General features: G+C 47.2%; 9 protein-coding genes, 1 long non-coding RNA gene and 1 pseudogene across 42 annotated transcripts; 6 read left to right on the top strand and 5 right to left on the bottom strand.

Moving 5' to 3' along the window:
- Nucleotides 1-24,274: 24,274 nt before the first annotated feature.
- FZD2 (frizzled class receptor 2) lies at nt 24,275-26,110 on the bottom strand. Its single transcript, XM_060133644.1, has one exon. The coding sequence runs from the start codon at nt 26,093-26,095 to the stop codon at nt 24,398-24,400; it is 1,698 nt and encodes a 565-aa protein (XP_059989627.1). The 5' UTR covers nt 26,096-26,110; the 3' UTR covers nt 24,275-24,397.
- Nucleotides 26,111-60,357: 34,247 nt separating this feature from the next.
- Nucleotides 60,358-158,751, top strand: GPATCH8 (G-patch domain containing 8). Of its 6 annotated transcripts, none has more exons than XM_060133236.1 (9): nt 60,389-60,446; nt 62,011-62,124; nt 84,679-84,753; nt 92,677-92,749; nt 114,764-114,831; nt 115,464-115,550; nt 136,486-136,629; nt 149,492-149,622; nt 152,591-158,751. In XM_060133236.1, exons 1-9 carry the CDS (start codon nt 60,402-60,404, stop codon nt 156,489-156,491), a joined length of 4,638 nt encoding a protein of 1,545 aa, XP_059989219.1. In that variant the 5' UTR covers nt 60,389-60,401; the 3' UTR covers nt 156,492-158,751. The 6 variants fall into 6 exon arrangements, with proteins under 6 accessions (XP_059989221.1, XP_059989219.1, XP_059989224.1 ...); XM_060133239.1 differs by lacking the exons at nt 60,389-60,446; nt 62,011-62,124 and adding exons at nt 85,725-85,759; nt 90,656-90,673; XM_060133238.1 differs by lacking the exon at nt 62,011-62,124 and having other exon boundaries at nt 60,358-60,446.
- Nucleotides 74,895-76,645, top strand: LOC132511437 (protein BEX3-like; annotated as a pseudogene).
- Nucleotides 127,079-127,575, bottom strand: LOC132510941 (large ribosomal subunit protein uL23-like). The gene has a single exon (XM_060133521.1). It carries the CDS (start codon nt 127,573-127,575, stop codon nt 127,126-127,128), a length of 450 nt encoding a protein of 149 aa, XP_059989504.1. The 3' UTR covers nt 127,079-127,125.
- A 4,691-nt stretch (nt 158,752-163,442) lies between the features above and the next one.
- Nucleotides 163,443-176,538, top strand: ITGA2B (integrin subunit alpha 2b). The gene is made up of 30 exons (XM_060134453.1): nt 163,443-163,645; nt 165,191-165,312; nt 165,402-165,499; nt 165,607-165,772; nt 166,057-166,106; nt 166,184-166,229; nt 166,323-166,451; nt 166,801-166,848; nt 166,999-167,042; nt 167,178-167,231; nt 167,375-167,427; nt 167,632-167,843; nt 170,114-170,296; nt 170,551-170,596; nt 170,696-170,800; nt 170,890-170,945; nt 171,039-171,190; nt 171,343-171,468; nt 171,843-171,910; nt 172,068-172,215; nt 172,738-172,830; nt 173,101-173,180; nt 173,493-173,573; nt 173,696-173,792; nt 173,891-174,043; nt 174,145-174,261; nt 174,752-174,865; nt 175,083-175,184; nt 175,399-175,515; nt 176,289-176,538. Exons 1-30 carry the CDS (start codon nt 163,458-163,460, stop codon nt 176,343-176,345), a joined length of 3,105 nt encoding a protein of 1,034 aa, XP_059990436.1. The 5' UTR covers nt 163,443-163,457; the 3' UTR covers nt 176,346-176,538.
- Nucleotides 176,539-179,499: 2,961 nt separating this feature from the next.
- FAM171A2 (family with sequence similarity 171 member A2) lies at nt 179,500-189,236 on the top strand. The gene is made up of 8 exons (XM_060133632.1): nt 179,500-179,763; nt 183,085-183,312; nt 183,542-183,634; nt 185,976-186,134; nt 186,214-186,393; nt 186,494-186,610; nt 186,729-186,855; nt 187,455-189,236. Exons 1-8 carry the CDS (start codon nt 179,646-179,648, stop codon nt 188,938-188,940), a joined length of 2,508 nt encoding a protein of 835 aa, XP_059989615.1. The 5' UTR covers nt 179,500-179,645; the 3' UTR covers nt 188,941-189,236.
- A 346-nt stretch (nt 189,237-189,582) lies between these two features.
- Nucleotides 189,583-196,291, bottom strand: GRN (granulin precursor). Of its 6 annotated transcripts, none has more exons than XM_060135447.1 (13): nt 196,190-196,291; nt 193,452-193,596; nt 193,202-193,327; nt 193,000-193,084; nt 192,433-192,545; nt 192,201-192,336; nt 191,985-192,079; nt 191,572-191,743; nt 191,266-191,363; nt 190,929-191,174; nt 190,457-190,690; nt 190,126-190,356; nt 189,583-190,036 (listed from the first exon to the last, which is right to left on the bottom strand). In XM_060135447.1, exons 2-13 carry the CDS (start codon nt 193,587-193,589, stop codon nt 189,899-189,901), a joined length of 1,812 nt encoding a protein of 603 aa, XP_059991430.1. In that variant the 5' UTR covers nt 193,590-193,596; nt 196,190-196,291; the 3' UTR covers nt 189,583-189,898. The 6 variants fall into 6 exon arrangements, with proteins under 6 accessions (XP_059991430.1, XP_059991429.1, XP_059991431.1 ...); XM_060135446.1 differs by having other exon boundaries at nt 193,452-193,607; nt 196,272-196,287; XM_060135448.1 differs by having other exon boundaries at nt 191,620-191,743; nt 193,452-193,607; nt 196,272-196,287.
- Nucleotides 196,292-198,615: 2,324 nt separating this feature from the next.
- On the bottom strand, nt 198,616-210,310 carry LOC132511800 (uncharacterized). Of its 2 annotated transcripts, XR_009537750.1 has the most exons (4): nt 209,673-210,310; nt 208,890-209,023; nt 199,873-199,990; nt 198,616-198,823 (listed from the first exon to the last, which is right to left on the bottom strand). It is a non-coding gene; the product is annotated as an uncharacterized LOC132511800 (long non-coding RNA). The 2 variants fall into 2 exon arrangements; XR_009537749.1 differs by lacking the exon at nt 208,890-209,023.
- On the top strand, nt 208,961-214,309 carry SLC25A39 (solute carrier family 25 member 39). 10 transcript variants are annotated; one of them, XM_060135458.1, is made up of 13 exons: nt 209,951-210,079; nt 210,368-210,470; nt 210,955-211,054; nt 211,188-211,247; nt 211,344-211,403; nt 211,678-211,787; nt 212,126-212,193; nt 212,337-212,461; nt 212,640-212,813; nt 213,139-213,248; nt 213,463-213,544; nt 213,623-213,703; nt 213,791-214,309. In XM_060135458.1, exons 3-13 carry the CDS (start codon nt 210,970-210,972, stop codon nt 213,904-213,906), a joined length of 1,071 nt encoding a protein of 356 aa, XP_059991441.1. In that variant the 5' UTR covers nt 209,951-210,079; nt 210,368-210,470; nt 210,955-210,969; the 3' UTR covers nt 213,907-214,309. The 10 variants fall into 10 exon arrangements, with proteins under 10 accessions (XP_059991438.1, XP_059991437.1, XP_059991441.1 ...); XM_060135452.1 differs by having other exon boundaries at nt 211,654-211,787; XM_060135459.1 differs by having other exon boundaries at nt 209,952-210,079; nt 211,359-211,403.
- On the bottom strand, nt 212,915-224,310 carry RUNDC3A (RUN domain containing 3A). 13 transcript variants are annotated; one of them, XM_060135438.1, is made up of 12 exons: nt 223,993-224,307; nt 220,235-220,350; nt 219,696-219,844; nt 219,424-219,509; nt 218,512-218,601; nt 218,318-218,398; nt 218,011-218,176; nt 217,739-217,896; nt 217,447-217,626; nt 216,801-216,938; nt 216,580-216,686; nt 215,264-215,543 (listed from the first exon to the last, which is right to left on the bottom strand). In XM_060135438.1, the coding sequence occupies exons 1-12, from the start codon at nt 224,097-224,099 to the stop codon at nt 215,401-215,403; spliced, it is 1,521 nt and encodes a 506-aa protein (XP_059991421.1). In that variant the 5' UTR covers nt 224,100-224,307; the 3' UTR covers nt 215,264-215,400. The 13 variants fall into 13 exon arrangements, with proteins under 13 accessions (XP_059991414.1, XP_059991415.1, XP_059991416.1 ...); XM_060135439.1 differs by lacking the exon at nt 215,264-215,543 and adding an exon at nt 215,801-216,165 and having other exon boundaries at nt 223,993-224,310; XM_060135431.1 differs by lacking the exon at nt 216,580-216,686 and having other exon boundaries at nt 212,915-215,543.
- Nucleotides 224,311-258,414: 34,104 nt separating this feature from the next.
- SLC4A1 (solute carrier family 4 member 1 (Diego blood group)) lies at nt 258,415-269,429 on the top strand. The gene is made up of 19 exons (XM_060133219.1): nt 258,415-258,429; nt 258,536-258,623; nt 259,621-259,688; nt 260,550-260,730; nt 260,839-260,974; nt 261,423-261,546; nt 261,702-261,786; nt 261,937-262,133; nt 262,632-262,842; nt 263,265-263,471; nt 263,647-263,795; nt 263,907-264,101; nt 265,064-265,237; nt 265,683-265,772; nt 266,272-266,438; nt 266,914-267,167; nt 268,213-268,382; nt 268,480-268,656; nt 269,349-269,429. Exons 1-19 carry the CDS (start codon nt 258,415-258,417, stop codon nt 269,427-269,429), a joined length of 2,769 nt encoding a protein of 922 aa, XP_059989202.1.
- The last annotated feature ends 13,851 nt before the right edge of the window (nt 269,430-283,280 follow it).

Here is a 283,280-nt window from a genome sequence, read left to right as displayed (position 1 = left end):
AACAGGTCCTTTCCTCAAGAAATGTTCTGGGCGGACCCCTCTCCCCTGACTCGGGTTACACACTGGTGTTTCCTATTTCAGGCCCTAAGCCCTAGCCCGATCCCCTGGCCTCCACCCCCGCCTCCCTCCCTCTTGCCTCCACCTTCCCCAGGGAGGGACAAACACACTTGATATATGAAGTGTTTCCACCTCTATGCTTGGGAATCCCACAAAGGCTTCAGTGTGTGGTGGCCCCTCCTCCCCTCCCCCGCAGTCCCTCCCCTTCATCCTTCTGTCTGGGAATCTGGGAATGCCTCCTTTTCCCTGGAGGTGTCAGAGAGAAGGTGGACAAGCTGTGGGTTGGGAGGTTCCCTGTCCTCTCCAGCCATGTCCCTTCCATGACGGGTGGGCGGGCACGGAATGATGACCATTGGTTTCTCCGGCTTCCCACCAGGGCCCGGTTCTGGAGGTCAGAGGGTGGGTGGGAGGGCTTTGCTTCTAATTTGCTTCTTTGCTTACCCTGCCTACCTCACTCCTTGCTGCCAAAGCCCCCTCCCACAGGTCGGGGGAGTGTTTTCTCCATACAGGAACCCAAAGGAGAAAGAAAACTGAGTTTTCAAATGCGCCCTATGTGCCAGGCCATTTTACAAAAGTCATCTCAATTCCTTCCTGGAAAGCTTTTGAAATAGGTATTTTAACAGCCGAAGACAAGGTGAGGCAAGCAAAGTTGGACGTAGTATGGCACAGGGTTCAAGACCATGGACTTAGGCAGCAGACAGACCTGGGACCAAATCCCAGCTCTCGGCTTCATGAGCTCTCAGACTGGGGCAAGATTTTTATCCCCCAAAGCTTCAGTTTCCCCATCCCTAAAGGAAGGGTATAAGGCTCTTCACAGGCTTGTTGGAAGTATTAAGTAAGATATGGTTCATGAAATACGTGGGAAGAGGTATGTAGTAGATGCTGAGATTATTATTTTTGGACAGTCCCATAACTGGTAGGGGGCAGAGCAATCCCTGAGCTTTCCACTCCCCGACAAGGCTCTTCTCAAGAGGGCCGGAGCCCTTGGCCCAGTGGAGTGGGCTGGGGGGACAATGAGGCTAGGCGGAGTCAGCAAGCCAGTGTGTGTGTGTGTGTGTGTGTGTGCGCGCGCGCGCGCGCACGTGTGTGTGTGTGTGTGTGTGTGTGTGTGTGTGTGTCAGAGAGAACTCCCTTCCAATTCCCAGGGACCCTCTGTGGAAGTACAGATGGCAGGAGGACTCTAAAAGAGCCTGAAGTCAGGGAGCCCTGAGGACACAGACATCCCACTTCCCACCCACAGGCAGGGGGAGGACCCACAGCAACGCCATGGGTGGTCTCCTGGACCAGCTCCTCCTCTGATTCAGGGAGAAGCTGCAGCTGGCCCAGGGCCACACCAGCCCCTCACACCACCAGCCACGCCACGTCTCCATCACTCTGATGCTTCCTGCCCCAGTAGTACAGCAAAGAGTGGAAATGGGCACACTCAGGGTGTCTGGAGTAACGTCTTAGGTGTGAACAAGCGAGATGATGTGCTGAGCATACAAACACAGGTCCCAGGCACGCATGCGGGGGATACGATTTGGGTGTATGTGCATTACATCTTATATGCGAGGGGGTGCCTGTGTGCATACACATTTGTGGTCACACAACTTCCAGACTTACCCTGGGGTCCCTGGGTGTATGTGGGTGCCATGTGCCAGGATATGTGCATGTGTCCACGTGTGTGACTGCATGTCAGACAAACTCCCTGGAGCTGGGGCTCTGCAGGAAGGGTCAGATGGCAGCCTGAGACACTTTTCATGTGTCAGGAAAACCAGGCTCCCCTTTCAGGAAGCCTTCCCAAGGAAAATAAACTAGCCCAGCTCCTGGGGCAAAGGGGGAGGGAGCGGGGCATGGGGAAAGAGAGAAGGTGACTGAGCATGGTGGAGGAGGTCACGGAGCAAGGTAGTCAAATGACACCCCTTTGACCCCACCCGATGACCCCATCCTGATCTCTGGAAATTCTCTTCCTTTCACTTTGTCCTAAGAGGGCTTTGTCCTCTTGCTTCTCTTCAGATCTTTTTTCTCCTTTCCATCACTCTTCTCTCCCATCTCTGCCCTTCTCCCTCCAACTTCCTCTCTTCCTCCCCACTCCTGCTACTCTGGCTGCCTGCCAATCACCTCTGCTTCTCTCTCACCTCCACTGCAGAAGCCAAAGCCATGGTCCACCTATGAGAACAGGTGGTCAGAAAATCCCGATAAGCAGCAGTACAGGTGTACCGGTTGTTATTAAGAAGCCCCTGACTGACGCCTCCAGCAATGCAGGGGATTTTTCTCTGTTGATCATTGACTCCATCATTTATCAGATGTTCATTAAACACATGGTTTGTGCCAGGCACTATGGTTGCCTCTAGAACTACAACAAGTGGGCTCTGCCTCATGGAAATTTCAGACCGATAGGGGAGTCAGAAATTAATCAAAGCCACGTACACAATATAAAATTAAAACAATGTTGAGGGCGTTCCCTGGCGGGCCAGTGGTTGGGACACTGCGCTTTCACTGCCAAGGGCCCGGGGTTCAACCTGTGGTAGGGGAACTAGGATTCCATAAGCTGTGTGGCGCAGCCGAAAAAAACAAACAAACAAAAAACGTTGAGGGCTTCAGAGAGAGGAATACATAGTACATATAAGTATTGTGAGAGCCTCTAATGGGGGAATTAACATGGTCAGGGGATGAGGAAGATTCACTAAGGAAGTGATTAGTCTAGGTTGGAGGGAAAAGTAAGAGTTAAGCAGGCCAAGGAGTGGAGGGAGTGGGTGTGGAGTGAGACAGATTATTAGATTGCTGTAGGCAGAGGGAACAGCATGTGAAAAGGCCCTGAGGCCAGAGGGAGTGAGGTCCATTTGTGTAACTGAAGAAAGGCTTGTGTGGTGAGGAGAGAGAGGGAACTTAGAGGGGCTGCAGCAAGCTGTGCGTGCTCTCCTGGGCTGTGTTAGGGATCATTTGTCTAGACAAAACGCCAATATGCTTTGTAAGTATGATATATTTTATAATTGTTTAAGAAAGCATACATTCATTAAGACTTTTAAATGATTTTATGTTTTTTCACCACAACAACATCCACACATATTTGAAGAACAATAGTACACAGATCTGGGGGCTTCCCTGGTGGTGCAGTGGTTAAGAATCTGCCTGCCAATGCAGGGGACACGGGTTCGATCCCTGGCCCGGGAAGATCCCACATGCCGCGGAGCAACTATACCCATGCGCCACAACTACCGAGCCTGCACTCTAGAGCCCGCGAGCCACAACTACTGAGCCGGAGTGCTACAGCTACTGAAGCCCGCACGCCTAGAGCCTGTGCTCCGCAGCAAGAGAAGCCACCGCAATAAGAAGCCCGCGTGCAGCAACGAAGACCCAATGCAGCCATAAATAAATAAATTTATTAAAAAAAAATAGTACACAGATCTGGGAGACAGTGGGAAATCTGCAATCTACAGATTCTGTTGGGTCTGCTTATGAATTCCCAGGGCACCCACAGGTTGAAGGTCACTGTGCTGGGGAAGAGAGGAAAGGAAGGGGTAGAGAATCACCTCAGTGTGTTGCCAGCGTCTGGGTCAGACAGAAAAAGCCAAGCTGAGCTGAGCTCCACACACTCTCCTCCCGCAGCGTCTGACCCTGGCCCTCCGCCACCCCAGCCATGTGCTTAGCCCCTAACAGCTGGAGTGGCTTGTGCTGGGGGCGGGGCTGGGAGAAGGATGAGACAGCTGAGCAGGGAGGGAGGAAGACGGGAGGGAGGAAGACGGAGTAGAGCGCTGCTCAAAGCAGGGCCTGCGGACCAGGAGCATCAGCTTCGCCTGGAAGCTGCTGGGAATTCATATTCTGGGCCCCACCCTTGACCTACTGAATCAAAACCTTGAAGCGAGGTGGCCTCTGCGGCACTGTTTTAACAACCCCAGCAGGTGACACTTAGGCACTGCTGAAGTCTAAGAACCAGCAGTATAGAGGGGTGCGAAGTGCTCTAGGCTGAATCTGTGAAAATAGGAGTTGAATCCTCATTCGTCCATCGGGTCAGCCATCCAGCCATCCCGTCTTGCTGGATACTCTGTTCATGGAAGCCTTTCTGAGGGAAAGGCACAGAGATGGAAATAACGTGGCTCCCTCAGGCCCAGCCCCCTCCCACCACCACCGTAGCCTCTCCCCTGCCTCTGTCTGGCCTCTTGTTCTGGGACCCCCCATCCTAGCCCATGTGTGTGGGGTGGGGGAGGGGAAGTGTCTCAGGAGGGGTGGCAGGCGAGGCTTCCTGGCAGATCCAGCTGTCCTTTCCAATCCACACCTCAGCCGCCCCCCCATCCCCAGTTCCCTCACAACAAGCACACCCAGCAGCTGCAGGAAGCGCCCAGCCTGGCCCAGCTCTAACCCCAATGTCCCCCAGCTCCGGGGAAGTGGAGTTCAACCTGTTCTTCCCTGATGACCCTCCCAGACCTACCACAGCCTGGACCCATGACATCTCCCAAACCCTCCTCTCCTTCCCCGCAAACCTCCCCTCTTGAGGGGATTGGGAAAAACTGTCACAAGCCATGTCCTCACCCCAGTGCCCCCAGCCTGAGCCCCAGCCCCAGCTGTCAGCTCCTCAGGCCACAGCCCACCCCCACTGAATGCCACCCCACACTGTGGGTGGGATCTCATCTCCACACAGGCCAAGCAGCTGGCTGGACCACCTGCCTCAGGAGAGACCAAAAGGAAGATGGAGAGGAAGGGCAGGGGTGGGGTTGCTCTGAGGGAAAGGAAACAGGGGTGAGAGGGCTGAGGTCAGGAAGTCTAGGCTGTTAGAGCTGGAAGGGATCTCAGGGATCAACCAGTTCAGTGTGGACATTTTACACCCCTCCCCCAGAAGGGGGAGGGAGTCAGGGTGCCTGTACGTCGGAAAGCGCCGTCCCCCAACCGACCCTAGTCCACTTCATCATACAGGGTCTTCCTTGAGTGAACTGCGTATTTCTTCTCCCCTATCACTCATTCTACTACTCCTGCCTGCCCACGACTGATATTAAGTTCATTAGGTCATCTCGTATTCACTCCATGTTTATAACTTTTTGTAGCTTAGGAGTGTGTGTGTGTGTGTGTGTGTGTGTGTGTGTGTACTGCCTCCACCATCAGACTGAGGGTTTCCCAAGGACAGAGCCTACGTCTCTGCCATCAGTCTAGGCATTCCTAGAGGACAAACAATGCTTCCCTTCCATCAGGAGTTCCCTGAGGGCAGGGGCCGTCTCCCCTATTAGAATGGGGTTTCCTCAAAGCAGACACTGAGCCTCCAGAATTCTGTGGGCCTCCTTCTCACCTCCATGATTCTCTTCAACACACACAGCCTGGTGTTAGTCCCTTAGCCATGTGGTCTGGGACCGAAGAGCAGAGAGGTCCTTGGATAAGAAGCACTCGGTTCACAGACCATCCCTGCCTGAAATGGCTGGTGGCGTCTGGAGCCATTGGGGCCACCGCTTCGGGACCCGGGAATTCTCAGACAGCTGCTCTCACTCCTTGCCCATCCCCAGATTCCAAATTTTTGTCACACTAATTCCCAGCTCTGGTGTTCTGTGGCTCCTGTCCCACCAGCCCTCCCGGGAAATTCTCTACATTTTGAAGGGAGCTCACCCTACCTAAGCTGCAGACCCTGTACACTGAGGGAGTCCGGTGGGGAATGAGGGGGAGAGGAGAGGTCTTCCTTTCTCCCCTTGGCCAAGGCCTCGGGATGGCTGAGGCAGGTGAGCCCTCCCCCTATCTCCCCAGGCCCCTGGCCCTCAGTGACCTTTCCTCTCTCATTTGCCCCAGACCCTCCCCACCATCTCCCATGACTGGTGAGTTGCAACTATCGTTCAGCAAAGACATCAAAGCTAACCCTCTCTAAGGAATCGGTCGTAGAGCCTTCCTCCCTGCTCCCTAAAGAGGGTGCTGGGATTTTTGTCACAGCTCCCAACCTACCAAAGCTCTAGCAGGGTTTATTCTGGAAACTTTCTGGAATTATCACCCTGCGCACCTAACAGCCCCAGCCTCAGGCCGGCGATGTGGCGCGGTCTCAGTGAGAGCAGTCAATACGGGGGAGCTCAGTTCCGTCCCAGAGGGTCCTGCCAGAGCCTCTTCCCACACTGTGCTGGGCCTTACAGCAGCATACGGGGCACCTTCACTGATGTCATCCGAAGAACGTATAGGTGACAGGCTGGCTAGCAGTGCTTCCTCCTCCACTCTCTACGGCACAGAGTTAAAGCACTGTCCACATTCACACTGTGCGTGTGGGCGCGCATGCGTATGTGCATGCGCGTGTGCATGTGTGTGTGTATGACTAACCCCACCCCAGCCCATGCTATTAAGGATGAGTTCTTAATGCTCAGGGTCCTTATTCACTTTCGTGACCTTGGTAACCAGCAGAGTGGACGACATATAGTAGCCATCAAGTCTGTGGGATGGATGGATAGATGGATGGATGGATACACAGACAGGCAAAGGGATACAATCTATATATAACCCTACAAGGTGCATAGGACAGACCCTATCCCAGCTTGTGGATAAAGAGACGTAGAAACTGTATCCAAGGCCCCACAGCTAGTCAGTGGAGATGGAACACCACACCAGGCCTTTTGGGGTACATATCCTGTAGCAGTGCTAGCTTGGAACCAACACCAGGCCCCCAGACTCCCTACACACAGGATCGCCGCGCGTGGTTGAGCAGGTCACACACTGCACGATTCCAGAGGTGCTCCTTGGTAAATGGTACCCCCTGAAGTTGGGGCAGGATGTGACTCACATGGCTGCCTCCACGCTCACGCCTCAGCGCCCTCTGTGCACACATTCAGGCACTTGGGGCATCAGGGATTCATCCCCTCCTCTTCCTCTCTCACTAGCCAGGGTGCCAGCCAGCAGGAGTTCCTGCCCCCGCTGGTGAGGACCCCTGAGGAGTCCTGTGAGAAGCACTGTGTGCTTCTCAGCTCCCCAGGTAGGAGCACTTCTGTCAAACCTCACCATGGCCCCCAAGGCCCCCTACATGTGCCCACACCCCATCCACACACACAGGGAGGTGCAGGGCCCCAGATCTCCAAGTTCCTGTCTGAGACTCAACCAAGCAGGGGACTGGGGGCTGGCCTCCTCCCCCCAACCCTGCCTGGAGCAGAGTCCCGACCCCCTCCACTCGTGTGCAGGGCCCTGGCCCCTCCCGGGGAACAAGGCTGGGATTAATAAGCGGCCCGGCTCCCGCCCCTAATGGGCTCCAGCTGCACAAACATTCCCAGAATTCAGAGCCGGCTCCGTCTGGGGTGGCCCAGGCCTCAGCCCCAGCATTCCTGGCCCCCTCCCCCACAAGCCTGGGACAGCTGCTCCGGAACTCCAGCAACTGGCTGGGGATCGAATCCCAGCTCGGCTTTTCCAGAGGTGGGGGGCATTGGAACGGCTGGGGCCGGGGCTGGGCTGGGCTGGGGAGGAGAGATGGGAAGAGGTGAACAAACTCTGAAGGGACACCTCAGGAGTTCCTGCCCTACCTGTCCTCCCTCTCCCGCTCTGCTGCTCACCCTCCCCCACCCTCCCCCGCCAACAGGGCTCCCACTCTGAGCCCTAGGTTCCAGGGGCCCAGCTCTGTCGTACCTAATTTGTCTCACCAGGCAGTGCCCTTGGCTGGCAGTGCCCAGGGGGAGGTGACAGGGCAAGGCTGAGAGGAAAGATAAACATCTCCCCTTGTGTTTTAAGAGATCCAGCTGTGTCCTGGCAGGAGCTTCATCCAAACAGATTCTTATCAAGAAAGGGGAGGGAGTGGCAAAGGGAGCAGGAAGAAGAAGGAAAGTGAGTCCTCACCCTCTCATTATCCACTCAGGGAGGGACATTCAGGGACCCAGTGGCAGGAGTCCTGGGTGGACAAAGCCGTGCCTGTATTGATGACCGCTCTGCACCTGTCTTCTCATTCCCACCTCTGGATCCGGGGCCAGGACCCATCGTTCAGCTGTCCTTGTTCAGGGGCCACCAGTTGGGCCAGTTGGAGGGACACCAAGGGCTGAGGCCAGGCGAGGAGTCCTGTGACTTGTGTTTGTGCCAGGGTCCATGGGCATGGGGGGGGACTGTGGAGAGCACAGGTGACTCCAGTAGAGGCGTGTGTATGATTCTCTGGGCGTGCGTGTGTCTCTGTGCCCAAGCTCGAGCAGCTGTGTTAAATGGCACTATTTGATGGTGTTTGCGGGTGGACGAGTGTGTGCGCACATGCACACATCCACCTCTTAGTGTGCAGAAGTGGGGTTCGTAAGTTCCACACTGATTAGGAAAGGCTGCCAGCTGGCCTTCCCTCCCCCATGGGAAGTGCCCCTCTCCTGGGCCATGGGACAGAGAGAAGCAGAGAAGAAAGAATGGTAAAGAGACAAGGGAACCCAGAGAGAGCAGAGCCCCACTAGAGGCTGGAGGCCACCAAGGGAACCAACTGTCCTGGCCTCAGCTCTGCCATGAGCCAGCTGGGGACTTCGGACAGGTGACTTCCCTGACCTGGGCCTTGGTTTCCTTATCTTGAATAGGAGAAGGTTGCACTAGTCTCACCTGAGTCCCTGCTTAGATCCCACTGTGACTAGAGCTGGATTTGAGGACACAAAGAAGATGCTCCGTCCCTTCAGAGCTGTGGAGAAATGGGATCTGGGCAGGCCACAAAGAGCAGTCAACAGAGACTGCCTGGAAGGTCCCCTGGAGGGGCAATTCAGAGAAAGTGGGGTGGTCCCTGCCCCGGGGAACCACTAGACAGGGAGGCAGATAATGGCAGACTGTCTCCTAGCTGGCTGAGTTCTTGGTGGCAGTCCTGTGTTAGGGGAGAAGAGGGTCACTGAGACAGAGAGCCTGGGGTCAGTCATGTACACACAGCAAACACATATGCTCTCCTCCTGGGCCCCTGCTGAGGAATGCAGACAGACCTCTCAGGTCTTTGTCCCCATCAATCACCTGCCCACGTCACATCACCTGCTTCCTCGTGGCCCCTGCTCTTTCTCCTTGGAGGCACAGAGGGGACAGCTCTCTGATTGTGTCTGAGCCCTTTAATTCATCCTTACTACGCATCTCCTACCCCACTCTCCACCCCCAGCTATGGGACCAGCTCCTGAGTTGGAGAGAGAGGGAGAGGTGAGACCTTCTCCTCGTATAAACAGAGAAACTGAAGAGTTTGGGTTGGGGACAGAAACTCAGGAATTGGACCGCGTTTAGGACGGTCTCCAAGGGAACCTCATTAGTCATTCATCTAGCATTTAGCGAACAGCCACTTTGTATTCAGTCCTGCATTCGAAAATGAGGAATACAAAGAAATAACATTTCCTCCAGGTGTATGATGTCAGAAAAAAAAATTCCTTCCCCAAAACCAAAGGTGGAGTTGGAACCAACCCTAGGCTGACTTAAGGAAACAGTCATCAACCTGCGATGGATGTCGGAGTTGTTGATGTGGGCACTGGAGAAACAACAGACCAGGACACCTGAACCTCCTAGACCAAGGCTCCAGACTATAAAGCCGCAGGTGGGGGCTTCCCTGGTGGCGCAGTGGTTGAGAGTCCGCCTGCCGATGCCGGGGACGCAGGTTCGTGCCCCGGTCCGGGAAGATCCCACATGCTGCGGGGTGGCTGGGCCCGTGAGCCATGGCCGCTGAGCCTGCGCGTCCGGAGCCTGTGCTCCGCAACGGGAGAGGCCACAGCAGTGAGAGGCTCACGTACCGCAAAAAAAAAACAACAACTAAATTAATATAATAAGGTATGCATTTCTATACATTATGTGCCCTTTGGTACCATGTGTGTACCTACCCCAAAACTAAAATGCCTTTTAAAAAGTGATTCACAATCAAAATCAAATTTAATAATAGATAAAATAAACCAAGCCTTCATTTGCTCTTCTAATGAAAGCGCCTCAGTGGTGGCCCAGTGCTCCCAGATAAAGTTTGGACTCCTTAACAGAGCTTACAAAGCCCTTCGTGATCTGCCCCGCCTGGCCTGCAGCCACTTTGCACTCTGTGCTCCAGCCAAGCAGAACGAGTACTTTGAACTTCCTGTAGTTCCTTGAAAGCACTATTCTTTCTCTTGCCTTGTAGCTTTTACACAGGTGACTGCTCACAATACTCTAATCATCCTTCAAGCCTCAGCTTAGATGTTTCCTCCAGGAAGTCTTCTGTGGTCCATAAAGTTGGGGGTTGATGCCTCTTCTATGAATTCCCATAGCACCCTGGACTTGACAAGCACTGTGCTCATCACGCTGTATTGTAATAACCTGGTGCTTCACTTTGTCCCTCCCAGTAGGGCACACACTTCCAACAGGGCAAGAACCAAGCCTGCCTTGCTCACTGCTGTTTCCTGAATGCCTGTGTCAAGGTATATACTAACCACACACCGGTGGAAAAAAGAATGGGAGGAAGGTAGAAAGAAAAGAAGGAAAAGGTTTCCCTGGTGGCGCAGTGGTTGAGAGTCTGCCTGCCGATGCAGGGGACACGGGTTCGTGCCCCGGTCCAGGAAGATCCCACATGCCGCGGAGTGGCTGGGCCCGTGAGCCATGGCCGCTGAGCCTGCGCGTCCGGAGCCTATGCTCCGCAACGGGAGAGGCCACAACAGTGAGAGGCATGCGTACCGCAAAAAAAAAAAAAGTAAATGTGTTCAAAACTGAGTTCCTCACCTCCATGTGGCAGAGATAATCATGCTCACCAAGTACCCCACGTCCTCTCCTATGCTTCCCAACCCTCTGTGGTTAGGAGAGGCCACAAGACTTGTTCTGGCCAATGAAATGTGAGTGGAAGTGGATGTGCATCACTGTTGGGCTGGAGTAGTAAAAAACCCATACACAGTTCTCTAGTATCTCTCTCTTCTCTTGCCGTGTAATTGAAGAGGTGTCTGAAGAAGCCACGTGTTCCAGGTGACGTAGCTACAAGATGGGGGAGCCCCTGTCAGCTTCGATCTCTGAATGATCACATGGAGTAGGGACCCCTGTTGACCACATGGGATCTGTAATATGAGGCAGGAAACAAGAGACCTTTGTTTTGTTAAGCCAGTGAGATTTTGAGGTTATTTGTTACTGCGGCATAATCTACATGATCCTGGCTAATAGATTCTCCACTGCCCCATTGTTATCTTTATTCCTTCTCTTGGTAAGTGGTTTCTCATCCACCCAGTCATCCCAGCTAGAAACCACCTTAAGCTCCTTCCTCCTTTCTCCTTCACCCTCCTCTTGATTTCACAGACAATGCTTCATCTACGCCTCATCACCCTTCCCTTGGATTAGAATCAGCATCTTACCTGACCTCTCTGACTTCAGCCTCCTCTCTCCAGCCACCCTCCATACCCTTCAGAGTTCTCTTTCTAAGACACAAATCTGACCACAACATGCCTTGGTTTAAAGACTTCCACCTGTTCTTCATTTTTTTTTTCAGGATAAAAGCCAAAAACCTGAGGCTGGTACCAAGGACCTTGACTGCCTGGTCAACCTCCCTTGCCAGACTTCCCTGTCACCTAGTGGTCTAATATCCAGCCACGTGGGATGACCTGTGAGTCCCCAGACATACTGGGCTTTCTTGGTCTCTCAGTATATGTGCTTATAGCTCTTGCTTTCTGGAATGCCCTTCCTCCCATTGCCTGTCTGGCAAACTCCTACTCATTCTTCAAAACACCAACCAAATGTTCCTCCAAAGCTTTATTCATATCTCCAGGCAGAATTATTTTCTTCCTTTTTTTGTATTGCCCTGGTGCCTTGAACCTTCCTCTATTAGCATTTTTCAATAAAATTTTAATAATTCATTTAAAGTTTGCCTCCCCCACTAGACTGGAAGTTCCTCAGGGACAGAAATGGTATCATTCATCTTTGTGTCCCTAGAGGTAAAGCAAGTAAAGCATGTTGAAAGAATGAGTGAAGGAATGGTAGATGGACTGAGGAAAGAATTCTCTTATATCTATTTCTTACTTAACATATGCATCACTTGTACCCCCAAGTTTCTTCAATATGCAGTGTAATAGTTGTCTATTGCTATGTAAATAATTATCCCCAAATGTAGTTGTTTTTTTCCTTTTACTGGCCTCACCATGCAGCTGGTGGGATTTTAGTTCCCTAACCAGGGATTGAACCCTGGCCCCCACAGTGAAATCACCGAGTCCTAACCACTGTACCGTCAGGGAATTCCCCAAACTTAGTAGTTTTAAACAGCACACATTTATTATCTTGCAGCTTCTGTGGGTCACAAAGTTGGGCACAGCTTAGGTGGGTGTCTTTGGCCCAGCATATCTCATGAGGTTGCAGTCCAGCTGCTGGCTGGGGCTGTGGTCTCATTCAAAGTCTTGATTAGGGCAGGGCTTGGGGAAGGGAATCTGCTTCCAAGCTCATTCACATGCCTCAGTCCCTCTCAGGAAAGAGATTACACAAGGACATGAACCCCAGGAAGCAGGGATCAGTGGGGGCCAACTTAGAAGCTGACAACCACATGTAGTCACAGAGTTTTTCCACTTTAAATGACACGAGGAAAGAATGGGAAAGAAGAGAAGGACAAGAGAAATTCCTAGTGCAGGACCTTGAGCCAGGTTGATACCTTTGAAAGCAAAAATCCTGATCACTGAGATGGTATCAACAGAAATTTTACCTAGCTCTGATGAAGATGTGTGTGTGTGTGTGTGTGTGTGTGTGTGTGTGTGTGTGCATGCACATGTGCACCCAGAAGTCCTGAGAAGGAGCTAGTCATTTTTGCACACCTACAGTGAATGGCAGAGATTGAAACCAAGATTTTTGGTAAGGTGACCCTGGGATAGGAGGAAATTGCTGTGGTCCAGAGGAAGGGGGTTTTGAGAAAGAAGAATGTTCCATTCTGTTTTTTTCCATAGACCGAGTCATCAAACTTGGGATCTGGTCCTGACTTGGCACAAAGAGACTGTGGGATCCTAGGGTTCTTCTTTTAATTCTCCTGGTTCTCCATCTCTTAAGTAGATAAACTGTGACATGTCCATACAATGGAATATTATTGGGCAATAAAAATAAATGAAGTACCGATACATGAAACAACATGGATGAATCTTGAAAGATACTATGTGAAAGAAGCCAGACACAAAAGGCCTCATGTTGTATTATTTCATTCATATGAAATGTCCAGAATAGGCTCGCTCTAGAGGCAGAAAGTATGTCAGTGGGCTCGAGGAGGAGAGAGTGGAATTGGGGAGTGACTGCTAATAGATACAGGGTTTCTTTCTGGGGAGTGATGAACATGTTCTAAAACTAGATAGTGCTGATTGTTGTATAGCTCTATGAAGATACTAAAATCATTGAATTATATACATTACAAGGGTGAATTTAATGATATTCCATTCCTTATCTGTAAAATAAAGGAGTTCAGTCATGTGATCTTTCAGATCTTTTTTTTGTTTGTTTGTTTTTGTTTTTGTGGTAGCAGGCCTCTCACTGTTGTGGCCTCTCCCGATGCGGAGCACAGGCTCCGGACGCGCAGGCTCAGCGGCCATGGCTCACGGGCCCAGCCGCTCCACGGCATGTGGGATCTTCCTGGACTGGGGTACGAACCCGTGTCCCCTGCATTGGCAGGCGGACTCTCAACCACTGCACCACCAGGGAAGTCCTCAGATCCTTTTAATCTCTACTATTCTACAGTCTAAGGTAAGGGTTCAGAGCATGGGCTCTGGCTTCAGACTGCCTGGGTTCAATTCTAAGTGATCCCACTTACAAGCTGTTCCCTTGAGTTAGGAATCCTCTTCTTAGGAATGAAAGAGTTAATACATGTCAAATACTTAGTGCCAGACACATAGTAAGTACTTAATAAACTTAATTATTATTATTTCCACTTGTTTCAGTTATCCATTGCATAACAAAGTACCCCAAAACTTAGTAGCTTACAACCACAACCATTTTAGTATATCTCACCCATTTTATGGGTTAGGAATGTGGGCAGGGCTTGGCTGGGTAATTCTTCTGTTCCACATGGCATCGCTGAGGACACGATGATATTCAGCTGGAGGACAGGCTGGCCTGGAGGATTCAAGGTGGTTGTACCCACATGTCTGGTGTGTCAGGTGGGATGGCTGCAAAGTTGGGCTCAGCTAGAACTATTAACCAGAGCACCTACATCTGGCCTCTCTATCATGGCGGCCTCGGGTTAGTCCGACTTCTTGCATGGCAGCTCAGGCCACTCAAGAGGCAAGGGTTCTTTCGTGACCCAGACTTGCATGTTACAGAACATCACTTCCATCACACTCAACTGCTCAAAGGAGCCCAGATTCAAGATGAGGAAACATAGACCCCACCTCTCAAGAGGAGTGTCAAAGAATTTGAAGTTATGTATTAAAGTCCCCTCACTTTTCAAGCCCCAAGTAAATTTCCCATAGAAATCCTAGAGGGGCATCAGTGGAACAGTCTATCGCTCTTTCTCTGACAAGGAACTGGAATGATATCTCCTGAGATTTCAAGGGAATGGATTCCTACCCCTCCCCAGAGGTGTGGCATGTGTACACTCACACATATACATGCACACACACACACACACACACACACACACATACAGGCACAGTCACACTGTCAGATCTGGTACATACATGTAGCCATGCCTGCCCCCATCTCTAGATGAGACCCAAAGTCCTGCCCTAGAGTTCTTTCCTTAATTCACTGATCATTCTTGCTCCTACTTGTGTGAAAAGGGGGTATTGGCAGGGATGGAACCAGTCTTTGATTGGAGAGAGGCCATAGATCCCAAACCCACTAACATTTCACTTTAACATGTCTTGTTAAACATGTCGTGTGTGTGTGTGTGTGTGTGTGTGTGTGTGTGTGTGTGAGAGAGAGAGAGAGAGAGAGAGAGAGAGAGAGAGAGAGAGAATGTTTGCTGATTTTGATTGGCTTACGTCAGCAAAGAAATGAGATCTGGTGTTAAGAGCAAGCAGGGGTGGCTCAGACATGTGCTACAGGCCCAAGCCACCATGAGATTTAAATTTTGCTGGGGATCAGCCCAAATCCTCACTTAGATGGGCCCTGCCATTCTCCTCCACACTCTGCCTATGCCCCAGGCCCACTGTCCTCGCTGTTCCCTGATCAGGCCATGTTCTTCCATGGCTTTGCTCACGTTGTTCCCTCTGCCTAGAGGACCCTTGTCTTTTTCCTGGCAACCCTACTGTCTGCCTTTTGTGTCACATTCCATTGCAATTACCTGCTTACATGTCCACTTTCCTCAAGAGCAGAGACCAATGCTCTATTCACTGCTGCATCCTCAGTGCCTGGCACAGAACAGTTCTCAACACCACGGGTTGAACCAATGATTGAATGAGCACCTATTGCTCTCAGATTCAGCAACTATTTCTCCTCCACGTCTCTGTGCTGCCCATCCAACTCCAATCTAACTCCTCCGACCGCTATGAGAAGGGGCAAAGGTCTCAAAGGCTAGGGTGGAAAGTTCAGGCTGGATTCTTGAGGCCTCAGGGAGACTGTGCAGAGTCTCAGAAAACAGGAAAGGATGTGGTGCTGAGCTGTAGAGGTGTGGCCAGCAGACCCAGAGGCACTCACAGCCCTAATGGGAAAAGCCAGAGAATCCTGCAAGGTTTTCCCAGGGTGGGGGAAGATGTCTTAAAGTCTTTATACCTCAATTGAAATAGTTTGTAAATGCATCTGGTTCTGCTGGGCTAAGTATTAGGGTCCGTTGGGAATATGTAGACCTGGGCCTGAGCCAGCACCTTTCTAGAAGATGATTCTGGCTACTGAGGTGGGGGCAGGTGCAGTTGAGTAAAGCGGTCCCTTGGACCAGTGCTCCTCACACTTGAATGTGCAAACAAATCCCCTGGAAATCTTGTTAAAATGCAGCTTCTGATACAGTAGGTATGAGGTCAGGCCCAAGATTCTGTTTTTCTAACAAGCTCCCAGGTGCTGGCACTGCTGGGTGTGGGGGGAGGCTGGGGAGGGCAGGGCAGAAAGCTGATAGGATCACACTTCAAGTAGCAAAGACCTAGAAAAGTGGCATTAAGATCCAGACAGTGAGGGAGGGCTCAGAGCTCAGGCCTTAAAGTAAGAAGCTGCCATCAGCAATGTAAAAAAAAAGAATGTTCAGGAGATGAGGCACGAGACAGTATAGTATAAAGCCAGCCTGACAAGCATCTGGCATGCTTGCCAACCTTTACATTCTCTGATTTGGTGACCATGGCAGACATCACTAGTAGATCCCAGCACTATCACCCACTGAACCAAGAGGATGCCTCAGAATCCTTCTCAACACAATCCTCCAGGTAGTCACTACCAGTTAATAACAGTTGGCATGAGAAGTGACCCCATTTACTATTTCTGGTACTGTGGTTAAGAGTCTGACTGCTGGGCTTCCCTGGTGACACAGTGGTTAAGAATCCGCCTGCCAATGCAGGGGACATGTGTTCGAACCCTGGTCCGGGAAGATCCCACATGGTGGAGAGCAACTAAGCTCGTGTGCCACAACTACTGAGCCTGCGCTCTAGAGCCCACGAGCCACAACTACTGAACCCACATGCCACAACTACTGAAGCCCGTGTGCCTAGAGCCCGTGCTCTGCAACGAGAGAAGCCACCGAGATGAGAAGCCCACGCACCGAAATGAAGATCCAACGCAGCCAAAAATAAAATAAATAAAATAAATAAATTAATTTTTTTAAAAAAGAGTCTGACTGCATGTGCTCTGCTCTGACTAGCTAGGTGCCCTTGGAATAGCTGTTTCCATGAATCTCAGGTACTTTTTTTTTCTTTTTTTTCTTTCTTTCTTTCTTTTTTTTTCTGGCCACACCGCACGGCTTATAGGATCTTAGTTCTCCGACCAGGGATTGATCCCAGGCCCATGGCAGTGAAAGCGTCGAGTCCTAACCACTGGACCACTGGGCGATTCCCTCAGGTACTTTAATATGCTATAATTTGAGGTAAAGATAACGCTCATTTCATAGTTCTTTTGAACATTAAATGCTATTATGAATGTATTGAGCTTAGCAGTGTCTAGCATATAGAAAGTGTTCAATAAATGATGGTTACCACATAGAGGGATGAATGGATTGGCTGCACAATTAGAGGGGTTGTGAGTGGTGGGGAGAGGGTTAGGGTTAGGGAGAGAGAAGAGCCAGAGAGATAAAGGTGGGGAAGAAAAGGTGGACAAAAGCTGTGCCAGGCTGGGGATGGCTGGAAGATTTCCAGCTCTCTCTGGATGGAACTGGGCTCCCTACTGGCACTAAAGCTCTTTGATTGGAAGGGGTGAGTGGCATTTGTCATCTTCAGGTATGTGAATTCAGAACTTCTTATCGAAGAAAACTAAAAGACTTTGAAATGCTCAAAAATATTACTGTATGTCCTTGAAGATCGTCTCTGAGTTTTATTATCTTCAGTTATTTTACAACTCAGACAACTGATAGTAATGGAAATGATTTTTGTCCATGTAAATTGTGTCTGGTGGAGATGCAATTGATTGTTGTCCAGTGGAAACTGCCCAGTTTTGCATTAAGCAAATTTATTTCTTGGTGGCCTAGATATGTTCTGTTCTTTGGATTCTACTTTGAATGTCTTACCTTCACTAACTAATGAGTTAAATGAAAATTTTGATGTGTTCATTGTATATTTCTATGAGAGTAATTATTCTGCCTTGTAGAAAAAATATCTTTTAAAACATTCTCATTAGCAGTGAAGATTGAGCAGGAGGCTTCCCGGACCCTCTGTCCCATGTTTGCCAAACACCAAGATTACATATGTCAACTTTATCAGGGATTGTCCCCAATTGCATTGCTTGTTTTACACAATCCAAGTAGACCATGATCCCATATTTGAGCCTGGACACATTCTCAAACAGTTAAATTGTGAACTTGCTTAACAAAACATATAACAACCAAACTCATAAGTACTACACCTAATACTTATCCATTCACTGATTCAAGAAACTAGATGGCAGGCTACATATGGGCAGGGACTGAATTTGTGCATCTCTAGAGCTCAGCGAGCGCCTGACTCGTGGTAAGCACTAAATACACATCTATGGAGCCAACACATGAATGAATAAGCTTAACTAGCATTTATTAAGCACTTACTAGGTGCCAGGCACCTTTTAAACATTCTACTTGAATTAGTTTGTTTAATTCTCAAACCAGTCTTGCAAAGTAAGTATAATCACTATCCCCATTTACAGATAATACACAGAGAGGTTGATTAACTTGCCCAGGATCAACAGCTAGCAAGGAGCTGAGGCAGGATTCAGGCCCAGGTAGTCTGGCTCCAGAACCTGTGATCTTGGGCACCCACTATGTGGCAGGCATATTACTAGGCTCAGGGATAAGGAGATAAAAGACCAAACACAGACTCTCCCTCAAGGAGGTCACAGTCAAGAAAGGAGATGAGTAACAGTCATGTGATATGCTGTGACAGGTGAGAACACAGTGTGGGGACAGGATTGGCCTGGGATATGGCTCTCTGAAGAAGGGCCACCTGACCTCAGGTAAGTTCTGAGATGCTAGGAGTTCATATCCAGGTGAGGGGAAGGGAAGGGCATTTGCACCACAGGAACAGTATGTGCAAAGTCACAGAGCATGGTTGGTCTGAGAACATAAGGGTTCTGGAGGCTGGCACGTGAGAGTGTAGGGAAGAATGATGGGAAGTAGGACTGGGGATATAGGAGCCAGATCCACGTCATGGAAAGCTGTATGTGCTGAGTGAGGGCGGGAGTTGGGACATTCCTTGCTGGCTTCACAGTATTTTAAGCAGGGGAGTTAGAAGCTCAGACTCCATACTCTGCCTTCTCCCCACCCACAGGACACTAAACCCAGTACGCTTAATTCCCTACAAGCCGTATCCCATGCCAGAGTTCCCTGGGAGGCCTAGACCTGGAAGGAGATGCTGATTGATTCTGGGACACACCCAGTGCCACCTGGAGCAGTGGCTGGGCATCCTCTGTCCCTCGTGTCCAGGATTCCTGCTGTCACCCCCCAGTCTCCAACCACCACCACTGTGGCCACCTCAGGCACACTCCCTCCTGTCAGTCACATGCTGGGTGAGTCCAGAGATCAGAATTAAGCACCTTCCTTCCTACATTCCTTCCCTGCCCACCCTCTGACTCCACCATCCCCAGGAGCCGCAGAGACTGGCGCACCACAGGCCCCAGTCAGAGGAAGGAGAATAGGGAGGCCAGAGCTTCCCGGGGGAGCCGAGGCTCTGGGCTGTACCCTCCCCTCCCACCAGGCTGAAGCTGGTGATTAGCCGGGTTAATTACATCCGAACCATTTCCGACTGGCACAAGCCCGCCCACCCACAGAGCCCGCCCAGAGGCGTGCAGGCCTGTCCCAGGGTCAGGGTGCTAGGGTGCCAGCTACCCTGGGAGGGGTCCCGACCCCTGCAAGGGCCAAATGGAGGGCGGTGGTCCTCCCCTCCCCAGGACCTTCTCCTCTACCCTTCACCCCAGGTCTCGCTCTCATCACCTCCTACCCTCAGCCTCCCTTCTTTTGCTCATCCCCACACAAATCCCTTTCCCTCTCCGCTCTTCCCCCCACTCCAAGTTTGGAATGAAATCATGGGGCTCTGAGTTCTGCACGAGGCCCCGACATAAACACTCTGATTGGGGCTAATTATAAGGGCCAGGTTGGGAGGCTGGAACCTTCAGAAAGCTTGGCTTTCAAACAAAGGGCCCAGGGCTCAGCCCCCAGCCCAGGCCGGCTCCTCTCCAGACTGCATGAGGAATAAGGAGGGGTCCGGGGCTACAGGCAGTCCTCTGTAAACCCAACCAATGGTCTGTGAGCTTGTTCCATGTCCCAGGTCCTATCTTGTCCTTTCTCGGCTGCTTTCACCTTGGCCCTTCCAGGCCTCAAATCCCAGGGCCTTCCCAGCTGGCTGGGAAGAGCCGCAAGCCTGCAGTGGAAGGAAAGGCAGCTGGGGAGGCGCTCTCAGGCTATGAGACTGGGGATGGGGCAGAGCAGGGGGAGGGAGAGGCGCAGGGGCAGGGAGAGGCACAGGGGAAGCCAGCTGTGACAGCCCTAGCCCTAATTAGCCAGCTTCAAAGCCGGCCAGCGAGAGAGCCCGCCTGCGTGTGTGCCCTGCTCACTCAGGCGGGTAAGACATTTCTGTCCTAATCAGAGGAGAGAAAGGGAGAAAAACACTGCCCACCACCACCCCGGGGATCCTCTAGATTGTGAGCTGGTACCTCGAGTCAGGGAGAAAAAGTAGGAGCACAGGAAATCATTCTGCTTTGTTAAAACTACCAGTAACAGTAAGTCCAAAAGTCCTCAAGAAATGTACATTCTTTGATCCAGTGATTCTATTTTTAGGAATTTATCCTGAGTAATTGGAAGAGTGCTACAATTTATTGAGCTTCTACTATGTGTTGGTTCTGTACATGCATCATCTGATCTAATCTTCACAACAACCTTGCAGACAGGTACTATCACCTTTTACAGATGAGGACTGAGGCTCAGAGGTTAGATGTCCCCAGAGACTCACAGCTGCACGGTGTCATGCCAATGCCTGTAACTCCCCACACGCGGTCTGTCTCTTTCTTCTTTTTTCCCTCGACTATGAAAGTATTAACATTCATTCTACTCTGCTGCGTCTTGATACCTGCAAGAGAGACAGGATCTAGTGAATAACCTAGTCTGAGGGTGTTCCTGGTTTTGTAGATCTGACGGTTTTCCCTCCTGACCCTCCTTTCCACAGCAGAGGGAATTACAGGCTGGGGGATACTGGAGTCTGAGAAGGTAAGGGTTGCCCCATGGAGAAGGAGAGCTACCCAGTGATGAAGACTAGATAACGTCTAAACCAGGGACTGAAAAACCAGCTCGGGGATGGTGTGGGGAGGGGTGTGCAGCTAGACAGTGCATAACTCCCGTAACGTTACATACAAAATTGTGTTCCGGGGTCTGGCCATTTTTTCCCAGGAGGATGTCCAAAGATATTTCAGGTTCTCAGAGGAGTCGGTGGCCCCAGAAATTTAAGATGCGTTTTGAGGTGAGGAGACTATGAAGAAGGAAGGGACCTACTACAGTGAGCAGTGGGATTATCAAAGGGATGATGCCTCAGAAATGGCAGGAGCTTGGGCTCTGCTCCCCCAAACATGTGCCCCACAGCACCCTGGAACAGCATCTCCCCACCTCCAGAATCTAGCCCAGATCAGGGATCCCAACACCCTCTTGGAGAGCTTTCTGGAAAGATCTGGAAGTCCAGGTCCCACTGATCCTCACTCTTTGGGGATGTCCAGAAGCATTTTGCCTTAGAAAACCTTAGTGTTCTTTTCTGGGGCACTTCAAAGGACAGACAGTTTGTCAGCAGTGGAAGCATCTTCGGGAGGGGCATCTGGGGTGGGGGAGGAAAAGCAAATGTCTGATCCATGAGGCAGGGGAGTCTGGAGGAGAGATGCCCTGCTCCTAGAGACCAAGCACTGCTGCTCCTTTGTGGGAGGGGGTACGATTGGGAGGGCAGGTAGAAAGCAGCTGTGGCCTAACACCTGCCCCAGGCCTGGGGGCCTCAGTGGAAGGGCTTTCTTACTGGGCCCTTGACCCTTCACCAAACAAAGCCTCCGTCTTCCAGACGGAGGGACCAACCCACTTACAAGGGGTAAACCGTGTCCTATCTAAAGGGCGACCTAGAAATCTGTGAAAGTACACCTCCAAGCCCACGTGTTTAACTGGGTTTTCCCAACAAGGGAGCAGAGACAGACCCCTCTCCAGGGGTGGCAGTGAGCTCAAGTGTTTCACTTATGGGTCTCCACTCCAGGGCACTTTGTCCCCTAAATCCTCTACACCCTCCGTCTAAGAGTTGTTTCCTTAGAGCAATGAGAGCAGCCAGAGAGAAAGTTCCCCATACTTTCTGTAAGGTAATTCAGCCCTTTAGAGAAGGGAAGGGCATCTAGAAGATGTATCCTTTCCTAGAGAGGCAATTATCTCATTGTCTGTCCTCTCCCCAGCCACAGAACCTATTTTTTCAGTGTTCTCAGGCCCTTTTCCCCTCCGTTGGCGACTTTGAGGGAGGAGGGTTGAGAAGGATCTTTACCAAAATTCCCTCCCTCCCACCCCACTCCGGGAGGAAAAAGGTATTGTTGCTAGTCTACCATCTCCTCCCGCCATCAGCATGATGGTCCACTGACAAAATGTACCCAGAGCACACAGAACTGGGATCTGGGGGCTGAGAGGCAGGGAAGGCTCTTCCCAAATCTTCAGCAGAGACGAGCACTCCTCTTCCCACTGGGCTCCATCCCAGCCACTGGAAACCTCCCCCCACCTCCCCTACCCCCCTTTCGCAAGCTTTGGCCATTCTTTCCAGGAAAGACGCTCACAATTTGTTTGTAATTTAACTCTTTCCTGCAGCCCTTGTGGGGTTCCTTTAGAATCTTGCAACAAATGGAGCTACAGGGCGGTGCCACCTCCCTGGCCTGCTTCTTTGATAGTTGAGGGAATCTCCTGTTGGGACTTCACACACACCATCATTTGAGAAAAGGCTAGTTTTAACTTATAATGTTGGCCACTGGTACCAATCATCTGGGGGAGGGTTATACATTTGGGGAGGGGGACTCTGCTGAAATCCCCAGGCCTCATTCAATTCCCAGCAAAGCCCCACATACGTGTTCAATTACCACCAAACATTTCCAGATCCCCTCCCCCAACATAAACTAACACACGCAAACACTTCGAAGTAGGGGTTCTTACTTACTTTCTCCCTTATCCCAAAGCCTGCTAACAAAGGGTGTTAAGGCACCATTTTCCCTACCACGGTTTGGCTAAAAAAGCAAGATCGGGGCAGGGAACCTCTTCTCCACCCCACCCCCAACCAACTAGGTCAGGGGGAGATGGAAGGAGGAGGTGTTTGGTTTGGTTAAACTAATAAAATGTTACAACCCTGTTAAATACAATTAAAGGGCTAGCTCTCTAGAAGATAATTAAATGCACTTTATTATGATGATTATTAGCTTTAATTTGCACTATTATCAAGAAACAGGAGATGCTGAAAAGTTGAGTTATGGGGCAAACTTGTTTCACCCCATCCCTTGGTCTTCAAATCGATCCATGGTAATTAAAATTCTAAAATACTCCAAATAGTTGAGGGAAATGATGTGTATTGGAAACTGCAATTCTCATACCAGCGTGAAAGATACTTTAAGAGAAGTCTTGACTTTTATTTGTGGGAGTTAGGGGGAAGATAAGAAACATGTTATAAACATTCTATCAATCTTGTGATATAGAATGTCATGTGAACACTCAACCCCACCCCCACAGTCACAAAGAGCCTGCCCAGAGCCTTCTTCCAAAGCAAAGATACTCACGTTTTTCCCCCCTTCCCCCTTCTGGACAAGTTTGAAAAGAAACCAGTCTTTTGTCAAAGGAAAACTAAAAATCCCACCAGCCCATCCATCCGTTCCCTTCCTCCAACCAAACCCATTTTATTGCCTTTTGAAAAACAAAAACGAAAAACCTCAACAACAACAAAACCCCACACACAGCGCACAAACCACCCCACAAACTGCTAACCTGAATGCCAGAGGAGATAGTCAGTTGGGGGTGGGGGGGAGAGCAGGTGAGGAGCAGACAGCAGGGGAAAGGAGAAAGATGCAAGGTGATCTCCAGATCCCAGCATCTGCGAGCTGATGATGCTCCCCCTAAAAATGGAGGCGGTCAGGATCGGTACTCAACGTAGTGGGGTGGGGAGGTTGGGTTGTTTCAAAACACACATCGCAAAACACTTTCTGCCCCCTCCAAGTGCTCGGGGCAGCGAGTTGAAAAGAAGAAGAGTCAGAGAAGAAAGATCTTCCTGACAGCAGGGGGGTGGGCCCGGAGGGTAGGGGTGGAGGCCATTCCTCACACGATCTCCGCCCTCTCCCCACCCTTTGGTTCGGGTTTTTTTTTTTTTTTTCCACGTCTTCATCTCCTTTGGGAAGTTTCCAAAGAGCGAGTGAAGGAGACAGGACAAGTGAGAAAGGGGGAAAGGGAAATCAAAACGAATCCAAGTCTTGATCAAAAGTATCCAACTGCTTCCACAGACCCAGCGTCAGTGAGAAGGCTCACAAATTTGGCTTTAGAACCTGAATGTAACTCCCAACTACTTATAGCCTCTTCCAGCAGGCCCAGCCCTGTCAAATCACCAAAATACTCAAACCGAAGTAGGGGGTGGTGTTTGAAAGGTGACTGAAGAAAGGAGAACCCCCCCAACTCCCCCTCTTCCCCATTCCTCAGGCCTGGCGCCCCTCACTGCTCCCCCCCCCTTTTTTCCTTTTTTCTTTTAAATAGAAAATATATAATTAAATTTACAAAAACTATTTACAGTTTTAATTACAAACCTGGTGGGGGTGTTGGGCAGAGTTCTCTTTAAAAAGCGACCTAAAAAAGAAATGGTTTCGATTGTTCTTTATTTAAAAAAATAAAATAAGGAGTCTGTAGGAGCGCCCCCCCCCCTCCCTGGGGGCGGAGCGCGAGGTGCCGGCCCGGCTGGGGACGCGGCGCCGGAGCTCCGGCTCACACGGTGGTCTCGCCGTGCCGGCTGTTGGTGAGACGCGTGTAGAACTTCCTCCACGAGTGCAGCGTCTTGCCGGACCAGATCCAGAAGCCCGACGTGATGCCCACGATGAGCGTCATGAGGTATTTGATCATGTAGACGGTGAAGTCGGGTGACATGCGCGGCGTGTAGTGCGCCGGGCACGGGATGGCCAGGCTCTTGCAGTGCTGGCTCACCCACGAGCGCTCCCAGTGCTCTCGGAAGGCCTGCTCGTAGAAATAGCAGGCGATGACGATGGTGGCGGGCACCGTGTACAGCACCGAGAAGACGCCGATGCGCACCATGAGCCGCTCCAGCTTCTCCGTCTTGGTGCCGTCGTGCTTCATGATGGTACGGATGCGGAAGAGTGACACGAAACCGGCCAGGAGGAAGGACGTGCCTATGAACAGGTACACGAAGAGCGGCGCCAGCACGAAGCCCCGCAGCGGGTCCAGGCTGTTGAGGCCCACGAAGCACACGCCGCTCAGCAGGTCGCCGTCAATCTGGCCCATGGCCAGGATTGTGATGGTCTTGACGGCGGGCACGGCCCACGCGGCCAGGTGGAAGTACTGCGAGTTGGCCTCGATGGCCTCGTGGCCCCACTTCATGCCCGCCGCCAGGAACCAGGTGAGCGACAGGATGACCCACCAGATGGAACTGGCCATGCTGAAGAAGTAGAGCATCATGAAGAGGATGGTGCAGCCCTCCTTCTTGGTGCCCTGCACCACCGTACGGTAGCCGTCCTCGGAGAAGCGCTCGTTACACACCACGCGCTCCTGGAGCACGAAGCCCGCGATGTAGGCCACCGACACCATAGTGTAGCAGCCTGACAGAAAGATGATGGGCCGCTCCGGGTAGCGAAAGCGCTGCATGTCCACCAGGTACGTGGTGACGGTGAAAAAGGTGGAGGCGCAGCACAACACGGACCAGGTAAGGATCCAGAGTCGCGCAAAGCGCGTCTCTTCCTGGGAGAAGAACATGGAGCCGTCGGGCCGCGCCGGCTCGCACGGAGCCGCGCAGTCGCGTTCGCCCAGAAACTTGTAGCTGAGATAGGACGGCACCTTGAGGACGCGCGGACAGTGGAACGGGTGCTCCAGCGTGGCATAGCGCGGGGGCGAGCCGCCGCCACCCGGGCCGCCCGGGGTGCCCCCCGCACCCGGCTGCAGGCCCGGCGGCGGCGCGGTGGTGAGCAACGCGGGCGCGCCGTCCTCCGAGTGGTTCTGGCCCACGCAGATCTGCTCCGCGCCGTGGCGGGGGAAGTGCTCGCAGCGAAGGCGCTCCGGCCACTGGAAGCCGAACTTGTTCATGAGCGCCTCGCAGCCCTGGCGCGCGCGCTCGCAGATCGAGCGGCACGGCGGGATGGCCTGCTCCAGCACAGTGCACACGGGTGCATACATGGAGCACAGGAAGAAGCGCAGTTCGGGCGAGCACTGCACCTTCACCAATGGGTAGAACTGGTGCACCTCCAGTCCTGCGTCCTCCTGGTTCGTATGGCCCAGAAGGTTGGGCATGATGGTCTGGTTGTAGGCGATGTCCGTGCACAACGGGATGGAGATGGGCTGGCAGAAGCCGTGGTCCGGGATGGAGATGCCCTTCTCCCCGTGGAACTGGGCTGGCCCCGCAGCGGGCAGCAGCAGCAGCGGAAGCAGCAGGCGGGGCAGGGCGCTGCGGGGCCGCATGCTGGCCGCCGCCCCCCACCCGGCTCCCGGACGCCCCCCCGCCCCCGCCCCCAGCCCCGAGACCGCGCGCCTTCCCCGCCGCCGCCTCGCCGCGGCCGCCGCCTCCCGCGTCTCTTTGCAAACTTTGCTCGCGGCTGCCGAGTTGGGGAGGCCGGGCGGGGGAGGGGGGCGGCGCACCCGCCCGCTGGCTCGCCGAGGTCGGACTGAGCCGCCGGAGACACCGCGCGCTGCTTGCCCTCTCTCCTCCTCGTCCTCCTCCTCTCGCCTCTCCCCTCCCTTCTCCGCCCAGCGACTCCTTTGTGCCTTCCTCCAGCCCTCACCTCGGCCTCTCCGATCCCAATTAGTCGGTTTCAAGGGGGCCCCCGCCGGCGGCCCCGCCCTCTCCTCAGCCCCCCAAAAAAGGGATCCTTGAAACCGCCCCGTCGAGCTCTAAGCACCATCCCAAAATGTTCTCTCGGCCAATGAGATTTAAACCCGAGGATCAGCCCCGAGGGCTGGATTGGTCAACCACAACATAATGAGATCAGAAACCAGATGCCAACAAAACTTTCCCCCCCGCCTTTTGCTTTTTAAAGAGACAAGCTATTATTATATTAAGGGCCCTTTGCCCAGCACGGGATTTCTCTGGAGTCGCGGCGGCGAGATCCGGAGACACACGTTCCCCGAACTGCGGCGGACCCGAGTCACTCAGCCCTGGATCACTCTTCTTCCGGGGGGCCACGGATCTCTCCGGGATAGGGCCTCTTTAAATCCTTGCCTCCGCCCCTGCTCCTCGAACCCCACCTATTCCAGTCCAATTTTTCAGATCAAGTAAAAAAAGTATTAAGTTTGAGAAAAAATTGTTTAAGGGAGAGACTTTTTAAAAACTATCAGTTTACAAAGACTTTTCTCTCAGCCCCTTCCCATGGAATCTAGACAAAATTTCCTGTCGCCCTATATGTAGACCCCTAGGAGTTTGCCTCGCTCCTCCCCCTGCATACACCCTTAAATAACCCTCTGAAAAACGAGAGCCTGTCTCTTTAAGAGGCTCTTAAAGGGGCCTGGACTCCGGGGCGTAATTGCCCCGTAGCGAGCACAAAGGAGCCCATTATGGTTCTTTGTGTTCGGTGGCACCTCAAAGTGAGAAAACTCAGGAACTCAGAGGCCCTGAGCTGGAGGGTTGGGGCGGGGGTGGGAGGGGGTGAGGTGAAGGAGAATGGCCTAGAGCTGCGGCTTCTCCCTCCCCTTTCTTCCGAGGCAAATCTTAATTATGCAAAGTAAAGTTTAGTTGCCATAACGAGGAGGTCTTAATCGGAGGTTAATGGTGGGGAGTGGGGGATGACGAGCAGTTTTGAGCTGAAGAGATGACTCTTTTAGGACGTTTGGGGGAATTTTCCTCCTCTCTCTCCACCTCTGCCCCCGCCCCCTAAAAGCTTCCAGATTTGGTCTCCTAGGAGAGAGGGGAGTTTTACCCAAATCTTAAGTGATTCCACACCAGAAACGGGTGGTGTGTGTGGCGAGGGAGGAGGCGGGGGTTGTGTGGTTTAACCCCCACACACACACACATCCACACTTACCTGGCTGGGGGTGGATGGCGGTGGCCAGCAGGGTTCCGGCTAGCTTAGAAAGGTTTTCTTCTGTTTTCTGCCTTCTTGGATTTTAAGTTTGAGAGGGGGTTCTGGGGAGGAGAGGGGGAATTTGCATGTAAATCTCCTGAGCCTGGTACTGGATGGTGGATCAAATATTTTTATTGTCTCTCAGAGGGAAGGGGGGACACGTAAAAAGAAGAAAGAAAATTGAGTTTAGAAAACCCCCTTCCTTCTCTGTATGGGCCAAATCCTCCCAGCCTGGCGAGCTGTTTCCTGATCCAATCTAGAAAAGGACTGCTTTAAAAACAAAACCAAAAAACAAACAACAACAAAAAGAGAAACCTAAGAGAAAAAAAGAAGAAGAGAATAGGAAGAAGGAAAGAAAATTCTAAGTCATAGATAAGAACAATGGATCCAGGTTTGATAGGATTCAATTTTTTTTTTTTCTTGATTGAATGAAATACAGATTTTCAGGTTCTTTACAATATGAAAATTCTCCTTATCACTTCCTGGACAGGTCGACTTTTCACTACTTTAGGCAGAAAGATTCCCTTCAAAATCAGGGGGCTATGCCTTAGCTCTCCATTTTATTTCCATTCCACCCACAAGTCCACCTTCACCCCAGAGCAGTCTAGAGATGGGAAAATTGTGCTGTCCTGCTCTGTGGGACCCAAACTAAGCCCAAGGTGCTGCTCCTTCAAATCTCCCCTCCTACTCTACCTCCAGGACATCTCTAGAGCTGGTACCAAGCCTCTGAGCTGAGCGGTGAAAACAAAAAATGAGTAAGACAGGTTCCTCCACTCTACTTAGGAAGCTCTCACAGTCCGATAGGAAATTGAGAGTAAATCTCCAATAGAAATGCAGCATCTTCAATTTCCTTCCATGACAAACCTGTTTTCCTACCCTTGGGCCAGGCTTGAGTGACAAGTGACAGCTATCCGTTCCCCAGCCACCCCCAAGGCAAAGGGGGAGCTGAAGCTGGAAAAAAGAAATAAAAGACATCCTTTCATTCACTCAGTCAACCTTTCATTCTGCAACACATTTTTATTGAGTCTTCTGATTTTAGACCACTGTGGTAGGTGCTGTGGGCAAGACAGAGAAAAGTGGCCGCATCCCTGCCCTTTACGAGTTGACGGTATCCCAGAAGAAAAGTGATTCTATGAAGATCTTACATTTATCTGGCATTTTTACCTGAAATGGATACCTAGTAATTGTAATTACTAAGGTTTATCGAGCACTTACTAAGCACTGTGCATACATTACGTGTATGCCTACAAAGTAGGTATTGCATTGTGTTTATGGATGAAGAATCTGACCTTGATGAGATTTGGCAACTTTCTCAAGGTCATGTAGTAAATGGCAGAGCTGAGATTTAAACCCAGTCCTGCTTGAATCTTAAAGCTGTGTCCTGTCTCCTACATCACACAGCCCCTAATGTCTATAAAAATTGTGTGCTTTCACGCGCTTAACAAATATATATTGACCATCAGACCCAACCCCTATTCCTGTGGAGCTTATATTCTAGTGGGAGAGATTCACAGTCATCACATAGTCACTTTTTATTTTTTGCGGTACGCGGGCCTCTCACTGCCGTGGCCTCTCCCGTTGTGGAGCACAGGCTCCGGACGCGCAGGCTCAGCGGCCATGGCTCACGGGCCCAGCCGCTCTGCGGCATGTGGGATCCTCCCGGACCGGGGCACGAACCCGTGTCCCCTGCATCAGCAGGCGGACTCTCAACCACTGCGCCACCAGGGAAGCCCACATAGTCACTTTAATGGATGTGAAATTGCGACAGGATTGAGTGCTACGAAGGGAAAGTCCATGGTGCCATGAAAGCATAATTGGGGAGGGAATTTGACTGAGTTGGAGTGGGCAGAGGAGGCCTCTGAGGTTGGACTGAGGAGTAAAATAGGATGAGGTAAAGAGAGTCCAGCAGGTGTGACACCTGCAGGGCCTTGCAGACCATGTGTAAGGTGCTAGGTATACAAATGTGAACTTAGGGGCTTTCCCTGGTGGAGCAGTGGTTAAGAATCTGCCTGCCAACGCAGGGGACACAGGTTCGAGCCCTGGTCCACGAAGATCCCACATTCCACGGAACAACTAAGCCCATGTGCCACAACTACTGAAGCCCGCGCGCCTAGAGCCTGTGCTCCTCAACAAGAGAAGCCACCACAATGAGAAGCCTGCACACCGCAACGAAGAGTAGCCCCCACTTGCCGCAACTAGAGGATGACCATGCACCACAATGAAGACCCAATGCAGCTAAAAATAAATAAGTAAATTTTTTTAAATATATGAACTTATAATCTCAAGGCAGGGATAGGTTTTCCAGACAGAGGGAACACCATGTGCAAGGGTGTAGTGCAGTGAAATGGATGGAAGGGGCAGGGGGCACAAGTATACAAGCACTTTGGTCCTGTTAGAGCCCCGTGAACATCTAGGAGAGTGATGGCAGAGGAGGTTTTATTTTTATTATTATTATAATTAATTAAGTGATTATTTATTTGGCTGCGTCGGGTCTTAGTTGCGACACGCGGCATCTTTGTTGCAGCTTGAGGGCTCTTCGCTGAGGTGCACAGGCTTCTCTATAGCTGTGGCACACGGGCTGCAGAGCGTGTGGGCTCAGTAGTTGTGGTGCTTGGGATTTGTTGCCCCGCAGTATGTGGGATCTTAGTTCCCCGACCAGGGATCGAACTCTCGTCCCCCGCATTGGAAGGCGGATTCTTAACCACTGAACCACCAGGGAAGTCCCGGCAGAGGAGGTTTTAAATAAGTAGGAACCTGAGATACTGTGCACATAATCTGGACTCCTGGAGGTGGAGAGCACTGGAGTGTTTAGGGAAGTGAAATGGTCACACTTAACTTTTATATTTTTTTGTTTTTCATTTTTAAATTTTTGGTCGCGCCGTGAGGCATGTGGGATGGCATGTGGCATCTTAGCTCCCCGACCAGAGATCGAACCTGTGCCCCCTGCATTGGAAACGCAGAGTCTTAACCACTGGACCGCCAGGGAAGTCTCCACACTTAAGTTTTAGATGGTGCATTTGGACAGTTAGAAGGAGCATGACTTGAGTCAGCTGAGTCAGAGATACCAGTTAGGAATAGATTGCAAGAGACCAGGCAAGAGATGCTGAGGGCGTGAACTGAGCCAAGGCAGTGTAGAGAAGAGAGAGTAAGGGAGGAGGTCAACCAAGTTTTCTGATCTAGATGCCCTGATGTCATTAACCAGGCTAGGAAATGCAGGGACAGGCGGATAATGAGCACAGTCAAGCCAGGTCAAGCCTATAGTATGTCCAAGAGAAGATGTCCGGAAAACAGTTAGCTATTCTAACACAGGACCAGGAAGGAGCTCTGGGTAGATTTAGATCTGGTACCTTTAGCCTGTGGTTGAAGCCATGAGATTGGCTAAGTTCACCTAGGGAAAGGGGATTGGGTGAGAAGACTAAAGTTTCAGGGATGTCAATATTTCAGAACCATGAGCTGTGGAGGAGGGACACTGAGTAGGAGCCGTAGGGCCAGGAAAGGCTCTAGCCAACAGGAGAATGTCCCAGATTTGTTTTTCCTGGATCTTGAGAGTCTCAAGTCAGAATTTTTATTCACCTTGTCTCAGTTGTGAGAATTAAATGAGATAGATTATGGCACTAGCTTGACCTGTTGCTAGGCTAAAAGCTTGGTAAATAATAGCTATTGTTTTCATCCAACAAATTATTGAACATCTACTATATGCAAAGCAGACAAAGTCTGCAGAGACCTAGGCTGCAGCTTCAGGGAGCTTACAGTCTAGCGGGTAATGGTCTGTGGAGAACCTGGGTACTGTTCCTTCCTGAGGAATATTTCCGGTTGGTCTGGGGCTTCTGCTATTGAGTGGGAACCCAGGTGTTCCCAGTGCCCAGTGCACTGCCACTTCTGCCCCAAATCCTGGGACACTACTGTCAATTATCTCTTGGCTTACAAATCTGATATCAGGGATAAGAGTTGAGTGCCCACTGTAAAGATGCCACCCAGGGACTTCCCTGGTGGTCCAGTGGCTAAGAATCCACACTCCCAATGCAGGCGGATGGACCCCTGGTCAGGGAACTAGATTCCGCATGCCACAACTAAAGAACCTGCATGCCACAACGAAGACCCTGCATGCGGCAACGAAGATCCCACGTGCGGCAACTAAGATCCGGTGTAACCAAATAAATAAATAAATATTAAAAAAAAAAATGCCACCCACTCCATTCCGTGGGATGGTCTGTTGGAGGAGAAGTCTCAACCCTACCAGAGAGCAGAGCAAATAGCTGGTGGAGAAGAAGGAAACCTGGTCTGGGGCTCAGAATGCCTTGGGGCTGCAGGCTTCGCTCCACCTACGCCTACTGAGTGGCCTCAGGCAAGTCATTTTCCTCCCTTAGCTTCAGCTGCCTCATCTGCATGAGGGGATCATAAAAACATCTATTGGGACTTCCCTGGTGGTCCAGTGGTTAAGAATCCATTTCCAATGCAGGGGCCGTGGGTTCGATCCCAGTAGGGGAACTAAGATCCCACATGCCCAGGGCAACCAAATGTGCGCGAGAACTAGAAAGCCCAGGCGCTGCAACTAAGAGAAGCCCAAGAGCCGCAACGAGGATCCCACGTGCCGCAACTAAGACCCAATGCGTCCAAATTAATTAATTTTTTAAAAGTCTATAGATTTTACCTTTGAGCCAGATGTAGGGGGCTATGAATATAATACATTGGGATCATCGCAACAGTCCTTGCTGGGTGCCACCTGGACAAGGTGAAAGGCTTGTGTGTTATAGCCAGTCAACAACAGCCAACACACCACAGGTATGCTCTGAGAGCGCAGGGAACTTCTCCCAGCTATGGAAACCTGGGGGTCTCTACCCAGCACTCCCCACTCTTACGGTACCGCACGGCTTGTGGGATCTTAGTTCCCCAACCAGGGATTGAACCAGGGCCCTCAGCATCCTAACCACTGGCCTGCCAGGGAATTCCCTCTGACGTTTCATTTTGCAAAGAGTCCTGGTAATTGCACGTGTCCCTGTCTCCTTGCTTCTTTCGCATTAAAACCCCCTCCTGGGCTTCCCTGTTGGCGCAGTGGTTGAGAGTCCGCCTGCCAATGCAGGGGACACAGGTTCGTGCCCCGGTCCGGGAAGATCCCACATGCCGCAGAGCAGCTAGGCCTGTGAGCCATGGCCGCTGAGCCTGCGCGTCCGGAGCCTGTGATCCGCAACGGGAGAGGCCACAACAGTGAGAGGCCGCGTACCGCAAAAAAAAAAACAAAAAACAAACAAAAAAAACCCCTCCTTCCAGAGAAATCATCCTCCCTAGCCGTTACAGGTTCCCTCTTTTTTCCTCAATCCCGGGTCAGTATTCTTTCCCTCCAGAAGCACAGAGGTCCCTCCACCCTAAAGGGCAGGGGTGTGTGTCTCCATTCAGGAAGGGGAGGACTGAGGATGAGAATGTGATTTCAGATACTTTGAATCCTCAAAGGTTTGATTGGGCAAACATACTCTACTATCAATGGGGTAGGTTCTGGACGCTAGGTGGAAAACAGGTTTGAGTCTTCAGAGACTCTAGTTGGTTACCCCCATTCCCAACCCACAAGGTATCCTTCTGCTGTTCGAGAAGCTTCCTTTTCCTCCTCTCTTCCTGAGCCTGGAATCCACCTTCAGGTGAGATACCAAATTCCCTCTCCCTGAACTCCATCCTCCATTTAGTTCTCAGGAAACCAGCCCTCAGGCACAGAATAATCAGGAAGTCTAGGACTCCTGGAGCCCCAACGTGTAAGTCCCATTCACTGCACTTCACCCTCCTCCACCCCAAGTTCCGGGGACAAGCTCTGGGGACAGAGGGAGTGGGGAACTGGCAGAGTACAGCCGTTATCCCCTTGATCCCTCCAGCACCCTTTCCCAAGGTCTCTGGATGGCAAAATGGGCCACAAAAGGATTAAACAGATATAACAGATGATCTATTAATTAAGCATTTTAGTTAGCCCAGGCCTAGGCCAAGCAAAAGCAAGGTGTGGGCTTCTCAGAGCAGACTGGGGAAAATAAAGCTGAAAGAATCAGTACTGAGTTTGGTTAGCGAGGTTCTTGGGGGTGATTGCCTTCTTGGCCCAGGAAATCAGCATCCCTGGGAATGAATGAGTCAGATAGTTTGTCTCTTGGAAACTTCTAGAACCTAATGCCAAGAGGAGAGGAATGGGGGAGCCTGAACCGTAGACTTGTAGATGTGGAGGGGTCCTGGGGGGGACGGGGATGGGGGTGCTCACTAGGGAAGGAGCCGAGACAAGTTTGCGTCCGGGTTGGGGCTCCCCACCTGCTCCAGCAGAACACACACTTCCTTTCCTGGGGCTGCACCCCATCTCCTAACTTGCCCTTTTTCCCCCCTCTTTCTTTCTTTCTTTTCTCTTTCCACTCTCCCTTGTCCCCTTCCCTCCTCCCAGAACTTCTCTCCTTTTCCTCCAGGCTGGGCCACCTCACCCCCTCCCCTTTCTCTTTCCTGTAACTTAAGCTGTTGTTGGGAGTTGGAGGAGCTGGGCTGGTTTGAAAGGAGGCCCCACTGCTTTTCAGGGAGGAATTGAAACCCTGGAGCCGGGGGTGAGAGGAGGTAGAGGGGGAGGGGGGCAACTTGAGAAATCAAAGCGGCTGCAGCTCCATCTGGGAAACCAGCTTTGATTTACTAGCAAGGACCTGGCTCTCCAACCTGCACCCCCCGACCCAGCCCTGCCCACTCCCCCCTCCTTCCCTGGACTTTGCTTTGTGGTGATAACTGGGAGGTGAGGGGGCCTGACTCCCTCCCCAAGCCTGAAAGCCTGTTCTTGTCCTGGCAGAACCAGCCCAGAGGAGCAAGGCCCCGGGGACCCTGGCTAAGTGAGGCTGCAGATGCTTCTGAGGGAGCTGGGTATGGGAGGGGAACCCTGGGAAGGAGGAAAGTCCCTCCGTCCAGGCAGCCTGGCCCTCTAGACCCGGTCCTCTCTGGCTTGACTGGACCCCCTCCCCAGAGATGTGGGGCTGGGCTGGGGGTGCCGACAGGAGGAGGCCAGGGCTGCTTCATCTGTCTGTGGCCTTTCCCTCAGAACTGGGAGGTTGGGGACTGGGGGTGGAGAGTAAGAACCAGAAAAAGAAAATGACTGAGAAAGAAATGGAAAATCTATTTGAGCGGATTATTTTGTGTTGAAATGCAGTGTGGGCCGTGGACACCACTGGGCTCCAGTGGAGACTCAAGGCCGTTCTGGAGGGCAGTGCCACCTGCCTGCTCCCTTCCTCTCCCATCCGTTTCGTTTCTGTTTCACCTTGCCTCTCCTCTGTCAGATCCTTAAACTCCTCGAGGTGTAAGGTGCTCTCTAACGGAGCCTCAGCAACGGAAATAGGGTCCCAAGAGTCCTGGACCCCAGGGCCAAGGTGGGAATAGAGAACAAAGTGACTAACAATCCCAGGAGATGCTTGTGCAGCTCTTTGACTGACCACCTAGTTCTCCTCGGTGGGGTGGGGGAGTGTGGGTTTTTTTTTTTTTTTTTTAATATTTTGGCTGTGCCACATGGCTTGTGGGATCTTAGCTCCCCGACCAGGGGTCAAACCCAGGCCCCGGCAGTGGAAGCACGGAGTCCTAACCACTGGACCGCCAGGGAATCCCCAAGGGGTGGGGGTTAGATCCCTGGACTCCTGGGTTTCCGGCAGAGCCCCCTTCCCCTGCACCCTCACATCACTGGTATTTTTCAGGGTTCAGGCATCCAACCTTTAGGACTAACTCTCAGGAAGGAGAAGAAGGGGCTAATTCAGCATGTGCATCCCACAAATCAAACCTTTTCAGAGCTCACAGCACTATGTGGCACGGACCCATCAGAGCTCCTGCCCCAGGACAATGTTTCTGAAAGCCTAGAGTTCACATGCCTCAGAATCATCAGAGAAGGGGCACCAGGGCAGGATCTGCCTATTAGAAATACAGATTCCTGGGCCCTCCAAATGACGGGAATTTATAAACCCCAAGTGACGGTGGGATTTTAGTTCCCCGACCGGGGATTGAACCCGGGCCCTCGGCAGTGAGAGTGCTGAGTTCTGACCACTGGGCCGCTGGGGAATTCCCCTCAAGTGACTCTTAAGCACATGCTCCAGCTCTCTGCTTTCCAGACCACTCAATTAGCTTTCAGAGCCCTGGTTAACCTTGGCAGCCGCCCAGTCTTGCTCTGTCCCCCACTCCAAACCCATTCAACCGCCTTTCCAAATCTAACCCCTATGTGTCTTTCCAGTATTAATTTCTACCGCACTTGCCCCATTGTGGTGGACAAGATGGACTGGCCCTCAGCATGCATTCTCACCTCCTTCTAGGTACTTCCTGCACTGCAGAGGTTGAAAAGGCAAAAACCTCATCTCTCAGCCTCCCTTGCAGCTAGAGTTCTGGATGCAAAATGCATTCATTCAAGACTTGGAAGGTGGAAGGGAGATGAGGCCATGTTCTTGCTGCTCTAGCTATTTCTGCTTGCAGGCAAGGTCCTGGAGATGGGGCTTGTCTGGCAGCAGCACCCAGTTCAGTCTCTGTGACAACAGTAGCAGCCTGGCACTGATGCCTATGGGGCCATGAGGCTATGGGGTTGCATCTGCGACCTAAGTTCCAGTGGCCGCCTCGTGGTTCTCCCTACCTGATTTTGGCAGAAGTGACAGCTCCCATCGGAGGCTCATTTCTATGGCTACGTTAGAAAGTCTGCTCCTCCAGTCCGTCTAACAATTTTGCAAGCTCTAATTCCTTGTTGTCTTAGTCTGCTTTGGCTACCATAAGAAAATACCATAGAGCAAGTGGCTTAAACAACAGGAATTTATTGTCTCGATTCTGAAGGCTGGAAGTCCAAGATCAGGCTGCCAGCACGGGTGGGTTTTGGTGAGGACTCTCTTCCTGGCTTGCAGATGACTGTCTTCTTGCTGTGTGCTCACATGGCCTTTCCTTGGTGTGTACTTGCAGAAGAGAGAAAAATCTCTCTTTCCCTCTTCTTATAAAGCCACCAATCCTATTGGATTAGGACTCCACCTTTATGATCTCATTTAACCTTAATTACCTCCTAAAAGCCCTCTGTCCAAATATATTCACATTGGAGATTAGGGCTTAGACATGTGAATTTCACGGGGACACAATTCAGTCTATATCACCTGTATTAAATACCCTTCTGCATAAAGCATCTAGAATGGTGCGTTTCTTGCACCGAATCCTCACTTTACCCATGAACTAGACAGAGCAGAACACTTGGTACTTTCACGACATACGTCCTTGCTCCAATGGGCCTTTTCTAAAATGTCCTTCCACCACTGTAAATCTTTTAAGGCCCCTTCTCTGATGCTTCCCTAATACTATTCCCACACTCCTTTCTCTGGGCTTGTGCATATCTTATGGCATTTAGCATTTGGTATGTGTTGTTTATGTATGTGTTAACTACCCTCCACTCTCAACAAGATCGTCTCTTGAGGGCAGAGGCCGTGTCTTAGTTTTTGTACATGCCCTAGTGCTTATAACGGGTGGTATATTGTAGGTGCTCAGTAAACATTTGTTAAGTGAATCAATGCCCACTATAAGTAGGACAGAGCCTGAAGAACTCCCTGGCTTTAGTAATCTAGAGATTCAAGCATCTTGCCCTGGACGCCCAGCCCAACTCCCTTACCCTGACCACTTTGCCCCATTCTGGAACCCACACTTCAGGAAGGGAGAAGCTAAGCTCTGAGGAAGAGAAATGAGCAAGCCATTCCTGGGTCTGGAGGCCATTTCAGCCTCCAGTTTTGACAAGATTATCCAGTTCCTTGAAGCCATATTTAATTGCAAATATGTTCTGGTGTCTCATCTTAGAAGAAGTAAAGGAAACAACAAATTTGACGTAATAACGAGAACCCATGAAGTGGACCCAGGAGATCTAAGTGCTCAGGTCATGGCCTTGATAGGCCACTGCTGACCTACTTACTAGCTCTCTGACTTTCCGTGAATCACTTTGCTTCTGAGTATCAGTTTCTCTATCTGCAGAATGGGTACAATAAAATCTGTCTTATTCCCTTTGAACTGAGGATTGAATGAGAAAATGGATTTGGGGAATTCCCTGGAGGTCCAGTGGTTGGGACTCTGTGCTTCCATTGCAGGGGAAATGGGTTTGATCCCTGGTTGGGGAACTAAGATCCTGCAAACCACAGGGTGCAGACAAAAAAAAAGAAAAAAGAAAATGGATTTGTAGGGACAATTGCTTTGGGAAGGGACACTGGGGTAGAGCACTGACCTGCACAGCGGAGGAAGTTTGAATCTCCGCTCCACTTCCTTGCTACATTCCCCGGGACAGGTCACTCATGCTCTCTGAAGCTCAGTCTCTTCATCTATAAGATGAGATGTTAAGCTTCTCTCTCTGAGGGTTGGGAGGCTCAGATGAAGGGGTAAGTGAGCAGCAACTTCACTTAGTGGACACTCGGTACAAGTCGTTAGGATTTATATTTCTTCCTCCCCCTAGATCAGGTAGAGGCAGCTGGAGAGGAGGTTTCCCAGGGAAACTGGAGCAGGTGTCAGACTTCTAAGACCTGAGGAGTTCAGGAGGCTTTGCTCCGTGGCTGCATCACTCCGATTAACCCTTGAGGAATTCTATGGCCTAAGAGCTGGCAGCATAGACCGACAAATACGTTAATGTTGTAGATTTTGACTTTAGTCAAAAACTACAAGGGAGGACTTCCCTGGTGGGGCAGTGGTTAAGAATCCGCCTGCCAATGCAGGGGACACAGGTTAGATCCCTGCGGGGAAGATCCCACATGTCGCAGAGCAACAAAGCCCATGCGCCACAACTACTGAAGCCCTCGTGCCTAGAGTCCGTGCTCCACAACAAAAGAAGCCACGGCAGTGAGAAGCCCGCGTGCAGCAACGAAGACCCAACGCAGCCAGCCATCAATCAATCCATCCATCAATAAAAAATCTACAAGAGACTTCAGTTTGGGGGACAGGGTGACAAGGCTTCTTTGAAGCTGGGGCTGACCCAGTCACTCTCCAGGCGTCTTGACACCCTCCTCCACTCCTCCCAACATTCTAAGCATCCCAAAAGGAGAGAAGCTGACTCATTAGGAAGCAAAGAAAGAGATCGGGACTTCAGCTGAGCCCTCTGCATATCTCCATTTTCTGGGAAGGGCCTTAATGTTGAGGCGGCTACTGGGGAGGTGGGCACCAAGGATAGGACTGGGAGAGGCAGGTCCTACCTAGAGGATGGTGGTCACTGGGAGGAGAAAACACACTTCCCTCCTCTCTCCGGGAAGCCTTCCTTCCCTGCAGCTGGTGCCCCAAGGATCCCCCCCCCCATCCCAGGCGCTTCCCTTAGAGAGAGCCTGCTGAGCCTGGAATGAAAAGAATCTGAACTACAAACAGACCTCCCAGAGGCACCCCCAACTCTCCTCTAACCGCTCCAAGCCAGCTAAAGGCTGGCTTCCTGGAGCTGGAGACTGGCTGAGAGGCAGGGATGGGGTTTGGGCTACAGCTCCGGAGAAGGGGCCTCAGTGGGGGAACTTTTTCCCTGGAGAGGGAGGGGAGGAAAGGATTGAGGGCAGGGTAGGGACTAGGCCATACAAGAACCATATTTTTCAGACCCCCAAATCAGAACTGGTAAGAGTATACTCGCAGGGACCATGAGATTGGGGATTTGAAATCAAGCCTGTCCTCAGCTGTAAGGTCTCCACCCCAGGAGTACAAGCAGTCACCCAAATATAATCCAGGAGGAGAGAAAAAATCCAGTCTATCCCCCTCTCCCCCCACCCCCAGCCTTCTCTCCCCCTCCCCTTGGCCCCTCTCTCTCTACGTATCTGAACACTCAGTGGTGGTGGGCCAGGGAGCATCTTGTTTTGTAACCTCTCCAGGAGCCAGGCGCTCCTGGATCTCAGTCTGGGCTGTACAACTGAGTCTGAGAAGGCTGTAAATGAGCTCTGAGGAGTTGGGGGCAGGGGCTGGAATCAGAGGAAAAATGGAGAGAACAGCCAAAAGGACCAAAGGCACAGTGCCAGAGAGGCCCCCTCCTGCCTGCCACACTTCCCCAGCCCCTGGCCTCCTGCCCGCTGTCCCCTTGGAATCCCTCCCCCCTTCCCCCACCTGGATCCAGCCTGGGGCTTTGATGTGAGTTAGCCAGGGCTGTCAGTGTCCACGGATGCCCAGGCAGGGCATTAGAGGGGGAAACCCTGGGGAGATGACCAGAGAGGACAGGCTGCTGGAGCTGGAAGCTGCCTTAGGCACGATGACCTCTTTGCAGGGGCCGCTCTCTCCAGCTTGTAGAACACAGCTCCTGCCAAGGGTGGTATAGAAAGGCGCAGAGCCCACAGCGGGCTGGGGAAGGCCGCTGAAAAGGCAGCTTAAGGGCTTCCTGCTGGGTGAGATGGATTAAGGCCCTGTGGGGAGGGAGCCAGGCAGTGAGAAAGGCCCTGGCCCAAAGCCAGAGCCCCTTGGCCGAAGGCCCTGTGGGATCTGGAGCCCCTGGGTGTCTGGCAGGCGGGGGTTAGCACGCTCCACCTGGACAAGAGGCTGGGAGGATGCAGGCCCAGCCAGGGTTGAGGAGATACCATGAGGTCCCTAAAATAGAGGGGGCAAGGAAGGAAGGAGACACTCCTGGGTGAACTAGCCAACTTCTCGCAGGTAAAGGGAGAAATGGAAGAGCTGAATGACCCCCTTATTTCCCCCTGTGTCTCCCCTCTACCTCCCAGAGGGAAGGTGTCCTCTCAGAGGCTCCCAGGGTGGGAGGGGAGCAGACAACCCTTCCTACCCATAGCCCTCTGCTTCTCAGGGACCCTGATATGGAACAGAATGAAGGGGACCCACATGGTCCTAAAGTTTCCACACAAGCACCGATTTAGGGGAAGAGCCCAGGTGACCACCAAGAAAAGTCGTATACCTGAGAAACTTGGCTGGTGCCTGGACCGTGCCATCAGTGCTGGTTTCACACTGGCCCTCAGCTCTGTTTTCTAATCTGTGAGGTGACATCTCTGAGGCCACACTGTGGAGTGGGATGAGCAGTGGCGGAGGAGACAGGAGATCTGACTGTCCCTCTGAATTTGGTTTCATCACCAATCAAATAAGGAGAAAAAAATCTGTTCCACTTAGTGTATTTCAAGAGCTGACACGTGCATTCTGGAAAATTCAGATATGAGGTACCAAGACATCATTATCCCTGGAGTGTGTATGCGTGCACGTGTGTGTGTGTGTGTGTGTGTGTGTGTGTAAAAGGATGGATGTTCCCAGGAAGGGAAGGGAACACATCAAGAACCAGGGACTGCCACATGGGTGCTTTGCCTCTCTTTATATCTTCCCGAGGACTTTAAGAGCATGGTATTATTGCCCCCATTTCATAGATGAGAAAACTGAGGCTCAATTAAATTATGTAATTTCTTGTCCAAGCTTATAGAAGCTCATAAAATGGGGCATTGGAATTAGAAGGCAAGACTCTTGGGTCTTTAGAGGTTATATGGCCCCAGGGTCTGGAAGCATTATGCCTATGTTCCTATGTTTAGAGGATTTCTCTAGAGGTTTGATTCCTTCCCCTTCCCAGTTGGGCTCAGGCAGGAAGCAGGCTTGGATCCTCAAGCCCCATTCCCCATAGTGCAAAAGGGTTGGAGGGTTGGCAAAGTGAATGACGAAGTCAGATAAGGTACAGGTGGCCACTGGGGCCATTCTCTGGGGAGAAGGGGCTCCAGCGATGGGTGCTTCAAGCTCAGGGCATCCCTGGATCAGAGCTGCCCTGTCTCTGGACTCAGCTGGGCCAGCCCCCTTCTTTGTGCTCAGTTTTTTCCCACAGCCCTGTAAGGGGGGTGCTGGAATCCCAGGCCCACCCCCTCCCGCTAGGCAGCACCCCATTAAGCCCCACCGTAAAAGTCTTGAGAGTGGAGGAGGAGGGGGGTGTCCTCATTCTAAGGAAGCCTCGGCACCCTTCTCCCTTTCTGGGGAACAAGAAGCTTGCTAACGGCTTGGGCCCCTTCCCCAGCCCCTGGCCCCAGCCCGGGCTCCCCTGGACAAAAAGCTGCTTTACATGAGAAGAGCAGGCTGGCCTGTCCTTACTCGGGCACTCAAAGAGGCGGTAGCCCCTGACAGCCGGGACACTGCCCCTTCCCCCAAACCGAGGCCTCGTTTAGTTGCAATTAGCAATTCTTTGCAACCCACGGGGCTGAGAGGGGCGAGCCCCCTTACCTCCCAAACCCAGCCTCCCAGCCAGGGTTCCCCTTCCCCCTCCTCTCTCCTCCCTCCCCACCCCTCCCCTCCTCCCTGCCCAACCCCCAGCTCTCCCCGCTAATCGGTTGACTTCCTTGGAGTTCTCCAAAGGAGGAAGCACCCAGAGGTGCCAAAGCAGGGGCGGTTTGGGTGGGGGTGGGGTGGGGATGCGAATCTGGGGCTGCCCAGGCGGGGATGGAGGGGACCCCCTCCTCAACCCACGCTGCTGCACCGCCCCTTCCCTCCTCTCTTCCCACTTGTCACCCCGTCTCCACATCAGGCTTAGCTTTTGGATCAGTAGGACGGGAGAGATGGAAGGAAGTTTTTAGAAAGAGATCTGAGGAAGGGAAAGAGGGTGAGCGGGAGGGTGGCACCAGGTGATGAGGGAGGGGAGGTTCTGTCTCAGAGAAATCGGACGCTCGCTTCTTCTCCCCTGGCTGGCCTGCCCCCTAGATGCTGCAATTTGGGCTCCCCCTTCATTCAGCGGGCGTCAGTGTCGGGCTGGGGGCCAAGAGCCCTAATTCAGGCAGTGGTAGGGTGCCGACACTTGGAAAATGAAAAAGACAAGATGGAATCCCAGAGCCCCTTTTAGGCTCACGCAAACCCACTCCTTGGCGTCTGGTCCCCACGGAGAGTGGATTGGGGGTACGAGTGAGGGAAGGGGAGTGGGAGAGTACTCCAAGTCCTTTGCTCCTTTATTTAACTTTTTTAGTTTTTTGGCCGTGCTGTGCGGCATGCGGGATCTTACTTCCCCAACCAGGGATCGAACCTGCGCTTCCTGCAGTGGGAGCGTGGAGTCTTAACTCCTGGACCGCCAGGGAAGTCCCCCCTTTACTCCTTTAGTAGTTTCCTCCACCGTCCTCTCCTCCCTTGCGTCCAAGTCTCTGGTAGGTTTATTTCTGTCGCCACCAGGGAGCGTCCTCGGTAGAGTGGGGGCTCTGGAGCCGGCAGGGAGTCTGCACTCTACGGCTAGTCCCTCCCAGCACCCACCCGGCCTTCCCTTCCTCATGGACCGAGACTGAACATCCCTGAAAGAGAAGATCCCATCCTCTAAGGGAATTCGGCCCTGGCTTTAAAGGGTATGTGGGCAGTGGAACGAGGTGTCCAGCACCATGGTTCGGCTGGCCATCGAGGGACGTGACAAGATAAAGGGACTAAGGCTCCCCTGGGGTCATCTCAGCCCGCCCACCTCACAGCTTTTTTGGAAGAGTTGGGGATTGCGGGTTGGTATTGGGGGGCATCCCCTTGGGGTCGTCAGGATTTACGAAGGGAATAGGACAAGGGTGACTTGGAAGCAGAGCAGGGGGTTCATGGTTGAGCTGAGATGAGCTCGGCTGTTTTAGGTTTCCTCTCCCTGTTTGTTAAGTATTGACATTATACTACCCATGCCAATGTCGGGGCAGGGCATGGTTTAGGCTTGGGAAGTAAGAAGGAAAGCTCTGGCCTCTTTATCAACCTTCAGTGGGCTCTCAAAACTCGCATCCTAGGAGCCTCACATCAGAACCAGGGAGGAAACTGCAAGTCGAGGCCCCAGGTAGTTCTAGGGAAGGAATCACTTAGCATTATTTCCTGTGGAATTTGCACATACCCCTCCTTTCCCTTTACAAACCCTGATCCTCTGTTTGGGAAGAAAAAGTGCCCCATAAATGAAGAAGGGATGTGAGTTCCCACCCAGAGCTGAGGGGCCCAAAGGGGGCCAAAAGGAAGCAAAGTGAGATCTTCAGCCCAGGGGAGAGAGGCAGGGTCGGTTCCTCCAAAAGCTGTCCTCGGGGAGTTTCAGTGCGAGGCCTGGATTCCAGGTCCTCGGAAGGGCCTGGGGAAGTTGGGCCTCTGGACACTTGGGACCCTGCCTCCTTCAGCTGCTGAAGTGCTGGGGTCTCTGGACCTGCTGAAACCCATGAGGCCCTCATGGCCACCCACCTCCCCTGGGAGGAAGGGATTTAATGGGGGTCAAGTGTTTGGAGCTCTGGGCAGGAAGCAGTTGTGAGCCCAACGCAGGAAGTGCTCCTCAAGAGCCATCCTCCCACAGCGAAGCTCCTCCGAGGAGCTTGTTCACCGCACTCCCCTCCAGGAGCAGGAGGTGGGAGGATCTGGGCCGGGGAGAGAAAGGTGGGCCGGAGGAAGGAGGAGGCGGGGCCTGCCGCTCACTGCCCCACCCTCTCTCCCTTTCTCCCACCCCTGCTGGAGCCTTGCGCTGACAATTTCCCCAGCCCCTCCACGCCTTCCCCAGATTTCAGTGTCTGGAGCTCTGTCCTGTCGAGAGCCTTTGGCCTCACAGTCAAAGCCCCCCGCAGTCTGAGGTCTTCTGGCCTTGGCACCCACTTTTTATCCCGGGAGCCCTAGATGCCTCCGCCTGCCTGCCTGACTTGCTGTTCCCTCTGCTTTGCTGCCTTGGCCTTATCTGTCCCCACCGCTCTTCTCTCCAGGACCTTTGGAAGTCTGATGCGAAGCTGCCTCCACGCTGAAAGCGTCCCTGGTTCCTTTCACACCACCTTGTTCTCACTTGTCAGAACACAAACCACATTTTCCCTTGTTTTAGAACTGAGAGCCTGTCTGTCTTTCCACCAGGGTGAGAGCTCCTAGAACTCTTTTGTTTCCCACAAAAATAAAAGGTGAGCCACTGATGCCATTTTCAAAGTTCTAGCAGCCACACTGAAAAAAAGTAAAAAGAAACAGGTGAAATGGATTTTGATAATAGATTTTATTTAACTCAATAGATCCAAATTATGATCAGTTGCACATGTAATCAATATTAAAATTATTAATGCTGCATATTATATACATACGTATTTCAAACTAAGTGTTTGGAATTCAGTATGTATTTTACACTCACAGCACCTCTCAATTTGGATTAGTTTTGTGCTCAGTAGTCACATGGCTTGTGGTTACCATAGTGGATAGCGCAGTTCTAGAAATCAGGGATGGAGCCCCAGGTCTATGCTAAAAGTTCAGATAGCATATTGTTTAAGAAGCCCAGTTGTTGGAACAGATTGCCTAGCTTTGAATACTAGCTCAGCTATTAGCTGTATGATCTTAGACATGTCCCTGCCTTAACTGTCTCATCTGTAAAATGGGTCTAATAAGCCTCATAGGATTTTTGTGAGGATTATGTGAAGTGTGTAGAGCAACATCTGGCACACAGTAGTAGGTGTTCTATAAAGATTGGAGTCTTCATCTCCGAAAGAGGCTAACCTTGGCCCCAAACAATTGTAAGCTGAAAGACGGAATTAAAAAAAAAAAGAAGTCTTTGCCCTGTAGCAGACTGAGGCAGAAGTAAGCTGGGTGGGGTGAGTGAGTTTTTTCTGGAGGAGTTGGAATAGGAGGGAAGAGGAGAAGGCTGTGGGTGGCTGGCAGAAGGCTCCTTTGAGGGCCAGACCAAGGCTTACAGCTGTGCTGCCATGGAATTTGGAAACAGTAACCGGTCTGGGATGATTCACTGCTGAAATGAAGCTTCTGGGGTTCAGAGAATAGCGGTCTGCAGCGCTGGAGCCTTGAGAAAACGCTTCAAGGAGCAAAGTGAAGTTTGGAAAACCAGCTGGCGGTGGGTGACAGGGAGTTTGCCGAGTTCGCGGTGAAAGGGACTAGTTAGGACAAAGGGTCTGACTGGGGTCAGGCCCACCCCCTTGCAGGTACCCTCCCTTCCTAGCTGCAGGCTTCCTGCGAGACGGAAGCGTATGCCGGCTGCATTTTGAGGCCGTAGCGCCCTCTGCTGGACCTGGGAACCTGAGGCAGCAGCGTGCGTACGAGGTGCTGGAGATTAGGGGAGGGGGTGACAAAATTCTGTGCGGGGAAAGTTCTGTGCCAACTACAGTCCTTCCTGATCCCCCAGACACTCCTGAGGAGATGGCACAATCGGAATCCTTTGACAAGAATATAGGAAGCTTAAGTAAAACGAGCAACCCCTAAAGTGTAGTTGTCTATTGGATCATCTTTTTTTTTTTTTTTTTTTTTCGGTACGCGGGCCTCTCACTGTTGTGGCCTCTCTCGTTGCGGAGCACAAGCTCCGGACGCGCAGGCTCAGCGGCCATGGCTCACGGGCCCAGCCGCTCCGCGGCATGTGGGATCTTCCCGGACCGGGGCACGAATCCGTGTCCCCTGCATCGGCAGGCGGACTCTCAACCACTGCGCCACCAGGGAAGCCCTATTGGATCATCTTTATTTGCGCAATTGGTGTAGATTGACGGGAACTATACTAATTTCACCTCATAATCCTTTGGAGTTGGAGCGCTATGTGTCAGAGGCAAATAATAGTAATAATAGCCACTAAAGCTTATATAGCCCTAATTTGTGCCAGGTGCTATTCTTTTATTATATTACAGACAAGGCACAGAAAGTTTTGTCACCTGCCTAATGTGACACAGCTGACAGATTTCAGGACCAGGCTGACCTGGGTAGTCTGGCTGCAGAGTGTGTGCGCTAAACCATCTCGTTACCTACTGCTTCTCTGACATGATCAGAACCACTTTCCCCCTTATGTGAGATATGATAAGTCCAGGTGCTTCATGAATCTGGACATTTCTAGTTCTGTCTGAGTCTCTGACCACTGCAAATTGATTTTGAAAAAAATCAGGGCTAACATTTATTGATTTGTTGTGCACTAAATACATGCCAGGCCCCATGCCAAGCACACTGTTGGATTATCTCATTGAAGCCCCATAATGGCCCAATGACTACTATCATCCCCCCCCTTTTACAGATGGGGAAGTGTATCAGTTTTCTTTTTCTTTACTTAAAAAAATATATTTATTTTTGGCTGTGTTGGGTCTTTGTTGCTGCGCGCAGGCTTTCTCTAGTTGTGGCGAGCGGGGGCTACTCTTCGTTGCGGTGCGCAGGCTTCTCATTGCAGTGGCTTCTCTTGTTGCAGAGCACAGGCCCTAGGCACGCGGGCTTCAGTAGTTGTGGCACACAGGCTCAGTAGTTGTGCCTTGCAGGCTCTACAGCGCAGGCTCAGTGGTGGTGGCACACGGGCTTAGTTGCTCCGCGGCATGTGGGATCTTCCCAGACCAGGGCACGAACCCGTGTCGCCTACATCGGCAGGCGGACTCTCAACCACTGTGCCACCAGGGAAGCCCCGCAGGTGGATTCTTAACTACTGCACCACCAGGGAGTTCCCCGTGTATTAGTTTTCCATTGCTACCTAACAAATTGCCACAAACCTCGTGGCTTAAAACAATACGTATTAGAAGTCCAGGCATGGCTTAGCAGGCGGACCCTCTGCTCAAGGTCTCACAAGGCTGCAATCAAGGTATCTGCTGGACAGTGTTCTCATCTGGAGGTTTGATTGGAGGAGACTCTGTTTCCAAATTCCATCAGGCTGTTGGCAAAATTCATTTCCTCTAGGGTATACTGACCATCCCAGCTTCCTGCTGGCTGCTGGTTGAAGACAGTTCCTTTCCGCAAGGGCTTTCCCAGTGTATCAGTCAGTGTCCTCCAGAGAAAGAGCTCCAATAGGGTGTGTGTGTGTGTGTGTGTGTGTGTGCACGTATATCAAAATATTTATTCCAAGGAATTGGCTTACATCCTCGTGGGGGCTGGCAAGCATGAAAGCCATAGGGCAGATCAGCAGACTGGAAACAGTCAGGCAGGAGGTTATGCTGCAGGCTTAAGGCAGAATTTCTTTATTCCTCAGGGAAACTTCAGTTTTGTTCTTTCTTTTGGCCACGCTGCGCAGCTTGCAGGTTCCCTGACCGGGGATGGAACCTGCGCCCCCTGCAGTGGAAGCTCTGAGTCTTAACCACTGGACTGCCAGGGAAGTCCCCAGTTTTGTTCTTAAGGCCTTTTGACTGATTGGATGAGGCCCACCCACATTACCAGGAATCATCTCCTATACTTAGAGTCTACTGATTGTAGATATTAACCACATCTACAAATTCCCTCCACAGCAGCACCTAGATAAGTGTGTGACTGAATATCTGGGTACTAGAACCTGGCCACGCTGACACATAACACTTGCCATCATGCCTCACGGGGCCACTTGCTTCCCCACGCCGGCAAGGAGCATCTCTAGAGTGAGCTGGCTAGCAAGAAGGGGCTATATGATCCATACAGAATCATGGGACATCCCATCTCCTTTGCCAGATGCTACAAAGTCAGAAGCAACTCGAGGGCTCCTCCCACAAGCAAGGGAGGGGGATTACACAAGAACATAAACACCAGGAGGTGGGGACATCTTAGAGTCTGTCCACCACAGAAGCTAAGGCTCAGAGAGGTAAGGGAGAGGCCCGAGAGCACACAGTGGTAAAGCTGGGGGTCTGCTAACAGCTCTGCTGGAAGCCCCCTGCTGGTTCCACGTCCATGGGCTAGCCTAGCTGTGTGCCAAGCGTCCCATCTTTCCCTCGTCCTCTTTCCCTGGAGAACTTGGCCTCTTGTAGGTTCAACCATCACACACAGGCTGAGGATGCCAAACCCCGGCTTCCTGGCTCCAGACTGTCTGGTTCTCGTGGGCCTGTATTTCCACGTGGGTGTCAGCATGTCTCTAATGCAGTGTGGTGAAGAGACCCTGGTTTAGTCTCAGCCTTGGATCAGCCACCAGCTCTCTGAGGAGCCTGGCAAGTCCCTGGACTTCTGCCTCTCAGTTTCCTGGACTCCTCTTCTCACCACCCTGCCCCCATCCGGTCCTCTCCCTTTACTCTCGCACATCCACCCACCACGCTGCATCCCAAGCCATCCTGCACTGCAGCTGGAATGATCATATCATCCACTCCTGAAAACTTCTCAGTGACTTTCTACTGCCCTTGGCATCAACGGTGAGCTCCTTGGTCTGACCTACCAGTCTCTGTGTGGCTGAGCTCTGGTTCACAACTCCAGCTTCCTCTCCTGGACCTACAGTTCCACAAAAGATGAGCCCAGGCACCGCTGCGGCCCCAGCACCTAGCACGATGCCTGGAACCTAGGATGAGTCACCACATACCTGATAAGTGACAGAAATGGTCATGTGAAAAGAGTGGGCTGAATCAGGCAACCCTTCAGGTCCTGCTTGTGATTCCCCTAATCTCTGTCTGCTCCATCCAGTAACACTAGGCTCAGGCAGCCAGGTGCTATTGTGAATGGATGGATCCCCAGTGGGCCACACCAGGCCTGATGGCCATTTCCATGCCTTTGTTTCTATTCTTTTAGTGATTATCGTATAAAGTATATCCTATAATTATATACAGGGCATATTGTTTTGGCCCGTACCCTAAAAACTACAGTGTGCATCAAAGTCTAAAGTTAATTTATTCCTTTACTTACTTTCCTCCTGGACCAAAGGACACTTTAACTTCATTTATCATTTATGTTGTGCATTTTAATTCCCTTCTTTAACTTTACAGGACATTATTATTATTGTTTATGAAGTCAATGCTTATTTAGATTTATGTACATATCTTTACTCTTCACTTCTTTTTTTTTACTCTTCACGTCTTTAAAATATTTTTTAATTGAGATATACTTCATCATTTTAAGTGTACAACTCAGTGGCTTTTAATATATTCACAAGGTTGTACAGCCATCACCACTATATAATTTTATAATATTTTCATCACCCCAAAAAGAAATCCTGTACTCAATAGCAGTCACCCCCCATTCCTTTTTCCCTCTACCCACTGGCAACCACTGATCTACCTTCTGTCTCTACGGATTTACCTATTCTAGACATTTCATATAAACAGAATCACACAGTATGTGACCTTTTTTTTTTTTTTTTTGTGGTACGCGGGCCTCTCACTGCTGTGGCCTCTCCCGTTGCGGAGCACAGGCTCCGGACACACAGGCCCAGCGGCCATGGCCCATGAGCCCAGCCGCTCCGCGGCATGTGGGATCCTCCCGGACCGGGGCACGAACCCGTGTCCCCTGCTTTGGCAGGCGGACTCTCAACCACTGCGCCACCAGGGAAGCCCCAGTATGTGACCTTTTGTGTCTGGCTTCTTTCATTTAACATAATGTTTTAAAGATTCATCCATATCATAATATGTGTCTGCACTTCATTCCTTTTAATGAGTGAGTACTATTCCATTGATAGATGTACCACTTCTGTTTATCCATTCATCTGTTTGGGTTGTTTCCACTTTCAGGCTATTATGATAATGCTGCAGTGAACATTTGTGTACAAGTCTTCATTTCTTCTTGCATCTTAGACTTTCCATCTGGCATCACTCTCCTTCTGCTTGAATTGCATCCTTTACAATTTTCTTCAGTGAGGTTCTGCTGGTAGCAAGCTTTCTTAATTTTACTAGTTTTGTTTGAAAATTCACTCTTGAACTCTAGGGCAGAAGTTATTTTCTTTTAGCATGTTCAAGATATCATCCCACTGGCTTCTGGATTTCATTATTGTGTTGAGAAGGCTGCTCTCAAGATCTTCGTTCCCGCTGCTTGTATATATTCTCCCTTCCCTGCTGCCTCAAATTGGAGTCATTCTCCAAGGCCTGCCTCCACTTCCACCTCTTCCACCAGCCCTTCCTCTTTCTGCCCCCTTTGAGCTTTCCTACCTCAGAACTAGAACTGACTGTCCCCATTCAGTGGCAGTACCTTGGGACTTCTCTTGCATGATTTACTTATCAAATAATTTTACGGATTGATTTATTACCTCCCCCACTAGGTGATCAGCTTAGGGAAGGCAGGAATAGCCACAACCAGTGGCTCCAAATCCTGACCATCAGGAGGTGTGGTGGGGATGGGGGAGAGTCGGGTTCAGTAGGTTTGAAGCAGTTTCTGGGTCTGACCAGGCATCTGGGAGTGCAGGTTAAGAACTTACCCCGCCCCCCCCCCCCCCCCCCCCCGCTGCATTAAATCCCTACTGGCCCCAGCGAACCTCCTCCCCAGAGCTGGAGGCTTCTGGGAGAGGTTGCTTCGGGTCTGGACCCCGCCCCCCGGTCTAATCTGAGATCTCCCGGAGTTGGGCGAGGAGGCTCGAAGGCAACTGCACTGCGTCTAGTCGACGGTAGGTGGCAGCACACACATTCTCATTGCAGCCCTGGCAGCTGCTCGCGGACTTCCGGGTGGGGCTGGGACCAAACAGGGCATGACGGAATGCGGCTGCCCCAAGTCGGACCTCCTTTTAGTCCACAGTGCCCAAAACAGAATACGGTCAACAACTTCTCCTCCAGCCCTCTCCCTGTCTCCTCTCCCCTAAGGCCCCGTGCTACGGCGATCCCCACCAAATTCCAGTTTCTTGTCCAGTGCTGTTTCTTGACTACTTAAACTTTGCCCTTGCTGACCACCTTCTGAAATGCTCTTTCAATCCACTCTCCTAATTATTCTCAGTTCAAAAAATTTTTGTTTGTTTTGTGAATTGGTTACAATGATCTTAAACTTTACAGGTGATAATGAGTGCCAAGAAAAGTATGAGTAAAATAGAGAGGGGTCTTGCCTTACCGGGTATGAGAACAGACTATGGGGACTTCCCTGGTGGCAACAGTGGATAAGACTCTGCGCTCCCAGTGCAGGGGGCCGGGGTTCCATCCTTGATGGGGGAACTGGATCCTACATGCATGCCGCAACTAAGAGTTCACATGCCACAACTAAGGAGCCCGCCTGCCACAACTAAAACCTGGCACAACCAAATAAATAAATAAATAAATACTAAAAAAAAAAAAAAAGAACAGACCTTGAAGCCTCCAGAATTAAGTCCCTATAACATTGCTATGGGAATAGAAAAATTGATCAGAAGAGAGAATCCAGAAATAAGTCCCACTACATATGAATTTCTAAGATATAACATAGGGGGTTGTTCAGTTAATTGGGAAAAAATAAAAATGATTTTGCAATAGCAGGCTTTCCAAATGAAAGAAAATAAAACTAGAGCTTTATCTAACACCATACACAAAAAAGAACTGTCGATGGATTAAAATTTTAAATGTAAAAAATAAATTTATCTTACAGCTAGTGGATAGGTAAATTCTGGAGATCTAATGCACAACATAGTGATTATAGTCAATAATACTGTATCATAAACTACAAAATTGCTGAGAGACTAAATCTTAACTGTTAACACAGAGAAGAAATGATAAACATGATAGAGGTGTTAGCTAACACTACTGTAGTAATCATGTTGCAATATATAAAGGTCACTCAGCCTGAAGAATCTGCAGAAGGGAGGTGGAAGGTATGGCCCCTGGCCCTGTAGAATCTCTTAGAGAGATTCTCTAAGAGCCAACACTCTTAGAGCAATTGGCCTCACATTTTCGTGGTCATCAGAATCATGTTTTGGGGGATGGGGATGGTATTAAGATTCGGCAGAACTGGGCAGGGGGAGCACCGTAATCTACATTTTATTAATTTAAAAAAGTATTTATTTATTTGGTTGCGCTGGATCTTAGTTGTGGCAGGCAGGCTCCTTAGTTGTGGCATGTGAACTCTGAGTTGCAGCATGCACGTGGGATCTAGTTCCCCGACCAGGGATCGTACCCGGGCCCCCTGAGTTGGGAGCGCAGAGTCTTAACCATTGTGCCACCAGGGAAGTCTCATAATCTGCATTTTAAACAGCACTCCCATGTTATTCTGACCACATTTTGACAATCTCCTCCAAACTCAAGATCCACATAGACAACTTCTTTTCATCTCCATTTAAACTCTCAGAGATGTCTCAGGCTTAGTACATCCAAAATGCAACTCTTGATACCCTCTAAATTTGTCTGCCACCCACCCAACCCTCCTAATCTCAGCAAATAACTCCCCATTCCACTTGGTTACTCACACGGGGAACCTGGAAGCCATTGTTGATTCCATCCTTTTCTTATCCCCAACATCTAATCCATTATCTGGCCAATCCTTCTTCAAAATGTACCTTAAACTGCCTTCTCTCCATCTCTACTGCCACCATCTTAGTCCAGGCCATCACCGTCTATCACCTCTCATGGAATTTATTGCAGTAGCAGCATATCTGTTCTCCCCACTTCCATTCTTGCCCCCTTAAAATCCATACTCCATACAGTCAATGATGGATCTCTTGAAAATGTAAGTAGGGTCACATTGCTCCTCTTCTCCAAATCTGTCAAAGACCCCCCTCCTGTGTGGAATAAGCTCCAGCTCCTTGCCATGACTTCAAGGTCCTCCTAGGTAAGACGGTCCCTGCCTCCCTTTCTGTTGGGGAACCGTTGACCGAAACCACCAGCCTTGGCCAGGCATGATGATAACCACTTGCATGAGTTGCCTCACAACAGGAGGTTTCGACAAGGAACATGGTGCTTCCACTGAAAACTAACCAGGAGAATTTGGGAGGGGCCAAAAGGAGGGAGGAGCCGCCAGTCCATAATACTGTCCTACCAACCTCCCAGACTCCTTCACGCTGGAATCCATCTTGGCTGGGAGATGCACATGCCACCGGGAAGGACCCTGAGTCAGACCAAATATGGGCCAAGCAAGATGATTGGCCAGAGACAACCTGGAAACTAACCCCATTACCATAAAACCTGAGGCTGTGAGCCACATGGCAGAGCAGTTCTCCCGGGTTCCCTCACCCTATTGCTCTCTGCCCAGGCATGCCTTCCCTGTAAAGTCTTTTGCTTTGTCAGCATGTGTGTCTCCTCAGATGATTCATTTCTTTGTCTCTATATATACACAAAGAAATGATAATGAAATGATAAATGAAATCATAATTCATTTCTATATATATTTTTTATTGGGGTATAGTTGTTTTACAACGTTGTATTAGTGGAGTTCCCTGTGCTGTACAGCAAGTTCTCATTAGTTATCTATTTTATACATGTTAGTGTATATATGTGACAATTCATTTCTGAGCATTGGACAAGAGCCCACTCTCGGGCCCTGGGTCTCCCTTCCTGCAACATTTTCACTTCTTGCAGTACCTCTAACCAGGACTGGCTATATAACATGCAGGGCCCAGTGAAAAATGAAAACGTGGGGCCCTTGTTAAAAATTTATTAAGAATTTCAAGATGTGACAGCAGAGCATTAAACCAAGCATAGAGCCCTTCTGATTACAGATCCTTGTGTGACTGGCCCTGCCTCTGTCTGGAACTGTCTGCCCCAGTTTATAACAGCCATCTCTCAGCTCGAATGTCACTTCACCAGAGATGTCACCTGATTATCACTGAATTTAAAGTAGCCTCACCCAATTCCTCTCTATCACATCACTGGGTATTATTTTCTTCCCAGCACCTGGCCATATCTGAAACGATCTCATTTTTTACTTGTGTGTTGTCTGTCTCTCCCCACCTTCTCCCCACGGCCAGAATATAAACTCCATGAAGGACCTTTCCTGCTGTGCTCAGCTTGGTATCTCCAGCAGCTAGAGCAGGGTTGCTTCAGACTAGGTACAGGATAAATATTTGATGAATAAAGGAACGAGTATGCCTAAACACTGAAGGAAGCTGGTCTAGCATTGGCCACCTACCACAGGGGAATCCAATGGCCAGCAGCGTTTTCTTTTTTTTCTTTGGGCATTGTGAATATCATAGGCTCCTTTTCTCCCACTGCCTTAGTTCTATCCCAAGTCTCACACTTAAGTTCCTGTCTTTCCTCTGAGTGAGAAAGGATGAACAGACCATGTTTGAATCTGATTAGCTGTGTGACCAAGGATAAACGATTTGACCTTTCGGAGCCCTGCCTCTTCATCTACCCCATGAGGAAAATCATGTTATCAGCTATTGAGATGATTTTGAAATTAAATGGGTGAAAATTAATAAAGGGAAACCTCACTAAAATGGAGTCGGGAGGACAGAAGGGGGAGCTCTCACTCACATATCACTCCATATTGTCGACTGAAAAAAAATGCACAACCTGAAGTTGAGAATTATGTTTTATCTGGTGGACTTTCTGAGGACTTCAAGCCTGAGAGGCAGCCTCTCAGATAGCTCTGAGGGACTGCTTTGAAGAGGTAAGGGAGGAGCCAGGATATATAGGAGTTTTGCAACAAAGACCAGGTAGTCAGAACAGCAGAAGATTACTGTTAATTAAAGAAAACCCAGACATCTCAAGTTAATTAATTTAGCGCTTTTCTATGTATGGAAGATGCAAGAGTCTGGGCTCACTGAAATTGTTCCTTTGATGTGCACCTTAGCTATCTAGAGCCAGTATCCTGTTTTTTCCCATCCTGAGTTCCCTCAGGGCTCATCATAGTGGGTGGCTGTAGTGGCTTGATGGCTGCAACATCCTTTGTTTACTGATATGGCAGGGAATATTTTTCATTCATGATATGAAAACAGATCTCAACAGGGAGAAATGTACCATTCTTCTCTGGCAGGAAGTGACACTACTTTGCTACCACCAGCAGGAAGAAGGAAGATTTTCTCCTTGCCTGGCAACAGCACAGCCAATGAGAGACTGTCACAACTCAACCAGTGAAAAGCCATTATATTTTGAACTCCTATTTTCCTCCAGTGGACTTTTTGTTTATAACAGTCCCTCGCAACTTCCTCTTCTCCTCTATAAAAGGATTTACTCTCCTTTGCTTTATGGGACTTGCACGGGGTTTGCTGTAGTTGCTTGTACTAAAATTCTTTGCTGCTCCAAATAAACTCATTTTGCTAGTGAGAAAACAGAAAGAAAAACAAAAAACTGACTTTTTCGATAACAGGAAGATTTAAATCTCTCAGGCTATCTTCCTTCTCCTTTCCCACATCTTCACAGTATATATATTTTTTTACTTTTGACTTTATTTATTTATTTAACATCTTTATTGGAGTATACAATATACTTTTATGACATTTTTGTTAGATCAATAATCAGTTTTTGTATTAGTGTGATTGTAAATATTTTTCACAGGTAAACCATGTATAGTAGGATTATTATGATTATATTTTTCCCTACAATTTTCCCCTAAAGTTAATTCCCTTTTTTTTCCATTTGCTTAGTTTTCTATATTCCTATCCTGGTGTTTCCCATCAAACACTTTAAAGAAGTGTAAATCTCTCTTTCAAACCAACTGTATACTCCATCAGATTTCTTTTTGCCAACAACATTCCTGGGGGCCTCTGTCCTCCTGTGTCTTACTGTTCTCATCTGTATTGGGTGTTTTTAGGTCTGCTGCACAGTTGTCATCCTGGAATGTCTCTACACAGTCACGCTGGGAACTCTCTTTGCTTCTTTCTCAGGTTAGAGCTCTGCTTTCTGGATTTCAAGTCTCCCTCCTTCTTGTTTTACTCCTTTTTTTTTTTTTTTTTTTTTTTTTTTTTGCTGTAGAACATCTTTAATGGCTTCCAGAGAAAGAGTACATGGGAAATAATTTTTTTTGGTAGATTGCACATCAAAAATGTCATTTTTCTCCCTCATAGTTGATTAATGATTTGACTGGATATAGATTTCTGGGTTGGAAACCATCCTCTCTTAGAATCTTCAGGGCATTGTTCCTCAGTCTCCTCCCCTCTGGTGTTTTGCAGAAGACCAAGATCATTCCAATTCTTGGTCCTTCATTTACAACCTATTTTTCTTCTTTGGAAACCTTAAGGAGCTTCTCTTTGTCTCATGTGTCCTGAAATTTCACAGTGCTGTACATGGCAGCAAGTTATTTTTCATCCATTGTGCTAAGCCCTCTCAATTTGGAAACTCAGGCCATTAATAGCAGAAAGTGTTTACATGTTATTTCTTTAATATGCTCTTCCGTCCACGTTTTTCCCTGTTCTTCCTAGAAATCCTCCTATTCAGATGTTGGACTGATCCTCACACTTTCACATCTGTTCTTTCCTGTTTTCCATCTTATCCATTCAACAAATCTTTATTTAATGCCTACTATGTACCATTCATTATTCTAGATGCTGGGGATATAGAAGGGAACAAAACTGAGAAAAATTCCTGCTCACGTGGAGTTTACATTACATATTAGAAAGTGATAAGCACAATAGAGAAAAGTAAAATTAGGGAAGGAGGCTAGGAAGTTCAGAATACAGGGCTCTGTAAATAGGGTGATCAGGGATCTTACTGAGAAACTAACATTTGAATAAAGATGAGGGGGCAAGCCATGTCAGTGGATATCTGGGAAAAAATAATAGGCAGAAAGAATAGTATATACATTAGCCCCTAAATGGGGCAGGCTGAGGCAGGAGCAAGCCCATGGGATCAAGGCTTAGCCAAGAGGCCAGTTTTTTCAGAGAGAAGGGAAGCAGAAGGCAGAGAGGAAAATGAGGTCTGAGAGGTGAAGTGGTGGTCGGTGGATTTTACTGTGAATGACAGGGAAAGCCACTGGAGGGTTGGACCAGGGGACTGATGTAACTGATTGACTTTTTTAGCAGGATCACCGTAGCTTGAACAGTGTACGGCAGAGGTCCCCAACCCCGGGGCTGCAGACCGGTATCGGTCCGGGACCTGTTAGGAACAGGGCCGCACAGCAAGATGTGAGTGGCGGGTGAGCCAGCAAAACTTCATCTGCTGCTCCCATCGCTTCCCATCGCTTGCATTACCGCCTGGACCATATCCGCCACCCCCTACCCCCACCCCCCCGCCCCCCACCTCCACCTCCCGGCCACGGAAAAATTGTCTTCCACGAAACTAGTCCCTGGTGCCAAAAAGGTTGGGGGCTGCTGGTGTAGGGGGTCAGGGTGGAAGCAGAACGTTTAGTAGCTATTGCAATAATTAAGGAGAAAGTGAAGGTGGCTTGGACCTGGGTGTCTTTTTATTCTGTTTTCTGGGAAATTCCCACAAGTTTATTTTCTAACTCTTCTATTGGATTTTTAATTTCTGCTTAAGAAATTTTAACTTCCAACTTATTTCTTAATTTCTGAACATTCTTTTTTGGCATCTTATGCTCCCTGATGTGGACCCTTGTTCCCTAATGTGATCTTATGTCTCCGTAGATAATGATTATAATTCTTTTCAGGTTTCGTTTGCTACCTCCATTATCTCTGACTCCTCTGAATCCCCTTTTTCTGTTGTTTTGCCTTGTTTTGATTTTGGATGGGGTTGTCTCTGTCTCTCCTGTTACAGGTTTCCTTCAATGTCTGGTAATCCTTGGCTATCCATTCATACATAAGAGTTGAGTGGAAGTTCTGTGTAATGGGGCTACCTGAATGATGGACTTCTCTGTGGGCTATTTGGGCAGGAAGAAGGCCTTTATGTTGAGGAGAACACACCCCTCACTCCCATTTTTGGTAAGTGTCGGGGTTTTTTCCCACTAAGCCAGTCAATTTCCCAGAGCAGGATCTGTGAATGAAAAATATCACCTGCCATGTCAGTAAACAAAGGATGTTGCAGCCATCAAGCCATAACATTACAGCCTCCCTAACGGTGAGCCCTGAGGGAACTCTGGTTGGAAACAGAATGCCCACCCTGCAGCCACCCCAACAGTGTACCCTGAGGAATCTCAGGATGAGAAAACACAGGATACTGGCCCCAGATAGCTGAGGTGCATATCAAAGGAGTGATTTCAGTGAGCCCAGACTCTTGCATCTTCCCATACACAGATAAGTGCTAAATTCCTTAAATTGAGATATCTGTTTTTCTTTAATTAATAGTAATATTTGATGTTCCGACTACCTGGTCTTTGTGGCAAAAATTCCTATAGATCCTGGCTCCCCCCGTGCCTCTTCAGAGCAGTCCCTCAGAGTGATCTGAGAGTCCTATCTCCCGGGCTTGAAGTCCTCAGAATGTCTGCCGAACAAAACGTAACTCTCAACTTTTAGGTTGTGCATTTCTTTTCAGTCAATAGATCCTATAGTCTATCACTGGGAGAAGCCTGACTCTCTGACCAGAATGTTGCCTTTTATGAAATCTTCCCATTTTCAGCATGATATCTCCCTCTTCAGTCGTCACAGATATGAAGTCTCTCTGGTTCAGCCTTTTCAGAGGAGAACCCTCCAGTTCATTACCTGGGTGGGAAAGGGATTTAGAGTCTAACTGCTCCCTTAACTGCCTTGTAACCAGTCCTCTTGTTTTTAGCGCCATTTACACCTTCATCTTCAGTGGTACCTGGTGATTCCAATTCTTGAGCCTTTCTATTATACCTTAGCATCAATCAACTTGTTTCCTGGCTTCCCTACTCCAGGACTTTGCTTTCTCCATTCTACTAAAGCCATTTCCATTTATCTATGCTCTCCAGCTTCCAAATGATGTTGACATCTCTTGTCTGCTATCGTCCTTTCTTCAGGTCTTTTTGTCCATGTGAATTTATGCCCTTCTCATCCTTTTACTGTCATTTCAGTGGGGTTGGGAGAGGGAGAAGAGGTAACTGTGTCATGTGTATTCATGGGATTCAACCTGCCACCTTTACCCTCAAGTCTCTTCACAGTGTTTCAATTCTGTGTGTTCTGCCTCTACTTAAATAGGGAGTTCTATTCACTGCTTAGAACTGTATTCCGCTTGGACTGAGGGTTAGGTGCAGCAGAAGGTAACAAAGGAATAGAAGATACACACACTTTCTCCAAAAAATTACATTCCATTTGACTCTCTCAGGGCAGGGTAAGAGCCCTTTTTCCATCATGCGATTTCTGTCAACTACTCTTTTCAAAAGCAGGGAAGTCCTGCTACCTCTCCTATGTGTTTTATGTATTTTGGCTAAGGGAGCTGTAGGGCTAGGTGGGGTGCTCAGGAAGGTCAAAGGGTGGAAAATCTGATTCATAACCCACACACAGACAGTGAGGGGAGGGAGGGAGACGCAAGAGGGAAGAGATATGGGAACATATGTATATGTATAACTGATTCACTTTGTTGTAAAGCAGAAACTAACACACCATTGTAAAGCAATTATACTCCAATAAAGATGTTTAAAAAAAAGACAGTGAGGGTCAGACGCAGTATAAATTACCAATTTCCTTATTTTTAAAAAGGAAACTGAAGCCCAGAGAGCTGTAGTCGATTTGGATCAACTCTGGTCTCTTGGGAAATACTTCTCTCAAATGATCGCTTGAAAATGCCACATTATTAGCAGTCCTTGGCCCTTAGGGTCTAAGGTTCTCTCTGTCCCAAGGCTGCAGGCCCCTTGCTGTTCCTTGGGTCAAAGGTTGCTTCAGAGGTCGTTCCTTTCACCACCGCCCCTCAGTTTTGTTTTTTGTAGCACTGGTTAATTTTTAAAATTATGTTATTATATTATCTGATTATCCTCACTGGAATGTAAGCCCTATGAGAGAAGGGATCTTTCCTGTCTCGTGCGCCGTTTAATCCTCAGGCTGAACCTGGGATTCGAAACTAAGTCTGACTCCAAATTCCGCGCTTTCAGCCACTACATTATGCTGCTACTTGGTAAAGAAAGCAGAGGATGGGCTTCTGCGTTTTCAGGCAAGCAAGAGTGCAAAAAGAGATACCCTACGGGGAGAAGGGAGCAGGTTGAAAACATCCGGCTCTAGGAGCGCAGCGCCCTCTCGTGACCTTTCTCTCCGGAAGCGTTTGCAGCCCTCTGGCGCGAGTACGCACGCGCGGCCGCCGGGGTCTCTCTCTCTCTCTCTCTCTCTCTCTTTCTCTCTCTCTCTCTCTGGGTCGCGCGCGAAGCGGGGACGTGAGGGGAGGTTCCGCCTCCAGGGTAGAAAGGCGCCTGCGCCGGCGGTGCTCCGGTCGGGACGCGCATATCTCGCTTCCTCCCTCCCTGACCTGTACGCGGGTGGGCGTGGGAGGAGGCGGGGAACACTGGAGGGGAGCGAGGGGGCGGGTGTCGCGGGAGGGAAGGAGCGAACCGGAGAGCGTCGTCCTGAGAGGAGTGAAGGCGGCAAAATGGCGGACCGCTTCTCCCGCTTCAACGAGGACCGAGACTTTCAGGTAAACACGGGCGTCGCCGAGGTCCGGGGAAGGCGCTGGCCGAGCCGGAACCTCCTCATCCCTTGCTCCCAGCTCGCTTTCTCTCCGGGGTCTGCTCCGGCTTCCGAAACGGCTCCCTTTTCTCCCTCCTCTGATTCCTCAAGGGGCCTCCCGGTTTGAGGCGAGGCCGCATCTTCTCTCACCCCGTATCCTCTTACATCTTTACCTCAGGCCGCTGGGTTTACGGCCTCGGCCTGTTCGGGCTGCGGGTTTGGGAGCCCCAGCCTGGCTGCTGGGGGTGGGAGGAGGGCTGTGCTGCCCTCGGGTGTGCCCAGCGTGTTGCGGGCGCTGGGCTGTCTCCCAGGGGACACGGCGGGTTGGGTTGGGGTGGGAGGGCGGGCTTGGGGCGAGTGTTGCTGAGACCGGGGCTCCCGAACCCCTGGATTTTGCTCGCACGGCCCTTCTTGGGGTCCTTCCCCCTCTTTCCTCATTGTAACAGATAAATCCCTTTCATTGTCTATTTTTCCATATCCTCACCCGGAGAAAGAGGGCTTTAGTTATCAGACGCCTTCTTGGTTAGTCAGACATTGAGATTTCTCCGGGCGTAAATGTTGCTGTTGTCATTAGACCATTAAATGGGCTTGGAAAACAGTAAGTTACAGGATGATGGTCGATGTAAGCTTAGCCCTAAATCCTACCTCGAGAGATTTGTAAGAAGCGTCCTGATAATGGACTACAAGCAGGTGATGACTAGTACCAAAAGCTTGATTTTTCTTTCTTCAGTTGCAGACGTTGTATGGAAAAATGTCCTTGCCGTGGCAAGCATTATTGAGGAAAAAATTAAGGCCAAATTAGAACAACACGTCTTTCGGCTGTTTCGAATACCTTCCAGTTAAGCACTGTTACCGCAGCAGTTTCGGGTACTAAAAGGGATTTAGTAGAGATGGGTTTAAAATACATCCTCAATCTCAAAGAAACCACTGCATTACTACCGCATATCCTGGCAACAGCAGTTTGGGTCAGGGGATGCCGAGCTCAAATTATTATCCCGCTGCAGATCTTTCTCAGAGTAACACGGGAATACACGGGATAGGTTTCGGAAGGCAGTTTGAAGGCTTTAAATTCCCCGAGATGTTTGGGTTGGTAAATAAACAGGTAAAACAGTTAAGCCAACACTGTTAACAATCTAGTGCCTAGAACGCTTATGAGAAGTTTTGCAGCAGTGAAGGATCTGGGGCTGTTGAAAAGCCTTGTGATCACGCGCCTGCTGATAGCTGCAGCACAACACAGGATCTCAAGGTGTTTAAGGCTATAATGCAGGTCCTGGGAAGTTGGAAGCCATCAGTTCATATTAGCCATTTGAACCCTGGGAAAGGTGATTTTTTGTTTGTTTGTTTTAGGGAGCACCATAAAACATGAGTAGGCTGCAAGATGTGTGGGATTTATTGGTAGTTTTTTAAGGAGACATGTTGGTAACAAATCCTCAAGTGCTTTTCAGAGGAGAGAATTTGAGGATCACTTAATAAAATTGAAAATAAATAATATGGACAACTAAGTTTTGAGGGGAAATGTTTGTCAACCACAGGATTTCAGCAGTCAAACAAACAGGATTTGCAGGGCCTTGAAAGATTTTGAAAACTGGGGAGCAGAGTATGAATGCCGTCACCTGAAAAAACTGAGAAAGCCTCTACTTTTTCAAGTAAGATGACTTTCTCTTTTGATGCTGTAGTTGCGTTTATATAAGATCTGCTTTTGGTTGCTTGGTAGTCCTTTGAAGATACTACATATATTTTATGCACTGCTTTTATATTGGAATACCCAATTCCTGCTGTATTGGGTCAGCCAGGTAAATATTGGTATTTAAAATTCGGATGTCCCAGCATTATGGATAAATAGGGCATTGGTAATGAAAAACTTTTAGACAATTACAGGATCATAAAACTTCTGTAAATTATTGTGCTAACATTAAAAAAAAACATTCATTTAAAAATACTTAAAAGTACTGTTTTCTGGATGTTTTAATAAAAGGGAAAATATAGATTGATTTTCATTAATGATGTCATTTGATTTAGTTATTGGAGAGAAGACATAATAGGATGCGCCTGCATATAGTATATCTGAAACGTTGTTCAAGGTCAGGTTATTCAAAATTAACTGTGGCCTTCTTTTAAGGCTTTAAGTGATAAATGAGGTGAAGCTAGTAAGTACACTTGAAAACAGATCCAAAGTAGGTTTCCAGACACAGTGCACAGATCCTGTTGCTTTAAACAGATCTTTTTCTAGTACTGGAAATTTTTCTGTGCACCTCCTCTGGTAAGTTCTAGATGATTATCATTTTCTTTGCCTTTAATTTGGCAAGATAATTTAGAATTTCACTCTTTGCCAGTTTACCATCAAGTGCAAATTTTGGGGAGTTTGAATACTGTCTCTTGAATTTAGTATGGAGTCAGAGGTGGCTTCACTATTAGATTTTGTGAACACTTAAAGTTTCAAAGGTGTCTTGTATAATATAGTGAGGAGCTTAACTGGTATGCCACTTGAAGCACTTATGAATATAAAGAGTAATTATTATCAGGGACATATGTTTGAAAACATTTGATAACTTCATTTTAATAAACAGGTACTATTCTATGAGCTTTATGTGTGTTATCTCATAATCTTCACAATAACTCTAGGAGGTAGGCGCTATTACTCTCATTTTCAAATGAGGCAGCTCAGGCACAGATAATTAAATAACTTGGCCAAGTATACGCAGCTGGTAAATGGCAGAACCTGGATTCAGACTTTGGCTTTTTGACTTTTGAACCTGTGCCCATGACCATTATCTCTACTGGCAATTATGTATTTTATATAACTGTAATCGAGTCATCAAATGTGTAGGATAAACTTATAGGTCACAAAGAATAAATGAGCTTTTAGAGAGGTGATACAATTACAGTTTTTACTCTGTTCCGTTTTGTGCAGATCTGTTTCTCGTTGGTCTCCCAAGGCTTCTAGGGAGGCTCCTGACAGTAGTAAGTTACACCTTGTTGTACAGGATATATTGTTAACTTGTTTTAGTTCAGACATTCTTTTGTGTACCCCGTTTAAGTGGTATTTTATCTTTGGAAGTCTTTGTGATTTAGGCTGATGTATTTATTTTTTTAATGTTTTAAGAGTTTTAACTACTCCTTTAAGAATCTGACCTCAATTTCTGAATGAGACATGACTTCTGCCTACGTTTACCAGATTAAGGTATACTTGTTCACAGATTGAAATGTTACACAAACTAATGGAAAATAACATAGTATAATTTACAATATAGATGTGTTCAGCACTTTGAACTACAAGTTCACTAAAGAAAGTATTATTTGTACAGTGATGTACAGCTATGAGGTGTACACACTGCTTAGCATTTAGTGGTTGCGCAGCTATTAGCGATGATGCAGCTGAATGTTAGTGAGGAAATGTTCTTCAGCTTGTGTACCTGCAGAGGACTGGTGATTTAGAGTAGCCTCTCATTTCTTCTTGTTCTGAATGTATTCTGCATTAGATTTCTAATGAAAAGGAGCTACAATAATAGATCAGTGAGTGATAATGAGAGAAACAACTATCTTAAAGGTGATAATAAAAATGTAAAAATTACCCAAGAACTTCCTATAACCTATATAGTAATCATAATGGTACACAGCAATAAGCAAGTCATGTATTACTTTTATGTAGTATGTTTGTAGGATTCCTTTTTGTGTTTCATATATGATACCAGGATGTGACCTTCAGATAATTCTTAATTGAGACCATTAAGTCAGGAGGTTTACAGTTTTAAAATATTTAGGTCATAGAAATATATTAATATATTTTCTGTGTGGGTCTGTGTAATAGAGTTGGCATTCTAATGCAGGCATGCCAGAGATCACACATGGGCAAGTGTTCTAATCTCTGTTTCCTGTGTTTCCTATCATCTGAAAGATGCCACTAGCTATGAAAATCATTGTCAGCTTTGCTTGGGAGACTGAAACTTATGCAAAATCATTACTGTTTCGTTTCCCATATACATTATGATAGGTGGAAAGGATTGGAACCAAGGCTGTACAAATTTCAAAATACTGATGATGAAGTGGCATGATTATTATTAGCAGATGCAAAATTATTGGTTAGTATATTCTCAAGGGATCAAGAGTGGCCAAAGAAAGGTCAGCATAAAGGAAAGCTCTCTGGTGGTGATTTGAAGGGTAGAGGGTATATAGTTAAGGCAAAAGGCACTTAAAAACGTGGGGCATATTAAGGAATAACATCATAGAGACACTTATAATTTGCGTTGAAGGGAGGATGGGGTTGGCGAGAAGTGTGATCATAGGGCTCCATGTGATGGTACCCTTGTTTATTTGTTTTCAAAGTAGGCATGGAAGACCAAGAAGAAACAAGTAAGATCTAGACGAATATATCATTAGGCTGAGTGCCGTCAAAATTATAGAAAAATAGGTGTCCCTGTTGTATTCCTTCCTTTTAGTCTGTATGTGTCACAGAATTCTCATTAAAGTACTGTGAAGGATTCTTTTATCACATTTTCTCAGGTCTTTAAGTTATATAACCAGAACTAAAGTTTGTGACTTAAAATTTTTTTTAACGTATATAATTAGCTATCCTGATTGTGCTGCTTCATTGCTGAGATAATTTCCATATAAATTCAGTCTATTTGGGTACATGATAAAATGAATAAAGAACAGTCTGTTTTTTCTTGATGTGGTCAAGATTACCATTTTTGGAAAAGTTGTAGCAGAAGTTCATGAAATCTTGAATTATGGATTTGAAACCCATGTAGAGGTTTCATTTTTGTTCTTGTGATTTAATAAGTTTCTAATATTTTATTAATGAAAATGGATTCCAGCTTGAGGTAGACATCCAGTTCTTGAATTCTATTCAAATTCCTTCCTGAAACAACTTGGTACTTTATGCCTGGCATTCTCTTTTCATATTAGCATTGCCATTTAGTATTAAGTGAAAGCTGACTCATGGCAATTACCAAAGGAATTACAAATGACCACCACAAGTCCTGAAAGAAGGCATTGATTTGATATTGCAGTGAATACCAGAAGATGTTGTAATGATTTTCCAGTTATAAGAAATGAATTGTCCATTTAACTTGGAAGTCTAACCAAATGTGCTTAATGCATATTGTATTAATCAGTGCAAAAAATTAAATATGCTCAGGCTGAATATACCGTGTTGTCATTCTTACACAAAATGATATCTTTGGGATTTAACATACACTTAGTATTTTATACTAATTTAGGAATGTATGGGGGAAAAGTATAGCTAAAGTTGGTTTGGCATTGTACATAGGTTAATAGCACATAATGTTTTAGTAAGTGCTATAGAGAGTAAGAAATTAAAGCTAGGACCCAAAACCACGAGTTTCCTGTTTCTTGCCTTAATTCTTCTTCTTACTGACAATCTTAGGGTAAGATAAACCTTGTGTTTTGTGTCAGTCAAGCAACCAGAAAGTTACCTTTGTAATATTACATTTACTCTCATCTCGTGAGGTTCCAATTATTTTTTGCCATCCTTGCCACTCTTTAGCAATTACATTGATTTCGAGAGGGAATTTCAATTTATTGCTGTGTTTTATAGAACTGAAATACAAAATAGCTCTCCAGGTTTAAAGTTGTAATAGAGAAAAGTCATTGATCATGGTGTTTTTTTTTTTTTAAAAAAATAAATTTATTTATATATTTTTGGCTGTGTTGGGTTTTTGTTGCTGCGCGGGGGCTTTCTCTAGTTGCGGCAAGCTGGGGCTACTCTTCGTTGCAGTGCGCGGGCTTCTCATTGTGGTGGCTTCTCTTGTTGTGGAGCAGGGACTCTAGGCGCGTGGGCTTCAGCAGTTGTGGTGCACGGGCTTAGTTGCTCCGTGGCATGTGGGATCTTCCCAGACTAGGGCTTGAACCCGTGTCCCCTGCATTGGCAGGTGGATTCTTAACCACTGCGCTGCCAGGGAAGTCTAATCATGTTTCGTATCTGACATTTTAAATAATGATTGTTGGAAAAGTTAGTGTTCGTATGTCATGGTTCATGTAATAGTATTTTTCCAGAGTTGATGAGAGAAGAACAGCTTAATTTTTCACCCTCTTTATAGGCAGCACTGATAAAAAATCAAGAAATTAATTTGATACTTTAGGTCTTGACTATAGAAGAAACTAAAGCTGATGCTTGTGGATTATATGCTGTAGTGTCAATAATTTCTTTTGTTGCTATGAGTAAAATTATGGAATATTTTTAAAGAAGGGGCAGAAGTGGTTGAAAATTTAATTGGTTTAATACTACTTTAGGGTATCATCTGCACAAGAGATGCAAAGGAGTTTATTTACTTCAAGAATATTTTTTAGAATATAAGCTAATTTTAAAAATTGTTAAAACAATATTTGAATAGGGGTTGTACTAAGAATAGTATGTATGATTATGTGGTGGAGTTGGTTAAGAAGTGGTGTTTTTCAAGGAGCTATTGTTTTAGCTGGAGAGATAACAAAAGTAATAATATTAAGTTTATTACACACAAGACTAGCATGATTATCAGATGAATAGTATTATAGTCAATAAATGCAAAACCCTAAGGAAAAGAGAGAGCCCTTAAAATGGAATAATTAGGTGTGCCTTTATGAAGAAATTAGCATTTAAACTGGGTCTTGAAAGATGGGTTTGCATCCTTGCAAAGGAAAAGAATGGGAGGCATTCAGTTGGAGAAAATAGGGTAAAAGTATAGAAGTGGAACTAGCAGAATTGGTTTTTGTAGGACAATGAATAAAACATTGGGAATAGGGGAAAAGTGAAAGCTGGGGATACAAAAGTAAGTTTTATTTTAATGCTGTAGCCAGGCATGTACTGGCTATTTAAGGTGTTGTTTAAGCAGGGGAATAGACATAGGAAGATTGATTTAGATACAGTTGTGTTAGATATGCTTTACATACAGTTAAAGCTGTGATAACCAGTCTCCATTAACCAAAATTAATGTGAGTGGGGGCAAGGGAGTAGAGGGCGTATACAAGGGCTATGTGATTTTAAGCGTGGCAGAGAGATAAGTGAGGACTTTTGGGGTGGAGGGTAGAGAAAAAAGTTGGATCAATGGATTGTAGGTTCTGATGGGGTTTAAGAATTGTTGGAGTGGAGGTACTAGAGGGAATGAGCTGGAAGGACAGAAGGTTGTGGTTGGAGAGCACAGTGTTTGAAGTAGAGATTATGGAAGGGTTGAAATTATTAGTAATGACCATGAGAGTGAAATGGCTAAGGTAGAATGGAGGTCAAGATCATTATAGGAAAGGAAGTTAGGGAACTGAGGCACCAGGGTGTTGTAAAATCATCTAACCTGGATATTAGAATGGTAATATTGTGTAGTTGCATAGTCATGGTTTAATAAGTGCCCTTGTATACATTCTTGTCTAATTCTCCCAGTAACTCAGCAAGATAAGTAGTATAGGTAGTAAGTCTTTCATAGATGAAGAAACTGAAGATAAATTTATTTGCCTAGTACAGAGCTGAGTTTTGAACTTTAATCTTCTGATTTCTTTTGTAGCATTCTTTCTGCTGTGGTACATAGTTTGGCCTCTTTTTGAGGAGATGAGTGTTGGTATTGTCTACATTATGCAAAGCATTGTTTCTCTTTAATAAATAGCAGCATTTTCTACCAGTTAACTAACTGGTAGGAAATAGTTGGTATGCTTATCATTAAATATTTTTTTTCCCAGAACCATCTCAGCTTAATTGGTTCTTCATGACTTCTTGCTTGCCTTTTTGCTGTTTATAGGCCTACCAGAAATTCCATTCCATTTCCCAAACATTTATTGAGTGCCTGTTTGTTAGCACAGCATCATAAAAAGATAAGAAAATAAGATTTTTTTTTTTTTTTTTTTTTGCGGTACGCGGGCTTCTCACTGTTGTGGCCTCTCCCATTGCGGAGCACAGGCCCCGGACGCGCAGGCCCAGTGGCCATGGCTCACGGGCCCAGCCGCTCCGCGGCATGTGGGATCTTCCCCGACCAGGGCACGAACCCGTGTCCCCTGCATCGGCAGGCGGACTCTCAACCACTGCGCCACCAGGGAAGCCCAGAAAATAAGATTTTTAAAAAATTAGTCCATTTTGTTAATTTGTTCCAGTAAAAGAGTAGATGGCAGAGAAGAGTGGTACTTCTACTGGGTACTGTCAAATTAGGGTACCAGAAACTTATCCATGACCATTATAGCATCAAAAGTTGACTGCTGTGGAATCTAATGATGCTACTGTCAGCTACTATTTTTTGAGTAGTTTTATATGCCAGGCCTCGTGCCAAGGCGTTTTGGAGATATTTATCTAATCTAAGTAACCATCCAAACCAGGTGGTGGTATCCTTCATTTTACGTAAGAGAAAACTGAGAAATTGAGGCCACACAGTAAACTCAGTTTTGAACCTTGTTTTCTCCTAAAATATGACTTTTCCTGTCTTTCCTGATTGTTTCAAGTATAAGATACAAACGCACTAACTTGGTTTCTAAGACTCTTAAGCATCTGGTGCCATTGTAACAGGTGTATTTCTTTTCTTCCCCCTCATTGTCCTGTCCTGCCATTTTGTAGTTTATGTTATTATCTGGACATGCTAGGCTCTTTCATTGTTTTTTGTTTTTGCATATGCTCTTACCTGCCTGGAATTCCTACTACTCCTTCTTTTTTTTTAAAAAAAATATTTATTTATTTATTTGGTTGCACCAGGTCTTAGTTTCGGCAGGCAGGTTCCTTAGTTGCGGCATGCGTGTGGGATCTAGTTCCCTGAGCAGGGATTGAACCCAGGCCCCCTGCATTGGGAGCAGGGAGTCTTATCCACCACGCCACCAGGGAAGTCCCCTTACTACTCATTCTTCAAGACTCAGTTTGCTGTTGTCTCTGTCGTCTTCCCTAGGCAGAGTTAGTTGCTTCATTTTCTGTGCTCCCACAGCACTTTGGTCATATTTCAGTAACAACACTTTTATTAGTAATAGTAGTAGCTAACAATACAGAGTGCTCTCTGTTAGGTACTGTGGTATGCATTATTATATTATGTAATCCCCTGGTAAGGTGGGTTTTATTTTTATCCCCATTTTACAAAAGAAAAACTTACCCACTTCACACAGCTAGTGAGTCGAAGAAGTAGGTTTCAAGTAGTTTGGACCAGTCTCAGCCTTTAACCACTGTGTTGTTTTATTTCTCCTACGGTATACTTTGTAATACTTATTATAATACTTATAATTTATCTCATCTCCCTGGACGTGGAACTCCTTGAATGCAGTCTTTCTTGTTTTATTCATTTTTCTAGTATTGAGTCAGGGTCTGGCACCTACAGGTTGCTCAGGTATTTGAATTAATGGTTAAGTAGAGGCATGTATGTAGGAAGGAAAGACTTCGTGGAGTCTAAGAAGAATGTCCAGACTTGGTGGCTCAGCTTCCTGCTGTGCTGTGGATTATCTAGGTTGACCTGTTAGTTCTGTAACATCCTAAAGCCAGTTGAAGGATATTTCAAGTGTGGAGGTTGTCTTACGGAGAGTTATAATCTCACTTTATTTTATATTGTATATAATTTCAGCAATCTTTTAGTTGTGAGTTTCCTTTTGTGTGACACATTGTACATACACATTGTTTTTCCTTGGACTAGTGCAGAATTTTTGTCAAACGTCTAAATAGATAGACATTTATCATACCAGCCAGTGGTGAAAAATAATAAGCATTGCTATGGGTCTCAGATGACTTCTTTTTTTTAAATTAATTTATTTTTTCTATCTATTTATGTCTATCTTTGGCTGCGTTGGGTCTCCATTGCTGCGCGTGGGCTTCAGTAGTTGTGCCACGCAGGCTCAGTAGTTGTGGCGCATGGGCTTAGTTGCTCCGAGGCATGTGGGATTTTCCCGGACCAGGGCTCGAACCCCTGTCCCCTGCATTGGCAGGTGGATTCTTAACCACTGAGCCACCAGGGAAGCCCCTCAGAGGACTTCTTAACTATTGTCTCCATATCTTTTTGAATGCCTCAAAAATGGTTTACTGACTTTGCCTGCATTTCTGAAAAAGGTCGACTTCTCCTATGCGGTTTTAAAAAGTTCCTAATTTTTCAGTGTAATGAGTTTTTGGAAACCAGTCCTTTCTTGTTCTAGTCAAATTATCCAGAAAATTTGATATGTCAAACAGATGTACGTGTATTTTTAGATGAGTGTGTGCTATGCTTATACCCTTGACTCAGTGTAATGTGTTTTCAAGTTCTTAGATATTTACTGAGATGATTTAGCCAGTTATCTTTCCTACCAGATTACATAGAGTTAAGTTTTATAAGTGAATTTATTCTTCTGGGTTACTGACTGGCCTCAACAGTGCCTTAAAATAATAATTCATTATTTTGTAACTCTTTAAATCTCAAAACCTATGCAGTAATACTGTAGTGTGATCATCTGGAATTTACAGCTGGGGAAACAGGCCTAAACCCAGAGAGTGGTTTGGTAATCTGCCCAAGGTTATACAGCTAGCAGACAGTAATGATTTGATTTCTGGTGTCTCTGACTTCAGAGATCTTTGGCTTTACGATAATATACTGGAAGGCACTGGAAATCAGACTATATCATTAAGAAAACAGTAGTGAAGAACTGGGGTTTTTGAGGAATTGACCACAGTGGTGTTTCTGTCTACTTTCTAAATTGAAATAAATATACTAATAAAAAAACAATAATCCCCCAGAATGTCCTTTTTTTTTTTTTTCTGGCCAAGCGGCTTGTGGGATTTTAGCTCCCCAACCAGTGATAGAACCCGGGCCCTTAGCAGCGAAAGCGTGGAGTCCTAACCGCTGGACTGCCAGAGAAGTCCCAGAATGTCCATTTCTTTTTGGATAGGTTTTTCATCCTGAGACATTTTCTTTCTGAATTAAGATGATACTAGAATTAGTTTATTTGGAATGAGTAGGGCAGAGGGAGACAGAGATGAATTCTCATATTTGTTGACAGAGGAGGACTGTTTTTATTCATAGATGAAATATGAAGCTGTTCTGTATGGCTCTGTCTGCTAAACAAAACTATTTTTGGTCCATGGCAGGTGGAATCAGCATCATTATACGTTTTGTATTTAGAAAGTCCAGATTATAAACAAGTATGTTATTTGAGTTGTGATGTAGGACTGTGATTAATATATACACTTGGAGACATTAGACAATCTCTAAGGGGCTAATGGTAAATACAGTACAAAAGATAAATTTTGGTTGGGGAGATTTGGAGCAGAGAGACAGGAACATCTACAGTATGCAGCTAAATAGCCAGAGCCAGGTGCTAAGATAGGGTTGGCATGAGTGGTACAATAAACTGCCAAAGATAAAACTTTTAAACTTGGCTCATACATAGTCTAGATAGGAAAAGCCAGACAGGATTTAAAATCTCAGTCTGTATAATCCTTGTGTTAATGATTGATTTGACTATTCAGATCAGAACTTTGGATCTGCCGACTTTGACTGTGAGTAATGTTTTTCTTTTTTTTTTTTTAAGAAATGGTATTAAATTTTAATAGTCATAGGAATATGGAAGAGACTCACCTCTTTAGGGTCTTAAATATTGTGTTTTGCTATTTGAAATTATGGGCTGTTTGTTGTGATCCTTAAAGAATTGTCCCACACTTTTCTTTAGCTCTAGTTTTCCCTATTAATTACCATATAGTTAATCACTGGAAAAGGTACAGCTGTGGGATTATGTGGATTCCGAAATTAGCACTGGTTAGCAAAAAACAAGATTATTTATATGGATAAATTTAGGGCAACCCCTGTCTCTATTTATATTTAAATGATCACTACAGCTAAATTTGTAATGAGAAGTTTCCACATTTGTCCTGTGCTTGGAAGCAGAATCCTTGACCTGTAAGGAACTAGAGCTACCATGTACTTTAATGACACGCAGGTCAGTCAGTTTCTATTCATTTGTAGTTAGACCTACCACAAGTTGATACTTTTTTGAGAGAAGAAGCAGTTGAAAGAAAGTCAGCTGGGTGTATGTATACATGTGTGTGCATTTAAAGATCTTTGACACATTTTTTGGTGTGTGCGTGTCTGATCTTTTTGAACTTACATTTCTGATCAGCATAAATGAAAAACTATATTTGAATTCTGAAAGCAGGTAATATTTAGAAAGGAAGAGTTGATTTAGACAATGGAATAAGTGTTCAAAGCAGTCATCATTGAAACCAAATTTTAAGAATGCTCTAACATAGGATCTGTGAATTTTCACTAGGGTGACCCAGTGTTTGGTTTATGCTTCTTGTCCTGGCTAATTAATAACGATTAGCACTCCCTTTTACTCTCAGAGTGCCCTGGTTTGTATGATACGATCATTTTACCTCTAACGGGATTTGAGAGATCTAAATGTGGTTTTGAAAGCAGGGTAAAGCAGAAAAAATTACTTCTCTTCAAATCCCTGTTGAGGTCTTCAGATAATCGGATGCTATAGACTATTTTTGGAAAGAAGGATCTTAGTTCATCTGAATGACTTGGAAAAATTTTTGTGGGGGAGAGAGGCAAGAAATAAAATATCATTATCATCATCATCATCATCATCATCATTGCTACTACTATCATAGTTTGTGCCCTGGGAGTTTGAAATCACTTTTTATATCCCTTCCTTTGTTCTTCGTTTTGCTTTTCTAGTAACGACATTCAGAAGGGACAAAAGGATTCAGAGTGAAAAGTTAAACCGCTTAACCTCAAAGACAACCACTATTTCCAATTATATGTGGGTTCTTTCAGAGTTACTTAATATATACAAGCATTCTCCATTCTACCTTTCCAACGGTAGCATGCAAGCACATTTTTCAGCACTCTAATTGTTTTCTCATAATAATATGCTTTCAATAATAATAATAACTAAAAGATTTTTGTTTTTATTTTAAACTAATTTATTTTAAACTTATTTTAGACATATGGAATGGTCCCAAAAATAGTATAGAGGGTTTTGGTATATCACTCACCCAACTTCTCCTGCTACAGTATTTGTACAATAACCATAATATAATTATCAAAACTAGGAAATTAACATTGGTAAAATAATATTAACTAAACCATAGAGCTTATTTGAATTTTACTACTTTTTCTACTGATGTCCTTTTTCTGTTCCAGAATCCCATCCAGGATTCCACATTGATTACATTTAGCTATTCTTGTCTCCTCTAATGTATAACACATCCTCAGTCTTTCCGTGTCTTTTGTGATAACTAGGTTTTTTTTTTTTTTAATTTTTATTTGGAGTATAGTTGATTTACAATGTTGTGTTAGTTTCAGATGTACAGCTATACATATACATATATCCACTTTTCTTTTTTTAAAGATTCTTTTCCTATATAGGCCCTTACAGAGTATTGAGTAGAGTTCCCTGTGCTATACAGCAGGTTCTTATTAGTTATCTCTTTTATATATTGATAACTAGGTTTTGACTAACTCTGCTTTCTATAGGGAATATTATTTCAGAATTATGGAGGCAAGGTTATTTTTTTAAATCTTTGGGCTTTGTATGGGAATGTAGTGGAAGGAATATGAGACTAAGAATCAGAAGCCTTTGTGAATTTGTGACAATCTCTGTATCCGTTTATGTATCAGTTCTCTTGTTTGTAAAATAGTGATGATAAAAAAAAAATCCCCTAAATTCAGCTGATTCCCAGATCCTGTATTGAGTATCTCACGAGCTTATCCTAATAACCTTAGGATAAGGTTTCTAAAGGTATTTTATAAAACTAAAAGAAGCTGTACATGTCTGTGTGTATGGAGTGGTATTGACCCTTCCCAAAACTTTTTTTTTTTAAATAAACCTTTTATTTTAGTACAGTTTTAGATTTACAGAAAGATTGCTAAGATAGTACAGAGTTCATATATATACACATAACACCTCATATACTTTGTGCCCATTTTCCCCTGCTGTTAACATTTTACATTAGTATGGCATATTTGTACTAAAGAGCCAATATTGATATATTAGTAGTAGTAGTAGTAGTAGTAGTAGTAGCATTTGGCCTCACCAAGAGGCATGTGGGATCTTAGTTCCCTGACCAGGGAACGAACCCGCACCCCCCTGCATTGGAAGCGTGGAGTCTTAACCACTGGACTGCCAGGGAAGTCCCTTAATACATTATTATTAACTTTATTCAGATATCCTTAGTATTCCCCTAATGTCCTTTTTCTATTCCAGGATCCCATACAGGATATCACGTTACATTTAGTTGTCATGGCTCCTTAGACTCTTCTTGACATTGAGCAAAAATTTAGTTAATGTTATAATTGTCATTAATTTTGAGTAATTAATACTTAATAAGTATTTCAATTTATCATAAGTACCTATATATATTCTCTAGCTCAGTGGGGCCCTATGCTTATGTTTATTGTATATTTGTTTAATCTTCTAAAGCAAACCCTTTGACTTGTACATTTGTGTTTGGGGCATTGTTAGATAAATTTATGACTTACTTGATATAAAAGCCTTCATTAGGAGCATGGATCCAAAATTTAACGTTGTTCCTATAGGTAAGAAAGATTTGCTTTAAATGATCTGTTTCGGGGGAAACAAGGGACTGCTTGCTTCCTTTGCTAAAGAAAAAGGAAGAGTTTCATATATCTTCTTTGACCACCTTCATGCCCAACAAAAATATAGTCCTTCTTAACTCTTCTTTGAGGAAGGAGCTATCTAGTCTTCAAGGCAATTCCCTCCAAATCTCCATTGTCTTTGATCTTTTCCAGCTCCCCCTTTGTTTTCTTTATATTTGGTCCTCCTCCCCACTTCCTTAAAAAAACTTAATAAACAGTTTTAAAAAGCAAATCTTACTATACTACTCTCTTTCTTAAAGACCTCCACTAGCTGCATATAGCGTAAATCATAGATCAGAGAATAAATCCTGTGCTCTACAAAGCCAGCCTTATACTTTTCAGTAGAAGAGTCTCCACACTCCACCTGCACCTGGCTATGATCCAGCCCCCTTCCGCTTTGAAGTCTTGCTTGATACTCCTAGTCTGTGCTCCCCCAGCTCTTCATTTACATCTCTGTTATGGCACTTAACCATATTGTAATTCACTGTTTAGCTATTTCCTTCTCCATAAGGCAAATTCCTTAAGTCCAGGCACTCTTTCTTTATCTATGTGTCCTGTGCCAGAACATTTCCTAGTAGATGACAAAAAATGAGTGAATATTACGTGTTGGGTTAGAATAACATGTCCTTTTATGTAAATAAAGAGAGAAGAGGCTTGTTTATACAAGATGATTTTTTAACTGTTGTAAGGACTCAGTATTTCCACATCCTTGCCCTTGTCCCCTAATTTTTTCAGTCTTTTGAAGGTGATTTGTGGGATTCCCTGGTTGTCCAGTGGTTAGGACTCAGTGCTTTCATTGTGGTGGCCTGCGTTCAATCCCTGTTCAGGGAACTAAGATCCCACAAGCTGCGTGGTGTGGCCGGGAAAAAAAAAAAAAAAAGGTGATTTGCACTGTTCAAATTATGCCCTTAATGGGGTGTTTTTTGTAAAATACTTTTTCCCAGACATTCTGTTAGACTCAACTTGTAGGTAGAACTTTAATCTTATTCCTAGATATAGCATGTAGTCCAATAGCCTCTTGTCACAGGTAAGGAAGCTTTGTGCTAATAACGTCTTTAATTTTTTAGAACATTGTGCCCCCTTTATTAAAATGTATTATTAAAAACAGTAATACAGGGAGTTTTCTGTGTGTGTGCTTGAGGCAGGAGGGGTGCACTCCTGCTGCACTGGCTACAGGAGTTGGGGGGTGAGCTTGGCGGTGACGTGGTGCCCTCACATGACTGGGAGCTGCAGAGCAAAGCAGCCTTCATCCCTCCAGGGAAAGTGGAGCAGGTCTGTGGGTATAAGTGTTGCGGTAGTGCACTCGTGGCGAGAATCGGAGAGGCAAGAGACAGCAAGGATAGGCCTAGGAAAATGAAGAAATGGAGCAGCCCATGCAGAATGGAGAGGAAGACCCCCCCTTTGGGAGGGGGCAAAGGCCACCAGCCAGCAGGAAATAATACACAGGGAAAGGCTCTCCGAGTTGCCTGTAATTTCCAGTGGGCCATACCCAGTAGACAGGTCAGTGATGGGATGGGTGGAGATGGAAATGTGCATGGACGGGATGAGAGAAATCAGGAGAAAACTTAGGGATCTGCAGTTGAGGAATTGTCTTTGTATACTTGTAGGGGAGCTCTCTAATCACCATGACCATCATGATGAATTTTGCCTTATGCCTTGACTCCTGCCATTTCCCTTGAAATTAATACTGTGATTCCCAATGTTGTTTTCTTTTTCCTTTCATTTTCCTGATATGCCTTTACTGATCCATTTGCTGTGAATCTTACGTAATTTCCATGTGTCAGGTGTTACCAGCTTCTAATTAGAGATTGCCTTGGCACCCAATCTAAGTTTTTCTGTCAACAGTACAGTTTCACCCATTCTCCTGGAAAAATGTAAAGTTAATAAAACAATTAAAAAGCTTCTAAAAAAGCAAAAAAAAAACAAACCCCCAAAACGAAAACAGAACAAGTAGTACAAATATAAAAGTGGATACTGTTTAAAAGTTCAGGCTACATTGTAACAAAGTAAAAAGTGAAAGTGCTGCATTCTCCATTTCATTTCTTAGAGGTAATCATTGTTATCAGTTTTACAATTTTGTAGTCAGTTTTTTTTTTTTAAATAAATTTATTTATTTATTATTTATTTTTGGCTGCGTTGGGTCCCCGTTGCTGCGTGCAGCTTTCTCTAGTTGCGGTGAGCGGGGGCCACTCTTCATTGTGGTGCGCAGGCTTCTCACTGCAGTGGCCTCTCTTGCTGCGGAGCTCGGGCTGTAGGCCTGTGCGCTTCAGTAGTTGTGGCTCGCAGGCTCTAGAGCGCAGGCTCATAGGCTTAGCTGCTCCGTGGCATGTGGGATCCTCCTGGACCAGGGCTCGAACCCGTGTCCCCTGCATTGGCAGGCGGACTCCCAACCACTGTACCACCAGGGAAGCCCTGTAGTCAGGTTTTAAAATGGACATACTGTTTTGAAGAAATGCTTTAGAAATTTTGACTACGGGTTTACTCAAGTTATTAACTTTTTTTGTTGCTACTTACAAAAAAATATAGACTTTATTTTTTAGAGCAGTTTTAGATTCACAGCAAAGTTGAGCTCAAAGTTCAGAGTTCCCATATATCCATTCCCCCCTTCACATCAGCTGTCATCAGCAATTCCCACCAGAGTGGTACATTTGTTACAAGAGGTGAACCAACATTGATAAATGATTATCAACCAAGGTTGTAGTTTACATTAGGGTTCACTGTTGGTGTAGTTCAGTGGTTTTGACAAATGTAGTATAATGACATGTATCCACCATTATAGTATCATACAGAACAGTTTCACTGTCCTAAAAATTTCCTATGCTCCATCTGTTTATCCCTTCTTCCCCTTTAAGCCCCTGGCAACCACTGTTTTGTTTTGTTTTGTTTTGTTTGTTTGTTTTTTAACTGTTTCCATAGTATTGCTTTTTCCAGAATGTTACATATTTGGAGTCATAACAGTATTATAACCTGGTTGGTGTCTCTCACTTAGTATTAATAATATGTATTCAAGATACCTCTGTATCTTTTTGTGGCTTGATAGTTCATTTCTTTTTAGCGCTGAATAATATTCTATTGCATGGATGTACCACGGTTAATCTGTTCGTCTATTTGACATCTTGGTTGTTTCCAAGTTATAGCAATTATGAATAAAACTACTATAACTGTCATGTGCAGGATTTTGTTTGATAAAAGTTTTAAAGGCATTTGGATACCAAGGAATGCAATTGCTGGATCGTGTGGTAAGGCGGCTATGTTTAGTTTTGTAAGAAACTGCCAAACTATCTTCCAGAGTATTATTTTGCTTTCCCACCAGCAGTGAATGAGAATTCCTGTTGCTCCCACATCCTTTCTAGCATTTGGTGTTTTCAGTGTCTTGGATGTTAGCCATTCTAATATGTAGTGGTATTTCATTTTAACTTGCAATTCCCTAACGAAATAAGATGTTGAGCATCTTTTCATGTACTATTTGCTATATGTATATTTTCTTTGGTGAGGTATCAGTTTAGATATTTTGCTCAGTTTTTAATTGTTGGTGAGGTATCAGTTTAGATATTTTGCTCAGTTTTTAATTGAGTTGTTTTCTTATTGTTTGAGTTCTTTGTATATTTTGGATAATAGCCCTTTATCAGATGTGGTTTTTTTGCAGATATTTTGTCCTGATTTGTGCCTTGTCTTCTTATTCTCTTGACAGTGTCTTTCACAGAGCAGAAGTTACACATTTTAATAAAGTCCAAACTTATAAATTATTTCTTTCATGTATCATGCCTTTGGTGTAGTATGTAGAAAGTCAATACCAAACGCAGGGTCACCTAGATTATTGCTAGCTTTTACTTGATTTTCATGTCATCACGTTTATTTTGGTGGTAGATGAAAGATGTTTTATGCTTCACCACCAAGGATTATTGGCTTTGTGGTTAACATTTTGCTTTTGTGAAAATTGATGGTAATTATGTTTTTGTAGTAACAAATTTTAAATGTCAGCCTTTTTTTCCTATAGGGTACATTTAATTCAGTTTAAATCTGCAAATTCGTGGAATTTTAGACCAAGAAACAACATAAAAGAGTGTCTAGTTCAAATTCATTTTATAAATGAGTACAGAATGGATGAGAACTATAACATGATTTGTATGAGATCAAACAGCAAATTAGTAATAAAAATAGGACTTAGGGCTTCCCTGGTGGCGCAGTGGTTGAGAGTCCGCCTGCCGATGCAGGGGACACGGGTTCGTGCCCCGGTCCCGGAAGATCCCACATGCTGCGGAGCGGCTAGGCCTGTGAGCCAGGGCCACTGAGCCTGCGCGTCCGGAGCCTGTGCTCCGCAACGGGAGAGGCCACAACAGTGAGAGGCCCGCGTACCACAAAAAAAAACAAAAACAAAAAAACAAAAAACTAAATTTTAGATGTTTGTCAGATGTTTTTCTTCAGGTATACTTACCAGCTCCTGTCACATTTGCTTAACACTGCTTAATTCTTGTCCACATAGTCTTACACAGTCTTTTTGATTTTTTCCCCCTTCCATTTAATTTCAAATTAACATATTTCTATATAGTTTTAAAACTTTTGTGATGACTCCCTAATTGTTGCATTAATAAAATAGTATTAAGCTCTTCCCCTGTTGGACATTAGTTTCTACTTTTTAAAATATAAAAGAAGTGTTACCGTGAATATCATCTGCAATTTAAATTTGTAATAGCTGTGGAAAATGTGATATTCTTCTCCCAGTGTTCCCCCTCTTACCTTTTCCTTCTGGGAAAAAAGTCACAAAGTAACGCAGCATAATGCATAACTATATTTATTTATTTAAACATTTTTAAAAATTACTTTTTATTGGAGTATAGTTGCTGTACAATGTTGTGTTAGTTTCTTCTGTACAGCAAAATGAATCACCTATACGTACACATATATCCCCTCTTTCTCAGATTTCCCTCCCATGTAGGTCACCACGAGCACTGAGTAGAGTTCCCTGCTCTACACAGGAGGCTCTCATCAGTTGTCTACTTTGTACATAGTATCAGTAGTGTATATACGTCAGTCCCAATCTCCCAATTCCTCCCACCATCCCCTTCCCCCTTAGTATCCATAAGTTTGTTCTCTACGTCTGTGTTATAACTATATGTATTTTTGAATCAACACTATTTAAAATACATTTCTGGGGAAATATTTTAAAATCTATTTTAAAGTGGTATTGATTCAAAAATACATATAGCTTTCATTTTAAATATTGAGAGGTAAACATAAAATGATTATGATTTCTATTAGGGTATGAGTATTAGAGTATTTAAGTATAAAGTTCAAAAGAAAAAAAATATGCAGTTAAAAACGGGACCCCCATCTCATCTCTTGTCTCTTAGACACTTAGGTTTCTGAGTTAACCTCTAGAATCAGCCTCGTATGTATTCTAGAGCTGTCTATGCATGTTTTTTACTTTGTTTTATTTAATTTTAAAAACTATCAGTAATATTGATTTTTATTTTAACACATGTATAGATGCAAGTAACTACCACTATAGTGTGTTTACAGAATAGGATTTAAGCTTTTTTAATGCTTAAAAAATATTTTTTTTAAGGGTGGAAATGTAGAAATACTGGCTTTTCCCACCCTTTTTCAGTTTTTTAAAAAAATTAAAGTATAATTAAGATATAGTGAAATTCACCCATTTTATTTATTTATTTATTAAAAATTGAAGAATAATTGGGGCTTCCCTGGTGGCGCAGTGGTTGAGAGTCCGCCTGCCGATGCAGGGGACGCGGGTTCGTGCCCGGGTCCGGGAGGATCCCACATGCCGCGGAGCGGCTGGGCCCGTGAGCCATGGCCGCTGAGCCTGTGCGTCTGGAGCCTGTGCTCCGCAACGGGAGAGGCCACAACAGTGAGCGGCCTGCGTACCGCAAAAAAAAAAAAAAAAAAAAAAAAATGAAGAATAGTTAATTTACAGTGTTGTTAGTTTCAGGTGTACAGCAAAGTGATTCAGTTATACATATAAATATTCTTTTTCAGGTTATTTTCCATTATAGGTGAAATTTACCCCTTTTAAATGTGTATAGTTTGTGTTTTAACAAAATGTGTCATAGGGGACTTCCCTGGTGGTCCAGTGGGTGAGACTTCACCTTCCAGTGCAGGGGGCCCAGGTTCAATCCCTGGTTGGGGAACTGGATCCCACATGCATGCCGCAACTAAGAGTTCATATGCTGCATCTAAGAAGTCCCGTGCAGCAACTAAGACCCGGCACAGCCAAAATAAATAAATAGGTAAATAGATAGATAAATAAATAAATAAATATTTTTAAAAACTGTATCATAGTGTAGCCACCACCACAGTCTACAGCTCCTGTCAACCACTGGTCAGTTTTATTTTCTCTAATTTTGCTTTTTCCACATGCTATATAAACAAAATGACACTTCAGTATGGTTTCTTTCACTTAGCATAATGTGTTTGAAATTCATACATGTTTTTGCTTATATGAGTAGTTTTTTCCTTTATATTGCTGAAAAATAGTCCATTGTACGGGTGAACCATAGTTTTTAAATCCATTTCCCAGTTGAGGGACATATAAGTAGTTTCCAGATATTCACAGGCAGGTTTTGTGTGAACGTAGGTTTTTCCTTTTACTTGTGTAAATACCTAGGGACAGTATTGATGGGTTATTTGCTAAGTGTATGTTTAAGTTTATAAGAAACTGCCAAACTGTTTTCTAATGTGGCTGTACCATTTTACATTCCCACCAGCAATCTATGAGAGTTTCTGTGCAATTCCATCAGCACTTGATATTGTTGGGGTTTTTTTTTAAGCTATTTTAATAGGTGCATAGTGGTATCACCTTGTGATTTTAGTTTGTATTCCCCTAATGATTAATGATGTTGAGTGCTTGCCATCTATATATATTCTTTGGTGAAATGTCTGTTTAAATCTTTGCCTACTTTAAAACTGAGTTTTCTTATTATTGTGTTTTGAGAGTTCTTTATGTATTTTGGATACAGGTCTTTTGAGATTTGTGAATATTTTCTCCCAGTCCAGGTTTTCAATATTTTCTTTTATAGATTGAGCTTCTGGGGTTGTATCTTAAGAAATCTTTGTCTCGCCCGAGGTCACCAAGATTTTCTCCTGTATATTTCTTCTAGAAATTTTATAATTTTAGGTTTTACATTTAGGTCTGTGATACATTTTGAGTTATATTTTTATTATGGTGTGAGGTATGGATTGAGGCTCATTTTTTTGCATATGAATACCTATACGTATTTCTCTGTTTTTGAACCTTTGTCAATCAATTAATCATAAATATTGTAAATCAACTGTACTTCAAAAAAACATAAATGTGTGGATCTTTTCCTGGACTCAAACTGTATTATTAATGCTCTTTTGTATTGTGTTAGATAGATGCAGAATGATTTGAAAACTTAGCTGTGTTTAGAATCTGGTATTTATGAACAGTAATTTGTAGGGAATTCTCTGGTGGTCCAGTGCTTAAGACTTTGCGGTTTCACTGCCGCCCCGGATTCAATCCCTGGTCGGGGATCTAAGATCCCACATCCTGTGTGGTTCGGCCACCCAAAAAAAGATTTTGCTAATGATTCGTGATCTATTTGGAAAAACTCGAGTTATTTCTCGTGTACTAAGGATGAACTGGAATGGGTTTTCCCAGATGGCATTTTCTTTTCTGTAGAATTACTTGGTAGTTCACTAATAATATCTGTTTAAGTGTTTGTGCTTTTATTATATCATTTTTGATAGTGATAAATTTGGGAGCAGTTCTTCTTTGATTTGAAACACGGTTGTCCTAAGTTAACTACTCTAAAGATTTAATTATTTTAAAAATAGTACCCAATTATTGTTGGTAGTTTGAGATTATTCTTTTTTTTGTTTTTTTTGCGGTACGCGGGCCTCTTATTGCTGTGGCCTCTCCCGCCGCGGAGCACAGGCTCCGGACGCGCAGGCTCAGCGGCCGTGGCCCACGGGCCCAGCCGCTCCGTGGCATGTGGGATCTTCCCGGACCGGGGTACGAACCCGTGTCCCCTGCGTCGGCAGGCTGACTCTCAACCACAGCGCCACCAGGGAAGCCCGAGATTATTCTTTTAAAATTAGATCATATCAAGCTATAGAATGAAAGAGAACTATGAGATTTGGCTGGACATTGGTGTTCTATAATACTGTGAGGTTTGAGTTAATCTAATTATCTGGATATTTATTATTTCGGAATTTAGCTGTACTTTGCAATTAACACCTTTTAAGTAACTGTTAAACTTTTAAATGTTGGAATAGAAGTTAAAATGCCAAGAGGCAGGTGTTATTTTAAAGAGATCGTTGGACAAAATATTGAAGATTAAAACAGACTTTCAAGATTGATAGCTATTTTTTCACATTTTAGTGTTTGTTGATGATTGCTTTTTCTCATTCTTGGAAGGGATACCTGCTGTTAAATCCTATTCCATTTTTAAGATTAGCTTTTTGTCTTTGGAAACCCCACTCCTGTCCTATTACTCCTTTCTTTTTTTGGATAGACTCTACCACACAGTTTTATTATTTTTAATGTGGTAAAATACACATAACATAAAAATTTTCATTTTAATTATATTAAAGTGCACAGTTCAGTGGCATTAAATACATTAACAGTGTTGTACTACCATTATCACCACTGTCTAGTTGCAGAACTTTTTTTCACTACAAGACCACCATTCTTCTCCTTAGGGACTTCACATTCTGGTGAGGGAAACAAGTAACATAATGTTTATGATACAGTGTGGCAAACTATATGTTGGAGCTTGCTATCATTAAGCTTTATTCTTTCAACTGAAATTTTACTTTGAAAAAGCAAAGTGATTTTTGGTTAGGTTAACATTCAAGTTGTCATACCACTCCACACCTGAATTAAATTTAGGCTAGACTGAAGTCTTTAGTCTTTTGACTTAGGTCAGTTCAGGACTCACAAATCCTCATACCCTCTACTTTGTAACACGAAGGAAACCGGAAAATTGATACTCTGATTTAAAGCCAAAGTATGGGCTCTTCCTTTCTCATGGAGCAGAGAAAACCAGGATTAGAGAGAATTTCCTAGTTGTCTGCACCTATCCTCAATTGAGCTGTTTTGACTTATTCTAATTGCAGTGACAGCTTGCTTGATTGTGGTCAAATATGGTATTATACAGGCATGCTTATCTCTTTTGGCAGATCATTAGAGGAATAGCTGTATTTGGGATACTGTGTCAAGAGATTGTTTCTGAATTCCTTGAAACTTTGGAGTTAGAACTTGATGATTTAAAGTTGAATGTTTTAGCAGTTTTAGTTAAAAGCGATGTTGTCAACATTGAACAGTATTGTGATACAGATTTTATTTGCATTCTGCCGTTAGGGTTTATTTTCTGTAGCACAAGATTGTTTAGGAAAAGTGAAACACAATACAGCCCTTTGTTTTTAAGATTCTGCAGTCTTCCTAATACAGTCAGCCTATGAAAGAGTTGATAGCCCAAATGGTTGATAATGTTTTAGTTAGCAGTTTCAATGTTCATCATAGGAAGACGAGTTCACATTATTAGATCTAGACTTCTGATTGTTTTTATAAATTTAAGAAAGTCTGAATTTGTGGCATAGTTTGTTTAAGGAAAAAGAATGAAAAGTTAAAATAACCCCTAGTTTGATTAGTTTTACTAATAATTTTGGCATTTATTGCTTTCAGAAAAAATAACTGTTGTCTTGTTTTTTCAGGGTAATCACTTTGATCAGTATGAAGAAGGACATTTGGAAATTGAACAAGCATCACTTGACAAGCCTATAGAATCGGTAAGATCAGTGCTTAATTTTGGGTCACAGATAGGTAGTGTTCGTGTGACACTTGATGTGAATGAAGTTAAACTTATTAATAACTTATAGTACAGTTTAGAGGTCTTGCATGCCCTACAGTAATCAAATAGAATTTGGGTTGTAATCTAATATTTAATATGTTGGGAAATCAGTGAAAAATCTAGAGACAATTTAGAATTTCGATGGAAAAATATCATTTTTGGCCCATACTGATATCCTGTTAAAGATAGCAAGTTGAAGTTTAGTGTTTTTGTAAATTGAATAAAGGAGTAAAATGTATTTTGATCCTTTAAAAAGCTTCACCCTTCCTGGGCAACACAATCATGTGTGAAATGTTCCATTAGGAACAGTTAAGGACTAATATGTTTTATTTACCAGACTCTTGTGAAACATGGTAATTTTGGTTTCTGTGGCTTGAGATGTCTGGTGTTTGTCAAAAGTTGATTGTATCTTTTCACACAACTTAATTTTAAATATTGATGCAAAGCAATAGAACAAGGAGATTTATTTTCCTGACTCTTAACTTTTGAACATTATTTTTATTTTGAAAAGCCTTTTATTTTCAGATTACACAGCCCATTGTTAAAATGTCTAAACTTGTCAGTATTGTCAGTATTTAATATTTGTGCTTAAGTGTACGTATTTAATAAGGGTTTCAGGAATTTATTGGTTAACTTGAATGAAAAATCATCAAAGAGAGAATCTCTATTGCAGTTAAGACATCCCCCTTCTCCCTTTAAGAAACACTAGCTTCTCCTCCCTCAGGAAAATAAGGCAATTTAGAGAGCAGATATTTTAACTTTAGCTTTTATTTTCATAACTGTACCATAGTAAAGGATCAACATATATTTATGTTCCTAATTAGGTTGGTGTTGTGTGTGTTTGTGTGTGTGTTTAGATGTTTACAGAAATTTACACAACTTGGGGTGTTCGACATTTTTCTTCCACAGCAGTTGGCCCATATTAGCTAAGCAGCCATGATCTGGTTTGTATTGCACGGTCTGCCTTTTTTTAATTTCTTCTCTAGGGTTTCTTTCTCCCCCACCTCCCCTTCTTATTTCTGTTCTTCTGGTCCAGTGAACACTGCATATAGTACCTCTGTCTTAATGTGCTGGCATGATGCTAGACTTAGGCATGGCAGTAATTGATGACGCATGTGATAATGCTGCAGAGGGAGAATTCACACCTGATGTGCTGAAAGCCCAGTCTTGTTTTGATTTAAGGATAAAATGCCAAGCCCACTTTGCTAAGTTAAAAATCACTGAAGTTGTTGCCTTGTTCTATATCATCTTGGGAATTATCACAAGGTAGAGTTTTACAATAAAATCTGTAGGCTAGCTAGGTCAATACCTTGTACTTGAAAAATAATTTAATTTTTCCATTTTATTTAAATGTTTCTTTGGGTCAAAGTTTAAGAACAGATAGCTGTCAGAAGAAAGGTCCAAGTACCATATTCTACAAGGTACATGGTTGGTTAATATTATACAAGCTATAATTCTGTGGGTACTCTAACTCAACAGTAGCAGGAAATTTAGCTAGACTAAGTTTGCAGCCTAGTAGTCATTATTATACTCAAGAAAGTTTTTTTAAAAGCAGTAAATTAAATGATATTTAACATTTTAAAGCCTTCTTTTAGGGCTACCTTTAAAGATTTTTGGAAAAGTCATTCCTGTGGCATGTGGGACTAGTGCTCTTTCTCCTCTCACACTGTCCAGGAATTTTTCTAGCACATGTCATAGGGAGAACACTATCAGAATTCAGTCGGACTGAGTAATCTCAACAAGTAGGAGTGGAATTGATATATGCCTTATTTATTAAATGGTTATTATCTTCTCCACTAAAAATAGCAAATGGTATATAGTACTCAGACTAGATATTTATATTTTTATGAATAGTTACATGTTCAGAGATGTATATTAATAAATTATACTTACAATGAAAATTTACTCCGGAAACACATTAAAATATGCTTTATTTGTGATGTGGTAGTTTAGGTAGTAGGGGAGAGGAGCTTCATAGCCGACATGGTGTTAGATAGAAGTGGGACAAAAAGAGAGGGATTTTATTTCTGTTACCAAATCATTTGGGGATAAATTTAAAGTTTTAAAAGAAAGTCCTAAAATGATTGGCATCAAAATAGGTAGTGTAGTAACCCCCAAGTGCCCTATCACCTTAGGAATGCTCACCAAATAAGTGTATATTAGTTATATGTCTGGCTGGCTGGCTATCTTGTTGAGCTATCTTGTTTTTAGGGGGAAATGGCGTTGTTTCTAACACACAGAAAGAGTCTCTGCTGAATTAAAATCTTTCTCTGCAGCAATATCTATTGAGAGGTGCTGACTGTTTTGCTACAGCATGCAACTCAAAAGTGGCTGGAAATATGCAGCTTTGGGAGTCTACAGATCATTGCAGGAGCTAAAGGTCTAGTCATTTTTTTTTCTAACAAAGGTAATCTGCAGCAGCTGGTAACCGAGGAAGTCTCTGCACAGGTTTGTGCCAAGAATATGCCCTTGTGAAGGGTTATTGTGAGTATAGGATTAAGGTCCTTTTGTTTTGTAATAGGGTAAATTTGTTGCAAACCGGCAAGATGGGAAATGAGATACAAAGATGTGATAATGCATTATGCTTTTGGTAAACTTCTGAAGCTTATTAGCTTTGTTCCTGAGATGATTACAGGTGTTTCAGTTTCAATCAGGAAATGTTTAAAACACATCAAAATCCAGCATTTGTAAAGTATTTCATAATCTTTGTTATAAAGTTTTATTTTCCCTTCTTTACTTCAGCCAACCAGATATCTTTCAGTGAAATTTCTGGTCAAGAATAAAACACTGTTCTAAGAAAATTTTTAAAGAATTGCCAGACAACTTGATTATCTGAATTAAAGGAAAGTAGGAAGTATTAATATTTTACCCTCATTACAAAAAACTTTTAGAACTTATATTTTAAGTTATTGCTTTATGAGATTTTTAGGTCCCAGCTATAATGATGACCTCTATATACTTAAAGATAAAATGTTTAGAAAACAAATAAAACTTAAACTAAAACCATAGGCCAGTCTAGGATTCCACCATAGATCCAAGAATTGGTTGATGTGATTTAGGATATATGGTCCTTTATGATCTTTATCATAGAAAGAAGATGAGAAGTCAGATGGGAGAGTGATTATAAGCTATCCAAAAGTTAAAATGCCTGCACCATAGACTTAAAATATGTTGTCATTGTTGCAGCTGGAAGTAAAACTACCCATCAGCCATTACTTGGTTTTTGCTCTACCTGACTGATTAAAATTCTGTCTGTATAGTTGTCAGGTTGACCGAGCAGGTTTTAAAAATTAATGTTAAGTTTTCAAATTCCAGTTGCTGATGTTTCCTTTGCATATCTAGGGATTTAGAAGTATATGTATAAGTGGGTTTTGTCATGTTGCATATCTGTTTAGATCTGTGGACTCCACTAGTTCCAAACTGTAACTCCGTAAGACTGCTGATTTGACATTTAGCAGTGACCATATGTGGACTGCACTATAAATAATGTGCTTCTTGGAGCTGAATGGTGTAGCATTACTATATGGCTTTTCTCTCTAGTCTTCATTGTGTCATCTGTAGTGAGCTATAGATTTTTTTGTTTTGGGAATTTTTACAACTTGTTGTTTGCATGGGTTCACCTAGTAGCACTTGGTTTTTGCTTAGAGTCTTTAATACACAATCAGCAAAGCTTACAATCCACTCAAGAGACTTGCCATTTTTGTCACTGTTGAAAATGAGCTAAATGGTATAAATTGAATGTGGCTGTCAACTAAAAGAAAATTCAGTGTGGAATTAGTATTCATCTAGTCACTGACATAATTGTAGTATAGTTTTCTCTTGAGACATGATATTCAATTTCCTATTAAAAATGTGGAATCAGCCCCACACGGTGAAGTAAATTTTAATCTGTATTTTCGCAGGCTCCCATTATACAGATTGGTGGTGCTGTTGCCAAAATGATCATTGTTACTCTGGTGGTATACAGCTTCATGGAGCAAAGTTTCTGGGAAAGTTTTCTACTTGGTATTTAATTAATAAAAATGTCGAGGAATGGATGAAACAATAATGAGTTGGTTTTTTGTTTTTGTTTTTTGGCTGGTATTGTGTTTTCAGCATATTGGTAGTTGTTTATAATATACATTTCTTGCTATAAATGATGTTCCCATTTAAAAATTATATTCTTTCTCACATATAATACAGAGGAAAAAGGGTTAAAATATGGCACTTTAATTTACATTTAAGTTTAGAAATATAAAAAATGTAAAGGCCAATTTACATAATCTAGGTGAAAAAAGTTTGAGTTTTTAGGTCAGCTTCATAGTTTAACCAAAATTAAGAAAAACTTCATGCCTAGCCAAAGAAAATGCTGCACTGCCACCATTTTTGGAGTCTCAAGCACAGAGACTAACAGATAGGTTGTGGGAGGAATTCTCTGGTGGTCCAGTGATGAGGACTCTGCACTTTCACTGCCGAGGGCCCGGATTCAATCCCTGGTCGGGGAACTAAGGTCCCACAGGCCGTGCCACACGGCCTGAAACAAAAAAAAACAAACAGGTTGTGGGAGCTCTGTGAATCATGTGGAAAACCAGCTTTTTGCCTACTTCCCTTGGGCAAAGTTCAGTTGCTTTATTAATAGTGTATTTCCCTGCATTTCTTCCATGTGCATTTAAATTATAAACAGCCTGTCACTGTACATGCCCCTTTGTTAGTCACAAACCAGGCTGTGTTAAAAAAGAAAAAATAAAATCTATTATTTATTTTTGCTTCTATGAGATTATAACTAAATCGCAAATTATATATTTTATTTAAAAATAAAAAACTGAAAGTTTTTTAGTGACTATTACAGTGACCAAAATAGTAAATTGTTACTATTTCAGAAGTTAAATAGTACTCATTGCCCATGTTAGGTCTAGATTACCTGTTAGGACTACAAATTATTTACTGCAGTTTACTGTTATAACATTCACGGGAATAATTGGCAACCTAACCAGAGAGAGTAGATTAATGATTTTCACAGGCTGGCCATTGAATCCCTTGCTCTTTCACAGTGAAAGTTCAATGAACATTTTGATCACTTCAGATTAGACAAGTCTGCTTTGTTCTACTTTGTTATAAGGTATTTTGGTGTGCCTTTCTTGTTACCCATCATCCTTAAGCCTGTTGGAGTTTTGACTAGTGTTTATAAAACTTTTTTCTTTTTTTGGTAAGAAAAAGGACCATAATGAATACTAGTCATTTCTCCAGAGTCACAGAACTGCCTTTTTTCCTCCAAAAGCAGATAGGCTGAAATGATAGGAAAGGTTTAGATTTTCTGTATTAGTCATTCACTTAATCTAGGAGGCTGGTGAGGGGAAGACTTTCTGGGAGATACGCCTATTATTTTTGTTGCGTTTGTTATAACTGCAGGGACACAGAGTGGCATGTTAATAATTTTAATATAACCCCTGACAGTTCATTCCCTGTGCATACTTGGGGAAGTAGATTTAATTAAAGAACAGTTTTCACCTAAAGTTTTAGAAGAGAAATACCACTGCCATTTTGTATCAATAGTTTTTTTGAGAAGGTGACAGCCATCTTGAGTGGTTTTGTAAAAGTGGTGCTAATGTGTATAACCCTAAATTTTTCTTTTTCCTCCTTCTCCCTTTAACATTTGCTTCTCCTTTCACTGTTGTCAGTCACAACACGCTGCTCTTGAATCTCTCAGCTGGTCTTGACTCGTGAATTTACTTATGCTTTCACTCTTCTTTAATAAATACATTAATTGCAAGCAGTGAATTGAAAACAAGACAAAAAAAAAAAGACCGTTAGTGATTGGACAGTTTCTTACTTTGTGTTACATTTAACTGTTCTTTTGACAGCCCAGTTTTTAAAGCCAGGTTCGTATGGAAATGCTTTCACTCCACTTGCACTGCTTTTGGAAATAGCATACTGCTTCATCTGTCTGTTTATTTTAGTGCATTCATAATATAACACAGCATAATGTCTCATCTCCACTTAGCCAAAAGAGTGAGTTTTCTTAAATTAAAAAAAGGGACAACAATTTTTGTCAGCATGGTTTAATACCGTAAATCTGTGCCAAGTATAGTTACAAAATTAGTCTGTTAAAAAATTAAACAATACTTCCATCAGCTGCATAATCTTAGAGTCATTCTGCTATCCTTGTCCTTCCCATAGTTAATTCAGTTGTAGGAGTTACGATGATGTAAAACAATGATTTTATGTACGGGTAAGTTTATTTCCACAGTAGTATTATAAAGGCCTCTTTATCTTCCTTTTCTGCTAACATTACTTGTATTAAGACTTACAAAATTTTTTTAACGATAAAGTTATTTATAAATAGTTAGGCATTCTATACTGGGATTACACATAGCTGTAGCATTTTCTCATTCTCTAAGTTGCTAGCAAAAAATAATCTCTAGTGACCTTTTGTGCACAGTAATGATTTTGTATATATAGGTTTAAAACAATTGCATGTTTTGTTTTAGAAACAGACTTCTCATTATCATTTGCCACATTTTTGTTTTTTTTAAAGTATCCCAATCTTTGTTCCTCTGATCAATGAAATTCAGCCCAGTTTTCCAGTTGGCATCCTGTCATAAACTCATAGAAGGAAGTTGACCTTTTTTTTAAATTTTTAAACAGAGCATTGGGGAGGCTTAATTTTCCTTTTGTAACTTACTGTCAGAGAATATAATAGTGAAATAATTTTTTTCTTTCCTTTGTAACTCCGAAGACCATTTTACCGTTGAATATGGAGCTGGAAGATAAAAGCAATTTAATATGAGATTTGATTCTAATTCAGAGACTAATTGGTTTAGTTGACTAGAACACTTTGTGTTTAAAATTTTTTAATGTTTTCTTTTGGATGAGTAACATCATTTTATCTCATACAGTGTTAATGGTTATTTTAGCTTTGTCTCTGTACTTCGCAGTATTTGTAAAAAGCAAAGAATTGGACAAAGGTCTGCAGAGTTTTCTAAGATCTTGAACCCTTACACAAAAGCTGACATTTAATTGTTGTTTCTGGTGTCTTTTCATGTGGTTTACATTGAAAGATCTTTTCCACTGTGCTCCTAGGAAGATGAGACATTATGTATATTGGTTTTTTTCCCCTACATGCACTAATGGTTCTTTACTGTTAACTTACTGCTAGGCCTGTTTCATTCTAACATTTTAGTATTTTTGTTAGATTACATGTTGAAATGCATCACTCAGTCTGTGCTTGAGCTCATTTTATTTTTCTGTTTAATCAATTTAATTTCTTATTTTACTAACCTCACTTTTTTCAGTTTAATATTGGCTGCATGCTAGTTAAATATTTATATTTATATATATATTAAAAAACCAATCAAGTCTAGCCTGGATTTTGCTCTGATTGTGTTTTCATTTCTAGTGGTGGGGCAGTCTTACACTTACAACTTACTTTGTATCATGAAAGCCTGACACATAAGCAGAATAACTAAACACAATGTAGATTTTCTTTAAAAAACTTATAAAGTGGTGCTGTCTAGGTGGTGGATATGATTGTATAAGTACCTTGATTTTTTGCTTTTTAATGTTAGTTTTAAACTTCATAAATGTATTCTTCCCCTTTTCCCCTTCCCTTTTTTCTCCTTTTAAAAGTGTTATGTACAAAAGTTGCCCAGCACACCATCAGAAAGGACCCTTACCCTGTATGTTCTTCCCATATAAAATACTAGCCAGTATTTCTTTTTACATTAATGCCCCCTTTATTGGGCACATTTACCCTATTATTAGCACCTTTTTGCATGCATATATGTAGAATTATCTCTTGTTCATCACCTGTTTAAATATCACTAGGAAGGGAAGAATATATTATTGGAATATTTTTGGTTTGTCTCTCTGTTCTGTCTGTCAGGATAATATTGGACATCGCTTACTCCAGAAACATGGGTGGAAGCTGGGCCAGGGATTGGGAAAATCTCTTCAGGGTAAGTTTTTTAAATATACCAAAAAAAAAAAAAGAAAGAAAAAGAAAATGTTTCTGATGGCAGATCTTATGCCTGAGTATATTTGTTGTCTTTCTTTAAAAAGTGTTTGGGTTTTCCCACTTGCCTTTTACTCCCCAGAATAGTCTATTTTTCCTGTGACTATATTTTAACTCACTATTAAGCTAATAATTTGCAAGAGTAAGCTGCTGTGTCACAAATACTTTCAGATCAGACATACTGTGTGTGGCTCAACCTGTTTTAAGTTTCTTTTGGTGGAGGTGATGGGTGGGTGGAGGTGATGGGTGGGTGAAGTAAATGAAGTACATAGTATTGGAGTGTGCTTTCTTTGTATTTTTTAGTGATGTTGTATTGTGGCTTCAGTATTATAAAGAAAACCATTCAACAGCAGAGTTTAATTTTTGCCCTCCCAAATTCTCCCTGAAGCTGGTGATTGCCCTGGTTCTTTTTCTGTAATCAGAATCCATGTAGTAGTAGAGAGAAAAATTACCCTATATGAAACATAAGATGGAAGCAGAGGCTTCTTAGGGTTCTCTGAGAGGCCATTTCTCAAGTTCAGATCAGTCTCTGGGAAAGGTATGGCTTAAAGTTTCCATTGCATTTATTTTTTCTTTTAACTATACTAACCATTTGGATAACAAAATACTAACATTTCTGCTTCTGAGTTCTTGCTAGTTGGAAACCAACCAACCAACTCCATTCACTTTTTAGCTCCCTCATATTCAAGGGCTACTGTGTGTTCTTTGCAGATGTGAACACTACCTCAGAAATGATGGAAATCATTGCACTTCTACTTCCGGTCATGGAGGGTCTTGTTGTATAAAGGGATCTTTGGGGAGAGGGGCGCTACTGTTGACTAATTCTTTGAATTTGGGAAATGAATTTCCACAATTTGAATGGGAAGTCTGATCAGTTCAAATGTGTATATTAAGGGGCACAAGAGGACAGGGCATGAAGCAGGATGTTTCAGTCTTTAAAACCTTTGCTTTTTATATTTTACATCCACAAATTCTATTCAGTGGTAACACAAAGGAAATGCTCAAAAATATATTTCAAATTAATATTTATTACTAAGCATTCATCTATTCTTTTGGGCAGATAGAAAGATTTGATCACCATTAAACTTGTTTTCCAGTGGCGTAAGAACTTATTGCACACGATATAAAGAATACAGTTGAGAGCAATTAGTATGGCATAGACCATAGATTTTGTAAGAGTCCAGAAGAGAGAAAGGTAATCAGGACTAAAGTAGAAATGACTTCTTGGTAGGATTAGTCCCAGTGGTTTGCATAGTTAAGTGTTGGGTTGAATTGAATGGAGGCGATAGTTCAGAATAAGGTCTGAAGATTGGATTTGATCTTTCCCTACTATTTGAAACCTCTCTTCCTATTCAGAGATTCCCAGGAGCATTGCTGATTGTTACTCTCTTTGTTCAGGGACACAAGGGAGTAGAACTGGGGGGCATTTCATAGGGGCTAGCAAATCTGTTTGAATCCTAGAATTTTTCATTGTAAGCATCAGAGACTTTAAAGTACAACTAGAACCTGCAGAGGGAAAGAGAGTGAGGGACATACAGACGGTGAGTTTAAGAAAGGTGAGGTAAATGGATACTCACCTATTTTTGGGTGATGGAAAATTATTATTATTGCTTCATTTTAAGAACACTTTTGAATTTGGTTCTCTTTAAACTTTGAGCTCCTTGAAAAGAGAAATTAGGTTTTATCCATATTTCACCTTCATCTCTATGGTGATAGGAATGTAATAAGCACTCAATAACTCATAAATCCATTATTTATTTAAAATAACAGGGAAATTTGAAGCCCATCTTTTTTTTTTCTTTTTAATTGTGGCAAAACCCACATAACATAAAACTGCCATCTTAACCATTTTTAAGTGTACAGTTCAGTAGTGTTTACTAAATTCACATTGTTGTGCAAAAGCCCATCTGCCTTGAATGGCTAGTACAATCTTTACCCTTCAAAAAGAATGGAACCTAATTCTATTGCCAATATTAAGGGGTGACTTTAATTGTCTTGTAAATGGCTCTTTTATTTTTTAGTGTCACATTCAACGTTGTGCAGGCATTGTGCTGGTTTCTCTTACATAGCTCTTTCTGTAATACCCACATGATTTGACCTAGAATACAGCCACATTTATGGTATATTGAGGTAATTCATGACGATTTTTTTCATTGTACCAAACCTTTCCTATAAATAACCACTGAAGAAAGCCCTGTTGCTCCACTGAAAATCATGCCTCCTTACTATTGTATAGACCAGTCACTGCAAATAATTTCTAGGCTCATGGCTTTGTAAGTTCTTTGCATTTACTCGTTTATTGTCAACCTTTAGTTCCTTTTATTTGATTTTAAGGCTCTCACATTTTTGACATGCAACCATCCACTAAATTTAAACCTGCTCTTTTTAGGATTTTTTTGTTAACGTTTAAAAATTACTTCAACCCATGCAAGATTTTCACAAAGGGTGCCAGTCCCTGGGGCTATAGTGTATATAACTTGTCACTGGATAGGCTGGAGAATAGGGCATAATAACTCTGAAGCAAAATTATCTGTGGTACGATAGAAATTTAAACTTTGTAAAGTGGGTTTAATTTTGTACTTGAATTTCCCTTATTATTCACCTTTTGTTCTCCCCTAGTATTTATTAAAATATTTCAAAAGTTAGGAAAAAATAGGAACTTGTGTGTGTGTGTCAGGTAAGTGATTATTAGTGTTAAAAAAAATAAAAGACCTGTAGAAAAGATATGTTGACAAGATGTCTGAAGGAAACAACATAAAGAAAGGCCTGGGCTTCCCTGGTGGCGCAGTGGTTGAGAGTCCGCCTGCCGATGCAGGGGACACAGGTTTGTGTCCCGGTCCGGGAAGATCCCACATGCCGCAGAGTGGCTGGGCCCGTGAGCCATGGCCGCTGAGCCTGTGCATCTGGAGCCTGTGCTCCGCAACAGGAGAGGCCACAAGAGTGAGAGGCCCGCATACCACAAAAAAAAAAAAAAAAAAGGCCTGTTGATGAGAAATGTTATGGACAGTTTTTATTATAGAGGCAGAGGACGTGTTTAATTTGGAATAAAGCAACAGCAAATGATAGTTGTATTTTGTGGCTGTTGAGCTGGATTTGGTTCTTGAAATTGTTTTGTAACCTTCCGGCAGCTTTGAAATGGAATGGAATGTAGCTCAGAATCTTTATTTTGCCATGAAATAGGTAAGTAGGTGTAGCCCAGAAGTGGTGCCTGAACTTCCTTTGTTATATTGTCTAAGCCCTTTGATGATTTGGCTGATTTTTTGGTCACAAAGAAAAGTTCAGCACCTGAGAAAAATGAATGAGGTGTGGTATTATTTCATATTTCACGCTGTCTAGAGGGTTCAGTCAGTAACAGACAACCAACATTTACTGAGCTAATAATGTATTCTAGTTATACCAGTTGTAAATAGCATAAGCCATGGGCAAAGTAGATAAGACATCATTCTTGCTCTTCAGACTTATTTTCCAGTCCCCCAAGTCTTGCTTTTTAAACTTACTGTATACCTTTGAAGGTTTTTTAAGGCCAGGGGCCATGTTTTATATTTTTTAGTATGTGATCAATTGAATATTTAATTGACAAATTGCTTCAAGTTCCTTGAGAGTAGGGATTCTCTTTTATTTTTGTTTAAAAGTACTTGGTGTAGGGTATGAGGCAGTGTGAGCAGCATTTGGAAACGTAAGATTTCGGTTAGAGTTTGGCTTTGCCACTTACTTTAAGGGACAAGTTGCCATAACTGAATTATTTTTCTCAGCAATAAATGGGGATTAAAATCTCTGCCTCTGTTCTCACAGAGTGATTATGAGGATACAGTAAATTAACGTAAGTGAAGTCACTTTATACAAACTGTAAAACACTATATAAATGCTACTTGTTATTAACACCTCTGATGTATAGTGTATATTTAGATATTTTAACTGAATTTGAGATAATCCGTCTTTAGGTCTTCATCAAAAACCTAAATATAATAAAAATCATAAATAGAGAAGCCTCTATCTTGCTACTGTCTATTTCCCAGAATTTGTAACAGAGTAGTTTAATATGATAAGCTAGATATCTGACTCCCAGATCTGTGCTTTTAATGCTGTATATGTTGTAGGGTCCTGAGCCCCTAATTTTGGTGTTTGTTTCAGTAATTCTGAGCTCTTAGTTACAACACCTAAAAGAGCCTCAGTCACTGAGCAATGGTGTTGTGACAACTGTATAGCAACCCAGAAAAAAGAAGTTGGATCCCCACTGTCATACCTTACCCCAAAATATATTCCAGATGAATAAAATATTTAAATGTAAAAGATGAAATCATGAAATCATTAAGATGAACAATGGGATAATTATTATTTTAAAAATAATCTTAGGGCTTCCCTGGTGGCCCAGTGGTTGAGAGTCCGCCTGCCGATGCAGGGGACACGGGTTCGTGCCCCGGTGCGGGAAGATTCCACTTGCCGCAGAGCGGCTAGGCCCGTGAACCATGGCCACTGAGCCTGCGTATCCGGAGCCTGTGCTCTGCAACGGGAGAGGCCACAACAGTGAGAGGCCCGCATACCGCAAAAAAAAAAAAAATCTTAGAATGAGGAAAACTTTTCTAACTTTAACTCCAAACCCAGAAGACATTAAAAAAACAGATAAATGTGACTGTATTTCATCATAAATAAGGTAAAAAACCAGAACAACAAGAAAAAAACAAACTGGGGGAAGTATCTGTAATATTTCATTACAGACAAAGGACAGATTTCCTTATGTATTTATCATCAGTTTGTAAAAGACTTATAACCTAAATAGAAAGGGAGAAACGATATGAGCACTGTTCACAGAAAAGTAATGCAAATGACCTTTAGGTGTTTGAAAATATTCTCAATCCTTTTCATATTAGAGATAATGCATATTAAACTATGAGATATCATTTTTCACTTGTTGGCTTGGATAAGGCTTAAAAAAAAGAGTAGCCTGGTCAGATTTTGGAGAAAAGGTTCTTACATTATAGCCAGTGAGACTATAAACTGATAAAACCACTGTGGAAAACAATTTGAATTACTTAAAGATTAAAATACATGTATCCTTAGATCCAGTAATTCTGTTTCTATCTATCTAACTTATTCATGAAATGCACAAAATAATGTATGATTGAAGTTATTCATTATATCACTGTGATAGATTAGAAATAGTCTACCATATTTCCTTGATTCTCAGACAGTTTTTCATATTTTAATAAAGATAAAATCAGATACACCTTATTAATGGCATTATAGTTATAATTGGCAGCTTTTTAAATTTCTTTCTTAGTGGCACATAAAACTATTTTACGGTTAATGGCATTTAAATTTTTAAAATTATTTTTGGCTGCATTGGGTCTTCACTGCTGCGCGCAGGCTTTCTCTAGTTGTGGCGAGTGGGTGCTATTCTTTGTTGCGGTGCGCGGGCTTCTCACCGCGGTGGCTTCTCCTGTTGCGGAGCATGGGCTCTAGGCACGTGGGCTTCAGTAGTTGTGGTGCGTGGGCTCAGTAGTTGTGGCTCGTGGGCTCTAGAGCACAGGTTCAGTAGTTGTGGCACACGGGTCCAGTTGCTTAGCGGCATGTGGGATCTTCCCAGACCAGGGCTCGAACCCATATCCCCTGCACTGGTAGGTGGATTCTTAACCACTGCGCCACCAGGGGAGCCCTAATGGCATTTTAGATTTGAAGAAATAGGATACTAAAATGGGTAAAGGGAAACCATGCAGCTTTAAAAGGATTGAGTTAGTTTCGTATGTACTCAATATGTATAGAACAATTTCCAAGATACATTAAGTAAAGAAGCAAGGTGCAGAATAGTGTGTATTATAGTAAACTACCACTTGTGTTAAATGACATATATACATGTATAGTGGGCAGATAGATAGATATATACCTCCTGCTTAAAAATCACTATTTTGTTCCTGAAAATCAGACCTTCTGTATGAAAACCCTACTTGGGAACCTATTTACCATTATTTTAAATGGCTTATACATCAACCCAACCCCTAACCAATTTCTAAAACATAGCTGGCTGTTTATGAATTTTTTAAAAAATTAAGGTATAAAATACTTAAACATTTCTTCCTGATTACCAGATAATTACTATGGTTGTTAACAGTTGCTTTCTATGTAGTAACATGTCCATACCTTTTGTTGATACTTAAGCAGCTTTCCCGAAGTCCTACAAGTTGTATGTGGATGTATCTCCAGATTTCTCACTTGTCTTTTCCTTAAAATGTTGAATTAGATTTTTGAGATTGAAAGATAAAAATTTTACAGTATGAAACCATTGGCTGGAAGATGTGTCAAGAAAGACGAACTGAAGCATTTCACTGTGAGATATTAAAAGGGTACATTCTGTGGGGTATGCCTATATATTTATTTTTTATTTGCTTAACTATGCAGAAAAAAATCTTTGTTAAGGCAGACTGTGAAGGCAAAGTGGGTTGCTTTTTACTGTATTTTAAAATTTGTTATGATATACTTGTATTACTATTAAAAATATAGAAAATAATTATTTTGAAAAAGACTTAGAATAGGCAGAATCAAAGCAGAGTAGAGTTGGTTTCTTTGGTTTTATGTACGTGTCCCTCCTCCCACTCTAGTTTCAGTTAGCGAACAAATGGTTAATGTAGTTGGGTAAACCCTGCATTAGCTAAGCCCCAACAATGCTTCTACTACATTTTTTGACTGAAGAAAAACTAGATTTGAATTCAATACAATAGAAATATGTGGTTACAATTTAGACTTTATTGTTAAATTAGAATGTTGATCTTTAAAACCTAACTTCCTAAGAAAAGTCATTCTTTGGCTGAGGAGAAAATAGCTTTCCTTTAATATTTTGATGACATAGATAAATTTTCTGGATAGGATCTTTGTAAAAGCTGAGTTGTCCTTCTACCTTAGTTTCCCTTTGAAATTTGTTTTTCTTTGGGAAAGGAAATAGCACCTAACTCAGTAGTATTATGTGCCAAATCTAGAATCTAAACGTTCTGCATGTCCTACTTAATGAAATACATATTACTATGCTCATTTTATAACTGAAGTTTTGGAAAGGACATACAACTACTGAGTCTCTACCATTCGAATATAAGCCTAACTTTGAAATCACTGTTTCTGTTGGGTTTGCCAAAAGGTTCGTTCATTTCTTTCCGTAAGATGGCTCGAGTAGTGCTTAGTTGTCTTTAACCTCATTTGAAACAGTTTTGTTAGATTGTATTGTGACAGCTGTCATATCAGCGTGCGTTTAAAAAAAAACTTATCAAAATTGGTGAATGTTTGTGTAGCCATTTTAATATTGAAGATGGGAAAAAAGCAACATTTTTGGCATATTATGCTTTATTATTTCAAGAAAAGTAGAAATGCAACTGAAACACAAAAAAAGATCTGTGCAGTGTATGGAGAAGGTGCTGTGACTGATCAAATGTGTCAGAAGTGGTTTGTGAAGTTTCGTGCTGGAGATTTCTCGCTGGACGATGCTCCATGGTTGGGTAGACCAGTTGAAGTTGATATCGATCAAATCGAGACATTAATTGAGAACGATCAACATTATACCATGCTGGAGATAGCCAACATAGTCAAAATATCCACATCAAGCATTGAAAATCATTTGCAGCAGCTTGGTTATGTTAATAGCTTTGATGTTTGGGTTCCACATAAGTTAAGCAAAAAAAAAGTTATTGACCATATTTCCACATACGATTCTCCGCTGAAACGTAACGAAAATGTACCGTTTTTATAACAAACTGTGACGGGCGATGAAAAGTGGATACTGTACAATAATGTGGAATGGAAGAGATCGTGGGGCAAGGGAAATGAACCACCACGAACCACACCAAAGGCCGGTCTTCATCCAGAGAAGGTGATGTTGTGTATATGGTGGGATTGGAAGAGAGTCCTCTATTATGAGCTCTTTCTGCAAAACCACACAATTAATTCCAGCAACTACTGCTCCCAGTTAAACCAACTGAAAGCAGCACTCAACGAAAAGTGTCCAGCATTGGTCAACAGAAAACTCATAATCTTCCATCAGGTTAACACAAGACCACGTGTTTCTTTCATGACCAGGCAAAAACTGTTACAGCTTGGCTGGGAAGTTCTGATTCATCTGCCTTATTCACCAGACATTGCACCTTCGGATTTCCATTTATTTTGGTCTTTACAAAATCCTTTTAATGGAAAAAATTTGATTTCCCTGGAAAACTGTAAAAGACACCTGGAACAGTTCTTTGCTCAAAAAGATAAAACGTTTTGGGAAGGGCTTCCCTGGTGGTGCAGTGGTTGGGAATCCGCCTGCCTGTGCGGGGGACATGGGTTCGGGCCCTGGTCTGGGGAGATCCCACGTGCTGCGGAGCGGCTTGGGCCCGTGCGCCGCAGCTACTGAGCCTGCGCTCTGGAGCCCGTGAGCCACAGCTACTGAGCCGCGTGCCACAACTGCTGAAGCCCGCAAGCCTAGAGCCCGTGCACCGCAACAAGGAGTGGCCCCCCGCTCACCACAGCTAGAGAGAGCCTGTGTGCAGCAGTGGAGACCCAATGCAGCCAAAGATAAATAAAAAATTAATTAATTAAAAAAAAAGTTTTGGGAAGATGGAATTATGAAGTTGCCTGGGAAATGGCAGAAGGTAGTGGAACAAAAGGGTGAATACATTGTTCAGTATAGTTCTTGGTGAAAATGAAAAATTTGTCGTTTATTTTTACTTTAAAAGCCAAGGAACTTTTTGGCCAACCCAATACATTTATATCTTTTCCCTTCTCAGAAAAAGCTGATAGCTGAAAATAAGAGTAGGTTTGAGGGGGACAGCAGACATGTAGTTCCCCCAAATCAAAAGAGTATGGATTGTCAGAAAGGCTTAGTTATACTTGTTGCTGGTCTAGGTGAAGGAACCTGTAGCTATAATGGCCTCTGTTCCCTGCTAATTAAATGAGCTATGCAGTCTTTATACATTGCCAAAGGTAAGCATAATTTTAATAATTCATGTATCAAATTTAGTAAGATACAGATTCTATACAACCTCTGACTATCTTAATGGAATTTAGTTAATATAAACAAAAGAGATGAACCCAGTTAGTAAACAAAATTCGTCAGAATTGTCAGTCTGTAGTAAGAAGTCTAGGTTTTAGGGCTAGACTAGAAAGGAAAAGGGATTGGGGGAATGGAGAAGGGGAAATGGTGAATTCACATGCCATATAGACTACTTGTTTCTCAGTATAGGGATCATCACATTTAAAGACAGACATTAACGGGCTTCCCTCGTGACGCAGTGGTTGAGAGTCCGCCTGCCGATGCAGTGGACACAGGTTCGTGCCCTGGTCTGGGAAGATCCCACATGCCGCGGAGCGGCTGGGCCCGTGAGCCATGGCCGCTGAGCCTGCGCGTCTGGAGCCTGTGCTCCGCAACAGGAGAGGCCACAACAGTGAGAGGCCCACATACTGCAAAAAAAAAAAGACAGACATTAACTATATGTTAAGACGTTATTTAATCAGAAGACATTAAATATATGTTAAGTTCACAGCAAAATAACCAGAAAGGAAGTAGCAAATTTTACTAATGAAGATTTAGAACAGATAAGTATAAAAGGCTATTTTATCGTTCTAGTACTTTTTTCCTAAGAAAAGGGTGAACTAGTTATAGAAGCAGTTTGCACATTATCAAGGTAGATTACTTTAAAAGAGGCAATCGCTGGTGAAGAATTACATGGAATTAGTTGCACTTTTATTAAATACTATGTTCAAGAGACCATAATAAAGAATATACATGACATTATAAGATACCGCCCTTACTCTCATAGAGTTTGCCATTTATTTTAGGAGATAAATGGAAGAAAGCTGAAGAATAAATTCTGTAAGGATGAATGACTAGGGAAGACTTCGCAATGAAGTCTTGAGGAGGGAGGAATAGGTATTACGGAAGAAAGGAGATAACTGATGTGTACAAAGTGATTACAGTTGGCAAAGAGTAGGCCTAGCTGGCTGGAGCAAAGAATGCCCATAGGGCAGTGCATTTCATACATTTTAAAAGCAGAAGAACCTCTCAAATTACATGTTTTTTAAATGTCGGACCTTAATGTATAAAAGAGAGGGTGGAAAAAATCCACAATTGTTTGTTTGAAGCAGGGTTCTAGGTCTCCAGGAGCAGTCTGAAAACCATAACTAGAAGGCAGTAATGGGAAATTGGTTCAAATAGGCACAAATCTAATATTACTGACTATTTATGTCCTAGGCACTTAACAGATATCTCATTTAATTCTTAAAGCAAGTCTATGAGATAATTATTGTTAATCCCATTTTGCAGAGGAAGAAACTGAGGCTTAGAGAAGTTGAGCAAATTGCTCAAGAATAAGCTACCAGTAAATGACAGTATCAAAATACAAACCTTGGTCTTTCTGACTCCAAAACCCATGCTCCTAACTACCACACTGAATGTGGAAGGCTTTAATGCTGCTCCAATTTGGAACTTTATTTTGTAAGCCAAAGGCAGTTTTTGATTAGAAGAGAGGTATAGAGTTTTATAGCAAGAAGAAATATTAAAGCTAATTTAATCTGAAATTCATTTTACAGATGAAGAAATTTAGGTTTAGGGTTCCAAAGTGCTGAAACCCAGTCCCCAATTCTCTGATTTGTGATCTATTGTTCTTTCCATTATAGCAATGAGGACATTGGTGGTAGAAGTTAAATACTGGTCTAGCCAAAGTATGTCTGAAGATGAAGATGTAAAACCATTTAGAAAGCTGTCTAGGTATGAGTTGATAAGGGCATAGAATAGAGTGATAGCAATGGAACTGGAAAGGAAAGTATAATTATGAAGGATGATAAAACAAATCAACTACGAAGCATAAAGTACAGTCAATTCATGCATGTGTCTTACTAGCAAGCCTTTGTTCACTGGGTTTAGTATTAATCCTTTATAATAGCTAGCATTTATTAAGTGTTTACAGAGTGCTTGCACATGTATAGTCTAATTTAAATCCTCTCTGCGGTAGGTATTCCTGCTTTACAGATGAGGAAATGGACATTCTAAGGAATACTTTGCCCAGGATCTTACAGCATAAGTGGTAGAATCATGTTGCCAAAACCTATGCTTTTAATCAGTATGCTATCTATAATGTACTTCAGTGCTGTGTGGTGGGTTACTTCTGTCTCCTGGAGAAATGTGATGGTGGTGAGAAATAAAGTACTGCAGAATTAAAATATACAATAGTTATTCTGGCTGAAAAAATTGGAGATAGCTTTGAATGTGATATTTTTTCTTAGGGCACTTGAAGTGGTCATATATGTTTATGATAAATATAAATTTGTATAAATTCGCTAGAAACTTGAGACTAGGTTGAGTGGTAAGAACCTTGGCCACATTTTTAAGGATGGTTGGTAACTGATCTCCAGGGGAAAAGAAAATACTGTAATTTCTGTCTCATACTATAATTTCCTCGTTTATTTTTTCTTATACTTTATATTTCTCTCCTGTGGCATTTTATATATTCTACCTTGTATAATTTGTGTTTATGTGTCTCTTAACTCTCATTAGACTATAAACTCCTAAATGATAATAATTGCTAGGCATTTATGTGTTCTCTGTTGCTTTTCATGTTTTTTATTCTGCACACAGTTATTGAATCCTTAGAATGTGCAGATCTATAGTAAGTCTTAAAGAGTTGAAGAATGAATAAGATAGAGCCTCTGCCCTCCAGAGGCTCATGTCTAATATAGACACGAATGTAACAAATAAATGTAATGCAATGCAGTATAATATCATAATTGTGAAGTTAAAGGTACAGTGGGGGCTTAATAGAGAATTGAACAACCTAACTTAGAATTTCAACTTATTTCTTGAATGATTTAACAAGTAAAAAAATCTCATATTGTGCGAATAAGGAAGCAAACAGCTATATCAATATTTGCCCAACTATACTTGTTAGTTGATACATGGAATCTCCACATTCTTCCATAAGAAACACTGGTATTTAAAAGTAGGACCAAATGTAAACATGATAAGAACACAAAATTAAAAGTATGTTTTGTGAGAAATATATTTTAATAAAGAAAAAAGCTAAAAATTGTTTATTAAAAATGGCTACCAAAGTTTGAAGTAATGGGATTGTACATTTAGAAAAGGGAACAAAATAATATTATCTTTCATTTATAAATGTGGTTTATTAGTTTTAAATTCAGTCTTTTCTATCTCTCTGAGTCTTTCCAAACCTGTGAAGTAGATAGCTACCAATTGAGAGTTACAGAGAAAATCTAGTGGGAGCTCAGAAGGAAGGAACAAAGGACAGTCTCAGGAGTAGGAATTGCAAACTGTGGTGCCTGTTGGGGCCAGGTGGTAACATACGCAATTGAAGCCCACTGAGTGTGAGACAGTAGGAAGTAGTGTGAGTTGTGCCATGTCTAGAGAGGAATAACTGCCACTCAGCTAGCTCATGCTCATTGTTACCATGTAAGAATATAGTCTCAGGTATTGCTAGACGTGAATTTTTTAAAAAAGAAACCAGAAATCCAGATATTTTGGTGACATTTACTAATTGATAAACGTTGGCTCAAAGTTTAAAATAATCTGAGATAAACAAAACATGTTCAAGGCCCATATTTGATCCACAGGTTACCACTTTATGACCTCATTTGAAATTTGACCTGGGTTTAAATTCAAGCTCTGCAACTAGTAAGTGGTGTGACCTTGTTATAACCTCAATATACCCAAATTTTTAAAAGATTTGGGAGTTGTTTGGGGAAATTAAACATGATGATATATAAGTTTTATACCTGTATCCTATCTCATTTTCCTCTCTAATAGATGGAGCGGAGATAATGCCACTTAATAGATTGAGAAACATAAGTGTTTATCCATGGTCAAACTGCTGAGGATAGTAGCTATGTTTGTAAGTCTTCTGACCTCTACACCAGTACTTTTTCCATTAGACTTATGATTCTCAAGCTTTAGTGTGTAGCAGAATCACCTTGGGTGCTCGTTAAAAATGTAGATTCCTAGGACTTCCCTGGTGGCGCAGTGGTTAAGAATCCGCCTGCCAGTGCAGGGGACATGGGTTCGATCCCTGGTCCCAGAAGATCCCACATGCCGTGGAGCAGCAAAGCCCGTGCGCCGTAACTACTGAACCTGCACTCTAGAGCCCGCAAGCCACAACTACTGAGCCTGCATGCCCTAGAGTCTGCATTCCACAGCTACTGAGCCCATGTGCTGCAACTACTGAAGCCTGTGCGCCTAGAGCCCATGCTCTGCAACAAGAGAAGCCATCGCAAATGAGAAGCCCACGCACTGCAATGAGGAATAGCACCCGCTTGCTGCAACTAGAGAAAGCCCGCGTGCAGCAACGAAGACCCAACGCAGCACCCCCTGCCAAAATATATATATATATATTTTTTTTTTTTTGGTAAATGTGGATTCCCAACCAGCACAACTCAGCAGGTCTGGGGTGGGGTTCAGGAAGTAACATTTTAAACAAGCTCCCTAAATAATTTGCTTTGGACCATGTGAATAAAATAAGCTTCTAAGAATGTTACCTTGACTGTAGTAAGTAGGGTAGACAGTTGGTTCTTTTGCTCATACAAAATATATTAATTTTTAGTCCGAATTAGTATAATGCTATTTATTTTTCTTATAGTCTTATCTTAGCCTGATTTGCACTGTTTCCTACATTATTACTTATGGACTTCTTGCCCTAGGTTAATTTGCATGATCAAAATGAAATTGGTTTGTGTGGAAACTGGTTTCTTACTTTGGCAAGAAAGTGGAGTGTCCAAGAAACCTAAAATTAGAAATACAGAGTATAGAGTGACAGTGATTTCATTGTAATTAGAGTAGTCCAATCAGGTGGAAATAGTTGAAAATATAAACTTTCACTAGTTAAACCAATATTTGATAAGTAGGAACTAAGAGGAGACAAAAATGACCTCAAAGTTGTATGGAATCATAGACTTCAGAACTGGAAAAGAAAATTTCTGTGGATGACCTAGGATCTCTGGGCTTTTTAGCAGAGACTTCAGAGGAAATAAGGAGGATTTTTGAGTAATTTCAATCTACTTGACTTTCTGAATTTACTCCTACATTCCACGTGGACTTCATCTGTTACAAATTTGACATACTGTGGATTAATAACTTGCTGTTCAGTACACTTACATAGGTGCTATTGTCTTCCTCCAGGTGACAGTAATAGTAAAATAGTAAGCATTTTAATTTATTCTGTTTTGCTTAGGCTTAATTAATTTCCTTAGACGATTTGTACTATATGTTTAATTTGGAGAAGGTCTTGCTAATAAAGTATGCTTCATTCTTTTGGCTTGGATTTAACATTTGTATAACCTTGCTTTTCAAACTCAGTAGTCACTCTTTTGTTAATGGAATGATAACATGGGAAGGATTTGAGGGTAATACTTTGGTAATAATTTTCTCCATCTGTAAATAGGGTTGTTTCATTATCACCAAATTGTAGGTAGAACATTAAAATTTATCACAGCTTCTTAGAGTGTCTCTAATTTTAAGGTACTTATTGCCAGTTTTGGAAATGAAAGAACAAACTGATTTTTAAATTTTCTGAGGCCTTAAGAAGATGACAGTGTTAAGAGTTCAGCAGCATCCTATATAGTGATTTATAGTGAAACGTTAGGGTTTACAAAGCATCTTCTGTTTGTTGTTTCTTTTGATCTACATGCCAGTCCTGAAAGTGAGGATAATATCTCCATTTTGCAGGAGAGGCTGCTGAGACTCATATGCTGATTGTCAAAAGTCACACAAGTGTTTAGAAATTCTCTTATTGGAGAACTGAGTTTTTGTAGCCAGCGATTTTAGGGACTACCTAGACAAATATAGAAAGAAAATAATTAAAGATGAGTTGAGGAGGGAGTTGATGTGTAGAGTAAAGGAAGAACAATCTAAATGAAGCTGGAAGGTCTTTTGGGGTTATAGAGTGATCCTGGAATATTAAGAAATTCTCAGTGTAGTTAATGGAAGTACTTAACCAATAGTAAGAGGATACAACTCTAAGAAGGCATTGGATTGTTGGATTATTACAATACCATAGGACTGGCTACTATCTACATAACTCCCCCAAATATTTTCTACTCTTCAAACTTAAGAATTGAAGTGAACCTTAGAGACCATTAAGTCTGTCTGACTCCTTAAACATTTGGTGCCTGCTTCTTCTTGTCTGCTAATGAGTGATGATAGATAAAAGAAATTGAACAAGGTTGTAATGAATAGTAATGCAAAACTCAACTATTTCTTTATATTAGCGTATATATTTTTTGAGATATGGAGACCTGTATAATATAGCATATATCTTCTGTTTAATAAAATAACTCCTTGATTACAAGACAGTTAAATCATCAGTATCTTGTGGCATCAAGCAGAAAGCACTGTGATGACTAAATATTTATTTATACCTGAACAAGGTGAGACCCACTATGAACATGTTCATTCTCTTGAGTCAACAAATGCTTTTTAATTTGTTATATCAAATTATGTCCCAGATACTGTATCAGTTATTCAGGATATAAACATAAGTAAAACTCAGGGCACAAAAGTGTTCCCCATTTTTTAAAAACTAAGGACCTAAAATTGTTTTGCCTTCTCCCCCTATGCCTCATATTTTAAATTATTTTACCCTGAAATTTATTTACTAAATTGATTTTCTCCTTTAAAAATAAATTTATTTTTATCTTACCAAATGGTTAGCATGAAGCAGGCAGTGTTCAGTGAGTTGATGTGATTTAAGCTAAATTTGGAGTGAAAGTATGATTTCCTTTAGGTGACTTTTTTTTTTTTTTTTTTTTAATTTATGGTACCTCAGGCATTCCCTTTATTACCTCTCCTGAGGGCTTGAGTATCTCATGTCACCCCTGAATGAGATATCTTTTCCAGGCTTAACATTCTGATTCTAACACTTTATTTTAATTTATAATTTATTTTGCCCCTTTTCTGTCCCTGTTTATTAATATATTAGATTATATGATTAAAATTGAACTATTTTATCCTAGAAGGCAGCTCTGATACTTTGGGAAGATGGAAGGATCTTTTGGTCACAGTTAAACTTCTGTGCTTTTAGAAAAACACCTGTGTTTGAAAATCAAAATAACCTGATTGTTGTATAGATCATTAAACAGGCTGTGACAAGAATATAGTTATTTTTTGTAGTGCTAGAAAATTTGGATTCTCTTTTGAGTAGGAAGCCTTTAAAAAAAAAAACAACCTTAGAAACTCTATAGGGAATAATTAATATGCTTGATGTTTCCTAAGGAAAAAATATCTAAATGATGCTGAAAGTAATCATTGTTCTTATGCTACTGAAGACTATTATTTTCAGGAGAAATATGCAAAAGTGAAGCTTTGATTTGGAAATAAATGTACCACTTTTTACCCAGGAAGTATTTCTGAAAGTAGTATCTAATCACTGTTTTAGTAAATGAAATTATATTTAAACACACTAACATAGCTTACTATAGAGTCTTATTTTGAATAGTTTTGCAAATCAGAGAATAGTCACCCTCCTAATTTTGTATTATTCTTGATTTTCACATATGTATTTGAGTTGCTTAAAGTATGAAATGGATTTAAAGATGTCAGGTGAGGTTCTTGGCTTTTATTAGTTTAGTGGCCTTTTGGAAGTAGATTTTGTGACTTTCTGATGGCTTTTTTAAAAAAATTTTTATTGAAGTATAGTTGCTTTACAATGTTGTGTTATTTTTGATGGCATTTATATTTACCTCTGCTTTATTGGGGTCAGTCTTTAAAAACAGTTTTAGACATCTTTAAAAGACAACATTAGACATTTAAAAACTTTTTGAACCATATGTGCATTGGCTCCACAAGTGTTCATCCCGCCGCCCCCCCCCCCATGCCAGAAGTTTATATTGGTAAGATTATTTTGCCTAATTATAGGTAATTCATGGGGTGTGGGACTTTGTTTCAATCACTGCCATATGCCCAAAGCCTTCCAAGAGTACTTGGTATATAGTAGCAACTCAGTAAGTGTTGTTGAGTGAATCTCAGTAAAGGAAAAGGCAGCTGAGGTAAATTGGGTGTTCTTACCTCTGTTGATATCCAACTAGTGTTTTAATCACTTCAGAAGCTTCTTCATTTCTAATTTATTTCTGTGGAGAAGTCACGTGTCTTCTGGTTCTGAAGTGTGCTGATTACCAGATTATGGTTGTCCTTTAATATTTTCTTCCCAGTTCTATTCCTGGAGTTAGTTTGTTTAAATAGTGTTTGTGGGCCTTCCCTGGTGGTCCAGTGGTTAAGACTTCACCTTCCACTGCACAGGGTGCGAGTTCGATCCCTGGTGGGGGAGCTAAGATCCCACATGCCTCACGGCCAAAAAACATAAAACAGAAGCAATATTGTAACAAATTCAATAAAGACTTTAAAAATGGTCCACATCAAAAAAAAAATCTTAAAAAAAATTTAAAAATAGGGCTTCCCTGGTGGCAGTGGTTGAGAGTCTGCCTGCCAATGCAGGGGACACGGGTTTGAGCCCTGGTCTGGGAAGATCCCACATGCCACGGAGCAGCAGGGCCCATGAGCCACAACTACTGAGCCTGCGCATCTGGAGCCTGTGCCCCGCAACAGGAGAGGCCGTGACGGTGAAAGGCCCGCGCACCGCGATGAAGAGTGGCCCCTGCTTGCCGCAACTAGAGAAAGCCCTCGCACAGAAACGAAGACCCAACACAGCCAAAAATAAATAAATAAATTAAAAAAATAAATAAAAAAATAGTGTTTGTAGGAAAAAAAAATTATTTCTTCACAGTCCAGTTCTTTGGGCCAGTTTTGTAGATTGGTATATCCTTAAGTGTTTCAAAATCAAAACTGATTAATGTGAGGGATTATTCTCAGAAACAGTGTGGCTATAAGCAATCAGTGGATTTTGGTATTTAGCTTTATTCTCTCTTCAGTTATGATAAGTCATAATACCATCACATTTTAGCAAGAGATGAATATGTGAACATTTTAGCATGTTTGTCATTGTAGAAGTAAGCCTACCTTCTAACATATAGAATGTACAATACTGTTTGGTTAATGAAACATCATTTAAAGTTTTTCCCATCTCTTTAAAAAATTTTTTTAAATTAATTAATTAATTGATTTTGGGGGGCTGTGTTGGGTCTTCATTGCTGTGCGCAGGCTTTCCCTAGTTGTTGAGAGCGGGGGCTACTCTTCGTTGCAGTGCATGGGCTTCTCATTGCGGTGGCTTCTCTTGTTGCAGAGCACAGGCTCTAGGCACGTGGGCTTCAGTAGTTTAGTTGTGGCTCGCAGGCTCTGGAGCCCGCAGGCTCAGTAGCTGTGGTGCACGGGCTTGGTTGCTCTGCGGCATGTGGGATCTTCCCGGACCAGGGCTTGAACCCGTCTCCCCTGCATTGGCAGGCGTATTAACCACTATGCCACCAGGGGAGCCCTTAAAAAAGTTTTTTAATTGAGGTACGAATGACATACAATATTATTTTAGTTTCAGGTGTACAACATAATGATTCGATATTTGTATATAGATGTACAGTTTTGATTTAGAAAATATGAATATCAATTTTTTTCCCCGATCACATGAATACATTGGTATTGAAACATTCTAGATGTGGTATGTTTTCTTTCCTTTTTCCTCCCTTGTCCAGTTGGCTAGATCACAGTCATGGTATCTATATATAGATCTTTGGCTGAAGAGGACAGTTTCTTTTAAGGAAAGTAAGTGTTATGGTTGAAGTTGCCTCCTTTGAAATGAAATAAACAACAAAATGTTCTTATTTTAATGGATTTTAAGAAATATTTGTCCCTGTTAAGAGAAACCAAGAAATAGGGAACCTGGATTTCATTCAATGTGTTTTAAAAAGAAGTTGAGTTTTCTAGAGAATATTATAATAGCAAATATTCTGTTGCTACCTACCCTTTGAAAAGTCATAAACTATAGGTTGTTATTCAGATGTTCCACAGTGATGTGCTCTATGATAGGATTTATCATTGATCACAAATGAATAAATTAAGGGGATTTTTTTTCTTTTTTTAAATGCTGCAACCTCTTCCTGTATGTATTGTTCAGTGTCTTTTCCCAGTGAGATTTTTCCTTGGTCAGGAGCCTCTAATGAAAGAAATTACTATTTGGCCCAGGCAGTAATGTTGCCTTCAGATTGTTTTTAAAGCCAGACTGTTTGTTTTCTGTGAGTTACCTCTGAGTGGACTAATTGTAAATGTGACAGCCCTTTTGATGCCACTTTCTCTGGAGTTACTGGTGTTCTTCAAAGCTTGGCTTTGTTGTGTGCAAAAAGATGTTGGCGGACTTGGGAAAACTTCATTTAAAGGAAACAAAAGTTCTAAGGAAAGCTCCTTCAAGAGTTTTATTCGTTCATAACAGAACTCAAATGCACATAAGTTTTCCAAGCACTGAAGATCTAAGGTTATTTTCCAGACCTTTTACTTGTTATATATTTTCAATAAGGTCTTGATGAACCCCTCCACCCCCCATATCCTCTTAGAGTTCTTTTAGTGTAGCAAATGACTTGATGATCACTGTCCAGTTGATCTGTCTTTGCTGTTATTTCTTTAAGGAAAAAGTCCCACCTTGGGCCCTGAGTATTGATTTACCGGAATGAGTAGTTAAATGAGAGATCGGAAGCTAGAGCTAGTTTTTTCACTTTCTCTCACCTTCTCCCCTCCCCCTGCATTATTTTAGAGGAGGTTGCTCATGTTCTCAAGTAGCAGTACAAAAATCTCACACCCTGACCCAACCAGTATGAAAACAACCGCTGTAGCACAAAGTGTCCTTCCCGTGTCCCCAGCTGAAATTGGGGGAGGGACAAAGCCCAATTGTTACTTTACCCCATCCTGTCTGCCTGCTAGAAGGCCTGTTTCCTACCCTAATGGTTTCTGCCTAACAAATGGTGTTTCTTTTTTACAGCATTATGATCCTGGACTTGTTGTGGTGATGGTAAACTTAGCAGTGGTAATTTTTTATTTTCAGACTGAATTACTCCTTTTGTCATCAGTGCACCAATATGTTAGGCTTAATTTCTCTGTTGTAGCCTTCATCCTTCTGCTTGGTCTTTTTCATTTTCCTTTCCTTTCCTTATGCAACTTGTCTGATCCTTGTTCATTAAAGGGTAATGTTAAGAAGGGATATATCTGTTTGTGTTAGAACTGCCAAAAAAAAATCAGTTAAAACATTAAATTCTAATACTGTAAAAACTTGATTTCCCCACAATATAATGGGCACTAGCACTTGCTACTGCAATCTATAAATAAATTAAAACAAACTTTGACTGCCTTAGAAGGCAAAAGTACTAATGCAGAGTTTATAACAGGGGTTTACAGAGGTAATGAATTTATACCAAAATTTTCTTGATTCTTACAAAGCAAATTCTGATAAATCGAAAGATATCAAATCAAAAAAAAAGGAAAATTACTTTGACATTTGTTTTCAATTCTTTCATTGGACCATTTCTTTTTACCAGTAAATCCCTGATTGAGACGTTATGAAAGTGATATTGCACCTAGGAAGTCATTTTTATAACCTGTCTTTAATTTGGTCCTTTTGCTAAAGATTGCAGTCACTGCTTATTTATTATACCATTGGGCATCAGGTAATAATGCATTTTTATTTTGTTTAACTGACAGTATTTGATAGTATCTAAAAGAAGGCTGTATTTTAGAACTTTGTTCTCTTTTCTGGCATGAGATGTTCTTTATTAAACATTTTTTTCACTGTTCCTAATTACCTTCTTATTGTTTACAAGCAATAATGGGATATTGGTGATAAGTAATTGAACTTCTGAATTTGTTTTTCATTACTTTTTGAAACACAAATTAATCCCACAAATACAGAGCAACTGGATACAAGTGGTTGCTGGTCACTTTGGAAACAGTTTCTTTTTTTTTCCTCCTGGACTAATCCTAGTCATGATCATGGCTTTTATTGCTTTTTTTTTTTTCCAAATTTGCTTTTGGTAATATCTCAGATTTAGACTGACAAAACTCAACTTTTAGCCCAAAGGTATAATATATATGTGTGTATAACAAAAAAAATAAATAAAAAAACAGTTGTTTACACCAGCCTGAGTGAAGTGATGAGGGAAGTAAACATTGTGTTTTTTCACTAAAGGTATACAACGGATAAGGTAAGTCCTCTTTTCAGTGGGCTTACATCACAATAAACAGCGCAAGTTGTGATGTAAAACAGCTGTGGTAGTAAAGTGCTTGTCTGCCCCATTTTGCTTTGTTTGGCTGGTTATGAGTGGATTAAATATACATTTTTTTAAAATCTCCAGCATAGATAAATTAGTTTAAAGTCAATTTTCTTCGCAACTAGTCCTTTTCACAGCTTACTGATTGCCACAGCCAGTGTTAAATCCACTCTGGAAAATGGGACCTCAGAGCACCAGTTTAAAAGTGAAACTACTTTTTGTTCCTAAGGGCAACTAACTGTTGCTTTCTGTTTAATTTTTTTCACCACCTCATTTAATTGTAAAGCATCTTTTGAAAACAAAAAATATATTAAACACGCTGAGTTGCTGTTATTGAATTTTCCTGTATCATGTTTGAAACTGTGCTCTTCCGATTTAAACATGTCAGTTGAGATATTTATTACCAGTTTTAAAAGTGTGTGTGGGAAGATGTCAGTGGACAGTAAGAGTGAAGTGATTTTTGGTGGAAAGTTATTTGGAGGTCTTTTTAAAAAGGAATTTCTAATGTTTTTGATTTTAAACTTCCTGGTGCCATTGCTTAGAAGTGCTTTTGCATTACTTATTTAATTTTGCCATAGTAATCTGGAATCATCCCCAACTGGAAGGTCAACCAAGGTGGTTAGTTGGGCTTGAACTGGGAGAGGTAGGTTTGGTTGTAAGCTGTGAGAATGGCTTGTGTTTGGTTCACTGTAGCTTTCTGGTCTCTGCACTCCAAGGCAAGATCTCTAACCACCCAAACCCAATGTGTAAAGCGAACTGTTGACTTAGCTTTGCATCTAACCTTAATTATATGTTTCTGTTACAGGGAGAACAGATCCCATTCCAATCGTTGTCAAGTATGATGTCATGGGCATGGGTCGCATGGAAATGGAGGTAAGTTGATCTCATTGGTTCACTTGTTTTTGGGATATTTAAAATTGATACTAATTCCAAATTTAGATGTAGTTTTAATGTTTTTGAGGGGAAATTTTAAAATGTATTTTACATTCTCATTTAGTGCTGCCTTTGAGGCAGGTAGGTGGCAAATAATGCCCCTGTTATAAAGAAGTTGAGTGGTTTCCCGAGGGTTATGCCACAAGGCAAGGTCAGATTTAAACCCAGACCCCGGTGCTCATTTCCATAGGCAGCGTTGCTTAACTCTTAAAATAATTGCTGTGGTAGAAGCTTTGCCCCTGTAGAGCTATGTACAGCTGTCATCTGTGATATCTTCTTTTCATTGCCTGAAATATTTTTCTCCATTTACTCCTAATTCTTTGGCATTGAACATTGAAGTAAAGTCTGTTATCATCAACACATGTGCCTGTTGGGAACCACCAGCATGAAAAGATTAATGAACTATTTTGCATGCTATTTTCTCTGTGGGGTGACAATAAAGCAAGAGGTAGCTGAGCAAAAAGTTAGAAGTTTCTTATTTTCATACAGTACTGTAGTTGTGTAAATGACTTTTTTATGGCTAATTGGGGGTACTTTAGGAAATAAGACTAATTATATCTGTTTTTGTTAAGCTTGATTATGCCGAAGATGCTACCGAACGGCGCCGTGTCCTAGAAGTAGAAAAAGAAGACACGGAAGAACTGAGACAGAAGTACAAGGTACTTAAATGAAGCCATTCTTGCATGTGGGATGTTCACACTGAGATATTCATTTTGGTGAAAAGAATCTGTTGACAGCAACATTTGTTTGACCTTTGCTGGTGATTAGTCTTAGACCTCGGGTTTCTGTTACTTTCTTATTTATTGCTTCTGTAAAAACTATAGAGATAATAAAAACCACTTTGTATTATTATCTGTTGGGGAGAGTGCATTAGTGTTTGAAAATGCAGTGCCAGGTATACATTAGGTAGTAATAGCAGTAAAAATTGGTGAGTCCTTTGAGAGCTTGATACCTGTTAAAATGCAGTGCCAGGTATACATTAGGTAGTAATAGCAGTAAAAATTGGTGAGTCCTTTGAGAGCTTGATACCTGTTGATAAGCCTTTTCTTTTTTAATGGATGAGGTGTTTGACGAATGACAAACAATTGAGAACTTCAGTATCTTCCTTTTTAAGCAGGTAGTTATAGAAAACTGCAGCTTAAAACATGTTATAAGTTAGCTTTCAAAAAGACTGACAAGGGTACATGCCTTTCAAGATGTTTTAGTAAGCCCAGTTGCTACCATAAAATAGGTAAATTTGAAGATAAGAAAGAGAATTAGTGAAGATCATCATATAGAAGCTGATTTTGGTCATGATACTTAAGGTGAGAAGAGAGAAAAGGGATTCATATTAAAAAATCTGTTCTACCGTAAAAAAATATATAAAGCAAAAACTGACAGAACTACAAGGAGCAATGTTATACCTACCACGGTTGTTGGAGATTTTAATATACCTCTCAGTAATTGATAAAAGTAGAGGAAAACAATCAGCAGGGATGTTTGGAAGACTGGAACATCTCATTTAACAAATTTCACCTAATGATTATATAGAACTATACACCCAATCACTTTGAAAGTGACAAATTTCAAATATATATGAAACATTTATTTAAAAAAATTTTTTACCATGTTCTGTGTCATAAAGTATCAACAGATTTCAAAGAACTGAAATCAAGTTATCAAGCCATAAAACAATTTTTTTAAAAGATTTTTAAAAATCTCTGTTTCAAAATTAAGAAGCACATTTTTACATGTAACCTGTCAGTAAAAGAAGAAATCACAATGGTAATTGGAAAATATTTTGGACTGAAAGATAAAAATGCTACACATCAAAACTTGTAAGATAAGCTAAAGCAATATGATATATGATAGCAAATACATGTCCTTTTTTTTTAACATCTTTATTGTAGTATAATTGCTTTACAATGCTGTGTTAGTTTCTGCTGTATAACAAAGTGAGTCAGCTATACATATACATACATCCCCTTATCTCCTCCCTCTTTCGTCTCCCTCCCACCCTCCCTATCCCACGCCTCTAGGTGCACACAAAGCTGATTTCCCTGTGCTATGCAGCTGCTTCTCACTAGCTATCTATTTTACATTTGGTAGTGTATATATGTCCATGTCACTCTGTCACTTTGTCCCAGCTTACCCTTCCCCCTCCCCGTGTCCTCAAGTCCATTCTCTACATCTGCGTCTTTATTCCTGTCCTGCCCCTGGGTTCTTCAGAACCTTTTTTTTTTTTTTTTGGATTCCATATATATGTGTTAGCACACGGTATTTGTTTTTCTCTTTCTGACTTACTTCACTCTGTATGACAGACTCTAGGTCCATCCACCTCCCTACAAATAACTCAATTTCGTTTCTTTTTATGGCTGAGTAATAATATTCCATCATATATGTGCCACATCTTCTTTATCCATTCATCTGTCATTGGACACTTAGGTTGCTTCCATGACCTGGCTATTGTAAATAGAGCTGCAGTGAACATTGTGGTACATGGCTCTTTTTGAATTATGGTTTTCTCAGGGTATATGCCCAGTAGTGGAATTGCTGGGTTGTATAGTAGTTCCATTTTTAGTTTTCTGAGGAACCTCCATACTGTTCTTCATAGTGGCTGTATTAGTGTACATTCCCACCAACAGTGCAAGAGGGTTCCCTTTTCTCCACACCCTCTCTGGCGTTTATTGTTTGTAGATTTTTTTTTTTTTTTCCGGTACGCGGGCCTCTCTCTCACTGTTGTGGCCTCTCCTGTTGCGGAGCACAGGCTCTGGACGTGCAGGCTCAGCAGCCATGGCTCACGGGCCCAGCCGCTCTGCAGCATGTGGGATTTTCCTGGACCGGGGCATGAACCCGTGTCCACTGCATCGGCGGGCGGCGGACTCTCAACCACTGCGCCACCAGGGAAGCCCTGTTTGTAGATTTTTTGACGATGGCCATTCTGGCTCTTCTGACGGAGTGAGGTGATACCTCATTGTGGTTTTGATTTGCATTTCTCTAATGATTAGTGATGTTCAGCGCCCTTTCATGTGTTTGTTGGCAATCTGTATATCTTCTTTGGAGAAATGTCTATTTAGGTATTGATAGCAAATACATGTCCTTAATGCTTATCTTAGAAAAAAAAGGCAGGAAATAAATGAAGTAAACGTTCCTCTTGGGAAGTTAGCAAAAGAATAGCAAAATAAACCCAAAGAATGTTAAAGAAAAGAAATAATGAAGATAAGATAAAGATAAGAACACAAAAGAATGAAACAGAAAACAAACATACAACAAATCCATAAGTTAGTTCTTTGACACACTTGTGATATTAAGAAAGAAAAGAACATAGAAAACCAATGTCAATAATGAAAAAAAGAGGATATCATTGCAGATGCAGCAGGCACTAAAAGGTAAACGTAGTATGGATAACTTTATGCTTTGAATGCAAAGATAGGTTTAAGTGGACAAATTCCTAAAGAATATAACTTGCTAAAATAGACTTGAAGAGAATAGAAAACCTTGGTAATCCTATAACATATATAAATTATATGAATTATATAAATTGAATCTGTGGTGAAAAATCTTTCCATACAGCCCAAATAATTTCATAGTGAGTTCTATCACAATTCATAAAAGAAGTAACTTCAGTCTTGACCAACAATTTCTGATCTTCCAGAGAATTGAAAATGAAGAAAAACTCCCAGCTCATTTAATTAGAGACTAGATGGTAACTCCTGACAAGGACAGTATGATAAGAATAATTATATGACATTGATGTATAACACAGATGCAGATCTTAAAACACCATAACCAATTTAGGATATACCATGACCAAGTTATCCCACGAATGCAAGATTGATATAATGTTAAAATCAATTCATGTAGTCAACCATATTAGATGATTAAAGGAAAAAAATTATATGATCATCTCAATAGATGCAAAAAAACCAAGAGCATTATATAAAATTCAACATTCATTCATGATGAAAAGTCTTGTCCAACTTGACAAAGAAAGGACCTTTTTTAACCAGGTGGAATGCCTACAAAAACTATATAGGAGACATCATAGTTAATATTGAAAAGTTGAAAGCTTTCCTTTTGAGATGGGGAAACATAACAGGGATACCTGCTGTCATTGTTTGTATTAAATATTGTTCTGGTGGTCTTAAGCAGCACAGTAAGGCAGACAGGCAAAAACAAACAAAGATGCAAGAGATGAAAAGGAGAGACAGAACTGTCATTGTTTGCAGGTATGATTATGTTCATGATATCCAAGAAAATTTACAGATTAGTTACACAAATAACAGTTTAGCAGGATGCTAGATACAAAATCATACATTTTTTTTCAAAATCATACATTTAAATTTTCATATTAGAAAATGGATATAACAAAAATGTCACCAACTGTAATAGCAAAAAAAAATATATGAAACACTTGGGTATGGATCTAATGAGATGCGGGAGACTTAAGGCAAAAATTCTGAAGCATTATTTAGAGGCATTAAAGAACAATGAATTTTAAAAATAAGATTTTTTTATGATCATGAATTAGAAGACTCAATATTGTAAAGGTATCTGTTTTCCCCCAATTTTTCTATATATTCAAATCAATCATATAAAAATCCCAACAGGATTTTGTATGGAATTTTGTATGGAAGTATAAAGGGCCAAGAATAGTCAAAGCATTCTTAAAGTATAAGATAGAAAGCTACAGTAATTGAGACATGTGATATTGGCATAAGGATAGACCAGTGGAACAGAAAAGAGAGCCCAGTTGCAGACCCTTACATATTTGACCACTTGATAAGACAAAGATGGTATTGCAGAGAAGTGGGGGAAAGAATGAATTTTTCAGTAAAAGGTTCTGAGACAGTTGGTTATCCATATGGGAAATAGTGAATTTGAACTTCTACCCCATACCATACAATAATCAATTGCAGGTGGATTAAAGATTTAAATGTAAAAGGAAAAAACATAGAGCTTAGAAGATACAGAGGATTTTCTCTATTCACCGCACCTGATGTTATTTACTTATTTTTTTATTTCAGTGATATTTTATAATGAAAATTGTTGAGCATACAGAAAAAATGAAAGATCTATATAGTGAATACCTATATACCTACCACCTATATTCTACAATTAACACTTATATAAATATTGTTTTATTATATATCAATCACTTTTTTAAGTCCCTTTTTTTAGTTCCTAAAATATCTTTTTGATTCTTTTCCCCAAAATTTGCTATTTTTTTGTTTTTTAAACAAAAACAAAATTTTTTGCCTTTTGGTTACTATTTCTGCCTTTTTTAAAAAAACATTCTAAATGTTCTTATTTTATAATTTCTTTCAAATCTTCTATTATCTGTAGTACTTTGTAAGTGTTTTCGTAGTTTGCTGCTTCTGACTTTCTTGCAGTGGTTTGTTTCCTTGTGTGGTTTGCAGTTTTGATTGTCATCTCATTCTCTGGATGTTTTTCATATCCTGGATTTTAGAGGGGTTCTTATCGGGCAGTTCCATATGTGCTTTTGCTAGAGACTCAAGTCTTTAACTGAAGACCTGAGAACTTTATATGGACTGGTTTTAAAATGTTAATACCTAAGCTAAGGGTTCCTGCTTTGGATGAAAGGTGTACATTCTTTAGGTCCACCAATGACTGTGGTCTGAAATTCCAACCTTCTATGCATGACCTTTTCCATTTATACCTTGGTAGATGGTGAGTTTTTTGATGCGTTCAGGGGATAGCAGGTGATGATGTAGTGCTGTTTTTCTAGTCCCTGTTTCAAGGATGGAGACAACCATTCATCTCTCTGAGCATTTCGCAGGGAGAGCTTAGTAGGCCTTCTACCATCAAGGTCCTGAGGCCTCATCTTTAGGTGCCTAGGGATTGCCCTGTCATGTTGAGCTCAGCTATATGTTAATTTTTCTTTTTCTTTTTTTTTTTTGCGATACGCAGGCCTCTCACTGTTGTGGCCTCTCCCGTGGCGGAGCACAGGCTCCGGACGCGCAGGCTCAGCGGCCATGGCTCACGGGCCCATCATGGCTCAAGATCCCATGTGGGATCTTCCCGGACCAGGGCACGGACGCGTGTCCCGAACCCGTGTCCCCTGCATCGGCAGGCGGACTCTCAACCACTGCGCCACCAGGGAAGCCCTGTGTGTTTTATTTTATCCAGAGTTATAATATGGGGAAATCTCTCTCTTCCTTCTCTTCCTTTTTTTCTTTCCCTGTTCTCTCTTCCCTACCCCTCTCTTTATGCACTCTTCAACCCATTTAGACTGGCTTTAGCACTTTGCACTGAACCAGTTTATTCAAGGCTGCAAAATACCTTTATTTGCTAAATCCAGTAGACCTTTTAAAGTTCTTATTTTCTTCCACGTCCTGCTTCTTTGCATCATTCAATACAATTGACCACTCTTTTCTCTTTAAAACAATTTCTTTTCTCTTGCTTTTGAAGATTTTATAGATTCCTCCTCCTTATCTCTCTTGCTGCTTCTGTATAGATTCCTTTGTTGACTCCTCTTCTGCCTGAACTTTTTTTTGTCTCTTCTTATTTATTTGTTATCCTTAGAACATCTCATTTTTTATTGGACTCAGACTTAGAAGTAGAAGCTCTCAGAGAAGACAGCCTCCATCTATTGACAATCTGTTCCTGGCGTTTTCCTTTGGCCTTCTTTATTGTTGCCAGAAGTTTAGCATATTCTGCAGCCTCTCCCTTATTTTTCTTAGTACGCTGTTTCTTCAGAGCAATACGCTGACATTTGTGTTGCAGAACACATGGAGTAACAAGATGGTGAATCTTGGGTGCTTTGGTCCTAGGTTTCTTACCTTTGTTTAGGGGCTTTCTCACAACATACTGGCGGACATCATCTTTATTTTTTATTTTTTTTAACATCTTTATCGGAGTATAATTGCTTTACAATGGTGTGTTAGTTTCTGCTTTATAACAAAGTGAATCAGTTATACATATACATATATCCCCATATCGCTTCCCTCTTGCGTCTCCCTCCCTCCCACCCTCCCTATCCCACCCCTCTAGGTGGTCACAAAGCACCGAGCTGATCACCCTGTGCTATGCGGCTGCTTCCCAGCAGCTATCTGTTATACACTTGGTAGTGTATATATGTCCATGCCACTCTCTCACTTTGTCCCAACTTACCCTTCCCCATCCCCGTATCCTCAAGTCCATTCTCTAGTAAGTCTGCGTCTTTATTCCCGTCTTGCCCTTAGGTTCTTCATGACCATTTTTTTTTTGTTTTTTAGATTCCATATACATGTATTAGCGTACAGTATTTGCTTTTCTCTTTCTGACTTATTTCACTCTGTCGGACATCATCTTTAGAGAGATTGAAAAGTTTGTGGATTCTGCTAGCTCTTTTGACGACAAGGCACAGTAGTATCAGTGAGTCAGGAATATCCTTCTTCCCTTTTTTTACGATGACCAAATTGAGAACACTCAGATTTGCATTCACAATGCAACCCCGTACAGATTTATGCTTTCTTTCTCCAGTCCTCCTTGGTCTGTAGCAGGAATGCCCCTTACTCAGTAGCAGGCGGACTCGGCCATGGGTCAAGACACCCTGCTTCATGGGGAAACCTTGTTTGTCGTTCCCACCACTGATTCGGACCACATAACCCTTCCATTCTTCACCCAGAGCGTCAGCAGCAACTTCTGTGGCCATACGCTTCTCATAAAAGGTATGAAGTTTTCGTTCATCGTTCACTTCAATGAGTTTCTGGCAGCCAGTAGCTGGGAAAGAGATGTTCCGCTTTATCCTGAAGTGGCTGATTGCCTCTGAGGTGCCACAAAAAAGAGCTGCCTAAACTTTAGATGTTGGAGTTCTTCAGGTTAGGACCTGGGCTGTCTTTTTCTGTCTAACCACTGTCCTTAAGCATAGAATCATCATGCCACTGTTTAGAAATTTTTCACGTGGTTGTCTTTTATCCTTTAGGTCTTAGCTTAAATATTACTTCAAAAGAAATCTTTCCTAACCACCCAATTTAAATAAATCCTCTACTTTATTCTCTTGCAACACTCTCATATATAATTTATAATTATAAATTTTTGCTTGTAACCTTATTTATAGGCTGACTGTGGTACTGGAAAGAAAGGGCCTTGAGGAGAGAAACTGTCTATTTGTCTGGCAATATATATACTGCATCCAGTATAGTGCCCGGCACATAAGTACTCAATAAATACGAGTTGAACAAATAAATTCTTGGAAATGATGGGGAAAACCAGGTCTATTTGATATACTATCAGAAATATAAACATTTTAGAGAATACATTTTTATTGTTCTTCAAGTAAAAGTTACACTATCAAGTAAATAATAAATACATGTAGTAGCTGAGTAATTTACAACCTCATTAGATTACACATTATATTTTGAGGCCCTTTCTCCTCCGACCAAGAAATTATTTCACTTTTGAACTCTTTGTGGTAGGTACAACAAGAATTACTTACTCCCATTTTATTGATCAGACTGTTTATTCAGAAATCTTGTCAACTTTGGATTATACAGCTTGCGAAACCCTCTCCCCTTCTTGATGTCACTCCTTTATTTCATATTTGTTCTTCACCTTCACATGACCTCGGAACCTTGACTTTAGTAACTTAGCCCCTCCTTAATTTATACTTCTTGAGCACCACAAATTGATTTTTTACTTCTCTCAACACTTTGATTCCAACTTCTTTTCTTCCTAATCCTTTTTTTGTCATACCTACTCACCAAGAACCTATCCCCACTCAGAAATATTTGCATTCTTCATTTCTGCGTCTTTACTGTAGTGCAGTGTGGGACTGGTGCCAACTCACTGGACTCCCAGAACTGCCAAGGAATCCTTTTACGCATCAACTCCCTCTTAGTCTCTTCAGCTGTCATTCTCAAACATTGATCTTTAAGCCCTCATCTTCCCTCAGCTACCCTTGTCCTTCCTCCATCTTCCCTTACTCCTAGTAGAAAACTTAAAGAAAATGTGGACTATCAAATGGGAGTGCCTTCTTCTACCTGTAATATCTGCCATCAAACTTGGGTCTATCTCTTCCCATCCTTAAATATTTCTCCCTTGTTTCATAATCTGTCAAATGAAAATTCCTAACTACATCTGAATTCTGGATCCTAATCCTCTCTGTATTATCAAGGACCTTACATCTTTTTTCCTATCTTGGCAAACTCACTTTGCACTCATTCATTTCCTATCACCAATAAACATGCTCACACATTCTTGGGGGAAAAGAACCACTAAAATTACAAAAAAAAACCCTTACTCTGTTGACTCTTACTCTCTGTAACTGCCATCTTTTCTTTTTACTTGTCTTAAGAACCAAAATTCTGAAAGGATAGTCTCTACACTCACTGCCTTCTATTCTTTTTTTTTTTAATTTTCATTTTTATGAAAGTTGTACATAGTTTTAAAGCAAATAGCTTTACCCATGCTTTTAACTGAAAACAAAAACAAAAACTGCAGTCCCGTTTTGATACCCTTAGTATCTTGTTAAATATTGATAAGATATTTTAAAAATATGTGTAAGATATGAAGAGTAACTACAGACACTTGTGTGTCTTCTGCTCAGTTTAAGAAGAACATTATCCATAACTTTATGATCCCGTCCCATTTCTTCCTCCTTCAGAGGTAAGCACTGTCCTGGATTTTGTGTTTATCATTCACTTGCAATTTTTCAGGTAGGTTTTTGCTGTTGTTGAGATAAAATTCACCGTTTTAACCATTATATAATATAGAGTTTAGTGACTTAGCATATTCACAATGTTGTACAACTGTCACCACTAATTCCAGAACATTTACATCACCCCAAGAAGAAACCTTGTACCCTTTAGCAGTCATTCCTCATTCCCCCTCTTCTCCCTCCCCCAGCAACCACTTTCTGTCTCTATACATTTGCCTATTCTGGACATTTCATATAAATTAAATCATTCAATATGTGGCCTTTTGTATCTGACTTCTTTTACTTAGCATAACGTTTTCAAAGTTCATCCATATAAATAGCATGTATCAGTACTTTACTCCTTTTTAGGGCTGAATAATATTGCATTGTATGAATATACTAGTTTGTTTAATTATTCATCAGTTAATGGACATATGAGTTGTTTCCACTTTTTGGCTGTTATGAATAATGCTGCTTTGAATATCTTGTACAAGTTTTTGTGTGAATAAATTTTTCAATTCTCTTTTGTATATACCTAGGAATGGCATTGCTAGTTATATGGTAACTCAGTGTTTAACTTTTAAGGAACCGCCAGACTCTTTTCCACAAATGGTTGCACCATTTTGTTTTCTCACTCGTACTATATGAGAGTTACAATTTCTCTACATTCTCATCAACACTTATTGTTTTCTGTCTTTTCTATTATAGCCATCCTAGTAGGTGTGAAGTAGTAGTACCTTCTTGTGGTTTTGGTTGAGCATCTTTTCATGTGCTTATTGGCCTTTTTTTTTTTTTTTGCGGTACACGGGCCTCTCACTGTTGTGGACTCTCCCGTTGCAGAGCACAGCCTCCGGACGCGCAGGCTCATCAGCCATGGCTCACGGGCCTAGCCGCTCCGCGGCATGTGGGATCTTCCTGGACCAGGGCACGAACCCATGTCCCCTGCATCGGCAGGCGGACTCCCAACCACTGCGCCACCAGGGAAGCCCCTTATTGGCCTTTTTAACTATGTTCTTTGGAGAAATGTCTTCAGATCTTTTGCCCATTTTTTAAATTGGGCTGTCCTTTTATTGTTGAGTTATAAGAATTCTATATGAATTCTGGAATGAGTCCCTTGTCAGGTGTATGACTTGCAAATATTTTCTTCCACTTTTTGTTGTCATTTCACTTGATAATGCCCTTTGGTGCTCAGAGTTTTAAAATTTGATGAAGTCCACTTTATCTTTGTTTCTTTTGTTGCCGGTGTTTTTGATGTCATATTTAAGAACCCATTGCCTAATCCAAGGCCATGAAAAGTTACACCTATGCTTCCTTCTAAGAGTTTTATAGTTTTAGCTCTTAACATTTAGGTCTTTGATATATTTTGAATTAATTTTTATATGTCATGTGGGCTTCCCTGTTGGCGGAGTGGTTAAGAATCTGCCTGCCAATGCAAGGGACACGGGTTCGAGCCCTGGTCTGGGAAGATTCCACATGTGGCGGAGCAACTAAGCCCGTGTGCCACAACTGCTGAAGCCTGCGCGCCTAGAGCCTGTGCTCTGCAACAAGAGAAGCCACGGCAATGAGAAGCCCGCGTACCACAATGAAGAGTAGCCCCCGCTCACCGCAACTAGAGAAAGCCCACGCACAGCAACGAAGACCCAACACAGCCATAAATAAATAAATTTATTTTTAAAAATTTTATATGTCATGTTTGGTAGGGGGTCCAAATTCAGTCTTTTGCATGTGCCTACCCAGTTGTCCCAGCACTATTTGTTGAAAAGACTATTTTATCCCCATTGAATGGTCTTGGCCATTCGAAAATCAGTTGACCATAAATATATGGGGTTTTTCCTCTCAATTATTGGTATATTCCATTGATCTTTATGTCTTTGCAGTAACACTCTCTTGATTACTGTTGCTTTGTAACAAGTTTTGCAATTGAGAAGTGTGAGCCCTTCTACTTTATTCATTTTCAGGATTGTTTTGGCTGTTCTTGGTCCCTTGTAATCCTATGTGAATTTTAGAATCAGCTTGTCAATTTCTACAAAGAAGTCAGCTGGGATTCTGATAAAGATTATGTTGAATCAGTAGATCAGTTTGGGGAGTATTGCCATCTTAACAATGTTAAGTCTTCCAGTCCATGAACATAGGATGTTTTTTCATTTATTTACATCTTCTTTATTTCTTTCAATAATGTTTTTTTAAGCTCTGTTTCTTTTGTTAAATTTAATCCTAAGAATTCTCATTTTTTATGCTACTGTGATATTTTTATATTGATCTTGTATCCTACAACTTTGCTAAACTCATTTAGCAGCTCTAGTAGGTTTTTTTGGTGAATTCTTTAGGGTTTATTACATATAATACCATATCATCTGTGAAAAAAGATAGCTTTACTTCTTCTTTCTCCCGTCTGCTTTCCCATCTGGATGCCTTTTTTTTTTTTTTTTAACATGTCTAATCGCCCTGCTTAGAACTTCCAATATAATGTTGAGTAGAAATGACAAGAGCAGATAGCTCTGTCGTAGAGGGGAAGAGACATCTTTGTTCTGATTTTAATGGGCAAGCTTTCAGTCTTTAACATTTTTTTTTTAAGTGAAAACTTTTATATTTTGAATTAGTCAGCTGGACTCAGTTTAGATGATCCCAATTTTGTTGGCAACATCCAAAGCGTCATAGTCAGGAGCCAGTCGAACATATGTCTTCTTCTCTCCATCAGGCCTGATCAGGGTGTTGACCTTAGCCACGTCAATGTCATAGAGCTTCTTCACAGTCTGTTTAATTTGGTGCTTGTTAGCCTTGACATCCACAGTGAACACCAGTGTGTTGTTGTTTTCTATTTTCTTCATGGCTGACTCGGTGATGAGGGGGAACTTGATGATGGCATAGTGGTCAAGCTTGTTTCTCCTAGGGGCGCTCTTCCGAGGATATTTGGGCTGCCTCCTGAGCCGCAGTGTTTTGGGCCGTCGGAAGGTGGGTGACGTCCGGATCTTCTTTTTTTTGTGGCTGTGTACGCCTTTCAGCACTGCTTTCTTGGCTTCGGCTTTGGGAGGGGCAGGGACTTCCTTCTTTGCTTTCGGCGCCATCTTCGTGAAAAGGGGGGTCTTTAACTTTTAAGTATGATGTTAGCTGGGGGGTTTTCATAGATGCCCTTATCAGATTGAGGAAGTTCCCTTCTATTTGTAGTTTGTTGAGTGTTTTTCTTATGAAAGGGTGATACATTTTGTCAAATGCTGTTTTTGCATCTGTGAAAAAAATAACATGAGGTTCCCCCCACCCCCATTAATGTGGTATATTATATAGATTTCATTTTCATATGTTGAACCACCTTTGCATTCCTGGGATAGATCCTACTTGGTCATGGTCATGGTGTATAATCTTTTTAGTATGCTGCTGGATTTGGTTTGCTAGCATTTCGTTCAGGATTTTTGCATCTATATTTATAAGAGATGTTAGTCTGTAGTTTTCTTGTGATGTCTTTGTATCAGGGTAATACTGGTCTCATGGAATGAATTAGAAAGTGTTATCAACTCTTTTATTTTCTCTTCCTTTTTAAGATGGTTTTACCATGTGTTTCATATCCCTAAATGTGTATTGTTTAATTTAACTGTTTTTGACTTTTATATAAATGGATTCATATATTTCCTGGTATACACGTATGAGAGTTTATCCAGGGTATGGCTTTTATTTGTTATTATTTGATTGCTTTAAAGTAGTTAAACCCGTGTGTTTTTCCTAAACACTGCTTCACCTGTAGCCTGTGTATATTGATATATAATGTTGTCGTTATCATTTTTTCCCTGGATATTCTAGTTTCAGATTTGTAGAAAGGCCTTTTTAAAAATGTTAATTCCCAGTTTCATTGTACTGTGTTCATATATGTTGCTCATATTATTTCTTCTTTGGGGGATTTATTATGGTTTCCTCTGTAGCCTAGTAGGGTCTTTTGGGGTGAGTGTTCTATGAGTACTTTTATAAAAGATGTATGCCCTATTTTCAGGCACATAACTGTGTTAAAATATCCTTAAGGTGTTCTGTATCCTTGTTTATTTTTTATCTCTTTGACCTGTCATGTAATGAGATGATTTGAGTCTCCTTGCTTTAGTATGTTCATGTGTTTCCCTTGAATCTCCTCTAATTTCTGTTTTATGGATGTTGCTGCTAGATTATGATAGTTAGATATTAAGATTTTTAGATACCATGAGTTGACCTCATTGACATTATGTACCTTTATCTTGTTTAAAGCTTTTAATGTAAATTCTACCTTGATTGAAAAACCCTGACTCCTGCTTTCATTTTTTGTATATGTATTGCTTAGTATGTCTCCATCCTTTTGAGTCTTTCTGAATCACCCTGTTTTGAATGTGCCTCTTATGATCATCATAGAGTTGGGTTTTGCTTTGTGTTACAGTATGAAAAATTTTTTTTAGTTAATATTGTATATTTTATGTGACAGATATGTTTAGTTCATATTTATCTTTTTAAGTCGCTGACTCTGCTCTGTTTTTCTCCTCTGAGTGTAAGGTAGATAAAGCTATAAATAGATAGATAGATATAGATAGGTGGATATAGGTTGGATTATATTTTTGTTTTAATTACCTTTATAACTTAACAAAATTACCTTTCGTTCTTTATTTCTTTTAGAGAGTATCCATCATTTTCATACTGTAAGCAGGAGAAAGTTTCCTTGTTTCCTCTTTTCCTCCCTTTCATTTCGTCTACCACCTAATATCAGTAAACTTAGTGTGTATGTAGCATACAATTAAATATGGTTGTATAATACTTACATAATTTTCAGTTTTAAATGGAGTTCTTTTTTACGTCTATTATAGTTGTAACGAAAGGCAAATTCTAATTCCCATTTACTTATCTCTACCACCCTCCCCATCTTATATTAGTTATACCATTTCTTTCTTGTGAGGGCGTGTAACATGTACATTGTAATCTGATACCCTAGTAGCCCCACTTCTTTTAACCTCAATTCTACATGTAAATGTATTCAAAGCAGCCTTCCAGTCCTTCTGTTGAGTTTTTCCTCATCACTTCTGCTGTTTATTTCCTAGTAACTTCTTTAAAGGGGGTTGTACAAACAATATTTCCTGAATTATTTATATATATATAAAATATATATAATATATGAGATTATATTATATATTTATAATATGAGATTATATAATCTCATATGTTATATGAACCTATAAAAATAATTCAATCACATATATAAATATATGTACATTACAAAATCCTTGGTTAATACTTTCTTTCCTTAGATATCTTCTAGTGTTGTACCACTGGCTTCTGGAATTGAATATAATCCTGAAGAAATTGAAGGCTGGGCTACTCCCTTTGATGGTTTTACCTAGCTGCTCAGAGGAGTCTTTCTTTACCTTTAAGATTCAATAACTTTACTGCAGTGTTGATTATGACCACTGTTTTGGGACTGTTTTCATTGGCACAAAATGTGCCCCTTCAACATGTAGATCAAGGCATGTGGTGGGGGTTTTTTGTTTTGGTTTTGGGTTTTTGGCCTGTATATTTGAAGGGATTTGGATATTTGTGTGTTTGAAGGGATGTCTCCCATTGCTCCAATCCAAGTTCTTCCCTCTGCTTTTCTAGATCTCAGAAATTCTTGATGAGTGCAAGAGATGTAGGTGTATCACTTCAAGTGAGCCATTTATCATACTTGAAGTATGTTTTTGCTGTCATTTTCTGAAAATCTGCTACTGCTGGCCTTTTTTCACTGCTCACTTGGCCTTGAATGGCTTCTGCTTCATTTCTCCTCACATACTTCTCTTATGCCTTTTCTCATTCTCCAGATCATATCACTATTTTGCTTTTGTGTGGTATTCAAGAGAAAAAGAAAGTTGTTTTCCTGTGTTGCCACATTCATACCAGAAATCCTGGTATTGTTTTCTGTTAGTTTGTTTTTTATGTATCCAGCAAGCTTCCATTACTAGTGTTTGGTAAGAGTTTATTATCTGAAGAGTTTGTTGGATTTTGTACATACTGTCTGCAGATAGTGACATTTCAGCATCATCTTTTCCAGTTTTTACACCATCCTTGCCTCCCTCCTTCCCTTCCTTCCTTTTCCTTGCTTCCACCCTCTACCTCCCTTTCCCCCTCCCCTCCCATTTCACTTCAGTGTTACCATTTCAGCTACATCTTAGGAGTTGAGGTGTGTCATTTTTATCTCTCAGTTTGAAATATTTTCTGCTTGATTATGATTTCTTCTTTACTAAGTTATTTAAAAGTATTTCTTAATTTTCAAATATGTGACTGTTTTTTCCCCTGATTATTGTATTACTGACTTCTAATTTAATTGTAATACAGAGAATAATACCAGTTGTTTGAAATGTGTTAAAGTGGTCAGTTTTCTTAAATGCTCTGTGTTTACTTGAAAAGAATATGTATCCTCTAGTTGTTGGCTGCAGTTTTACACATATCCTATTTGTTTTGAGACTGTTAATTGTATTCCTTGAATCAGCTATACTCTTACTAAATTTTTTTGCTTGCTTGAACTATCAGTTACTGAGAGAGGAATGTTAATCTCCCACTGATGGTGGATTTTTCCATTTCTTCTTATAGCTTTGGCATTTTTGCTTATATATTTTGAAGCTGCATACAACTTTATAATTGTTAATAGATTGAGCCTGTTATTATAAAGTGATATTTTTGCCTTAAAGTTTCTTTTGTCTGATATCAATTTTGATAGCTTTATTTTGGTTAGTGTATTTTCTGATGTCTTTTTCCACCCTTTTTCTTTTAGCCTTTTTTTTTTTTTTTTTTTTTTTTTTTTTGTGTTACGCGGGCCTCTCACCCTTGTGGCATCTCCCGTTGCGGAGCACAGGCTCCGGATGCGCAGGCTCAGCGGCCATGGCTCACGGGCCCAGCCGCTCCGCGGCATGTGGGATCTTCCCGGACTGGGGCACGAACCCGCGTCCCCTGCATCGGCAGGCGGACTCTCACCACTGCGCCACCAGGGAAGCCCCTCTTTTAGCTTTTATAATTAACATTTAGTTGGATTATTTGTAGGTGTTTTATCTAGTCTTCCAATATCTTTCCCCCCACCCCAGTCTCTCTTAATTGGAGTATTTAATCTAAATATAGGTAGTGTCATTTCCAGTATATTTGGATTTAAATCTGCCATCTCATTTTGTCCTTTCTATTTTTTCCACCTCCCTTTTCCCCACTTCTTTTCCTCTTTATTTCTGCATTCTTTTGTTGGTCTCAGCAAGAAATAATTGGACTGGGGATGTCTAGCATATTGATGAAGTCACGGAAATGGATTAAATCACCCAGGGAGAAAGGAAAAACACAGTATCAGAGATGAAGAATTCTCTCCATGAGCTTATCAGCAGACTAGACACAGCAGAAGATAGAATCAGTAAATTTGAAGACAAGTCAATATAAGTTATCCAAACTGAAGTTGAAAGAAAAAGTAAAAAAACAGAACAGACTATCCAAGATCAATGGGGTAATATCCAGACAGCTTAATACAATATTACTAAAGTCCCAACAGGAGAGAGAAATGGGATAGATTCCAAGAGATGATGGCTGAGAAGTTTTTTCTTTTCTTTTTTTAGTGGGACATAAAATTATGACATTTTAAGAGTAAATGAAATATATGGTAAAGTGGTCTCAGGCCCTTGGGAAGAAGAAAATTCAAACTTCTTTAGAACAAGTTAGGCTTCAAAAAACTCCTAGCTAGGGATTTCCCTGGTGGTCCAGTGGTTAGGACTCAGCGCTTTCACTTCCGTGGCCTGGGTTCACACCCTGGTTGGGGAACTAAGCCACGCAGCCAAAAAAAAAAAAAGAAAAGAAATCCTAGATAAAGCTCCCCAAAACAGAAGATCATAGTCATATCACAAATCCAACTGAGAAACTAGACACTATGGGCTAGAGTTAATGGAGAAAAAAGAAGAGTAGAGTCAGACCCCTTAAGACTTAAGATATTGGAGTTGTCAGCTCAGATTACAGTGTGTAAAACAAGCATATTTAATATGTTTAAGAATAAAAAGGGATTGAGATCATGAGTAAAGGGCAAGAGACCATATAAAAACTCAATGGGAGGATTTAATAGCATTTTGCACAGAGTTGAATATTAAATTGTAACACATCTGAAGAAGTATCAGGATGCAGGAAAAAATGGAGAGAGGGAGGGCAAGAAAGAAAGAGAGAGAAATGGAGTATACGTGAAGAGTTAGATGATAAAGAATGAGAAGCTCTAATGTGTCTAGACAGAGTTCCAGAACGAAAGAAAGAAAAAGAATAGGGCAGAGGCAGTGTTCAAAGAGGAGATCCCAGAATTTGATGAAAGACACAACTCACAAATTCAGGAAGCCTAATGAATCTCGAGCAAGATAAAAAAGAAGTCTACATGTAGACACGTCCTGGTAAAACTGTACAATACCATAAAAAATACACAATCTTTGAAGAACTGTTGTAGTAACATGGAAGTCAGAATACAGTGTCAATTCTGTTATAATCTAATGGAATGTTGAATGTGCTCAGAGCAAACAACCATCAACCTAGAATTGCACACCCAGCAAAAATATCTTTAAGAGTAGAGATTAGGGCTTCCCTGGTTGCGCAGTGGTTGAGAGTCCACCTGCCGATGCAGGGGACACGGGTTCGTGCCCTGGTCCGGGAAGATCCCACATGCCACAGAGCGGCTGGGCCCGTGAGCCATGGCCACTCAGCCTGCGCGTCCGGAGCCTGTGCTCTGCAACGGGAGAGGCCACAATGGTGAGAGGCCTGCATACCGCAAAAAAAAAAAAAGAGTAGAGATTAAAAATAGATAAATTTTTGGATAAAATTTGCCACCAGAAGACTCTTCTAAAAGAAATTTCAAAGAAAGTATTTAAGAAAGAAAGAATGTGATTCCCTTTGAAAGACTTGAGATGCAATAAAGAATCTCTTATAATCAATATTTAATTGGATTGTATGTGGTTTTTTTGTTTTCTGTTTTTGCGGTACGCGGGCCTCTCACTGTTGTGGCCTCTCCCATTGTGGAGCTTAATAGCCAGACAACATGAAATTGCCCAGGATGCTGAGAGAAAACTATTGAGAAGGATCGAATAGGGAAAAAAATCATAATGTGTTATATATTCACTTTTCAATTTTAACTAATTTATCCAAATGAGTTCAATACTGGCATTCCACAAAATACATCAGCCTTCTCTTGCATACTGATTAAATAGCTCATGTGAGAAATAGTGGAGAGATGTTAGATGATAGAGATGCTTTGAAAGTGTATCCAAAAGATACTAAACTGAATAAAAGAAAGGCAGATTGTAGAGCCTTTGAAATGAGATTTATCTTTAGGTCTGTTAACTAGAAGGAGCTACTTATCTACCCTGCTGTAGAAGGCTAGCAAGGAATCATTTATCATTCCTTTCCCCTTCTCATTCTTCTGTGCTGCTTTATAGCAAATGAATATGCTCAACTTGCTTTGAGATGTCTAGTTTTTAAGTGGAACTGCTGAGGCAAATTGGACCACTTCTTTGGATCAGTCCCACAGTTTTGAGCCAAAACCTCATTAAGACTAATAGATGACCAGCATATCTGTGTTGGCTTTTCAAAATTAGCAGTGCATCTTATTTGGAGAATAATCTTGTAGTGTTTAACCCCATAGCTGGCCACAGTCTCAAGTAATGCTTTTTGCTATAAAGTCTAAAAAGTTGAACGTTAATAGTTACTCCAGCTTCTTGTGGTTAGTAACTTGCCTGGCATATCGTTTTCTGTCCTTTAACTTTCAACTTTCTAAGTCCTCATGTTTTAGGGATATCTCTTATAATCAGCATGTAGTTGGATTTGTTTTTCTGACAGTATTTTATTTTAATACTTTACATTTCTTATGATTACTTATAAATCTGTTTCTTACATCTTTTTACTTTCTATTTTCCTGTTTTTTGTTGTCTGTCTTACCTTTATAAAATTGAAGTTATCTTAATCTTTCCCCCTTTGCTACTCCTATTTTTCTGATAACAACCCTTGGAATTCTAATACAAATTATGCTTAATTTAACAAAGTCTAAAGTTAACTCCATCTCAATCAGTAGAAGGACTCTAGAACACTTTAATTTCAAACACCCTTTCCTATTATCTATGGCTGTGTCTGCTAGCATTTTTTTTTAACTCTTTTCCATCCTGCAAGCTAGGTGGTGTTGTTACTGTTGTGATTATTAATCTGTATATTTATTAATTTCATTTCTTACCACTTACTTTTAGTATTTCAGACCTTTTGTCTGGCATCATTTTCCTTCCTTAAAACAGTGACTTTCAAGTCCTCAGTAAGAATATTTTTAGTATTACAACCACACAAACACAACTGAAACAAAAGTTTTAGAAGACAGTATTTACCTTTATTATGTGAAATATCCTCTGTATTTTTCTACTCTTTTTTTTTTTCCTTTTTTTCTGCCTGTTACAATCTACGAAATCAATGTCATGACCCACTAGTGGGTCACAATCTATGATTTCAGAAATACTGCTTTAGGAAGTTCCTTTTTAATGAATCTGTAGGTGGTAAATTCTCTTTTTATCTGGAAGTACCTTTATTTCATCATTTCTGAAAAATATTTTCATTTGGTATACAAATGAAAATGTTTTCTCTCACACACCAAAGCATACTATCTTCCATCTTTTGATGTTGCTTTTGAATCTTCTGTCAATCTGATTGTGGGTGATCCTTAATTTTTTTCTGGGTAGTAGTATGATTTCATTGTCTTTGCTCCCATAGTTATGGGACTCAGTGAGTGTTTCTAGGTGCTTATTTTTATTTAGCCTGTGTGGTATACCTGTGCTTCCTGTACCTCCGGAGTCATGTCTTTCATCAGTTCTGAAAAATTCTCAGCCATTATATCAATAGAAATATAATTCACTTACTATAAAACTCACCCTTTTAAAGTGTACAGTTCAGTGGTTTTTAGTATATTCCACAAGGTCATGCAACCATTGTTACAATCTAATAGCAGAACGTTTTCACCACCCTGCTACATTTTTTTGAGCTGTATCTTGACTGTCTTTTAACCCATCCCCTAGATAGTTGGTGAATTTTTTTGTTTATTTTTTACAATTAGGTTTTTCAGTTGTAAAAATCTCATTTGGTTCTTTCTGCAGTCTGCCTATTTTTTTGGTTTTGATTTTTTAGTGTTTTATGTTTGCTAATTTTTGTAATTCCATTTTATATTTTAAACATTTTATAGTTACTTTATATTCTGTAACAGACTATTCCAAAATCTGAGTTCTTGGGAACTAAATCTATTGCTTATTTTTTGTGACTCTTGCTTGTGATAGATTTATTTCCTTTTGTGTGTATAGTAATCTTTGATTGTAACTCATATTTTATTGATCCTAATCTAGGAAAAAATTCGGGACCAAAATTGAGGATGCTTTCTGAGAATATATTTTATTCCCACTGCCAAGACCCAGAGATCCTGGGATTTCCAGCCTACTTCCAGGTTCTTTTCCTTACTAGTGAGGCTTCTCAAGTTTAGTTCCCCCACCTTGCTTAAACCTCAAGCACGAGTGTCACCCACATGTCCTAAGGAGAGCACTTGCCCATCACAGCTCTGATTTCAGTTTCAGGTCATAGCTGATTTTTAAATTTTGTTTTTTCTTCTCTGATTGCCCTTCTTGGGGATTTACTTTTTTCTCTGTGGTTCCTGCAGTGCAGTGAAAATTGTGTTTTATATATCTGGTTAGTTGAGGGGTTTTTAGCCAGGGATAGGAGTAGGGAATGCCACAGTATCTAGTCCACCACACTGCCAAAAGAGAAAGTAAAATTAAACTCTGAACTTTCTTTGAAGACAACCGTTAGTATAACCACACGCTAATTACCGCACCATATTGCTACTTCTGCTCTGTCTGACTTTAACTGGTACCATTAAATGTTATGAAAAGCCCTTTTTCCCTCTTCAGGGAAGACTACTTTTTTATAACATTCACTTAAAACTCTACCAAGTCATTTTTTGTTTTATTTTGTGGTTCTTACAGGATTATGTTGATAAAGAGAAGGCAATTGCCAAAGCGTTGGAAGACCTCAGAGCCAACTTTTACTGTGAACTCTGTGATAAGCAATATCAGAAACATCAGGAATTTGACAACCATATCAACTCCTATGATCATGCACACAAGCAGGTGAGGAACAGTTAATTTCTAACAAAGAAAAAGATACTTTATTTGTTATAACTATTGCATTTTATGAGTGTACCCCAAAAAACTTGTTGACTATGGTTTCTTGTATCTGCCTGTCTTTATCTGAGGTCATCTGACTGATTTGACTTTTCTCCAGTGACAGAGTCCTGACATTGACCTCATCCTTCCAAGATTGTATGTAGAGTGAAGAATTGTGAGCTTCATAAATCGTGCATAAAATTTTTGGCTTTGAGTGGTTTCTAAATTTGTATTTTTCAACTAAGGATCACTGGGAGCTTTGTTTCCCTTTCTCCCCCTTTCTGAACTTGTTAAACTTTGAATAGTTATCTCAGACTGTGGTCATTTCCTCTTCTGTATCTAAGAATTCATGCTGTATTGGTTATTTCCTATCAGTAAGTCATTTTGTTACTTGGTATACCTTGGAGGATAGATAAATTTTGAGGAGGAAAATCAAGTTAGATGCTATTTTAACTTCAACAGAAAATTCTGATGCTGCATGTTGAAGAGCTTGCTGAAAAATGAATTACACCTTCTTTATGGTCTTTTTCTTTTCTTTTCTTTTCTATTCTATTCTTTTCTTTCTTTCTTTCACTGATTTAGAAAAGGAACTTATTCCTAACTAGTACTGGCATAAAGAAGGCGGCAATAATTCCCTTGGGGGATTTTAGAAGGAGGAAATGAATCTTTACATCTCTAGAACAATTCTAACTTATTAAAGAATTTTGAGCCATTTGATCTTAGGTGACTTTACCAGAACTTGCTAAGTCTTTGGGGATACAATGGTTGTAGTTGTTAAATTTGTAAGATTTATGAGCATTACTGGAATGCTCTCATAAGCTGGACCTGTCAAACCAACTTTTTTTTTTTTTTAACCTTTATTTCATCTTCCAACCAACCATAAGATTTTAGTGCACATAAAAGGTGAGCTTTGACTAAGTTTTCTTTTACTGGCACAGGAATAGTTTGTAAGCTGGTTGTGGTCTTATACTTTTTCCACATTTAACTACACCTAACCAGTTTAAGATTCTTCCACTGATAGAGTTATATTGAAGACAGCTTTTCAACTTTTTATACAACTTTGGACATTGTTTTAATATATTGTCAGCTCTACTTGATTTGAGGAAGAGAAATCTAGAGAGCATATATATGGACAAGATATATTAGCAATTACCTTACTACTTCAAAGAATCATCTGTCAAGAAAGACAAATGCAACAGTGAATATTGCTTATCCAGTAACTTTTCCAGCTTTTTGGTGTGTGTGTAGTTCAGATTTGGGGTTTTGTTTTTGTTTTGTTTGTTTGGAGGAATTAACAAAGATATTTAGCATCTAAATACATTATCTACCATTTTGGGCTCTTGAGAATTTCTTCGGTTAAGAATTGTGTATGATAAATTAAAAGAATTGATATATGTATAACTAAATCACTTTGCTGTACACCTGAAACTAACACATTATAAATCAACTATACTCCAATATAAAATAAATTTTTTTTAAAAAATGAAAAGATTCCAGAGGAAACTTTAGGCACCAAAAAAGAACAATTAGAAAGATTACATTTTTAGTTGAAAGAAGTTTCTTGACTTCCCTTTCAATTAGAAAAAAATGAACCAGGAAAAGTGTGATTCAAAGTTGAATCATGTATAGACTTGCTTTTTAAGGGGAAAAAATTCTATCAGAGCAAAACAGATTTACAAATTAAATCTGAGCAAAAATACGGAACTAATAAAATTCGCATTGACAACATTAATGTGATGGATGGTAATGTTTTAGTGATGTTGCTCTCAGTTTGAGAGTAGGAGAAATTATTACAACTGATTCATTTGAATTTGACATGTTTATTCTCCTGTGCACCTTGTGTTGCCTCTGTTCTCTCATCACTTTTCTCTTTTGCAGTGATTCTCCATCTGGGGAGATTTTGTCCCCCAGGGGACACTTGGCAATGTCTGGAGACATTTTTGATTATCACAACTAGGGAGATGGTGCTACTGGCACCTAGTGGGTAGAGACTAAGTGTGCCGCTAAACATCCTACAATTCACAGAAAAGCTCCTTGCAACAAAGAATTACCTGGCCCAAAATGTTGATCAGTAGTGCTGAGGTTGAGAAACTCTGTTCTCTTAAGACTACTGAAAAACTTTGAAATACATGTGATATTGTGGTATTGTTTGGCCTTTGTTTGGTACAAACCAGTCAATTTCATTTTAAGTCCCCAGTTATGTTGTAAACATTTCTGTGTTCTCATCTAAATGATCTCAAATATTTATTATTATTACTCCTTTTTAGATTATCATCAAAATGAAAATACAAAATTAAGGATTTCTTATATTGAACTACCTTATCCATTAATATAGAATATATCTGTGATCCCTGGTCTGGGAAAAAAGTCTTTAGCTGGTGTGATTAATGAATGCATGTAAGTTTATTTGTTCACCTTGATCAAAAGCCCATCTTATGTGGGCTGTTCTTAAACAAAGAACAGATGTGGTATAAGTTTGTTATTTTGTTTGTTTTTTGGTAGTGTTCTCTATTTGGTTAAAATGTAGGCTTTTCATCTTTCTTTATACTGTTCTCAATGCAAGTGGTAGAATCTTGAAACAGAATGCTATAAATATATAAACAAAAAAATGCACAGTACTGAATTTTTTATAGTTACTTTTCCCTGCCCTTAGAATTTCTAAGGAGACTTTAACTGACCTTGGTACAACACAGCTAAGTAATCCCTAAGAGGAGGAGGTAGGTCCTATTTTTCATTCCTCTTTGACGGACATGAACTTACCATACAAATGGACCTACCATTTTCCAAATTTATGCTCTAAAATCATAAAGACACCCTGTCTTGTCTTCCAGGAAGGCACACAGGATTATTATGAATCTGAGATAATAGGTAAGTACATTCAACCCTATATTGGTAATCCCTAGTTTGCATCTTTCATCAAATTTTCACCATTAAAATTTTCCAGAGAAATAATATGTTAGTGGTAAACTTACTAGTGTAGGCAGGATCCTGAACATGCCCTTATCTTTATTAAGCACAAGTAATCTCTCAAAAAGGAGCTATGTGGTCACCCTTATTTGTGGTGATTTTTTATCCCCCTGCCCTTTGGTGCTGTGTACATCTCACTATTCACTCGTTTTTCTCAAATTTTCTAAGATATTTTGTGAAGAGAGTCATTAATACACAGATATTAAGACCCAGCTTGATTTTCAGAGATGAAAAACCTAATTAGACATTTTGGCTCTTTTTAGCAGTTCAATCCTCTTTAAAAGTGATAATTTCATACATTTTGAAATCTTCAAGGGTAAGCCTTCCATTCCTCAAGGGATAACCCAATGTATGATTCATTTTTATATATGTTAGTTCTGATATGCCTGAGTGCTCAATAAACATTAGTATTCATCTTCTACCTTTGTTGGCTTAGTTATAAGTTAAAGTTGACTTTGAAACTAAACATTTTTCCGTCTCTACCTTCGTGCCTCTTTATTTTGCATATCTTTTTAAAGAACATATCTGCTAATGAATATAACAATGGAAACCGTTTCTTTAGTCTTGCAAGGTTTAAATTTCAAACTCCAAAGAATATTCTCTTTCCCAGAGGTAAATTTGTAGCAGCACAGTGGTCGGTGCCTTATTTTAATGCTGGTGTGTTTTGGTTTTGCTTTTGCTTTCTTGGTGCCTTATTACCCACTCAGGATTCTTCCAGTCTTACTCTCTTTTATTTGTGCCACTAAGGGGCTCTCCTCACTAGCCTCCAGTACATAAACTAGAGATCACAAATTGTCCCACAGATGTACAATTGACCCTTGAACCACACGGGGGTTAGTGGTGCCAACCCTTCCAGGCAGTCGAAAATCTGTGTATGATTTATAGTTGGCCCTCCATATCTGAGGTTCCTCCCTATCTGTGGTTCCATATCTGTGCATTCAGCCAACCCCAGATCATATAGTACTATAGTATTTACTGTTGGAAAAAATCCACATATCAGTGGATCTGCACAATTCACACTCATGTTATTCAAGGGTCAGCTGTATTTTGCCTGGTCTTTGTGGTGTCAGTTTTTTTCTCCTTTAATTTCAGTGGGTTCCCAACTTTTTAAAATGAGATATTATATCATTCAGGCTTTGGCTTATCTTGAAAAATTGAAACATCTGAGAACATTGGGCCTGCATATCAACATAACAGTTGGGTAAAGCTGATTAGTTGCCTTCTCTTTAGAAAGGCATGTTCTCATTCTCCAATTAGATATGGTTTCCACTTCATCTCTTCTCTTACATAAGCCTGTGAGACTCATTACATTACCTACCAAATCCCTCTAAACATTTGAATTTGTGACCCAGGCCTGTACCTTTCCTTCTTTTCCACACAGGCTCCCACAGGTTCTCATTGACACTAGGGAAGTAGCACATTGAAAAGATGCCTTCTTATTCCTCCTTAGTGTTGGGTACAATTTCCTTGCAATTTCAAAACCATCTGTGGTAGTGCAATCCAATATCAAAGTCTGGTACTGTAAAGCAGCTTTGAGAAATTCCTTTAACTTGTACAAAGAATCAGTATCTCCATCAGAGGAAAGAATGCTTTCAGCCTGCCTCTTCTTTTTGCTAAGGTAGCTTCAGTATGAAAACCCCTGTACTTCAGTACATTTTTTAAAAAAAGAAATACGAAGGTCTGTTTTATCTGTAAAAGTAGTGGTTTCCTGAGCTTTATAAATGACTGAACTAAAACAAATCAAGCCTATAGCAGCCATTAGTGATTTCTCTATTCTGAATTGCACAGAATAGAATCTATAACTACTACATGGTTTAGTTAACTTTGTCTAAACTTTGTCTAATACTTCTGAATTGAAGTATTTTCTGAGAAATTGTTTGGTGATAGAAGGAATGATCATTTTTGGACTTCACATAAACTTCATTCAAGTTTGGACTACTTTCCACTTGAAGGTTCACTATTGACTGGTCAGATTTTTTTGCCTCTCGATGCATTTGATTCTCTGTATGCTTGGCACATGTAACATCAGGACAGTAAGCACACCAAAGCCAATTGAACCTCTGGGAAGCCACTGCAGATCTGATGAAATGTAACTGTATTCCTTTTTCAGTGCAACTTTGATATTCAGTGCAGGTGTTGGGGGGGGCAGTGCAGAAGTAAAAACAAAATTAAAAAGGCAAAGTGAGAAAAGATAATTCTAGGGCTAAAAGAAAAGGACCTTTCTAAGAAGTGAAATCCCTAAGATCAGATACCAATGAAGATATTTCATAGGTGCTGTATATTTTGGGTGTTTATAGAATGTTTATACTTAGAAAACCATAAATTGATTATTGTAAAGATGTGAAACAGGTTAGGAAAATCATAAAGTATTTATGAATCCCAAAGCTTCATAAATGGTGACTTAAATAGCACAGTTCACTTCTGAAGAGATTATTCTTTGAGAAGCAAAAGCAAGTGTGAAGAGAGGAATGTATCTCAGAACTAAAGCATATTGTAGTTGTATTTTAATAACCTGTATTTAATAACCTGTATCAGAGAGAAACCTGTATTTAATAACCTGTATCAGAGAGGTGAAAATTTTAGGTTCAGTGATATTTTGTACACTGTGGGATACCATTTTCTTTGGGACTGTTTTGTCTAATAAGAGAATTGACATCATTTGGCCAGTCTTCCAACAACTGAGCATGATTCGAGCCTTTTCACTTGTTAAATCTTATATACCCACCACCTCTGCTTTTGTTGAGAATAGGTTCCTTACACCCTGCTGTCACAACCTAGTTAACCTTGGAAAACTCTGCATCTGTTTAGGGAAGCTGTCTGCTTTTGTGAGCCGAGGTAACTTTAAACAGACCCTTTGGGAGCTAAGGTTGGTGGTAAACCCTGTATTCTCATACTATGTATTTCTAACTCTGTTCTTTATCTTGACACACAATTCCAAAGTGAATAAAAATGATTCTACCTAATTTATGTTTTGTAGCTTTCAACTGGTTTTCTGCTTCTATACACATGCATTCATCACAGTGATGCACTGTGGCAGAGATTCTGGGATGAGCCTGTATGTTCTATTGTAGTCTGAAAAGTTAAAGCAACTTAAGGAATAATGATAAGTTTGTGAGCAACAGTACTGAAAAGAGAACTCTGAACTAGGATGCTGCTGTTCCATTTGCTTTGGACCTAAGCAACTCTTAACGAATTATGCTCCTTCCGATTTTACCTAGAGGGCAAATCTTTGCCTCCAGATATGATCTCTAGAGGATTATGTAGATATACTTAAAACTTGTTATCCACAAAACCACAGTGGTATACCATTTCACACCTACTCAGATGGCTAAAATGAAAAAGACACAGTAAGTGCCGGAGAAGATATGGAGAAATTGGAAATCTCCTACACTGCTAGTGGGGTTATAAAGTGGCACAGCCCCTCTGGAAAACAGTTTGACAGTTCCTCAAAATGTTAAATATAGAGCTACCACATGACCAACACATACTTAAGAGAAATGAAAATATGTCCACACAAAAACTTGTACAAGATTGTTCACAGCAGCACTATTCATCATAGCCAAAAAGTGGAAGCAACCAAAATATCCATCAACTGATGGATAGATATACAAAATGTGGTACAACTATACAATGGAATGCTATTCAGCAATAAAATAGAATGACTTACTGGTAAATACAACATGCACGAATCTTGAAAATATTATGCTAAGTGGAAGAAACCAATCACAAAAGACCCTTATGTTGTATGATTTTATTTATATGAAAAGTTTAGAATAAGCAAATCTATGGATAATATAGTTCAGGTTTCCAGGGACTGGGTAGAAAGGGGCAGTGAGGAATGAATGCTAATGGATGGGTTTTCCTTGGGGGATAATGGAAATATTCTAAAATTAGATAGTGCTGATGGTTGCACAACTCTGAGAATATGCTAAACCCACTAAATTTTACACTTTAAATGGGTGAATTTTATGATACATGAATTACATATCAATAAAATTATTTTTAACAACTTCATTATCAAACTTAAATTTTGGTAGTGATGATGGTGACTTCATATATTGAATACGTGTGTGTGTGTGTGTGTGTGTGTGAAAAATACCTTAAAGCAGTATACACCTGGTGCTATTAAAGAATATAACATACTTTTAAGGCTTTTTGCTGTATTTCTGAACATAAAAGCAAATATAACAGTGATTTTATGACAAATTAACTTGATATTAACCAAATGATATTAAGTCATTGTGTTTCAGAGTAATTGGGCACAAATGGTATTGCTATAAATGACTATTAGAACTACTGTTACCTAGCCAAAAGAATGTATACTTCTCTTTTTCCCTTCTGAGTTTTTTCAGTATCTGTAATCATCATTAGTGTTTAGTTTTCTCTGTTACCAAACATTTGGTGTTCTCTGTTACTGAATAAAACTCATTTTCATCACTTACTGATATGCATGTGCTAAAAGAAGAATTTACACCTCAGTGCCCAGTAACTTGGATTTCCTTAACCTTTCAACTATAATCTTTTTTCTGTGAGTAGTTTAACGCTGAGGCTTTCTGTGTTCTCTGCTGGTCTTTTCCCTCCCTCATCACATGGCGATGTTCTGGCTGGTCTCATCCAGAGGCATCAAACACTGAGACTTGAAGTGGGTAACCTGGCCAAGCAACTACAGCATGACTACTCCAGTTTTGGAGGGGAAAGGAGTTCCTCATTAATGTTATGTCATTGAAGAGAGGCAGGAAACAGTGGGAAGAAGAGGCCGTGGATTTGGGGTATGTGGGGTTGTTGACATAATGGAAAGGGAGTAGTTGAGTTCAGAAAGGGCTGGATCATGTTTAGGCAGAAAAACAGATTGAGTTGCAAGCAACCACTGCTTCTTTGATCACCATTTTCCATCTCTGTTCGTAACCAACAAATAACACGTAAAAGTATGTATGTGTTCCCTTTCCCAATAACTGATTTTAAAACTGAAACAAGTTTGATAAATGTTTATTGAACATCTCTTTTGTGCCATAGACAATGGTGTATGCATTGCAGGGTTAGTTATAAAGGAAAACTAAGAACAATCTCTGGGAGAGTGAGATTGCTATCTGGTGAGAAAAATCACAGATAATCTGACCCTGAAGAGACAGAATTAGGTTTCTCTTTAGAATTGAGTAAATATTAGAACATAGGCTTTTTAGTGGCAATAGAAAATACTCTCTGCCTATTTTCTGGTGCCTGAAATTCCCTTCACATGGAAACAATGTTTTTATTCTTTAAATTGCAATAATAGATTTAAAATACTTGAGAAAGATAATAGATTTATTCCTAGTAAAGTATACTCAATCAAATATAAGCTTCTAACATAAAATTTTGTTGTGATTCAAGAGAAGAGTAGCATCAAAAGATATAAAAAGTATTTTATTAGACTGAGATCCTTGTTATCTTTTGTTGATAGGGAAAACTGTCTCATTCATTCCCAGCTCAAACACAGTGCCACTTCTTGCTATTGACACTCCACATTATTGATAATGTGGACAAATATATCACCTACACTGAAAACCTGGTAAGATTTACCAGATTCTCATTTCTCTGGTTTAATTTGTTTGCAGATGGATAGTGGAGCAGGATTTTGGGTCTGGAGTAGATACTTTTCTGCCAACACAGTGCTGTTTAGCTGGTTTTAAGAACTAGAATGTCATTTACATTTGAAGTGGTCTTTAGCCCAACTGTGGATGGGTATTTCAAGAGCTGGGTTATTTGTTAAGTTCTTCCCTCTACTGGTCTTTTGGGAAATTTAATAGAAACCCCAGCTACCATGTGAGTGAAAATCAGTGAGAAATTATGTTCTCTGTCACAAATGTATACTTTTTTGGAAATATGCTATTTGTTTTTCAGGAAAACAAGATCTTCAAACCCTTTCATTATGAATGGGGTTTGGTCTCCTTTCCCTTGAATCAAATATTTTTCAGCTAAAGATGTGTTATGTGGCTTAAATTTATATTAATAAGTATTAATAAATAAGCAAATTTATTAGTAACTCTTCAGAAAGCATACTTTATAATTTTCAGATATAAGGACATAGTAGCTTTGGAGTCACCTTAAATGATTAATTAGATCCATTCAGATTAGACTGTGTGCTAGTTTGGAGTCTAACTTGAATTTGTGTGTACAGTATGGAATTTGCTCAGCCTTTGAAAGTAGTTTTTGGATTGATGACACATCTGTACTTTTTGGTCTCCTTACTTGAACTCTGTCTCTTCTCTGACAGTTATGTTGCTCCTCTATTCTTGCCTTGAAAAAGCTATCTGAAGTTGAGTTCCTCTTCAGAATTTAAGTGGAAAGTAAAAAGTACAGGTCACACACAGAGAGAATTTCATACGGGTATTCAGTGGCATATGAGCCAAGCTTGGTAGCCTTTTGGAATAAAATAGGCAACTGGAAAATCTGATTCTGTATTGGGGGCCTTGTACCTTTATGAAAATTACTTTTTAGATGGGAAATTGAGAAGTTTCTGGTCAGTATCCTTTTCGCCATTGGCCCAATTCTGTTCAGGAGTAAGGGGTTTAAATTTTTAGGCTTTTTGGTTCTCTAAGGAATGAGACTTCCGGGAATTCCCTCATGATCCAGTGGCTAGGACTTGTTTTCACTGCCGGTGCCTGGGTTCAGTCCCTGGTTGGGGAACTAAGATCCTGCATGCCATACAGCATGGCCAAAAAAAAAAAAAAAGAGAGAGAGCGACTTCCTTACTGTATGAGAGTAATAACTAGGAAAAACATTATTTAGCTTGAATATGTTCCTAGTAAATATTGATACATGAAAATATTTCATATCAAACTTTCCTACAGGTGGTAACGAGGATTTGTCAAAAATCAAGGATCCAGTGTTTAAGCCAAATTATTTCACCAGCCATTTACCAGATGAGTTCTGTAGCCTTGGCGCTGCTCCTTACGCTGCAGGGTTGATTATAAAGATAAGCCATAGTCCCTGCCCCAAATAAAGGGGAAGGGGCAGTATTGAACAATTTGGACATACTAAATGCTTTACTCGTATTTATTTTGACACTTAATCTCGTAAATCTATTGCTAGATAGCCCTGTTTTTCTAATGAGGGAATTGCAGCTCAGAGAGGTGAAACCGCTTGGCCAGTAATTAATGGATTTGAACCCGTGTCTTTCTCACTCTGAAATTTTACACAAACTGCCCTTCTGAAAGACAGGAATAAGTATAGTCAGGCTAAATATGATGATTGCTAGATCACTGCTATAACAAAGTGTTAATAAGACAGTTCACAAAGAAGAAAAATCCTATCTTTTATGAGGGATCAGTAGAGACTTTGTGAGGGGAATTTAGTTTGACCCTGAGAAGAAAGGAGAGACTTGGAGTTAGGAATCCATTTTTATCATCAGAACACCCTTATCTGAGAGAGACCCCAAATATACATTTTGGGTTTGGGAGAGTTGCCAAGCCCTGTCTTTAAGGTTTGGGTTAGAATTCTAGGGTTCCCAATTCTTTTTTTTTTTTTTGCGGTATGCGGGCCTCTCACTGTTGTGGCCTCTCCTGTTGCGGAGCACAGGCTCCGGACGCGCAGGCTCAGCGGCCATGGCTCACGGGCCCAGCCGCTCCGCGGCATGTGGGATCCTCCCGGACCGGGGCACAAACCCATGTCCCCTGCATCGGCAGGTGGACTATCAACCACTGCGCCACCAGGGAAGCCCCAATTCTATTTTTAAGACCCCAGTCTTAACTATAAAGTTTGTAAAGGTGATACAGGAGTGTTTGCTACACCCTATATAGGACCACGATTTGAACTTGTTTTATTGACATCATCCCATTTTCTTCCCTCCCTACCTTTAATTATATTGTGGGAATTTGAGATAGGATGTCTTCAGGCTGATGTGGAAATAGTTCTATCCCTTCAACTTCAAGTTTGTACCAGGTGGCTGCTGAATGATTGGAAATCATTGACTTAGCTTGGAGACTCCAGACTTTGATAAAATGCTCATACTTTTAGACAGTGTCCTGTAGTTTGGGGAATAACTCCTAAAAGTATAAGAGGGAAGGGAATGACTGGGCATGGGGAGATTTTCCAGGCTTATGAGGTGGCTAGAGAAAAACATATCATTCTGTTTAAATCTTGGCTAGAGAGCCTGTTAAGTGTTTGGGGCAGGAAAAAACTAGGTTTGTGGCCTAAAATAATCATACAATAGTCCTGATAGGCTCTTTCTCTCTGCCCCATTCTCCTTGGAAGGAGGAAATTGGAGTTCATATTTATTTAAAATAGTTGCTCCTCTATCTTGAAGTGATTTTTATAAAAATCTTAATTCTGAGCAGCCAGCCTCAGTAAAACAATTTTGCCATCTCTTGGTTACTTGAACGCCCCCAAAATAAAGGTAAATGAAAATAAGACTAACTGCTTTTAGACCACACTGGTCTTTCCTAAAGTTCTGTAACCATTTTTCCTAAAGGAATGGAGATGGTTCCATTTATCTAGAAGGGATTATTACTGTGTCAGTCTGTGTGTACGTACACATACATGTTTTGTATAGGTGCTTCCCTTCTCCCCAACCCTTTTAGAGTTGATGGCTTTATCCCTGATTGTTCAGTAATGCTTGCTTTATTTTTTTTTCTCTTCCATTCTTGTTTTATTTTTTACTTTTTTTTTTCTTTGTGATGTGACATTTTCAGCTGATGTATTGAAAGCAAATCCTTCTAATTTGGGAGCCCAGATCACAAGAGTGAGTTTTTCTACTAGTGTCTTTAGCTGTGTATCTTTTTTTGTGTGTGTCTTTCTACCCTTTTCCCCTCCCAATTCAAAAAGATTCAAAACACATTTCATAAATATTAGATAAGAAAATTCCTCTGTCTGTTGCACATCATGCCTTTCAAACAAAGCAATGTCCACTTTATGTTGGGTCAGATTCCTTTTCCCAATGCTATTGTAAAAGCATAGGTTAATATATGTGTTTTGGTTTGTTTGCTTTTATATTACCTAGTATGTTGAAAATAATTTTAGTTACGTCTTCATTGCAGATAGATATGTCTGGAGTCTGTCATCAGTGTGTCATAACGTTGTTGTTTTTGTTTTGTTTTAAGGAAAATTATATATAGTAGCCTCTGAGAATAAAAGACCCATTCTTTTATCAGGATTTTAAGTAATACTTTGACTTGTCTCTACTCTCCCATCTCATTCCCTGGATGTTCCTCTCAGGGCCGTGAAGGAATGAAAAGCCACACATATTACTCTCTAATTTCAGCAGACTGACCAGATGAAAGTGGTCAGACTGGTGAGCTCTGAACATGCAAGCATTGGAAGATGGTTTGTTTGATTAGTTAGCAAGAAAACGGTTCATGGTGAAAAGAATAGCACCTTTTTATGGTGAAATAAAAGTATGCTTTCTATTAGTCTGAATGATTCAGATAACCTCCCCATGTAAGCTGTACATTGCTTTTTAAGATCTTACACCTGGGTAATTTTCTATACTAGCTAACCCCTTTCTGTTCTCTTTGGCTTGTGTTATTACAATTTAACTCATGTTCTATTTGTCTAGTTTTGCATCCTGGAAGAGCAGGTGATTAAATAGTCCCTTTTCTTTTCTCCTAGTGTTCTTTTCTCCTAATGTTGCTTGTTGCTTCTGAAATTATTTAATTTTACCCAATAAAGCAAATGGTATGCTGTCCTAATTATGAATGCAGATACTCCAAGTGCTTTACCCAAAGTAATCAGCCATTGTGTTTTCAATTACCATGAGAGTATAACAATGTATTCTACACTAGCGCTATAACCATTGATTATGGGTAAATATTCTGAAAGCCTTGCTTTCAGGATTCCCAGGTTATTCTAAATCACCCACTCCCTGTTCCTTTCTTTTGTTACCCAGAGATTGAAAGATCTCAAGCAGAGAGAGTTTGCTCGAAATGTCTCTTCAAGATCCCGCAAAGATGAGAAGAAGCAAGAGAAAGCCCTACGGCGGCTCCACGAGTTGGCAGAGCAAAGAAAACAAGCTGAATGGTGAGGACATTTTCTCTCCGAGGATTCTACAAATAATTATAACCCTTAAGATTTAAGAATTATAATCCTTTTTTTAAAAATTGAGGTATAATTGACATATAATCCTTCAGTTTTTAATAGATCCTTCTTTCAAACTAAAAGCGTATCTATACTTGGAGTATAACATATTAAGAATATGCACTCCTGAGGCCGTATCCTATGATCTTTGTGACCTTAGTTATCCAAGCTCCTTGCCTCTGTTTCCTTATCTGTAAGATGAAATGATAACAATTTCTTATAGTTGTTGTGAGAAGTCATTAAGTTGTTATATCAAAGTGCTTATAAAAGAGTTCCTAGCACATAGAAGATACTCAGTAAATCAGTAAATTATGCAACAATTATTATTCCCATTCTCCAGCTTATTTTTTCTTTCTTTCTTTTTCTTTTTTTTTTTTTGACTGCCCTGCACAGCATGTGGGATGTCAGTTCCCTGACCAGGGATTGAACCCTGGGCCATGGCAGTGAAAGCGCCAAATCTTAACCACTAGACCAGGGAATTCCCCTCCAGTATTATTCTTATGTAGAAAAGCATATACATCACAGTATTCTACTGGGGCACAGATTCAAGTGTTGTAACTGCCTTTTAAGTACTATAGAGTAGAGTTAGTACTAAACATTAAAACCTAGGAAATTCTATCTATTTATTTCTCTGCAGATTCCTGCCTTCTTGAGTGTTGTTTTTAATGTTCCTTCATGGTTCTTGATGATAAATTTGGGGCTGGTGTTTAGCCTTAGGTGGAATTTATCCCACCTAGGGCTGAATTTCCAAGCGACTAGACTTTGGGGACCCAGTCTTTGAGCATCTGAGAATTCATGAGGTATGTGCCTCAATCCGAAGGACCTACGTCCCTATGTTTGTTTTTAATGGCTGGCCAGTAACAAAGGAGGAACTGGTTACAGTGGAAGGAGAAACTGTGATTGTGGCTTTTAAAACTTTACAGCCAAGTTGGGGCCAGAGTTTCCAAGGTCATAGACTCTCTGGATTTTTGTCTCTGGATCCTTTTACTTATTTACTTTTCTTTTGTTTTGGAGGAAGGAAGAAGGGAAAGAACACATATAGTGTAAGTTTTAAAACAGAATTAACCCATGAGCTCTAATGTTGAGTTAAAATGCCTATTAAACTGGTTCTGATTCCTTCTTTGGCAGCTTTTCATGTAATAAACACATTCCTCTTGGACTTGTAGCAAGGGTACCTCCTTAAAAATATATATACTACCTCGGACTTCCCTGGTGGCACAGTGGTTAAGAATCCACCTGCCAATGCAGGGGACACGGGTTCGAGCCCTGGTCCAGGAAGATCCCACATGCCGCAGAGCAGCTAAGCCCGTGGGATAGGTTTTGTGACACAGTGAGAGTATCTCTTGCTACCCAGATCTTGTGGGTTCCATCCTGCAATAACAAGAGTTCAGATAGCAAAGGGGATACCATATTATCCAAATATATTTGGTCCCTGAGTTTAGGGCAGCTAATAGCTAGGGTTTAGATTAAAAAGACTTCATCCAAATAATTCTCTTCAGTTCTTGAGTTTGGCATGAGAGATACCTGTATAATCCACACACTGTAAAAATTTCAGATGTGACAGGAGTTTAAAACACTGGCTTTCAGGTTCCTTGGTGCTCCTGTTTTCAAAGCTGAGAAGGTCCTTGGTAGAATTATGATCATTGTATGGAATGCCCAGAAAGTATCACAAAACCAAAGCTAATGCTTGGGCATGGTGCCAGGAGATAGGCACAGGCTCTTAGTTTCTATAACAGACATACTAACCTAACCACAAACCATCATAGCATAGCACAGTGGAGGTTTCTGACTCTGTTCAACTCAGGGAATAGGCACTTTTTTTGTTGTTGTTGTTTGTTTGTTTGCGGTACACGGGGCTCTCACTGTTGTGGCCTCTCCTGTTGCGGAGCACAGGCTCCAGACGCACAGACTGAGCGGCCATGGCTCACGGGCCTAGCCGCTCCACGGCATGTGGGATCTTCCTGGACTGGGGCACGAACCCGTGTCCCCTGCATCGGCAGGCAGACTCTCAACCACTGCGCCACCAGGGAATCCCTAGGCACGTATTTAAAAACTGAAATTTGAAAGCACAGAAGAAATTGAGGGTTTTTTTTTTTGTTTTTTAGCTGTATGAAATACAGTTGATCCTTGAACAACGAGGTTAGGGGTGCCAGTGACCCCCAGCCCCCACACACACTCACACATCCACACAGTCAAAGATCTGTGTATAACTTTGTAGTCAACCCTCCGTATTTGTGTAGTCAACCCTCCGTATTTCCACATCCACGGATTCAACCAACCGCAGATTGTGTGATATGTATTGAAAAAAAAATCTGTGTATAAGTGGGCCCTCGCAGTTCAAACCTGCAAACCTGTATTCAAGGGTGAACTGTGCAACCTTTGTGAATAGATGTTCGGCCATATGTTTGATAGTAGGATGATACAATAAGAATTGAGAGTGGATACAGGACAGGTGGGCTGTACCAGACGGTAATGATAGTGTATTCGAATTGAGAGGTAAACCTCAGTTTTTATATTTTAGACAGCTAAGGAAGAAACAGCAGTAACTGGCTATCCTTGCGAATGTAGCTTGGTAGATTAGTAGTGTGAGACTTTGCCTAACCTCACTGAGGAAGTTCCTTTTGTTAGCACAGGGCTGGGGAATGACCACCACTCAGTGTCTTTTAAGATCTGCTTGTGATGAATGGTCAAGCATAAGGGATTAGTATCATATAAGAAGTATGAGGGACTTCCCTGGTGGTCCAGTGGTTAAGACTCCATGCTTCCTCTGCAGGGGGTGTGGATTTGATCCCTGGTCAGGGAACTAAGATCCTACATGCTGCGTGGGGAGGCCAAAAATAAAAAAAGAAGTATGAAATGTTCCCTAAACCTGTTTTTTTTTTGTTTTTCATTTTTCTAAACCATTGTGTAGTGCACCTGGAAGTGGTCCCATGTTCAGACCAACCACAGTGGCTGTAGATGAAGAAGGTGGAGATGATGATAAAGAAGAATCAGCGACAAACAGTGGCACAAGTGCCACTGCCACTTGTGGCCTGGGATCTGAATTCTCCACAGATAAAGGAGGCCCTTTCACTGCAGTACAAATCACTAATACCACTGGACAGGCACAGTCTCCTGGGCTAGTCTCTCAAGGCGTCAGCTTTGGCATTAAGAATAATCTGGGGACCCCATTGCAAAAACTGGGAGTGTCATTTTCCTTTGCCAAGAAGGCTCCTGTCAAACTCGAATCAATAGCATCAGTTTTCAAGGACCATGCAGAGGAAGGGACCTCTGAAGATGGAACAAAAGCTGATGAGAAGGGTACAGACCAAGGACTGCAGAAGGTGGGAGATTCCGATGGTAGCAGTAATCTCGATGGTAAAAAAGAGGATGAAGACCCTCAGGACGGAGGGTCCCTTGCCTCAACATTATCTAAGTTAAAAAGAATGAAGCGAGAAGAAGGAGCTGGGGCTACAGAGCCAGAGTATTACCACTACATCCCCCCAGCACACTGCAAAGTAAAACCTAATTTTCCTTTCCTACTCTTTATGAGAGCCAGTGAACAAATGGAAGGTGATAATAGTACACACCCAAAGAATGCCCTAGACAGCAAAAAAAGTAGTTCTCCCAAGCCTAAAGGCTGCATCAAGGTGGCAGCAAGCCAAGGAGCAGAAAAGACAGTTGGTGAAGTCTCTGAACAGCAGATGGAAACCAGTGTGGCTGAGCCCTCAGAGCCTGAAAGCAAAGCTGAGACAAAGAAGGCCTCAGGAGGGGATGTAAGTGAGCATAGTTTAGAGAGTCAGAGTCAGAAGGATTCAGAGATCCAAATGTGTGAGTCTAATCCTCCTAAAGAAATCTCTCAGGCCACTCCAGCAGGGAAAGAAAGCCAAGAGGGACCCAGACATCCTACTGGTCCCTTCTTTCCAGTTTTAAGCAAAGATGAAAGCACTGCCCTCCAGTGGCCATCAGAACTATTAATTTTCACGAAGGCAGAACCCTCCATTTCTTACAGTTGTAATCCTTTGTACTTTGACTTCAAGCTTTCAAGGAACAAAGATGCCAGAGCTAAAGGGACAGAAAAACCAAAGGATATAGGAGGCTCCTCAAAGGACCATCTCCAAAACCTTGATCCTAGTGAGCCAAATAAAAGCAAAGAGGAGGGAGAGAATGTAGAACATTCTTCAGGAGGCAGAATAGATGCACCTGCTCCAGGGTCTGCCTGTAGCGGCCTGAATAAGAAGGAGCCTGGGGGTAGCCATGGGTCAGAGACAGAAGACACAGGGAGAAGCCTTCCTAGCAAGAAAGAACGATCTGGGAAGTCCCACCGACACAAAAAGAAGAAGAAACACAAAAAATCCAGCAAACACAAACGGAAACACAAGCCTGACCCAGAAGAGAAAAGCTCTAAGGCAGAGTCTGGGGAGAAGTCTAAGAAGCGCAAGAAGCGAAAACGAAAGAAGAATAAGTCATCAGCCCCAGCAGATTCTGAACGGGGGCCCAAACCAGAACCCCCTGGTAGTGGTAGCCCTGCACCACCAAGAAGACGGCGGCGAGCCCAAGATGATTCCCAGCGGAGATCCATTCCAGCTGAAGAAGGGAGCAGTGGCAAGAAGGATGAAGGTGGAGGCGGTGGCAGCTCCCAAGATCATGGTGGGAGGAAACACAAAGGTGAACCTCCAACTTCATCCTGCCAGCAAAGAGCTAGCAGCAAACGGAGCAGCCGATCTAGCCATCGAAGTCGACCCAGTAGTGGAGATGAGGATAGTGATGATGCTTCATCACGCCGGCTGCACCAGAAGTCTCCATCCCAGTACAGTGAGGAGGAGGAGGAGGAAGAGGAGGAAGAAGAGTCGGGCAGTGAGCATTCCCGTAGCCGCTCACGGTCTGGCCGGCACCATTCCTCTCGCCGTTCCTCCCGGCGTTCTTACTCAAGTAGCTCAGATGCTTCTTCAGACCAGAGCTGCTATAGTAGACAACACAGTTACTCTGATGACAGCTATAGTGATTATAGTGACCGATCACGAAGGCACTCCAAGCGCTCCCACGACTCTGATGACTCAGACTATACCAGTTCCAAGCACCGGTCCAAGCGGCACAAATATTCATCTTCTGATGACGACTATAGCCTCAGTTGCAGCCAGTCCCGAAGCCGATCTCGGAGTCATACTAGGGAGCGCTCAAGATCCAGGGGCCGCAGCCGCAGCAGCAGTTGTAGTCGCAGCCGGAGCAAACGGAGAAGCCGCAGCACCACAGCCCACAGCTGGCAGCGGAGTCGGAGCTATAGCCGGGACCGCAGCTGCAGCACCCGGAGCCCTTCGCAGAGATCAGGCTCCAGGAAGGGATCGTGGGGTCACGAGAGCCCTGAGGAGAGGCGTTCTGGTCGTCGAGACTTCATTCGCTCTAAAATCTACCGCTCCCAGTCTCCCCACTATTTCCGATCAGGCCGGGGAGAAGGTTCCGGGGAGAAGAAGAAAGAAGATGGCAGAGGAGATGATGGTAAAGGGATAGGCCCACCCTCCCAGAACAGCAGCACTGGCCCAGGAAGAGGGTCAGAAGGTGACTGCAGCCCTGAAGACAAGAACTCTGTCACTGCCAAACTGCTACTGGAGAAGATCCAGTCAAGGAAAGTGGAGAGGAAACCCAGTGTGAGTGAGGAGGTGCTGGCCACCCCTAATAAAGCTGGGCTCAAGCTCAAGGACCCTCCACAAGGTTATTTTGGGCCCAAGCTCCCCCCTTCTCTTGGCAATAAGCCTGTCCTTCCACTGATAGGGAAGCTCCCAGCTACCCGAAAGCCCAACACCAAGAAATGTGAAGAGTCTGGCTTAGAAAGGGGGGAAGAGCAAGAGCAGTCAGAGACAGAAGAAGGGCCTCCAGGGAATAGTGATGCCCCATTTGGACATCAGTTCTCAGAGGAAACAGCTGGCCCCTTATCAGACCCACCCCCAGAAGAGCCAAAGTCTGAAGAAGCTACTGCTGATCACCCTGTGGCTCCGTTAGGCACCCCAGTGCACTCTGACTGCTATCCTGGGGACCCATCCATCTCCCATAACTACCTCCCTGACCCCAGTGATGGGGACACCCTCGAGTCCCTGGATAGTGGCAGTCAACCAGGCCCTGTGGAATCCAGCTTGCTGCCTATAGCGTCAGACCTTGAGCACTTCCCCAGTTATGCACCTCCCAGTGGGGAGCCTAGTATTGAGTCAGCTGATGGGGTTGAGGATGCTTCCCTAGCCCCACTGGAAAGCCAGCCCATCACCTTCACTCCCGAGGAGATGGAGAAGTACAGCAAGCTCCAGCAGGCCGCACAGCAACACATCCAGCAGCAGCTTCTGGCCAAGCAAGTAAAGGCCTTTCCCGCCTCGGCTGCCCTGGCCCCAGCCACTCCAGCCTTGCAGCCCATCCACATTCAGCAGCCGGCCACAGCCTCTGCCACCTCCATCACAACTGTTCAGCATGCCATCCTACAACATCATGCCGCAGCAGCTGCTGCTGCCATTGGCATTCACCCCCACCCTCATCCCCAGCCACTTGCCCAAGTACATCATATTCCCCAGCCCCACCTGACCCCCATTTCCTTGTCCCACCTCACTCACTCAATCATCCCTGGCCATCCTGCCACCTTTCTAGCTAGCCATCCCATCCATATTATTCCCGCCTCAGCCATCCATCCTGGGCCCTTTACCTTCCACCCTGTTCCACATGCTGCCCTCTACCCTACCCTACTTGCCCCCCGGCCTGCTGCAGCAGCTGCCACTGCCCTCCACCTTCACCCACTACTTCACCCCATCTTCTCAGGTCAGGACCTGCAGCACCCCCCCAGCCATGGAACATGAGTTGGGGGATAGGAGCCCAGGTAGGGCCAGGGAAGGTGACCCATAAATCTTCCCTTGGGGTGTTGAGCCATTAATACCAGCAAGTAGAAGCTGGAATGGGCAGTGTCTGACAGCCAAAGAATTGAGTTTTGGCTTGCAGGGGTGGTTTTAGATTTGAGGTTTGCTTTGGGTTTACTATCAGGGATTTTTTTCCCTTTTCCCCTTTCTGTTTGTCCCTCCCTCTCCTGTGTTTCTAAGCTTGGGAACACCAGTAAGTGCTGCCCACCCCTCTTTGGCAACATCTCCAAACTGTTGAGTTTAGATACTCCCCTCCTCTCTCTACTTTCTATCCTCTGCACTTGTCTATAAATTTTAAAACATTTTCCTCCTCTCTGGCTGGCGGGTTTTCCATCTGGTCCTGCCTTATCAGTGTCTTTGACCTTGGTGACCTTATTTATCCCGGGTGAAGTGGAAAGGGAGTCTGACCTGGAACCAGGTGCCACTCAGGCTGTCATTCGATCCACTTCCCACACAAACAGCCACACATTTGGCACTGTTGTCCTCGTGTCCCTCATCCCAGAAGAGGCATCTGCATATCCCAGAAAAGAAGATCCTATCGTGAATAGAAGCTATGCGGAACATAGAGTCACCCATGTGCTTCCCCAGAGAGGAGCTCATGTGTCTGAAGGGTGTATTTTCTTCTGTCATGTTGATGTTTCCTTCTTAATTTATAGGATTTTTTAATGTAAAAAATTGCACTGAACTCTATAAACGTAAATGCTGCTTTTTGTAGCTCATATAAAAAGGTTCCATATTTGTAGTATACTGCAATAATATTTTTTACATCCAGCTCTTTAAGTGATCCTTGTTCTGGTGGCTTTGTGTAAATATGTTTGCCCTAGTTGAATTAAGAAACTTTAAAGGTTATAAAATGAAAACAAAAAAATAAAGTATTTGTTTTCTGCTAGATGCAAAAATGACTAAGCATGTATATTTTATCAAGCTCATGTATTTTTTGAAGTTATGACCTATAAAAATGTTAAAACAGAAAAAGGAACGTTGTTTAACATTCTTTGCAGAGACAAAATTTGCAGTAAGTGGTGCCCCCAGCACTAGAATTTTTGAACTAATGGGCAGCAGTCAGCTGGGGGTGCCAGAGGGATACTCAGTTCCGACAGAGTCTCCCTCACGTGCTTTGCTGTTTTATACGGAGAAACAGGTGCACCCCACAGAGGAGGAGAGAGATTCAAGAGCTTTATTGTCTGGAAGCAGTGAGATTCAGTATGATTGTCCTGGGGGATTCCTGGGTTTCAGGGGTGCCTGTCCCAGGCAGTCCATTTGCCTTCCTAGTACTTAGCCCCCTCTGACAAAATTTTTTAATGTGCCTTTTGGGTTGGCTAGAAACTGAAGTAGAAGTAGACTGGAGGATGATAGAGTTGGGACAGTTTTTCCTCCTCCACTTACTGGGAGGTGAGCACATTTATAGATTCTGCAGATTGTTTTGCTTCATTGTTTCCATGCCTTCTACCCAGCTTAGTTTAAGCAGTAAAGATACCTTTTTTTTTTCTCCCATGACACTTATCAGGGGAAGTACCACCTCAATTCCTCTTCCTCCTCTTCTTGCGTTTCACCTGGCTCTCAGACCTAGTTAATACACTGACCCAAAGGTGTTTATATTGTAGGTCTCATCTTCTTTGGTGTAGTTAGTACTTCCCTGTTTGGCATATCCCTGCCTATTCCTGTGGCTAGAATTGGTTGGGTGGTCACCTGACAGGAAAAACAAGCCCTTATGTGGGCCAGGGCTCTGTTCTGCCTTTCTTCTTCAATTTCCAAAAGAGAAAGGCTTTGAGTTAATGACAAGCAAGTGCTGGGCAAACAAGACTCTTGACTGAGCCTTCTGCCTGTTCAGTGCTCCTCATCTGATTCAGAAGCATCGCTTTTTTGATAACTAGCACTGGAAAATGAAATCATCTGTTTGAAGTGAAGGGACTCATTTTTCTTTGCTTTCAGCCCATGTAAATATTTAAATAATACAGTATTAACATTTTTGTGCTGCTTCCCATTAGCTTGTAGATTGAGCCATACTCTGGCTGCCTCTCTGCCTTCCTGGAGGCAGTTTCCTTTAATTTCCAGAATAGTGATTTTAAAACTAAAAAGAAAAATAACCTATCCTTACTTACAAGCATAACAGATTGTATTTAACTTTATCACATATGATAGAGATATATATGCTGTAAAATTAGGGAAAGGAACTTTCTAATAAACCAATGATTTGTGGAAACTTAGAGTCTGTCGTGATTGTTGCCCCATCCACTCAAGTGGGGAAGGGGTGGAGGGAGTTATGGTTTACAAATAATATCTTGTTTGAAGTGATCATAGATTCTTATGAACCATATGATGTTTAGACTGTGCTTCTCAAAGCTCAGTCTGCCCAAGTAGAGGGGAAAGCTTATGCTGTGGGAGGAAGTAAGGGTTAAGTTTCTCTCAGTCTTATGGAGGTGTCTTGGAATGTGCACCTCCTTTCCACCCTTCCCCAGATTATTTTTTTTTTTTTTTTTTTTTTTTTTTTTTTGCCTTGCTGAGCTGCATGCGGAGTCTTAGTTCCCGGACCAGGGATTGAACCCGTGCCCCCTGCAGTGGAAGCGAGGAGTCATAACCACTGGACCACCAGGGAAGTCCCCCAGATTCTCTTCTATTTCTATCCTTTTGCTCATTTTAGATGTACAATCTGTGTGTAGTAGAATGTATGGCAAATAGGTGCTCACTAAATGTGTTTGGAATTTCTAGCTTTGATTTTTGGGATTTTGGATGGACTTCAGGGCAATTGAGATGAGTCACCTGCCTGGCCTTTGCCCTCCAGATGGAGTTTTGTATACCAGAACCAGTCCTGAATTATTCTCCTCGACCCTTTAATACCACTACAGTGCTTGAGAGCTACCTGGTAAAAGGAAGTATGTCCTAATTGTTACTGAGCAGATAAAAGCCTCTATCTACTCTTCTGTATGGAAAAGTCTCAAAAGGCAGGGAAAGTTCAGCATTAAAAGCTAACCATAGATCTGTAGTGATAAATTAGTTTCCTCTCTTCCTCAACCTTCAGGAAGGAACAGTACATGGTCTATTTCTTTCCTACTCTCATACAGCTGTGTTCTCCCCTTGACAAAAGAGTAGCTATTCAACTTGAACCTTGGGTTGGATGCTCAGATCTATTTCTCTAAAATAGAAAAATCCCTGCCCTAAAAAGATGAAAATGAAAAGTGGGAATTCCCGGGAGGTCAGTGTTTAGGACTCGGCGCTTTCACTGTGGTGGCCCAGGTTCAGTCCCTGGTCAGGGAACTAAAATCCCACAGGCCACGTGGCACGGCCAAAATAAAGAAAATGAAAAATGATTTTTTGAGCAGGCAAGGTGTCAGCGAAAGATGCAGACACGTGTGGAGAGTATGCTGTGTGAAGGTATGTGCAGCTGCCTGATTCCAGTAGGGGTTCTATCTGTCTCAGCTGCCTGGGCTTGCAACATGGAAGTACTCCCTCTTCAACACCCTCAGTGACTAATTCAGGCCTTGTGAACCCTTTCCATTCTTGTTTGCCAGGGATACCTTCACCTCCCCCTTATCTCGTGTCTGAATTATTGCAGCATTTTCCTGGCTGGCCTCCCTGACTCTAGGATCTAAGTCCCTGTCCCATGTAAGCTTACTGGCTTTTCAGAATCAGGGTGCAGTTCATTTTGTACTCATTGCTTCCCAGTAAAATTGTAAGCTCTGAGAGGGAGGGACTGATTCTTATACTTCCTTTTTTCTCTTAATCCCTTAGAATGTTTTATGTAGAGTTGAACACATAGTAAAATTTTGATTATGTGTTCAAGAAAGAAAAACAAAGTAAAATACCACTAGTAACAGGATTATGCATCAGGATTTAGCAAGGAAACATCAAAGATGAAGATTTTTCTGTATATCCTCCACACTACCAAGCTCAGTGCCAGGCACATAGTAGAAGTTCAATAATTTTTGACTTTATGAAGCCGTAGCATTCATTGAGAAATTCTAGGACTCAGGCTGATGGAACGGGAAACTGACAGCAATGTGTCAGCACTCCTCTGCCTACTATCAACCCAGCTCTGACCCCAAAGGAACACCCAACAAGGAATACAATCTTTATTAAATACCAAACTCTCCTTTCCCAAATCTGATCCTACCTGTTTCCAATTTCAGTTAATGATACTACAGTCCTACCAGCCAGCCACCAAAGCTTTGAATTACTTTTGACACCTCCCTACTACACAAAGGAGAGAGCAGAGATTACACATCCAGTTACTGATGTAACTGGATGTGTTATCTCTGCTCTCTCCTTTGTTCCTGCCACCAGTACCCTGGTTCAGGCCTCATCACCTTTAACTGAGAGGATGGTAGATGCCACCCATCTGATCTTCCCACTAAGTCCTGCCTTTTCCAGTTCCTTCTCTCCATAGGCAGCTAGTGTAATCCAGACTGGTGCACAATTGATCATGTATCTTATTCCCTGACTTAAAAAATCTTTATGATTCTCCATCTCCTATGTATTAAAGTTCAAATTCCTTAAGATATTCAAGGACCTCCAGTGATTAGACCCCAGCCTTCCATTCCACTCTCATGCCCCAGTCCTCCCCTTTAGACACCCTATGTTGACTACTTGCCTTTCTCTATAACTGACCTCTACGTCCATCTGCTGCTCTCTTTGGTTATGTTATTTCCTATGTCTAAAAACCCCTTCATTCTCTTATTTCTTTATTGGCTGAGTCGGGTCTTAGTTGCGGCACTCTGGATCTTTCCTTGCAGCACTCGGGCTTCTCTCTAGCTGTGGCGTGTGGGCTCCAGAGCGTGTGGACTCTAGTTGTGGCCCACGTGGGCTCAGTAGTTGCGGCACTCGGGCTTAGTTGCCCCGCAGCATGTAGGATCTTAGTTCCCCAACCAGGGATCGAGCCGGCGTCCCCTGCATTGCAAGACGGATTCTTAACCACTGGACCACCAGGGAAGTCCCCCTCTTCATTCTCTGACAAAAGGCAATGTAGTGCAATGGTTAAGAACATGAATTCAGACACGAATGTCTTTGACTCCTAGTTTTGCCACTCATTGGCTGTGTAAACTTGGGCTATTTACCTAAAACTCTGTGCCACAGTTTTTGCATTTATAAAATGGGCATAATAGTACTTATTTCATAGGGTTGTTATGATGGAGCAAATAAATGACTTCAGCTAGGCATCATCTCTACCTTTTTCAAGGCATCCTTTACTATCCCTCCACTGCAGTTATATGTGTTCATGTCTTAACTCCCTCTGGACTAAGTTTTTTAAGGATCCTTGACAGTTATCTTTGTATCTCTTCCCACTCAATGCCTTGAACAGAATGAGAATTTATTAAAAATGTTAGTGAAATGTGAGTTAATTTTGGGCTATACAGTATACACCAGTAATACAATACCACTCAGATGAGGACAGTAGGAGGGTGGAAGGTAAGTATATGACTGAGTTGAGTATTATGTGCCTGCCATGAGCTTGGCACTGGGAATTCAGCAGTGAAGAAGGCCCAGACTAAAGTTCAAGGAGCTTCTAACCTAGAAAGGGATAAGATTTTGTGCTGTGTGCTAAGGTGGTGAAGTATGAGGGCAAGGGAGGTGCTGAAGGGGTTCCAGAATGGCCCGGGTAGTTGGGCAGGGTAAGATGATGGTTAAGTTTGATCAGAAAATACAGAGCAAAAGGAAATGTGACTGTGTTCTTTACCCCTAGCAGATCTCTTGAATTTCCTTCCTGACAACATGCTTTTTGGGGAAGACATGAGATGCCAATAAGACTTGGCACTCCTCCTCCTCTGAGCATCCATAGAAAATGATCTTTCTGCTCAAAATTATTTCTTTTCTTTCCACTCTGTGAGCCTGCGTTTGCTTCTTCCATCCTCAGTGCCTGCTTCTATTCAGTCTGTCTGTCAGCAACGCCTACAATATGTTGGGCTCTTGGCTAGGGGCTGCAGAAAGGAACCTCACTCTCAAGGGATTCATGGACAAAATCCAGTGAACAGACCATGACTGAACGGTGTGATTGGTGCTGTGCCCATGTGTGTTAACCGCAGAGTACCAGCCTGAGGAGTTGGGGGAGGCAGCCCCTAGGCAATGACCCCACTAGAATCAAGTCTTAATGATTGGACAAAAGCTCTTGTCACCCAAGAAAGAGTGAGGCCTGCCTTCAATTGAACAACTGGTGCAAATCTCAGAGCTTGTGAGCCAGAACACCCTGGAATGACTCCACTTTATCCCCATCTCCTTTCCCCTTCAGCCAAGAGCCATTTGCCACCCCTCCCCCAGCACTGGCTGCATTGCTGTGGCCACATTAAGACTTGGCCCCAGATGGACGATGAGTGAGGAAGCTGTTGTACCAATACGGCTGAGTGAAGCTGCCGAAGGCCCTAGAAGGAGGAAGTGGATAAGTGCCTTATCCAAAAGGATACAGCAGCCTCAGGTCTTATCAGGGGGCAGGAGCTTCCTCACTCCTTCCCCCACCTCTGACCAAGTCACAATGTGCCTCGGCAGTGCAGGCAGCTGTGTGGGGGGAGGAGGAACTATAGAACTGGGGGCTAGAGTGGAGGTGTACAGACCAGCTGGTTCATGATTGCACTATCCCAAGCAGGAAGCAATGGTGGCTTAGACTAGCATGGTGGTAGTGGAAATGGGGTGAAGATTCAAGAGACATAGTTGAAAGGCAGAACCAACAGGACTTGATGATAAAATACTCTCAAAAAAAGGGAGGAGTCGACTTTCAGCCATAAGCATCCACCCCCCAGAGTGGCCTCACCCCCTTCCTGGCAATCCTAGAAACCGTATGGGTCCAGGACCTAGAGCCCTTTACTCTGTCTACTACTCAGCAAGTGGGTTTCAGTTTGATAAGAAAAGACTTCCTGTGGTGGAACTGAAAGGAAGAGGAAGGAGCTAACCCATTCCTGCCTAGGAGGTTGTGGGAGAAGGAAGATGGCCAGAGCTTTGTGTCCACTTCATGCCCTCTGGCTTCTGGAGTGGGTGCAGCTGCTCTTGGGACCCGGTGCTGCACCTCCAACCTGGGCCTTGAACCTGGACCCGGTGCGACTCACCTTCTACACAGGCCCCAATGGCAGCTACTTTGGGTTTTCATTGGACTTCTACAAGGACAGCCGTGGGAGGTGAGCCTTGGGGGACTCCCCCACCATCACTGCATCTCTGGGTCTTGAGTTCCCCATTTGTGATAGAGGTTGAGCAAAGCGATTTCTAGGGTCTATTCGGGCTGAGTTCTTGTTAGGAATACTGGGGAGGGACTAGCTCAGGTGAAGTTGTCAACGAGAGGCAGCACTGGGGAGCTGGGCAGAGCAAGGACAAAGGGAAGACAAAAGTTGATCCTTTATTTTTTCCCCAAGGGTCAGTTTTATGACCCACTCCACCCTCATCCTTTTGAAATACAGAGAGGAGCACATGTCTTAAATTGACTTGCAGAACTATGAAATTGTCTATCCACACACCCCCCACCTTGCTTTTCTATTCCAACCCCCTCATCCCCATAAAAATTATAGATAATTGAAAAGAAGCAATAGGGCATTCATGGTTGGGATGGATCAGGCTGCAAAATCAGACAGCTAAGATTAGAGTCCTGGCTCTTCCTCTTGATAGGAACTACCCTGAGCTAGTTACTTATTGAAGTGGACACTAATGTCCAGCTTCAGGGAGCGGCAATGGCAGATGGCCTTCAAGTATCAGCCTCTTGGGAAATTTCCTCTGCTGAAGAGAGCCACCTCCCCCAAAGCTCCCCCACTTCCAAATGTGGCCTAGGAACAATGACTGATCGATGAGGAGTGTGGAGAGAGGGGAAAGGTAAAGGTCCGGCTCTCTCACCTCAACTCCAGACAGTTCAGAAGGGTCCTTCTAGCTCCAGAGTTCCCAGGGCATTAGCCCATGGCTGTTACTGGGCCTGAATCTCAGCTCCGCTCCCTCCTCTGCCCACTCGTGCTTCTTTCCCCTCCTTTCCACAGATATTGGTCTCATGGGCATTACTTAAACATTCTGCAGACTAAAAAAAAAAAAATTATAGCATTTTTTCGAGCACTTGTTATGTATTATTTGGGTGGCACTGTGCTGAATGCTCCTCTTACGTTTATTTCATTTACTTCTGACAGCATTTATTGGTTGGTATTGTCCACCTTTTATATACGGTACAGCTGTGATTTGAACCTAGATCTACTAGAGTCCTCAGAGGTGTCAGCACCCCACCACCCACTTTAGAGGTGACCACTAGCTTAATTCTTCGCCGTTAAAACTCACCCTCAGGAACGGATCTGATAACAGTTCAGACAGACATATTAGGGTGCATATAAACCCATGACTTTTGGCGGCAGGTGTTGGGGAATGTAGTTGTGTAAAGAGTTTAGGAGGTCTCTAAAGGCAAGGATATCAAACCCCTGGTGTTCAAATCGAACCAGATAGTTATGATCTCAGTTTTACCCTTAATTCCGCGGGTTGCTGTGGGCATATGATTTCCCTCGCTGGAAGACAGTTTCACTGACCATAAAATGAAAAGACTGGCCTCTATGGTCTGTGAGGTTTCATTGAGGAAAAGATGACCCAGGGACCCCGCCCCGCCAAGGCACACTGCCCTCCCGGGTAGTGCTCCCAGCGCGGGCACTGGGGAATGCGGTACGCCGGAATCCGCGCAGCGCTCACCTAGCTTTCTTATGCAGCGTGTCCATCGTGGTGGGCGCCCCACGGACCCTGGGCCGCAGCCAGGAGGAGACAGGCGGCGTTTTCCTGTGCCCCTGGAAGGCCGAGGGCGACCAGTGTACCTCGCTGCCCTTCGACCTCAGTGAGTCTCGCACAAGGAGGGAAAGGGAGGGGCTACAGGGAGAGCGGACAGCTGGGCTTCAGCACCCCACCCCTTCTTGTGCCCTCCAGATGATGAGACGCGAAGCGCAGGCACCCAAACTTTCCAAACCTTCAAGGCCCGTCAAGGACTAGGGGCGTCGGTCGTTAGTTGGAGCGACATCGTTGTGGTGGGCGCTACGGGACTGGGCTCAGGGAGCAGACAGAGGGCGGGGACACGTGGAGGAGGGGAACCCGAGTCCCGCCCCTTCCCCACTCTCCTGTGGCCCTGCTTCAGGCCTGCGCCCCCTGGCAGCACTGGAACGTCCTGGAAAAGGCCGAGGAGGCTGAGAAGACGCCCGTAGGTGGATGCTTCGTGGCTCAGCTGCAGAACAGCGGCCGCGCAGAGTACTCACCCTGCCGGGCCAACATCATGAGCCGGGTTTACCAGAAAAATTACTTCAGTGAGCTCTGCTCTCCGTTTTGGCTCCGCCCACTCGCGGTGGTTTAGCCCCACCCTTAATCTGATCCTTCCCTCCCACCAGCTCCCCCAAACCCTGCTTTCAGCCTGGCATCGCCCAGTGACCCAGCTCCTGGCTCCACCCCGCACGCCCCCGGCCCGGGAGCCGTTTAAAGGCCACGCCACCGTATTACCCCGGGGCCCCGCCCCCATATGACTCCACCTCCCGGCCCCGCCCAGGCCCCAGGGCCTGCTTCTTCACAGACCCTTCCTTCTTGCCTCCTCTAGGCGGAGACAAGCGCTACTGTGAAGCCGGCTTCAGCTCCGTGGTCACTCAGGCGAGTAAGGATCATAAACGGCGTGGGGGGAGGCTCCCAAACAGGAACCCCTCTCACCTCCAGGGCTTCCTTTTCAGGCTGGGGAGCTGGTGCTTGGGGCCCCTGGCGGCTACTATTTCCTAGGTACGTGCCCATCCGTACACCTCCCTCCCTTCTCTCGGCCTGGGTAGACCCCAGGCGTCTGGGGCCCCACATCAGCTGTCCCTCGCTCCCTAGGTCTCCTGGCGCGGGCTCCAATTGCCGATATCCTCTCGAGTTACCGCCCGGGCACCCTCTTGTGGCACGTGCCCACCCAGCAGCTCACCTTCGACTACAGCCACCCAGAGTACTTCGACGGCTACCGGGGTAACCCTGGCACCTCCCTTCGAGGCTTCCCAGCACTCTAAGTGTCACCGCCGGTCACGTCCTGCCCCTGTGGGGACTCCCCCTTGCCAACCCTGGCTGGCCAGCTCCAGCGCTAAGGCGTCCCCATCCTCTGCCCCCGCAGCTCCCCTTCCCCACCCTCTGCAGACCGCCCAGCTCCCATACACCCCACCTCGACCTCCCGCCCTGGATTCGCTTCACGGCCTAGGGCAGGTCTCGGTGGCCTCGATTTTCCCGTCTACACAATGCAGGATTTAGACAGAGTCTCCTCCCTCCCGGCCCCCTCCTTGCTTCACCCTCCCGGAAAGGCTAATTCGCACTGTGTCTTCAGGGTACTCGGTGGCTGTAGGCGACTTCGACGGGAATCCAAACACTACAGGCAAGAAATTCGCTTAGGGGCGGGGGTTGGGGAAGCCCGGGAAAGAGCACCTCCAAGACCCGCGCCGAAATCTCCCTGGGATGAGGAATGGCGGGCGGGAGGCGGGTAGAGATTCCAAGGACCTCACTGGCTGGGCTCGGCTCTCCCCAGAGTTTGTCGTCGGTGCCCCTACCTGGAGCTGGACCCTGGGAGCGGTGAGTGCCCTCTGCCCACCGCTCAGTGTCCCGAAGGCCCTGACTTTACTCTTCAGCCTGATACCCCCAACCTAAATTTCCTGCCCTTCTGCGGCGGGGGCGACAATGACGCGCTCCTGTGCGTTGTCCGCGCAGGTGGAAATTTTGAGCTCGTACCACCAGACGCTGCACCGGCTGCATGGAGAGCAGGTGGGGGTCGGGTCCCCTTGTGGGGTGGCCAAGGCTGGGGGATTGAGACCCTAGAATATTCCTCGGGACATGGTGGGGGCAAAGTCCAAGAGAGGGTACCGAGTCCGGGGACAGAAAGTAAGGTGCGGCCGGGCTTCCTGCAGATGGCTTCGTATTTCGGGCACTCAGTGGCCGTCACTGACGTCAACAGGGACGGGTGAGAAGCTGGGCGCCCCCACCCCTACCCAGTTGGGTCCCAAATTACCAGAGGCGTTGACTGCCCTCGGTCTCCTCCTTTCCTAGCCCTCACTCCCACGTGACCACCGAGGGCAGCGGGAAGGCGAGGGTGGGCGAGATTGGGCTCTGGCCCGCAGCGTCCCCCTAGCCCCCCTCCCCACATAACCACCCGTCGGGCCTGCAGGAGGCATGACCTCTTGGTGGGCGCGCCACTGTACATGGAGAGCCGTGCTGACCGCAAGCTGGCCGAGGTGGGGCGCGTGTACTTGTTCCTGCAGACTCGAGGCCCTCACGCGCTGGGCGCCCCCAGCCTCCTGCTGACCGGCACGCAGCTCTATGGGCGATTTGGCTCAGCCATCGCGCCTCTGGGCGACCTCAACCGGGATGGCTACAACGGTAAGGGATGAGAGGAGCCCCACTTGCTACACAGGGGTTTACAGCCACAGTGATCATGGATTTGACCCGAGGGCAGCAGGAGCCAGGAAGGGCTTTGAGCAGGAGAGAGTTAAAGGAGACTCAGTGGAGTTTGTTTGCATTAGTCCAGGCAAAAGGTGGTGACCACCCAGATGTGGGCTTTGGCAGCGGAGTTAGAGATGAAGGTGGTTTCAAGATATTTACTACTTAGATTATTAGGACTTGATGGGTGAATGGATGTGGGGCTAAGAGAGAGAGAAGTTGGGTGGGTGATGGTTCTCTTCACTGCCTGGAACTCAAGCCATGCAACAAGTCTGGGGTGAGATCAGCAATTCAGCTCTGGACTTGTTTGATTTTTTTTTTTTTTTTTTTTTTTGGCTGTGCCGTGTGGCTCGCGGGATCTTAGTTCCCTGACCAGGGATTGAACCCGGGCCTCTGGCAGTGAGAGCATCGGGTCCTAACCACTGGACTGCCAGGGAATTCTCTGTACTTGTTTGATCTTGAAGGGCTTGGGAGCATTAGGCAGACGTATCCAGAGAACATCTGGGTGTGGCTTCCCCCACTTCCAGCAGAGAGGTCTGAGCGGGAGATAGGGGATTGGGGAGAGTCAATGAGCTCCTGGGAGCTTGCGAAGTGTGAAGAGGCCCAGGACAGAGCCCTAGGGAGCAAGAGCACTTAGGGGACTCCCAGAGAAAGTGAGTCTGGAAAGGAGACAGAGGAATGTTCAGAGAGGTAGGAGGGAAACCAGGAGATCTGATAGCCCAGAACTCAAAGGAAGAGTGCTTTAAGCCGGAGGAAGTTGGGTCAGTGACTCCAGATGCTGCTGAGAGGTACAATTAGATGGGGCTGGAGAAGTAAGTATTCATGGGCTTTAACAAGAAGGAGGTCATTGGTGACAGTGACAAGAACCGATTCAGGGCTGGGTAGGGACCAAAGCCAGAATGCCAGGAGACAAGGTATGAATGGAGGGGAAGAACTGATGGCAGCCAGGGTAGACCACTCTTTCAACCAGTTTGTGAACGGAAAAAGAGAAAGGTGATTACTGAAAGGAGATGAGGGTCGAGGGAAGGTTATTTTAATTTCAAAGAATATGGAGTAAGTTGAATGTGGAGGAAAATGATCTTATGGGGAAATGGGGGCATGCAGTGAGCTGGAGGAGGGTCCCTGCAATGCCTGAGGGAGGCAGGGGTGGGATGCTCAGCCCAGTGGCAGGTGTAGGAGGGACACCTATTCCAGGGTCAAATGGGGAGGGGAGGAAAAAGTGGGTGTGGAGTTATAACACAACAGTTGGGCTGCTTCTCTTTGTGAATGAAGTGGGGGGCTAGGAGCTTGACTGAGTGGAGAAGGTTTGAAACAGGTGCTGAGCAGAAAACGCCAAGGGACTGCTGGGCAGCACCAAGGTCCCTAGTGAAGGCTGGAGGTCAGGAATTCATGGTGCTCCATATGGTGGGGTCTGGCCAGGCTTGCCCAGGACTGGCAATGGGGCAGGATGGCTGAGGATACAGTGAGGGTGACTGAATGATCAGAAAATAAATGAAGAGATGAGGAAGCCAAAGGTCAGGAGACAGTGGAGGCCCAGGGCCTGAGGACGAGACTGGTCTGATGGTCTATTTGGATGAATTCTGTGTACCTCGATCAGAAAAATCAATAAAGATTTTTAAAAGAAAACAACTGCACAGGAAACATAGCATAAAGTCAGAAGACCAAGGAAAGACAATGACAACATATATATCAAAGATTTTAGTTGCTGTCACATGCGAAGAATTCTTACAGATTAATAAGATTATGATGATTATTAAACTTTCAAGAGTGATCTTAAAAGTTATTAGTGATGACGAGCCCATGGTATGACTGTGGATTTGCATGGTGGGAGTGGAATGGGGTGAAGACCCCCAGGTGAAGAAGGGGCAAATATTTAATAGGTCTTGGTTACTTAATCTTCTGGGACTCTATTTTCTCATCTAAAATGGGAATAATAATGCCTAATTTTCAGGATTCAGTGAAATCACGTCATTATATTTTCCTCAATAGATAGTGAGGGCTGTTATTGTTTTTACAATAATCGGACTTGATGGGTCTCCCTCCTACCCAATTGTAAACTCCTGGAGGGCGGGGCAGCTCTCTCCTTGACCCAGACCTCTGCATTCCTCTCCTGGTCCCCTGGAGTCTGCCTAGAGAAGGAGCTCAGGAAAGTTTTACATCTGGAGAGACTGGATAACAAACAGCCACCCCCTTTCTGTTGCTCCTTACAGATGTTGCTGTGGCCGCCCCCTATGGGGGTCCCAGCGGTCGAGGCCAAGTGTCGGTGTTCCTGGGTCAGAGTGAGGGACTTAACTCACACCCTTCCCAGGTCCTGGACAGCCCCTTCCCCACAGGCTCTGGCTTTGGCTTCTCCCTTCGAGGTGCCACAGACATCGATGACAATGGATACCCAGGTGCCCCTGGACTGCCTCCAGCTAGACAGGAAGGGCTCTTGGGCATTAGCTGGAGATGCTGAGACACAGCCAGGGGCTTGAACCTGACCTGGTGCCCGACTGAGAGCTCTGACCTGTCTGTGGGGCTGGGGGGCCAGAACAAACCTTCTATGGGGGTGGTAGTGTGGGGAAGTGCTGGGAAGATGAGGTGAGGACGCCATATCCCCTCTAATTAACAATTCTGACACCTCCCTTCCTTCCCACAATGTCCATAGACCTGCTGGTGGGAGCTTACGGGGCCAACAAGGTGGTTGTGTACAGGTGAGCACTGACTCCAGGGGCGGGGAGAGGGAGGACCCACACCATCAGAGGAGACTAGGCCAGGCGGGGCCACAAGGCAAGCTTCCTGCATCCCACCAGGGCTCAGCCGGTGGTGATGGCCACTGTCCAGCTGCTGGTGCAAGATTCGCTGAATCCTGCTGTGAAGAATTGTGTCCTGCCCCTGACCGAGACACCAGTGAGCTGGTGAGGAGACAGAGGACGGGGGCCAGGCAGGATCTGGGACCTCAGTGTGGGGACCCTATAGCCCCTGAGCCCCATTCACATCTTTGCAGCTTTAACATCCAGATGTGTGTGGGAGCCACTGGACACAACGTTCCCAAGAAGCTGCGTGAGTGGCACCATGGGGACAGGAGGGAGGTGGACCTGGGCTCCCCTGGAGGCTGGCCGGGGAGACCCTGACTCTCCCTGCTTGCCCGGCCAGACCTAAATGCTGAGCTGCAGCTGGACCGGCAGAAGCCCCGCCAGGGCCGGCGGGTGCTACTGCTGGCCTCTCAACAGGCGAGCACCGTCCTGGGCCTGGATCTGAGCGGAAGGCACGGCCCCACCTGCCACACCACCAAGGCCTTCCTCCGAGTATGCCCGGCTGGGAATGGGCAAGGCTGGGTGTGCAGAGCCTGTTCATCCAGCCCTGGGGCATTGGGCTGGGTGCTGCACGGGGTGGTCAGGGAGACACACGTATGAGGGTACATAGTAGCAAGATGGCCTGACTCTTGCCCCCTCACTAGGATGAGGCCGACTTCCGGGACAAGCTGAGCCCCATCGTGCTCAGCCTCAATGTGTCCCTGCAGCCTGAGAAGGATGGACTAGCCCCTGCTCTCATGTTGCACGGAGACACCCACATCCAGGAACAGGTAGGGGTGGGCAGGTGCAGGCAAGGGAGGTGGAGGACCCCTCCACCCAGAAAGTCAGGGTTAGGGTTAGTGTCCAAATCATATTGTGAACACCTCTAATCTCTGATGTTACTCTCAACCCTGCTGAAAACCCCCAAATCTCAATATCCCCTATACCCTCATGTAAACCCCAAATGTCGATGTCACCTCTAAACTCTGATATAAACCCGTAAACCCTGATGTCATTATCAAAGCCCTGACATCATCCCAAACCCTGATGCAAACCCCCAAGCTCTGACGTCATCTCCAACCTCCTTTTCCTTCTCAGACCTTCTAATTCCCTAAGCCCTGATGTGCCCCCAAACTTACCCACACACCTGATGTGCCCCCTCTAGACCCGCATCATTCTGGACTGTGGGGAAGACGACCTGTGTGTGCCACAGCTCCAGCTCACTGCCAGCGTGTGAGGAGACCGCCCGCTCTACCCAACCCTGGCCCTGTCTACCCCTATGACACCCCCTCCCCACCTGGCTCCTGATACTCTGTCCTCAGCCCCTCTCCTCCTCCCAGACCCTGGGCTTGGACCCAGCCTCCTCAGCTTTACTCCTTTCTCCCCACAGGACAGGCTCCCCGCTCCTCATTGGAGCCGATAACGTGCTGGAGCTGCAGATGGAAGCGGCCAACGAGGGTGAGGGAGCCTACGAGGCCGAGCTGGCCGTGCACCTGCCTCCAGGCGCACACTACATGCGGGCCCTCAGCAACATCGAGGTGAGGCCCCCACCCCGGGGCACAGTCGGGGACCTGGAAGGTGCAGGAGCCTTGATTCTCATCTCCCATCTGAGAGCTCCCACTTCTCTTATGCCTTCCTTTAAAAGCTGTGATTTTTTTTTTCTTTTTAATTCGGAAGAGAACATTTGCTAATAGCAAAAAATTCAAGAACTCAATTATAAAACCCAAACCAAAAATGGCTCAGGAAATAAATGTTAACAGGAACCTCTGTTAACATTTGGTGAATTTCCTTTCAGTCTTTTTTCAGCATCAACACTTTATTTACTTTATTGACGTAGTTTATAATAATGGGGTTATACTCCATGTAATGCTTTGTGGGTTTTATTTCCAAAAAACAAAAATCATTAAAAAGAATAAGGTGCTGCAGTAATACATAAAGTGGAATGTGACAGTCCTTGAACTCCCACCCTGGCATCCTCCTCTCCCTGACTTTCCAAGGGAGCTTAACTATATATGGGATGCTCTGTAACCATCTTCGTTCTCGGGACTGCCTCTCTGAAGGGCTTTGAGAGGATCATCTGTAACCAGAAGAGGGAGAATGAGACCAAGGTGGTGCTGTGTGAGCTGGGCAACCCCATGAAGAGGAACGCCCAGGTGAGGCCGCCCAGTCCTGGGTGCTGGGTCTCCTCCACCAGGGGTTCATAGACAGCTGGGTTTTAGGGGCTGGGTTTGGAGTCAGATGGCTCCAGGCTAGAATCCTGGTCCTCCCACTCCCTAGCTGTGTGTTCTTGGGTGAGTGACACCCTTTCTGAGTGGGCTTCTGAACAAAATGGAGGTAATAATGGTGACCTTGGAGGATGAGGTCCACAGGCCACATTCAGAGTGGGCATTTGGGCAGTGACTTTGGCTCTCCCCATGTCTCAGATAGGAATCACGATGTTAGTGAGTGTGGGGAACCTGGAAGAGGCTGGGGAGCACGTGTCCTTCCGGCTGCAGATCAGGAGGTACTAGACTGGGAAGCACTCCATTTCCCTATCTGATCTCCACACAGAGACCCTCAGACACCCTCCATACATAAGGGTCTTCTGGGATGCCTGCTCTTTAGACTTCCCTCTTCCCTTTCTTCCTCAGAGACTTGTTTCTGAGTTTTGGAGCCCTAGAGGAAGTTCTTGTCTAGGTCTAACTTTAGTGTGGCATGCTGTTTGTGGAGTCAGCTCTTCCTGAGACCTCTGAAATTCTGGCCCAGCCCCAGAGAGTCCTCGTGTTCACGGGCCTGGTGTCCCTGATCTGTCTCTCCTCATCCCCCTCCCTTACAGCAAGAACAGCCAGAATCCAAACAGTGAGATGGTGATGCTGGCTGTGCCAGTTCGGGCAGAGGCCCATGTGGAGCTGAGAGGGTGAGAGGCCAGGGATGGAAAAGGGAGCTGGTAGGCACCGCCCTAAGGTTCCGGGGTCCTGGGCAAAGCCCCCGGCCAAGTCAGGGGATCAAGCTCACTCTGGGAGTGTCGGGCCCCTGCAGGAACTCCTTTCCAGCCTCCCTGGTGGTGGCAGCAGAAGAAAGCAAGAGAGAGAACGGCTCGGACAGCTGGGGCCCCAAAGTGGAGCACACCTACGAGGTAGGGAGGAGCCTCCGCGCCCCAGGCTGGAGTGGGCGGGCCCCAGGGGCCGGGCTAGGTGCCGAGCCTCCTAACATCCTGCCGCCACCACCCGCCAGCTCCACAACAACGGCCCTGGTGCTGTAAACGGCCTCCGCCTCAACCTCCGCCTCCCCGGCCAGTCCCAGCCCTCCGACCTTCTCTACATCCTGGATATACAGCCCCGGGGAGGCCTTCAATGCTCCCCACAACCATCTCCCAACCCCCTCAAGGTGAGAGCCTGGGTGAGTCCTCAGCCCAACAAACAGGGCCCCTCTAGGAGGGCTGGGAGATGGGCAGAGTGTCGGACCTGATGGCCTCTTTGCCTCCTCAGCTGGACTGGGGGCTGCCCACCTCCAGCCCTTCCCAGGCCTATCACAAGCGGGACCGCAGACAGGCGCTCCTGCCGGAGCAGGAGCAGCCCTCGAGGCTTCAAGGTCCAGTTTTTGTGGTGAGCAGGCTCTGTGGTCTCCAGCTGCGGCCTCCCTGGCGCCCAGGGGCAGAGGGGATGGGAGGCAGGGACGGAGAGGGGCGGGGGGTGTGATGTAGGCCTCGTGTGGGCCACCGTGGTCCCACAGAGTCCTCCAAGTGAATAGGAAGGCTTGTGCTGGGCTTGTGTCTGGGGCAGGGTGGGGGGCGCTTGCATATTTTAAGGTTTCCAGTACATTGAAGAAAATGAATAAACGCCAAAGCAGGTTTACAGAAAGGCTGGGTATTGAACGCTGTGTGATTGACCCACTTCTTTCCTCCCTCTCCCTGCGTCTCCGGGACTGTGGGAGCAATCTCATTCAGAGATAACGTCCCAAGCTTGAATCTGAGTCCCTTCCCGAGGAGAAGGCCCGGCCTGAGCTCCCTGACCCCCCAGCCCCCTCTGTCTTGGGTCCTACGGTGAGAGGGTGATGGGTCAGGAGGGGCTGGGGACCAATGACACATCCCCTCAGAGCTGCGATTCGGCGCCCTGTACTGTGGTGCAGTGTGAGCTGCAGGAGATGGCGCGCGGGCAGCGGGTCATGGTCACGGTGCTGGCCTTCCTGTCGCTGCCCAGCCTCCGAAAGGTGGGCCGGGATGCGGGCGGGCGGGGCCCTCTGGAGGCGGGCACTGAGTGTGTTGGGGGAGGGCGGGGCTTCGGGGGCGGGAGAGAGTGAGGGCAGAGTTTACTTTGGAGGGGACGGGGTTAGGCTGGGGGCAGATCTCCCCAGAGGGGAGTCTGGGGCCGGTACTCCCGCAACCAATAGGCCTCGTGTAAATGGCTTTCACCGCCACCCCATCCAGAGGCCCCTGGATCAGTTTGTGCTGCAGTCGCACGCTTGGTTCAACGTCTCCTCCCTTCCCTACGCCGTGCCCGCCCTCAGCCTGCCCAGCGGGGAAGCTCTGGTGAGTGTGGAAGGATGGTGGCAGAAAGGGCTCCCGCGGGTCTCCCATTGGCCTTCCCCTGTGTCCCTGCCCAGCAGGATGGGGGCGGGGCCTCCCTGGGTCTGCGGGCTGGGACAAGTAGGTGGCTTAGCTGGGGGTCACCAGCCCTGCAAGTTTGAGTCTTTGGGAAGGTCTGCATCCCGGTGACTGAGGAGACCCGCGGGTCTGCCCTCAGGTGCAGACACAGCTGCTTCGGGTCTTGGAGGAGAGAGACATGCCGATCTGGTGGGTGCTGCTAGGCGTGCTGGGTGGCCTGCTGTTGCTCACGTTCCTGGTCCTGGCCATGTGGAAGGTGAGGCGGGAAGGGAGGGTGGGTTTCGGGGGGGGGGAACCCCGCAGGGAGGCAGAGGGAGATGGTGGCCCACGTAGGTGCCCCAGGGTCCATCTGATCTCCGTCTCCACTATTAGAATGTCACTCTCTAGAGGACCTCTTCCCGGGCACAGATCCCTGGGAGAGGTGGCACCTGAAAAAACTCTAAGGCCTCTAGACCCATTCCCTCTGAGGGCAGGAGTCCCAGGGAATGAGCCCTGCCTTCAGGAATCCATTGGCCACCGAGAAGGACAGGGTTCACCTCCGCCCTGCTCTGTCCTCTCCCCCCGCCCCGACTGAGGTGGGAGACCCAGGTCAGATCCAGACCCCGCTTCCTGCTCCTTGTGAGGCCCTGCTGGGTCACTCCCTCCTCTGCGCCCGGACAACATGTGAGCCGTTCTCAAACTCACGTGTCCAAACCCTGGAAAGCCATAGTGCTTTTAGGGAAAACCACACATTAGACTTATAATAATCAAATATATACCATCACACACTTGAGTCATATAGAGACATAATCATCAGTACTTAAGAAAAATTCAGGCAAGAAGAAACAAAACATTAAAAAAAATTTTGTTACCTGCATTCTCTCTAAATGGGGAAAGGCCTCCATTTGATCGTATAGTGGGGTTTGTGTTCTGTGCTGGTCCAGGACGAGGACCTCGTGACGGGCTGGTTTCCAGCATACATCCTCCACTGCTGCTCTGGGGCCTAAAGATCACCTTTACACCCTGTCCCCGGCCCCTGTGCACCCCCAGGTTGGCTTCTTCAAGCGGAATCGGCCACCCTTACAAGAAGATGACGAAGAGGAGTGATGAGCCCATGCATCTCTGTCCTAGCAGGAAGGCTGGGGGTGATGCCTGCTCTGTCCCTTCTTCTCCAGCAAGTACCCCCAGCTCTGGTCACCCATGGGTTGGAGCTGTTTCATGGCGGCTCCTGATTCCCTTCCCCCCCCATCAGAGCCAGGTCAGCCCTTTCCTGCTGCCTAATAAAGAGGTTGAGTCCCAACCCCCAGCATGATGCCTCCTCTTGGGGTCAGAGGAGGAGAGGGGGCCTGAGGTGACGTTGGGATGGGGAATCTAGGGCTGGCAGAAATGAGAGCAGAGAGGGTCTCTGCCAGGGCAAAGGGTGCGAATTACTGTCTTTGGGGAGTGTCAGGGAGTAGAGAGTGGGGGTGGAACAAGGGAGAAAGGGTGGCAAAGCCTCCAAGTGAGACTGGAGGGGGGTGGGGTGTCAGGGTGACTGGGTGGGATGGGGGTTGGGAGCATCGAGAAGGCAGGCTGCGTCCCTGGTGGGTGGCTTTAAACAATATTTTTTCCATGATTTTGAGGGAATCAAACCTCAAGATGATCTGAGATTTGGGGAAATAACACACTGTCCCCACTCATAAAAGAGGGTGCCTAAAGCTGTACTCAGAGTGAGGAGGGGCGGAAGGAGACTGAGTAGCCCTCAGTCTGAGGAAGGCAGAGTCACGGCAGGGACGGAGAGCAGGCATTGCTCTCCGGCCACCTGCTGTTTGCTGTTCCTTCTTCCCCGCCAAGGGGAAGCGTCTTCAGTTAGGAACAAGGGCACAGGTGGGGAGCTCACAGGAGGGCTGGGAGTGGAAGACAGCTGTCCCACCGCAGAGACTGGAGTCAGCGGATAGAGGTGGGGGGTCCTCTTGGAGACCTGAGAGGTTGTTGGTTCATGAGTTCAATATTTATTGAGCACCATGGACCTGGTACTGTTCCAGTGCTGGGGTGGAGCAGTGGACAAAACAAGGTCCCTGAGCTCATGGAATTTACATTCAACCAGGAGTAAAGAATAAACAGATTAATGTATGGTCAGTGGCAGTCAATGCTGGGAGTTGAAATAAAGATAAGGAGATAGTGATCAAATTCAGTGGGTGTTGGGAGAGGGCTGACATTTTAGGGAGAGTAGTCAGGGAAGGTCTCTCTAATGAGGTGAGCAGAGAGATGAATGAATGAAGCAGGCAGCTGGAGGGAATAAAGTGTTCTAGACAGAAAGAGCAGCCAATGAAGAGGCCTGAAGTGGGAGCAGGCTTGATGTATTCAAGTAAAAGAAAGGAGGCCCCTGGGCTGGAGGCAGGAGAGGGGTCCGGACGAGGTCAGGGGTGGGGGCAGGGAGGCAGCACCTTGTGGCTGTGGCCATGGGGAAGACTTTGGACTTGATGCTAAGTGTTGGGGGAAGCCACTGATATACAGACTTACCTCACAAGAGCTGCTGGTATTTGATTTTACCCAAAGGGGTAAAAGGTAAATTCTGAAAAGAAGAGAACAATTTGACATCCATGCATGGCAAGTTCCAGAACAGGTTTCTAGTTGTGTGACTGTGACCATTTAGGAAAAGAGTAAGCTGTGATCCTTGAACACCAGCCAAACTCCCTCTCCCCTCCACCATTGTAATTGGATGGCCCCAGACAATTTATCTTGATCCAGCAAAGCATTTGGCATTTGTCCTTATAAACAAGACAGAAATGTGAGCTGAATGATAGAGACTCAGATTTAAAACCGAACAATTTTGATAAAGCTGAAGGAGATCTCTATGGGGGTGTCCCAAAGCTCCGTCCTTCCGCTGCCTGTGATTGTCATGAGTCCCTTGAATGGAGGCAGCGAAGCTGCTCTTCACCCTGCAGATGGCTCCGGGCTGAGAGGCGGCTCCAATACAATGGGTGATGAAGCAGATTCAAGGCAGCCTTGACAGATTGTAAAGTTGGGTTGAAACCAACAAGATGAAATTCACCAGGAATGAGTGCTAAATCCTGCGTTGAGGTTGTGAAAAAATTGGTTACATAAGACTGGGAAATCTGAATAGATGGAAATTTATGAGAAAGAATAAAAGAAAGAGAAAAGGAGGGAGAGAGAATGAGAGAGAGGAAGGAAGGAGGGAGGGAGGGAGGGAGGAAGGGAGGAAAGGAAAGAAAGAAAGAAAGAAAGAAAGAAAGAAAGAAAGAAAGAAAGAAAGAAAGAAAGAAAGAAAGATAGAAAGATAGAAAAAGAAAGAAAGAAAGAAAGAGAGAAAGAGAATGAAAGAAAGAAAGGTGGTTTTGTTCACAAGCTCACAACAATGTGTCCTTATGTCAGGAGACCCAACCAGGACCTAACCAGGAGAAAAGCTTGACCTCTGGGGGACGGAGTTCCTTGCCCTAAGCATCCAGTCCTATACAGGGCACGATATTGTGAGAAAGAGGTGACAAGCCAGAGAGAACCAGGAGAGGGATAACCAGATTAGATGAGGGTTTGACCACCCAGAAGTTGAATGATGAGGACAACCAGAAACTGGGAAGAAAGAGCGCTTGGCTGGGGCCCGGGCAAGCTTCCAGTGTGGGATTCAAACGTGGGGTTCCAAGCATTATGTTTGCCCAGCGATGGATCTGCTACTACCTGGGCGGTGGTGAGCCCCCACCTCACGCTGGGCCACCAGTAGCACCATTTATTGTGCCCCTGCTCCAGTCAAGCACATGCTAGACCCTTTACGTCATTATCTCTTTTAATTGGTACAATAACCCCACGAGGTAGAGATTATTACAACTCTCATTCTAAAGGAAGGCTGTGGAGCAGAAGATTAAGTAACTAGCTTACGGCTCAAGAAGAGGCAGAAGCTAGACGAGAACCCAGACTGGGTGATTCCCAAGGGGGCTGCGCCCTACCTCCCCAACATTGAGCAGGTGTTTGTGCGGAGAGAACTGGGTAGTTCTTACAGTTTAAGGAGACACTTATGACCAACCCTTTGTGTTGTAAACAACAGTCATTCTCCCTCTCAAAATTCTGCAACAGATTTCCGGGGCTCAGGAACTCTGAGAACCCCTGTGATTGGACCCTATTTGCTACACTCCCTAGCAGCTGGGGTTCTGGGCACGCGGCGGGGGCTTCGGGATGGGCTGTGGACAGCGAGGGGGCGGTGCCCGGAGTCCCGCGTGGTGGGGCGTCGCCTGCAGGGGGCGCTGGCGGCGGCTCCTGGCGGAGACAATCGCACTGAGCGGCCGCCGCAGCAAGAGCTGGAACGCGAGCGGGAGCCCGAGCCGCGCGGCGCGGCGCAGAGCTGGGGCTGAGCGGGGCCGGCCGAGTGGGGCCGGGCGGGAGCCATGGGCCATTAGGGCCGGGCCGAGCCCCGCGATGCCGCCGCAGAGTGGCCCCAGCGTCCTCGCGCGGCTGCTGCCGCTGCTGGGGCTGCTGCTCGGCGGCGCCTCCCGGGCTCCCGGCAAGTCGCCGCCGGAGTCCCCCAGCCCGCAGGGTGAGTGTTGGCCGGGAGGGGCAGTGATCGCGGGCCTGAGCCCCCCACCCCCGCGATCGGGCCCCCGCCCGCCAGCCCCCTCTTCGCGGCGCTCGTGAATTGGGGGGTGTTCTATTCCCTGGATTTGGGTGGGGGGAGCTAGGCGACCTGGGGTCCTCGCTTACGGGGGAGAGGAGGGAGGGAGAGGGAGACCGCCGGGCGGGGGTCTCGGGGAGACACAATGGGGAGGGCGGGGGTCCCCAGGCTCCGCGCCGTCGCCCCCTCCCGCCTTGTTTTTCTCCCTCCTGGTCCGCGAGGCGCTGCTGCCTGAGCCATTGTCTATCGAAGACACCCGCCCAGGGGCGGGCTGGGGCGGCCGCCCGCTCTGCAGCCCCCAGCGGGTTCCTCGCTCCCGACCCGGCTGGGTGGGAGCCCAGGCAGCGGCTGCCACCCTGGGCCCGGACGGGGGCTGGGCGCCTAGAGCTGGGTTTGAAGGGGGGAGGGGAGAGGGGGAGTGGGTGAGGCGGTGGGCGGATCGGCTGCTCGAATGGGGTTCTTCGTCCCGGAGTCTGACAGCCCCCAGACGGCCTCCCAGGTTCAGAATTTGGGGTGCACCAAAGAAACGCTGATGGGCTCATGATGGAGGAGGGGCTGCAGTTGGGGGGCTGTCTGGAAAAAGAGGTACGTTGTGATTCCCAGCTCAAGGCGCATGGCAGGGCTGTGGTGGCGGAGCCATGCTGAGCTGGCTAACTGGCCGTGGACAGTGCCGGCTGGGAGGGCAGGTGCCTGGGTCCCCGTCCAGCAGGCCTCCAGCCACTCCTGTCCGCAGCCCCCCCCCCAGGTCACCCCCTCCTCATCTCACCTCTGCATCGCAGTGGAGGAGACCCTCCCAGCGCCTCACGGGCCCAGGTGGGTGTGTGAGGTTGGGAGCAGGGCGGGCTCCTGTAGCGGGAGAGGTGGGAGAGCCGGGCCGTGACTCCCTGCCGACGCCTGGGTTCTCAGGGGCCTCCACCCACTCCAGCCCGCGCCCGCCTCCCAGCCCCTGGCCACGCACCCCAGCCACTGTTCTCCCCACTCCTGCCTCTTAGCCCCATCCCTGCTCTCCACTCTTCGCCTTTCCACCAAGGAGCTGACAGGAAAAGCGGGGGGGGGGGTTGGATGAGGGAAGTGGGGTCCGGATGAAGGGAGGGGGTCGGATTTCCTCCTGGAATGAGGCAGGGCTGAAGCCTGGACAGGCGGATCCTGTATGGAATGTCAGGCTTTGAGGAATGGGGAAGGATCTCCTCGGCTTCAGTCTTCCCTGCTCCCTGCAGGAGAGGAGGCTTTGATGGGTAGGAAGGGGCCCTGTTTTTTCAGGAAACCTCTCCCTCAAGACCTTCACCTCAGGGGAGGTGGCCCAGGGAATTGGCTGGAATAGAGCCAGGAGAGGGGGTTCTCCCAGGCCACTAGCTGGGGGCCCAAGTTGAGGGAAAGGGGGAAGGGTACCTGCCCACCCCCTCCCCAGCTTGGCACTGATGCCTCCTCAGGCCTTACCTGCCCACCCCTGTGTTATTCCCTAAGCCCCCTCCCCTTTGCTAATGCTCTGGCCCTTGAACCCAAGGCATTCCTTCAAATGACCATATTCCAGACTCCCGGGTCCCGTCTTCCCAGCTGCTCTGTACAGCTGCTCCTAGCCTGGGGTAGGAGTGGGGAGTCGGCAGGCCCCTCTAGCTTCTCAAAATTCCTGCTGGGTGGCCGGGAGAGGGGGTGGTGGTGCGGGGAGGCTACCGGTTCCCCGGAGAACCAGAAAGCAGGAAAGGTTCGAGTGTGTGCAGCCACCCGCCGAGTTGGGCTCTGGCCTGGGAAGCGACAGGGAGGTGGGCTCAGGCGAACAGCTGGATGGGATGCCAAGGGCAGGCGTGGTGCTGGCCCTGGGGTTGGTTGAAAGCCTGAGACAAGACACCTGTCGCTGTTGAATGTCAGGCTCCACCCGTGAGGCCCCGTGACCTCCACATGCCCTGCTGCCCTCGGCTCCGGGGTCTTCCTCCCGTACCTGGCCTCTCCTAGGTTTGTGTCTGGCACCCAGCCCACTCCCCACCTCCCTCCTGGGCCCCACACTGAGGCCTCTGTACCTTTCCAGGCATGACACCCACTCCCATTATTGGCAGCAAGGTAGGGGTGAGTCACGTTCTTGAGGAGGGGCTGTGCTGAGTGGGAAGAGGTAGTTGGTGCCGTGGATCAGAGAGGCTGCCTGCAGAATCCACGAGAACAACTCAAGGCTGGTCGCTACCCTGTCATCCCATCTGAGCTCGGGACACCTGCAGGCCAACCTGGCCAGACCATCTTGAGGCCAGGGGTAGGGGTGGCTGGAAAGAAAGACTTGGACTTCCCTTCCCAGCCTCCTCCACACTGGTTACCCTTGGGCCTGGGTCGGCCCCCCCAGATCTCCTTCCCCTTGCCAGGGCCCCAGCTCCCTGCCCATCTCCTGGGAGGAATGAGGGCGTTGCCATGGTGACTGACTGTAGCTGACCAGCTGGGAGGGGGCTGGCAGTCCATGTGAGGGGGAGGGGTCAGGAGGTACTTGTTTGGCCTTAGGGGTTGTGTGAGTCCCTAAATCTGAAGGGAAACAGGTGTGTGCAAAGGATTCTGGGCAGAGGATGAATGATGGGAATGGCCAACCTGCTGGTGTCCCCTTCTCAGTTTTTTCTTGAGAACCCAAACTCTGACCCAACCCCCCTTCCTCCCTTCCAAATGGCTGAAACTTGACCGCTCTCCTCTCCACTCGCAGATCCCTGGTTCTCCGGTTATTCATCCTTTCTCAGCCCTCCTTCCCTCTCCTCTCCCTGACACCAGCCCCATAGGGTCCAGTGGTTAAGAATTTGGGGCTAGAGACAGACTCCCTGGTTTGGATCCCAGATCTCCCACTTTACTGTAGTACAAGTATCTAAACTCTTTGGGCCTCAGTTTCCATATGGGCTAAGACATCGAGTCTAATACATCACTGACTGTAAGTTACACCATTATTTATTTCATGTGCCAGTAAAAGAGGAAAAAAAATGCTGCCGATTCTGATCCTGATCCTGACATATCGATCATAGGTGTAGCCTGAATCCACAAGTGTTAAAATGTCAAAATGTGCATGTGTCAGACTTGATGAAATATGCTAATAGTACCACCTCCCTCACAGGCTGATGTGAGGTTTAAATGAGGGCTCTATAAATGCTGGCTCTTATAATACCTTGTCTAGCCTGGGCCCCAAAGCCACGCCCAACCCACAGCCCCCTCCTCTGAGCTCGAGGCTCCCCCCGGTTCTCTCATGCCTCCTCCTTCCTCCTCACTCCCCTCACCCCATCTTGCCCACAGAGATTCTGATCAAGGTGCAGGTGTACGTGAGCGGGGAGCTTGTGCCCTTGGCCCGGGCCTCAGTGGATGTATTTGGGAACCGGATGCTGCTGGCCGCCAGCACCACGGATTCAGAGGGCGTGGCCACAGTGCCCCTCAGCTACCGCTTGGGCACCTGGGTGCTGGTCACTGCTGCCCGCCCTGGCTTCCTCACCAACTCTGTGCCCTGGCGTGTTGACAAGCTGCCCCGTGAGTGCAGGGGCAGCTGGAGGGGGTGGGGAGCAGCTGACCCCATCAGCCCCTTCCCAAAATAGTCCTTGGGGGCGGAGAGGGCAGGCTTTCCAGCAGCTGCTGCCTGGGCTGGGGTATGCACAGGGGGCTGAGGGAGGATGAAGCCACTGGGATTCAGATGGTGGGAGTGCCAGCCTAGGGGAGGGAGGGGGCTTTCTCTGGAGCTGACAGACCATCCCTCCTGCAGTGTACGCGTCAGTCAGCCTCTACCTGCTGCCCGAGCGGCCGGCCACCCTCATCCTCTATGAGGACCTGGTTCACATCCTCTTGGGCTCTCCTGGTAAGACTCCCCGCTCTCCACTCCCCCACCCCTCCGCCCACACCAGCTCCTCTTCCCTCTCCCTGACTGGGTATAGAGAACTTCGCCTGCCACATGTTAGCTGGGTGCCCTTGGGCAAATCACTTAACCTCTCTGAGCCTTAGTTTGTTCGTCTGTAAGATGTGAACAATTGATAGTATCTACATCATCAAATTTAGGTGAGGATTAAATATCATCGAGCATGTGAAAAACTTCATAGAAGGTGGTCAATAAATGTTGATTGTTACTGGGGCTTCTCGTGGTTTCTATTCTCCCTCTACTCCTACCATCAGAATTCCCATTTCCTGCCACCTTATCTTCAGTGGATCCACACGTATTTCTTGTGCACCTACTGGGTGCCTGGCTATGTCAGGAGCCAGGGTCATTCCACAGGCATAAAACACCTATCAAGTGCAAGGACTGGAGCAATCCCACAGTGGCCCTTGTCCACCCACCAGGCTTTCGGTCTCACCCAACCAATACTTCCTGCAGCACCTGTGCTGTGCCAGGCATTGTCTCCGGTGCTGGGGAATAATGGTAAGGAAGAGCAGAGTGGCCTCCCACCTGGTGGAGTTCCCCGACGACTAGGAAGACAGACAGAGCATTGCAAACGCTGAGATAATTACAGATCAGGCAGGGCAGGGGAGCGGAGGGCAGCTGCTTTCAATACTGAGAGGACCCTCACGTGGGAGAATAGCAGGGTGAGGGGATTTGGCGAAGGGAGCTGTGGGACGCGGGGGCTCGGGAGTTGAAGGGGGAGCAAAGGCACCTTTGCTGGAGAGGAATCGAGATGCAGGGGCAGAAGGGGACCGTGAGGGTGCAGGGGATGCTCTGGTCTGGCTATACAGGATGGGGACGTGGTGTAGACTGGTTGACGAAGCCAGGCAGAGGGTAAATTCCATCTGGCTAGTACTAGGGAGCCACTGTGGGTTCTGGAGGGAGAGCCTCCCCTCCCCAATTTATATTCTTATCTTGAGCCCTTGTCCCCAATTACTTTTCTGGTTTGCTCCTCTTCCTCTCTCTGATCCTGAACCAGAGGCTTCTAAGATGTCTTTGGAGGTTTCTAAAATGCCAAACGAACCCGAGCTTAAACCCTCCCACGGCTCCCACTGCTTTTGGCAGAAAGCCTAGACTCTTTCACAAAGCTGGCAGCGCCCTCCAGGGCCTGGCGCAGTCACCTGCAGTGCCCCGACCAGCAAGCCGCCTCGTGCCCCTGGGGCCTCTCTCCTGTCAGTCCTCCTGGAAGTCCCTTTCCACTTTCTTTCCCGGCTGACTCTTACTCACACTGCAGGGCTCCGCACGGCATTCCCGAGCTGGGCAGGCCAAGCTCCCCTTGCACCACGCTATTTTACCACCGAGGCAGGATGGAACGGTGGGTGAGAGGAGGGGCCCTGGCACCAGACTGCCTGGGCTTCAATCAGGCTCCAGTGACCTTGGGCAAGTTACTGAACTTCTCCCGCCTCCATTTCTGCATCTATAAAATGGGGCTGATAATAAAGGCACCTACCTCAGGGGCTGTTGTGCTAATTTCAGGGGTTAATATAAGTAACCTGCTCAGAACAGTGCCAGCATATCTTAAAGCTTAATAAATGTTAGCTATTACCATATTATATTGGAATACTGTTTATACATCCCCTCTGCTCCAAGCCAGACAGACAGATAGACACACACACACACACACACACACACACACCCCCTAAGTTGTCAAATGCAGTAGCCACATGTGGCTATTTACATTTGAATAAATTAAAAGTTCATTAAGCTTTTTAGAATTAAAAATAAATGCAGTTCCCCAGTCGCACTAGCTACGTGTCAAGTGCTTAACAGTCCTGTGTGTCTAGTGGGTACTGTTACAGGCAGCAGGACACAGAACATTTCCATCCATAGCGGGAAGTTCTAACGGGTACTGTAATGAACAGTGACGCACTAGACTGTGAACTTGAAGGCAGGGAATTGTAAACTGCATCTTATTCCTCTTTGTATCCTCACAAACTAACACAGTGCCTGCCACACAGTAGGCAATAATAATTGTTTGAGGACCTGAACCTCGTCATTTTATAAATTAACACGGAAAGAGTGTTTCCGAGAGAGCAAGTAACTTGCTCGGGGGTCACACAGCCAGGACCAGAAGATTACAGGTCCATGTCCCTTCTAGGTTATCATTCTAAGCCTGCCCAGTTCTCTCCCCAAGTCACCACCCTTCCTGGCCTTCCCAAGTGGCCTAACCCATTGGCTCCCCTTCTCTTTAGATAATTGCTTTCTGCTCTGGTCCCTGGGGACCCTTGTCCCTGGCCAGGCCACTGCAGCCCCTCTTTCCATCCAGGTGCCCGCTCCCAGCCCTGGGTGCAGTTCCAGCGCCGGGCTGCCCGCCTACCTGTCAGCTCTACCTACAGCCAGCTCTGGGCCTCGCTCACACCTGCCAGCACCCAGCATGAAATGTGGGCTTTCCCTGCCTTCCTGGGCACGGAGGCCTCCAGCTCAGGTATGCTGGGTGCCAGCCATGGAAGGGATGTTCTCCCCACCAGGCTTTAGCCCTCATCACTTGTGTCCCCTTCCTGCAGGCAATGGCTCCTGGCTGGAGCTGATGCCCGTGGCTGCTGTGAGCGTGCACCTGCTGGCAGGTAATGGGACAGAGGTGCCGCTCTCAGGCCCCATTCACCTGTCCCTGCCTGTGCCCTCGGAGCCTCGTGCCCTCACTGCAGGCACCAGCATTCCAGCCTGGAGGTTCGACCCCAAGAGTGGTGAGTGCCTCAAGGAGGTGCAGGTGCTAGAGTCTGGGGAGAGAAAGTAGGACTTAAGTTGGGGGGACACTGAGTTTGATGAAACCCTTGCCTCTCCCAGGGCTGTGGGTACGCAATGGCACTGGTGTGATCCGGAAGGAAGGCCGGCAGCTCTACTGGACCTTCATCTCCCCTCAGCTGGGGTACTGGGCGGCTGCCATGGCCTCCCCCACGGCTGGTGAGAGTGGGGGGACAGCAGGGGTGGTGGGTAGTAGAAAGGGAGGCTGGGAGAGTGGACTCCTGAACGGCAGGAGGGACACCCACACCTGCGAATGCTAAGCTCTTGCCCCGCACAGGGCTGGTCACCATCACGTCGGGCATCCAGGACATCGGCACCTACCACACCATCTTCCTGCTCACCATCCTGGCAGCCCTGGCCCTGCTGGTGCTCATTCTGCTGTGTCTGCTCATCTACTACTGCCGGTGAGTGCCCCGCATCCCCTCCAACTGCTTCCCAATCCCCCAGCCTCCTCTCATCCCAGGCACTGACTGAGGCCAGCTCCATGCCTGGTCTTGTGCTGGGTGCTCGAGGCCCCAAAGATGCATAAAACACAACTTCGATCCTCAAGGCCTGACAGGAAAGCACTGTATATGCACATGCAAAGACCAAAAGACGGGGGAGAGGAAGCAGGAGCTGCAGGCCAGGCCCCTCCAGGGACACTCTGCAGCTGCTTCTACCACCCAGCCCTCACTTTCAGGGGTCCTCAGGCCACACATGCCCCTGGGTGGCTTAGGTGCTTCTCCCCGGCTCTCACTGCACCTGCTATGTCCCAAGGAGTGCAGTTTATGCCGAGGGAGGCCCAAATGGGCACAGCTGCTGGCTGCTCCCCCCACAGACTCTCAAGCTCTTTCCGCACACCTCTCCCAGGACCCATCTGGGCTCCCCAACCTCTCTCTTGAGTCCCAGGCACTGTCCCCACCACCTCCAACTATATCCATTCCCCATCTTCCAACTGCGGGTTTAGGGAGCTGCTCTGGCCTCCACCCTTTCCTGACGGTCCCGCTCTGCCCCCTGTCTCCAGGAGGCGCTGCCTGAAGCCGAGGCAACAGCACCGCAAGCTGCAGCTCTCCGGGCCCTCTGACGGTAACAAACGAGACCAGGCCACCTCTATGTCCCAGCTGCATCTCATCTGTGGGGGACCCCTGGAGCCAGCCCCGTCGGGGGATCCCGAGGCTCCGCCTCCAGGCCCCCTCCACTCAGCCTTCTCCAGCTCCCATGACTTGGCCGCCTCCCGGGACGACTTCTTCCGTGCCAAGCCGCGCTCCGCCGGCCGCCCAGCCGCCGAGCCTGCGGGTGCCCGCGGGGGCGAGGGCGCCGGGCTCAAGGGCGCCCGCTCCGTCGAGGGTCCCGGCGGGCTGGAGCCAGGCCTGGAGGAGTACCGGCGGGGCCCCCCGGGGACCGCGGCCTTCCTGCAGGAGCCGCCCTCGCCGCCACCGCCCTTCGAGCACTACCTGGGCCACAAGGGGGCGGCCGAGAGCAAGACCCCCGACTTCCTGCTGTCTCAGTCGGTGGACCAGCTGGCGCGGCCGCCGTCGCTCAGCCAGGCGGGGCAGCTCATCTTCTGTGGCTCCATCGACCACCTTAAGGACAGCGTCTACCGCAACGTCATGCCCACCCTGGTGATCCCTGCGCACTACGTGCGCCTCGGCGGCGAGGCGGGCGCAACGGGGACGAGCGACGAGCCGGCCCCGCCCGAGGGCGCGGCCCCCGGCCCGGCGCGCCCTTTTCCCCAGCCCGACCCCCAGCGCCCGCTGATGCCGGGCCACTCGGGCGCGGGGGGCGAGGGCGGCGGGGGTGGCGGCAGCGAGGGCTGGGGGAGTGGGCGCTCGGCACCGGTCAGCGGCTCGGTCACCATCCCGGTGCTGTTCAACGAGTCGACCATGGCGCAGCTCAACGGGGAGCTGCAGGCGCTGACCGAGAAGAAGCTGCTCGAACTGGGCGTGAAGCCTCACCCGCGCGCCTGGTTCGTGTCCCTCGACGGGCGCTCCAACTCGCAAGTGCGCCACTCCTACATCGACCTGCAGGCGGGCGGCGGCGGCCGCAGCACCGATGCCAGCCTGGACTCGGGCGTCGACGTGCACGAGGCGCGGCCGCCGCGCCGGCGGCCCCTGCGGGAGGAGCGGGAGCGCACTCCTGCTGCCGCCCCGCCGCCGCCGCCGCCGCCGCCGCCGCCGCCGCCGCCCGCGCCCCCGCGCCTGGCGCTCAGCGAGGACACGGAGCCGAGCAGCAGCGAGAGCCGCACGGGCCTCTGCTCCCCGGAGGACAACTCGCTGACACCGCTGCTGGACGAGGTGGCGGCGCCCGAGGGCCGGGCGGCCACGGTACCCCGGGGGCGGGGCCGCAGCCGCGGGGACAGTTCCCGCAGCAGCGCCAGCGAGTTGCGGCGCGACTCGCTCACCAGCCCGGAGGACGAGCTGGGGGCGGAAGTGAGCGACGAGGCGGGCGACAAGAAGAGCCCGTGGCAGCGGCGGGAGGAGCGGCCGCTCATGGTGTTCAACGTCAAGTAGCACCCGGCCTGGCGCCGCCTCCGGGCCGGCCCCCGCCGCCTCCGCCTGGGCCCGCCCCCAGGGTGCGTGCTCCGGGGGGCCGCGGGGCCCCTCGCCCTTAGCCCCCAGCCCCGGCCTGGAAAGATGCCCGGGGGCCTGCGGAGCTGTCCGGTGGTATGTGCTGGGTAATGTCTCGGGAGGGACCCATGTCTGCCTCCGAGAGGGAGGTGGGAGGGGTCCAGACCCCCGATGGGAGGTGCTGGGGAGGAGGGCTGGGTGGGGGGAAAGCAGTGCCTGTATAAACGTGGCTGTACATAGAAAGCTCTATCGTGGGAAAGCAGGAGGGGCACCTGGGCCTCAGCTGCTAGTGTGAGGGCTGGGAAGGGAGGGGCGTTCTAGTGGACCCCTGGGAGGGGAGGGGGTGCCGCTTGCCGACTAGCCCACCTCTGGGCTACGATGTCACAGGGCTGGAGACTGGGGCGGCTCTGGGGACTAGGGGAGAATGTGATGGGATCGCTGTGGGCAACAGCAAATATAAAACTGGTGAGATAAACTTCTGTGTGTCTTTCTGTGAGGTGGGGGAAATGTGGACACTGGATGGGGGCCCTGGCTCCAGGGCCCCCTGGGGAGGGCAGGCAGGGTGGCCAAATCAGACACTGTTAAGAAAGTGTACAAACTTTACTGCAGTGCACGCGCGCACACACACACACACACATGCACACCTGTGGATAGGGAACAGCACCTGGCCACAGGGTCCACGGAAATGGGCGGAGGGGATGGCAGCTGGAAACGTGGAAAGCCCTCGTTGGGATAGGGAGGGCCTTAGACTGAGGCCCCGCCTCCCAGGGTGACAGGGGTACTCAGAAATGGGGGTCTGGGAGACTGTGGCGGCGGAGAGGTGCTGGCGAGGCCTGAGCAGTGGGCACCCTCTGAGCAGGGTCCCAAAGGCCGCGGAGTGTCTTCAGTCCTCAGTCCCTCCTCACAGCAGCTGCCTCGGGGCCGGGTCCCTCTGAGGAGCGTCCCAGCGGAGGGCTTCCCGGAGTAAACACTTGGTGCCCTTGGCCCCACAGCGGAAGCCAGAGGGACAGCAGTGACGCCTGTCCGCACAACACGTGCCCTGGATGGTGGGAGTGGGGGGCAAGAGTTGCGCGTGGCAGGACCCGGCCCAGGCCCACACCCGGCCCCAGGGCGGGGGGTGGCACTGACCTGGTGGTAGGGACAGCAGGCCCAGCCCCCTCGGCTGTCTCGGCAGCAGGTTTGGTTATCGTGGCAGAAGTGCCCCTCCCCACAGTCCACGTTCCCCACACCCACGTGCCGGCCGTGGTCCAGGTGGGCAGCAGGGCGGGCAGAGTCCACCTCCTTCTCGCAGGATCGGGCCTTCACGTTGCAGGTGTACCCAGCCGGGCAGCAGTGCTGGCGGTCCTCACAGCACACGGCCTGGGGGACAAAGGGGCATTACACTCTCGACCACCTAACTTCCCCCCACCTGGGACTGGACTCCCCTGTCCTGTCCGGAAGCAGGCAGGTGGGCACTCACGTGTGGCAACTGGCAGCAGGCCCAGCCCCCGCTCAGGCTCGGGCAGCAGGTCTGCCCCACGGGGCAGCTGGTGTGCTGGTCACAGCCCATGTCTCTGGAGTGGGACAGGGAAGCCCGGCGGGCAGGCAACTTGGCCAGTCCGGTCACCACCTTGTTCCCCCTCTTACAGTGCCCCCCAGCCAAACACGTGTAGCCCTGGGGGCAGCAGTGCTGGTGGTCTGAGCAGCAGACAGCCTGGGGAGGTGGCAGAAAAGGGTGGTCTAGGAAGCTACTACGGGATGGAGCGCTGAGCCCCCGCTGCCTCCACTCTGCCTCTCCTGCTCACAGCCCCTCCAGCTGGGAATGACTCTGACTGAGCTGGTGCCACCCGTGGGCCAGGCAGAGGGCAGGAGAGCAAGGCAACAGGAGCCTGGCCATGTGCTCAGGCCAAGACACCGTCCCTCCCCCCAATACTCTCCCCCTTTCCATGCACCTCTGGGGCAGGACAGCAGCCCCACTCCCCAGACGTGAGTCGACAACAGGTATTGGAGGAGGGACAGCTGGTGACGTTATCACAGGGGATATCATTCTCCACGGCTCGGGAGTCCAGCAGGCTGACGTGGGCTGGGGCCTTCCTCATCCAGGGCACCCGGCGGGCCCCCTGTTCACAGGTACCCTTCTCTGTGTCACACCTAAACCCGGCCGGGCAGCAGTGCACGTGGTCCTCACAGCACACAGCCTAGGGTGGAGGGAGAGGGGACGGTGGGCCTGGGGGGCCTAGCTGGCTGCCACCCTCTGCTCAGCCCAGGCCACTCACCGCTCCTCGGTACCTGGGCAAAAGGGCAGCAGCCCCAGGCCCCGGACAGCAGGCGGCAGCAGGTGTAGTCGTCGGGGCAGCTCACCTCCATGTCACACTTCACCTCCTGGACTGTGAGGCAGGCAAGGAGGATGGGTCAGCAGTGGCGCTGGGAACCCTCGGGGGTGCCCTCCCTTTGTCAGTTCCACAGCTAGAACCGGATGTGAAGGATGGAGGGTACCGCTCAGGCCACCCCGGCAGTGATCCTAAGGCGAGGCCCAATGTGGACGAAAGGGGGCTGTCCCTGCCCTGGCCCCTCCGTGCGGCCATTTCTGCTCACTCCTCATGGTGCAGGTGGAATGGCGGCGTCTGCCGCCTCCCCCGGTACCTGTGTGTGCGGGCAGCTTGATGAGGAGGTCCGTAGCGTTCTCCTTGGAGAGGCACTTACTCTGGATCAGGTCACACACAGTGTCCTGGGGGCAGCAGTGCAGGTGGTCGGAGCAGCAGGTGGCCTGGGTGAGGGCGAAGTGGTCTTTGGGATTTCCAGTCTCCCTAGAGCTCAGGGAGCAGCCAGGCCGACAGCTGGCACTGCCCCAATCCCCCACTAGGGGGTGGCATGAGTCCTGAGCAGCCAGGCTCCCAGCCAGCCACCAGCCAGCCAGCCCCACCCCTTGGAGTCCCTGCCTGGTAGGTAGGTGTCCAGGCCAGATGGCTGTGGACGCACAGCCCAACTGGCTACAGCCCCTCACTCACACTGGGCATCGGGCAGCAGCCATACTTTCCACTGGGCAGCTTGCAGCAGGTAGAACCATCAGGGCACTGGGACTGTGCATCCGGGCACAAGACCACTGGAAGGAGAGAGAAAGGTGAGGGGCAGCCAGGGTGGAGGGGAAGGTCTCCCCAGCTAGGAGTTAGATGAGGCCTCTCCTCGCTCCCAGCTCACACCCCGACACTCTTCCACCTCCTTACCTGGCCTTTTAGTCTTCTGGGCAGGGACCTTCTTTGCCAGGGGGTGGGTGCCTGCAGCCGTGAGGCAGAGGCCACGAGCCAGGTCACAGGAGGTGCCGTGAGGGCAGCAGTGCACCTTGTCTTCACAGCAAGAAGCCTGAGAAGAGATGGCCCTGACTATGTCTTTGCTCCCTCCAGCCCTTCCTCTGCCCCCACTGCCCTCCTCCCTCCCCCCATCTTCCCAAACTTGTACCTGGGGCATGGGGCAGCACCCCCACGAGCCATCAGGCATACTGCAGCAGGTGGAGGAGTTGGGGCATTCGAACTGTCTGTCGGGGCACTGGACGGCACCCAAGGGCTTGGTATCTGTGGACGGGATGACCCAGGATTCCACCCCGTCAGTGAAGGTCATTCCTCCCACCACTCGAGGAGCTGTGGCACCAGAGCCTGCAGGCCCCGCTACAGGAGGATTCGGGGGCTGGCACTAGGGCTCAGGGCTCCCCCAGGCTTTCCTAACCCAGTCCCCCAAGCCAGTCCTTGCCCCAGCAATATGGCACAGGGCAGAGGCATCCACTGACTGGGTAGGCCTTAAACCAGGCCAGCTTGGCCTGTCCCCACCCACAGAATGCTTGGCCGTGGGTCTGGAGTCTTACATTCTCTCCTGACCCCTCCTCGCCCCCGCGCTGCCCCTCTCTCCAGAGCAGGGGGGCTGCTTAGTACAGATGTCACGTGAATGAGGACACGAGGGCAGGAATCAAGGTCACCCAGCTGGCTGCACGCCTGGGTGCTCCAGGCTCTATGTGCTGCCCATCTGGCTCACCTGATCTTTGGAAGCAGGACCGCCCGTCAGCACTGCAGTGGAAGCCCTGGGGGCAGCAGTGGTGGCCATCCCCGCATGACACGGCCTGTGGGACACAGAGGTGCCTTCGTTGGCTAGGCCCATTTCCCTGAGGGTGGGAAGAGGGTGCAGGAAAAGTATAAACACAGACCCAAGCCCTCCATCGACCTGATGGCACCCTCACCTCTGGGAACGGGCAGCAGCTGGAGGTCCCCGAGACGGTGAGGATGCAGGAGTAGCCGGGCGAGCAATGGGCATCGGTCCGGCACGGTGTGCCCAGATGCCGGCTCAGCGCCGTGGGCCACTTGTCCTGGGAAGCGAGAGAAAGGGGTAAACAGAAGGAACCGAGCCCGGCCCCCTCCTCTGGCCAATCCAAGATGAACCTTTGGGAAATCCCAGGCTGCTAGCTCTTGCCTGGGCCGAAGGGCACTCACCGGAACGGGATTGCAGCAGCTGTAGGTAGCTCCTCTCAGGTCCAGGCAGCAGGCCACAGGGCAGAGCTGACCGTCTGGGCACTGTGTTCCAGCCACCAGCCCTGTCACTAAGGCCACCCAGCTCACCAGAGTCCACATGGTCCACCTGCGAAACCCCTAGAGGCGTTTGGCAAGCAGCTGAAGCCCAGGCCACCCTCGATTCTGGGCCCAGTCACTCCCCCTGCCCCAGGCCCAGGCCTAGCTGAGCCTCCCCAGCCACACCCTGTCCAGACAGGAAGAAGGATGCGGGGCCTGAGATTCAGTTTCCTACGTGTGTCCTGTGTGGGTGTCACACGTGCACCGGCGCGTGTACACCCATGAGCATGAATGCTGGCATGAGCACGTGTGTGAATCTGTGTCCCCACATGTGGCCTAACACCTCAGTCTCTGTGGCTGAGTGTGTAGAGACGTGGGTATGTGAGAGTCAGGAAGATTTGTGGGTTTTGTGGGTCTGATCTGTGGGGATGTGGACCACCTCCGAGGGGTGGGGAAGGCATCAGTAGCCATGAGAGGACAGGGATGGGGTGCAAGGAGGGAGTCTCCCCTTGAAGAAAAGCCAGGGTTCCACTTCCCGAGCCAGCCACCCTAGATGCCTGATGCTGTGCTCACACCTGCACCCTGCTAAGGCCTGTTGGCGGGGGAAGGGGAGGGGAGGACACTTGATGACACTGGCAACCACGGGGTTGAGAAAGTTGTGAAAAAGGAAGTACGGTGCCGGTGGAGTCTGGGCTGCCTTCCCCAGAGGCCAGCCACCACCTGCCCACTGACTGTCGCCTCCCCACCCAAGGAAGGGGATACACAGGCTGAGTCAACCTTTGGGACACCTGTGTTCTAAGGGCCCCCCAATACCACCAGGCCCTTTCAGAATCCCCAAACATACCCCCTCCCTTTCCCCCACCTCTCCCTGCCCTGGAGCCGAAACCCAGCTGCATGTGGGGAGACCACGTGTGCCCACCGGGCTGCCGATCTGCATCATCAGAGGGAAGTAAGCCTCGGTCTCTGGAAGGGAGCAGCCTTTCACTTCTTAAACAACTCTTCCCCCAAGCTCAGCCAGCCCTGCTAGCTCAATGGGGTGGGCCCAAGAGATGTTACGGCTGCCTAGAGGGGCCAAAACAGTCATGTTTGTTGAGCCTCTTAGGAGCCAGTGACAACACTCTACATTATTTTCTTTCTTCTTTGCAACAACTGTCCAAAGTAGAAATTATTACCTTTACTTTTCAAAGGAGGAAACTGAGGCTCAGAGATGTGAAGTAACTCCCCCCGTCATATATCAAGACATAGAGATGACAGGCTTTGATGGCTCCAGACTATACTGGACCTGGGTTCGTTTCACAAGTGGACCATGGGTAGTGCCTGGGAATGGGACCCCAAACCCCAGGAGGAGAGAGGCCTGGGGTCCAAGCTGAGAAGAGGGGTAGAAGCGCTTCCTGGACAGGTGGACCAGGCCAGGACAGAAACACAGAGTACGGGGCTGCCTGGATTCTGCACATGGCTCCTAGTCCTAGAACTGCCACCGTTGACTATGAGAGCCCCAAAAGTCGCTCCCTGTCTTTGGGCCTCAGTTCCCCATTAGTCTGTGTGTGGACACTGCACACTTTGTATGGCAGGGAATCGCACCCACCCAGTCACTCACATCCTCTCTCCCTCACCTGGTTTTCCTCAGTGCCCCCTCTCCAGCTCAAAGACCATCCCCAGGAGGCCATCTCCTGGCCAGGTAAGGCTGAAGAAGACTGGTCCTAGACTGCGGCCCCTTTCACCCTCTACACCGATGCCCACAGCCCCCCACCCTGCAAGGCATCTACAGCTGGCCGCTGCAGGAGTGCCTGTCTGCACACATCTCAGACTACTCAGCGCCCTAGTGATTCACTTACATGTATTCTCCTTCCTGTGTATCCTGAGGTTCAGGAGTAGAGTGTATGCTTCTACCGAATATACGTGCATGCACGCGCCCAAACACACTCAGGACCAGGGATGGGGGAGGAGGGGACCCCAGTCCTCTCAGCAGGGTTCCAAGTGGTGGCCTCTCTCCTCCCCACCCTACACTGCCACCGCAGAGAGGGACAGGAACCTCTTCAAGCCCCCAGCTCCGTCATCTTCCACTAGGGGGCAGCCCCCAACTCCGAGTGTCAGGAGAGAGATTCCCAAAAGGTGAGCCAACCCAGCAGCGAGAGAGCAGGAAAAAGTGGCAGGGGGAGGCGGAAGTTAGCTCGTCCCACCCCCACCCCCGCGAGAGGAAGTAAGAGAGAGCCAGACACAACCCAGGGGTTCAGTCACCACTCCCAAGTCCCTACTGTCTTTGAGGAGGCCAGCGTCTCAAGCCCCGTTCCCAGCCCTCCGAGCTCGGGGACCATGGGCGGGCGCCTCGCCGGCTCCCGGCCGCCGCGGGGACTACCCACCAGCACCACCACCTGCCGACGGGGGCGGAGTCGGCTCCAGAACGGAGTAGTCTCTGCTCTGGGGGAAGGGGCTGCAGGCCCCAGGGGTGCTGGAGAGGGAGAAAGCCCCTTCTAATGGGAGTCACTGCAGTTACTGCTTATTCCCACCACCCATAAAACCCCTTCCAGTGCATCGGAGTTTCTCTAAGGGAGTCTTTTCTTGTCTCCCTGATGAAACTACAGAGGAGCCTGAAGCCCCCACCTCCTCCTGGCTGGGCCCCTGGGAAGGAGCAAGCGAGAGGTCTACGCAGCCACCCTCCTTACCTGCGTCGGGGTCGGCGATCCCTGGGGAGCAGCGACCGGGCAGCTCACCAACTTGGCCCCCTCGGCGCGTTAGCCCACCCACCTCTGTTTCCATTGGCCAGGTGTCCGGGCTGTCGCACTCCCATTGGCTCCTCGTCGACGTAAAGGCGGGGCCAACCTGGGAGGCTGTGCTGCTTTTCCTACTCAATTCACTCTCCTCCCTCCCTTCCTCTCTCTCCCCACCCCCCCATTTCTAGGGATCATGTGATTAAGCAATCATGTGATGCCGTCGCCGGCTAAGCCTGCCTGCTGGTTCCCGCCTCGCCGCCTCCTGCAGCCCCATCCCGAGATGGGCCAGCTCCTGTCAGGGGACATTGAGAGCCAAGAGCTGTCCCTTAGAGGGTGCGTACAAGAGCATTTACAGGATGTCTCTTGGATTTGGAACATCTGTGCATCCTGTTTCTATTCTAGTCAACCAACTCAGATTTAATGCTGGGCAGCCGGGCCCCAAAGGGGAGTGAAGGAGTAGTGAGGGCAAGGATAAACAGCCCTCAAGCCCCTTCCTCAAGGGGCTCACAGCAGGGGGTGGGGTGGGGTTGGAGAATCGGGGGCCAGGTGCTCTAGGTGTGTGTAGGGAAGACGTAGTAGGTTGGCTCTAGGCAGGGAAAAAGAGGTTTAATTCCACCTTGGGGGCCCTTTTTTTTTTTTTTTTTTTGTGGTACGCGGGCCTCTCACTGTTGTGGCCTCTCCCGTTGCGGAGCACAGGCTCCGGACGCGCAGGCTCAGCGGCCATGGCTCGCGGGCCCAGCCGCTCCGCGGCATGTGGGATCTTCCCGGACCGGGGCACGAACCCCGTGTCCCTTGCATCGGCAGGCGGACTTTCAACCACTGCGCCACCAGGGAAGCCCCGTGGGGGCACTTTTTTGAGCTGAGGCTGGGAGGATTTAAACTGGCAAGTGGGGAGGGGTTGGAGAAGTGGCTAGATAGGGGGTAATGGGAAGAGCATTAGGAAGCCAGATGGGAAAGGCAGCCTTGGGCAGGGATTGAGTGCCGGGTTCAATGGAGTGGACTTGAGGAGCTGCTGGGTGTGTGGCACCAGGCTGGGCTGGCTGTGCGTGCATAGCACAAGTGGCTTCCTAGTTTCGGTTGGCCCTACCTTTCAGGAATTGACATGCCGGTGAGGAGAGAAAATATACCACACGGAACAGATTCACCAGCAGCAGGAGCTAGACTGCTCAGTGCCAAGGGGCCTTTCCCCGACAGAGATGGGTGATGGGAGATGCACCAGGAGAGATGAGAGGCCCAGAGGAAGCCTGGTGCCAGGTCTTGGAGGAAGGGCCGCGTTTGGTTGTGCCGAGTGGCTGGGGAGCACTGCAGGTTAAGCAAAGAGCTTGAGCTGGGGGTGAGGCTGGCGTTGGGGACAAATAGCCAAACTCAGGGGTGGTGGGAGTCTGGGTAGAGAAGATCTTGATAGAATCAACTGACTGTAAATGTGAGGGCTGGACTCTGGGCTCTCAATTCTATTTCACTGATAGATGTGTCCATTCTTAAAGCCAGTATCACACTGTCTTCATTACTATAGCTTTTTAGCAAATTTTGAAATAGGAGAAGTGGGAGTCCTCTAATTTCTTTTTCAGGATTGTTTTGGCTATTCTAGGTCCCCTGAATTTCTATGTGAATTTTAGGATCAGTTTCTGCCAAGACAGCTGAGGGTTTGATAGAGAATGCTCTGAATCTATATTTAGGGTGTATTACCTTCTTAACAATATTGTCTTCCTATTCATGAATATGGGCTGTCTTGATTTATTTATCAGTTTCTTTTTGACAGTTGCCAAGTATTCCACACTATAGGTGTTACATGTTTACTTAACCAGTCTCTTTTTTTTTTTTTTTTGGCCATGCTGTGCAGCTTGTGGGATCTTAGTTTCCCTACCAGCGATCAAACCCGTGGCCCCTGCAATGGAAGCTCAGAGTCCTAACCACTGGACCACCAGGGAATTCCCTTAACCAGTCTCATTTAATGGACTTTTATGTGTTTCCAGTTTTTGCAGTTACAAATAATTAGGCAACGAATATTTCTGAACATGTCTGTGAGTGCACATATGGGAGTTAAATTCCTGAAAGTAACATTGCTGGGTAAAAGGTATGTTGAAATATTAATACCAAATTGCCTTAACATTTTTCCATTTTACCCTCCCAGGTTCAATATTTGGGGGGACTTATTTCCCATATACTCACTAACATTGGATATGCCAGTTCAAAACATTTTTGCCATTCTAATGAGGGAAGATATTTCATGGTTGTTTTAACTGCATTTCCTTGAACTCAAGGGAAGCTGAGCATTTTTGTGTATGTTTATTCTGCATATGTATTTCTTCTGTGAAATGCCTGTTCTTATCCGTATTAGTCAGGGTTCTCCAAAGAAACAGAACCAGTTGATGTGTATACAGAAAAAGATTTATTAAAAAGGATTGGCTCACATGACTATGGAAGCTAGTAAGTCCAAAATCTGCAGTGTGAGCCTGCAGGCTGGAGATTCAGGAGAGCCGATGGTGCGGATGAAAGTCCAAAGACGTTGCTAGAGAATTTCCTCTTGCCTGGAGAGGCCAGTCTTTTTGTTCAATTCAGGCCTTCAACTGATTAGATGAGGCCCACCTGCATTATGGAGGGCAATTTGCTTTAGCCAGAATTCAGTGATTTAGATGTTAATCTCATCCAAAAACACCTGCCAAGTTGACACATAAAACTAATCATCACACAACAAACTCACAGATATAGAGAACAAACTAGTGGTTATGAGTGGAGAGAGGAATGGGGGAGGGGCAATATAGGGGATTAAGAGGTACAGACTATTATATATAAAATAAGCTACAAGAATATATTGTACAACACAGGAAGTATAGCCAATATTTTATAATAACTATAAGTGAAGTATAACTTATAAAAACTACATTGTACACCTGTAACTTACATGATATTGTATAGTTGATATAGTACATCAACTATAGTTCAATAATAAAAAAAAACTAACCATCACATTATCCCTTGTTCATTTTTCTCCCGTGTTTCTTTTTCTTGTTGAACTGTGGGAGCTCTTTATATAGCCTGGATATTATATGTGTTGCAGATATTTCCTCCCAATCTGTCATCTGTCTTTTATCTTTGTTAATGGTATCTTTTGTGGTCAGAAGTTGTGTTGTTATGTCATCTGAAATCTAGCAATCGATCTTTTCCTTTGTGGCTTCTGCCTTCCCGCAGCCCACACTTGCTTAAGAAGTTAGAAATATGTTCTTCCTGGTCTGTGACAATTCCTGCTGTGGTCCCACCTCGGATGCCAGCACTACCCTGGATTGAGGCACCACAGTGATAGGAGATTCCACTGAGAGGCCTGACATGAAGAGAACCCCGGATGTGACTGGCTAAGAGGTTCCTCAAGGTCAGGGTTGGACAGCTTCCCTCTCTCTCCCTCTTTCTGCTTCTTTCAGCCTCTCCCCAGTTCTTCCCATCACCCCTTCAGGGTTTTCTTCATTCAGACTTCCAGTTCTGCTCTCACAGAAGAGTCACAGCTGCCCCAGGGCCAGGGGCCTTTCCCCCCAAGATCTTGAATTGCCCGATAAAACATCAGATGCCCAGTTAAATTTGAATTTCAAATAAAGACACATTTTTAAAGCATAATTATGTCCCATGCAATATTTGACACATACCTTCAATTAAAAATTAATCCCTGGGAGTTCCCTGGTGACCTAGTGGTTAGGATCCGGACTCTCACTGCCAGGGCCCGGGTTCAGTCCCTGGTTGGGGAACTGAGATCATCTCTTCAAGCTGTGCAGTGTGGCCAAAAAGAAAAAAAAAAAATTATTCCTCGTGTATCTGAAACTCAAATTTAACAGGGCATCTTATATTTTTATTTCCTAAATCTGGCAGCCCTGAACACTAAGGTTGGAGTGAGGGCACAGAAACAGCCCCTGCCTCGAACACACCTACTCCTTCCTTCCCCATCCTGCCTGAGTCACCTTAGGGTGAGTAATTGTTGCCCCAGTTGCTCAGGCGTCTGCCCTCCTCATCGGGCACCTGACTGGTGTCTGTGGGGCGCTGCTTGGCCCTCCAGCCTGCCTGGGTACGTGTGGGGGAGGGGAGGCAGGAGCAGGCCAGTACCCAGGCCAGAGGCTGTGGCGGGATATTTGGCAACAGAGGCACCAGACCTGGATTCCTGACCTAGCATAGGCCGTGAACTTGCCCAGTGCCAGTGGGCAGGCCACTTCCCTTGTTGTTTTTTAATCAATTACTATTTTTAACAAAGTATACCATGCAAATAAATTTTACTCAAGTTATAACACAAAGCAGCACTCTTTTTTTTTTTTTTTTTTTTGTCTGTGCTGCATGGCATGCGGGATCTTAGTTCCCTGACCGGGGATGGAATCTGTGCCCCCTGCAGTGGAAGCTCGGAGTCCTAACCACTGGACCGCCAGGGAAGTCCCAACACAAAGCAGCACTCTTATCCTCTCTCTTTTCCTGCACCAGGCTTCCACTTCCAAACCCTTTAACGGTTTCTTCTGTGACTTTCCCTTGTGTGCTTGTATGTGAATTCTTAATTCGCCTTTGGCCTCAGTGTGTTCGTCTGGGCAGTGGGTGAGCACTGCCCTGCTGTCTGTCCGCTGGGAGATTCAGAGTCTACACTGAGCTGTGGCGACTCCACCTGGCCCCGGCTGCAGGTAGAGTGATGCTGGATGGTATCTTTAAATCCAACTGTGGGGTGCAGGATGCAGGGTGGGGGTTCAGCGGGAGGGAAGAGAGGGGAGAAGGGGGAAGGCAGGTAGGGGAAGTGGATTACTTGGCTTTGCCCTGTAATGGAGGGAGCTTCAGGGATCCTGATGTGCAGGTCTGAGAGCCCCTCATCTCGCTGAACCCCCCTTCTATGCAACGAGGAACCTAGCGCTCAGCGAGGAAACTCCTCTCCGGTCCCCTTCCCTCTTACAAGCTGTGTGACTTGACACCTCTCTGCCTCAGCGTCCTGGTCTTTACGTTGAGGACACAACAATAAGGCGCTTCCCTCAGGAATGAGATGATTCCCGCAGAGCCCTCAGCTCAGGGCCTAAGCCAAGTATGTGCTCAATTAACGAAGCTGCCACCGTTGGTTGTGGTGATTCCTCCCCTTGGGCCCTCCCCAGCTCCCCCTCACACATACCTTAGCCTGGGAGACTGCCCACCCGCCCCTCAGCCCACCTCACCCTCTCCTCTCGAGCCATGGCCCATGTATCTCTCTTCCCAGAAATCCACCTGGACCCCCCACGTGGCTGCACCCCATGGCATCCTTCTGGCCCAGAGTCCAGAACCCTGTCCAGGAGGGTCTATTTGCACCTGGTCCATTTCAGACTCCTGAGAAGGGCACCCCATCAGACCGAAAACATCAGGACCCCTCAGCCAGACCAGGGCAGAGGGGCCAGAGGAAGACTCAACCCCTCAGGGGTGGGGTTGGGGCAGGGAGACACAGGGTAGGGTGAGCTGGGTTGAATTCTCCTCCCATCCAGACGTGGAGTCAGCATCTGCCTTGTGTGGGAGAGGAAGGCACATTCCCAGATCAAACTTTCAGTTTCTTACGTTCTAAGAGCAGTGGGGTGATCCAGAGAAGAACTTCCTGGTAGAGGCAAGGACTGACCCCAGCGAGTCTCCAGAAAGCCCGATGGGCCTCTGGGACAGGCAGGTGGCAGGCGCTGGAGGACAGGAGCCAGCTCTTTCCTGGAAACCTGGGCAGTGGGCTGGCATCTGGGCAGTGGCACCTTGTCTTGGCCTGTTGATCTCAAATGCCAGCTCGGCCTCTTCCCAGCTGGGTGACTTTGCCTTATTTTTTTGACCTAAATGCCCTCATCTGTGAAATAGAGTAACTGTATTATCATTACCTGCCAGGGCTTCAGGAGGATGGAATGTGCTTGCACACGTATGTAAAGTACCAGGCTCAGGGGACTTCCCTGGCGGTCCAGTAGTTAAGACTCCACACTTCCAATGCAGGGGGCGCGGGTTCGATCCCTGGTTGGGGAGCTAAGATTCCACACGCCACACATGGCCAAGAAAAAAAGGAGTACCAGGCTCATAGTCGATCCTCATAAGCTGTCACCTCCATCTCCACTACTCCTACGATCGAGAGAATTTTGCCAACTAAACTCCATTTATTCAGGACTAAAATTCATTTTCCTATTAAAATTTACAAAATCAATGATGTAAAATCTGCCGCCACTCAAATGGAAAAGAAAACATCCAGCCAAACCCAAGACAGGGGCTCAGATCCTCCAAACCCTTCCGAAGGTCCTTCAGGGTGCTGGCCCTGCACCACATCTAAGGACACCCCGTCCGTCCCCTGGAAGGCGTGGGAGGGGCTGGGCCCCGATGGTGGTCTGGCCAGTGTCATACCTCCCTGTGGGTACAGGGAGAAACTTTCCCTATCCTGTGCCTTTTTCTGAACTTGAGAATGCCCTGGGGGCAGCTGTGCCCCCTCAGTGGTTGCTGCATTGCCTGTGGACTCTAGGAGTTGGAGCCTAGCCGTTGTCAAGGGCAGCAAGTGGCCAGGTTGGGTCACGGAAATGGAAGGACAGCTTGGGCTGTGGGCACTGTTGTCTTGTTGACTGTTAGGGCTGGAATGTTAATGAACTTGGGGGCGGGGGGGGAGTGGAAAGGAGAAGAATCAGGACCATGTTTTGCCGGCCTCCTCTGTTCCACGTCACTGAGTCCTTCTAACAACACTGCAGAGTGTTAGCTCCACCTCGCAGATGTATGAGACACTAAGGGTCTTGTCCAGGGTCATCCGGCTACTAAGCAATGGTGTCAGTATCTGAGTCCAAGCTGATCAGACCTCAGGGCTTTTGCCCACATCGCGAGGCTCCACCGGATGCTGACGCCAGCTCAACTTGTCCTCCCTCCCAGCCCTTCCAGCCCACCTGAGCTCTCCTGTCCCCTCTCCAGGCAGGCCCCCTAGGGGTCAGGAGACACCCGCTTCAAATCACTTGGACAGGTCACTTAACTCCTCTGAGGTTGTTTCCTCATCCGTAAAATGGGTCCACGATAACCCCCACATGCCCTCTTACACAGTCATGAGAGGTTCAAATGGGATGATGGATGTAAAGAGATCTTGTAAAGTGGCACATAAAATGGGAGGAATTCTTTTTAGGACATCAAAGAGGTTCCTCTTGTTAATCTGATGATTTGTCTCTGAAGCACTGGGCCAGGGCTTAGGTGAGGAAACTGCCTTCTCCAGAAAATTCAGAGAGGTCGGGTCAGAGTCATCTCCAGGAGCCCAAGGAGAAACAGAGAGAGGAAGCAGCTACATGTAGGGCGGGACAGGAGGAGGGAACTTCCCCCCCTCAACCCGGGGCACGCTTTCCGGGTCACAAACCTCCTTCACACGCCTCATCTGTCATCTTAAACCTCTCAGCAGTCCCGGACATCAAAAATGATGAGAACAAGGCCCAGAAAAGAGACAAATTCCCCCAACAAGTCAGCAGAGAAATCTGTACTCAAATGCACATCAGGGGACTTTAATTCAATTTCTTATGTTAGGATGGTTGCTGGTTTACTTGATTTCCATGGTTTTAAAAAGTAGGTCTGGCTAATGTTTATTGAGACTCACATTGTGCCAGGTTCTGTACTAAGCTCTCCTTTAATCTTTAACGCAGGCTTGCGAGGTAGGTACAGTTATCATCCCCATCTTACAATGAAAGAAGGAAGACTCAGAGGTTAAGCAACTTTCCTGGGGTTGTGTAGTTGGAAAGGTGTGAAGCCAGAAATTGAATACAGGTCTGGTCCAGAGCCTGTGTTCGTAACCATCATAGTTGTTCTTTTCAATGCCAGATTTTCTTTCAGTGTGAGTGCCCAGCTCTCATCTGAGCACTTTCCTTCATCCCAGCCTGCTTGGCCCTCCCTTGGCCTTCACTATGGGTTAATCTCCATCAATGTTTCCTGACCCCCCCCACATCCCCCTTGTTCTAGGCCGTTTTAGGCCCTCTCCATCACGTGACCTGTTTTAGTGCCTTCACAGATGTCCTTCCTGTCTGCAATTGTCTTGTTTATTTACTTGTTTGTGTGTGTCTCCTGCACTAAAGAGTGTGAGCAGGGACCCAGTGTGGCTTGTTCCCTGCTATATCCCAGTACCTACAACGGTATTTGGCACACAACACTCAAACATTTTTAAAAAGAGAAAAAGAGAGGGAAACAGTAAATCAAAAAGAGAGCGAGAGAGGGAGACGAACACAGGTCAGGCCTTTGGTCCAGGCCCAGCTGGGATGGCTCCTCCTCAGTTTGGGTCACTGAGACACGGGCTCAGCCCTGGCACGGCCACGCTTTTCTGGAGGCTGACATGCTCCAGGCAGCCTCGGGCACACTGAGAAGCAGAACCTGCAGCCCCAGAAGGCAGTGACACTACATGGGACCCCTGGTGCTTGGGGAGCTCATGAGGTTCTCAACAGAATCAGATCCAAAGTCTTCTTTTGGTAATATAGTTCGTAACTCTCCTTCAATAAATTTTCCGAAGTGAAATTCACAGAGAGTGTAATTTCCTGTGCACGTTTTTAAAAATCTGTATTAAATTCAAACTGTAATAGAGAGGAAAAATAAAAGAAAGTAATTTAGAATGAAATAATATGTATTTCTGTGTGTGAAAGCTCAGGCTTGACTCCACGAGAGAACAGAAGCTTGCAGATGCCTATGAATCACTGGCAATGGAGAATCGGAAATGGAGGCCCAGCGCTGGAGTATTTTGTTAGTAACTCAGCTCACACCAGCCAGGTGGCCAACAGGATGAGATGTTCTGAATGGTGAATGATCCTTGGTAAAGTTCTAACGGAGACAAAGCTACATCTTCCTGAAGACTGCATGGTAGTTTTATTCCTGGGAAATTCTATAGATTATCAATATAAAACCATTTAAAAAGATATGGGTGAAATAGAGCTGGCTTCGAGGTCGGATAATTATGAACAGATTTCTCGAATCTGCAGATGTGGAACCCGCGGATGCAGAGGGGCCGACTGTATTCCCCGTACTAGGCCATTTTATGTAAGGGACTTGAGCATCCCCGGATTTTGGTATCTGCAGGGGCTCCTGGAACCGATCCGCCATGAATACCGAGGGACGACTGTATGTGGTTGTCCAGAAACACAGAGGAAAGCCGCGAGGTGTACGGGGATAAATCCCTGTTAATGTCAGACTGTCCTACACTTTATAGGACATTGAGCATCCCTGCCCTGACCTCTATCAAATGCCAGGGGCTCTGATCTTGAGACAATCACAAACGGCCTCATAAATTCCCCAAATTTCCCCTAGGGGGCGGTAGAGCTCAGATCGAGAACAACTCCCCGCCCCTCTGTTTAATTTAACACTTATCTTTGAGGTTGTTTTACACTCGGAAGTGGAAGTCAGCATCCCTTTCAAGGTGGTATTTGTTATATGGGGATATTGTCAGGCAGTCCCTTTGCATGGCATTCTGCTGTTACAAACAGGGCTGCGGTAAGGGCGGGTCATTTCGCACATGAGCAAGCCAATCAGGGAGGAACGTTTACAAGTGGCCCGGCTGAGTCACAGGGTTGGGCATTTGGAATTTTGATGGCTATGGCCCAAAACTGCCTTCCTCGGGGGTAGATTAATCCACACTCCCCAGCAGAGTAGAGAGTTCCAGGCGTCCGGCGGGGGGTTGGGGGGAAGGCAGCTCTGCAGTCTTAGCCAGGACCCTTCACCTCTGGAGGCCACTTCCTCAGACCACACCCAGGGTGCTCCCAATGAAGACTTGGGTGTCCAGAAACTTCCCAGCTCATCTTCTCAAGCCAGGGAGGGGCTGGGGGGGAGACAAGAGAGGCCTTTCCCTGGGTGGGCTGATTCTAGCTATTACATTTCTTTCTTTTTTTAACCTTCAAAAAAAAAAAAAGATACAGGGACCTCCCTGGTGGTCCAGTGGGTAAGACTCCGTGCTCCCAATGCAGGGAGCCCAGGTTCGATCCCCGGTCGGGGAACTAGATCCCGCACGCAGGCATGCCTGCTGCAACTAAGACCGCGTGCAGCCTAAATAAATAAATACTTAAAAAAAAAGATAGCTTTGTTGTTGTGTTTTTTGTTTTTGTTTTGTTTTCTCGTGCATGGGTTGCGGAATCTTAGTTCCCCGACCAGGGATTGAATCCAGGCCACCGAAGTGAAAGCCCCGATTCCTAACCACTGGACCACCAGGGAATCCCCAGCTTTGTTGCTTTCTGATTCTATACATAATATATATGTATTTCAGAGGGAGAAATCCCCTTCCCCACCAACTTTTTATTTTTAAACTTTTTAAAACTTCAGAAAAATTGCAAGAATGGTACAATGAGCACCATGTACCCTTCACTTTGATCTACAGTTGTTCACATTTTGCTACGTTGGCTTTATCTTTTTATTTTTGCTGAACCATTTGAGACAGTTGCAGACATGTGCCACTAAACACTCAGTGTGCATTTCCTAAGAACAAGGACATTCTACAAAACCACTGTATGGTTACCACACTCAAGAAATTTAACGTTGATAAAGTAATATCAACTATACAGGCTTTATTCAGTTTTCTCCAGTTGTCACAATAAAGTCCTCTATAACTTCCCCACCCCTCCCTGCCCCCAGGGCCCAATCAAAGATCTGACTTGGCATTTAACGTGAGGCCTAGAGTTTGGATTTCTCTTCTCCGGTTCAGTGGTCCTGCAGCCTGGGGCCTTGCCTACAGGAAGGCATCTCTAGGGAGGAACGGTTCAGGCCCTGAACTCAGAGGTGCTGGTAGCGTCCACGGGAGGGACCTGAGCCCTACTTCAGCCGCATAAATGTCTTCCTAGGCCCTGCGGGTGCAAGCTGGGGCTCGCCCTGGAAGAATTCAGCCTTACAATAAACTATCTTCTGTTTACCTCACTTGCCAGGCAAGGACTTGTCCATCAGTCCCTGAGATAATCCCTGGGGCTGGTACTGTTTTCTCCCCTTTTACAGTTGAAAGGAGTTTCTGTTTTTCCATCTGACAGGGAGGCCGGTGATGGCCACATAGAGCCACATGCTGCCTCTAGTAGGACCACAGGGTGTGTGGTCAGCGTGAACCACGGCTGACACAGCCAGGACAGTGGCCGCCTCCTCCTCAGGCCTCTAGGCTTGCTTCTCAGGTCAGGCCAGTCTAGCGGGAGCCCCACAGGTTCATGGGCATCTCAAGGCTCTGGATCCACCCTGCAGTCGCTATGATCGTCCTTGGACGACACCTCCACCAGCTCCAGTGGTGGATAACTTCTCCCTTCCGCCCAGACGGTTGCCAGCATGCTGGCATTTGGTTATACCAAGGTTTTCTCAGCCTCCAAGCATTTACATGTAGGGGATGGCAGGGAGTGAGATCTACTCAGCTCTGGGTGGGACTACAGAACTGTTTGTCGACTCAGCTTTTCACAGACATGACTTTAGCTAAGAGTCTGTAAATTAGCAGGATGGGTAACTCATCCTTATTTTCAGTTGAGGAAACTGAGGTGTAGTGACAGATCTCAAAGGCATCCTATTGCAAGAAGAAAACCAGAAATGGAGTGCAAGCCCCTCATTCTACTGTGAAGGAAACTGAGGCTCAGAGGTCACCATGTTTGATTCCTGGCTGTGCTACTTTGCTCTGGGAAGAAGGTGTGTAAGGAGTTATCATTATCTGTGCCTGCATTTAGAGGCAGAGGTGGGACCAGAATCCTGGTTGCTCTAAAGACCCTTCCCAGAACTTTCTGTGCCACAGGTCCTGGAGTGGGGCGGGGGGCAATCAGTAATAATAGTAGTGGCCACCAGCTGCTTGCCAAGTGCCAGACAGGGCTCTAAGCACTTTAGAGCTATTAACTCATTACATCCTCAAATTCCCATGAGGCAGGGGTATTTTGATCCCCATCAGCTCATTTATAAATGGGTGAAACGAAGGCTTAACGGACTCTAGATACTTGCTAGAGGTCCCACAGCTGCTGCAGCAGGCAGCCCAGATTGGAACGAGGTCCCGCCCTCCCAGTGCTCTGATCTGGAGGCAGGTAAGTGGTGCAGCCCCACGGCGCTGTATCTTAGAGTTCTTTGGGGCCTGAGGCCTGAGTAAACATTTGCAGGGAGCAGAGAGCCCTGGTTGAGAATGGGATGGGATGGGAGATCCTCTGGACTCAGGTAGGAGGGGGTTTGAATTCTAGCTCTTTCATTTGTGTGATCTTGGTGCAACTTGACCTCTGGGGTCCCCATTTTCTCATGTGAAAAATGGGAGAGTGCGTAGGAGAAGGCTGGATTCTACTCCACACCAGGAGTCATTACACACAAGGACCTCAGTTTCCTCCTCTGTAAAATGGGGGGGAGTTATCTCTTGGCTGATGGCTGTGAAACTGTGTAAGTCATAACTTTGAGGGAGTAAAGGACCCTAATAGGGGCTGGGTTCTCGCCCTGTCGGTTTATAAAATTATTTTGTGTCATTTCAGAATTCAGTTGGTATGGGAAGGGCATGTAAAGGGCGCCTTCTCTCAGGGCCCTTTTGATCAGCAGCACTTCACGGGTCACTCCCCGCCCCCCATTTCGGGCTTCCTAGCGGTGGAGAGCCGCAAAGTCTTTTCTCAGGGAAAGCACACGGTTGGCCCCTTGGAACCCACGTGCTAACCCGGCGTGCACCGGCTGGCGGGCGACTCCAGGCCCGGACGCGACCATTCTCGGGGTAAGGGGCGGAAGAGCTGGTGACGTCAAAGTCACAGCCTACCCTTCTTAAAGGCGCAGGCTCGCAGCCGGTGTTCCTTTTTCTCTTAGGACACACTTCGCCGCACGAAAGTTTTAAAAGCGAGACAGCTGATCGGGTCTCGGGTGCGGGGCTGGCCCGGGACAGAAATGCGGCTCCTGAGAAGCGGGATCAGAGACGTCCAGGATTAACGCCCACCTGTCACTCGGGGAGGCAATGTGGTGCGGGGGAGGTACTTGTCCAGTTCTTAACTTTAAGCCTCCGTTTCGTCTTCTGTAAAACGGGGTTAATAATGATCTACTAGAAGTTCTGAGACGTAGAAGAAATAGGTTTCGTGAGAGAAACCAACACAGAAATGTCGGTCTCCTTCTCCCCTACTCAATCCTATTCCTGTGCGAAGGAGGAATCCGAGACCCAGAGCGGTGTTGTAACTTGCCCAGGGTCACAGGGAGGTGGGACGAAGCCCAAGTTAAACCCGGTTGAACCCACGTCTCCCGGCTCCCGGGCCAGCCTTTCCTCTCTGTCCAGCCTGCCTGGCCCGGGTTACTTACTCGTCAACTTCACTACCCACACCCGCAGGGTACCCCTCAGTTTTGTCAAGTGGTTTTGCAGTTGCAGTCTCGATGGATTGTTAAATAGGGACGACCCTGTTTGATACGGTCGCCGTAAAGTTGTAAAACATCAGCAACGAGCCCGATGGGTTAATGTTTGCCAGCACTATTTCATCGCCCCCCATGGCCTTGGAAGAACTGATTCAAACCTCCGCCACCAAACAAATGAGGGAAATGGGGAGAGTGCTTTACCCACGTTCGTCTAGAAAGTTTGCGGGAGCAGCGCTCGGCCGGGATGCTGGTGGGGTGGTGTTGGCGACAATACGCTGTCAAGTACGGTGCTGCCTCCAGGTCAAGCGCGGCGTGGAGACTCGCGACCTTGGCGCGCGGGCCCGGCGGGGCACCCGCGGCGCGGGGCCGCGTTAGCGCGGGACCCAGAGGAGGCCGCGAGTGGGCGGGCCGGCCTCACTCCGGGCAGTCGGCTGGTCGGCCCGTGGGGGGGCGGGGCCTCGCGGCGCCGTCCAGGGGCGGGACGGGCTCGTCCAGTTTCCGAGTCGGCCTGGGTGCCTAGCGAGCGGGAGTGGAGCCGGTCCCGGCCGCGGAGCCGCTATGGGCCCGCCCGGCCCCTGGCGCCGCGCCGCGCAAGCACCGGCCTAGAGCCAGGTGGGCGGGGCTGGACCTGGGCTGAGGGTCCGGCGGGGGGCGGAGGCGGGAGTCGGGTCTCTGGGGGTCCCGGGAGCCTGAGCCGGGCCTGGATGGGGGCCGGGAGTCGCGGGCCGACCTAGTCGGCCCCACCGGGCGCCCTTTGCGCGCGGGGCCAGGACAGAGAGTGTCGCCGAGGGGCGAAGAGCGATCTTGTCTCCCCATGCCTGCTTCCCGCACTTTCGACCGGCTCCCCTGAGAAAGAGATTTTGAGGGAGAGGGAGCAGAGAGGTTATCCTTCCCATCCAGGCTTGGGGTTTGGCCCTCCGGCCTCGGGAGGACGGGCGCGGGGGAGGGCCGGGAACCCCCGCCTGCAGTCCCAGAGAGTGGACGGACCTTTCGCCGCCCTCAGGTTTGTTACCTTTCCCTCCCTGCCGGGGTCTACCTCTCCACGTCCGGTGACTCGAGGCTCGCATGCGCCCGCCTTGGGGCTGGGTGCTGGAGTGGGGGGCGTAGGGGGGCGGCTCAGGCGTTTTGATCTTTGCGTCCCCCAGGCCAACCCGAGCACCTGCACTGAAGAGGTGCGCAGTAAGCCCGTGTGGTGAGGGTGAGGAATGACGGTGGGTCATTGCCGTCCATTAACTGATGGATGACTCTCCCAGATTCCTTCCTAACTACTCCCACGGTGACCTTGGGCAGGTCACCTCATCTCTGAGCCTGTTTCCCCTTTGGCAAGGTGGAGTTGACAGTAACTGCTATAAAAAGTGGTTATGCGAAACTCATAGTGAGTGAGTGGGGTGAGGGTCCAGCTAGTGTCCCCAAGAGCCTCTGCCTCCTTTCTCTCCCTCCCCCTGACTCCGGTTTTGTGCTCCAATTGACTGACGTTTGTTTTTCAGAACTGAAGCTACAAGATGGCTGACCAGGACCCTGGGGGCATTAGTCCCCTCCAACAAATGGTGGCATCCGGCACTGGGGCTGTGGTCACCTCTCTCTTCAGTAAGACCTGGGATGGTGGGGTGGGGGCAGCTTGGGACTGGGGCAGACCAGAGATTAGAAATGACTTGGCTCTGGAAGAGGGGTTCGGGGCAGGGTCCTGAAAGGAGCTTTCAGACCTGCCCTCCTCCCCCAGTGACCCCCCTGGACGTGGTGAAGGTACGCTTGCAGTCTCAGCGCCCCTCGGTGGCCAGTGGTGAGTGTCTGACCCTGAAGCCAATAGGGGGTGGTGTCAGGGGTCCCAGAGATGAGGTCCCTGGGGCAGGTGGGGAACATTTGTGACTTGAGGTAGTGCCTTGTGTTTTAGAGCTGATGTCTTCCTCCAGACTCTGGAGCCTCTCCTACGCCAAATGTGAGTGCCCCACGCCACGGGGGACCTGTAAGTGTCCTGGGGAGGGATGTCCCAGTCTCCCCGGGGCACACGGGGGCCTGACAGCCACGGACTAGTACGAGTTTCTAGATCACATTAGCTAGCTCTCTGTCCTACACAAGAACGTCCACCCAGGGACCCCAGGCTCTGCTGGCCCTCCAGGGATGGGAGCTCACCACCTCCCTGTGAGGTTCCAGGGCTCTGTCATGCTAATGCGCCTCCCCTTCCCCAGTGCCCTCCTCTCTCCAATCCACAGGGAAATGCCTCCTGTACTGCAATGGTGTCCTAGAGCCTCTGTACCTGTGCCCAAATGGTGCCCGCTGTGCCATCTGGTTTCAGGACCCCAGTCGCTTCACTGGCACCGTGGTGAGGAGCAGCTGTACCCTTAGCTGGGTCTGTTGGCATTCCTGAGGGATTCAGATTGGTCAGGCAGCAGACCCAGGAAAGAACGGGTAGCGCAAAGCACATAGGGGTGGCCAGTTCAGTTTGGGAAGGGTTTTCCTGAGGAGGTGGGGCCATCACAAGATTTTGAAGGGTGAATAGGAGTCTGTTTGGAGCCAAATAGGGAATTCCATGTGTAGAGGCCTGAGGGGCTACCGGGTAGGAGCGAGGGCATCAGGCTAGGGCCCAGCCTGGGCCAGCCCCACCACAAGCCTTGTTCATGTTCATCCTCCCTCCTCCTGGGCTGGTGTCTGCTTGGCCAGGATGCCTTTGTGAAGATTGTGAGACATGAGGGCACGAGGACCCTGTGGAGCGGCCTCCCAGCCACCCTGTGAGTACCCCAGTTCTGCGTATTGCTTTCCCCTGATACCCCACTGACCCCTTACTCCCATGTTGCCTGGCTGGGTGGGGCAGGGGAAGCTTGGGAGGTTTGGGAACTTTGGGGAGTCTCGGCTAACCTGTTCACGCCCCTAGGGTGATGACCGTGCCAGCCACTGCCGTCTACTTCACCGCCTACGACCAACTCAAGGCCTTCCTGTGTGGTCGAGCCCTGACCTCTGATCTCTACGCACCCATGGTGGCTGGCGCACTGGCCCGCTGTGAGCACAGCCCTGGGCTTTCCACCTTCCTTTGACCCCACCTGTGCTGGAGCCCAGTCTGGACTCCCAGCTCCAACCTCTGCCAGCCTAGGGGTGGGGGGGACGTTCAGGGCCCCCAGACTCTGGTCAGGCTGCCCCTGGGACCTGTAAACTGACCCCTCCTCACTGGTCCCCGCAGTGGGCACTGTGACTGTGATCAGTCCCCTGGAGCTGGTGCGGACAAAGCTGCAGGCTCAGCATCTGTCATACCGGGAGCTGGGCACCTGCGTCCGAGCAGCTGTGGCTCAAGGCGGCTGGCGCTCACTGTGGCTGGGCTGGGGTCCCACTGCCCTTCGGGATGTGCCCTTCTCAGGTAGGCACCAGGAGTGCAGGGATTCGGGTAAGGGAGCCCAGGAGGTCTACAGCCAAGTCCCAGCTTTGCTACTACTGACCTTGAAGTCACGTAAACTCTCGGAGCCGGGAACGCCTCATCTGTGAAGTGGTCCCAGCGGGCGGGATGTTCAGCAAGGTTTTCACAAGATACTTCTTGCAGGGCCTGTTACGGGAACCGGCACGTGGCAGGCAGGCTTCGTAGCTGGGAGGGAGCGGTCGTGATATGAGTCTGTGAAAGGTGGGAGGATCGTGGCCTGTCCCACTGCCCTTCCCATCTCTAACGAGTGAACCCCTGTGCCCCCAAGCTCTGTACTGGTTCAACTATGAGTTGGTGAAGAGCTGGCTGCGTGGGCTCAGGCCGAAGGACCAGACCTCCGTGGGCATCAGCTTTGTGGCTGGCGGCATCTCAGGGACGGTGAGTTGACCAGGCTGGGAGCGTGGCCAGTAGAGGTGTCCTTGGGGTGACCTGAGGGCCGTTGCAGATGCTCCGGAAAAGAGTCCTTGCTTGCCTGTCAAGGAGTGCGCTCCCCCTGCCCTTCTGAAGCTCTAGCTGGGGCTGGCAGACCCTAGCCGCGTGCAGGGGATAGGGGTCCTGGGAACGGAGACCAGCCCTCTCCCCACCCCACCAGGTGGCGGCCATCCTGACTCTACCCTTCGATGTGGTGAAGACTCAGCGCCAGGTCGCGCTAGGAGCGGTGGAGGCTGTGAGAGGTGAGGGGCCCCGGCTGGTGCGGGGCAGGGCAGGCAGGGCCCCAGCGGGGTCTTACAGGGCCTCGCCTTGGTTCGCAGTGACGCCCCCGCACGCGGACTCCACTTGGCTACTGCTGCGGAGAATCCGGGCCGAGTCGGGCACCAGGGGCCTCTTTGCAGGTGAGCGGCTGTGTGTGTCCACTCCCTGGTGGAGGTGGGGCTCCTGGGGACCCGACCTCTGACCCCAGCCTCCCCCTCCCACCGCAGGCTTCCTCCCAAGGATCATCAAGGCCGCCCCGTCCTGTGCCATCATGATCAGCACTTATGAGTTCGGTAAAAGCTTCTTCCAGAGGCTCAACCAGGAACAGTTTCTGGGCCCTTGAAAGGAACGAGGGGACAAGGACCCAACCTCTTCCGTGGTGGGAGTGGGGCGGGAGGAGACTGAGCCAAGTGCCTTTTCCTCAGCACTGCGGGGAGGGGCCTCCTTTCTCTTTCCTCCCCACTCTGAGCCCCAGGGGTAGGCGGCTGCCCCTCTGGGCCCATGCCGACCCCTCCTCTCTCAGACCACTTTCTTCCTGCTGCTCCCCATTCCCCAGCCCCAGGAATCATCATGCCCTCCCCTCAAGTTCAAGACCAAATTTGCTAACTTCTCCCCCCTTCTTTTCCCTGTGGGTTTGCTGTAGCTGGGCCTGCCCCCAGGAGCCGCGAAGCCTTGCGCCCGGCATAGTTTGCACCCACCCTTGTTAACTCCTTGAGTCTAAAGATGATAAACTTCTTTCCACTGCCTCTGATTGTGGGGGTCTCTGGGGCGGGTGGGAAGCAGGATTTGGTGAGTGATTTGCACAGAAGAGGGCTCGAAGGGACCTTGATGTTGCCTTTGGCTGCCCAGGTGGCACCCACATAGAGGACCCCTCCCACAGTGTAGTGAGAGCAGGTGGGGATAAGGACCCTGAGTTGAGGGGGTGGTGAGACCTCTCCCCAAGGGTACACTTAAGCGACAACCCAGGAGGGAGGGTGGCTTCACTGCCAGGCTTTGGCCTAATGGAAGGGTCTGGATCTCTAGGCCGAAGCTGTATTGCTCAGGATGATGGAAGGGAAACGGGGCCCTGCCAGGCCTTGCCTTCTCCATCCTGCCACCCAGGATGTCCAGCATCTTCTTTGCCTGGGGTAAATGAGTTACCAAAGAGTATCAGGCCGAAGGGTCCTTACATGTTTTTGTCCTTCCCTGGGCTGACCGAATATTTAGGACACTTGATACAGAAGCTCCCCACTTCTTGAATTATTCTGACCAGTCTGCTCCCAGGGGGCACACCTGATTTTATCTGGTCTAGCATCACCTTGGTTACGGGCCCAGCACTAGCGCCGCCGCATCCTGCCAACCTCAGAACAGGGCCCCTGTCCCAGTCCCCCCACAGACAAGGCTGCTCGCAGTCCTCTGGTTTTTATTTGCCTGCTACCCTCATAGCTGCCCCCCGCCCCCCCCAGCCTGGGGGCTGAGGAAGGAGTGACTCGGGGGCATACACAGGGACAGACAGGAGAGGCAAGGGAGGCGGCAGTGCCAGGCTGGGCCACCAGCTCCTGAGGAGGGCGGGGAGATGAGCGAAGGAGAGTCCGGTAGGGAGCTAGCCAGGCAGCAGGGTCGCCAGAAGAATAAGCTTCCTGAGGGCTCCCTGTGGCCCCGGTGCCCCTGCCTCTTGGCCCAAGCTGCCTCCCTTGGCAGCTCCCGCCTCCACGGGCAAGAAGCTGAACCGGGCTAGAAGCAAAGGGTGTCTCCCGAGAGACGCCTGGCTGAGTGGGCAGCATTCCCTGGAGGGTGGCCTGGATTGGGGGGCTGTGAGGAAAGGCGGCAGGGGGACCGGCACCGCCCACGCCGCTCCTCAGCTGGGGCTCAGTGCCGGGCTGCCCTCGGGACTGTCGCTCACCAGGCACTCGTTGGATTTGAAGCTCGCCAGGGACTTGCAGCTGGGGATGGAAGCCAGGGAGCCGCAGAGGCCCAGCATGGAGGGCGTGGGGTCCTTCCCTGGGGAGAGAGGGCGGGTGAGGCGGGGCCAACTGGTCTGTGTGTGCGAGTTGCGTGTGTGAGTTGGGTGTGCACAGGTGCAGGCGGTGAAGGGACAGCCCTCAGGTCACCCATCTGGAGACCTTCCTCATTTCTGGAGCGCTTGCCTTTTTCAGTTAAGCCCTGGTAAGCACCTGCCCGTTTCCATGCACAGAGCTTGGGACACTGTATTGTAATCGTCAGTTTATGTCTCTGTCTCCCCCCGAGGGTTCATCCTCTCTCTTTGTCCATTTATTAAACACACGGTGAGCGCTTGTTCCGTTCCAAGCATGGGGGATACAGAGAACGGACGAGACAGTCCCTGCCCTCACGGAGCTCACAGTCTGGTGGGGAGACAGACACACGGACAATCACAAACACAGTGTGGCGGGGTTTCACGTCCATAGCCTGCCTTGTGTCAAAGAAGATCTAGGGTCATCCAGTACAGTGTGGTTTTTAGAAAGAAAAGACAGGTAGTCCAGGCACCGGGAAAACTAGGGTGGGAAACCAAGGTGAAGCCAGAGGGGGGAGGGCAACACAAAATGCATGCGTTGAAGTCCTGGACATTCTCTTGAAGGGAGCCACTAATTTGGCTCTGAGCTTCCTGGCAGCCAAAGAAAAGGGGGAAACAACGATCAGGCGACTGGTTCACAGAGCGCATGAGTTAAGAGCAAATTAGTTAGGCGAAGAACTCCCTGAGGATTTGCGGGGCTCTTGAGGACGTCATGATGCCAAAAGCCATGGAGCCCTCACCATGTGCCAACACTGGTGATCATTTTAAACAACATCCCCGTTTTACAGATGAGAAGGACTCAGCAAGGTGGAATCAGTGACCAAGCTCGCACAGCCAGAGGAGGCGCAGCTGGGATTTGCCTGACGCCCCAAACCAAGCTCTCAGTTGCTGTGCTAGGTTCTTTGGGAAGAGTTGAATGAATGAGGGAAGTGGCCAGGGCCTGACTACAAGCCCCAAGGCCTGGCCTCAGCCCTTCCGGGATGGGTGCTGGATTGGGGGGCTCACCAATGGGGCCCCAGGGCTCCTCGTCCCGCTTGCCCTCTCCCAGGCGCTGCGAGTCCGAGCTCAGACTGGCTTCAGCCGACAGCGGCTCCGTGCTCATGAAACTGTGTCTGTAGCAAAGCAGAGAGCGGGTGTGCGGGCAGAGGCCCACGGCCCCATTGCCCATCTTCCCTGGTAGAGGAGGGAGTGGCACTAAGGCCGAGCCAAGCCTGCCTGGGGCTTACCTCCGGTAGAGCTTAGGGTTGTTGGCGCCCTCGGCCCCATTGAGTGTTCCCAGTGACGGCCATTGGTTGACCAGGCGTGTGGTGACGTCCTTGGAACCCTGGGCCAGGGGAGCATGGTCACCGGGGATCAGACCTGTCCTGGGATGGGGAGGGGGGGTCAGGCCTGGCTGGAAGAGGGAGCAGAAGTGGGGAAGAGGGGCTCAGCAGGAGGGGAGGGGAGGGGAGGGGTTAGGGTTGAAACCTGGGTAGCAGAAATGGGTAGGAATGCTGAGGGTCAGTGGGGCAGACCCTGGGAGCCAGTGGAGGGTACTGGGGGGGCCACGGCGGTGACGGGAATTAGTGCACTCGTGCTGGGGGCTAGGGGGATAATGAGATGTTGCGGGGTCAGCCAGGGTGGTGGACGGGTGGGTGCGGAATAGTGTGGGAATCATGAAGGGTCAGGGGCGCCACAGTCATGCTGGGAGGTCACAGGGTGATGGAAACGTTCAAGGGGAACGGTTAGAGGGATGGGTAGGGGTGAGGTCAGGGGTCACGGTGGGTGACGATGGTCAGTGGACCTACGCTGCAGAGCAGAGGAGTGGTGAACAGAGGGAACAATGCAGTCATGTTGAAGGTCGTTGAGTCACGTTAATTAGAGGTCCTTAACTGTAATCTTGGGGTCCCAGGAGTACTGTTCAATGGCCATTCTAGCTTATGTCGGGTAGTTGAGGGTGAAGTGGGGAGCCGGTTGGTGGGGGGCCTTATGTCGAGCATGTTAGGTCGCGGTGGCGGGAAGGGGGCTGGATCTCCGGGTGGCAGTGACGGACTCGGGGGTTTGATGCTGGTGCTTGGTATAAGGGAAGGTGGCGTTAGACTCAATGGGGGCGATGGCGGGGATTCCCTGGGGTGATGTGGTCGGGGTGGCCGAGGACCGGGGTCAGGGCCGCGGCGGCACTCACAGCTGCTCCTGCAGCTCCAGGATCACTCCTTCCAGCTCCCGCTTCTCCCGCTGGTTCTGTGCCGCCGCCTCCTCCAGCTGCAGCTGCAGCCGCCGGTTCTCCGCCTCCAGGTCCTTCAGCTGCGACTCGCGCAGACGCACCAGCTCCTCCAGGTAGCCCTGCGGGGGCGCCGGCTCAGCCCCGGCGGCGAGAGGAGGGGGTCCCAACGGCCGCCCGCCTTCTGCCGGGCTCTAAGCGCCCGCCCCGCCCCGCCCCCGCCGCGCGCCGCGCACCTTCTGCGCGTAGACAATGCGAAACTTCTGTTCCATCTTGTGCCACTTGCTGTACCAGCTGTCCTCGTCGGTGACGAGAGGAAGGTACGGGTGCTCGGGCGAGTTGTCCTCGCTCGTGCTGCTCTCGGCGCTGTGCCGCTCCTCCTCGTCGGTCAGGTAGTCGTAGCTTGGAAGGAGGGCGCAGTGGGCACCCCCTTGGGCAGGGGGACCAGGATGCCGCCCAGCCCGCCCGTCTCCCGCAATCCCCGCCCCTCAGGGCCGTCGTCTGTCCGCACCCAGCAACCCCCGCCGCAATCGGGCTGCTCACCTCTGGGTGAACTTTAGGTAGGGCGTGTAATCGATGACTACGGGGGTCTTCCCGTCCAGCACTTCGCCCTTTAGGCAGAAGCTGGGGGCAGAGCAGCCACAGGGTTGGGGGCGGGTATGAGGGGATGGGAGTGCGGACCTTCGCAGAGAAACAACCTCAACCCCCCACCATGGCCACGGCCACCCAGGCCCCACCTGAAGTCTATGGCGCTCAGTCCGATCAGCATCCCGGTGAGGACCGTGGCTTCCTCCCGCAGCATGATGGCTCCCGAGTCATAGAAACGTCTGCGGGGAGGGGTGAGGCACTGCCGGTGTAGCATCCTCCCAGGGAGCCCCACCCCTCAGAGCGTCTCTTGTTGGCTTATTACCAGCCTTTCCTAGAGGGAGGAGGTATCTTCTTCCTGCTCACCCCTCAGACTGGGGCCCACTGGGGATAGCACCTGTGTTTCCCACCTATTAGAACGTGTGTGCCCTGAGACTAGACCTCCATCCTCAGAACTCCCCCTTCCCCACCAAGCACTGGGTCACCCAGATCCTTAAAAAGCAGGAAACAAGTCCTAAAACAGTGCTCGGCGTACAGTAGATGCTCAAAAATATGTTGACGTGAACTCGGAAACGTGAGGACAGGCTAGAGACACAATGCAGTCAAAAGCCCGCAGTGCAGGGATTGAAGCGCTGACCGCTGGGGCTCTGGAGGCCGTGCGTAGCAAGTACAGACTGCTGCTACTGTTTGGGGAGCAGGTAGGGCTCTGTGTTGTAGGCCAGGGAAGGCCAACAAGTAAAACGATACACAGTTGAGGCTTGTCCAGAGCTGTGTCTGAGAGCAGAGCTGTGCATGAGATCAGTGCTGGGGGTCATGGGAGATGATGAATTTGACTTGGAAGAGGCGGTGGTGGTGCTAAAGGTGTGTCCTGGGACTGCAGGCCCAGCTGACTGGTGGACAGTCTGGGAGATGGAAACTAGCAATGCATACTGGGAATTGTAGTCCAGGTACTGAAGGTTACAGCAGGAACTTAAGGATCAAGTGTGTTTAGGCAATGAATGTACACACGGGGACTTGTGGTCCACACGGGGACTTGTGGTCCACACTGACTGAGGAGGTCTGACCTGGTGGTCCGGGTGTCCCGTAGGGCTGTGGTGATGTATTCCGACATGCGCTTCTCCATCAGTGCCACCCGGATCCACGCCCGGCCCTGGAAAGCACGCTCACCTTTACTTGCTGCCCCGAAGGGACTCAAGTGTGCACCACTGGGTCTGGATCTCCTGTGGCCCTTCTCCCCAGTGCCCGTGGGCAGGGGCCAGGACCAAGGAACAGGCAGCCCTCCCGTATCCAGAGCAGGGAGCAGCTGCCCTGGCCCTGCTCGCTGCAGGCCACCTACCTTGGCTCGGGCAGTGCTGATGTTCTCCATGTTCTCAATGCTGCTTACGCAGTTGTTGGGCACTTTGCTGCAGGCCAGGCGGATGTAGTCCCAGAAGCCCCGCTGCCCGTCTGAGCTGAACCAGCTCACCGGACCTGCTGGGGCACAGGCTGAGCCAGGGCAGGGAGGGGGCTCAGCAAGACCAGGGAACTCGGAGAGGGTCCATGTAATGGGGCGCACACATGCATAAGTATAAGCAGCCATGCACGCGCGGAGTGCCTGTCCCAAACGCACGCGCACACACATGCATGTATGTACAGGGCACATAACTGCACACCCATGGCTGGGGCTTGTGGACACCCACTGTCTTGTGCCCAGAAGATCCCCTCCCCTCTTCCCAGCTCTGTGCATGAGCTTCTGCGCATGGTCCAGGATTGGGGCCAGGGTGAATGATGGAGTTCAGAAAGCCACAGAGTAGATCAGAGGGGGATGGGTAGCTGGAAGCCAAAGGCTGGGAGTTGGGAGGGCTGGGCAGTGGGGGGACAGGAACCTGGGCCCACCTTTGAAGCGGTGGCTGAGGATCTGCTCTAAGATGGCTGCAAAATTCACGAACTCCTCCGATGAGTCATCGATGGGCTCTGCCGTGTACTTCTCCAGCAGCGTTTTCACAGAGAACCTGGGTGAGGGGGAGGGAGAAGGGGCAGCAGGGTGTCAGGTGAGAAGACAAGGTGATGGGGGTAGAAGGAAGGCAGAGAAGAGGCCACCAAGAGCACGGACGTGGTGGGGAAGCAGAGGGAAAGAGGGCGGGAGACAGGTGAGACTGTAGTGACCCTAGAGGGGCTGTGACATGGGAGAGTAGGGTGGCAGGTGGGAGACTGATTGACAAAGTGGGTGACAGGAGAGGTGAGAGGCAGAGAAAGAAAGCTTCAGGAACAAGGTATGAGAGGGGATGAAACAATCAGTAGAAAGATGAGGCACCTGGAACCAGCGGGCTAGCCCAGAGCCCCTTCCTCCTTGCCCACCCTTTGGAGTTGCATTCTCTCTGTCAGAGAAGGGGAGGGGTCGGATAGGAGTTAGGAGCTGTTTTGTGCCCCGTCCTCGAGCTGCCTTCTGCTATTGCTGGAACAGTCTCAAGTCCCTTCTGGGGTGGAGTGCGGGTCACCTGTACCAGGGCATGTGAGTTAGCACCAAGCACATGGAGCGTAGGCACGCATGGGTGGCCAGGTGGGCTTCCAGCACACGGATGCCCCCCTTCCCCCTTCTCCTTCCTAGCTTGGCCACCCACACACCAGCTGCCCAGAACCAGGCGGTGCAGAACTGGGCCGGGGGAGGTGCAGGGTGTGGGTCTGACACACTCAGTGGGTGGGAGGGGGCATTGGCAGCAGATCTCTGGAAGGGGGCTTGGGGGCCCGGACACCTGGCTTCTCAGAGAGGAAGGAAGCCAAGGGAAGCCGATGGGGCTGAGAGGCTGGAGCACAGCAGCCCCCGTCCCTCCCTCCAATCCTGCCCGGAGCCTCAGCTCCCTCTGCAGTCCCTATGCCTGCAATCTCCACCGGCCATCACTGCAGTGGGCTGGGACAGGGAGGAAGACATGGCTCCCAACATCCCATCATGGCCCCCTGTGGGTGGCATAGCAGGGGTGAGGTATCCAGGGACATGGGGGCTGCTTGGAACTGTCCTTTTTACCCTAAGCTCATCAAGCCCTGTGACGTGCCCAGCACTATACTCTGCATGTGTTATCCCATCCGTCCTTACAACAGCCCTGGGTCCTCAGCTGTCACTGTCAGTTCCATTTGACAGATAAGGTAACTGAGGGTCCAAGAGATTGACTGATCTGTTCAAAGTCACACAGCTTGTGAGAAGTCAACAGGTATGTCTGACTCCAAAGGCCTTGCTCTTTCTGCTATATCTGTGGCCTCCTGGTGGATGTCAGGATCACCGAGGCCCCGACCAACCCCTGCCTCCTCTGCCCTCTGTGCTCCAGCCCTCAAGCCTCGGCCCCTGAGGCTCTCAGGGCAATAGCACAACCAAGCCCATGGACCTTCCTCCCTTCCCTATGGGCTTAGAGTTAGTTGGTCTGGCCTGAAATCAGAGCCAGGTCAGTGCTGGAGTTGCACTAGAGAGAGGCAGCCTGGATGGACCCAAATCTTGCGTCCGTGTGATACCTGGTGACCTTGGACAGTCATTTAATCTCTCCAAGGCCCATTTTCCCCAGGTGCAAACAAGAACAATGGTACCTGCCTCATCAAATTCTGGTTCAGATCCCAGGAAGGACTGAGAGAAGGTGAGCACAGGCCATGGGGTAGGGGTGGTGAGGAGCTGGGCCATTAATGGGAGAGCCGGAAGGAGCCTGTGTTTAGGGCGTTCATCTGGGCTTCATTATGCAGCCCCGCCCCCGTGATCTCTTGTCATTTGGGTCAGACCTCAGTGGGGGCCTGCGGCTGGTTTCAGCATGGCAGCCATCTGCCATCTGTCCTCAGGGGTGCTGCAGCTGGTCATTGCCCCCCCAGGAGCCCCATGGTGTGTCCCCTGCTCAGAGGTGCAAGGCTGCTGCAGGTTACCATGGAGACAGGGCGGCCAGGGCCCAGGGGAGCCCTCGGCCTGCTAAAGGGAACTGTTCTGGGAGCTGGAGGCGAACCACGTGACAATGAAGAGGCGGCAGGGGCCCGAGGGGTTCCTGAGCCTTTGTCATGCTCCCAATCTTCCCCAAAACTCTATCCCTCACATCCCAGCTCTAAGCGCACTTTCAATCCACCAGAACCTCTGCTTCTGCAGCCTAGGCCAAGGGGAGTTCCCCCCTTTCCCACACACTCGACAGGCCCAGCTGTCCTGGCAGGCAAGAGAAGGAAGAGGAACCTAGGAGATCAAGCGAGGGGAGAGGGACTGGAAGGATGGCATCGGGACGGGGCGATTTTCGTGTGCCAAGCACAGGGCGCGGCACACTCCTTGGTGTGGCTATTACATCTACAATGGGGATGATGAGGCACCCAGGGCCCAGCGTGGTTAGGAGACTTCCTCAAGGTTGTACAGCTCAAAACTGATAAAGTAAGAGCTTGAATCTAGGACCATCTGTGTTTTACACCACACGCTGGCGGGATGTGGGGGGTGAGCGTGGAGGCAGGGGACCGCGTTTGGGCTGGACCATTGCTGCACTCATTCCTTCTATAACATTCCAGGCATTTTTACAGAGGTCAGATGTGCACAGCACCGTGCTAGGCACTAGGGATATAATGGTGTGAGACAGATGCAGTACGGTTGGGTGTGTGCCCAGGAACCTGGAAGGAGCTGTAGGATACGGAAGCCAGGGCATCAGGTGGGCACTGATTCCTGGGGGAAGGGGCAGGACCAAGGCCAGTGTGCAGGCACGTGGGACTGGCAAGGGAAGACAGCTGAGCCCTGCACTGGGGGCACCCTGCCCTCAGAGGCGGCGTGGGGGAGAGGGGAGGTGGAGAAGGAAGCTGGCAGGGGCATCCTAGGCGGGGAGATGAGTGCAGGTGGGGGCTGAGAGACTGGCCATTCCTGGCTTCACAGCAGGGCAGCGGGGGTGAATCACTGCAGGGCTGGGAAGTGGGAAGCTTCACTTCCTGGCCCCAGGAAAGTGGGCAGGTCTTCCCAGTACTGCGACAGCCCCACCCTCAGGAACCAATGGCTCTGCCCTCCCAATCTCCTCCCCTTGAACCCAGGAGACCCAGACTTCTGCGGTCAGGCCCTCAGTCCTTCCCAAGGCAGTGGCAGTGCCGTGCCTTCACTGGACGCATTCAGGGACTTTGCCTACATGCCCAGTTGACCCGGCCATAGGCTGCAACTGCCCAGAGATGGAGGAGGGCACCATCCCTGATCCAGGATTTGAGCACTGGAAAATCTCCCAGAAAAGCCCCACCCCAGAGAGGCCAGGCTGACGGGAGTGGGAATGAGGGTACGCTTGGAGGGCGTTCATCCCCCTATCCCATCAGTTCTCCTCTGCGCACCCAGCTCCCGCCCCCAGCAAGGGAGCCAGCCATCCCCACCCCTCCCCCTCACACACAATGTCACTTCCTGGTTCTCACAGGAAGCTGCAGTGCCAATTAAACACCCCTCACCCCCAGGCCCCAGGCTGGGCATAGGCCTGGCTTGACCTAGAAGGGTAGGGACCAGACCTCCAAACCCCCTCCAGGCCTGGGCCTGAGGATAGCGGACGCGCCCCTCCTAACCCTGTGCTCCCTCCCTTTTCTCCGCGGCTGCTGTGCATCCTCCCGCGGGCACGCTCAGTCCAGGTCTCCGCAGCCCGCCCCGCCGCCTCTTCCTGACCACCCCACCCCCGCCCGCCAGCGGTGCCCACCTGCACACGGTGATCAAGTTCCTACGCTCCACAGACACGTTGCGGGAAGACGCTTTCTTGGAGGACAACCCCAGAGCCATGGTGGTCTGGACAAAGCTCGCTTCCATCCAGATGTGTAGCCACTGCTGCCGCCTCTAGCTGCCCCCGCCACCCACCCGCAGCCCCGGCCCCCCCGCCGGATCACGGCTGGGCCCTCTGCCCACCGGGGCCCCTCGACCCCTCCAGGGCCATCCTCCAGCCGCTGCGCCTCTGGCCGGGCCCCCTGGCTCCCTCCCCCGGCGGCGATTCCGGAGCAAAACAAGGCAGGGGAGGGAGCTCTCCGAGGTGCTGAGCCGGGGCCCGTCACCCCCCTTCCCTAGCCGCCCGCCCCCCTTGGCAGGTGACGTCAGGGTCCTCGGGCCCCGCCCCCGGAAGGCCGGGGACCAATCCGCAGAGGACGCAGGATTTTGGGGGGAGGGGAAAGGGCCGGGGCCGCAGGGAGGGCGGAGAGGGTCCCAGGGAGAGGCAGCGATTGGAAGGAAGAAAGGGGGCTTCTGGCTTGTTCTCCACCCCCATGCTCAGAGCCCGGGACCCACGCCTAGCTCCTCTGAGCTCCGACGCCTCTACTCCCTTGTTTCTGACTTGTGATCAGTGGTGTCTATCTCAGATTTCTCATTTCTCCTCACCTCCTGTACCCTCATCCCGGCCCCGCCCCCCCACCCATTCAGTCTCGGCATTCCCAGCGAGGCCAGGCCAGGCCAGGTCTGCGTCCAGAGAGCGCAGGTGGCCCTACGCTGCCGAGCCGGGAGACCAAGGAGCAGTCAGAGACTGCACATCTGTCTGTCTGCGCCCTGGCTTGACTTGTCTGCACCAGCCGGCGGAGTCCACAGATACTAGGGTGGGGGAGGGGAAACCAGAATAAGCCGTAGGAGCCCAGCGCCTGGGACCACTCGGGACGATGAGTGAAGAGTAGACTGGCAGCTAAGGGCCTGGGCTCTGTGGAGGTTTCCAGCAGTAGAGCTGATGCCCACAGTGGTGCCAAGGTAACTGCTTCTTCTCAGAGTCCTACCTCCTCACACCACCCCAGAGGCAGCTGACATGAGGGCTTAACCCCTTGGCTGCCAGAATTGCTGCAGGGTACCATCAACCCGCTCCGCAAGGCCAGAAAAGCTGGTTGCATCTTTTTTTTTTCTTTTTTTTTTTTAAGTATAGTCGATTTACAGTGCTGGTCGCATCTCTTAGGAAAAGGTGGGGAAATGGAGGCATAGTCCGGCTTCCCTGCCACCCTTTGCTCCCTCACAGCACTGCTCCCACCTGCTCCATCTCTCTGTTTAGCCTGTTCTCTTTCAACCACTGAAATCCCCAGCTCCCACAGAAAGCTTTTCTGTGTCAATTACAAGGGGTCCACCCATATTCTCCATCTGGCCTCAAGAATGTCCATTCACCAACTCTGCCCACTCACTGGGTTTACTCTGCTCGCTAGTGGCAGATCAATGTCACCACATTGATTCAGATGTGCACCCACATCTGAATATGACCAGCAGGCAGGGACCCTCCATTAGCACAAACAGAGGAGCAGGAGATGAAAGACCTGTAGAAATTTCCAACCTTGGTTTGCCTCCCTGGGGGCTGGGAAGAAGGTCCTGACTCCCAGCACAGATCTGCTCACTCAGCGTCAGCCTCAATTCTTGGCTTTTGGCACCTCAGACTTAGTCTTTTCAGTCCCTTCTCTCTGACTTTTCCCTCTTGCTTCACCTCTAAGAAGCCCCTCTTATTGTCCTCCTGCCTCCAGACCCATTGCCAGGGGTGATTGTGATGTTCGTTCTTTCGTTTTTTGGGTTTTTTTTTTTTTGCGGTACGCGGGCCTCTCACCGTTGTGGTCTTTCCCGTTGCGGAGCACAGGCTCCGGACGCGCAGGCTCAGCGGCCATGGCTCACGGGCCCAGCCGCTCCGCGGCATGTGGGATCTTCCCGGACCGGGGCACGAATCCGTGTCCCCTGCATCGGCAGGCGGACTCTCAACCACTGCGCCACCAGGGAAGCCCCGTTCTTTTGTTTTTCAATTGCAAGATATATCGGATGCACAAAAGAGCACCTGAAACACATATGTGCAGCTTGAAGAATATTTACAAAGCAAACCACCTATGTCATAACCTCAATGATCAAGAAATAGGACATTATCAACACCCCAGGACCTGCCGTATGCTTCTCCCAGATCTCATCTTCATCCATCCCCGCAAGAGATAACCACTATCCAGACTTTTGCGATAATCATTTTCTTGCTTTTCTTTATAGTTTTACCACCTACACATCCATCAATAAAAAATATAGTTTAGGGCTTCCCTGGTGGCGCAGTGGTTGAGAGTCCACCTGCCGATGCAAGGCACGCGGGTTCGTGCCCTGGTCCGGGAAGATTCCACATGTCGCGGAGCGGCTGGGCCCGTGAGTCATGGCCGCTGAGCCTGCACGTCCGGAGCCCGTGCTCCACGGCGGGAGAGGCCACAACAGTGAGGGGCCCACGTACCGAAAAAAAAAAAAAAAAAAAATATATATATATATATATATAGTTTAATGGTGTTTAAACTTTGTAGAAATGGAGTCATACTATATGAATTCAGTTGCAATTTGCTTCTTTCAATATCATGTTAGGGAGATTCATTTTCGGAGTATACTATTCCAATGTATGTCTCTATCACAATTTATCTGTTCCACCATTGAGGGCATTTTGTGCACCAGATAGGGCCTAGTTAGAAAAACAGAAACCACACGATGTATTTGAAATAGAGGGGATTTGGTTACACAGGAGTGGGAAGACCAAAAGAGCAAAAAGAGAAAGAGAACATGGAGACAACATGGAAGTAGTGAAACTCGTAACTAAAGAAAGTAGCAAAGGCTAAGGGAACTCAAGGGAAGAGGTGGGAGCCCACGGGTGGGGCTCAGACTCGGCCAGAGCCACCAGTGGGCTGCCGCTGGAGCCATCTACAGAGCTGGTTCTCAGAATGCAGAAAAGAGCTGAAGGCTGGAGCCAATTGCCAAAGACAGGGTGACCCTAAACAAAACCCCCAAAGAGAATATCGGCCCTTCTCCTTTCCCTGCCTTCCATCTCCCTCTAGTGCTTTCTATTAGTAGAACCTGACAGAAAGCCAGTTAGTAGTGGAGTCTGGGAAAGAAGTTGGTAGAGTCCTCCCGACCCCTCGGCATCGGAGAGCAGAGAGACATGAAGAATGGATTTGGAGCAAAAAGCAAGAAATAAGTAACTGGCACAGGAAAAGGGGGGACCTTTTGCTGCTTAGCATCTACACACATCTTTTCTATACATATCTGAACAATAACAACTTCCTGCCTTTGTCTATTAAGGTGCAGTTGTCTTTGGTACAAGTGAAGGTGCTATGGCGCCCTCCCCTGCAACGTTGAGTTGCAAAGTCTCTGCAGTAACAGTATCCATCTCTGGGTGATGTTAATACCTTTCTGAGTTCGGCCACATTTCCTCTAGAGGAACCTAAAGACTAAATAATAAAGCTCACTACCAACAACAATCCTTCTATAAGATAATAAGGCAAAGGAAGGAAGGGGGAAATAATACTATACAGAGTATATGATATAAAGCAAGCGAGCAAGCAAGAAAATTTTATATTATTTTACTTTTAAATTTATTTATTTTATTTATTTATTTTTGGCTGTGTTGGGTCTTCGTTGCTGCTCGTGGGCTTTAGTTGCAGCGAGCAGGGGCTACTCTTCGTTGTGGTGCGCGGGCTTCTCATTTTGGTGGCTTGTCTTATTGCAGAGCACAGGCTCTAGGCGCACGGGCTTCAGTAGTTGTGGCATGTGGGCTCAGTAGTTGTGGCTCGTGGGCTCTAGAGCGCAGGCTCAGTAGTCATGGCGCACGGGCTTAGTTGCTCCGCAGCCTGTGGGATCTTCCCGGACCAGGGCTCGAACCCATGTCCCCTGCATTGGCAGGCGGATTCTTAACCACTGCGCCACCAGGGAAGCCCCTACGATTCTTATTTTTGTAACTGGTCAAAGTTGACATTTATAATCTCCTCTTCCAACACTCATTTCATTTTCACTTTGCCCTTAGCCAGCACCCCAGTTGGCTGTTGTTGTTTTTTAGACCATGTCAGGTGACCACTTCATTCCTGAAGAACCTAAATCCTCAGAATTGGATTGCTACCCATTTAGTGGAGCCACTGTTGTCTCTAGTGAACGGATTCCTCCCTTGGGGTAGCAGATGCTGTCAGTATCCCTCCCACATTCTCTAAGTGCTTGGGTACACTGAACGAACTTCCAACCGCCAGAAAAACTGCAACTCTACCTGAAGGCTCTCTCTGGCCACTGGAGCCTGCAATACTCAAACGCTGGGCACTCCCATCCTCAGCAAACCTCAGGCAATAACTGATGAGGAATGGTGGGAAAATACCCCAGTCCTCTCAGCCATCAGGTGGGATAGTCCTGAGGCTCACATTATCACTGGCTCCCTGAGTCCCCAGCAGGACTAAGCTCCAGTTGTCCACACTCTTAATGGGGTTGATAGCACAGCCTTTATTAGCCTCCTTCCCTTCTCTGTGTCATCTTCCCATTCACTTGCAGGTAGTTCCTAGCATCATTTTTCAGATATCGGGAATTCCCTGGCAGTCCAGTGGTTAGGACTCCGAGCTTCCATTGCAGGGGGCATGGGTTCCATCCTGGTTGGGGAACGAAGATCCCACAAGCAGCGTGGCGTGGCCAAACAAACTAACCCCCCCGAAAAACAAACAAAAACCCCCCTCAAATATCAAATCCTCAACTGAGGTTTTATTCCTAGGGGGACCGCCCCTCCCCCCAAAAAACCCAGTGGGTATCTGGAGTGGTCCTAGGAAGCAGATCCCCCAAATGGGATTCTGGAATTGGATGACTCACCATCCAAATGGCAACGAGGATTCCATTGCTGGGGTAAGTGCAGGTGCTGATACCCAGAGCACCAGCAAGACTACTAAAACGTTTACCCTGGTGAATCCAGGGCTGCACTGCCTGTGTGTATCTCTAGTATTTGTGATATGGGAGGGAAATGGGAATTATAAAGGTTGTGGAGTTGGTCAGTTGTTTGTAAATGCCTTCAAATTGCTAAAAGGAAAACATGACAAACTCACATCAGCTGTCAACTCAGGGTACAGTGTAAAACCCAGAAGTCCTTTAGGGCAGCACTCAAGGAAACTCTTATCTGCAGCCTGTGTAGGGCTGACCGGGCTGAAAATCAATCCCATAATGCTGTAAGAATAGCAAGATTATTTATTTAAAGCCCCACCAAGTCAGGGCCCTGATAAGGAAGGAGTAGGACACTGAGACCTGGTATGAAAACATCTGTTCTGGAATCCCCATATTCTCCTGAACCCATTGGGCAAGGAGAAGTGGCCTCTCCCCCTTGATAGAAGAGAGCAGTTTCTCCTTGCCTGGATAACATGCAAAGTCCTCACCTGAGGCAGATGCCTCACAAGATGATACTTGCTCTCTTCAAGATCTGACCCTGAGCCCACTCCATGATTCTAGACCATGGACAAGTCTCTTCCTGGAACAAGTGGGGAAGTACTATCCCAGCTATAGGAAGAAAGGGATTGTTCACCAAAAATGCTGCAGCATCTGGCTAACGTAGCAGCAGAAACTGGGAGAACATGCTTGAGAACAGATCTTGAGGGTGCCGGACTGGGGTCAGGGAGTAGAATATAAGGCTGGATAGTGGAGAGTCTATATTGATCTGGGATACTCTACCATGACTAAGGATTTAACATTTTAAAGCCTTAGCAAGGACATCTGAAACCAGTTGCAATATGCTACTGAGATAGAGCTTCAAAGTTTGGAGGAAACCGTATGTTACAGCAAATGAGGTGGAGATGCTAGAATTTCCGTGGCTGAGTGCTGGGGAAGGGTCAAAAGGCTCAGGGAGATGAGCTCACCAGAATGAAATTATTATTGTATAAGACCTATTATTGGGCTTCCCTGGTGGCGCAGTGGTTGAGAATCTGCCTGCTAATGCAGGGGACACGGGTTCGAGCCCTGGTCTGGGAAGATCCCACATGCCGCGGAGCAACTGGGCCCGTGAGCCACAACTACTGAGCCTGCGCATCTGGAGCCTGTGCTCCGCAACAGGAGAGGCCATGACAGTGAGAGGCCCGCGCACCGCGATGAAGAGTGGCCCCTGCTCGCCACAACTAGAGAAAGCCGTTGTGCAGAAGCGAAGACCCAACACAGACAAAAATTAAATAAATTAAAAAACATTTTTTTAAAAAAAGACCTATTATTATTGTATAAGACCAGAGGATGCTCCAGCTTCCTGTGTTCCTCCTGAGGACCCAGAGACACTCACTTAAATAGTGATAAGAAATGGGCTAGTTGTCGGAGAGGCACCGGCATCATTTGCAGTTCAGTAGGGGTTAGTCTCTGCAGGCCGAAGTTGACGGTAGTGGACATATCTATGGAACTGGGCTTTGTAGAGTCAGTGGGTATGACACGAACCCAGAACAGAGGCCAGGTGATGCCACTTAGTCATCAGAGTTAAAGTGGACGTAATTACCATAATGGGCAGAAAAACCAAAGTGGCAAGCTGGGATCTATTGTGATAGCCAATGGTCTTCAACATGGAAGACCATGGTCTTCCTAGGTAGGTGGACAGCCAATGAGAGTATTTCTTGACTTATATAACCAAAAACAAGCAAGAGTGTGAGTAGAAGGCTGATGTCGGCCACTGCAACGGAAAATCATGATTCATCACCCAATTTCCAGACCCCAACCATTTTTCAGCTACAGAACCCATTGATTAAAGCAGAGGCCAGTGCCCTTCAGGAAGAATCTTGCAATGCCACAGTAAACTTACATCATAATAATTACCTCACTCCTCCAAAGTCATTTCTCAGAGCAACTAAGGAAAGGGGAATACTCAGATCTTTCAAGGCTTTTGGGTACAGGATTTAAGCTGACAGATATTAAGGGATCAAAATGCCACCATGGACATGTGTTAGAGTGGGGCATACAGAGACCAAGTGATAAAAGGAGACCTGGCCAAGTCCATCCCACAGTGGGTCCAATAGGTCCACAGACCCACCTGGTGGTTATTTCCCTTGTCTCTAAATACATAATTGAAATAGATGTACTTAGCAGATAGCAGAATTCTAACATTGGTTTCCTGAAACAAGAGCCATCGGAGTAGGAAAGACCAAGTGGGAACTGCACCCTACCCCTGCCAAGATATTAAATCAGAAGCAATACCTCAACCCAGGTGAAATGACAGTGATTATAGTCACCCACAAAGGATGCAGGAGTGGTGGTCCCTGTTACATCTCCATTTAACACATCAATCTGGCCCTTGCAAAAACCAGGTGAATAATCGTAGATGATGAGAACGTAACCAAGTGGTAGCCCCAATTTAGCTGCTGCACCAGATGATCTGACAGATTATCCTAGAGCATATCAACATAGTCCCTGATAGTTAGTATGTGGCTATCAATTTGGTGAAGGAAAAGGGATTAGAACCTCATAAAAGTAGACTTCCATTGCCTCTCTCCCTGACTTTGAATACTGTTATACATTTTATTTTAGTTGGCATTTATTTCCAGGATTGTTAATGAGTTCAAGCATTTTTTCACATGCTTATTGGTCATCTGGGTTTTCTCTACTCTGAAGCTCCTGTTGCAAGTATTTTGCTCAATTTCTCTTGGATTATTTTTTCACTGCTTTGTAGTAGTTCTTTATCTCCTCTAAATATGAATCTTTGGTCACTTATATGTACTACAAATATCTTCTCATATTCTGTGCCTTGTCCTTTAGTCCTCTTTATGGTATATTTTCATGAAAAAAAATTCTTAATTGTGATATAACCAAATATATCATTTTTTCTTTATGACAGGTGATTTTTATCTCTTAAGAAATCTTCCCTATCTTGAAGTTATGATGTTTTTTCTTACATTACCTTACAAGAGTTTTATAGTGTTATTTTATTTTGAAGTCTATGATTCACCTGGAATAAATCTTGTGTATGGTGTGAGGTGGGGGTCCAATTTCAGTTTGATCCAGCTCCATTAGTTATTCTCTCTCTCTCTCTCTCTTTTTTTGGTGGGGGGCGGGGGGGTGTCCGTGCTGCACAGCATATGGGATCTTAGTTCCCCAACCAAAGATGGAACCGGCAACCCCTGCATTGGAAGTGTGGAATCTTAAACACTGGACCACCAGGAAAGTCCCTCATTATTTTCTTAAAGTACTTTCCCCACTGCTTTTCTGTCTCAAATCAAGTGTCCGTACAAGTGTGGGTCTGTTTCTCAGCTCTGTGTTCCGCTTTAGTTGTCTCTTTGTCTGTCCTTGCAACAAATCATAATGTCTTACTTATTAAAACTTTATAATAAGTCTGGATGACTGGTAGGGCAAGTCCTACTATCTTATTTATTCTTCTTTAAGAGTGTCTTGTTTCTTTTCTTGGACCCCTGTGTTTCCAGAATAATTTTAGAATTAGCTTGACATGTGCAACAAAAATGAAATTTATTGAGGTATGATTGACAAATAAAAAATTACATATAAAAAACTGACCTTAGGATTTATATTGGAATTGTGATTGCATTGAATCTATAGCTTAGTTTCTACAAAGCTAACATCTTTACAATTCTGAGTCTTCCAATCATTGGATACAGTATATTTTTATTTAGCTTGTCTTAAAAATTTGTCAATAAAATTTTCACATTTTCTTCAAAGAAGTCTTATACATACTTTGTTAGGTTTATCCAAGGTTATTTATAAGTGTTATGCTATTTTAAAAGTACCTTGTTAAAATTTTATTTTCTAATTGTTGCTGGTGTAGATAAGCAACTTTTTATTGTGTTAAAATATATATAACATGAAATTTTCCACTTTAACCATTTTTCAGTGTACAATTCAGTAGCATTGTTGTGCAACCATTGCCACTATCTATTTCCAAAATATTTGTTTTGTTGTGCAACCATTGCCACTATCTATTTTCAAAATATTTCCATCACCCTTCATCATACAGTTATGAACATTTGGGTACAGTATGTGTTTGAGTTCCTGTTTTCAATTCTTCTGAATTGCTGTGTCATATGGTAATTCTATGTTTAACATTGTGAGGAGCCCCAAACTGTTTCCACAGTGGCTGAACCATTCTACATTCCCACCTTAACTACGAGGGTTCCAATTTCTCCACAGCCTCACCAGTACTTACTGTCTTTCCCTTTTCATAATAGGTCTCCTAGTAGTTGTGAGGTGGTATCTCATTGTGGCTCTGATTTCCTTTCCCTAATGCCTAATGACGTTGAGTATTTTTTCATATGTTTATTGGCCATTTGTAACCTTCTTTGGAGAAATGTCTATTCAAGTCCTTTGACCATTTTTTAATTGGGTTGTTTGTCTTTGTGCAATTAATTTTTTTTTTTTTTTTTTTTGCGGTACACGGGCCTCTCACTGCTGAGGCCTCTCCCGTTGCGAAGCTCTGGACGTGCAGGCTCAGCGGCCATGGCTCACGGGCACAGCCTCTCCGCGGCATGTGGGATCTTCCCGGACCGGGGCACGAACCCGTGTCCCCTGCATTGGCAGGCGGACTCCCAACCACTGCGCCACCCGGGAAGCCCCTGTGCAATTAAATTTTAAGTTGATTCTTTTAATTTATTAAACATTTCTATAAATTGAAATAATTTACTGTAGCAATTTTCTTGCTACACAATTAAATTATTTGCAAATAACAGGTTTTTTTCTTCCTCGCCAAGTAACAAGCATCCTTGTCCTGTTTCTGACCTCAGGAGGAAAGATTCAATATTAGGTGTGATGTTTTCTGTAGGCTTTTTTTATAGATATCCCTTATCAGGTTATAGAAGTTCACGCCTATTCTTAATTTGCTCAAAGTGTTAATTATTAATGAGTGGCAAATTTTATCAAATGCTTTTTTCGTCTCTGAGATGAATATATGGTTTTCATTCTTTTCATGTTCATGTGGAAGATTACATTTAATTGATTTTTCTAACGTTACTAAACTCGATGTCTGGGATAGCCCAGTTTGGTCGTGATGTATTACCTTTTTCTTTTATTACTGGTTTCAGTTTGCTAATGTTTTGTTTATTTAGGACTTTTGAATCTGTGTTCATGAGCAAGATTGACATGTTATTTTTCTTCCTTGTGCTATCCATGCCAGGTTTTGGTATTAAGATAATGCTACGAAATGAGTGAACAAGTGCCTCCTCCTTTTCTGTAATCTGGAATAATTTGTGACTGTTTGGAAGTATTTGCTTCTTGATTATGTGATTGAATTTAATGATGAAGCTCTCTGGTCATGGAACTTGTTTTGTGGGAATATTTTTGACTGCTAATTCAATTTCTTTTATGATTGTAGACTATGTAGGTATTGTATTCTTTTTTTTATTCCTAGAAGGTTTTTGTTTTTATTTCGTCAATTAATTTCTCCATTTAAAAAAATCAACATTACTGAAGTATAATTTACACACAAGAAATGCACCCATGTTAATTGTACCAGTCAATGAGTTTTGACAAACATACACACCCACAATCAAGATAGGGGATATTTCCATCACTGGAAAAGTTCTTTCGTGCCTCTTCCCAGTCAATCCTCTGCCCCAACCCCAGGCAACCATGTATCTACTTGCTGTCACTGTGAACTCGTCTTCTTTAGAATTTCATCTAAATGGAATCATATAGGATTTACTACATTGTGTCTGGCTTCTCGTACTCAGCATAACATTTTGGAAACTCATTCCTGTTGTTGCAAGTGTTGTTAATTCATTACTTATCAGTGCTGTGTAATATTCCAGGGTATAAATGTACCACAATTTATTTGTCCATTCATTTGTTGATGGCATTTAGGATTATTTCAGTTCTTTTCACTGGTATGACTAAAGCTGCTAAAAATGGTATTGTATAAATTTTTTTGTAATGAAGCGTTTTCATTCCTGGTGGGTAAATACCTACAAGTAGAATTTCTGGATCATATGAGAAGTATGTGTTTACATTTGTAAGAAAGCTCCAAATTTGCAAAGTGGTTGTACCATTTTACATCCCCATCATCAATGTATGAGAGGTCTAGTTGCTTCACATACTCACCAATGTTCAGCATCTTTATTCCTTTTTTAAAATTTAGCTTATTGAAGTATAGTTGATTTACAATGTTATGTTAATTTCTGCTGTACAACAAAATGATTCAGTTATACATATATACATTCTTTTTCATATTCTTTTCCATTATGGTTTATCACAGGATATTGAATATAGTTCCCTGTGCTATACAGTAGGACCTTGTTGTTGATCCATTCTATTGTTCTTTTTAATTGTAGTCATTCCAGTACCTCAGTGTGGTTCTTCATTATTGAGGTGTAATTTACATACATAGAGCAAAATGTTTTGATTTTAAGCACTGCCATTCAATACTTTAATAGATACATGCACTCAGGTATCCCACACACCTATTAGGACACAGAACATTTCCATCACCCCCAGGAAGTTCTCCTCTGCCTCTTCTCAGTCAATCCCCACCACCACCAAAACAACCACTGATCTGAACCATAGATCTGTTTTCCCTATTCAAGAACTTTCTACAAATAGAATCATACAATAAATATTCGTTGGCACTGGCTTTTTCCTTCAGCGTAATGGTTTTGAGATTCATTAATGTTGTAGCCATGTATAGGTAATTTGTTTATTTTTATTGATGAGAAATATACCACAGATGTCGAGTCATTAACCTGTTGATAGACATTTGAGCTGTTTCCAGTTTGGGCTACTATGAAGGAAACTTCCATGAACATTCTCATTGAAGGTTTTAGTCGACATATATTTCATTTCTCTTAGATAAATATCTAGGAGCACATGAATGAATCATAGGATAAGTGTATGATTAACTTTTACTGCCAAACTCTTTTCCAAAGTGGTTTTACCCCTTGTACAATGTACAAAAATGTAAGATCGCCAATGCTCCATCTCCTTTCCAACACTTGATGTTCTCAATCTCTCTCTCTTTTTTTTTTTTGGCCATGCCACGAGGCTTGTGGTATCTTAGTTCCCCGACCAGGGATTGAACCTGGGCCTGCGGCAATAAAAGCACTGAGTTCTAACCACTGCACCTCCAGGGAAACCCCAGTATTTTTGCATTTTAGCCATTGAGTGGGTATGTAGTGGTATCTCATTGTGGACTTAATTTGCACTTCTCTGATGACTAATGATGTTAAGTTTTTTCATGAGCTTATTAGTCCATTGTGTATTTTCTTTTGCAAAGTGTCCAAGTCTTTCATCAAAATTTTAATTGAATTGTTTGTTTTCATAATTGAGTTGCAGGAATTCTTTATATATTCTAGATACAAGGCTTTTGTCAGATAAATATATTGCAAACATTTTTGCCCAGACTGTGACTCTCTCTAAGGATCAAGGTGCTGGATTTTGTTGTTTTCCAAAATGCTGGACTTTGTGTTATCTAACAGGCAATTCACAAACTTATTCATGATTAACTTAATTCATTTGAAGTTTATTTTTAAGGTATTAGGGAAGGTCTAAATTTGCCTACGGCTAAAACAGCCCTCATTAACTACTAAAGTGTTACCTTTCTGGGGTCTCTACTGAATGCCCTGGTTTTTTTAACAAGCGTTCTCCACTCTGGGTGGTCAGAATTTGACTATATCCTAGCCTTCTGTAAGCTCTGGGAATTCTGTAGCTCACAGCACATCTGATCTCTCAGATGTGTGGCGGTTCACCCTTACATGAGTGGCTTAGTATTCAGAGACTCTCTCAAGTACACTCTGACTCTGCACAGCTCCCTTCTCTTTAGTATTCCACTTTGTAAATTCCAAGTGTTACAGCCTCCCCAAGCTCTGATCTCTCATCCCAACAAATCCACTGCTTTGGGACCCCTTCCTGGCACTGTGGTCTAGAGAGTGCCTCGGGCAGAAGCTGGGGTAGTCACAGGACTCACTTCGTTCCCTTTCTCCTAGAGATCACAGACCTGCACTGCCTATCCAATGATTAAAACAGTTGTTTCATGTATTTTATCTAGTTTTCTTGTTGTTTACAGCTAGACAGCAATTCCAGTCCCTATAACTCCATCATGATGAGATAGAATTCTCTTATTTCTTCTTGAGTTGGTTTGTGGTGTCATAATTTTCTAGGACATGGCCTATTTTATTGAAAATTTTAAATTCTTTGGCATAAAATAAGTGTATCTGTAATAACCTCTCATTTGTTTAAATGTCCTTAAATTTGGTAGTGAAACTCACCTTTTCATTTCTGATATTTGCAGTATGCGATCTTTTTTTTCCAATGATAAATCTCACTAGAGATTTTTAACTTTTATTAATCTTCTTAAAGAACTACCTTTGTCTTTATTGATTCCCTTTATTGAAGCTTTATTTTGTATTTTTATTATTAGTTATTTTTCTTCTTTCTTCTTTTAAGGGACTCACTTTGTTCTTCTACTAAATTACAGAAATGGGTAACTTAGGGAATTCCCTGGCGGTCCAGTGGTTAGGACTCTGCACCCCCACCATTGCCGGGGGCATAGGTTCGAACCCTGGTCAGAGAACTAAGATCCCACAAAAAAAAAGAAAAAAAGAAAAGAAAAAAGAAACAGCAAGAAGAAGCCTGAGGATACAAGAAAGAGTACGCTGGCGTCTGGTTCCTGGGATAATCCCAAATAAATATCTAAAATAATTTAAAAAATAAATAAATAAATATCTAAAATAATATTTTAAAAAAAGAAATGGGTAACTTAGATTGTTCATTATAAACTTATTTTCCAATATACACATTTAAGGCTGTAAATTTTTCTATGAGTATTGCTTTAGCCATTATCCCGCAAATATTTTTTTCATTCAATTCAAAACATTTTATAACTTCCATTACGGTTTCTTCTTTAACCCATGAAAACCAATAGGAGAAATATGTAGAGACACATAGGTACAGATATATAAACATCTCTCTCTATATTTATAGACATACATATATAAATATAGATATTTATATGCAGATATAAATATATTTGTGTATTTCTAGATATATTTATAAATATTTACAGAGAGAGAGAAATTGATTTACTGTTTTATTGCCAAAGAATTGGCTTAGTCAATTGTGAGGGTTTGGTTAGACAAATCTGAAATCTGTAGGGCAGGCGCTGACACTGCAGTTCACAGGTAGAATTTCTTCTTGCTCAGGGAACCCTTAGTTTTGCTCTTAAGGCCTTTCAACTAATTGGATGAGGACCGTCCAGAATATCCTTTACTTAAAGTCAACAGATTGTAGATATTAATCCCATGTACAAAATACCTTCACAGCGACACCTAGATTAGTGTTTGATTGAATAACTGGGTACTGTGGACTAGCCAGGTTGACACATGGAACTAACCACCACATCACTGTCTGTCTGATGCTTCTCTCATGCTTAGACTCAGGTAATGAGTGTTGGGGAGGAAGATCACAGAGTCCCATCTTCATCCCATCATCTCAAGTGTATGTACTATCAACATAATGTGTGATTGAAGATGTTGACCCTGCTCGTTGGCTGAGCTAGTGCCTCCTCTGCTCCATTTATTAATCTATTCAATTACTTAAACATATCAATATGGACCCATGGATATTTGTTTTATACTTTGGGTTGTAATCCAATACTTCTTCATTTTGTTGTTCAAATTGTTCTAGCTTTGGCCACTGGAAACTGCATGGTATATATATTTCCCATCTTCTTACCTTTACCTTTCAGCATGCATGTTCAACAAACATTTATTGAGCACCTACTGTGTGCCTTGCCCTGTGCTAATCATATAGGATCTGCATGTAGTTTAGTATATAAGGGGAGAGAATGAAGAGGAAGAATGAAACTCAAGGTTAGACAGAGCTACAGGATTTGAACATTAGCATTCTTTTAACTTTTTATTTTATATTGGAGTATAGTTGATTAACAGTGTTGTGATAGTTTCAGGTGTACAGCAAAGTGATTCAGTTATACATATACATGTATCTATTCTTTTTCAAATTATTTTCCCATTTAGGTTGTTACATATATTGAGCAGAGTTCCCTGTGCTATACAGTAAGTCCTTGCTGGTTATCCATTTTATTTTTAAAATTTTTTATTTATTTATTTTCTTTTATTTATTTATTTATTTTCTGGCTGCCTCGGTTCTTAGCTGCGGCACGTGGGGTCTTCGCTGAAGCGTGCGGGATCTTTCGTTGCGGCACGGGCTTCTCTCTAGTTGTGGCGTGCAGGCTTTCTCTCTCTAGTTGTGGCACGTGGGGTCCAGAGCACGTGGGCTCTGTAGTTTGTGACACACAGTCTCAGTAGTTGTGGCACGCAGGTTTTAGTTGCCCCGCGGCATGTGGGATCTTAGTTCCCCAACCAGGGATTGAACCCACGTCCCCTGCATTGGAAGGCAGATTCTTTACCACTGGACCACCAGGGAAGTCCCTGGTTATCCATTTTAAATACAGCAGTGTGTACATGTCAATCCCAAACTCCCTAACTATCCCTTCCCCCCCCCACCCCACCAACCATAAGTTCTGAACATTAGAATTTGAATATTACCAAGGAGTGACAGGCTCCAATTTGGGCTTTAGAAAGGTCATCAGTTATAGGAAAGTCAATGGATGGTTCCTTGGTGATTGGCCAGATAAGGTGGAAGTTTTGCAGTCACTTCCAGGTTTCTGGCTTGAGCATTGGGTAGACTGGGGTGTCATTGGCTGAGATAGGGCACCTTGAATGAGGGCCAAGTCACAAGAGTGTGCACCGTGGAGGTAAGATAGCTCAGGAAAGATGAACTTGGAGGAGCATCAACATGGGGGTGAGGTGATAGGAGGAAGATGAGCCAGCCAAGAAGATAGAGGAGAAACCATCAAATAGATAGGAGGGGAACTGAGAGCAGATACCTCCAAGACGGGAGGGGCTGCCCATGTCAAATGGGACGGAGAAATCCACCTGGGGAGCTGGGTAGTGTTCATTAGACTTGGCAACTTATAGGTTATTAGTGGAAAGGGGAGATAGAGGAGAAGCTGAGCTGTCGGGCAGAGGAGGGAATGAGAGGTGAGAGAGAGAGAGTGTTAGGCATTGTGAAGGGGAGGAGAGCAACAGGGCAACCTCTCTAGCGTCAAGAGAAGCTTGTATGGTTATTTCAGTGGATAGACTTGAGCTCTTTAGGGCTTTGGGGAAGGAGCGAGTGGAGAGAGAGAGGGAGAGTGGGGAGAACGGAGGGAGGAAGTCCAGAGTGGCCTGTGCCTCAGGGTTGGGGTGGAGTGCTCCAGAGAAGTAGGGTGTCCCATGGAGCAACCTGAGCCCCCTAGAGGACGGGTGCTATCACTACAGACAAGTTTACCGGAGTTGCGGGAGGAGAGGTTATTTATTAAATTCTTCAGCCTTCAAGGGTCTTTACTGATGGAGAGAAATCCTCACTACTACCTGAACTTGGTTTCATGTCCAGTTTATTTATTTTTTTATTTTTGACATCTTTACTGGAGTATAATTGCTTTACAATGGTGTGTTAGTTTCTGCTTTATAATAAAGTGAATCAGCTATACATATACATATATCCCCATATCTCCTCCCTCTTGCGTCTCCCTCCCACCCTCCCTATCCCACCCCTCTAGGTGGTCACAAAGCACCGAGCTGATCTCCCTGTGCTATGCGGCTGCTTCTCACTAGCTATTTTATATTTGGTAGTGTATATACGTCCATGCCTCTCTCTCACTTCGTCCCAGCTTACCCTTCCCCCTCCCCTCATGTCCAGTTTATTAACCTTCTGAATCTACTGAATAATTGACATTACTTTAAACAATCAAAAAAATTAAATAAATAAAATAAAATAAGTAAAATAAAAAAGGAAATTCTCTGGCAGTCCAGTGGTTAAGACTTGGCACCTTGACTGCCGTGGCCCCAGGGTTAAATCCCTGGTCAGGGAACTAATGTCCTGCAAGCCAAACAGCGCGACCAAATAAATAGATAAAAATAAAATAAATAAACAATCAACATCTTTCTGATAATCACGCGAGCACAAGTTAACAGGAATTTGACAAATTAAATGTCTCCTAACATTTTAAACATGAATGACAATAATAATTGGTAACACTTAATATTAGCCTTTACTATAAGCTCCAAGCACTGTTTGAAGTGCCTTACATGTATTACTTCATTAATACTAATAACAACCCTTCAAGGAAGGTGCTATGTTTATCACCTGGTTCCCATTTTGCAGCTGAGGCGACTGAAGCCCAGAGACGTGAAGTAACTTGCCCAAGGTCACACAGCTGGTAAGTGTTACACTTGGGATTTGTACTCAGTCACCTGGGCCATGGAGACTCTACTCCAATTACACACTGTAATGAAAACATGCTGATTTTTCTGAACTCTTAAACAAAACATACACAAATATGGCAAAACACACACAAATATGATTATTTCCAAAAGTATTATGTTTGGTTATCAGGCAAACTGAGGCTTCTCTTTGCCATGGTCATTTCCCAATGATCTAAACTCTGTCTTTTGTGTTTTTCTTTGACCGCGCGGTGCAGCTTGTGGGATCTTAGTTCCCCGACCAGGGATGGAACCCGCGTCCCCTGCAGTGGGAGCGCAGTCTTAACCACTGGACCGCCAGGGAAGTCCTTTAAACTCTGGTTTTAAAGTACAAAATGAGGAGAGGGAACTTAAAGCCAGCAGGCAGAGACATCTCTTATGTCCTTACTCATTTTTTGCCTTCATTTTCTGCCCCCTTGGGCACATGGAGGGCCACTTCTCCTGCACTGGCCTGTCCACTGTCAGAAGCATGTTTTGACCATCGGGACATCCTGTCTGCAGTGCCTTGCTGCGTTTCACACCTGGCTTATTTCAGGTTAGCCTGATTATCCTTCTCCTTCTGATGCTGGCACTGTCCCTGCCCGACAGAAGGACTCCTCAGCACGGCCCCTTGACATCCTTGAAAGTTTTCTTGCTACCCCAGGATACGGAAGCCACTATCATCCTGGGAATTGTATTTCCTTTGGTGGAAGAACTGATTCGAGAGGTAAATACGGGAGTCAGGCCATGTTTGGTTTGAGCAATGTCCTCCAGCAGCAGAGTCCGGGGTGTGAGAGGACACCCCCTGGTCAGGCAAGGTTTCGGATCTGCTGGGCAGATGAGGCAGAAGGATGAGGGTGTCTGTACATTGCAGATACTGGCAGTCCGTCTTTTTTTTTTTAATAAATTTATTTAATTATTTTATTTATTTATTTTTGGCTGCGTTGGGTCTTTGTTGCTGTGCGTGGGCTGACTCTTCGTTGCGGTGCGCAGCCTTCTCATTGCCGTGGCTTCTCTTGTTGCGGAGCACAGGCTCTAGGCGTGCAGGCTTCAGTAGTTGTGGCACGTGGGCTCAGTAGTTGTGGCTCGCGGGCTCTAGAGCTCAGGCTCAGTAGTTGTGGCGCACGGGCTTAGTTGCTCCGTGGCATGTGGGATTTTTCCCGGGCCAGGGCTTGAACCCGTGTCCCCTGAATTGGCAGGCGGATTCTTAACCACTGCGCCACCAGGGAAGCCCTGGCAGTCCATCTTAGCGTCCGCCTTCCAAGGTTTCCCATCTGAGATGGAGAAGAGATGGCAGATCCACCAAGCTGTTGGCTCATTCCTTCACGGACACACTCGCTACACTGCTTTGAGCGCATCTGTTTACCCCTCTGCTAAACCACAAGAGGAAATCCCTGCTCCCTCCTGGTGTTTACCGGCCAAACTGATGTGTAACTTGGTGTACAGGAGGCTCCCATTGGCTCTGGGCTGCTGCCTCTCTCTGCACAGTCCCAGGACTGCAGTATTTACTTTCCCTCAGACTCTGAGGCTCCCGGGCCCTTCCGCCTGGGTTTCTGCATCCCCAAGCACCTAGCAGGGTGCCTGACACATTAATAGATGCAAAATAAATGTTGTGGACCTATTCTTGGGTGAATAAATGAACTAACTTCCCCATCTTCTCAAAGTTGAGGCTTAGAAAACCCCATTTCCTCCAGTTACCCGAAGGTAAACCGAGGGACAGACTGGAAACCCTTCCCCCCTCCTCCCCTCCCCTCGGATATGAGACCCAGTATTTTTTTCTCCCAGACAAGATGGGTTAATGTAGTCGCCTCCCAAATCTGCCAGCTGACAGCGCTGGATCCTGAGATAGGGGCCTGGGTGCTGAGACACCGCTTTCTACCCCCCACCCTGTCCCACCCAAGCCCCTTTAGCACCATTGGTCAGGCCCCATTTGAAATTAACCAGTGTAAGGGTAGAGCTGATGCTCTGGGTCCTGATTGGCTGCTCCAGGTCTATTCAAAAAGGAACAAGGAGGGGCGGATAAACTAGGAGTTTGGGATTAACATATGCACACTACTATATATAAAATAGGTCATCAATAAGGACCTACTGTATAGCACAGGGAACTCCCCCCAATACTCTGTAATAACCTATATGGGAAAAGAATCTGAAAAAGAATGGATATATGTATATGTATAACTGAATCACTGTGCTGTACACCTGAAATCAACACAACATCATAAATCAACGATACCCTAATATAAAATAAAAATAAAAAATAAAGGGACTTCCCTGGCAGTTCAGTGGTTAAGACTCCTCGCCTCCAATGCAGGGGGCGCAGGTTCCATCCCTGGTGGGGGAGCTAAGATCCCACATGCCCTGCGGTGTGGTCAAAAATAAATTAAATTGAAATAAAATAAAAATGTGCTACTTGAAAAAAAAAAGAAACAAGAAGCAATTTGGACTTTGGGGCTCCCCGCCCTCCTCCAGGCTCCTGGAGAGACAGTTACTAAGCTGAGTCTTCTGGAGCCTGGTTGGCTTCCCCCCGAGGAAGACAGAGGCTCCTGAGAGGAACAGAGGTTTCTGAGGTTTCCCTCAGGAGGTCTTCCCAGAGCTCAACCTTCCTGCTGGGAGTCGCGGTGGGCATCGCAATGTATCCTGATAGGGACAGTTCACGAAGGAGGAGAAGCCAGGGTCAGGGGCTTTGGGACCCAGAGGCCTTGCTTTTCCCCTTCCCCATCAGCCAGGTCTTTGGGTACGTACCCTCACCTGCCAGGATCATCAGACCCCAGGGTCCAACATATGGAGGGACCCTGGGGCTGACTGGGGTTTTCTCCTAACCATGGCAAAACCTACTATTTATCAAACTTTACTACATGCCTGCAGCTGTGCTAAGGGCTTCCTGGACAGTATCTCATTCTACCTGCACAACCTCTCTGGGAGGCTGGATGTTATGGGTGAAGAATCTGAGACTTTGAAGACATCTGGAAACTTACTCAAGGTCACACAGCTAGTAAGAGGCCAGACCCAGTTGGTTTGACTCCAAAGCCACTGGTTTAACCACAACTCCTCCCCCCAACTCCCCCCCCCACCCCCACACCACACACACACACATACACAGTGGGGGACACACCCATAGGCCCAGGCCCTGAGACAGACTCTGCCATCAGCTGTCAGGCAGAGGCCCCACACATCTGGCTCAGCAGATAGGGAGGACCAAGAAGGGACGGAGCTGCTCCCCGAGGGAGGGGCAGTCCCTCAAGTCAGGCTGGGCTCTTTTCTGGAGGAGCCGTCTGACCCCTCCTCCAGCAGGGATGGAGACAGAAGAGGCTCTCTTGGGCTGAGAGGCGGGGGAGGGCCAGACTCACAGAGAGACCCACCTACCCCGGGAGGGGTGGGTCAGCCATGGAGAGAGATCCCAGGGGATGCAGTGAGAGACAAGCCAGGGACTAGACAGAGGGAGGGTGGAAGGGGATTTCCCCCTCCCCTCGGGTCCACCAACAGCTGTCTTGCCACACAGAACTCACTAGTGAACACTGACATGGCAGGCACAAATACCACCGCCCCCCCCAGCAAAGCGGCCCCTCCACAGCTCTGAGTATTTCAAAGGGTCAGGAAGGGAGGGAGGACAGAGGCAGCTTCCCAGCGGGTTCCATGGTCAGCCCCTGCCACACCTAGTTCTGAGCTCCCTCCTGGGTGCAGGCCTGCCCTGAAAGCAGAGGATGACACTCACAAGGGGCCCCTCAGGAAGGGGAGGAGGTCCCGGCAGGAGGACCAGTGGTCATGCGTGCTGGGCAGCCAGTCAACAGAGGCGGGTGTGGCTGCACTGGAGAAGGGACAGAGCTCAATTTTAACACTTAACCAGTTCAGAGGAGAGCACGGAAGCTAGGGCCAGTAGGGCAGGACTTGGGATCAAGAGCAAGTTCACAGACAGGAAGGCCAGGCCGGGAGGTGAGCAAAAATCGGGTCAGAAGGAAGAATCTGGACTTTATCCTGGACGCCAGGAGCAGCTGGCAGCAGGAGTGGTTAGAAGGGCAGGAGCGGGTTAGGTGGGCAGGATCAGTGGGCCCCTGGAGCACGTGCGGACGCCCTACGTGCCCTACCCGCTTTGGGAAGGAAGAGGAGACTGCTTTCCATGGGTTTTCTCCGCCCGCTCGGGGCTCCCCAGGCCTGGATCCCCCCTCCCACACACAGAGGCCCCCAGGGATGGGTCCTCTTCAAACACAGTCCCCCCCCCCCGCAGGTTCTCCCCCACCCTCAGGTTCTCTGCCGCTCCCTGCAGGTCCTTCAGGTGTAGAGCTCCCCAAGCAGGCCTGCGTCCAGGCCGCCTGGGCCCTAAGTGGGCAGAGCGGGGGTCTTGGGTCTCTCCCGTATAGTGGATCCAGGACAGGCATCGAGTGACTGTCCCCCACTGGCCAGCCCGCCCTCCAGGCCTGAGTCAGTCTAGTGAGCAGCGGTTTCCGGTCTGCTGCAGCCCCGGCCCAGCGCTGCTCCCTGGGCCTGGTCGGTGTGACCTTGAACTCTCACTGACCCAGAAGACCCCATCCCAAGCTTTAGACCCTGGCTGCCTATGAGCTGGGTGACCCCTGGGAAGTTACATCACCTCTCTGTGCCCCACTTTCTTCAAGTATTGTGACGATTAACGGAGAACAGGCTGTGAGTAAGGACGGCTTACCTTATGGAGGGTGGTCTCTGTGCCATGTGATCGAGTCTTTCTGTCTTGATGAGGAAGCAGAGGGTCAGGGGTTGCTACTTAGTGGGGAAGAGATGAGGTGGAGGGGGCCTGGATTTCAGCATCCCACTGTGGGCTGACGCTTGTTCCAAGACTATTCCTCATTTTGAAGCCCTGTTGTCTCGGGACTTGTGAGCCATCCTAGAGCTACTGTCTCCACCTGTGGGCTGTGTTTTCACCCCCTGAGGACAGAGGCTAGATGGTGGGATTAGTGATGGTTGAGATAGTACCGGAAAGGGTGGGAAGAGGCAGGCTAGTGCAGACCAGGTTGGAAAATGGCAGGGACCTCAGGGATCAACACAGCAGGGGACAGAGATAATACTGTCAAATGTTCTATACCAGAGGATTCCCCAATGCCCCCACCCCACCGCCCCGCCTCCAGCTTTCAAGGTGCCTCCTCCTTGGGAATTCTCTGGTGGTCCAGTGATTAAGACTCCACACTTTCAATGATGAGGGCCCAGGTTCAATCCCTGGTGGGGGAACTGAGATCCCACAAGCCGTGCAGCACAGCCCCCAAAAAAGATGCCTCCTCCCTCCTCCTTGAAGCCTTCTCTGACCACTTCATTCTCTTACTAGAGAATTCCTGGGGCCTGAGAAGCTGCAGCTTAGCCTTGGCGAACTAAGTGTTCCCTGTTACTGCATGTGATAGGGGCCCACCATTTATTCATCACCGAGTCTTTTGTAAAGAGCTTTCCCAGGACTTCCCTGGTGGCGCGCAGTGGTTAAGACTCCATGCTCCCAATGTAGGGGGCCCGGGTTCGATCCCTGGTACGGGAACCAGTTGCATGCCGCAACTAAGAGTTTGCAAACCACAACTAAGGAGCCCATAAGCCGCAACTAAGGAGCCCACCTGCAAGTAAGACCCAACACAACCAAATAAATAAATAAATATTTTTTAAAAAAAAGAGCTTTCCCATGTATTAGCTCATTTAATCCTCCTAATAGCCCTGGGAGGGAAGGATGAAAAGTGCTTACTTCGAGGAGGAATTTATCTCATGGATTCCAGTAACATCCTCACCTAGTGAGTAACAGAAAGGTTACACAAACTTGTCCCAACCATTTCTGATGTTAATCCCATTAGAGCCCAATATAAGTGAGAACTTGAGAATTTCACAGGGAAATGGCATTTACAGAATCCAGGTGATTGTGTCCTGACTTCTAACTAATCCAGGGTGGAGCTGAGAGATCAGAGAAGCCAGCGTGTGAAGTGAAAGTTGAAAGAACACTGGAGCCGCCGAGAGCAAGGTTCAAATCCTGGCCCTATTGCCTACTGTGTGACCTTAGGCGGGTTACTTAATCTCTCAGAGACTCATTTTCACCATCGGTAAAATGGGAATGAGAATGCATCTCTCATACAGTTATTGTGGAGAATCATTCAATCATTCATTCAGTAAAAATTCAGAGCCTACCCTGTGCCAGGCACAGTGATGGACAAGCCTAGCAAAGAACGGGTCTTCAACGAACTACTATGTATAAAATAAATAGGCCACAAGGATATATTGTACAACACTGAGGATATAGCCAATATTTTATGGTAACTATAAATGGAGTATAATCTTTAAAAATTATGAATCAATATGTTGTACACCTGAAACTTATATCTTATTGTAAGTCAACTATACCTCAATAAAAAATTTTTTTTTAATATAAAAATAAAAAGAACTTGTCTTCATGGAGTTTATGGTCTAGTGGAGAGAGATAACAATAAACAATAAATAAAACGGGAAATGATCAGCTGATAGGAAAAAGCAGGTGATGTGGTCCTGGCTGAGATTACTGGGTGTCCTCTCATTTTCATTCTCTCTCTTTTTTTTTTTTTTTTTTGGCTGTAGGATCTTAGTTCCCCAGCCAGGGATTGAACCTGAGCCCTTGGCAGTGAAAGTGCGGAGTCCTAACCACTGGACCACCTGGGAATTCCCTTCCTCTTCTTCTTGTGTAACTCTGGACACATGGCTTCCCAGGCTCCCTTGAAGCTCAGCGTGGCCATGTGACTAAGTCCTGACTAAAGGGATATAAGCAGAAGCCACCTCTGGGAAATGTCCTTAAAGAAAGGGGCACATCTTTCTTTACCCCTTCCTCTTTCCTACCTGCTGGAATGCAGAGGTGATGGCTGAAGCTCAAGCAGCCATATTTGGCCAAGAGGAGAAAGCACCCGCTGAAGATGCCACAGATAGAAGGTATGTGGGGGCTTCCCTGCTGGCGCAGTGGTTGAGAGTCCGCCTGCCAACACAGGGGACACGTGTTCAAGCCCTGGTCCAGGAAGATCCCACATGCTGCGGAGCAACTAAGCCCGTGCGCCACAACTACTGAGCCTGCGTGCCTAGAAGTTGTGCTCCGCAACAAGGGAAGCCACAGCAATGAGAAGCCCGCACACCATGATGAAGAGTAGCCCCACTCGCCGCAACTAGAGAAAGCCCGTGCACAGCAACAGAGACCCAACTCAGCCAAAATTTTAAAAATTAATTAATTAATTTAAAAAAAAAGCAGGTATGTGGGTGGGGTCCCTGACACCATGGAGGACCAGCCTGAGACCTCCTACCTCCAGACTTTCACATCAAAGAGAAATAAACTTCTGTCTTGCTTAAGCCAATACGATTCAGGGTTTCTCTCATACACAGCCCACCCTGATTTTCCTTGACGTGATGGTAGAGTCGATGGGGTTATCTGTAAATGGGTGATCAAAGATGCAGGGGTAACATTTGATCTGAAACCTGAACGGTGAGAAAGAGCCAGCCAGGGGGAGATTGGGGAGGAGCACCCAGGCAGGATGGGGAGACACAGGCAGGAGTGGCGCTGGGGCCTTGGCAGAGCAGAAAAAGGGGGGTGAGCAGAGGGCAGGAGTAGCCCAGAGTAGGGAATGGGTGTGGGGAAGTCATGAAGGATTTTACACAGGGGAGTAATGTCTTCTGTTTTCTGTTTCTCAAAGGTGAGTCTGAGCGCTGGGTGGCCCCTGTATTGTGAAGTCAGGAGGCCAGGTGGGAGGCTCCTGGGGTGACGGAGGAGCAGGACGGTGGGCCTGGGCAGAAACAGTAGAGAGGGAGAGAAGAGGGTGGAAAAGTGGAGGTGGAGACAATAGAATGAGCCGTGGCTGGATGTGGAGCTGGGGGAGGAGAGGAATCAAGGCAGCAATTCGACTGGGGGCACGAGGAACCAATGGGTGAAGACTGGAGGAGGCCCAGGGTTTGTTCCTTTGCTTATTTGTGTTTAGGGGGAAAGGTCAGAATTAAACCAGACTGTTAACCTGTGTCACCCGTATTGCCTTTCTCCAATAGTAAGTGCCTCGTGCATGCTTTCAGCAGTGGGCTGGGGAACCGACTTTTGCACTGACGGCATTCACAGTCAACAAACACGTATGAACTATCAGCTATGGACAGAGCTCTGGGCCAGGTTTAAGGGACTGAACAGTGGTCCCTGTCCTTGAGGTTCATGGTCTGTGGAGGAGAAAGGGCCATGGACCATCCCAGTAGAGCACAGACGGGCGATGACACAGGTGGGCGTGGGCTGAGCCGTTTCAGTCCTCCAGGGGTGGGGGAGCATGAGGGGAGGGAGGCTTCACGGAGTTGGCGATGCAAGAGCTGAACCCTGAAGCTTCAGTTCAGCAGATATAGAAAGGAAGGGTGTCTCGGGACAAGGGAACAGCATGTCTAAAAACCCAGAAGCCCAGGGAGTTCCCTGGTGGCCTAGTGGTTAGGGTTCCGGGCTTTCACTGCCATGGCCCGGGTTCAATCCCTGGTCAGGGAACTGAGATCCTGCAAGCAGGACAGCGCAGCCAAAAAAAAAAAAGACAAAAAAAAAAAAAAAAAAAAAAAAACCCCAGAAGCCCAGAGAATGCAGAACCTTCAGAGAAGAGCAAGTGTCAAAACTCTGAGAGAGGGACTTCCCTGGTGGTCCAGTGGTTAAGACTCCATGCTCCCAACGCAGGGGGCCCAGGTTCTATCCCTGATCAGGTAACTAGAGCCGCAACTAAAGATCCCACGAGCAGCAACTAAGACCCTGCGCAGCCAAACAAATAAATATTAAAAAAAAAAAGGGCTTCCCTGGTGGCACAGTGGTTGGGAATCTGCCTGCCAATGCAGGGGACACGGGTTCGAGCCCTGGTCCAGGAAGGTCCCACGCGCCACGGAGCAACAAAGCCTGTGCGCCACAACTACTGAGCCTGCACTCTAGAGCCCACAAGGCACAACTGCTGAGCCCACCTGCCACAACTACTGAGGCCCACACGCCTAGAGCCTGTGCTCTGCAACAAGAGAAGCCACTGCAATGAGAAGCCCGTGCACCACAACGAAAAGTGGCCCCTGCTCCCCGCAACTAGAGAAAGCCTGAGCACAGCGCACAGCAACGAAGACCCAACGCAGCCAAAAATAAATTAAGTAATTAATTAATTAATTAAAAAAAACAACCCTCTGGGAGAGCTCTCAGCCTTGCCTTGAGGCCCCTTGAGCAGATCCTACCTACCAGGACACCCCACCTCCCTGCCCTCCCTGGAGAGCCAGGCTGACCTCACAGCTCTCCAAGGCTGCCTTTTGACCTCCCTCCTCCCCTTCTGGAGAAACCCCTGGAACGCTCCTCCCCCTCTTTTGTGAGCACCCAGTTCTCAGGGGATCCTGCCGACTCCCGGTTTGTAGCTCGGAGTGACTTACCTTTGCAAGATCTGACCTTGCTGCCCCCAGACAGGCAGAAGCCTCCTTGCTCTCGGGATGCCCCCGGGACCAGCCAAAGGTGCGGGGATGCGAGTCAAGGGGTACAGGATTCCAGGAGAGGAGGGCTGGACGGGCTCATCCCTGAATGCCCTTCCAGTTCCAGTCCCTCCCCCTGCTTCCCTGCTCTCCCACCCTTCCCCCCTCCCCCCTGCCATAAGGATGACTGGTCCATTCACAACATAGAGGCATTACTGCCCCAATTCCATTCACCCCTGCTCTGCTCTGTCCCCAGCCCGTGCTGTACCTTACACCTCTGGTGCCTCCACCTGGGAGGCCTTGCTCCCGCTTCTCCTGCTGGACTTTTCTAAGACTTGGCTCAGAGGACTCCCTGGAGACATCTTCACTTCCCAAATTACTCATCCCTCGGTCTCCCCATTCTTTGTTCACACCCCTTGCTGTCATCACACTCTGGTTATTATGTGCTGACACCTGCTATCTCCATCGGACACGAATTCCTTGAGGATGGATGCTGTGTGGCCCTGGTCACCTGAGACACAGGTGACCTTCAGTCTCCATGGTCTACTTCCCCATTCATGACTCAGTCCCTTACCTGCGTCCAGAGCAGATTATATTCTCAAGCTCCTTTCCATCTGTCATCCCATTTGGTGCGTACATCGGCCCAGAGAGGAAAATCAACACCGGAGAGAGGATGTGGCCAGCTCAAGATCACCTAGCGAAGGGGAGAGCCACCTGCCCCAGCAGTTCACACTGAACCTAAATGCCCCAGCTGTGGCGCACGTGCTTTTAGTGCAAAATCCCAGTGGTTTGAGTCCCCAACCCAGGAGGGCACAGGAAGCCACATCTTCACAAGGAATACCCATGGGTCTCTCCAGATTGCCTGGCCAGACCCTGTCCCGTCTGCCAGCCTCCTGGCTCCCTTCGATGGGTCATCCCATGCTATCTGGACCTCCAGTCACCTTAGCTGCCACTGAACACTATGGACCACTTTGCCCTGAACTTGGACCCAGACCCTCCCTTCCGTTCCCACAAGGGAACTGTCCAGCAAGGCTTTGCTAGGGGTCAGGGGAGAGCAGCAGAGGCTCACCCACTGGGCACCAAAGAGTAGGTGTGAGACTACCAGATGGGTCTACCTTCAGTGGTCACCGGCCCACCTAACACTTCACTGTCAAGCCCATTGCAAGGGGCAAGTCACCATGACCCCTCCCCCCTCAGCTCCCTCAGGCCAAGAGAAGGAAGGCAGCCTCTTCCCTTTCAAGGTCTACTGCCAAATCCTCACTTCTCATCGAGGACTGACCGAGTCCCAGCCTGACCGAAAATACGAACGTCTCCTCCCTTCAGGAGAACTTCACACCCTGCCCACAGGGTCTCCCTCGGGGACAACCAGTCCCAACCCATGATCTGGGCTGTGTGGTCTGGAATAATATCAGATGGGGGTGCCACCAAATCCCAGTTCAGGGCGGGCTTCCGCAGGCCCAGCTCGGGGCTCCACCCTCGGCTCACCTTGTTCCTGCCGACATTTGAACTTGGCACCCAAACTTCTACAAGCATGAACTTGGACAGGGGCATCCGTGGACCTTGGAGAGGGGACCAGGTAGGCGCCTCCCTAGTGCTCTAGGAAATGGCCGGGTCTGGATGGCAAGAGGGGCTCTAAGTGAAGAGGATGAGGGGGTGGGGGTGGGTGGCCCTGGAGGACCAATCAGGTTACCCTCTCAGGGCATCCCGGGGCCCTGGTCAATGCCCCCAAAGCCCAGGCTTTCTGACCATCTCCATCCAGCCCAGGGGCATGGCTAGGGGGAGGCAGGCCTCTCTCGTCTGATTTCCCCAGAGCCCAGCGCAGTGCGAGGCACTGGAGCCTTCAAATAAATTGAACTGACCCAAGTCCAAACTGGAATCAAATGAGTGAAAAGAGCCATCACTTCTTCCTGGAGAATCATAAGCAAGTCAAGTGCGACGTCGGGTGGATTTGGGGAAACAGCCACGCCCAGTCAAGGTGACAAGAGTGACCAAGAGCACGTGGTGTGAGTAGAAGGACCAGAGGCCAGTCCGCTCTGCTGCTGCTTGGGTGACTGGTGGGCTGGTCCCTGCAGGACAGCCGAACGGCTGGGTGGATTCTCCTTCTAAGCCAGACGTTCCCATATGTCATCCCCCCTTCTCCCCGCCTCTCACCTAGCTGGCTGCCAGTCCCTTCTGGGCCCTGGGAGAGGTGCTGTGTTGCAGTCTCCTGCACTCAGCTGCCTCTCGGCAAGTGGGACAGGCAGAGGGCAAGGTGCCTGGGACCTCTGGGCTGTGGTGGGAAGGCAGGGCCTGCATCTGGTATTCGCTGCCGCAAGCTGCAGAAAACAGCCCAGTCTGGACCAGGGCCTGGAACAGATGCCACCAGCTGGGAGACTGAACACCAAGGCGGAGCAGAGGAGGCATCCCCATCCCCCCTCGCCACGGCCACTCTGCTCCTGACTGGCATGAAGGCCAAGGGTGGCAGGAGGGAGCCCAGGGCTTGGCCTCAGGCAGGACACCAGCTGCGGGGAGTCGCCTACCTCTCCACCCTCAGCTTTCTCACCTGTAAGAGGGAAAGAATAGTAAACAGCGCCTTCCTCAGAGGGGCTTGCAGAGCTCAGAGAGATGGTGCATGTAAAGCGCTGGGCACGGCGCCGGCACAGATCCGGCGCCCATTCATTTGTTATTCTTTTTACTGGGAAGCCACTTTACCTCTCTGTCGTGTTAGTTTCCTCCTCTGTAAAATGGGGAGGCTATAAGGATTAAGTGTGACCACCAAGTGAAGCCCCCAGTGCAGAGCCTGAAACAGACCCTCTGCAAACTGGAGGATTCCAGCTCCGTGTCTGAATGCATGGATGACCTTTCTCTCTCTGCCGGGGCTCGGCACGTGCGGGCTTGTGGTGAGCCCCAGGAAATGGTTGTGGAATTACTGGATATGCCACCTCTCGGTCCTTGTCTCTGCGTTTCTATTGTTTGAGTCTGAAGCAGGAAATCCCCAAGCTGGCGGCCGCAGGACCGACACTCTCCCTTTACAGATGAGGTCACGGAAGCCCGGAGAAGGGCAAGCACTTGCCGTGCGTCCCGCAGCCAAGCAGGGTCGGAGCTGGGCTGGGACGGTTTCCTTCCTCCGTGCAGTGTCCACAAAACCCCCTTTCTGTCCGCTTTCAAACCTCTGTTCACTCGTGCCCATCTGACCTCCTCTTTCAGTCTCTGCCTCTTTTGCAGCCCGAGCCCAGGAACCGGTGACCAGCCCTAGTTCCCGCCAAGAGCAGAGACTGCCCTGCTGGGGGGTGGCGGTAGGAGCTGAGAATGCCAGCTGCTCGGGCCCCGGGGCCTAGGTCGGGCTGCCGACAGAAGAGTCAGTGTGCCCAGACATTGGGGCTTTTTGAGCTCAGAGCTCCGTGTGGGGACGTTGTTTTTGTTGACCTGAGATTGTTTCAGGTTGACTGAAGGGCTGCGTCTTAGCGCCCAGGCGCCAGTTCTTCGAAGCTGGTTGGGGTCTTGAGGAGAGGACCGAGGGGGTGCCCTAGTCTGGGGCAAGAAAGGGCAGTGGCTGCCTGGGTGCCCCCCCCTCCGTGAACACTGGTCCCCGAGGGCAAGGCTACAGAGGAAGAGTGAGCGAGTCCCGAGGGACGGCACCAGGACAGGAGGGAGGAGAAAGCAAGCGCCCGTGCATCTTGGGACCTGAGCAGAGGGGCCTGGCCAGAATGAGGAGGGACAGAGGCAGGACAGGGGCATCCAGATGTTGGGACAGACCCACTGGGAGGCTGGGAGATCCAGGAACCCAGCCATCGAATGTTAGTCCACGAAGGAAGACCCAGGAGACTCGTAGGGGACAGGAGGGCCTTGGGAGGCCTTGGAGGCTGGCCATCCGGGGTTGGGTGGGGTGGGCCAGACTCACAGCTGTCCAGATGTGGGTGAGAGATAACTCTGTTTACTGGGCATCCAGCGGGAGCAGGGCAGGGGGTGGAAGGGGCTCCCAGGGCCCATGGGGCGGGCAGATTAGGAGGCGGGGGCATGAGTCAGGGGTTTGGGAGCTGCCCCAGGGGTGCGGGAGCGAGGACCAAGTGCGGTTAGAGCGGGTGTGAGCTCAGCTGGTCGTAGAGGCCACCGGCGGCTGCAGGAGTTCGCCGAGGGACCTGGAGGCTCGTGAGCAGGTGAGCAGGGCGGGGAGGGGCTGGGGTGATCCTAAGGTGCCTGTCCTGAGGGTTTCTGCAGGTGCCCAACCTGAATCTGTGCCCGTGGGCATGGATACCGGACCTGCGAGAGGGGTGCTGGTGGGTGGGATGAGAACGTTACAATGTGTGTTGTTGCCCCTAAGGGCACAGGCCCATTGGCCCCTGCGGCTGGGAAGAGTGGGGCGGCAGGTATTAGGAAGAAAAGGCTGGCAGGCGGCAGCAGCGGTGGGTGAGCTGGCTGGGTGAGTGCGTGTGGAGGGGCAAATCTGATTCCCCTCCAGGTGTGGGTTCTTGTCAGGTTCCTATTTACCAGCCCCTGAATCGAACAGGCTTGGGTCTCAGCCTCCTCTTTCCGCCACGTATGGGCACCCCCAGGCCACCCCGTCTCCCTCCTAAGAGGAGAATTGTCAGCTGACACGGCTTCTCATTTTGAAGCATTTCCAGGGAATCTAACCAGGGAGACCTGGCACTGTCCCCATCCTAGGGGGTGTTTGGAGGGAAAGGAGGAGTCCCCCACCACCTGAGGATCTCAAAACACTTAGGTTAATTCCATGGGAATTGAAAGAAAATCAGAGGGGGATGAAGATAGCAAGTCTGTACTTGATCCCCAGTAGCAGTGAGAACGATAGCAAACGAGAGCTCTTTTGTGCCAGGCATTAGTCTAAGTGCTTTATACACGTGAACATACTTAACGCTACAACAGGCCTATGAGGTAGATGTCATTATGATTAGCCCCATGTTACAGATGAGAAAACTGAGGCACAGAGAGGTTGAGTCACTTGCCTAAGGTCACACAGTAAGTGGCAGGGCTGGGATTTGAAGCCAGGCAGCTGGATTGCAGGGTCCATGCTCTTAGTCACTGATACTAAACCAGCTAATAGCTATTTTCTCTTCTGGGAGACAACTCAGGGCAATGGTTAGAGGTGTAGCTGGAGTCAGCTAGGGCAGGGTTTAATCCTGCCTCTGCTACCTACCTGCTAGGGCACCGAAGCAGTAAACCTCTCTGAACCTCAGCTTTCTCATCTGTAAAGCGAGGCTAATGACCTTACCCGCCTCACAGAGTGATATGGGGAGAGATAAAACGGCACAGCCGTGTATGGTGTCGGGACGATTACACAAAGTTGGTGCTCTGCCACCAGGGAGCCCTCCCCGCCTTGTGGTCCACGCCGCCCCCACCAGCCTCTTCCAGCTGTGCTCTACTTCCGGGCCTTCAGATGCCCTGCTCCCCCTTATCTGCCTGGCCCTGGCTGGCGGGCTGGCCAGGTGTTTGGTGCGCTTCATCAGGGTCCAGGCTCTTATCAGTGTCAGCAGAGCAAGGCCTGCAGCTGGGGGGCGGCTGGGCCTGGTGGCGGCTACAATCTGGGTCATGGCTGCACCCTCTGAGGCCCCAGCAGAGCTCGAGACACCTCTGTTCTCCCCTCTCCTCTCTCACTGAAGTCTCAGAACCCCAGCAGGAAGGCGTCCCATTGTACAGACAGGGTGACTGAGCCCTAGAGAGAGGCGGGGAGCTGACAGTCAGTGGCAGAGAGGCAGCCTGGATGTCTGGGCTCTCGGGCTCCGAAGGGACCCTCTGACCCCCTCCCCTCCCAAATGGGAAACTAAGACCACAGTCCCAGCCCATAGGGTGTGGGGGGGGGCGTGGCGTATGTTTAGCATCTCAGGCAACAAGGCCAGAGAAGGGAGAAAGAGAATAAAAATGGGAGAAGAGGAAGGCAGGGGAACCTGAGGAGAAGGGGACACGGAGGGACAGAAGAGGGAGAGAAAAAATGCGCATGACCGGACTCCTCAAAGGGCAAGTCCCCTGCAGTAGGGACACCCCATCCTCAGGCTTTGGAAACCGCCCCCCCAAGGCCATCACTTGCCCTACAACGCCCCAAAGCAGGGACTCCTGCGTTTCTCAGTGTAGGTCAGGGGCTCACTCACGCCCCTCTCTCTATCTCTAAGGACCTCAGGGCCAACCATTCCTCAGAATGGCTCTTTCCGTATATACTCCCTGCCCTGTTCCCTCCCACGGCACCCAGCCCTGTCTCGCATGGTCCTCTCTCTGCATCTTGCCCACCATTCCTGGCACCCGGGCTAGCCCTCCCCACCTCTCAGCCCTTCACATCCCACCAGTGCTTCTGGACCCAGCACCAGTGTCCCCTCCACCAGAGACGCTCCGCCTGCAGCCCCACTGCGAGTCCTACTTCCCCCTGCCACAGGCACCCTCAGCACCCAGCATGGTCTGCTCACTGCTTGTGTTTGTCTGGGGTACGTGTTTTCTCCTGAACGCCTTAGCCTGTCACGTGTTCCCAGCTTGTCTCCCCAGTCAGGGTTGCGAGCTTCTGGAGAGTAGAACAGTGTCTTGTTCATCTCAGCTTCCCAGGCTCCATGCCAGGCACAGAGTGGGCACGTTTGTCAACCTGACCCAAATCCGTGCTGCTACAATGCGCTCTGCTGCCGTGGGTAAGGCGGAGAAGGATGTCCCTGCACACGCAGCCTGGGGCCGCGCCAGGGCACCCCTGTGCTCTCCTTGGGCTGGTCCTCACATTCCTGCAGTGGGCATCCTTCCTCTCCACTAGAGACACAACTGAGAAAACGGAGGTGCAGGGCTCCACTGCCTCCTGGCTGGGTCCTAGTCATCCTGGCTCCCCAGCCCCAGAGCCCCAAGCCTGCAAGGGGGAGCCCTTCTTACATTCTTTCAACACATATTTATTGAGTGCCTACTACGTGGCAACCACTCTGCTAGGAGTGGGAGATCCAGTGAGGATTGAGACGCACAGGAGCTTAGCACTCATGAGGCTTCCTTTCTAGAGGCGTCCTCAGACCATATATCCACAAATGAATTAAGAAACCAGAAAATGACAGATTGGGTTAGTGACTGTTAGGGTGGTCAGGAAGGGAATCTGAAGAGGTAGCATATGAGCTGAGATGTGGGAAGGGCTGAAGTGTGGGAGTAGGGGCATCCAGGATGTGGCCAACTACATGTGCAAAGGCCCTGGGGCAGGAAAGGGCTTGGTAAGGAGGCCAATGGAATAGGTGGTGAGAGAGCAAGAGAGAGGGAGTTCAAGATGGAGTAGGGGAGAGAAGCAAGGCCATATCATCCAGGACCTGTGAGCCACTCCTAAGGATACTGCAGCCCCATGCCCAGGAGGAGGCAGCCATTTCTGGGAGAAGAGGGTGTTCTGTGGAGACTCTCAGCTAAGCTCCCTGAAGCAGGGACACTTCATGTTCCTGGAGTTGGTGATTCCTGGGGATGGGCAGAAAAGGAAGCCAGGTGAGGACTGGTGGATGGAGGAAGGAGTCGGATTGGAAGAACACCCCCCCCTCCCATCCTCCCAAACATCCTTAGGTTGTTGCCAGCTAAGTTTCACCTTCCCTGCTCTGCCCTGTCTCTCCAGCCCCTGCGCACCTGCCCTCAGACCTACAAATCCAACCGCCTACTCACACTTCTTTCCTCTGACCCCATTGTCTCCCAACACCTGGGATCCCCCTTCACTCAAATACAGCCCCCTGTGGGGACGAATGGGAGACCCCAGGCTGCCCTGTGCCTCACTCAGCCTGTGCCTTTCCCCTGCAGGGACGTGCAGTGTGGGTTATGCTGGGGGCGCAGATCACTGCAGACAATTGAACAATCAGGACAGCGCCATGGGGGATTCACAGGTGAGTCTTGGGTGGCACGTGCAGGGCTCCTAACCCTGGACTCCTACCTTCACGGAGGTCTGTGGAGCCCCCTCCACAGCCCAGCCCTGATGGCAACTTCTCACAGGAGAATGAAGATAAGCTGGAAGAGTTTCTAGAGCAGAAGGAATATGAAGACCCTGGATTCCCCACGCTCCAGGTGGAGGAAGCAGAAGGTGAGCCCCATCTCCCTCTCTCCTGCTGGGATGAGCTGCTGAGCCCCATTAGACAGAGGTGGGGAACTTGTCCTCCCCTTCTCCCCGCTCCCCACCGGCCCAGCCCCAGGGCCAGTTCTCCCACAATCCTGGCTGATTGAAGGATAAACAGAGTTTTGTTTGAAATGATCACAGGAGGTGACTGGGGGTGGGTGCTGGAGGCAGGACCAGTCACCCATCACTGTGCCCCTTAGATTTTGTAAGAGGGCAGCCAGGCCTGTCGGGGACGAGGGCATGAGCCCGCATGCCACCCGTGCCTATCCAATGCCGGCTTCCAGGCCAGGCACTGGGCCTGTTCTGGGAACATTGTTCTGTTTGGGGGTCCAGGAGTCCTGAGAAATGGGGGGTCCGTAGAGACCCTCAGGGCGGAGAAACATCAGGAAACCTTCCTGGGCCTCTGCCCAAGGTCTCGGTTGGGGAGCCCCGGGAAGGGACCTGTTTACTGTCAACAGGACTTAAGTGCTAGCAATTGGTATTGGAGATAAGAGGCCCCTCTGGGAAATGAGGGCTGGGGGTGTAGGGGCCAATAATATAAGGGCAGACCCCACGGGGCACCCAAGCTCCACTTGGAGGCAGCGAGAAGCTACTGGCTGGTGGGATCGTTGAGGCAGGTGGGAAGAAAGAAGGGAATCTGGCCCCAGAAGGTAGCAGGAGAGGGAAGAGAATTGCCACTCAGGACTCCCCAATCCCCTTGGAGATGACCCTCCTCGTCCCCACTGAGGATGAGCCCCAGGGGTCCTCCACAGCGCTCAGATGGGGAGTGACAGTGCCAGGCTGGGCGGCCAAGAACACGCGTGGGGGGCCACAGCCCACTGAGCAGCAGGGGCAGGGTCCCAGCCAGGGGCAAGGGGAGGGAGAGCGGCATCATCCCTGTGGTGTCCAAGGCTCATGCTGGTGGTGCAGGAAAGTCTTGCGGGAATTGTCTGCGGCCAGCGCTAACCGGCTTCTTGATTTTCAGCTCAGCTCACCGAACCGACAGCCACAGACTACCACACCGCGTCGCACCGCCCCCCAGACGTCCTCGAGGTGAGCACCCCAGCCTCCCCCGATTCTCTTTCCTGTGCTGCCCTTGGGATCCATCATTCTACCAGGGGAGGAGAGGAGCAGAGGGATAGCTACAGTTTCAGGATGGGGGGGACCCCACAAACAGGGAGAGAAGGAATGGGCCTCCTGGGAAATAGGTAAAGGACATCTGCTAGTGAGGGGGAAGACCCGGGGCCCCCTTCCACTGATGGGGGAGCTCCCTGGACAGAGATAAATGGACAGCTGGAGGTCGGAGCCACCAGGTCCGCTGGCCCTGGCTGGGCTGTCAGTTACTCCCCGGGAAAGCACAGAATTAAATACATGCTCTCCTCAGCCCAGTCCCCCAAGGCCCCCCACGTCCTTGCTGGACTCCAGACGGTCTAGCTGGTTAGAAAATCGGGTCTGCCCTCAGCTAGGCCCCTGGGACTGGCCATCTGGCCCCAAGGAACCCCTAGGGCATGCTGAGCCCACACGACAATCTTGGAGGCAGGAGGCTGACCCAGTGACCCCAAAGTCTTCCCTCTTCTTTCCTCTCCTGCCCACTCTAGCAGCCCTTTTGCCCCAGAGTTTGTTCAAATGCCTCTGAAATGGGGTGAGGGGCCTGGTCAGGAGGCTGGGGAACAGAGCCAGAGGTGGGGGACCCCCAGTCATCTCCTCACAGGTCACACCTCACTCTACACCCTGAGGATGGAGCTCCTGACGGTGCCTTTTGAGCTCAGGCTCTGCCCTCAGTGCTCCAGGACCCCTGGGCCTCTGACGGACATCTCTCAGAGCCTGCTGAGTGCCCACCGTGCCCTGGGCTTCCAGCCTCCCCACAGCCTTGCCCGGGGCCCGAGGGGCTAATGCAGGCCTGTGGGGCTGCAGGTCGTCGTGGAGCTGCGGGAACTGGTGATGGATGAAAAGAACCAGGAGTTACAATGGATGGAGACAGCGCGCTGGGTGCGGCTAGAGGAGAACCTGGGGAAGGACGGGGTATGGGGCCGCCCACACCTGTCTTACCTCACCTTCTGGAGCCTCTTGGAGCTGCAGAAAGCCTTTGCCAAGGGTGAGTGAGCCCCTCTGTGCCCCTCTGCGTGTGGCCCCCGCACGTGAAGCTGCTAGGGAGGAGGAGGGCCAGGGCCGGCCAGCCCGTTCACCCCGCCCCTGCCTGCAGGTACTGTCCTCCTGGACCTGCCAGAGAAGTCCCTGGCCGGGGTGGCCAGCCAGCTGCTGGACAGGTTTATCTTCGAGGGGCAGATCCAGCCTCAGGACCGAGAAAATCTGCTCCGGGTCCTGCTGCTCAAACACAGGTGCCCCTGCCTGCCAGGCCCTGGATTCCACACCCACAGGGCCCATCTCCCCAGCCCGCCTGCCCCAAGCTCTCCCTGGGGGTCCAGATGGCCCCTCCCGACCAGGCTGGGTCCCACTTTTCTTCCACAATGTCTCCTGCTTCCGGCACCTCTCGAGCGGCAACCATGTCTCCACGCTCAGGGTTGGGGGCCGCTGGTCCCCAGGAGGGCGGGCTCTCAAGGTCCCTCTCTCCATCCATTCTTCTGCCTCCACCTAGTCGTTCCAGACAGAGGCCACCCGCCTCCATCCACAGTGTCCTTCAGAGGAGGCTGATTCTCCTTCCGCCCTGGGCCTCTCTAGTCTGGTCACTGGCAAGTCCCACGTCCCTCCCACCACGGGTCTCCACTCTGCTGACAGCCCAGGCGGAGCTGCCTACTCAGCCCATGTCCCCTGTGTGTCGTCCTGCAGCCACGCCAGAGACGTGGAGGCCCTGGGGAGTGTGAAGCCTGCAGTCCTGACACGTTCTGGGGACCCTTCACAGCCTCTGCTCCCACAGCATCCCTCGCTGGAGACAGAGCTCTTCTGTGAACAGGTGAGGCTGTACCAGGGGTGTGTGAGAAGAGCTGGAAAGCTCCCAACCTGAACATGGTTCGAAATGAGAGTGGGTAGGGCAGACGGGGTGGGCTGCTCCAGTGTCCAGGGTCCAGAGTGGCCGGAGGACTCCCCTCACCCCCCTCCTTCCAACAGGGAGAGGGGAGCGCGGAAGGGCACTCGTCATCTGGAATGCTGGGAAGGAGTCCCCAGGACCGGGAGGCCACCCTGGTGCTGGTGGGTAAGTGGGCAGAGCGTCCATCCCTCACCCCTTCCTGTCCCCTGCTCCTGCCTCCTGCCCTGGCCCAGCCTGCCTCTCCCTAAGCCTGGACCCCAGCAGCGTGCCCCCCTTGGCCTGGCCCGACCACCTCACTTCGTCTGTCCCCAACAGGCTGTGCCAGGTTCCTGGAGCGGCCAGTGCTGGGCTTTGTGCGACTAAAGGAGCCCATGGAGACGGAGCAGAAGCCACAGGAGCCAGAGGGGCCGGCAGCCCCTGTGCGCTTCCTCGCCGTGTTGCTGGGACCTGAGGCCCCCAACATCGACTACACCCAGCTGGGCCGGGCTGCTGCCAGCCTCATGTCAGAGAGGGTGAGGAGGGGCCGGCGAGGGCTGGGGGCCCAGGGGACTGGGTGGCAGCTGAGGCCTCGTCCCCAGCCCCGGTTACTTTAACTTCACTAGTTTGGCCCATTCAGTCTGATCTAGCTGCTTCCGTCCTGTCTGGCCAGGGGGAGTCCAGGCCCGTGTAGTCTGGCCTAACCCTGCCTGATCAGGCCTGGTCTAGTCTGGCCCACTCTGCCCCGGTTCTGTCTGGTTAGGTCTGGCTGGTCCAGCCTGATCTGCTCTCGTTCCATCTGGTCTGCTATAAGCCACCTGGTTCGCTTTAGTTCTTTCTGCTTTCCCGACTCAGGGTCCTGTCTGCCTCCCCAAAGCCCTTTCAGAGCAGAAGGTGGAAGGCCAGCGGGGAAGGAAAAGCAGTTCCCAGCAAGCAGGCGCTGGTGCAGAGGGGCCCCTAGGCCCTGGCTGTGGCCTCTTGGATCCTTTTGTTGAGCAGGTCCTCGTGGCTCTGACCTTCCTTCCTGCTCCCAGGTGTTCCGCACTGATGCATACTTGGCCCAGAACAAGGAGATGCTGGTGCATTCCCTAGAGGGCTTCCTAGACTGCAGTCTGGTGCTGCCGCCCACGGACACGCCCTCTGAGGATGCCCTGCTCAGTCTGGTGCCCGTGCAGAAGGAGCTGCTGAAAAGACGCTACCTGCCCAGCTCAGCCAAGCCAGAGCCCAGCTTCCTCAAGGGCCTAGGTACCTGCCCTGCCCAGCCCTGGGTACCTGCCCTGCCCAGCCCTGGGTACCTGCCCTGCCCAGCCCTGGGCACCTGCCCTGCCCAGCCCTGGGCTTGCTGAGCCCCCAGACCTCCAGACAGCCCAGCAGGCCTAGGTACCTGCCCTGCCCAGCCCTAGGCACCTGCCCTGCCCAGCCCTAGGTACCTGCCCTGCCCAGCCCTGGGCTTGCTGAGCCCCCAGACCTCCAGACAGCCCAGCACAGCCCTGTGAGCCCCTACCGCCCCTCTTCCCATTAAACCTCCCATGTCCCCTCTCCCTGTCCTCATGCCTCCCAGCCTCCTGGACCCCCCCATTCCCATCAGATAATCCCCTTCTCGATTCCCTTTTCCCCACACTTCCCCCTTCCACCCCCCGTGACCGTGGTCCTGCCCTTCACTACAGATTTGAATGGGGGTCTAGAGGACACCCAGGATGACCCTCTGCAGCGGACAGGCAGGCTCTTCGGGGGACTGGTACGTGACATCCGGCGCCGCTACCCCCGCTACTTGAGTGACATCACAGACGCATTGAACCCCCAGGTCCTGTCTGCCATCATCTTCATCTACTTTGCCGCCCTGTCACCCGCCATCACCTTCGGTGGCCTCCTGGGTCAGTGCCTCTGTGTGTCCCACTAACCCTCACCTCCGACCCTCTGGCCTCAGTATCAGCCCTGACTTTGCCCCGATCTGACACTCTGGACCCCTACATCATCTTGTCCATGAGATGCTCTATCGGCCTCTGGAAATGATCTTGACCTTGACTGCGCTGTCACTTCCATCCACAGGAGAAAAGACCCATAACCTGATGGGTGTGTCGGAACTGCTTATCTCCACCGCAGCGCAGGGCATCCTCTTCTCCCTGCTGGGGGCTCAGCCCCTGCTCGTGGTGGGCTTCTCAGGACCCCTGCTCGTGTTTGAGGAAGCCTTCTTCTCGGTAGCTCTCTTCTGGCCCCACTGTCACCCTGTAACTGGCCCCTGGCTGCTGCTTCATGCACGGGGCCTGGGCCCATTTACCTGACCCCAGCTCCCTCTGACCACCCTACAGTTCTGCAAGAGTAACGGCCTGGAGTACATCGTGGGCCGCGTGTGGATTGGCTTCTGGCTCGTCCTGCTGGTGGTGCTGGTGGTGGCCTTCGAGGGCAGCTTCCTGGTCCGCTTCATCTCCCGCTACACCCAGGAGATCTTCTCCTTCCTCATCTCCCTCATCTTCATCTATGAGACCTTCTCCAAGCTGGTCACGGTGAGGGCCACGGGAGTGTTAAGAGGCACGTGTGCGTGCATGTGTGTGCGCGTGCGTCCGTGTGTGTGTGTGACCGTGCACAAGCTGTGTGACTGTCATTGCGCGTGCGTCTGTACGGCATTTATGTGGCCGTGTTTTCACGGTATGTGACTGTGACCACATACATGTGGATGCCTGCTGTCTGTGGGCCGGTATTCTCACCACAGCTGTGCGGAGTGACGGTGCATGAGAGCTCCCCTCTGCCTGCACAGGCCCACGTGTATAACCACATGCAGTAACCAGTGGGCACGTGTGAGACTGAATGTGGGAAACTGCAGGCGTGGCGGGGTAGCAGGGGTCCTGGAGACTCTGAAGTCCCCCACTCCTTCTCCTGCAGTTGCCCTTAGGAACTGCAGGGCCTGCAGAGGGCAGGCCCCGCCTCCTCAGCTCTGTCACCTTAAACCATGCCTACCTCCGTGCCTGCATTTTACATGGAGGAAGGGTGGATCCTGTCCATCTACCCGATCCTGTTGGTCGGTGGGTCTTTCTCTGCTTTCCAAGTGTCTGGAGCCTAAGTCTTTTTAGGAACCTCCTTGGCACTTGTTTCCTGCCCTCCAGCCTTCTCATGGCTCCCAGGCCCAGGATGCTCGTGTGCGCGCGCGCACACACACACACACACACTTTCATTTCCTCCATGGCCTGCCCCGCCCAAGCCTAGCCTGGTCCTCAGTCCCGAAAACCAAGCTGTGGAATCCCATTGCCTCTCTGTTACTATGTCAGTTGAGGAAGAAGAGAGGTAGAGGGATGATGCATAGACAGATGGATGGATGAACGGATGATGGATAGAGAGACAGACGCTGAACAGAGAGATGGATGATGGATGGGTGGACGATGGATAGAGAGATGATACATGATGCGTGTATCATGATGGCTGGAGGATGGATGGATGGGAGGAAAGAGGATGCCTTGGTTTTCTGCTGCAGATCTTCCAGGACCACCCACTGCTGGAGAACTATGACCACAATGTGACAAGAATACCCAAACCTCAGGCGCCCCTGCCCAACACAGCCCTCCTCTCTCTTGTGCTCATGGCTGGCACCTTCTTGTTCGCCATGACGCTGCGCAAGTTCAAGAACAGCTCCTACTTCCCTGGCAAGGTCAGCACATCCCCCCCACCTGTCCTTGCCTACACTGCCCTGTCCCAGTCTACAGCACTCCCCTCAGCTTTCCCAGTGCCATTAGTTCCCCTTCTTACCCTAGATTCCCATTTCCGATTCCAAGCCGCCCTCCCCCCTCATCATGCAGGATTTTACTCTTGAGACAAGCGCATCTCACTTTCTTGGCACATCCAGGCTGAGAACCCAGTGGGGAACCAAGGACAGTTCTTGGAAGGGAGTGGAGAAGCTGTGGGGCCGGGGGTGGGGCTGGGCCAGGTGAACAAGAAAGGAGGCGGGTATGTTGAGAAGCAGGACAGGGCGTTAGGTGTTCCCCCTGGGGAGAGTGGGACCCCCTGGTGAAGACGGGGCAGGAGTGGGGGCAAGTGGCAGGTGAGAGGTGGGAAGCAACTGGGCACTGACCATTGGTCCCTTCACCTGCCCTCAGCTGCGACGAGTCATTGGGGACTTTGGGGTTCCCATCTCTATCCTGATCATGGTCATGGTGGATGCCTTCATCCAGGACACCTACACCCAGGTGACCCTCTCCCCCACCCTTATTTCATTCCCCCAGCATGCACCCTCCCCCAAACTGCCTTCCCAAACCTGAAGCCAGCTAGAACTACCCCTTCCCCAGTCCTGTCTCTCCAAGCAGCCCCATGTTCTTCCCACAGCCCTTCAGGACACCTCTGGCTGAAGAAAGGGCCTGGGTCAGTTTGCCCCCTTTTACTCCTTAATCCAGAGCAGTAGGAAAGAATCCGCTTTGAAGCCAGGTTGATCTGAGTATGAATCTCAGTTTTGCTACCAAATAGCTGTGCAATGCAGTGCCAGCTACATAACTTCTCTGATCCTGTTTCCTCATCTATAAAGTAGGGAATGAGAAAATGTGTGTAAAGGGCTTTAGTGCAGTGACTGAGTACAAAGTAGATGCTCAATATAAGTAAGTTCCCAAGGGCCCAGGACCCTGGTTCTCCCTGTCCCCACCCTTCCCCATCCCCCTGCCCCCAGGTGTTCTCACCAGCATCCCCCTCCCACAGAAACTCAGTGTACCTAAAGGGCTCACCGTATCCAACACCTCGGCCCGAGGCTGGCTCATCCACCCGCTGGGCTTATATAAGCCATTTCCCATCTGGATGATGTTTGCCTCCGCCCTGCCTGCCCTGCTGGTCTTCATCCTCATCTTCCTTGAGTCCCAGATCACCACGTAAGAGCCAGGGTGGGACTGGGCCTGGGAGGGTCCGAGGCAGAGAAAGGGACAGGCTCCAGGCAGGCAGGACACCAGGGACTGAATGCTAGTAGGAAGGATGGACGGACAGGAGGTCCAGGTTTTGTGGGACATGATGTGGTACTATTTAGGGAGCCCTTTTTAATAAAAAGAATATAAAAGTAGGCGCTAGATCTTGGAACGGGCCCGTGAGGTTCCCTGAAGCTCATGCTTCTTTAGCTTCAGCGTAGAGCGGCCGGTGGGTGTTCTAGGTGATGATGAAAACACTTCTGCTCTTAGAGTCTTGATTTCTCAAGATGGTGCATGAGGGAGGGGAGAAAGGAACTCTAAGGGAGACGGGCAAAGAAGGATAAACTAAAGTACAGAGGGACCCAAGTCTAGGGGAGGAAAGAGAGGGTGAAGGGGGTTGGGGTGAAGGAGAGCCCCGCTTACTCCTGACCTTCCACACCCCCAGGTTGATCATCAGCAAACCAGAGCGCAAGGTGGCCAAGGGCTCTGGCTTCCACCTGGACCTGCTGCTGGTCATGGGCATGGGCGGGGTGGCCACCCTCTTTGGGATGCCCTGGCTCAGTGCCACCACTGTGCGTTCTGTCACCCACGCCAATGCCCTTACGGTCATGGGCAAGCCCAGCACCCCAGGGGCTGCAGCCCAGATTCAGGAAGTCAAGGAACAGCGGATCAGCGGCCTCCTGGTCTCTGTGCTCGTGGGTGAGTGAGGATTGGCCACACTTTCCAGCACCCTCAGCCCCTGCCCGTTAGGATCCAGTGCCCCTCCAGCCCTGACCACCCTGCAGCCAGGTCTCCCCAGACACCCACTGCCCACATCTCCCCAGTGTCAGTTATTCACATGAAGGAGTTCTGGAGGAAATACCCAAGGCACTGAAATGGGATCTGAGGGGGATGGGGGGGGCACTCCATTACTGGAAGCTTCTCTAGACAAGACCCTGTACTCTGAGCTTCTCCAACAGTTCAGTGAACTGTGGGCTCCAGCCCTGCCCCGCTGCTGACTAGGTATCCCACCTTGTCTCTGGACCTCAAGTTTCCCTCTCTGCACCATTACAGGGTTCATTAGATGCCTGAGCTCTCTCTAGCTCAGCTGCTCTGTGACTCATAGAAAGGGCAGTGCTCCTAGGTGGGGGTGTGAGGTGAAGACAGAGGGTCACTGATCTGAGTTCCAGAGCAGCTGAGAGTCCAGCTGGGCTTGGTGTGGGCAGCGCCACGGGATGCAGAGGCCAGGAAAGTTTCCTAAAGGAGGCGAAGCTGATGCTAGCTGGAGGAGGGCTGGGATTTGGGTAGGTGGAGGGTGATGGAGGCATTCTGGACCGGGGTAAGAGGAAAGGTGGGCTTCTCTGCCCTCTGTGACTCCCTAGGTTAAAGGAGTAGGCTTTGAAGTCAGGCAGGCAAGAGTCTGACTCCCTGCTCTGCCACTTACTAGCTGTGTGGCCTTAGGTTAGTTGCTTCACCTCTCTGAGTCTGCTTCCTCATCTGCAAAATGGGGGTAATATCTATTAAGAGGATCCAGGGAATTCCCTGGTGGTCCAGTGGTTAAGACTTGGTGCTTGCACTGCTGTGGGCCCGGGCTCCATCCCTGGTTGGGGAAATAAGATCCCAGAAGTTTCCCGGCGCGGCCAGAAAAAAAAAAAGAGGATCCACAAAAAGGGTTCCATATAGTCCCTGTGACATCATTCCCCAGCCTCTGTTGTGCCGATCCTCTGGGGCAGCTGGGGCTAAGACTGCGTGGATCTCCCCACAGGCCTGTCCATCCTCATGGGGCCCATCCTGTCCCACATCCCCTTAGCTGTGCTCTTTGGCATCTTCCTCTACATGGGGGTCACATCCCTCAGTGGCATCCAGCTTTTTGACCGCATCTTGCTTCTGTTCAAGCCGCGCAAGTACCACCCGGATGTGCCCTACGCCAAGCGGGTACGGGGCCCTCCCGGCTGCCCAGGTCAGGGGCGGGGGGTGGGTGGGGGCCGGGTGCCTGGGCAGGGCAGGCCATGACCCCAGCCTCCGCCCGCAGGTGAGAACCTGGCGAATGCACTTGTTCACGGGCACTCAGATCATCTGCCTGGTAGTGCTGTGGGTGGTGAGAAGCATCAAAGCCATCTCGCTGGCCCTGCCGTTCATCCTCATCCTCACGGTGCCCCTACGCCACTTCCTGCTGCCACTCATCTTCCAGAACCTGGAGCTCCAGTGTGTGAGTTGCTTCTCCCACCACCCAGCCCGCGCCCCTCCCCCCCATTTCCTATGGCCAGAGGGCACAACTCCAGAGCAGAGGGCAGCAAGGGGACATCAGTGGGGCTCAGCGAATGTGAGAAGTGTGTCTGGGAACTAAGGAAGGCAGAAGAGCATCGTGATTAAGGTCTAGGTTGGGGCCTGCGTCCAAATCCCGGCACTGCCACATCCCAGTGTGTGACCTGGAGCTAGCGGCCCCGTTTCTCTGTACCTCAGGTTTCCTCACCTGTAAAGAGAGGAATAATGACAGGGCTGGTGAGAGGACTGAGAGGCTCACGAGATGTGTTCCACTTGGGTGGTCCCCACCACTGAGCGGCTAGTCCTGTGGTCTTATAAACCATCCGGAGAGTGGCTCTTCCAGTAGAATTCTTCCACGATGTGACACAGGTCACTGTGGCGCTGCCCCGGTGAAGGGGTCTCCTGCCTGCCCTCTGGAGGCCCTCCCCTACCAGGGCACCAGATTCCTGGAGGCTCCCCACCCTGAGGAAACCTCTCATCTAGACCAACCCTAGGAGATGCAGGGACAGGACAAGACTTGTCCAAGGTTCAAAGAGAGACAGGCTCTCCTGACCCCAGAGGTGCCTCCGCGCTGGGGGGAGGGCTCACCTGGGCCCTCAGCCGCTCACCCTATGTCCTTCCTGCCCCCCCCCCCAGCTGGATGCTGACAATGTCAAGCCGAACTTCGATGAGGAGAACGGTCAGGATGAATATGATGAGGTGGCCATGCCTGTGTGAGGGGAGGGCCCAGGCCCCAGAGCCCCCTCCATCATTCCACTTCCCCACTCTCCCAGGAAAAGCAGAAGTTCATGGGCACCCTAGGGACTCCCAGGTCCCTCCTGGGGCAGCAGTCGAGGCCCTGGGGCCACGGGTGGGGGAAGGAAAGGGTGTCTAGGAAACCTTGTATGAAGGGTAGACTGGCTTTTCTGGATAGAAAAGGCCAGTGGGGCCCACAGTAGGGGGATTCGCTGTGCAGTCCCTCCTGTGGCCACACTGCCACCTGGGGGGTCCCACCCTGGAAGACTTAGATTCAAGCCCTACCTCCTCATGACACAGACACGGGAAGTAAAGAGGATGGGAGTTGGGTGGGGGGGATTCAAATTCCTGCTTTCTGTGTGACCTTGGGCAAGTCCCTGGATCTCTCCTGCCTCTGCTTCCTCATCTGTAAAATGGGTATATTGATAATCACACCCACATTACAGGATGGTTTCTGAGGACCAAAGATAAATGTGAAAAAAGGGCTTCGTAAAATCTGAAAGGACTATTACACAGTAGTCATCCTTCTTCAAGCCTGCCCAAAGTCACAGAGCTCCTGAGCCATACAGCCGGGATTTGACCTCTGAGGCCAGAGTCCACTTCAGTCACCCACCTTTCCATGATGCCTCTGCTGGCCCCTCTCTTCCCCCTCTCTGCTCCCACTGGGGACCCTCTTCTCTGGGGCGGAGGAAGGTGTCCTGGTGAGGGCAAGGTGCAGGTGAGGACAAAATGAGGGCTGGGACTCAGGACTCCTAAGTGCTGCTCCCTCCCCCACGCTCTCATTCATTCACTCATCCATTCATTCCACAAACATTTATCTAAGGCCCTGGGCCCCGTGGACACAGAGGTGACTGAGACAAGCCCTTGCCTTGGGGTTGGGAGTGGGGGGCAGTGTACAGTCTGTTCTTCATTTGGATGGGGGTGGGGGAGGGTGGGAAGATAGGGAGGAGATGGGGAGGGGGAGGGAGGGAGGTTTGTAATTTATACCTTGTGTATCCTCAGAGCTTTCATTGTCCTTCAGCTACACGCAGGCACACTCGCGCACACGAGCCCCAATTAGAGACACACTGTCCTCAGCTCCGCTTGAACCAAATCTTGGGGAGAACCCAGATTCGACCAATTGGGGTAGGAGACAGTGGGAGCTGCAGAATATGGGCAAAATCTATTTTTTTACAAAAGAAAAATATAAAAAGAGTTGAAAGAGCTGGAAGTGGTGAGAGATGGTTGAAACTGAGAATCAGGGTGTGACAGAAAAAAAGGAGGCTGAGAGAGGGCTCTCAGGTACCTCCTGAAGGCTCACAGCTGCTTCCCACCACTTCACTGTTCTACGCCTCAGTTTCCTCATCTGTGAAATGGGGACGATAATGGTACCTACTTCGTAGGTTTGTTATAAGAATTAAAGGAGACGTTGCCTATAAAGTGATTGCTTAGCACAGCGCCTGGCCTCAGACCCCATCAGAAGAGTTCAATAAAGTTAGCTGCTGGTATTGTTATTCTGACTGGGATGCCCCTGCCCCTTCCTACCCTCTGCTCCTTGAACACTGCCAAGTGGAAAAAGTCACTCACCCCGCTAGCACCCTTCCCCTTGATGTTTGGGAATAGGTTTTACTAAATAAATGCATCTGTGGTGGAGTGAGTGCCATGCTGGAATTCCCTTCCCAGGGTCGGGGGTCCAAGGGGTCTGGGCTGGACCAGGTGGAGAAGGAACGTATGGTGTGGAGCTGGTGTAGGGCTGTGGCCCTAGGGGGCAGGAAGGGCCAGGCTGGGGGAGGGGTGTGGCACTAGAGTTGGGGGAGAGGCAGGGCTGGTGGCCCAGAGCCCTAGGGTGGAGAGGGCCAGCACCCAGTGAGGGGGTGGGAGAGCAAGGGAAGACAAGTTTATGCCCGGACATCCCTCCTCTCCAAAATAAGCAAGACCCATGGAGGTGGGGAGAGGGGCGCCCCCTGCCCCTTGCACAGTGAACCCCACATCCCTTAGGACCAGTTGGCCCCTTAGCCTGGACACATCAGGCTGGGCAGCACCGCTAACAGAAATTGTCAGAGAGAAAATGCGATTTGCCATCGGTCACACAGGAACAGCATCTCTTGACCAGCTTTCCACCAGCCCCCACTGTGATGCCCTTGGAGGCCCTGCCCCCCAATCCCACCCCCAGCCACTTCCAGCAACTCTAGGGGACTGCTGGGCCAGGTGTGACCCACCCCTGGTGAGGAAGGTGTCAGGACATCACCCCTCACCACCCCAACCTTCCAAAGAGAGGTCAGTGCAGGGTTGGGCCGCCTGGCTTCCTTCCCTGGATCTATATTTACATGCTGCCTATCCCCAGCTGACCCCTCCCAGGCTGGCCAGGGCGGCCGCCAAAGGGCCAGAGAGCTACTGTGGCCCCAGGATAGCAGTCTCAGCCACTCACTTCCCACACACGGCAGCTTCATGTCCCACAGAGTTGTCCCAGTCCCCAGGGCTTGACAGAGGGACACCCTAAGTCAGCAGGGAAGGCATTAAGGAAACGTGAAGACCGCAAAAAATCAGTCGGGATCCAGCTTCCTGCCTGGCCCAAGACCTTACTCTCCCGACATTTCCTGCCCCCTCTCCTCGCAGATGCCCTGCCCCCCACGTCCACATTTCCTCTCAGGAAAACTACCTCAACGTGAATTAGCTGCCGTGAGGAACACCCTTTTGTGTGAACACGGAGTAACCTAAGCCTAACCCGCTCCCGGCAAGGGAATAACTCAACAGAGTTGAAAATCTCTGTACCTGAAACTATTCTTTGCAGAACTGTCTATGAAAGCGAAAAGCTAGAAAGAGTCCGAATACTCAGCAATAGGAGAGCTGTTAGTAAATTACAGTGAATTACCCGACATCAATATAATGGACCCTTAGGCAGGCCCTAAAAATAACGATGATGATGATGAAGTAATTGGATCCGCTTGGTGCAGTCACGTGATCCTGGGCATCTGAGGCCGAGATATTTGAAATTCCAGCTAAGAAACACGTTCCTGAGCTCAGTTTTCTGCATCTGTAAAATGGAGGTCAGGACACGGTACTTACCTCATAACGTTACTGAGAGGACGAATTGAGATCACACACCAGGGGGTCCTAGCCCAGTGCTGGCACTGAGTAAGCAAAAGTGCATTCCTAGGATTTCCCTCGTGGCGCAGTGGTTAAGAACCCGCCTGGCAATGCAGGGAACACGGGTTTGATCCCTGGTCCGGGAAGATCCCACATGCCGCAGAGCAACTAAGCCCGTGTGCCACAACTACTGAGCCTGCGTGTCACAGCTACTGAAGCCTGCACGCCTAGAGCCCGTGCTCCGCAACAAGAGAAGCCACCGCAATGAGAAGCCTGGGCATCACAGTGAAGAGTAGCCCCTGCTTGCCGCAACTAGAAAAAGAAAGACTTTGCGCAGCAACGGGACCCAACACAGCCCCCCCAAAAATTTAAAAACAAATTAATTAATTAAAAAAGAAAAAGTGCATTCCTATTCCTAAGGGAAGCACGCAGTGATGTGACTGTCATGGTGACAGCCTTGTGGAAAAGTACGGTGGGCACAGGAATGAAGGTTAGAGGCTTAGATGGAAAAAATTAAAATGCCACGGTGGTAGAGGTATAGGGGATGTCAATTTCTTTCCTCCTTCTTTTGGACTTTAGGTGCAAAGGGTTAAGTTAATCATCCTCCTCAGTCCAGAGTGGATTTTCGTTGACCGTTCTTATTTCCTTCCTTCTGTCCTTCCTTCCCCTTTGTCCTCATTTTCTATTCCCTCCTATTTTCTTTCCCCTCCATAGGTGATCACTCTCACATGTTTAATGTGTATCTTTTTGTGTGAACATAGTCTTGAAAATATGTATCATTGATATTGTTTTAAGTTTTATTATGAATTTTAATACATACACAAAAGTAGAGACAATAGTACAACAAACCACCATACACTCATCTCCCAGATGCAGAAATTATCAAGATTTTGCCTTAAAATCTTGCTTAAATCTTTGCCTAAAATACACTTTCTCTTTTTTCCCTCTGCTGAACTAAATACTTGAAAGTAAATTTCATACATCATGCCATTTCACCCTTATGCCTTTCAGCTATGCGTCCCCCCCAGCACTGATCATTTTTGAACCCAACCGCAGTGCCATTGTCACACCCAACAAAATTAGCAAAAAATTAGCAAAATTAGCATTCAATCCATAACTAAATTTCTCAGAATGCCTCTTTTTGGTTGGTTTCAGGGGGTATGTGTGTGTTGGGCTGTACCCCACAGGCCTACAAGCCCTGTGCTTGCCCAGCTTCGAGACCCAAGAAAGAGCCCAGAGTGAGCAATAGACACATCGATGGTTTAATGGATACGGGAGCCTACATGTGTGAAGCAGGGTCCTGGAGCGACACCTCACCATGTACGGCAGACAGGACGTGGTGGCAGTCTTCGCTCCCTAAGGGAACGGGAGACTGCCACATACAGGGGGAACTGACATCAGGTTGCCTCGTTAGTTACCAGGGAAAGCAGCAGAGAGGCATGCCCCTCACCACCCCTTCGATAAGCTATCACTAGCTGGGCCTGGGGCAAGTACACAGGAAGGTCAGTCATGTGCGTAGGGTATAGGTGAAGCAGGCACTGGTTGGGCAGGGGATGTACACAGAGCAAGAGAACAGCCGTCTTGAATGGCCTGACCATACAGTGTGTGTGTATTTCTATACATTACCAGCACTGTGTTCTAGGCCTTGCACTGTTCGTCCTCTTTGCACCCAGCACTGTGGCTTTAAGATCCAGCCAGGTTGCCCTGAGTTGGATCCAGCCAGGAACAGAGTTGCTTGAATTGCTGTGGGGTGCTCCATGGGGGCATTCCCCACCTTTGGCCTCTTCACTCGCCCAGGGAGGGACATCTGACTGCACCCAACTCCCCTCCAGTAAGCAATGCTGCAATGCACATCCTCAGCCTTGTCCTCTTATGGATCTAGTGAGAATCTCTCTGAGTTATAAATGTAGAAGCCAGGAGTGGACTTGCTAGGTCATAGGGTATAAATACATCTGTCTTCATTTGACTAAGTACAGCCATATTTTTCTCTGCTATGTCTGCACCAGGCCACACTCCCACACGCAGAGCAGGAAGTTCCTATATTCCCATATGATTGATATTATCCAGCTGTCTGATTTTTCCTACCCCGACTGAGGTATTATCTCACTGTTTTTGGGGGTTTTATTTTTGCGGTACGCGGGCCTCTCACTGTTGTGGCCTCTCCCATTGCGGAGCACAGGCTCCGGACGCGCAGGCTCAGCGGCCATGGCTCACGGGCCCAGCCACTCCGCGGCATGTGGGATCTTCCTGGACCGGGGCACGAACCTGTGTCCACTGCATCGGCAGGCGGACTCTCAATCACTGAGCCACCAGGGAAGCCCCCTCACTGTTGTTTTATTTGCATTTGTCTGATCACCAAAGAGCTTGAGCATCTTTGCACTTGGTGATTAGTCTTTAACGTTTCCTCTTATATAAAGTCTTTTTACATCATTGGATCATATTTCTATTGATGCCTTTTCGGAGGTTGATTTGCAAGAGATCTGGAAGAATCTATGTTGGTTTTGGACGTTGCAAAAATATTCTCCCATTTTGTCATCTCTCTCTTAACTTTGTCCACCTCATTGAACAGAAATCTTTAATGTTGATGTCATTAAATATACACAAGAGGAAGAGTTTGGGTTTGATTCAATAGGCACCAGCAAGTCACTGCAGGTTCTAGAACTGGGGATGACATGATGAAAGTGATTCACCTGGGAGCTGTATACAGGAGAGGTTGGCTGCAAAGAGGCAAATTGGGAATCCTTCCATGTAGGTGAGTCAATAGCAGAGGCAGGTGGACATAGCTCCAATTCTCATAGGACTTCCAGTCTGCGTGGGAGCCAGGCGTTCAACAAGAATGATGCGTAATTCTGCAGGGAGTGCTGGGAGCAGAGGCCGGCTGAGGTTTGGCAAGGATTCCTCGAGACATTTACTCTGATTCCTGAGGGAAAAGTATGAGCTGGCCCAGTGATGAGAAAGGGGGGATATCTTGAGAGAATAAGAGTCTGGAAAATGGAAAACATTGAGAAATAATCTGAAGATGAAGTGGGTGAAATTTGCTCAGCAAAGCCAAGTCACATGGTGGAAAGCCTGCTGGGTTGGCAGGCCACATGGTGACCTCAAAAAATTGTTTCTTTCCCAGGCACCTGGGCCCAAAGCCAGATGACAGGAAGTGAGGAAGGAAGGGCTGGTAAGCAAGCAGAAGCAGTAGGTTGAAGCCATGGTCTGGGAGCTTGGCAGGAATGGGACAGAGAGCACCCAGCTGACTTTTTTCCAAGATAGCCCAGGCTAGGAGGACACGTTTGCAGCCATGCAATCGTCTTTCTCTTTCCCTTAAAACATGTCTGTATATTTTCAAATTTCAAAAAGAATACATGTATACTATAAAACACTTAAAATTACAGAACTATTTAACATAGAGAATAAAAGCCTCCAATACCCCACCCCCACCCCAGTAACCATTGTTAATAATCTAGAGTGTTTTCCTCCAGATATATTTATATGTGAACACTCATTTCCACATATATAGTTTTTTAATAGAGCATATATAATTTTTTAACAGAGCTTCAAATACATGAAGCAAAAACTGATGGGACTGAAAGGAGAAACAGGTAAATCCACAGTTACAGTAGGAAACTACAACTACTCTCTCGATAATCCACAGAACAGGTAGAGAGGAAATTATTAAGGATACAGAACCCCTGAAGAGCACCATCAACTTACCTGACCTAGGTTACAGTTGTAGAACATTCCAAGCAACAATAGCAAAATACACATTCCCTTCAACTGCACATGGATCACTCACCAAAACAGACCATATTCTAGGCCATAAAAAACCTTAACAAATGTAAAAGAACTGAAATCATACAGAGTATAACTTATGTCCGTAACAGAATTAAATGACTAGTATATCAAAGATGAAGTGTACAGTATGATTTGACTTACATGCATCATGAAATGATTACCACAATAAATTTAGTGAGCATCCATCATCTTGTATAGATATAAAATAAAAGGGACTTCCCTGGTGGCACAGTGGTTAAGAATCCACCTGCCAATGCAAGGGACACGGGTTCGAGCCCTGGTCCAGGAAGATCCCACATGCCATGGAGCAACTAAGCCCATGCGCCACAACTACCGAGCCTGCGCTCTAGAGCCCTTGAGCCACAACTACTGAGCCCGCGTGCCACAACTACTGAAGCCTGCACGCCTAGAGCCTGTGCTCTGCAACAAGAGAAGCCTGCACACCGCAACAAAGAGTAGTCCCCACTCACCACAACTAGAAAAAGCCCTTGCACAGCAACGAAGACCCAATGCAGCCAAACATAAACAAATAAATAAATTTATAATTAAAAAAAAACGAAATCATACAATGTCTTCCCTCAGAACACAATGGAATTAAAGTAAAAGTCAACAACAGAAAGATAGCTTGAAAATCCCAAAATACTTGGAGATAAAGCAGCACACTTCTAAATAACACATGGGTCAAAGAAGAAATTTCAAGAGAAATTTAAAAATATTTTGCAATAAATGAAAACAAAAATACTACTTATCAAAATTTGTAAGATGTAGCAAAAACATTGCTTGCAGGGAAATTTATATCACCACGTGCATATAGTATCAGAAAGAAGAAAGATCCAAAATCAATAATCTAAACTTCCACTTTAGGAAACAAGAACAAAAAGAGCAAATTAAATGCAAATTAAACAGAAGAAAAGAAATCATAAAAATCAGAGCTGAAATCAATGACATTGAAAACAGGAAATCAGTAGAGAAAATCAACAAAACCAAAAGCGGGTTCTTTGAAAAGATCAACAAAATTGATTAGCTTCTAGCCAGGGTAACTAAGAAAAAGAAGACACAAATTGCTAATATCAGAAATGAAAGAGGGGACATCACTATAGCTCTCATATACATTAAAAGGATAATACAGAAATATTATAAACAGCTCTATGCCTACAAATTTGACAACCTAGATGAAATGGACCAATTCCTTAAAAACTACAATCTGCCAAAATCCACACAAGAAGAAATCTGAATGGGTCTTTATCTATTAAAGAGATTGAATTAATAATTAGTAACCTCCTAAAACAAGAAGCACCAGGCCCAGATGGGTCACTGGTGATTTTTATCAAACATTTAAGAAAGGAGTTCCCTGGTGGCGCGGTGGTTGAGAGTCTGCGTGCCGATGCAGGGGACACGGGTTCGTGCCCCGGTCCGGGAAGATCCCACGTGCCGTGGAGCGGCTGGGCCCGTGAGCCATGGCCGCTGAGCCTGCGCGTCCGCAGCCTGCGCGTCCCGAGCCTGTGCTCCGCAACGGGAGAGGCCACAACAGTGAGATGCCCGCGTACCACAAACAAAAAAAAAATTAAGAAAGAAATTGTAACAATTCTCTACAGTCTCTTCCAGAAGATAGAAGCAGTCAACTCTTTGCATCCTCAGGTTCCACATCTGCAGGTTCAACTAACTGTGGATTGAAAATATTCCAAAAAATTTTTTTCCAGAAAGCTCCCAAAACCAAAACTTGCATTTGCTGTGTGCTGGCAAGTATTCATGCAGCATTTACGTTGTATTTTCAACTATTTACATAGCGGCTACATTGTATTAGGTATTATAAGTAATCTAGAGGTGATTTAAAGTATATGGGAGGATGTACATAGGATATATGCAAATACTAAGCCATTTTATATAAGGGACTTGAGTATCTGTGGATTTTGGTATCTGCAGGGGTCTTGGAACCAAGCCCCTGTGGTTACCAAGGGATAACTGTACTTCCTAACTAATTCTACGAGGCCAGCATTACCCTAATACCAAAACCAAAGACATTACAAGAAAAAAAAAAAAACTACAGATCAATATCTCTCATGAATATAGATGCAAAAATTCTCAACAAAATATTAGCTAATCAAATTCAACAATGTATAAAAAGAACTATACACCACAACCAAGTAGGATTTATTCCAGATATGCAAAGCTGGTTCAATATTTGAAAATCAATTAATGTAATCCATCATATCAACTGGCTAAAGAAGAAAAGTCACATGATTATATCAATCGAGGCGGGAAAAGCATTGGACAAAATTCAATACCCATTCATCATAAAAACTCTCAGCATGCTAGGAATAGAGTATGCTCCTCAGTTTGATAAAGATCAACAAACAAGGTACAGCGAACATACTTAATGGCGCGTATCTTGACGCTTTCCCACTAAGATCAGGAACATGGTAGGTATGTTCTCTCTCACCACTGCTTTTCAACCTCGTACTGGAAATCCTAGCTAATGCAATAAGGAGAAAAGAAAGGAAAAGAAAAGGAAAGTTTAGGAAGAAAGAAGCACAGATTAGGAGGAAAGAAATAAGGCTGTCTTTTTTTGCAGATGACGTAATCATCTATGTAGAAAATCTGAAAGAATCAACCAAAAAACACTCCTGGAATTAATAAATGATTATAGCAAGGTTACAGGACACAAGGTTAATGTACAAAAGTCAATTGCTTTCCTATATATCAGCAATGAACAAGAGGAATTTGAAATAAAAAACACAGTGTTACTTACATTAGCACTCAAAAATAAAAAAAGAAAAGAAATACTTAAGTATAAATCTAACAAAATATGTATAAGAACTATATGAAGAAGATTACAAAACTCTGATGAAAAATATCAAAGAAGAACTAAATAAATGGAGAAATGTCCATGTTCATGAATAGGAAAACTTAATATTTTCAAGCCATTAGTTCTGGACTTCCCTGGTGGCACAGTGGTTAAGAATCCACCTGCCAATGCAGGGGACACAGGTTCGATCCCTGGGCCAGGAGGATCCCACATGCCAAGGAGCAACTGAGCCTGCATGCCACCACTACCGAAGCCTGCACGCCTAGAGCCCATGCTCCGCAACAAGAGAAGCCACCGCAATGAGAAGCCCGCGCACCGCTCGCTGCAACTAGAGAAAGCCCACGTGTAGCAACGGAGACCCAATGCAGCCAAAAAAAAAAAAAAGGACATCAGTTCTTGTCATTTTGATCTACAGATTCAAAGCAATCCCAATCAAAATTCCATCAAGTTATTTTGTGGACATCAACAAACTGATTCTAAAGTTTACGTGGAGAGGCAAAAGACCCAGAATGCGCAATACGATATTGAAGGAGAAGAACAAAGTTCAAGGAATGACACTACTCAACTTCAAGATGTGTATAAAGCTACAGTAATCAAGACAGTGTGGTATGGGTGAAAGAATAGACAAATAGATCAATGGAATATAATAGAGAGCCCAGAAATAGATCCACATACATATAATCAACTGATCTTCGACAAAGGAGCAAAGGCAATACAATGTGGCAAAGATAGTCTTTTCAACAAATGGTGCTGCGGAATTCCGTAGTGGTCCAGTGGTTAAGACTGGGCACCTTCTCTGCCGTGGGCCCAGGTTCAATGCCCGGTCGGGGGAACTAAGGTCCCACAAGCTGCGTGGCACAGCCAAAAAAAAAAAAAAAGGTGCTGGAACAACTGGACATCCACATGCAAAAAATTTAAAAATCAATCTAGATATAGATCTTATATCCTTCACAAAAAATTAACCCCACATGGATCATATATACCTAAATCTAAATCACAAAACTATAAAACTCCCAGAAGATAACACAGGAAAAATCCTAGGTGGCCCTGGGTATGGTGGTGGCGTTTTAGATACAACACCAAAGGCATGAAAGACATCACTGATAAACTGGAATTTATTAAAATAAAAAACTTCTGCTCTGAGAAAGACAAAGTCAAGAGGATGAGAAGACAAGCCACAAACTGGGAGAAAATATTTGCAAAAGACACCTCTGATAAAGGACTGTTAGCCAAAATATACAAAGAACTCTTAAAACCCAACAATAAGAAAACAAACAAAGTCAGGACTTCCCTGGCAGTTCAATCCCTGGTCGGGGAACTAAGGTCCCACATGCTGCATGGCAAGCCAAAAAAAAAAGAAAACAACCTGATTGAAAAACTGGGCAAAAGATCTGAACAGACATCTCACCAAAAAAGATATATGGATGGCAACTAAGCATATGAGAAGATATCCAACATCATATGCCATTAAGGAATTGCAAATTAAAACAATGAGATATCACTACACACTTATTAGAATGACCAAAATCCAAAAACACTGACAACACTACTTGGCAGTATCAAATAATGTCTGATATATTTATAGCCTATGATATAGGAATCCACTCCTAGAAATACACCCAGGAGGAATGAATACATATATCCACCAAAATATAGGCACAAGAAGGTTTGAAGCTGTTTTATTCATAGTAGTCAAAAACTGGAAACAACCCATATGCCCATTAGAAGTAGAAAGAATAAATTGTGGTATATTTATACAGTGGAATACTACATAGCAATGAAAAGGCATGAACCAGTATTACGTGCAACATCATAAATTAATCTTAGACATAATGTTGAGTGAAAGAGGTTAGATGTAAAAGAATACATACTGAATGATTCCATGCATATGAACTCCGAAAACAGGCTAAACTTATCTTATGGCAATAGCTCAGAATACTGGTGACATTTGGAGGGGAATATTGACTTTGAGTGAGCTTGCTCAATGCTAGAAATATTCAATATCTTGATCAGGGTGGTAGTTACATTATACATATATGTATATATATGCATGAATATATATACATACATATGTGTAACATGTAAACTATGTATACATAGGTAAAAATGCATCAAGCTGTACTCTTAAGATGTGTACACTTTATTATCTGTAAGTTACACCTCAATAAAAAAGAAAAAAATAAATGAGGGACAGTAGCTCCCCCCAAAAAAGAAGCAGGTTTATGTCACTATCTTAAATTTTAAAAAAAGTGCATTTCCAAATACGCATTATAATACATAACTTTGAAAACAATATATTCATCTGTATACTATCTAAAATTACTCCATGTACACTAGGAATTTAAGTGCCACACTTTGGTTAATGCATTCCAGGCACAGTAGGGGTTTTATATGAGCTAGTGCTGGGATACTGGCAACCCAAGGAAAGGCTGGGGCCAAGTGGAGAATGAGTAACTAGGATTATGCCTTGTCACCAGCCTGGCTGGGGTTGTGGAATGCTGAGGCTCTGCTTCAAGGCACAGGGCAGAAAACTGGGAGGGAGGGGGAAGTGAATTGGGAGAGGCGGCATATAAAAAAGACCAAGGGTAGGTTCCCTCATGCTCTGGCCCATAGCCCAAGTCCTAGACTTCTGACCTCACCAGAGACACAATAGATGTAAAACAAGCCAATTGGTTTCCAAGTGGGAAAAGTGCCAGCTATGATTTTTGCTGCCCAAGAAATGAAAAATCAATAATTATCATTCTTGGGCTTCCCTGGTGGTGCAGTGGTTAAGAATCCGCCTGCCAATGCAGGGGACACGGGTTCGTGCCCCGGTCTGGGAGGATCCCACGTGGCGCAGAGCAACTAAGCCCACGGGCCACAACTACAGAGACTGCGCTCTAAAGCCCGTGAGCCACAACTACTGAGCCCACATGCCACAACTAATGAAGCCCGCGCACCTAGAGCCTGTGCTCTGCACGCAACAAGAGAAGCCACTGCAATGAGAAGCCCACGCAACCCAATGAAGAGTAGCCCCCACTCACCGCAACTAGAGAAAGCCCCACGCACAGCAACGAACACCCAATGCAGCCAAAATAAATTAATTAATTAAAAATAATAATTATTATTATCCTTCTTATGATTCATGTTCATCCTGTTTTATTCCAAAGCCCTTTACCGAAAGGCCCCTTGGCCCAGCCAAGAAGTTCAGGGCCAGGAGCCAGGACACCTGGACTCCAGATCTGTGTGTGGAAGACTTGGAACTTTCTTGGGGTCTAAGTCTCATTGTAAACATCACAAGTGACATTGTGGAGTATTTTACAGTTTTACATATATCATCTCACTCGACCCTCCAGCCCCTGGCGAGGAAAGCAGAGAACATAGGATTGCTATTTTAATTTTATAGACAAGGAAACTGGGATCAGATGAGGTTAAGAGATTCAATCAAACTCACACTGTTAAGAAGGTTGGGAAGCCGAGAAGCTCGGAAGCTGGGACTTCTGACTCCAAACCCTTTGCTGTTTCCCAGTCAAAACAAGAAAGTCAGTCCCTGCAGGCTCGAAGTGCGGTGTGAGATGTCTTGGTCCTACACAAAATGCACTCTGTAGGTTCCAAGGGCAGAGCTGGGTTTGTGGGGCTGAAACTTGTACAATTGGAGGGGAGGGGGAGACTCAAAAATAATACCAAATGATGAATCAAAATTAAGGACAGGGCCTTGAACAGGCCCTGCGATGAGGAGCCCTGAAGCGTAAGCTTCAACAGCATCAAGGTAAATCGGCCCCTCCTACATGCCCTACCCACTGAAAAATCCAGACACACCAGACCTTGACAGGATTTTCCTCCTTGTTTGTGAAACGTGGCAGATGTGGGCTATGGAAGTCCTGGGAAAGGAATCTCATTTCTCCCAGGAGACAAGAGGAATTACAGCAGCAGCGAGGCTGTTGTGTGAGGATGGAGAAGGCTGTGTGCCAGGGGAGAGTCCAAAGGGGCCGGTGATCCAGCTGGTCGAGATGTGAGCCGTAGCAGTGTTGGTGTGGTAGACTGGCATTCCGGGACCCGGGGGCAATGGCTCTGCCCCCGGAGCGATGGCCCAAGCCGTAGGCTCGTCGATTGGAAGCAGGCGTTCTTCAGACTGTCTTCTGGCTCCCTGCGTCCAGATGAACCTTCCTCGGAGGAGGAGAGGCAGAGACAGACAACCA

This window comes from Lagenorhynchus albirostris, chromosome 20, assembly GCF_949774975.1.
Source record: "Lagenorhynchus albirostris chromosome 20, mLagAlb1.1, whole genome shotgun sequence".
NCBI classification, from domain to species: Eukaryota; Metazoa; Chordata; class Mammalia; order Artiodactyla; family Delphinidae; genus Lagenorhynchus; species Lagenorhynchus albirostris.
Note: the sequence above shows the minus strand (reverse complement) of the source record. Positions and strands in the feature narration are given on the sequence as shown.

Bases quoted from the DNA above. Each gene is read 5' to 3' on its own strand.
- RUNDC3A (XM_060135431.1), bottom strand. From the start codon at position 224,099: ATGGAAGCGAGCTTTGTCCAGACCACCATGGCTCTGGGGTTGTCCTCC. The intron at 218,177-218,317 runs GTGAGCAGCCCG...CCTCCTTCCAAG, and splicing joins TACCTAAAGTTCACCCAGAG to CTACGACTACCTGACCGACG. The intron at 217,627-217,738 runs GTGAGTGCCGCC...CCTTATACCAAG, and splicing joins CTGGAGCTGCAGGAGCAGCT to CACCAGCATCAAACCCCCGA.
- LOC132510941 (XM_060133521.1), bottom strand. From the start codon at position 127,575: ATGGCGCCGAAAGCAAAGAAGGAAGTCCCTGCCCCTCCCAAAGCCGAA.
- FZD2 (XM_060133644.1), bottom strand. From the start codon at position 26,095: ATGCGGCCCCGCAGCGCCCTGCCCCGCCTGCTGCTTCCGCTGCTGCTG.
- SLC4A1 (XM_060133219.1), top strand. The intron at 262,134-262,631 runs GTGAGGAGGGGC...TCCTGCTCCCAG, and splicing joins CCAGCCTCATGTCAGAGAGG to GTGTTCCGCACTGATGCATA. The intron at 266,439-266,913 runs GTAAGAGCCAGG...CCACACCCCCAG, and splicing joins CTTGAGTCCCAGATCACCAC to GTTGATCATCAGCAAACCAG.
- FAM171A2 (XM_060133632.1), top strand. From the start codon at position 179,646: ATGCCGCCGCAGAGTGGCCCCAGCGTCCTCGCGCGGCTGCTGCCGCTG. The intron at 179,764-183,084 runs GTGAGTGTTGGC...TCTTGCCCACAG, and splicing joins GGAGTCCCCCAGCCCGCAGG to AGATTCTGATCAAGGTGCAG. The intron at 186,394-186,493 runs GTGAGTGCCTCA...TGCCTCTCCCAG, and splicing joins GAGGTTCGACCCCAAGAGTG to GGCTGTGGGTACGCAATGGC.
- SLC25A39 (XM_060135455.1), top strand. From the start codon at position 210,970: ATGGCTGACCAGGACCCTGGGGGCATTAGTCCCCTCCAACAAATGGTG. The intron at 211,788-212,125 runs GTGAGGAGCAGC...CTGCTTGGCCAG, and splicing joins GTCGCTTCACTGGCACCGTG to GATGCCTTTGTGAAGATTGT. The intron at 213,704-213,790 runs GTGAGCGGCTGT...CTCCCACCGCAG, and splicing joins CACCAGGGGCCTCTTTGCAG to GCTTCCTCCCAAGGATCATC.
- GPATCH8 (XM_060133236.1), top strand. From the start codon at position 60,402: ATGGCGGACCGCTTCTCCCGCTTCAACGAGGACCGAGACTTTCAG. The intron at 115,551-136,485 runs GTACTTAAATGA...TGGTTCTTACAG, and splicing joins AACTGAGACAGAAGTACAAG to GATTATGTTGATAAAGAGAA. The intron at 136,630-149,491 runs GTGAGGAACAGT...TTTGTTACCCAG, and splicing joins ATGATCATGCACACAAGCAG to AGATTGAAAGATCTCAAGCA.
- ITGA2B (XM_060134453.1), top strand. From the start codon at position 163,458: ATGGCCAGAGCTTTGTGTCCACTTCATGCCCTCTGGCTTCTGGAGTGG. The intron at 171,469-171,842 runs GTAGGGGTGGGC...TGCCCCCTCTAG, and splicing joins ACACCCACATCCAGGAACAG to ACCCGCATCATTCTGGACTG. The intron at 173,181-173,492 runs GTACTAGACTGG...CCTCCCTTACAG, and splicing joins TTCCGGCTGCAGATCAGGAG to CAAGAACAGCCAGAATCCAA.
- GRN (XM_060135446.1), bottom strand. The intron at 192,337-192,432 runs GTACAAGTTTGG...ATCTCTTCTCAG, and splicing joins GGTGCTGCCCCATGCCCCAG to GCTTCTTGCTGTGAAGACAA. The intron at 191,744-191,984 runs GTGAGTGAGGGG...GCCCTCACCCAG, and splicing joins GCTGCTGCCCGATGCCCAGT to GCCACCTGCTGCTCCGACCA.